This window comes from Carassius carassius, chromosome 47 (assembly GCF_963082965.1).
Source record: "Carassius carassius chromosome 47, fCarCar2.1, whole genome shotgun sequence".
Taxonomy (NCBI): domain Eukaryota; kingdom Metazoa; phylum Chordata; class Actinopteri; order Cypriniformes; family Cyprinidae; genus Carassius; species Carassius carassius.
In genome coordinates, this window is record NC_081801.1 from 9,840,197 (window position 1) to 10,074,200 (window position 234,004).

The window sequence follows — 234,004 nt, forward strand, 5'->3', positions numbered from 1 at the left end:
TGGACTCTTAAATGGTAAGCAAACTTCTCCATTTCCTTGAGCTGGAGGACCATACCTTCTCCATGCTGATTCTGAAAAAGAACATGAGGGTTAGTGATAGATTTTCTTACCCGGTTCGTGTTGAGGCCATTCTTGAGGTCTTCGATCAGCTGCATGTGCCAAAGTTGGAGAAGGTCACCAGTAAAAAGAAAGAGGTTACCAGTAAAATGCAAGATCACAAAGAAGAGGATAATGGTGAATAAACAGGGTTCCAGGAAGCGTAGGACCTTCAGCCTACAGAGGCATGTGAATTCCACATCCATCTTCCTCACACAGAAGATACGTCTAGATGAAAAGGCAACATTGAGAAACAAAGATCAAGATATTTTGAGTGGACATTCATGATTTGTATCCGTAAAATGACAGATAGCTCAGGAGACAGCATACTATCAGATAAAGAAGATTTTAAATCTGGATCTAGAGGAAACGAGAAGCTGATGCTCGATGACCAGAAGAAAACTCCAGATAGTGACAGACACCCAGAGTCGGTAACAGAAGTGAAAAAAGCTTTGGAAGCAGATAAAACACATGTGAGTGCAAAATCTATTTTTGACACCCTCAATGAGCCGTTCAAAGGAGAACAAACCGTTGACCATTCAAGCTCTAAAAAGAAAGGCAAAGGAAAGGATGGCAAGAAGAAAAATGGCAAAGGAGGGAGGAGGAAATCACAACGAGATGCAGATGATGAGGACAGGCAACACTCAAAGACTTCATGAAAAACCTCAAAGGGAGAAGAAGACTCCTTGTAAGTACTTGATTGTTAAGAAGATCCCAAGCCTATTTGCAGCTCTCCACAGAAGACTGTATCTGATTATTGTGGATTATTTTTTTATTTTTTGGCATAGGTGATTTAATCCCCAAGTGATGTCTCAAGTCACTATATTAACCACTTCAGCTGTTATTTTAATTTTTTGAGAATTAGGCATATGCAATATTGGACCCACCGGTGGGTCCCCAGAGTTGATGTGGTTAAACAGAGAGATGATAAGGAGCTACATAGCTGTGCCTTTTCTCAAAGAAAGGTCTCAGTGCTGTCCATCATGGGTTCAGAACCTAATCCTACGCTGCACATTCAACACTACCAATAAGCTAATTCAAATGTATAAACACATTTTGGCACATTTTTAAGTAAATAACTTGTGAAAATATTTATGAAGCTTATTAAAACTGGGTGTGAATACAAAGTTCCCTCTGAAGAGTCATTTGTTCATGAATTGAACCCACACTTGCTGCATTGAATGTTATTTATTCACTTACTGTAAAAGAACCAACTCAAAAGAGTCATTTGTTTGTTAACTGAACCAGACTTTTCGCTAGTTTTTGATTCACTAAAAAGATCCACTTCATAAGAGTCATTTGTTCATTAAAGGGTCATGATGCGATTTCTATTTTTCCTTTCTCTTTGGAGTGTTACAGGCTTTTGGTGCATGAAGAAGTTACAAAGACTAAAGTCTCAAATCCAAAGAGATATTCTTTATAAAAGTTACGAATCTGCCACGCCCCCCTAAAACGACTCGTTCAGACATGCTCCCACATGTCTACGTCACTAAGTGGAAATATTTGCGTAATGACGCTCAAATGTTCACGCAAAGAAAGAATACGTTGAAGCAGCCATGTCAGGGAGATGATGTGTGTATCTAGGTGGAAGTAGATGCATTTAGGAATCTTTACGACTACTTATAACAGAACAGCAATGCATTTCATGGATGACCGTTTCATGAACCTAGAGAGGAGGTAATTCTGACTTTGCTACGACAATCTGGTGCTTCTGAATCAACTACTGTAAGTATCTTTGTTATTAGTTTAAGTATTTGCTATTGACTGTTCAAATGCAGAGGTTTGGCTATTCGGGCTTGAACTGATGGTAAAACTAAGGACATTATTAACTGTCTTTACATTTATTTTGAAAGATGAAGCTCGCGATTATGGAAAAGGGCTAGGGCTACATTTCCGATGAGTGCATGCGGTGTTCGGCCAATCACAATGCACTGGGTCAGTTGGCCAATCAGAGCAGGCTGCACTTGTCAGAAGGAGGGACTTTTTGTAGAAAACGACCCATTTGAGAGAGGCGGGGCATAGAGGACCTACAATAATGTACAGTATTTGAAAAATAATGTGTTTTTTTGAACATTAAACCATGTCAACATATTCTGTTACACCAAATACACAAAATAATGATCTTTAAAAAAAGAATCATATGACCCTTTTAACTGAACCAGACGTTTCACTAGTTTTTGATTCACTAAAAAGCTCCAGTTCATAAGAGTCATTTGTTTGTTAACTGAACAAGACTTTTCGCTAGTTTTTGATTCACTAAAAAGATCCACTTCATAAGAGTAATTTGTTCGTGATTGGGTCATATTTGTTTTGCTGTGCAGTCGATATTCAGATTGTTAAAATGAAGAACAATTATTATTTATTATACTCAGCTCTAAAGCTTCTGAATTTGTGCTGCACTTATTGCGATGCAAAATTAAAATCAAAATGCACAATGCTCTTTTTGAAAGGTTCAGAGCCTCCACAAGCATCCCTGCCAGAAAAGCTCAGAAACCCTGAGTTAATCAGCGAGATCTGCAGAGAATATGGGCTGGACTCCAAAAACTTCTCAATGGTGTCGACTGAATATGACCTGAGGCCCAAAATAAGAACACTTCCTTTTCTTCTAATTCAAAATGACTTTGAAAGACTACCGAATCAAAGGCATATATCTTGTGGTTTTAGCTTAACAGGGTTTTCAATAAGCCAACAGCCCCTTCAGATTTACTGGATCACATCAACAGCTTTCCATCACGTCAGTCTGAGAAGGAAAAGAAGAGAATAGCTCCATTACCCTGCTCTAAAGCCGAAACGAACAATCAGGAGGAGAGCTCGCTCCTGAGGTAAACACCATGAGTTTCCCAATGTTTTAAACTATGATTACTTATCATTCCAATTGTTCTGAATATTATGTGTGAATTTTGTCTAAACGAAGACTTCTGATCATCTCAGCACCCACTGTAGATGACTACTTTTTCCATCAGCAGCATCAGGCACTCAGTGTGGGTACTGTATGCATCATGTTCTCTGAGCTTTCTTCAAAAACGAACAGTAATACACTCTTTATTGGAATCAATGGTTTCTTGAAGAACCTTTAACATTCGCAGAACCTTTCCATTGCAAGGAACATTCTTTATAGTGGAAAAAGTTTCTTTAGATTATTAAAATGCTTTTCACACTAAGAAAAAAAAGTTCCTTATAAAAGAACTGTCCACTAAAAAGTTATTTTAGGAACTCAGATTGGTTCTTCAGTGGCATCACTGTGAAAACCCCTTATGGGAACCTTTGTTTTTAAGAGAGCAAATTCATTAAATGTATGGTAACCAAACTAAAAATGTAATCAACACAGGTACAACACAGTACAGGTATTCGTCATTTTGCCTTGTTAAAAATTGTTGAAAAATACTGGTACTTAACATGGTTACACAGAAGAGACAGAGGACAGCTACTTGTACCCCAGATCTGAGGACTTAAAGTCATCCAAACAAAGACATTAGATGCATAAAATAAACATGGCATGCATTTGTACATTTATCATCCCCATATCATGTGATGTAAAACTTTACCTCAGAAATTCATACAGCTATCTTACCTGTTGTTGATGTTCCCTGTAAAATTTCACATTCCCTTGGTTGTACTATAATATGCTTAAATAATGTGTGCAATTCTTGTTTTTAAAAGCTGTTGACATTAAAGGCTATTTTTCTATGTGTCTTCACTGTGTTAGGGTTAGTAATGAGTTACACTATTGGTCAAAGGTCTGGAGTTTTTAAGATTTTTTCCAATAAGTTTCTTATTAACCAATGCTACATTAGTTTGATTAAAGTAATTTTTAAAAATGTTTGACAAGTAATATTTTAAAATATGATTACATTTTAAAATATTTTTAATATATATTTTAAAATGTAATTTATTCCTGTTGGAAAAGCTGGAATTTTTAACCAGCAACTTTTTTATTCATTTTTTAAAATGTTTTTAGAATTACCTTCAAATTGCATTCTAATATGCTGATTTGATGCTCATTTTTATTTTTTTTGAAAACATGTTGAAAACATTTGTGCTATTTAATTTGTTTGTGTAAACCATTATAAATTTTTTACTTTTTTATACATACTTAATTTTTTTTCAGGATTCTTTGATGAATAGAAAGAACAGCATTTACTTGAAATATAAATATTTCAAAACATTGCAATCAATGTCTTTGTCACTTTTAATGAATTTAATAATAAAATAATTACTTTTTTTAAAGACTATTTTTACTGACATCATGTTTTTGAAACTTTTGAAACATGTTTTTGAATATATATATATATTCCCTCCTGGAGGAATGACCTCCCCAACTCAATCCGGGCAGCTGAGTCCTTAGCCATCTTCAAGAATCGGCTTAAAATCCATCTCTTCCATCTTTATTTGACCCTCTAACTTTAACACTCACTATTCTAATTCTATTCTTTAAAAAAATCTACCTACCTTTCTAATCTTTTTATATTCTATTTTCTTTTCATTAATTATGCAATTGTATGTGTGTGTGTGTATGTGTAAAGACCTCTAACACTAGCTTGCTCTATTCTTTATTTTTCTATTTTTTTATTCTATAAAATTCTATAAAATATCTGTTTTCTTTATATTATATTATTTAAAATCCCATGCTATGTGTACTGTGTTAACCTAACTGAGACTTGTTATAGCACTTATATATCATTGCTCTTGTTGTTGTTTTTGATTGCTTCCACTGTCCTCATCTGTAAGTCGCATTGGATAAAAGCGTCTGCTAAATGAATAAATGTAAATATATATATATATATATATATATATATATATATACAGGTGCTGGTCATTTAATTTAATTATAATATCATCAAAAATTAGATTTATTTCACTAATTCCATTCATAAAGTGAAACTTGTATATTATATTCATTCATTACACACATACTGATATATTTGAAATGTTTATTTCTTTGAATTTTGATGTTTATAACTGACAACTAAGGAAAATCCCAAATTCAGTATCTCAGAAAATTTGATTATTGTGAAAAGGTTCAATATTGAAGACACCTGGTGTCACACTCTAATCAGCTAACTAACTCAAAACACCTGCAAAGCCTTGGTCTCTCAGTCTAGTTCTGTAGGCTACACAGTCATGGGAAAGACTGCTTGAAATTACAGTTGTCCAAAAGACGACCATTGACACCTTGCACAAGGAGGGCAAGACAAAAGTTAATTGCAAAAGAGGCTGGCTGTTCACAGAGCTCTGTGTCCAAGCACATTAATAGAGAGGTGAAGGGAAGGAAAAGATGTGGTAGAAAAAAAGTGTACAAGCAATAGGAATAACCAAACCCTGGAGAGGATTGTGAAACAAAACCCATTAAAAAAATTGGGGGAGATTCACAAAGAGTGGACTGCAGCTGGAGTCAGTGCTTCAAGAACCACTACGCACAGACGTATGCAAGACATGGGTTTCAGCTGTCGCACTCCTTGTGTCAAGCCACTCTTGAACAACAGACAGCGTCAGAAGCGTCTCCCATCAAAAAGGACTGGACTGCTGCTGAGTGGTCCACAGTTATGTTCTCTGATAAAGGTGAATTTTGCATTTCCTTTGGAAATCAGGGTCCCAGAGTCTGGAGGAAGAGAGGACAGGCACACAATCCACGTTTCTTGAGGTCCAGTGTAAAGTTTCCACAGTCAGTGATGGTATGCAGTGCCATGTCATCTGCTGGTGTTGGTCCACTGTGTTTTCAGAGGTCAAAGGTCAAGTTCAACCAGGAAGTTTTAGAGCACTTCATGCTTCCTGTTGCTGACCAACTTTATGGAGATGCAGATTTCATTTTCCAACAGGACATGGCACCTGCACACAGTGCAAAAGCTTCCAGTACCTGGTTTAAGGACCATGGTATCACTGTACTTAATTGGCCAGCAAACTCGCCTGACCTTAACTCCATAAAAAAATTTTGGGGTATTGTGTAGAATAAGATGCGATATGTAAGACCCAACAACGCAGAAGAGCTGAAGGCCACTATCAGAGCGACCTGAGCTCTCATAACACCTTAGCAGTGCCAGAGACTGATCGACTCCATGCCACGCTGCACTGCTGCAATAATTCAGGCAAAAGGAGCCCCAACTAAAGCCTGGTTCACACGGGACGATTTTAAAATTGTCGGCCGATTTTCCAAACCTGAGAGACCCCACACACGGCGATAAAAAATCACGGGTCTAACAGTTTTGCTCGTACAGTGTGTGGTGTGCAGCCACACATCAAAAAATCAAACACATCACACACGAACCGATTTGACTCCTGACCATTCCCAGGTCAGACAGGAAATCTCGCAAAATCCCTCGAGATCAAACGTGACTTCAGAGTAAACAATCATGGCGGACGAAGAGGATGCAGTGGCCATAGTTTGTGCTTTGTTTATAAACGAAAAAAAAACATAAGAAAAACAAGAAAAGGCGATGGTTAAAGAAGTGGAGACAAAGTCCTCCATCTCCGACCTCCACCGGACTTTCTGGTGCGCCATGCCGCCGGCTGTTTTGATTTTGTTTCCAGGTACTTCCTCGCCGCTTCGTCACCTCGCTTTCTGATTGGCTACACGCCACAGTCCACAGGCTGCGTGATCGTTTGTCCTCGGGGGACACCACACACGAGAAAAAATCGGGCCAAATAAATCCGACATGTTGGATATCCCCGATTTGAGATCGGAGCAGTCCCGACGTCCTTCCGAGCAGAGGAGAGCAGTCTTAACACACCACACACGGCAGGAATATTTGATCAGATTATTTTACGATAATCGGAGCATCCTTAAGATTGTCGGAAGGTGTCAATCGGGGCTAAAATCGGCCTAATTATCCTGCCGTGGGAACCAGGCTTAAGTATTGAGTGCTGAACATGCTCATACTTTTCATTTTCATACTTTTTAGTTGGCCAATATTTTAAAAAATCCTTTCTTTGTATTGGTCTTAAGTTATATTCTAATTTTCTGAGATACTGAATTTGGGATTTTCCTTAGTTGTCAGTTATAATCATCAAAATTAAAAGAAATAAACATTTGAAATATATCAGTCTGTGTGTCATGAATGAATATAATATACAAAATGTGTTATTATAACATGTCAAGCTAATTAAGAAAAATTTGAAATGCTTTAATATTTTCATATGTGTTCTTATAGTATCATGCTGAGCAGAGAAGCATATGTGAGAATAGAAAGAGCAATTGTGCAGTACGGGATAGGCAAATAGATTTGATGAGGAGAGAGATAGGGCTTCCTGTGATGACCATGCAGCGGTCTGCTAGCAAATAGGAGAAGTAGACAGGAGTGGGCAGGCATTAACAGTCACAAATAAACTGAAGCGAACGGAAACACATTCACTAGTCCAGTTTTGAGCTACCAGTCCATGTGAACATCTGGGAGAGGATATTTTACCACCATGGTGAGTGCTCTTTTTGGTTTCCTCCTTGAATTGTCACATAGTATTGACCGGTATCTAACTTTATGGCAGTTTTTAGAGATAATGGTTCAGAGAAATGTATGGTATGAAATCAGATGGTTAACTTATAAAGGTGCAGGAGTTTTTCTGTGCATACGCGGTCTTTCCTAGCACACTGTGTTAATCTTTTCCTGTTCGTCTACTTATTAACTCGTGTTACTTTTCACCTAAAATATTTCTATTGGTCATGTATGTGCTCATAATTTCCATTATCATAGGGTTTGTTTGGTGGATTGATAAATAAAAGATACACATAAAACAACATGCTATGAAACTAAATGCTGCGTTTGTTACAAAATTCACAATTCATATTTTAAAAACACTTATAGAGCATCTGGGGAACATTTAGGGGGTTTTATTATGTGTTTTTGCAAAATTAGATTGTGTAAAAGTAGATTGTGTAATGTTTGGCCAGTTTTTGCTTCACAGACACAACTCGCTTCCTCTTCATCTGAAAACACACTTAAGTTTCTCTTGAATTCTTCTACACTCTGGTTTCATTGGTTAAATGTGCCTTTCCCTTCAATGAATCGCTCTTTTAAACTATAGCTAGAATGTGTCAAAGACCGGATTAATTTTATATCTGGTTTTGCTCTTTGTGGTCACATCAAACCATTCAGATTTAGCTTCATAATACCACATTAGCAAAGTGAAACTACGGTTGGACACCTGTTTCAGATTGCATCACAGTCACAATATGGGATCTCCCAAATCACCTTCTAATGGTCATCTAAGGTTCTCCATAACCATCTGAGAAACACACACTCCATTGGCTCTTTGTTGAGCACGTGTTAACACATGCCAGGACTCATATTCAAAACACACATTACACAAATCATCTATCCAAAGAACGGAACTATGGACTTATTGTGAGGCTGCTTTGCATGTCGGGAGCCTTGAACAGTACAACGGTTGTTGGTAGTAACGGCCATAAATAAATACATAAAAATGGATTCTGTATTTATCTCGGTAGATAGTAGAACTCATTTTTGAATGCATAAAAAACTGAAAGCTGGACTAACATGAGAAGACATTCTCTCTGATTACTATATAACATTTAGGTTATTTGTTTCAGACATACTATAGCAGATTGATATCTATTTTGGTATCGGAATAAATAGGGAAAAAAAACTAAACGATTCAATACAATGTACTTTAACAACATTTAATTTGACAATTAATTGAATTCCATTTACCTCTGAATCTGGACCTTCATTTTATCTGAGCTCAGCTGATTTTTCCATGACAGCCGTTTGATGTCAGTGCACTAAACCTGAGGCCATGTCTGAGATCACACAGACATGCTCTTTGTGTGATCTCACTGCATTAGATAACAAATGATCAATCCAAGTGGCATCTGCAAACAAATGACGTCAATGAAGGTTTCGGTGCAAATTCACACAAGCAGAGTAAGTACAGGTGTAGTTCATCATATCAACTATGGACAGGGTCAACTAATGTTTGCAACAGTCACGGTCACATTATAACTTAACCATTCAAAATAACTTCAGATCCAGCAACTGAGTCTGAAATTAACTGAAAAGTGATTGATTTTGGGCCTATCTTCTCCCCAGCATGGGACACTGGGGTTAATCATGATTCTTAATAATGATTATTTTCTTGAAACAGTTTTGTTTCCTATTTTTGTTATCAGTAATGTACACTAGGAAATGTTTTTGTTTCATTTTTAGTTGCTTAGTTAATGTTTATTGCATTACATTAGTGTCATGTAAATTAGCCATGTTTGTGGCCCTGTGCATAAGAGTACTGGCCATGACAGGCAACTTACGATGAAATCTGATTCGTTGTGGTTTTCCATTTTAGCACCTGCACTATGGTGTTTGTCTAAATCAGATTTTGATAGTTAAGTAGATTTGCAATATAAGCACTGTATGACTTAATGAAATAAAGTATATAGTTATATGTTGTAAAATACAAAGGCATCTTGTATTACAGGTATTTTTTTTTTTTATAAAGAATTTCTGGCAACCACAGCATTTTTTTTTTACAGGATATTTTATACAGGTATGCAAATGCATACATTTATACATATGAAAAAAGGTGTCGCCTTTACTGTATCTATATACTAAAGTGCTATATGTGGTTTAAAATGACTTAACTTGCAAAAAATGTCTACAGTGCTGTTGTTTGTCAAGAGCATAGTGATATTGTAACTGGTTGATCAATGTTAGTTCCTGTGTCTAACAGTTTCTCTTTTTGCTCAGTGAGTCAACAGCACAGTGTGTACCTTTGGGTCAGGCCAGTCATATTAGACACTAGTCCAGAGTTTATCAGCTCTTCCTTGTGAGAGGTCTGCCCTGATTCAAACGCTTGTTACCAAGGGTGCGTCACACACGTCACCCAGAGTCTCACATGAATGGCTTGTTATCGCTAGACATGTTAACACTGGTCCAGAGGTTCGTGTTTCGGTGATAACAAAGACGTAGCTCTGAGGTATCGGGGTAAAAAAGCTTGGTTACACATCAGGAACATACAGCAGACACATAAATGACTCTCTTTTTTTTCAGAAAGAGATTTGCATCCAATTGCGTGAAATTTGAATGAAGTCCCAATTGACAAACCAGCCTTAATAGCTATTTTGTGGTTATAAAAGAAAATTTCATTTCACTGCATCCTGCATTTCATTGTGCTATTTATACATCTCTCACAAATTATATACAGTCTACAGTGTTAGAAAAAAGTATTTACTATACATTCTTTTGTAAATATGAGAACTACAGTAGTGTAGTGTAGTGACTTCCTGCTAGTTTGGTAAGATAAATGCTCTTAGTTCCTGTGTGATCACAAACAGTTCTCATGTTCAGTGCAGTTGACTACTGAGAGCTGTGATGGAGAAATCAAGCATGCTAAGTTGTAGTGAAGACCCAGAATCAGAGGTAAAAGATATTTTATTAATATCTTTAAAATGCAATGTGACTTGAATGTCAAATATCTCTGCTGTTTACATGTTTTATTTCGAATTGTTAGACAGAGAGTTCAGGTGGCTTATTTAAAGTAATTAGCATAAATCTGACAGTTGAATTGACAGTTCAATACAACAAAAGGCAGATATTTGACATTACACTTGACACAACCTTAACCCCTAATTAAAAAATCTAAATAGAATAAACATTCAATACCACAGACATGTACACTTAAGTTTTAGTATTTCATACTGCTTTGATGTCAAGTTTGTAGTATTTATTCCTAGTATTATTCATACTGTATATATATATATATATATATATATATATATATATATATATATATATACATTTCAATATTTTTTTAATGTGGAAAGATTATGTTGTATAGTTTTTTTTTTTTAGTTTGTAAATAATTTGCTTTAAATTGCCATGTATCCACGTATCTGCATGCAAAATGAACTCTTACCGTAAGCCTTCATCGTAGTCGTGCGGTCTGTCTTGGTTATGAGCTGTCGAGGCCTATGGGAAGGAAAACTGTGAAAGAGATTTACCAAACAGCATTACCCAACCGAACCATGCAACTGCAACTGAGGGACACAAAAACCACGAAAACTGCATGACCAAATATAGTCCCCAGCGTTGGCCCCTAACGCTCATGGTGGGGTACCTTCATATTGGTTTTGCTCTCAAAACAATACTTTTTTTATGGTGCCATGGTGATTGTTTTTGAACCCAATGGAATAAACTGAAAATGCTGAATGTAATGTAAATCATTACATAAAATAAAATGCATACAATTAAGTATACTAGTAGTCACACACAAATAAAAGCTAAGACAGAATAGCCGTGTTTCCACTGTCGAGCTTAAACCGGGCGTGCTAGTGCGTGCCAGGGCCAGTCGCGTTTCCACTGTCACTTCCGAGGCTTGATCGTGCCTCGCCGGGGCTTCCTCGGGGCCAACGGCCAGGGTTTTCTGGCCCGACGAAAATCTTGGGCCAAAGCTGGGTCTAGAGGAGTGGTTATGAACAAAGGCGGAGTTTCTCCGCGTCTGGAGAGTGTCAACGCCGCGGATCATTACAGAAAGATAACAGATTTAACACCAGTTTTAAAGACTTTTTAAAATAAGTCGAGTTCAAAAATCACTCTTACTCAGCAGCGAGCGTTTGAAATAACTTGATCCAATGTGGATTATGATCACCATACAAGGCAGAAATATTTAAAAGCGATGTAAAAGACTATGCAGGATAAAGATTAACATTACCATAGTAAACATGGTAAATGCAACCACTTGGAGAAATCAGACATCATCTTCTTATTCTCTATCACAATTGTGTTTTTATTCAGTAACATATTTTATCTGTCATAAGTCTCGTCTCAAGAGTTTAGCTCCGCATAGAATATGTCATCAAAATAAAATAATGATTTTTTTATAAAAATAGAGAGTCAGTGCTGCGGATCATAACAAAAAGCAGCTATAACACCAGCATTAAAAACTTTTTTTAATAAGTTGAGCTCAAAACTCACTTTCAGTCGGCAGCGTGTGTTTGAAATAATTTGATCCGATATGGATTATAATCATACAAGGCAGAAATATTTATAACATTACCACAGTAAACATAGTAAATATGACCGCTTGTAGAGCGTCAGCTTCTTTTTCTCTATCACAATCATGTTTTCATTTAGTAACTTATATTATCTGTCATAAGTCACGTTTCGAGAGTTTAGCTCTCCTAAAAAATATAATAATGTTTTTTTTTTTTTTGGGAGCTTTTATAAAAATAGAGAGATTTTCATTCATTCTAAATGTGACGTATAGGCTACTGTGGCTACAAATAAACAGAAACGGACTCGACTGAATAAGCAGGCTATTTTTATAAGCATTTAAAATAAATAAATAAAATAGAAATACATTTATTTCTGTGTGATTTAATTTTGAGTCCTAATAAATTAATTCATTATGATCAATGTATCACTTATTCTATAGTAAAACATTGATGCTTTTGAATATGAATATTTAAAAAAGCATACAAACACACGGCCACTTTTATCATGTTCGTTTTGTGATCGCGCTAGTTCCAGGGACTTATTTCTTAGTTTTCTGATAACTTCTCTTTGTTGCTGAAATGATGGGGTTTCGTGACGTTGTTCTGGCTATTCTGGCCTCGTTTTAAGCCTTGGCTCGCACTGGCCCGACAGTGGAAATGCGGCTAATGATGAGTATTCAAATACAGATGTAAACACTCTGCCCAGGTTTGTCTTCATTCCTCAAATTTTGACTTCAATCTTTGCTTTTAGGACAACAAGTCTGACGTAAAAGCTATCATGGCACGTTTCCAAGCAGGAAATGTATCTATGGAAGGGAGTCCAGGTGTTCGTCCAAAACCACCTGTCCAGCCCACCTTGTCTTCAGGCCCGGCGGTGCCTGCTAAGAAGCCTGTTCTTGAAACTAGCCTATCCAGTGGAGTTACTACTACCTCAACTGCCCCTAAACCTAAGAACATAGTCAACACAGCTAGAAGCGCTCCAGACATTCACGATCCTCCAAAGATAAAGGCTTTTGGGACTAGGTTTGAAAACACACAAGAGAACAACAAAGTCAACTTTAAAGTTCCTGTTAAACCCAAACCACCAGACTCGTCCCAGGACCATGAGACTCCAAAGGTCCCATTCCCAAAGCCACCACTACAGAAGCCTCCTTCGAGCATCATGGCGAATGATTTAAAGGTAACAAGCCCAAAGCCAATGGCTCCTACGACAAAACCATCCTGGGTCAAAGACACCCCGAAAGCTGAAGACAACAGCACTAACCCTACTCCCACTCCTCCAAAAATGCCTTTGGCACCCAAACCAAAAAGCACCATGGGTATCTTACGCCAGCAGCCAGAGGAAAGCAGCAACATGGAGTCTGCTGCAAAACCTTCCTCAATGTCTAATGTGAAACCATCAAGTTTCCGTGTTAAAAATAGCTTTAACAAACCTGAGGAAGGAGCTAAAGTACCAAGTGCTAATGAGTCAGTCTCAAAGCCCGTAACGCCTAATAAACCCAACTTCCCAAGAAAATCATCTGGACCTCCTGTACAGACGGCCAACGATGATCCTTCGGCACCCAAGAAGAAACCTCTACCCAATACCTATGCTCTGGGCAGCGCTCCTGCCAAACCCAACAGACCGCCCAAAGTCAACCTTGAGAAGTTCAAGAAGGGCTTAGAGGTTGCAACAGACAGTGAGTATTGACTTTCTAACTCAAAACGCGCAAACTTTCTGTATGGCAGAATCTGAGGGAACAAAACAATAGGTAGTAAGCACTTGATCAGCCATATCAAAGCCACAAAGACTTTGTGAGCCACTGCTCAAATGCAAGCAGTAGACTTCGGGCCAAAGTGGTTTCCGTGGTTTTACATGTGACTTCTCTGTGTTCCTCTGAGACTGTTTGCAACCATGCACAAAATAATAAGCACCATAAAGCCATAAAGATGAGAAACTGTGCAAAAATGCATATCTTAGTAAGTAATTATGTCCAAAAGAGGAACATCACATGACTTTATTAAAAGTTTAGACACTGTTGATGACGATATATGTGCTTTGACACAGTGTAACATACTTGTCTTTGATATTTATTGTGTATCTTTGTTAACACACAATATACTATTACAGCATATGAATCGGAATCAGGTGCACCATCGCGAAACAAACATTCAGGTGCATCTGGTATAAAATAGCAATAACAACATATTGGAAATTTTAAGATTTCCTGCTTGCGCTGAGCTAACTTCCTCATTTTGAGTTTCTCTTTTCACTTGAGAGCTGAAGTAAGTGAAAAAAGAGGGAAGCTCATTTAAACTGGGAACAGTGTTAGAGATAGCTTTCATTTTTAACCTTTGAAAATGGTAAGATCATGTATAGGACCAGGTTTTGCCCTTAGCACCATGTGAAAAGATCTAATGATTTAACTATGGTTTAAAAATGTTTCTTTTTCTTTTGAAAAACATTTCAACTTTTGTTCACCCCAAAATAACTGTGGAACACCAAAGTAGATATTCTGAAGATTGTTTTTGTCCATACAATGTTCTTATGAGTTCATTAAGACTAAAAAATGACATACAGGTATGAAAAGACACGAGGGTGAGTAAATTATGACAGAAATGACTGTTTAGGTGAACTGGTCATGACTAAACTATCTTCTTGCAGGTCCTGGACAAAAGAATGTAACTCCCCCTCCCCCGCCCCCACCTGCCTCTCACCCCAGCAGTCAGCCACCTCCACCACTGCCCTCTCAATCCTTACGGCCCAACCTGCCCCCACGACATCCAGGACCCATGTGAGTAACACAGAAACACTTCGCTTACCACTGTGACCAAATGATTCAGGTTATGATCATTTCTTTAATATCCGAATTTCTGTGAAAATTCAAAACTTTATATCTGTCTGCAGAATTCAAGATGAAAATTATGACGATGTGGATAGCTTGAGAGCGGGTAAGACCTACCCTTACATTATTGAATGGGAGTAATTTTAAACCCAACACTTGATAATTATTTAAGTTAAGAAGAAGCCTCTTATACTCACCAGGGTTGCATTTAAATGCTAAAAACAGTGAAAGTTTTAATAATTTAAATAATTGCTTTCTATTAATACTTTTCAAAACGTAATTTATTCCTGTGATGCAAAGCTGAATTTTCTGCAGCCAATACTTCAGTGTCCCACAATCCTTCAGAAATCATTCTAATGTAATGATTTGCTGCTCAAGAAACACTTTTGAAAACAGTTGTACTGATTAGTAATTTTGTAAAAAAAAAAAAAAAAAAAAAAAAAAAAAAAGCTACTTTTTTCCAATATGTTTTAATAAACAAATTTCAAAACAGAATCTATTGAATAGTGAACATCTGTAACATTATAAATGTATTTACTCTGACATTTGATCAATTTAATGCATCCTTGCTGAATAAAAGTAAGTATATATGCAGGTTCAGCTTAAATATCTTATAAGCTTAAGTAACAAATTTATAATCACATCTTTAAAAAAAATATTCTCACATATATACACACACATATATATATTTTTAGAAAAAAAAATAAGATATATATATATAATGTAATTTAATTTCCAAATTAAAAAATGATAAGAACACAATAGTTTATGAAATCCAATTCGAACTCATTTTACTAACTTTGTTTCTCACATTTTATCATTACAGGCCAAATAAATGAGGTAAGAAACTTAGTGGAGGCATACAGAAACTCTTTCGGAAAGTTTGTGTTGCACTGTCTCATGTCTCACTCTCTTCTAGGGAAGTGGAAGTGATGGTGAGATATATGAGGATCTTGATGAAAGTAGGTAAGATTTGAAGTTCTATTAATGCTGGCGCTGGCGGTGAGATATGGCGGTCACCTCACCCACCTGGAACAGAGTGATACAAACAGTTTTTGGTGCCAATAATCAAATGATTATTTTCATGTTCTGCAGTTTTTTCTTGTGTTTTTGGTTAATAAATGGTTTATGGTCTGCTTTACCACAGATCTGCTGCAGAGCAAAGTCCGCCTCAGAAAAAGCAAGACAAAGAGCTTAAAAGTCAGAAAGAGCGTGAGAAAAAAGAGAAAGATGCAATTAAGAAGTTTAAAGTACGATAACTTCAGATAACCTACAACCAGTTATCAAGGTTTACTTACTGGATCATGGTGATTATATGTTTGTTCTTTCCTCAGATATCAATGCCCCTGCAGGTTATGCATCAGGTAAAAGCTAAAGCTGACTGCAAGGGTGGGAAATATGACCTCTCCATAAAAAAGGGCGAGTCAATTGATATCATTCGAATCACTGACAACCCAGAGGGTAAATGGTTGGCCCGAGGTCAAGATGGATCATGTAAGAGAGAAAAAAGTTTAATAAGAAGTTTGATGTGACCTCACTCTTCCCCTGAGAAAGGTTGTAGTCATTTCTCTATATTTCAGTTGGCTATGTTAAAACGGAAATGGTTGAGATCGACTTCAGCGGCTTGAAGAATAAAGGCCTGTCTCTTCCTCATAACTTCGAGAGTGAGGAGGTGTACGATGACGTAGAATCTATGGAGGATCATGGGTAAGAGCCTGTATCACTTCCAAACAAAAGTCTGCAGAATTGATTCTGCAGAATTCCAAAGATTTCCTCTAATAACTAATAATGTGAAAAGGCCGATTTGATCTTTAAGCACTTTTCTAGTCTCTAGTCAAGTCAAAAAATAGCCAAGAAAGTTACATTAGAAGTTACACAGCAAATACTGCTGCTCGCATTTAAGTGAGAATTCATATTTTTCCTTAATCTTTCAGGAAAATGAATGGGCAGCGGGGTAAGTTTTAATAAAACTAATCCTTTTTTCAACTAATTGACTGTAAGGTTTAAGTTTAATTTTGAGAGGCGATACTTGAACAAGTCTGCCCTCTGCTGTTGATAGTTGTTTTACCTCCACCGCCAGATGATGATGTGTATGATGATATACCCGAACCCAATCTTAATCCAATCAGGTAAGAACAAATAATATAATATAATATAATATAATATAATATAATATAATATAATATGTTTGAAAACTATATGCAGTATTCTGTATGTGTGTGCCTGTATTTCTGGGTTTGTTGATTGGCCACTTGTATTATGGATCTGTCTCACCCAAACCACGTTCCTCTGAATCCATAGCACTGGAGATCCCAGGTCTCTCTTAAAACAGCTCAACTTCTTGGACATTCTCAAAAGTTCGGTTGAAAGGAGAAAAAGCCAAGTCCACTATAATGAGTAAATTTTACATTAGTAAGATGGAATCAGACAATGTTACTTTTCGATTTCCAATCACATTGTTTTACAACTGCATCCATTTGTTCTAACAAAGAAAATTGACTAATTGTTCGTTTCACAAACAATCCGATCTGTGTTGAAAATGTCAAATAACTCCTTGAAGGAAATTCTTCTGAGCCTCCTGATATGAATGTTTTTCGAATCTTTTCTAACTATAACATTACTAGATCTGAATGATTCTGTTTCCTTTCCCCAAGACTTCCACCTCCCTTGATTTTGCCTTCTTAACTAAATTAAATCAGTTGAGTTTCTTTTGCTCATAAAATTATTGAATATTTATACACTTTTAACAATCTGTTTCAGCATTCCTCCCCCTCCACAATTTACACCTGAAGGTAATAACGGTGAAAAACATTTTTTATTAATTTATCACGCCTTCAAAATAACCCACTGTGAATTCTTTTGTCTTCGAATGTCTTTACAACACAGACGTTTCCCAAGACATATATGATGATGTGGATTCATTCCCTCCTGCTACATCATCTAGCAGGTAAACAGATGCTACCTTAGTTCTGCTTTTCCATTAATGTTGTAAGACAAGATGATGCAATATAAAGATTTAAACTCTTGAAATATACTATTAGCACATTTAAATCAGCCTGTCTTGATGATAATGATATTTCATTATCGCAGCCTTCCTCAATTAAAATCTAAGGCGATCAAAGTGCATGAGGACCCAAAAAAGCAAAAGAAGTTTGAGAAAGAAGAAAAGGAATTTAGAAAGAAGTTTAAGGTGTGTATGAAATTATTGAATGACATTATGGTCAATTAAAACATAATGCTGAGTGACCTGTAAACATAGAGTGCTTTCTTGGTTGAATTTATAAGCAAACAATTTGGCATTTATTCTACCAGTACGATGGTGAGATTCAGGTGCTTCATCAAGCAACAATTGCCACCAGTAAGAAGGGAAGTGGGAAAGACCTTACTGTACAAGCTGGGGAGACTGTGGATGTCATCAACAAATCTGACCCTGACAAATTCATCTGCAGGAACAAGGAGGGCAAATGTAAGTGGCATTATTTGTGACTCCAAATGAGACTTGATCTCCACCAGGACAAGTATTAGTAATGATGACATTGTAAAATGCACTTTTCAGTTGGATATGTCTCAGCCAGCAACATCCAAACAGAGTAAGTTACTCTGAATTTATTATTATTATTATTATTATTATTAATATTGTAAACTGCTTTGTCAATGTGTCAATATGCTAAACTAAATTTTTACATTTTGTTTACATAGTGATGAGGTCTATGATGACATTGGAGATGGTACGTAAAAAATTCATTAACATGAACAATGTATGAAAATTTAAAATGTTAATTCTCCTACTAGATGGGATCTAATTTAAGATTGGTAGAATGATGGCAATATTAATTTTTTTTTTTTTTTTAATTGTCTTTACAGACTGTATCTATGACAATGATTGAAGACCTCACACCTTCGTCATCTCATCTTCTGGTGCAGCTTATTTCTGGCCCAGTTTGTCTTCTTGTTTGCAGATGTTGAGTGTATTTATTGTATAGACACATGTAGTATTAGGTTTAAATAAACAGCCTAGTACCATCATGAAATCATAGTTACCTTGTCTCAGTAGAAATAAATGGCATCTTGTCCAAATTGGCCTCCAAATACAGTTTTCCAAGGACTTTCACTTTCTGTTTCCTGTCATGCATTTGAGAAAACAAGCTGAAACTAATTTCTTAAGACACTTTTTTTGTTCCTGAGTGAAAGGCAGTATTTTGTAACAGGTCTTAATTGTCTCATTTACTTATTGTGTTTTTGTAAATATTACACTGCAAAAGACTGTTTTCATCACTTACCAATAATAAATGTAAACATTTGCATCACTTTCTAAATTCAGCATGCTAATTATGTTGACTGAGCAATGTTTATATCTAGGTTCACTTGATTTACATAGATTTTCGTAATTAAAAAAGGAGACATTTGGCAGAGCCAAATCTTAGCCAAACAGGCAGTAGAGATAGTACACAAGATCCAGAGGGCATGGTTGAATCCACATCTAGGGGGTGGAGATGGGTTGGTTTAGGGATCAGGGGGTGGATACGAGTAAGTTTAGGTATATGTAAGGTGGGAGGAGTTGGATCTGAAGCCAACCTAGCCCCCTAGATCTTGTGTTCTGCAGTGAAGATCATCTCGGCTATACGCATAATACTGAATTTACGACCGCTAAACATGATTACATAAATATGATTACAGTGAAGCAGATCCTTGCGCAGTAGTCCCAATGCTGCACATGATAACGGAAGCTAGAGCCCCTTTGACGAGGTGCCTATGCACTTTGAAGTGGAAAGTGTTTGTGAACTGGTGTGTCAGCAGACATGAGGACCCGTCAAGTTGCGATATCCCAACTATTTTGACATTCCTACAGGAATTACTATATGCGTGCAGCTCTCCCTCAAGGCTAAAAGTCTATGTGGCCGCAATCAATAACTCATGACATGTTTGAGGGTCACTCAGTGGGTAAACACCCGCCTCCACCCCACCCCCCCCCCCCCCCCCCAACTGACTTATCTTTAGTGCTTGGTGCCCCCGTTCAAAACCAACTCAAATCGAGCGACTTGCTATGACACTACTGCTTGTGTTAGCATGTAGGAAGCAAGTTGGTGATCTGCATGCCCTCTCAGTCAGCAGTGCTTGTATGCAGTTTGACACAGATGATTGCATGTTCAGACTCACGCCCAGACATGGCTATACACCTGAAGTGCTCTCAATGCTGTTCAGAGCCCAGGTTATTAGGATACAGGCATTCTGCCCTCCCGAACCAGCCTTTAATTCAGTGTCACAGAGTTGCACCCTGTTCCCTGTGTGTGCGCTGCATGCAGAGCAGTTTTTTGTCTTTTTCACAAGTGCTAAGAAAGGCAGCCCACTGCCAAAGCAGAGGCTGTCACATTGAATTGAAGAAGCTGTTCGCCTATAGCTTTTGCTTCCAGAGGACTCGACTGCCCAATGGGAGTGCATGTCCAATTCCAAGTCAGCCTTCTTCATGAGCCTATAAGACAGCCAGGACATCCATCTCGAAGTAGGCTGATCATCCCAGAACACTCTCGCAGGGTTTTACAAACTGGATATTTTCTTTTTTGCACTGCTTGCTCTGTCTGTGCAGGAGAAGAAGGTGGAGCAGCCATTGTCTAAGTCACTAGAAACCATGCCTCATAGGACAGGTATAGTTAGACGGCGCTGTTGCATGAAGACCGCTGCAGTATGTACACAGCCTTATGTAATCATAGTGTGTCCCGCAACCTGTGAGGCTGCTGTGAAATTGAAGTAAAAAAGGGGGAGACTCAGGGGAAGTCGTGGCCTAGTGGTTAGAGAGTTTGACTCCTAACTCTAGGGTTGTGGGTTTGAGTCTCGAGCTGGCAATACCATAACTTGAGCAAGGCACCGAACCCCAAACTGCTCCCCAGGCACCGCAGCATAAATGGCTGCCCACTGCTCTGGGTGTGTGTTCACGGTTTGTGTGTGTTCACTGCTGCGAGTGTGCACTTTGGATGGATTAAATGCAGAGCACAAATTCTGAGTATGGGTCACCATACTATGTCACTTTCACTCATACAGGCCAGTGGTATATGGGAACACCAACATGTTTGAGGCCTTTGTTTTCACTCCCTATATCTTGCTAGTTCAGTGCTGTACCCAACCTAAGGGCAGGACGAGCAGGTCACTGCTTTGCTCGCTACTGCATGTGTCTAGTCTACTGTATTTTACATTTACATTTATTCATGTAGCTGACGCTTTTATCCAAAGCGACTTACAATTGCTATGTATGTCAGAGGTCGCACGCCTCTGGAGCAACTAGGGGTTAAGTGTCTTGCTCAGGGACACATTGGTGTCTCACAGTGGATTCGAACCCGGGTCTCTCACACCAAGTGCATTTGTCTCATCCACTGCGCCATCACCACCCCTGTACTGTATCAGCTCAGTTCAGACGGGGACCAGCACAGATTACACTCAGCTGGGTTTATACAATCCCTATATATAATGTCAAGACTGACTCGATAAGGGAATGTCTCTGGTTACTCAACGTAACCATGGTTCACTGAGAGGAGGGAACAAGACATAACATAAACTGCAGTGTGGAAAGCTTCCTTCAAACCTCAACGACTCTTATTCAGTCAAAAGATTCTGAGGTAAATTGGCACCTGATGTTACCTGTATTCCAGCTGAGCCCGCCAGGTGAATGCTCGAACAACATTGGCTATCAGGCTTCAGCATCTCGGAGGAAAGTGTTTCCCCATACGTAAATGTCTCCTTCCCTTCTCTCAGAGAACCACGGATACGTTGAGTGACCGGAGAAGTTTTTGTGTCTATTTCATAATGAGGGATTTGTGGAGTAAAAAATACGGTTTTCATTTTTAAGTGAAGGGCCTGAGTGACATTTTCTAACTAGTGTTATTATAAGTGTTTTGTTTTTTATGTTGCCTAATACTAATTAGGCTAATACTTGCTATTTAATACCTAAATACAAGGCCATAACCTAGAACACTTTTATATAAAGTACAAAGGAATATAACTTTAAAGAAATTATAGGTCTAATTCTAGCGGGGAAGTAATCATTTGCAAATAATATTTTAAAATATGCACACATTCACTCTTATTATATCTAATATGTCGCAAAACTGATAAACATATACTTATATATACATTTACGTTTAACATTTCTTTTATTAAAAAACCGCTGTCAAATATTAGATGTTTTGATGTTTACATTTGATGTGTTTCATTCATCTTAACTCATTTTTCTTCGCGCTCTGCTTCTGTCTGTGAACATAAGCCCTGCCTTCTTTGATTTGATATCAATCATTTCGGCATTGAGAAATGCTGTTAGACCAGCCTAAAAATGTAACTTTTAAATATTTTTGTCATGCAGCAACAAACAGATGTCTGCCTCATGGAGGTCAACAGAGCAGTGCAAAAAAAATTTTTTTTTGCCAATTTCTAATTATTGTCCCTCTCAATGTCGATGGTGGTTACGGCCCTGTACAAGGTAAACAGGCTACTGAATGATTTTTTGTAGTTAAAGTTAAATTAGCTATTCAGGAGTGTAATGTTATGACATTATTTATGACATTTTTTGTCCGATGTAGCCACATATTTAGCTGTAGAAACAAGTTAGTTTAGATTAGTTCTATAATACAAATAATTCCCCCCGCCTTCAAAAAAAAGAACACAGGTCCTTATAAATTATTTAATGAATTATTATAAATTAATTATTGTCAGAAACATTAAATAAAAAAAATAATGGAATATTGCAATGTTTATGATGAATGATTTCTCCGTGCACTTGTAATATAGAAAAATTGTAGCCATTAATTAAAAAAAAAAAAACTCACAATAGCATCTCTTTAGTTCTCTCATAATATTAATTAATAACTGGCGATTTTTTAACAACAAAATACAGAACAGGGTTGTGGGGTTGGTTAGAAAGGAAACAACAGTACAACAACATGGAAACCAGCCTTTATATTTGGTGTTTCTGTGGTCGTACATTGAGAAAGAATAACTTCCTTATTACATATAAAACAGTTTGAGGATTTTACATTGAGCACAGTAGCCATGCACAATGCACAGTAAATAATGTGGGACATTGGTGACAGCTTGTTAGTTTAAAAAAAAAAAATATTAAGTATTAAACATTATTCAACTGTTCTCAAAACATTATACATATTGCAGATTTTCTCCTCTCCAAAAAAAAAGCACTGAAACAATTCACAACAGTTTCTAAGTATGAATCAGTTCTTATAGAAAAAATCTTGCTAAATTTGTCCTAATGTGCAATTTTTTTATAAATATGCACCGTATGATTCAGACACTGCTTTTGAAGAGCATGTTCAGTGAACTAAATATATATCAAATAACCTTACAGTTAAGCAGATATGCTTACACAATTTACCTCAAGAGTGAAAACATCCTTGGCTGAATTATTGTACTTGTACCATTTCTGTACATATGTGACTGTACATCAATATTCCCAGCTCACGTGTATCCAAAACTGCATCTTATAGAAAAGTTTGATCATGTGCAAGAGACAATGTGACAATCTGTCAGATAACTGATATTTGTATTTATGTGCTTAAAATAATATCCCTCATGCTATGGCGTATGATTACCTGTATAAGCACAAGTGTATGTGGGTATAAAAATATGCATATTCATGAATGAAAGAATGAAAAAAGATGGATGGATGGATGGGTGGATGGATGGATGGATGGATGGGTGGATGGATGGATGGATGGATGGATGGGTGGATGGATGGATGGATGGATGGATGGATGGATGGATGGGTGGGTGGATGGATGGGTGGATGGATGGATGGATGGATGGATGGGTGGATGGATGGATAGATGGATGGATGGATGGGTGGGTGGATGGATGGATGGATGGGTGGATGGGTGGATGGGTGGATGGGTGGATGGGTGGGTTGATGGATGGATGGATGGATGGATGGATGGATGGATGGAAAGAAGCTTGTGTCAGTGGTTCAGTGAAACATTTTTATATCTTTGGCTGCATGTTTCACAAAAATCATTTGAAATGTCAATATAAAAGATTTATGCCCAACAATTCCATCCTTTCATGTTTGATATGACTAAACCTTTCAAGATGCCTGGGCTAGTGCATTTATCCATGTATGTCATTTTGTAATCCTTTTTTAATTTTAGAGGCATGCATTTAAAGTAGCTACAATATCACTTAAAAAGCATCAATCTAACATCTAACCTCGCTAAACCAATTCTGTCTTTTATTTGAGGGGAAACAGTGTTTTTTTGCTTCCATTTTCTGTCACCTTAAAGGGATACTCCTCCCCTAAATGAAATTTTTGTCATTAATCACTTACCACCATGTCTTTCCAAACCCGTAAAAGCTTTGTTCGTCTTCTGAACACAATTTAAGATATTTTGGATGAAAACTAGACTGCCAAGTAAAATACACTGTCAAGGTCCAGAAAAGTTTGTAAAGCATCATCCATCAGTGGTTAAACCATAATGTTATGAAGCGACGACAATAATTTTTGCAAAATGGCACTATGCTGATGTGGATGACACAGAGGAAAAAATTTTGAATAAAAGTCATTATTTTTGTTTTATTTGCGTACAGAAAGTATCGTCGTCGCTTCATAACATAACGGTTGAACCACTGATGGCAGATGGACTATTCTGATGACGTTTTTCATACTTTTCTGGACCTTGACAGTGTAATTTGCTAGTCACAAGCCTCGTGGTTTTCATTCAAAATATCTTAAATTGTGTTCCGAAGACGAACAAAGCTTTTATGGGTTTGAAACGACATGGGGGTAAGTGATTAATGATAACATTTTAATTTTAGGGTGGAGTATCCCTTTAACCACTTGACACCCAGCAGCACAAGGTGTAGTTTCAGTCCAAGAGATGCATCAAATGGAAACTTCCAAGAACTTGCAGAGGAACAGCTGAACTCATGTTGAAAGGCTTAAAGTGTCAAGGAAGGCTGAGGTTGACTGAAAAAGCTTTAAGTGTACATAGACAAAAACAGTATGTCAATGCAACAGTTACAAATACTTCAGTTCATGTGTTGGCAGTCGGAGCTGAACACCTGAAAAAAGAAAACATGACTGAAATGAGAAAAAAAGCTGGAGATCTGAAATATGATCCATCAGATTACATGTAGCTTTAAAATATTACCTGTATGTACGTCCTGATATGATGGCCTACTAATGGCAAGCTCCATTATGAACCTTCTTTACACTTGTCAGGTATCCAGAAAAGAAAGCGTGTGCACGCCTTTGCACACACAAACACACACGTTTACTTGTTTGTGTGTATATGTGTGATGTAAGATATAGGCAAAAGACATTCACAGGCAGGTAAGTGCAGATGAAGTCAATGTAATTTATGACTGGGGCTGACCAGAGTCGGGGTTGGAGGGTAAACTAGTGCCACGTTGACCCGCTCCGAGCCATTCTTGGGGCAGATGATCTCAGTAAGTCCCTCAGGTCGGGGCTGGCTTAACAGCTCACCTATAATGTCAACAAAAAGATACAATTGTTTTGAAGTGTACACAATATAACATTTCACAGAAGATTTTGGGCTCCGGAATTAAAATAATTGAAAGCACCAAAATTACTTTTTAAGATCCAAAATTACAGAATCACTTCATTACACGGCTCTGCATTATATTTACTGAATTAAAAACCTAACAATTGTTTCTTCGAAATTTTGGGGTGCAGTTTCCAAAAATAGTGCCTGTTTTTCTCTAGCATGCCACACTCAGGTGAAGAAGTCTTGTATTATCCCGTAATCACCAGAAACACTGCCACATAGACATGATTTCTATCTTCCTCTGTGTCAGGTTATAACCATTTACATTTTCAGTCAGTTTTCACACGTATAAATGATTCTGAAGACATTCTTTTATGCCTAATCCTGATTTCAAGCTTAAAGTTATGGGCAGTGACAGAATTTTATTTTTTATTATTATTTCCATCCTCATATGAAGCATTATTTTTCCATTTATTTCCAAATTATTTAACATTCTCATCTCAAATGATGTTTTATAGGAGCACCTTTACAAATCTATGACAAGGTGGCGCTGTTTAACAAGCTTTTATCTGGGAATGTGCAAGAATGCTTGCTGTGCCCAATAAATCACCTTACAAAAACACAACAGCTTACAATAAAGCCTAAAGATATTAAAGCATATTTCATTTACCATTTAAACCCCATTGACCCTCTGAAGAACCAGTATCAGTTCCCACAATACTATAGAAGAGCATCTGTATGGCTTTATGAAGTGGATTATGATGACAGCTCATCTTCAAGACGCAAAACCTAATGGTGATGAAGCCTCTTAACATCTATGGCACGAAAACAAGAGTGTTAAGACCAGCCTAAGCAGCCCAAATTGACAGGAGAGAGCTGTCCATGTCTATAAATGGAGACCTGTAATAAACGATTCCACTAAGCAAATATCTGAGTTTCTTTTTCAACTTACTTTACCTATTTACATCAGGTTTGACCTGGTTTCAACAAAAAACCACCACAGGGTGGCATGCTTAAAAATATAGTTTTTCTTCAAGGCTCTTTTTTTTTTCAGGAAAAAGTATCCACCACCAGAAGGGAATCAATGGCCCGAATGGTAAGCCATTAGCCCTATTGATTTTCTGCTCTTCTTTGTTCTAAATAAAGAAGGAATTCCACTAGACTGAACTTAGTGTCTGTTAATGAAAGGTGAACGCCAAAGCAAGGCTAATCAGTTAGAAACGTACTCGGTTACTAAACGTAACCTCGGTTCTCTCTAGAAGAGCGAACGAGTACTGCGTCTTAGCTAAGACGCTACGGGAAAAGTCTCTTTTCACGAAATACTGAAGCAAAAAATTATCCTTAATTTTGTATTTTTGTAAAGCGCATTTGCAGCAGTACACAGCCATAGGCGAGACGGCTCGCTCGCTCATTGGCTTGTTCTGCGGCAACTGCACAGCCTATCGAGCGCAGGCTGATGCAACAAGGGCTTCGCGCCCTTCTTGCCACTTCCCGCCGAAACGGGTGTGGCCCAACCTATAAAAGGAGCTCGAAAAGGCTGACTCACCTGATTTATTTCATCGCCGAAGCGAACCAGAGTGAATCGTACGCACGGCAGAGAACGCAGTACTCGTTCGCTCTTCTAGAGAGAACCGAGGTTACGTTTAGTAACCGAGTACGTTCTCTTACGAGAGCTCTCTCGTACTGCGTCTTAGCTAAGACGCTACGGGAACCCGATGTAAAACGCCGTGCGCGCAGGGATCACACACCGATAAACCTGAAGCAACGCCCAGGATTTACAGTGCACAGTCACCTGAGGGACTCACAGAGAGTCCGGGACAGAAAAGGGGGAAAGCCCTCCGTCCCATATCTAGCAGCATCCGTAGATGCGGCAATATGACATCACACAGCCGAGGCAAGGCCTGACCAATGTGGCAATGCGGGTCTTACGCAATACTGCCCATATAACAGTCGGCAGCGCATAGCGCTCATGAATTCAGAATTCCCCTCAGGGCCCTGATTCTTCTATACCGACAGCAGCCTTGCTTGCAAGGCGGGAACCTCCAGGTTATAGAACCTGATAAATGTAGACGGCGAGGCCCAACCCGCCGCCATACATATATCCTGCAAGGAGATCCCAGTAGACCACGCCCACGACGAGGCGACGGCTCTTGTGGAGTGTGCTCTGACGCCCAACGGGCACTGAAGGCCCCTGGAAGCGTAAGCTAACGCTATGGCGTCAACTATCCATCTGGATAGAGTCTGTCTCGAAACAGCCATTCCTTTGGAACGTCCAACGAACGAGACAAATAGCTGCTCCGTCTGCCGAAAGGCAGCAGAGCGAGACACATAAGCTCTTAAAACCCTGACAGGGCAAAGAAGACTCGAGTCTCCATCCTCCCCTGACACCGGCAGGGCAGACAGGGCAATAACCTGAGCCCGAAACGGTGTGTTGAGGGATTTCGGCACATAACCGTGCCTAGGTTTGAGTATGACCTTTGAGTCATTGGGCCCAAACTCCAAGCACGACTGGCTCACCGAGAGCGCGTGCAAATCACCCACACGCTTCACAGAAGCGAGAGCCAACAAGAATACTGTCTTGAACGACAGATGCTGAAGGCTAACCGATTGGATAGGCTCAAAAGGGGGACCCTTCAAGGCCTCCAAAACCGCCGCGAGGTCCCACATAGGGACTGACGGAGATCTGGGAGGATTCAGCCTCCTAGCTCCTCTGAGGAACCGGATGACTAAATTGACTGACCGGACGCCGTTTCAGAAAACGCCGCGATGGCCACCACATAAACTTTGAGCGTGGATGGGGCTCTGCCCTTATCCAACAGCTCCTGTAGGAAGGAGAGGACCTCCGTCACCTCACAACTAAGGGGTGAATAACCTTGAGCTGTGCACCAGCTGGAGAACACCGACCACTTCGAGGCATACAGACGTCGTGTCGACGGAGCTCTAGCCTGAGTGATGGTATTTAGCACTCCCACTGCGAGATCAGCGGGTAACCGTTGAGTGCCCATACATGGAGGGACCACAACTCCGGTTGAGGGTGCCAAATCGAGCCCCTGGCCTGCGAGAGGAGATCTCTCCTCAACGGTACCGGCCATGGGGCGACATCTGCTAATTGCATCAAATCTGGGAACCATGGTTGGTTCTTCCAAAGAGGTGCCACAAGCAGTATTGAACATCTCGTTTCTCTCACCCGTTCTATCACCTGCGGAAGGAGGGAGACGGGAGGGAACGCATAAAGCGGGCAGCACGGCCATTTCCGTGACAGCGCGCTTTCGTTCTTGGAAAAGAATGCGGGGCAGTGAGCGTTTTCGTGGGACGCAAAGAGGTCCACCTCCGCCATGCCAAATCTCTCCCACAACAGCCGAACTGTTTGCGGGTGTAGAGACCATTCGCCCGTAGGGACATTGCCTCTGGACAGCCTGTCTGGACCCAGATTCTGCAGTCCAGGCACATGCACTGCTCTCAGCGAGCGCACGTTGCGTTGAGCCCAAATCAGGAGGCGTTCCGTCAGCCTGTACAGGTTTCGGGACCCGAGACCGCCCTGGCGATTTATGTAGGACACCACGGACATGTTGTCCGAACGGACTACGACGTGGTGATCCTTGATATGGGGACAAAAGCGCATCAGCGCGTTCTCCACTGCCAGCATTTCCAGGCAGTTGATATGATGGAGCTTTTCCCGTTCTGACCATAGGCCAAAGGACGGTCTGCCTTCGAGCAGCGCTCCCCATCCCGAAGTGGAGGCGTCTGTCGACACCATTTTCACACTCGGGGAAGTCCCCAGGCTTACACCTGATCGGTACCAGCCGTTCGCTGTCCAAGGTGCTAGAGCCGCAACACAGCTCTGATCGACCTTGAAATGCAGCCGGCCAGACGCCCACGCTCTGCGCGGCACCCGAGCCTTCAGCCAGAACTGCAGGGGGCACATGCGGAGCAGGCCCAGCCGCAGAACCGGAGATGCTGAGGCCATGAGACCCAGCATCTTTTGACAGTGTTTGAGCGACACAGTCGCGCCGCAGCAGAAAGAACTCGCTGCGCGCTGAATGCCCATCGTGCGCTGTGGTGACAGTCGCGCCGTCATGGAACACGAGTTCAGAACTATACCCAGAAACAGGATCGTCTGACTGGGGTTCAGCGAACTCTTCGCCCAATTGACACTGAGGCCGAGCTTCTCGAGGTGATCGAGTAAAACGGCCCTGTGGTCCACGAGCTCCGCTCGTGATTGGGCCAGAACCAGCCAGTCGTCCAAATAATTCAGCACTCGTATGCCTCTGAGTCTGAGAGGAGCGAGCGCTGCATCCATGCACCTCGTAAACATACGAGGAGCTACGGACAAGCCGAATGGCAGGACTGCAAACTGGTATGCCTGGCCCTCGAAGGCGAATCTCAAAAACCGCCTGTGGTTTGACGCTATCTGTATTTGAAAATACGCGTCCTTCAGATCTATTGACATGAACCAGTCCCCTCCGCGAATCTGCGCGAGGAGCTTCCTGGTCGTGAGCATTTTGAAACTGCGTTTCATCAATGCCTTGTTCAGCTGTCTTAGATCCAGTATGGGCCTGAGACCCCCGTCTCTCTTGGGCACCAGAAAGTATCTGCTGTACAGCCCCCCCTCGCTTTGAGCTTGAGACACAGGCTCTACAGCCCCTTTGCTCAACAGTTTTGAAATTTCGGCTTGAAGTATGTGTGCTACTTCTGTTTTGACCGTAGTTTCGACGCGCGCTGAGAAGCGCTGTGGGCGTCGAGAAAACTGTAGCGAGTAGCCTCTCTTTATAATGCCTAGCACCCAATCCGAAACCCCTGGAAGCGCTGACCATGCATCTGCATGAATGGCTAAGGGCTGGATGTGACACGCGCTCTGTTGACTGGGCAACGGCGGCGCTCGAGTGTGCTGCGCATCTGAGGCGGGGAGCGCGCTGATCACAGCGGGCAGATCGCTCATCCTCGACCCCGTTCCGGCGCTTAACCGACTGGAGGGAGGCTGAGCGGGTCCCGTGGGACTCAATATATCTGCGAGTAACCGTGGGCTGCATGTGTGCACTTTTACCACTTCCAACTCGCCGTCTGCCTGTGCAGAATGTACGTGCACGGGCCTCGTTTTTACAGAACCCCCGCGCCGTAAGTGACATAGTGTATGTGGGCACTGGGAAGTGGGCACGTTTACTATGCGGCGCGCTCGACCGATCTGTGTCGATCTTATGTGCGCCAGCCCTGTGTGCAGGGCTGTGCTTACATGCGGGGATGGGCACTGGGTAGTGGGCATCGTCACTGCATTTAAAGCACCATCGGCCGTGGCCGGACGAGCGTGCACGGGTTTCGTTTTTACAGAAACCACATGACGCGTGTGACATAGTAATTGTGGGCACTGAGGGGTGGGCACGTTTACTATGTAGTGTGCGCGACCGACTTGAGTCGACATTATGAGCGCAGGCCCTGTGTGTAGGGCTGTGCTTACATGTGGAGATGGGCACTGAGGAGTGGGCATCGTCACAACATTTATAGCACCATCGGCCGTGGCCGGAACACCAGAAAAAACACTGTTTTTGTGAAACAGCTGGGTAGCCGTGATAACGGCTTTTGTGTGCAGGCAAGCGGGCACTCGTGCAGGCTTGCGCATTGCAGAAGACACTGAGGCAGTCGCAACTCTTGGAACTGCAACAGCGGCGCGCTTGGGTGAGAGCTCGGCCGCAGCGGAACTCGAACACCGGCGCTTTCCCAGCAGTGCTAGGATGCTTTCGGGGCTTCTGGCTTCACCGCAATCCTCTGCCGCGGCTCCCGCGGCGCGGGGCGACGGCTCGAAGAGCGAGAACGGGGTCCCGAGCTGCGTTGCTGACGCTGTCTTGATGGCGCAGCAGGAGGCGGTGGGCGTGACTGAGAGCTCTGTGGGGCCGGTCTAGAGCGGCTAGCTGCAGAACTGGAGCGCTTCGGCAAGAAGTGCTTGAACGCCTGTGAAGCTTTCTGGTCCTCGGCGAATCTCTCCACAAACTCGTTGACGGAAGATCCAAAGAGGCCGGCAGGAGTTAGCGGAGCGTCAAGAAACGCAGCGCGCTCAGACTCCTTGATGTCAGAAAGCGTCAGCCACAAATGCCTCTCAGCCACCGTAGCGGAAGCCATAACCCGTCCCATGGCCTGTGCAGCGGACTTAGTAGCGCGGAGGGAGAGATCCGAAGCACTCCTCAGATCCGCGAGACAGATCGCTTCAGGTCCCATCTCATCCAGCTTGCGGAGAAGATCGCCCTGGAAAATCTGTAGCGTCGCCATGGTGTGTAACGCAGACGCAGCCTGCCCAGCAGCAGAGAATATCCGTGCGAGCAGCGATGACGTCATGCGGCAGGCTTTGGATGGCAACGCCGCCTTAGTCCGCCGTCCAGCAGAGGGCGGGCAAAGGTGCGCTGCTATAGCCTGTTCCACCGGCGGAAGTGACAGGTAGCCTCTGTTCTTAGCACCGTCCAGTGTGGAGAATGCTGACGAAACAGATGAGCGGATTCTCGCCGAGAATGGAGCGTCCCAAGCCTTCGCCACTTCTTCGTGAAGCTCAGGAAGAAAAGGGGCGTGTTTTGAGCTTGAGGAAGAGCGCTCATCCGGAAGATAGCTACCATCCAGCCGGGAACGTGAAGGGGGCGCTGGTGCAGACCACTCGAGGCCGAGGCTCGCCGCGGCCAACGAGAGTACACGCATCAGCTCCTTATCGATATCCCCTCGTCTGCTGGGCCTCTGAGCAGCGGGCGCGAGATCCACGGAGCTCGCCCAACCCTCACTGCCCGAAGCAAGCAGAGAGCACGTGTCTTCTTCCTCCGACGCGGGCCTGAGATCCACTTCCTCCGATGACGCGTCGGCAAGCAGCGGACGCTGAGCATCGGGAAGCGATGCAGGGGAGACCGGCGAAGCGGAGGGAACCGACGAGCTCGGCCGAGCTGGAGGCGGTTCTGGTAGGCGCTGCGAGCGGCGCTTCTTACGGCGCTGCGGCGCAGCGGATGATGCAGGCTTTGAGAAGGATGCCAGGCGAGTCCTCAGAGTCACCATAGGCATCAACTCGCAATGAGGACATCCGCCATCAGCGAGCGCGAGCGCTGCATGGTCTTCACCCAGACAGGAGACGCAGATGACATGACGATCTCCTTCGCTGAGCGGGGTTCTGCACGAGCCGCACGAAGGCATCTTTAAAAAGACGCAGCTCTTTTGTGAATGTGCGTCGCAGGGCGAACACACACACAGAATATCACAGAACAAGGATTATAAAGGATATGGGCGCCGGATAGCGCAGCAGGAACGGCAGTGGAAGGCGGCGGTGCCAGCGGCTTCAGGGTGGCTCGTCCTGCTGATATGCTCTTCCAGACGGCGCTTGCTTCCTCGTGATCCAGCGATGCGTGAACTTCGCTGAAGAGATGAAAAATCAGGTGAGTCAGCCTTTTCGAGCTCCTTTTATAGGTTGGGCCACACCCGTTTCGGCGGGAAGTGGCAAGAAGGGCGCGAAGCGCCCTTATTGGTCTGATGTTGCATCAGCCTGCGCTCGATAGGCTGTGCAGTTGCCGCAGAACAAGCCAATGAGCGAGCGAGCCGTCTCGCCTATGGCTGTGTACTGCTGCAAATGCGCTTTACAAAAATACAAAATTAAGGATAATTTTTTGCTTCAGTATTTCGTGAAAAGAGACTTTTCCCGTAGCGTCTTAGCTAAGACGCAGTACGAGAGAGCTCTCGTAAGAGAACTAGAGTTATGTGAGATAAGCAAACACCACACAGTGATTATGAAAATTCTTGTTGCTGATTCTCCATGTAGACAGAGATTAGGAAATGAGTCGGTTCCTTTACAGGAATCATACAGAATAAAGGTCACTCACTCTTATTTCTTGCTGATTCGTTCACCATCACTTGCTCCTCCTCTAGTCTGGGTCATAGTGCATAGTCCATAGTTACTTAACTTTTGCCCTGAATAACATTTCCAGGTGCGTTTTTGCACTCAGGCCTGTCTGTTCCTCTGGCAGTTTTTTTCTTCTTGCACTCTGAGGTGCATTATCAGGTCTTTAAAAGGCAAACTGCACTCCCCAGCAAAAGCTTCAAGTCAATACCACTGTACAACAATACAGAGGAAGCAAGAATTGCTAGCAGGTTTATGGGGGGAAAAAAACTTTTTTTTTTAAATGAAAGAAAAAAAAATTGAACTGTAGGGGCTCACCTAAGGGAAAATAAAGGTTCCCTCCACCCGCATGACCAATTAGATTACACTCAGAGCCTTGACACTTTCTAAACATGGTTTACAGTTCATTTATATGGTTAGCTACTTGAGGTCTGAGAAACAACTTTGCAGGCTTGAGGGAATTTTAAACTCCAAACATCCGGGGTGACAGTGTTGCTGTCAAGATCAGGTCAGATGACTCGCTTCAGTCTATAATTATTACTTATTAATGAGAGCCAGGGTGCATGAGAATGACAGTGAATGGACTGATTGTACTTTCACTGCTTGAGAGAGAAGTGTAGCAAACAAACACAGCGTTTAGTTCAAAACGTAACATTTGTACGTATATTGAGAAGTAACCCTTTCCTTAAAAGGCATCTCTACTGAGATGTCCTCTATTGTCAGCTATCAATACAAACACTCACCTTTGCTCTAACAATAATAGGTGAAACACTGCCACCCAACACCTTGAGAAAGGCCAAGGCTTTTCACTAATGAAATGGAAGCCTAATCCTGTTACACACAATTCACATAGTCATCACTGCGAGGTAAACCTGTCCTGCGCCTGGAGGCAGCTAGGACATAAACTTGAACCTAGAGAGAATTAGTTACATACACAATAAATCTAGAAACTCTCAATCTATAAACACACTTTCCACAAGGGCACACTGTAGTTTAAACATCCTGTGCTCGCTGGGACCGGAAGCAGCAAAGAGAATGAAACAATGAGACACATCGCCATAACAAATCCCACTGTTGCTACACTCTAGCATTGCCTTCACTCCTACAGTCTATTGCTCTTTCTCAAGATCTTGCATTCCAATGGCACATTCTTCATCTTTTGTTTTCTGTGCTCAGAATTTCCTATTAACAGTCGGCCATACACTACCACTAACTCTCAATAACTAAATATGACACACTGACAATGGGAAATTTGTAAATATAGACACGGCAGTATCTGGTTTTATTATGACCATAAAGCCTCTATTGCAAAATTAAAATGAATTTAATAATTTATGCAAAATCTGGTCGATATCATAAGCTGATAATTATTTTAATGTTATGGCAGATAACCAATAGATGGATACTTCTATAGTATGTTGTCTAAATACGTTACAAATAAAACAATAAAATTCAAATAAATATGAGCATCGTGGGCATTACAACATAATAATGAATAGCGTTAAGAAAATGAGAACTCATTTCGAGAATTTGTTAAATGTTGATTTTAACTGTTTAATTATCAGTGTTTTTAAGCATGCAATAAGCTGAATGAAAGTGACGTGACATTCAGCCAAGTATGGTGACCCATACTTGCTCTGCATTTAACCCATCCGAAGTGCACACACACAGAGTAGTGAACACACACACACACACTGTGAACAAACACCCAGAGCAGTGGGCAGCCATTTATGCTGCAGCGCCCGGGGAGCAGTTGGGGGTTCGATGCCTTGCTCAAGGGCACCTAAGTCGTGGTATTGAAGGTGGAGAGAGAACTGAAGTGAAAGTGAGATTCAGCCAAGTATGGTGACCCATACTCAGAATTTGTGCTCTGCATTTAACCCATCCAAAATGCACACACACAGAGCAGTGAACACACACACACACACACACTGTGAGCACACACCCGGAGCAGTGGGCAGCCATTTATGCTGCGGCGCCCGGGGAGCAGTTGGGGGTTCGATGCCTTGCTCAAGGGCACCTAAGTCGTGGTATTGAGGGTGGAGAGAGAACTGTACATGCACTCCCCCCACCCACAATTCCTGCCGGCCCGGGACTCGAACTCACAACCTTTCGATTGGGAGTCCGACTCTCTAACCCAGGGATCAGCAACCTTTTCGGCATGACGTGCCATTTTTTATTTTTATGGTTAACCACTGTGCCCAAGTGTGCACAGCCCCCCCCCCACACCCCGATATAATTCTGTATTTAAACGGTACATACACAATTTTTTATTATACGATAAAAAAAAAAGTTTTTTTAACGTTTAATCAACGTTAATGCACTGCTTTAATTGATGAACGTGCATACACAGACACACACACACACACAACACACACCACTCGCACACAGAGATCTGAGATCGTGCTGTGCAAAAAGTAGCATTCAGAAGCTCATAAACCTATGAGTGTTGTCACGCTACTTTTATTAATCGATACTGAATCGCTACATTATATTTCTCAACAACAAAGGGGCAAAATCGCTTCATTGTCTGCAGAGAGAGACAATTTACACCCCCCCCCCCACTTTCTTTCTCTCAAAATGGCCATATTTCAGAAAATTTTTCATCACTGGATATAGCTTTAGGTCATTTAACATTTCTATGGTAAAACGTATTATTAAAAGTTGACTAATGTTAATTGATTTGCAGCTTCATCTTACCTCACTCTCTTTAACGTTAAACTGACGCTTCGCGCTCTGCTTCTGTGAACAGTAAACCCCGCCTACTTTGATCTGATTGGCCATCTCAGTGATTTTGACATTGACGAGTGCTGTTAGGCCGAGGCTTTGATCTGAAGCACCTAGTATGTGCAGTGTTTGCACGTGCATCCATGCAAGTTAATTCTCACACTTTAATAGTATTTGTAGCTCCTAACAGGCTGTGTGACTATGAGAAGTTATTACATCAAACTGTACGTCATTATACAGTTTTCCTTATTGCTTGCGTGCCAGCGATTATCCCTCTGCGTGCCACTGTTGGCACGCGTGCCGTAGGTTGCCAACACCTGCTCTAACCATTAGGCCACGACTTCCCCTGTCTGTTACATTTTGAATTAGACACATTCCGTCGAATAGGCAAAATAGGCAAATGCTAGGGCAATTTTTTTTATAATATTATTTTAATTAGGAGTGCACTATATATCGAAATATAATTAGTATGAAATTATGGCTTAATGCCATAGTCATATCGCCAAGGTTGCAACTTAATTAAATAAAAATGCCTATGTGCTGCAGTTTTCACTGTGTTCGAGTACAGTTAGTTCATGACATGCAGCGCTTCACTCTGAAACAAGCAGTGCATTTATTTATTTGCAGGCAAACCACCAAAATAAAAGCGGTTTAATATTTGAATTTGAGCAGAGATGCAACGATCGACCATCGGCCATAGATCGCAACCGGACGGTTTTTTTTTTATTTAGGAGTCTGTAAATGGGGTTAAATACGCAAAGAGGAGAAAATACAATAGCAGGCAGAGCAAGCTCACTGTTCACAATGCGCAAAGTAGGAATGTATCCCTGAGGGGAACAGACTGTCTTAAGAAACAATTTAAATGGCATTTTCCTTTCATCTTGCCTCTGTATAATGCAAATAGCATTTACAGCGGTAATCAAAAAAACAATGCATCACTGCTGCTCTTTAAGTTTCCCTTTCGAGAGTACTCTCGTACTGCGTAAGCTAGCTTACGCTATGGGAAAAGGTCCCCTTTTCTCGAGAATATGAAGCCAAAAATTATCCTTAATTTTTAAATAATGTAAAACGCAGTGCTGCAGCACAGCAGACCCAAGCGAAGCGGCTCGCGCGCTTATTGGCTGTGCTGCGGCAACTGCAGCAACCTATGGTGAGGCGGCGGAGAGGAACGAACCAATGGGGGCGCTTCGCGCCCATTGGACGTCAGAGCGCCCCAAAATAGGCGTGGCTGGAACTATATAAGCCACCGCTTCACCATAGGGATCAGATTTCATCTCCTTCAGCGATCTCACCTGCACTTCGCTGTCTTCTCCGGAGAAGCCTTTACACGCCATCGAAAAGCCTCTCAGCGGGATAGCACTGCAACGCAGATCTGAGGACGCCGGCTCGTGCTTCATCTCGACGCCGCCTTCAGCACTCGCTTCCTGCTGCGCCATCCGGCGTGACTATATCCTTTACAAAGCTAGTGTGTTTGCCGCTGCATCACACTTTTTTCTCCAGAATTCGAGGCGTTGTTTCAAATGCCTCTGGCCTGCGCTTCCTGCCGAGGCCCTCTGCCCAGCGAGGACCGCCACATCATCTGTGTCTCCTGCCTGGGCCGCGAGCATGCTGAGAGTGCACTCTCCAAGGGCGGCTGCCCTGAGTGCGACAACATGGCTATATCGACCCTGCGGGCTCGATTAGCTCAAACCAGCCACGATGCTCCACCCGCTCCGCCTCTTCTCTCTCAAGTGCCGCGTAAGAAACGCCGCGATCAGAGAATGCCTGAGCACACTGCTACACGCGAGCTCACGCCGGAACACTCCCCGCGTGCCTCGCCCGCTCTCTCTCCTTCGCCTGTCCTCTTCGTGGACGAGCAGCGCCAGTCCCCTGCTCACCAGCGCCCCTTTCTCCTTCGGAGCGCCTGAGGCGGAAGAGGACAGACACGGCAGCCTTTCTCTTGCCGCGTCCAGTAGTGAGGAATGGTCGGGCTCCATTGCGGACCCCCCCCCCTCTACAGCACCCAGCTGCACCGGACAACGCGCTGATATCGACGCGGAGCTTACTCGCATGCTTACAAGGGCTGTCAGCGACCTTCAGCTCGACTGGTCTCCTCCAGACGAGCCCGCTAAAAGCAGGCTGGACGAATGGTTCTTGCAGGGGCGCCCTTCGGCCCCTCCGCAAAGAAACGCCCCCTTCTTCCCGGAAGTTCACAATGAACTCACGAAGTCGTGGAAAGCCCCATTCTCCGCACGCTTGAAGACTTCTGTCTCGTCAGCGCTCTCCTCTGTCGACGGCGCCCGAGACCACGGTTACGAGAGCCTCCCCCCTCTCGAGGAGGCTATTGCTGCACACCTCTGCCCGCCCTCAGCCGCAGGATGGCGGTCGAAGCCTGTGCATCCATCCAAGCCGTGCCGCACCACCTCAGCTCTCGCTGGCCGAGCTTACACCTCCGCTGGTCAAGCTGCTTCGGCTCTACACACCATGGCTGTGCTGCAGGTTTTTCAGGCCAGACTTCTCCGTAACCTGGACGAGTCTGCCCCAGATACCTATGACTTTAAAGATCTCCGCAGCACTACTGATCTAGCCCTGCGTGCGACAAAGACCACAGCACAAGCGATCGGCCGAAGCATGGCAAGCCTCGCTGTTTTAGAGCGACACCTCTGGCTCACGCTCACGGAGATGAAAGACGCCGACAAATCCGCCTTTCTTGACTCTCCTATCTCGCCTTCCGGCCTCTTTGGCCAGTCGGTTAAGGGTTTCGCTGAACGCTTCACTGAGGCTCAGAAAACGTCACAGGCAATGAGACACTTCCTGCCGAAACGCTCTAGCTCTGCTGCGGGACGCCGTAGAAATGCGCCGCCCCCTCAGACCTCGAAGCCATCGCAGCCAGACTTACAGTCTCGCCCAGCGACCAAAACCCAGCACCGCTCTCGCTCTACGAGCCGCAAACCGCCAGAGAGACGGGGACCTCGGCCCAGGATTGTGCTGAACCCCGAGCCTCCGAAGCCCTCCTGACCTTCGGGCTGAAAAGACCGTGGTTAAGTCCCGCTGCGGCCGGACCACCACACAAGAAACCTCACATGCTTCCTCCAATCCCCTCACTAAAGGCGGTTGGAGATGTCTATACTGCAGTAAACGAGCCTGTTACAATGCACGCACGCCTGCACACAAACGCCGTTTTCACGGCGACCTCAATAAAGCACAAAAAGAGCTTTTTCTATGTAGGCAGTGTGCCCACTACACAGTAAGCACCCCTACATGTATACACACTCCCCCAAGTGTCACAAAGACACACTCGGGTCTCCTTTCATGCCCACCTTCCCGCTCGCGCCGGAGGTGCTCTAAATGTAGCGCGCGTGCCCACTTCTCAGTGCGCAACCCTACAAATAAGCGCTGTCACCACAGTGTCACAAGCACAGCATACTCGAGCTACTGGTCCCCTCATATCAGGCGGCCAGTGCCCGAAGCACATTCAACCCATAGCCGCACGAGCCGCTGCACGGCAGGCCATCCCCGGCATATCAAATTGGGTTTTGAATATAATAAAACGAGGTTACTCGCTCCAGTTCGCTCGCAGACCGCCGCGCTTTCGCGCCGTGGTCGAAACGAAAGTGAAAAGCGAAATGACACACGTCCTTCGCGCCGAACTGATAAACCTTCTTGCAAAAGGGGCGATAGAAACTGTCCCCCCTGCGCAGCGCGAGTCAGGCTTTTACAGCCGCTACTTCCTCGTACCAAAAAAGGATGGCGGTCTCAGACCCATCCTAGATCTCAGACGTTTGAACAAAGTGCTTATGACGCGATCGTTCAAAATGTTAACTACCAAACAAATACTCGCGCAAATTCGCCCGAGGGATTGGTTTTTCTCAGTGGATCTGAAAGACGCTTACTTTCACATTCAAATAGCACCCCATCACAGGCCATTCTTGAGATTCGCCTTCGAGGGGCAGACTTATCAGTACATGGTTCTTCCATTCGGCCTCTCCGTAGCGCCCCGTACGTTTACACGGTGCATGGATGCCGCTCTCGCACCCCTGAGAATGCGGGGAGTGCGAGTATTGAACTACCTCGACGACTGGCTAGTTTTAGCCCATTCCGAGGAACTACTGACGACACACAGATCCTGGATCCTCAGCCATTTAGAATGCCTGGGTCTCACGATCAACACTGTCAAGAGCGCTCTGTCTCCCAGCCAGAGGATTTCCTTTTTGGGGATAGACATAGACTCTGTGACATGTACAGCGCGTCTGACGTCACAGCGCGCTCTCACTATTCAGCATCTAGCCGTGTCGTTCAAAGCCGGGTCTCTTTACCCGCTCAAACGATTTCAGGAAATGCTAGGTCTGATGGCATCAGCCTCTGCGGTTCTCAAACTGGGCCTGCTGCGCATGCGCCCACTACAGCGCTGGCTGAGAGACCGTGTTCCAGCGCGCGCCTGGATTTCCGGCCGCGCGCGCATCAGGGTGACCCACGGCTGCATCACAGCTCTGGCCCCTTGGAAAATAGCCAACTGGTATCAGTTAGGCGTAAGCACGGGCGCTGTCTCGAAATGGAAAGTAGTCTCGCCAGATGCATCCAACCTCGGTTGGGGCGCCCTGTACGAGGGCAGGTCTGCCTCCGGCCTCTGGTCGAGCCCGGAGCGACTGTTACACATAAACTGTCTGGAGATGATAGCGGTCGAACTATCCCTGAAAGCTTTCCTCCCATTTTTAAAGGGCCACCACGTTCTGGTCAGATCAGACAGCATGTCAGTGGTGGCCTACATAAATCGCCAGGGTGGTGTCAGGTCAGAAACCTTGCACACCCTGACCGAACGTCTTCTGACATGGGCACATTACAATCTGCGCTCGCTAAAGGCAGCGCATGTACCTGGCATCCTGAACCGGGGCCCGGACATGCTTTCCAGGGCGAATGTTCCCCCTGGGGAGTGGTCTCTTCACCCACAAACGGTTCAGTTGATGTGGAGCATCTTCGGCAGGGCAGAGGTCGACCTCTTCGCCTCAGAAGACAACGCTCATTGCCCAATATATTTTTCAAAGAGCAGGGACGCGCTGGCCCTCGATTGGCCCAGACGCCCGCTTTATGCCTTCCCACCGGTCGCGATGCTACCGCAGGTCATCGATCGGGTCAGGAAGAGCAGATGTGCTAGTAGCACCACTCTGGACGACCCAACCTTGGTTCTCCGAGCTGATGCAGCTGTCCAGTACAGCCCCATGGCCAATACCGCTGCGGAAAGATCTCCTCACGCAGCTGAAGGGCGCGCTCTGGCATCCCCACCCCGAACTTTGGGCCCTTCCTGTATGGCCCCTCAACGGGTACCCGGGAACCTCCCTGAGGGAGTGTTAAAGACCATTACGGAAGCCAGAGCGCCCTCAACCAGGCGCCTGTACGCGCAGAAATGGTCAGTGTTCTCCACCTGGTGCGGGACACGGAACCTAGACCCTCACTTATGTGACGTGACGGAGATACTCTCCTTCCTACAGGAGCGTTTAGATGCGGGCAGATCCCCGTCTACGCTCAAAGTGTATGTGGCAGCCATTGCAGCTTCTCATGCTCCGGTGGCCGGCCTATCACTGGGAAAAAACGAACTGGTCATTCGTTTCCTTAAGGGAGCTCGTCGGATGAACCCTCCCTGACCCCCTTCAATCCCTTCCTGGGACCTGTCTACGGTCCTAGAGGCCTTAAAGGGCCCCCCTTTTGAACCGCTTCAGTCTGTCGATATGAAGCTTCTTTCGTTCAAAACCGCTTTTCTACTGGCTCTGGCCTCAGTCAAGCGAGTGGGGGATTTACATGCGCTATCTGTAAGCGCTGACTGTCTCGAGTTTGGGCCTAATGACTCCAGAGTCATTCTCAGACCAAGACACGGCTATGTCCCCAAGGTGCTCTCAACACCGTTCAGAGCGCAGGTCATCTCGCTGTCAGCCCTTTCCTCGCAAAGCGACGAAAGCAACGCGAGCTTCATCTGCCCCGTCAGGGCTCTCAAAACCTATATTGCGCGCTCCGCCTTATTCAGGAGGTCGGACCAGCTCTTCATATGCTTTGGTGGGCGCACCCGAGGTCTCGCCACCACGAAGCAAAGCCTATCGCGATGGATAGTAGACACTATCTCGCTGGCTTACAAATCTAAAGGCCTTCACTGCCCGTTCGGCATCAGAGCCCATTCCACCCGAGGTATGGCCTCGTTATGGGCGTGGTCCTGTGGGATACCACTGGATGATATCTGTGCGGCGGCAGGCTGGGCCTCTCCGTCCACATTTATTAGATTCTATAATCTGCAAGTCCCTGCCCTGCAGGCCAGGGTACTTTCTATATAGAAGTGCTAAGCCTTATCACGTCCCCCTTTTTTCGTTCCCTATATAAAGCTCACTAAGGTTGGCTGTTGGGACTGGGATTTCTCCTGCTATAAAGCCCCGGGCTCTCGCCTTGGGCTGTGACAGGTCGAAGTTCCGAGCACGCACGGCGTTTTACATTGTGTTCCCATAGCGTAAGCTAGCTTACGCAGTACGAGAGTACTCTCGAAAGTAGGGATGCACCGAATGTTCGGCAACCGAAATTATTCGGCAACCGAATAAGTAAATAGGCCGAATAAATTTTGCCGAACAATGACGTTTTTAATGACGCAATCAAATAACCCGCGTAGAGTGAGAGGCGCGCACTTTATGCAGCAAACATGTCAGCAGTGTGGAAGCACTTTAAAGTGTCAGAGAAAGAGGCAAAAACGGCCGTTTGCACACATTGTTCTGCTGAATTGTCCAGAGGGGGTGCATCTGCAAAAACGTACAGCACTTCAAGTTTAATTTATCACTTAAAATCAAGACACCCCGAACATCATGCAGAGTACGAGAAAGACACGGCGGCGGCTATGGCAACAGCAGCAGCGAAAAGAAAAGTATCTCCCAGTCCTAGGACACCCACTCCATCTGTGGCTGACTTCTTAGAAAAGGCAAAAAAGTTTGCCAATGACAGTGCCAAAGCTAAAGCTATTACTAAAAGGATAATGGAATTCATCGCATTGGACGATCAACCATTCTCTGTTGTAGAGGATGTTGGATTTCGCAGGCTTATAGACCATATTGAGCCCCGTTACACCATCCCTAGTAGACGGCATTTCTCAGACGTGTGCTTACCTGAAATGTATAACGTCGTTTCAACTAACGTCCATGAGCTTTTGGCCACAGATATTGCAGCCCTCAGCTTCACGACAGATATTTGGAGCTCGGATGTGAGCCCCACTAGTATGCTGAGTTTAACTGCGCAGTGGATCGACACAGATTTCAAGCTACAAAAGATTGTGCTTCACTCACAAGAGTTTAGAGGGTCCCATACAGCTGTAGCCATATCCGAGGCGTTCGCCAACATGTTTGACACTTGGCGTATCGACCGATCTAAAGTGCATGCAGTAGTCAGTGACAACGCAAGAAATATGGCTAAAGCCATGGAAGATAGCAATCTGAAAGGCATATGGTGTATGGCACACACAATTCAACTGGCGGTCAACGAGGGGTTGTTGAGTCAGCGCAGTATAGCAGATGTGATAGCGATAGGCAGGAAAATTGTTGGCCATTTTAAGCATTCACCGCTTGCCTATGCGCGCCTACAATCTATCCAAGAACAGTTCGGAATGCCACAAAAACGTTTCCAACAAGATGTGAGCACAAGGTGGAACAGTACATATTATATGCTGGAAAGCCTTTTTGCGCAAAAGCGAGTCTTGGCTACATACATAGCAGATCATGACCTGCCCGCGACATTCACCGCACACCAGTGGGTGTTAATCGAGAACGTTCTCTCTCTTCTCGCCCCCTTTGAGCAGATAACAAAAGAGATAAGCTCATCTGATGCATCTGTGGCAGACGTCATACCCTTACTTGCAGCATTAAAGCGTCTTTTAAACAAAGAGGCTGAAACAGACCACGGAGTGAAAACAACTAAAAGTGCGCTCTTAGAAGCTGTCAGCACACGATTTAGTCAGGCGGACTCAGAACCCCTGTACTGCATCGCGACTGTGCTTGATCCACGATATAAAGATCATTACTTGGATGTGGGGAAAAAGATGCGCACACGAGAAATGATCCAGGCCAAGTTGGATTTGGGAAAGCCGCTAGGTGATGGAGACGGTCAGGTGATGCACAGCGCAGGAGATGAAAACAGCGCAGAGAGTAAACGGGCTCGTACTACAGATGAGCCGCGCACAGTCTCGCTGTCTGACATGTTCGATGAGATCCTCCAAGAGAATAACCCATTTGCAAGACAGAGGACAAGCTCGACCGCTCAACAGTTAGATGGGTATCTCTCAGAAGTCCCCATCCCCAGGAGCAATAACCCTCTCGAATTTTGGAGGACCAATCAAGGCCGCTTTCCCGACCTGGCGCAGATGGCACGCAGGTAGGCTACTTGTATGGGAAATTAATTTAAGATTTTATTTATATTTTGGATTTTGGTAACATTTTATAAGTAGTTTCTATTTTTAACATTAACTAACAATGAAAAACCCTTATTAAAAGCATTTATTAATCTTAATGTTAACATTTACTAATATGAAAAATTTTTAATTTTTGAATTAAAAAGTATCAAAAGTGGTAGGCCACTTTTGTTAAAATTGTTTCTAACAATTTTGTTAAAATTGTTAATGCACTTATATTAACATGAACTAAATATTTTTTATTATCTTACATTAACAAAGATTAATAAATACCATAACAAATGTATTGCTCATTGTTAGTTAATGCAATAATGTTAACAAACTTTTTAAAGTGTTACTACCTATATTTTATATTATGTATTTTGTGAAAATTTTCAGTGTAGTAAAATAGTAGGCCTACACTGGGTTTCAACCATTTCATTATCTTGAAGACATTGTTCGTTTTGAAACGAGCAACTGTCAGAAAACTGCAATAAAATGTTCAACTTTTCTGCAGGTACTTGTCTGCTCCATGCACAAGCACCGACAGTGAGAGACTGTTTAGTGCTGCATCTCATGTCATCGATGAGAAGAGGAACCGACTTTCATGTGAGAAAGCAGAGAAACTACTTTTCATAAAGAAGAACCTGCCACTTTTCCTGAAGAAGTAGGCTAAGTAGGCTTATGTCTAGGACAGTTATTCATTTGTTGTGGGTTCATCCACCTTTTTTGCACTATTCAATGCACATTTGTTGTTGTAGACATACAGAGTTACATTCTTTCAGCAGTCAGTTATAGGCCTAACATAGGCTATTCAAGAAAAGGGCTTCAAAGATGGCATTTTTTTTTTACTAATTTATTTATTTTAAGTTATATTGTGCTTTGTTTGTATAATATTTGCTGGAATGTTCAAAAATGTTCAGTGTTAAATAAAACATTTTGAAATTGTATTTTTGTTATTTGATTTATTTATCTGAAAAGCAACACAAAATAGTAAAAAGCAAATTTTTACCATTTAATTATTGTAATGGTGAAAAAATTGGCAAAATAAATGGAAAAAATGCGAAACACCGCGTTCGGTATTCGGCCTTCGGCCAAGCATTTCATTATTATTCGGCTTCGGCTTCGGCCAAGAATTTCATTTCGGTGCATCCCTACTCGAAAGGGAACGTACTCGGTTACTAGCGTAACCTCGGTTCCCTGAGATGAGGGAACGAGTACTGCGTAACCTGCCGTGCTATGTGCTCGGACCGGGTGATCACTTCAGTCGATTTAAAACCTGATCCCTATGGCGAAGCGGTGGCTTATATAGTTCCAGCCACGCCTATTTTGGCGCGCTCTGACGTCCAATGGGCGCGAAGCGCCCCCATTGGTTCGTTCCTCTCCGCCGCCTCACCATAGGTTGCTGCAGTTGCCGCAGCACAGCCAATAAGCGCGCGAGCCGCTTCGCTTGGGTCTGCTGTGCTGCAGCACTGCGTTTTACATTATTTAAAAATTAAGGATAATTTTTGGCTTCATATTCTCGAGAAAAGGGGACCTTTTCCCATAGCGTAAGCTAGCTTACGCAGTACTCGTTCCCTCATCTCAGGGAACCGAGGTTACGCTAGTAACCGAGTACGTTTCTCCTGCTGACAGAGAGTGAATTTGCATTTTCTTTCAGCCCATCTGCCGCTTGGTATGTTTTATGTAGCCTAAAGTCAGGCAATTCTGTTTTTGCTTCAGGTTTTGAAATTATACAGACTAATTTAGATCAAAATATAGGCTAATAAAACACCTAACCATATTCTCCATGTCATGTTTTCATTCGTTCTTGTCTTTTGCCTTAAATAAAATACATTAAAAATCAGTTTTGCATTCTGCCATGAAAAGTTAAAATCAGTGCATCTCTAAATGTATGAATGTCTTGAAATTAAGATTTAAATGTTAATATTAAATCTGCCTTTGGACGATAAAGTTCTCTAATTTAAAATGCTAGCTGAGTTAATGTCAGTTTATTTATTGTGCACCCATCTGGAATTGGCTGTGCAAGAGGTACTAGCTAAAATCTTGCCTAGGGCACCAAATTGGTCAGGGCCGGCCCTGTATTTTACAAAGCTGTTTTATCTTTAATGCATTCATGCTGTGACTCGCTCTGCAGCCCTTTGTGAAGTCTGAAATCTGGGTCAAAGACATCCTGGAATGCTTCGTCTTTTTCCCGAGTGTCCAGAAGATGTGGATTCATTAAGGTACTGCCAAAATAAACTGCCTCCGGAATCAACAGCGTGTAGCTGACACAGCGCTTGTCAAGCAGAAGTTCAGCTTGATTTATTGAACCATTCACAACAAAACCGCACTGTGACTATTTGTGAAATTTTTAACCTATGTTTGATGCCTAAAAATGCTCACTTAAGACAAGGGAATACTGACAATATGCTGAAACAGCAGGATGAGACCTGAGCAGCCACTCAAGGCCAGCGGCTTATAAATAAATAAATAAAATAAAAAATCTGCCTAATTTTCAAAATAGGTGTATTTGGGCTGAAAAAAAGACAACGACTAGATACAGAGTCAGTAAAAGTGTATCCTCCCTACCCCTCCGCAATCCAACCAAACAACATGTCTGTACTACAGTGATAGAGTATAACAATAAACAGAGATGTAAACAAATGTGTCACACGTCCATGCATTGACTAGCATGTGGCCAGAGCTTAACATTCGTCTGGATTCAGATGTCTCGGTCAGTGCTGTGCGTCCTGATGAGATTTCCACACAGCTGTCTGCTCTGCTAAAAAAGCCAAATGGGTCATGTTAAAAGAGAATCTCATTCAGTTCCTAAGAAATTTGTCGCTGAAAAGCCCTGAAGTCAAAGGTCTGCTCACAATCAGGAAGAATGAAATAAATATCTCTAAGAAGGTCGACAGTGATGTATTAGTCAGCAGTTGAATCAGCAAAGTAGCCAATCACACACAATCATTAACTAAGGGGTGGAGCACTCCGAGTTAGAGATTTCTAACTTACACTAAAAAAAACAAAATTTACAATCTACTTAACTTCCAGTCATTTCAAACAAAAAGAGTTCACAACAGGAGAAGTGATATCTGATTAGTAAACAAATTATTATTTTAACCTGGATCTTTTCCACTCTGAATGATTCAACACACTGACTTTGTCCCTCTGTGTTCCATGTAAAAAAAATATATATATATATTCAAATGGGTTTTGGATGACACAAGGGTGAGTAAACGATGACTATCCCTTTACCACAGTGTAAAAATACCATTATTTATGAATCTGAATGACATTAATTTGCAAAATCTGAAAATAAAATGCGCTGGAACTAAGACCAGAGAGTTGCTAATTCCTCTGGGTAATTTTCACAGGACGTATAAAATATAAGACTCCATAGTGAGACAGAGGCATAACAATGAAAGGACTGACATGGGAGACGAATCATGACTGGAAATGGAAAATGACTCAAAATCAGCACCATCAAACTTCATTCATTGCAGACAACAAGGGTAAACCTGAGGAAGGAATAATGACAAATCCATATCGATCTCTCTCTCAGTAACACTACTAAAATCTGATTATAACCACACAAATGGCTGTTCAAAGATCCGAGCGCCAACTTAGGAATTCGTAAAAATTTCTTGAGCACAATTCATCTATTCTCTTCTTCAAACACAAATCTGATTCTGATCTCTTTTTCATCCCATTACAGATGTTTCTAAACATTTCATTCCTCTCTTTATTTTCCCTTTGCTATTTGTGAACCCCATACAGAGACATCCATTAAAGGTGACACAATGTCAAACAATGTTGTAATTAAAGATCAGGGCTTCATTTGTGCATCTGGAATAAGCCAGACACAAATGATCCCATCTAATTAACAACACAGTCTAGATTGCAAGTGCTCCGCAGTGCGCTACTTGCAGCCTTGTCAGCTTGTATTCTCACCGCCCACTTAAATAAGACGTGACCATCTCAGTGATATGTAAAGCAGATGAACACAGTTTGCTTTTAACCCCCTAAAACTATTGAAAATCATTTTCATTTACTGAAATAATGCTGAAATAATATACAACAGAAATTTGATTAAATTCCATTAAGTGAATTTGAGATTTGAATTTAACATAGGCATTGGAAAAGGGCAAACACCCAATTATATCTGCTGCACACAGCAAAGGTTAAAGGTCAAGCCGTGTGCTGCAGAGTCTTAATGACACTTTTCAAAGCAGTAAGTGTAGAAGCCATGTGAGAAGTACTTTCAAGACAGCTGAAGAACATAATCATCCATTGTGTAAAAGTTGAATAAAAAACTCAACTTAGCATTGCTATCTATCTATATCTTGTTAATAAAAAGGCTGCTTTAAGCCTGATCTGCCATCTGACTGGCTCGAAACAGATGCTCACATCTGGTCCGTAATGAGATCACTCCCAACATGCATTATGGCCATCCACAAAGCCGCTATCAGTATGTGCTAGCTTTGGCTGACAAATTATGCCAATCATGCTCAGTTGAGTTTGTATTGATTTCTGAGATGCAGGAAGCCCCCAACGAGAGAACCAGAGCCCTCAACATTCAACAGCCACAGTGAGGAGGAGGACGCTTTGTGAACAAACGGAAATACACTGAAATGAACATATCAGAGCCAATACTGTTAAAAAGTGTATTTTATTTAATCATTTACTTTTTAAGGCAAATCTTCCATTTTTCTCAGGTTTACTTCACAGTGCATTATTAATTCTCCATGCTTAACACATTCAAGTGTAAAGCAGATCAGCACTCCCGCTGGGTTCAGATTTAACCCAGTACTCAGTGATGCAAAATGATTAGAAATATTTATAAACACTTCATCAATTATTCCACCCATGCAGACATAAACATTCACTTTGAGCACCCTGGTTTCCTGCATCCTACAAGTCAAGTATGAGAATGTTATGCTTGTCCTAACCGAAATTCTCAATTCGCACAAGACCTTTCTTGGCCACAGAACAACCTCAAACACTGGCTTCCAGGAATAGCAGCATCTCTCCCTTTGGAGGAAGTTGACACTGTTTTTACTGCCAAATGTGACGGCTGGAGGACTTCATCTGTATGGACAGATCTGTCCACTTACAACACGCTGCAGCTGGCAGTACAGCAGTTATGCAATCAACAAATGAAGTGTGCTACATTAATACCACATGAGAAACTAACCAATGTTTTCCAGCTATGCACAATTGCACAAATCAATAAGACTGGCGTCACAATAAATGCTGTTAGAAGGTATATTCTCTGGTGAAGTATGTAGGTAGCGGTGCTATTTCAACTGATGCAGAATAGAATCTAAAAAGGCAGATAGGATCAGGGCTTAAATATCCTGAGGCTAAAAGATATTTAAATATCTAAATATGGCTCCACTGAACACAACCTGTAAGTATGATAAATAATAGATGTTTAAATTTTCTATCAAGCATTTAAAATATGGAACTATGGCAATGGGCGTATGGTTTCCAACACGTGCTGTATGTGGTAGACCAATCACAACAGACCGGGCCATCTGACCAATCAGAGCAGAGTGGGCTCACGGAAATTAGGGGTTTAGAGAAACTGAGTCTTAGAACTGCTTTGAACTACTCATTGGAAAATGAGGTGATATTACATGCAGATTTTGTGAAAACAAAAGCATTTTTTGGCCTTGCATGCATGCATGCATGTAAATCTATTGTAGGGGACTCCCAAAACAATATTAGAAACCTTAAAAATGGCATTATGGGGCACTTCAATGCTTATAAAATTATAATTAGTTTTCATGTTATGGATGATATCTAAATATCTAAATGGACAGTGTTAAAATTACATGTATTTTGTAAAAAAATTAAGATAATAATAAAAAACCACTTAAATACTAAAATCAAATGTTGTAAATGACTACATATTACATTTTTAATACTATTTTGTCCAAACAAATAAAATAACAAAACACTAAAATCAGTTGTTTTAAATGCTACAAGTGAATTTAGCAATTGCAAAATTATAATAAATCAATAAACACTTCAAGCGAGTGTCAGATGTTGACAAAAGTAATATAAATGTTAATACTTTTCTTGACTGGCTTGGTTTATTAGATGCACACTGAACTATGTCATGGATATAACGTTTTTTATGATTATTAACAATTCAATTATCCAAGAAGAAGACTTAGAATCTGCATAAAATCAGGCTTTTCCCAATATTCTGAGCCCTGAAATGTCCTGAAAAATCATCGGAGTGAGGGTTTAATTTCTATCAACTCAACCCCTGATGTCTGACGTAGATGAATCTGCTGATGCGACCCTTGTTATGACAACATTAAAAGAGAAGGCACATGCATTACAAACCCTTCTACTCATCCCTGCACAGGTCACATGAATAATTCTGCAGGCTTACGATGTTGACCTCGAGGGAACATAGTGACATAACAGGATTGACAGCATCAGATTGTTCCGGTGCTTGGGAATACAGGGTTTCAGCCTGAAACATGCTAAACAAACATGAAATCATACAGATGGAGGTCAAACACACACCTTAAAGGCTCTTCTTTGGCCAGAATGGCAGCCCGAGATTGTCATAACCCGTGATTCTAAACTAATTACAATAATACAGCGATGAAACACAGGCATTTGAAATCACTAGCTGCACAGAATCCCAGTATGAGAGACGTAACACTTTCACTCTCACTTGAGACTGACATTTGAGCCAATCCACTATTGCAAAACCACCATCAGGATTCCTGTTCCACTTTTGATATGATAGGCATCTTTCCTGCCTGCTTTGACCTAAATACAAGGAATAAAAGATTGAGCATATAAAACAATAAAAAGTTGTCAAATCATCAATAAAACATGCTTTAAATATGATATATTTTACAGACGGTGCTTCATTTCCCCGGTCTTAACTTTCAGAGTTTGGCAATAATCTCAATGGAAAGAGATAAAACTGCCTTTGTGATCCAGCCAAAGTCATCGTGAGAACAGATACAAATCAAGGAAACCCAAAGAAAGACGCGGCAGCTGACCATTACTGAATCTCAAAATCAGCATCATTTCCCAGAACTCCGACAGCAGAATGTTTTCACAGGCAGAATCTCCGGAGGTCCAGTGCAAGAATAGAGGGAAGCAGGATTTTACATATCAGAACTACTTGCAAACACCCAAAACCTCCTGTTGACGCCATAAACAATCCAACCACAACATCCGGATCATAATGCATACATCTCATAAATTCTGTCTCATCTTGAGTTATTTATTGCATACATAATGTTTTATCTTGGTACAGGTTCTGTTATGTTCACTGTTACACCTCTGAGCTAAATCACTTTCATAAGTCATCTGGGAACAGCTCTTATCCTAAGGGGAGTTTCATAAAAATCTGATTTCCTTATGATATGATGCCATATGAACTTACTCATGACTATATGACAATTAGTTTACTAGATTACTTAACCAACTCTGCTTTGACTTAATTGCCAGTCCTTGAGGTTCCCTTTCACTTATGAGGTAATCCTGTCAAATCCATTAAGGAGATCATCTCTGAAAGGAATCAGACTGATCCTGTGTACCCAAAGAGACAGGGAAAGCATTTTAGCATGCTACATCATGAAAGGCTAAAAGCAGAAAACTAATGTAAGGGGGAAGAAACCCAACCATATAGAAACTATAAATTGACTTCTGAACAATGACTCTCTACATTTAGTTATTATTTACATCAAACAGGTTACAAACAAGTTATTTTTAAAAAGCTCAATAAAACTAACTAATTCATAACACCTAATATTAGCTAATCTTATTTGATTTTGATTAAAATATTATAATCTTTTTAAAACCTAAAAATAAATATCAATTTTTATACTGTTATGACTTATAGTGTGCTGCCTAAAAATACTTGTAGGATTTTATGTATTTATTCAAATTCATTTTTTAAAAAGATTAGCTGCAACTAAAAAAAAGTTAATCTGTAAAACTATTTAATCACACTGTTAAATATAATCTCAATTATATAAGGTTTGAGGTTTATATGAATTTATCTTATTTACAATAAAACTGGTATAAAGTTATACCTAAAAAATCTTAAATTTAGCAAATCTTAAAATTAATATACATTTTTCATATTGTTCATTATAATGTAGTGATGTCTAAATTATCTTGTAGCATTTGACTTGAACGCTTTAATTTGATTTATTTAGATAACTTAGTATGTAATTTATTATAAATTAATGTTATTAAAATATTAATATTTTGCTTTTATAAGTTATGTTATAAATGTTATTTTATTATTAAAATAACATGTATTACTATTAAATAGTACTATTACTATTACTATTAAATTATCATTGTATTAAGCAGAATTTCAATATCCATGCAGCCCTAGAAACATCAAACATCTTGTTCAAACCATCAAAAACCATATCTGGTAGAGTGAGCCTATAACTTCATAACTCAAACTCAGACATTGTACTATAATTAAAACTTTTTATTTAAACTGCTCTGTACTGAACTGCCATCACTAGTCTGTCACCGTGGCGTCTAAAATATCTCAAAATACCAGCAAGGTTCACATCAAGCTGAGGTCACTCAAAAAGGTGTTGGCCAGGGCTTTTGCTAAGAAAAGCTGCTTAAAAGACAGGCCGTCGTGACTGCTGACATGGATACTTTTTGGCACCACAGTGACACACTCTACCATCAACAACATATGTGTGGTCAATGGCAGTTGATAAAGGCAACTTTTGTGACTTAAGTACAGTGTGCTGACAGTGAAGGTGCTTCGGCCAGCTCTGATGTGCAGTGCTTGGATTTAGCTCAGGGAGCAACCATAGGTCTCTTATTTCTAAGATCCAGTCCAAGAGCCAAAAGACTAAACATCAGTTGGCTCAGTTTCTAAACAGGTCAGAGAAGCGACTGTACATAATCATATCAATTTGAGTTCACAGACAAACAGGTTATGCCAGTTTTACCTTATTTTCAAGCTCTGTCTGAAGATGCCAAATATATATATATATATATCAGGCCATGCAAGCCAACTGTCATCTGTCAAAAGTAATTTACTTTACTTCAATTCTTTGCTCTTAAAAGGATGTGAAGGACAAATCTGCTATTTCAGAAAACTGCCTGCATTAAAGACTTAGTAATTAAAAAAGGTTGTCATATTAATACTTGAATCCAAGTGTAAACTTCTGCTTCACTAAGTAAGGAGAAAAGGAGGTAAAAAAACAGGTGTACGTACAAATCAAGAAGTTCACATCACGCTTTTCTTTCCAGACTGTTATTTGAGATATAAAACATTTTGACCTGACATATTATGAACACCCAAACAAGCCCTGACACACTAGAAAGCATTTTAAATTCCAGTAAAGGTCCTTAAATTGAATTGAATTGAGGTACAAACAAGATGCAGAATTGCAATGAATGTAGGGATGTAAAGAAAATTCAATGAAAATACTTTGATCTGCTATCAGATCAGGATAAATCCAAAAAGAAAGTGGTTTTGGATCTCTGAACTCTGTGAAGTAAAGGTGAACTGCCTGTGACCATTACACTATGCTTAGTCTATCAGAGAGTGGAGAGTCATCTCTAAATCAACATGCAAGTGAGCCAAAAATATCATGCCTTCACATTTGGTAGAAGCAAAAAACCTTGAACATGTTGTTCTGTTTTTACTAGTCAAGAAACCTGTATATGGTAACACGAAGCAACAGATTGGCATCCCTACCACAAATACAGCTTTCAATCTATATCTATTAACATTAATGAGCTCAACTAATCCAGCCTTCAATAACAATGGGTACTTAAAAGCTAATGCACTCATTAAGCAGGCCAAACAGGTCTTTACCATGGCACAGGGCCTTTACACTTTGTGAGCTCCTGTTAAGAACTATTGTGAGTCAGGAAGTGCCCCACCTGAACCTGTCTCATCATGTGACTTCAGGAATCAAGCTGTCAAGCCTAAGAGAACATCCTGACCAGCTATTTAAACATCATTCATATATAATTATTTAATTAGAAAAATTAAAACATTACTGTAAATCTATAGAGCTGTAGCATCTGGCCTATTCTACAGGATTTCCAGGTAAAACATTAATATGTTGCATAACAAAGACTTTAGGGTGAAGAATGACAAGAATTACATAAAAAATATGTTATATATGCATAATTAGAAACATTAAATCATAACTTTGAGAGTATGCACAAACGACATACCTGACCATTTTAAAAACAATGGGCCCAAAACATATTTGGACATTTAAGTACACTTAAAAACTGTCTTTGCATTATATAATAAAAAACAAAAACAAAAAAAAAACAAGTAGCATTTATTATAAAGAAATAAAGTGCACAAACGTTTCACATAAATTCATTTGATATGTTTTCAATGATCAAACAATAGAAATACTGATCAAAATTAAAAAGGTCAGAGTAAAGGTAATCAGAAATAGTTTCAAAATGTTAAAAATAAAAATACTAAAATTAGTTCTGAGAAAAGTTTTAGCACTATTAACTTAAAAGTTTTCATTGATTAGACTTTTATTTAATACAATGACATTCAGACATTTTAAGTGACTACATATTTTATGGAGTCATTGTACTTTGCATCATAATAAAGCATGTTTTCCTTTCAGGTGTGAAACTATTCGAATGTTATAACATATTAAACATAACATATTATGGTGTGTTCAATGAGGTATGTCTCTAACAAGCCAACACCACTTAATCTTAAAAATAACACTCATAATGTGCCTGTTTTAACAGCTGATATAAAAATAACAAATTACACAGTACAGAAATATCACTCACCGAGCTCCTTAAAGCTCAGAATAACTATGTAGTCTGCCAGAAAGAATTCACGCCAACATTTTACACTTTTAGAAACTTAAGAGGTGTGAAATCTTCATAAAGTCTGCAGACATGCCAAAACTACAGAAAACAAGACCCCCAAGAATAGTTCTGAATGTATGAAAATCACTTTTATTTATTTTTTATTTTACTTTTATTTATCAGAACTTAGTATAGTAAATATACCTAATCTGCATCCCATGAAGAAAGGCGTATGATGTTACCATGGTGACTCTATCCACTGCTGTGGATGTGCGAGCCTGTGTTCTCAGCAGCACGGCTGACAGCTCAGTCTAATGTGTTTCTAGCTTCAAAACCAGTGAGACCACCCCCTCTCTCTTGTAATGGCCAGCCATGCTCATTCTTTGTTTAGCCTAGATTCATCCCAAAATGACTTAATTTCATGCTGATTCATCCTTTACTGTACAGTTTTTACTTGGCAATAAACCCAGACATATGCCTCCATAGTGACAGCACTGCAAAGATTACTTTATTCATCACTGCAGAATTAATTCTAGCCTTTATTTGCTCTGAAATACATGCCTAATAGATTTATGACTGCATATCAGCGTTGAATGAATGAATGAATGTATCTGGTTAACAGCTTGTTTTCCATCAGATGATGGTATGTTTCCAACAGACTAAATTATGTTTAAGTGACAGTTCACTCTAAAAAAAATTATTCTGTCATCATTTACTCACCTTCATGCCATTCCAAATCTGTATACATTTCTTCATTTTGTGGCACAAAATATCTGAATTTTGAACCCATACAATAAAAGTGAATGGGGTCCAAAGTCTTTTTGACTCTTTTAACTTTAATTGTATGGACAAATACAATTAAAAAGATCTTCAAATATCTGTGTTCTGCAGAAGAAATGAAGTCATAAAAGTCTGGAACGATCTGGAATTTAAATGTTTGAGTGAACTATTCTTTAACATTAATGCAGATATGTGGTGGTATTAAGCAATTGTGGTGACAAATTGTATTATGAACAATGCATGATATCAAGCACAATCATAGCTGAACACTAACCTGGAAAGGAATGTGGATTGGGGGACCCTCTCTTCAGGCACTTGGAACACAGGACATGCAGAGAGTAGTGAAGGCCAGGCCATTCCTGCAGAAGAACGTTTAACTCTTCCACTAGGGGAATAATGGCTTGCCAAGCTGTCCAGATATTTGGCAAGGATGCATGGCTAGAAATGGAGAGGGTCTCAGGCTGCAGTCTGCTCCGAGAGGGCCGGTAACTCACTGTCACAGGCACTTTACCCCGATAGGCAAAGATGTGATGTTTTCTATCGGACCGCTGCACCACATGGCTGTTGATTTGCACGCTATACCGTGCAAAAAGTCCAAGAGGGGTGAAGAAAGGAAACCTGTATTCAATCTGTAGCTGCTCAACCGAGAAGATCTGACCAGGGATTGACGATCCCCCACTTGCCAAGGCCTCAGGATGGGGCTCCTCATTGCTGACCTGACTGGGAAACTTATACCAGACGGTGGCCCCATTAAGCGGCTTGCTGCGAGTTTTGTTTACACAGTAGCAGACGCCCATCTTTTCCAGCAGTTCCATTATCAGGTGCAAGTCCTGCTGTGTCTGTACCAGGGGTTTAAGCAGCAATCGAATCACATTTGACGGCAGAAGGCCATGCAACAGAAAACCCTCCATGTGACCGTGCATCTGTGTAGACCTGGCATTATCTCCATCGTCTCCTTCAGCCTGTAGTTTCTCAAGCATTGAAGCGAGGTCTCTCTGAAAAAACACATTCAAAATGGCGATAAACCGGGGTAGATTGTGGAAGACGTATTCCTTCAACGTCATGCTGTCTTCGAAGTACAAAAGTTTACCGCTCTCATTTAGGTACGAGAGCGCGCTTTGCAGGCGGTCCTCCGTCAGCCCAGCCTGAAGGCCCAACCGAGCCGAATCCCACCAAGAAAGCCATAAATCCTGTGGCTTAAAATGCAGTTCCTCAAGCATCTGCCATGATTTTGGCAGGACTCTGTGAAGATTGGGGAAAATCTCCATGTGATCGGCGACAGACATGAGCTTCTCTTTCAAATGCTGGATGTTTCTTTGTGCCGCCAAGCAACTGACGCAAATCACGGGAGACAGTATTTGTAGTCGATTGTTGAGCATATATTGCAACTGAGACTTTTTACGTCTCAAGTTTTTATCTGTGACCCCATAAAAGAGAACATGGGGGCTAGAAGTCCGGACGTCAAAACCTTGCTCAAGGGCTTCGTCAACCTGCAGGGCAAGCACTTGTAGGCATTCAGTGTCTGTTTTTTCCTGGAGCGAAATCTGCCTGTGAATATCCAGGCACTTTTCTTCAACCTCGGCCTCTTCACACAAGTCACTGTGGGTCCCTACAATGCACACAACTGCATGTGGGACCTTGGCACTAAGCAAGTGAAGGACACTGCCAACAAGGGAGTAGAAGCTCTTTGATGTGTACAATCTCAGATTCACCACCAAAACATAAAGTGCTCCAGGAGAGAGGAAAAAGGGTTTGATAAGATCATAGTTCTGCTTACCAGATAAATCATATACAATGAATGTAAGACTCCGATCTGCATCCGCTACCCAGTTTGTCACGTCAATACCCCTACATCCAATGGCCATCTTGGCATCTGACGATTTGTTGACAATGCACTGCCTGAGTGTGGTTTTCCCTGCATTTCTCTGACCCATCAAAACCAGTTTAAGCCTGGGTTTCACAGCAGGTTGGGAATGTGCAAGCTCCTTCTGATAGGCAGCTATGTAGGGGATCCCCTTCATGCACACTTCATACGGAGGCTGAATGAGAGGATTATCTTTCACCTTCCAAATTCTGACTTTGAAAAGTTTTCCGAAATTGTCTGGCAGGATGGCGATTTGGTTACCCTGTAAAACCAGTTCCTCCAATTTCCCTAACTCTACAATAAAGTCCGGGAGAAACGTTATGCTATTGTTGTCCAACCACAAATTAGCAAGATTGCACAGCTGTCCTACATCCTCAGGGAGGAACGTCAGTTTATTCCGGCTTAAATACAACTCCTCCAAACTGGTGAGTTTGATAATAACCTGAGGAAAATGTTCAAAAGAATTTGAGGAGAGATTGAGCATTTTCAGCTTCTGCAGTTTCGCAAACGATTGTGGCAGGCTTGTGAGGAAATTATTATCAAGCATCAGGCTCTCCAAATTCTGTAGCTCACAAAATGTTTCAGGCAAAAACGAGAGGCGAGTGCTGCTGAGCCACAAGATTTTAATAGATTGGAGCATCATGATGTTACCTGGAAGACCCTCTAGTTTATTCCCAGAGCAGTCAAGCTCCTCCAGATCAGGAAGAGCAAGTATTTCAGAAGGGAAACGCTGTAGCTTGTTATGATCCAGATCGAGCGTTCTGAGCTTCCTGAGCTGTGAAAAGGACCTGGGGAAATCATGCAGCTCATTGAAGCTGATGTCAAGCTCCTCCAGACTTTGCAATGTTCCAATCTGAGATGGCAGGTACTGGATTTTGTTATGACAGATGCTCAACTTTTTAAGCCCCTTGAGAAGATCAATATCTTCTGAAAAGTGATTCAAGCAGTTGTGACTGATATCTAATTCAACCAGCTGACTAAGTTGAAATACTGCAGAGGGAACAGTTGCAAACTTGTTCCGACGAAGGATGAGGATACGAAGCCCGTTCAGGGTTGAGCCCAGTCCCTCTGGGAGCTCCTGAAGAGAGTTATTGCCCAGATTGAGGACCTCGATCTCCTTTATGTCCTCGGGTAATGTAATTTTCTGGCAGTTTTTGGTGCTGAGAGTCAGGTGTCTCAGATTGCTCCTCAGCTTCCTGGAGCGCAGAGCCGCATCCCTCCATAATTTAGCTGTCTTCAGGTTATTCTCCTCAGCCATCGTATCGAAGCCGTGCTCCTCCTTCTTGTTCTCATTGAGCACAGTGATCAATCAACTAGGCAGCATTGTGCTGCTATCACTTACTTTATCGATTCGGGTTCTCCGCACAGCAAGCAAGATGAAACCAACATTTATACCATGCCGATTTCATCTTCATCCGATAATATGTTAAATTGCATTCAGGAAAACAAGGCTGTGCTGCGTCCTTTCACGCATCCTCGTTATCTGCGCCATAGACCACAGAATAAAAACCGCACGCGCACATCAAAAGTCCCAGTTCCTGTGGCTGGCGATTCCGCCAGCGCGTCCTTTGATACCACATGAGAGAAAAAATCTAAGACATATCCAGTGAGTTAGAATTAAAGGAGGGCAGTGGTGACTGCTGTAGTCTTTCCTTGTGTGTCTCCGTCTATTCTCTGCGCATGCAGCCAGCAGTGAACGTTCACAGCAGCAGCACTGCGTCAGAGCCCCACCTTCTCTACGCGCCAGCGACGCAACGCTGGCATAAACAAAAGCTTTGATTGGTCAGCTGGGTGGTGACGAAGGACGCGTAGCCTATTATAATAATGAAAGCGTTCGTTCAGTGTCGCCTGCAGTGATGATGGGACGTTTAAGGAATATCGAATTTCGGTTGTTTTGGTTTTACTAACAGTAAATAACATCATGTTTATAAGACCGTCCACCACCCAATGTAAATAATAACTTGCTTCTAAAACATCACGAGATTTGCCTAAACGGACCCCGTTTGCCTAAGATATGAAACTAAGGGACTTTAGTCTTTGTACAAGCATACTGGAAAGAAATACAAAATACATAATAGAAAAGGGAAAAACAAACCATAAGCCTGTCTCCTTATTTGAGTTGTTGGCTTTGTGTTGTTTACAATTATTTACAGAAAAGTTATTTGACGCCATCTACTGGACATGATGCGCAGCTGCATTACTTTTGCTAAACTATTATGTAACTACATATACATTGCATGCACTAATAAAACATTTTAAAACAACATCAGTACTTAAGAATGATTGCGATTGTGTTAAGTTCATTCTTAATTGTTTGTCTGTTATCGCATGGGCTTGGAACATTAGATATGGTGGCCAGAAACAGGGTGACCTTTGTGTTGACAAATCTTGTTGCATAACCAAAACATATCTAAATTTTGCATAGACCATTAAGGTGCAAAATACCGGAGTACATAAATTTAACTAACACTTGAAAATCAGATTTTAAGCAAAGAGTAATACATGTAAAATATATATCTTATTGAAATAATATTGTACAGTGGCATCATAAAAAAAATTTATTGACAAATTAATTCAAATTTAGTTTTTCATTGGATGTGCAACAGGAATAAAAAATTAAGCAATGTTATTTTCGGGAAAGAGTCTTTTAAATTATCATTTTAGTTTCTTTTCTTGGGGTTTTGAGGTGCTGGGGCTCCTTCAATAGGGGCAGAGACAGGCACGCTCCGTGGTTCTCCTGAGTGCAAGCACTCATTCACCCGCAGCTGACAGCCATCCTTCAGCATGTGAATGGCAATTCTGGCAATGTTGCGGGAGTCATCTAGACCACAGTGGGGACGTCCATCATACTGCATACCAAGATTCTCCAGCATACAGATTAGTTTTGTCTGAGCACGAGCAACCTGAAAGAAACAAGCATGAGACTAATGAATTTTTTTTTTTCCAAATGTAAAAATCCAAAGCCAACTTCTTATTTAAAACATAAGATACTCAACTTTAAAGTATCCTGATTTACATCCAATTACACATTGCTTCATTCAGATTTTTCTTTCTGTGACTTTGTAAGGAATTATAAGGGAAATTAACATGAAAACAAACCTTATAAAAGTTTCTATAAGACTTTCTGATATTGATCCATTTTCTGGCAAACGGCGGGTATCTGATGCAACTCAGTTTGCACTGGGTATGAAGAAATTTTCCCATGTCCCATGACCTACACAGACAAGATAGTGAACTGTGCAGTGTATTTTGTTCTGCATATTAAATTTCAGTAGTCATGCTTAAAATATGTGCTTTGTCCTTACCCATCTGTCAAAAATGTATATGTGTACTTTGTGCCAAGTTCTTTTTCCTGTAGCCAGGAAACTGCTCGCTTTAGAACCTGATGGAACGTTTGCGCCTCATCCACCATTTTCTAGAAAAAAAAAAATTGTGAAGAATCAAAAATTTGTTTACGCAAAAAATATTACATCTGGTTTGTCTTAACGTAATAAGATTAAGACAAACAGGATGCCAAAGGTAAATTTTAAGCAGTCTTCAGTGTCACATGATCCTTCAGAAATTATTCTAATATACTGTTTTGTTGCCCAAGAAACATTTCTTACAATCAATACTTCTAAATCTTTGATTAAAAGAAAAGTTCAAAAGAACAGAATTTATCTGAAAAATAAATTTTTGAAACTTTAATACAGAAGTCATGCAAAATATATATATTAAAACTTGAAACTTATGAATGATATTGACCGATCTTGAATTGTTTTTTAATTCAGTAAGCAGTTCATAATTCTTGCCTGTGTGATTCCGGTTAGTTTGACACAAAACTCAGAGAGCTGCGGGTTCACCACTGGCTTTACATACTCCTGAAATGAGTCGACCTGCAATGATAGAAATGGGATTACAACCCAAATAAGACTTTTAAAAAGTGTTACGTGTTAGTGTTAAAATAAGATTTTTTTCACAACTAGCAGATCAATACTTAAACAGTTCACTAAATACACTGTGTGGTATCCTGTATGCCTGGCAAGAATCAAGCACACGAGTGCCAGTCACCAACTCACAATCTCCAAGGTGTGTGTGTCGATCAGCACCATGGGAAACTCAATGATTTCATGCAGGAAGCCAGGTGGGTTATTCTCTTCACATGTTGCTTCATAATCCACCACACAGATGTAGTCAAAATATACATCACTGTTCGCATTTGCAGCAGATGAATGCATCAATTTTTGCCTTTTGTAATAACTTTTTAGGCGCTTCTTCAGGACATCCTTAATTCCCCTGAAAAGAAATGAACTGTATGAGTCCATTTGGAGTAAATAGCAGATAAAACAAATTTAAAAAGTCGAAACTCTCAGTACCGTGTGTCAAGCTTCAGCTCAGCACATTTTGCACGCAGCTCATCTCTGTTCATTTGGTTGATGGTGCCATTCGCCATTGCGATCTCTTTATATACAGGATCACTGAAATCTCCCTGTTTTGGTGATGAAGGCTCCTGCTTCTCATTTTTTGCACAGGAAGTCTAAATGTACGAAAAGCAATTGAAACATTGTTTAGGTGTTTAATGTTAGTGTTGTCTCATCCTTATATGTTGATGCCTTTGTTTCTTCATCAGAACAGATTTGGAGAAATTTAGCATTACATCCTGTGCAGTGAATGGGTGCCGTCACAATAAGTCTCCAAACAGCTGATAAAAACATCACAATAATCCATAAGTAATCCACACAAGACCAGTTTGGCCAGAAGCGACAGCCTGAAGTTAAAAACATCTTAATGATTAATTTGTTTCTTACAAACTGCAGCTTTTCACTTCACAAGACATTAAATGATAGACTGTCGTGTGAATTACTTGTGGATTTTATCAGCAGTTTGAATTCTTATTCTGATGGCACCCATTCACTGCAGAGACAAACTCATCTATATCTTCAATGACCTTAGGGTTAATAATTTTTGTTTTTTTAGAAAATTTACATTTTGGGTGAACTATTCCTCAACAGTTAAAAGCAACTATATAATACATATTTCTGCTAAATACGAGTTAAAACAACATAATCTGACACTCTGAAGTTTAACACAGCAATCATATAATTATTTGGGAGAAATATTACGTCACAGCTTGTTAAAATCACATAACAATTTTACTGATAACTGACAACATGTCTAACTAATTTAGTAATTAACCAAAAAAAGTATTTGACCAGTACTATAAATTATGGTTACTGAAACCCCAACACAAAATATAATTAAATATTAGGAATGCATAAAAAGAATGGCTGCCATTTCAATACATAGCCAGAGCAGTACTCATAAATATAAAAAATAAAATACTCGTAAATACTATCGTCGATTACGTGTTACCGACAGCCACTAAAACTAGACACTCACATCAGCGCGACATTGCTCCTCTTCTCCCTCCTCAGACGTTGAAGTCTTATTTGCAGGTTGACTGTTCTTCTTCTGCGTCTCCATCAGTTTTGACAATTTGGGTAATTTCACAAACACTCACATCTGGTTTCGCGCGTTCACTCTAGGTGTCTCTAACGTAATTCTATATCTTATTATAACCATAAAATATTGTCTATATATATATATATCAAGTTTCTTTTTTTGAACAATGTACTTAAAATTTGCCCCTGTGTGCAAAGAAGTAAACTTCTGATTAGCAACAACACGCTCACTGACGCTTGGACGTTTCTTCTTCTTCTTCTTCTTCTTCTTCTTCTTCTTCTTCTTCTTCTTCTTGTTCAATGGCCCGTTCACTCCACAGGAGTATTAACACCACCTACTGGGTGATGAATCTTATATCTTTCCGGCAGTGCTACTGAGCGTATTACTGCCCTCCACAGGTCAAAGTCTGAACTAAATTCTTATATACAATCCTGTATTATGCAAGAACTGAAGAACTACCCCGGAGATCAGTTTATGTTTATCACTAACAGAAAACACTTAAACTCCCAAGTTCAGCCAGTTTGTCAAAAAGTGCTTTTCTTTCTGCATTATACTTCCTACATTCCAAGAAAACGTACCATATACAAAAAGTAATTTAAACCAAAGTGCCCCCACCTCAATCTACGGGATGGACAAACACAAAAACATCTTTTCCTAACTTTAGGTAGAATAGAAAAAAATAATGTCTTCCCTTGAATTGGGTGCTGAATCTGTATTGCTCCGTGCATAGACAGTAAAAGAAGGCTCCATGACGTTCCAATGTCCACAGGAAGTCGTCATTGATAGGTCGAACAATTGTAGAATAAAAGCCTAATTAAATTATTTACTTATTTTTATTACAAGTTAATTTATGGTTATATTGTTCACATACTCGTTATTAAATACAAATTAAAGTCCCCCTCAGATAATTCCAAAATAAACATCTTCTCAAATGCATAATTTGTGGGTAACATTCTCCTGAGGTTATTATGCAGAGACAACGAAGTTAAAAAACTAGCAATATTATAAAGTATATATATATATATATATATATATATATATATATATATATATATATATATATATATATATATATATACACACACACAAATATTTTTTCTTTGTAATGCTAGTTACAATAATTTTTTTCAATTCCATTTTATTTATTTAGGCATCCAAACATAACAAATTTTTAGGGAATCTTTGAGAAATTATCAAAATGCAGTCAAATCAGAAAGATCATCTTATTTCTCAAGGATTGTATCACAAGAGGTGAACAACTCTAAAGTGCTGTTTGCTACCATAGATAAGGTGTTAAACCCGCCTAAAAGTGTAATTGTAAGACCATCTCATGACTTATGCCAGGCTTTTTTGAATTTTTTTTGTGAACAAGGTGGATTTGATCAGGTCGAGTATATCAGGAGTAGGGCACATAGTGTTTAATATAATAGAGAGACCTTCTCTCCCAGTTCTGAGTGTTTAATTTGGTTTCCTTAGAAAAGTTGGAGGGCATTGTCTTGCATTTAAAATCTACTACATCCATTTATGATGTCATCCCCACTAAATAGTTAAAAGAGGCAATGCATGTCCTTGGTCCTAGCATTCTTTTAATTATCAACAGTAGCCTACAATCTGGCATAGTACCACTTGAGTTCAAGCGGGCCATTATTGAGCAAGTTCTAAAAAAAAATAACCTGGATAGTCAGGATCTCAAAGATTTTAGGCGGATATCGAAACTCCCCTGTATGAGTAAGATTTTAGAAAAAGTTGTCCACACTCAACTTATAGATTTTTTAACTGACAATAATATAATGGACATTTTCCAATCAACAGCATTAATAAGAGTCGTAAATAACATTTTAATGGGAAGAGACTCAGGGAAATGTTTTGCTTTGATGATGCTTGACCTGAGCGCAGCTTTTGACACTGTTGATCACAGCATTTTATTAGCACGTCTTAGAGATGATGTTGGTATAAATGATGTGGCCTTGAAGTGGTTTGGTTCCTACCTAAGGGACAGAAAATGTTCAGTTAAGATTGGAGATTGTCTTTCTGAAACTGTGGATGTTTTGTGGGGGGTCCCTCAGGGATCTATTCTTGGTCCAACCTTGTTTTCTCTGTATTTGTTGCCTTTGGGGTCTATTTTTACACGCCACAATATTAATTACCACATCTATGCAGATGATTTGCAATTATATTTTTCTTTGGATAAGCGTGCTGCATGGGACAGCTTCAACATATGCTTAAATGAAGTGAAGTTATGGCTTGCGAGTAATTTTCTGCAATTAAATGAGAATAAAACTGAAATTATAGTTTTTGGAAACAAACAGTCTATAGGAAATCTGTTTGTGAGTGAGGATATTGCTCCCAGTATAAATGGTTATGTTAGGAACCTGGGTGTCATTTTTGACACAGAACTTTGCGTTGACCGACAAGTAAATGTTGTCGTGAAATCATCCTTTTAACAATTAAGAAAGTTGTCCAAGCTGAAATCTATTCTTTCCAGGAAAGATTTAGAATCTGTTGTTCATGCTTTTATTTCTATGAGGTTGGACTATTGTAATGCCCTATACTTGGGTTTGAATGCATCACTCATAGCTCGCCTTCAGTATGTTCAGAATCTTGCTGCTAGGCTTTTAACTGGCACTAAGAAGAGGGAACACATAACACCTGTGTTAATTTCTTTACACTGGCTTCCGGTGTTATATAGGATAGAATATAAGGTCCTGATCATTGTGTATAAGGCCTTACATCAACAGGCTCCTGTCCATACAAAACCTCTCGCTCTTTGAGAGCAAATGAGCATATGTTGTTGTCTGTTCCGCGATCATGTTTGAGGAGGAGTGAAGATTGTGCATTCTCCGTGGCAGCTCCTGTGTTATGGAACGGGTATCTTTGAAATCGGCTCCCTCTTTGGGTAGTTGTATAGGACAATTGAAGACTTTCCTTTTTTCTAAGGCTTTTGCTGTATGATTGGTTGTTTTCTTGTGTTACTGTGTGTTACTGTGTATGGTATTTTTATACTTTTATCTTATTGTTAGTTTGATGTGTTTTTATGATTATACTTTTTATGACTTATATGATTTCTACCATGTAAAGCACTTTGGTCCATTGTTATGGTGTTGAAAGTGCTATACAAATAAATGTTGATTGATTGATTGATTGACAAATTGAAGATTCAACATCAATGGGTGTTTACATGACACTATAGTACATGATGTCGTCTTTCTACTTCTCTAGAGAGGATAAGTCAGATAAGTCTTATTTGCTCGAATACTTTATTTGAAATTTTCAGTGATTATGAACATTTAAAACATTGCATTGAAATGCAAATAATGAACATACCTCATACCATTGAAAGAACTTTTTTAACAATGTCTTTAAAGTGGTTCTGACAAACCTGTATTCACACTCGAACAATGCTATTTAAAATGGGTGACAAGAAATTAAACGACAAATTAAAGTGCATACATTACCTCGAAAAAAATGATACGCATTACATTAACTTATATCGCTAATATCATAATCCTGTTGTGCAGTCAATCATAGTGAGAATCAGTCACAGTCAATTAAAATACAGAAATACAGAAATGTAAATACTTTAAGAGTTTTACATTAAAAATTAGCTGTTCAGGAAAGAGCAAAAATATGAAAATTTGCATACGTATATTCAGTTCAACTCTGGTCTCACATCTTTTGGGAAAAACACATTTTGGGTCATTCGGTCTTTGCTCTTAGCAAGGTTTTTCAGATCAAAACCATTTGTTGTTCTCAAGAAAGAAGTTAATTTGAACTGAACATGATTTACAGTTTAGCATATACTGGCCTGCAGATTTACTTACACTTAATTAACACTGTATCATTTTATAAAGGTCCATGCAAACCCAAAATCAACCTTGAGAACTTTCACTACCCTGCACAGAAACTAGCATCAATGCATTTGACAGACACTTGAAAAATAAAAAAAATTACCCTCATAATTACATTTGTATAGCACCATGAACTGTATTTTTAAAAATATAACATCCTTTTGCACAATATAATCCAATATTATTGAAAATAAACATCTCCAAGTGTCCATATGACTTCAGAGTCCAACAGGTCCTTGTTCAAAGAACAACGTCAAAGTTGCTGTGTTTTTTTTTAAAGAGGCATTCATCACAATGTCTGCTGGATAAGCAAGCAGGATAAACTTCCCCGAAAGCAGATTCTCAGTAATATGGACCAATGTCTTCATATCCAGCATAGCTTGGCCAATTGGGAATGATTCCACGAGAGCATCTGGGGCTGCCGTATCGGTCAAAATGAAGGTCCCAATCGCACACACCATATTGCTGATCCTCACCGATCAAGTCATTTGAATTCTTCTTTAGTGCTGATTGAACGATTCTGTAATTCTGTCCTTGGTTGTTGTCCCAGAGCATTACGCCATTGACGTCATAGCAAATGGCAAACTCGATGCGTTCGTGTGGAGGCACCTGATCAGGCAAAGTAGCTTCAAATGAAAAGGTATCACGGTTTGAGCCGGTGTAAGTGTCCTTTACGTACTGGCATTCTATTTCTGTGTGACTTTTCCAAGTGTCAAACGTAATGCGAAGCTTAACGGACTTCTCAAAGGAAAGGTTTTTGACTTTAACCGTGCCTGCTACAGATTTTTCCTTAAGCATGCAGTGTTCGAGGCAGATGTTTTCATTTTCTATACGCTGACGAAACTTTAAGTAATCTGCCGACGGCTGGTCAAAGTCGAGGGTTAACCTGTCCTTCCCTTCTGGCAGTGTCAGCGAAGAGCTAAAAAACTGCACAATGTTGGTTGGGATGTCAATGGGATCATCAAATTCAGAAAACATCTTCACCATCGTCAGTGAGAGGCCCTTGTGATCAGCAAAAGATACTTGTTTTTTGGCCCTGCCAGGTATCCCCATGGGTGCGCTGGCCCCATTCGCCTCTGAATGCTCCCTGGGAGAGCCAAAACGAAGTTTGGTACTTTGACACTGCTGTAGACATGGTCTCAAGGGCCTGCTGTATTTAGACACCCTTGGGTTCAGGAACTCTTCATTCGTCAGATAAATTGGCATGGCGAGTTCAATCGGCATGGTGGGTTAACTGGGATGGCAGCCACGTGCACTGAAAAAAAAACAGAAATGTGTTTTAATAACTACATTAATACAGTGAGAAGGGTCTGTGAATGTTGGTTGAAAGCTGATGAATTCTTCGAATGTCTGACGAATTCAAATTTCACATTTGTACTTTAATATAGCACAGCATGAAATCCTTACTAAATACTCTGTATAAAATATTTAAATAATTATGCACAGCAAACAGGTCTTAATATAGTCAAATAATTAAAGATTACGCAAAAGATTGCAGCAAGTCAAACAAGTTTTTCTAAACTGGAGGCTGGATGTCAAGCAGCAAATTATGGTGAACCAAAAAAAGACTGAACTTCGAAAGATATTGAGCTTCCTCTAGTGTTCATAAATTGTAAAACATTTTATTCAATTAAAAAAACACACAAAATAAACAAAGAACTTGATTATCTGACAAATTCTATTTAAGAGTCACTGAAAAGGGAAATTTTGTTTAGAAAAGACCTTAATTTTCAGAGTGCCAGGTATTGTAACATCCTGTAGGCACACAGCACTGCAGAGTTTAGCTCCAGCTCTAATTAAACACACCTGAACCATCAAACCGATGTCTTTTCAAGTAATCCATGCTGGGTTTATCTAAAACCCTGATCAAACTCACCTACCTGCAGTTTTCTAGTGATCCTGAGGACCTTGATTAGCTTGTTCAGGATAGTCTGATCAGGGGTGAAGCTAAACTATGTTAGTTTACAGGAAAATAATAATAATAACGTATAACATCTCATCTACAAGCTTTCATCTACATGAAAATCTGCAAGAAATGTCATGGCTGAGGAGATAAGGAAGGTTGACACTATTTTACAATGTACTTCTATTGGTGCCATATATAGATTATAGCATACTGGCCTATATTTGCTACAATAATTAAACTAACTTCTAAACCATACACCGGTATGTTTTTAGTTTGTTTTATCTATTTCCGCATTTGTTCTGGATTTCTTTCTAAATTCCCATTCATTGTTAAACTATTTTAATATCTTTTAACACTACATTCTGTGATTACCACAATAAACTCATGCACACAGTTTAAAACGTCTAGCAGTGGGTTTGGTTTTAACAACAGCACTCTTTGTAATTTTACATTAATCTACACAATGTAAAAATAATTTAAAAAAATCTGAGACAAATATTCCTTAAAAACAAATCGTGTTACAACACTCATCTACCAGCTTGTACACATATAGACCCTTTGCACGTGACGTCACGCTCTACTCGCGCGAATTCTGAACGCCATGACGGACGGCAAGCCAAATGAGTTCGTGTTTGAGTTAGTTCTAGTTGTAAAATGGTTATTTCGTGTTGTGCCGTGGGCTGTGCTAATAGACAGGGTAAAGCCAATATATCTTTTTATCGAATACCATTTGATGGGGAGAGAAGGCAGCGATGGGTTGCTGCTATCAGCCGAAAGGACTGGCAGCCCTCCAAGTACTCCAGGATTTGCAGCGAGCATTTTTTACAAGGTAAGGTTCATGTATTTCCCAGTTACGTTTACTTAATTTGTGTAATACCATATCGCCATCCTTGTCCAGATGGAGACCCAGTCAAATTGTCATTTGTAACATGAGTAACCTAAGTTAGCTATGTAATGAGCAAGTGCCAGCTAGTGTGATAGGGCTGTGCAGTCTAACGTTAACGTTACTGCTACCCATTCACAAAGGTAGCTAACGTTAGCTTAATGTCATTATTAATGTAATTTAGGTTGGCTTTTATAAACGTGTTGAAAGATGTTTTTGTAAAATAAACCAGCCCTCAAACTTTTGACTATGCTGTTGTACTTTATAAAAGGATATTAAATGTATGTAGAATTACACACTGGCAAATCTTACTAATAATTCAATTACATTTTATTTATAGTATCACATCATAAGAAATTAAAAGAAAAACATTACAAATGGAGTAGGTCTAGACCACACTATAATTTACAAAGACCCAACAATTCTAGTAATTCACTTCATGAGTCTGTGGACTGTGTTTTGTCTGACAGCAGTCTATCTGGGCATGTATATGTCTTGGCCAATAACTCAGATAAAATGGCTGACCTATAGAAGGCCTCAACATTCTGCACTGCTTCTGTAAAAAAGTCAGCATCAGGCAAAATTCTCTGTATAAAAAAATCGGATGTAGACCACACCATGAAGTCACAAAACTTCCGCTTCGTCACAAACAACTGGGCTTGCACCTGGTAGTGGTATTGATGATCTCCGTTAAGTGCATGTGTACCATCTGTGTTCTCAATGCAGAAATGTTTCTTTTCAGTGGCACTGAGGACTCCGGTGTCTTTGGCACAGTGTGGGCATTTGATTTCCAAAATACCATCGCCACAGCAGGAGCAGGACAGCAAGGCATCTGGAGATGCTCCAAGGTAGGGACGGGAGGTATCAATATGGAGACCGGCATCACGAACACTTAGGTCCTGATGATGTTGTGCAGCGTAAGCCTCATATGTCTCTCTGGCTTTTTGTTCATGTTCACATCCCCATCTGAAAATGAGAAAAATAATGTTATTAAAGGAATAGTTCACTTTAAAATGATAATTTTCATATACTCACCCTCATATTGTTTCAAACCTGTATGAATTTCTTTCTTCTGCTGAACAGAAAGGAAGATATTTAGAAGAATGTCAGTAACCAGACAGTTTCTGGGTCCCATTGACTTCCATAGTAGAAAAAAATATACTATGGAAGTCAATGGGATCCAAAAACTGTCTGGTTACTGATAATCTTCTAAATATCTTCCTTTCTGTTCAGCAGAAGAAAGAAATTCATGCAGGTTTGAAACAACATGAGAGTGAGTATATGATGACAGAATTTTCATTTTAAAGTGAACTATTCCTTTAAGTCATCGTAGCTCTTTGAGTGTCCTTTTCATTGGATTTGTTCTCTCATTTCCCTAAGAACTATAAGTACTATAGATGTCAGTACCCAAAATTGGCCTAATCTTAATAGCACATAATATTCTCTTGTATCATATTCTATCACAGATATCACAGAGTAGTTTAAAAAGGTGTAAATTAAATATAACAGGAACCATTTAAAAGGAACATTAGGAATAAATAGGCAAAGGACCTACACCATACACCTGGGATTAAAAATAGATAAGGGCACTCAAAGAGATTGAGGGATGTAATCTGTCATCATGTTTGTAATTTAATGTTGATAATTTGTAATACTGACTATAATAAATATTCCAATGATAAATGCATTTCTTTGTCTTGTTTTTGTTTCTTTGATGTTTTTGTGAGCAGGGGCCCTCTACATTAGAACACAACATGTATTGCATACATTTCCATAGTTGAAACATAAGTTCAAAGAACATCTAATTTCTTTACTCACTTACACTATGGTGAAATTAAAAACAGTAACTGTATGTTTATGTCATTATGTCACACATGCCTGGTTGCAACTGTTGAAAATCTGCATAGGTCAGGGTAACAGATCTGCCTAATTAGGGATTTGGAAGGATTTGTAGGGTCTGTCCTTGCAGCTGACTTGAACCTAGATGCTGTCACCCTACCAGCCCTCATGTCAAACCATAGCCTTGACTTTCCCTGTTGTCGTGTCTCTTCCTCAACTTTTACTGCCTACAACATTGTAAATTATAGAAGATGAAATTAATGACATGACACCTTAAAGCACATTTTAGTCATATGAGATTAAGAGGGATGACTATACCTGCTCTGGTGTGACTTCCATATCATTGAATACTGCATCACATTTTTTCTCAAGGTCCGAGGCAGACAGCTTCCGGTTCTGAGCACTGTATAACTCAGTCAGGGGCTGTGGTAGACCCAGAGACACCACTTTTGGTTGAAACTGTTTACAGTAGTGTGGCAATATGCGTAGGATACCACTCTTCTCTGAAGGGTTTGGAGTTGCATTATGCATAGAGCCTTGTAGAATTGTTCTATAGCTGCTGCAGACACACCCACTTTTTTCACAGATGGACAACCTGAATGGCTTTGGTTGTTTACACCACAACGCTTTTTGGCAGGATGTGAGAAATCAATTCCTGATCCCTCTTCGTACAAAGCCTTGCCCGCTTTCAAAGGAGGAAGTCCCCACTGTCTGGGCCCATCAGTGCAGCTTTTGTCTTCCAGATGTTTAACAGCAGAGTCTATTGCGTATAGCAGAGCTGTCACGTGGGAGCACACCTCTCCCAGGCCCGCTTTACATGTACAGTGGCCGCACAAGACTGTCCCATCCTTCTTCAAAGATACCCATGGTTGTAGTTGGGTTTCAGACAGTGACTGACTGTGATGCACCTACAATTACAGAAAGTGGCATAAATACATTATTCTTACATGAATGTTATTGTGATGTTATTATTTACTGCTGCAGTGACACCATAAATGCCCCTTGTGAATACATCTTAATCACTGTGATAGTCAAATCTTAACATAGGCTACAGCGAATATAATCACAGATGAGATGATGGCTAGATGTAAAAATTATGTGTGGCTACTGATCACAGACACTCCGTGGTTTACTGGCTATGATGCACCTACAAATACAGAAAGTGGCATAGATACATTATTTTTACATGAATGTTATTGTTTAATGCTGCAGTAACACAATAAATGCACATTGTGAATACTTTGCTGTGATTAACTGGTAGAATCTTAACATAGGCTACTGCGAATATAATCACAGATAAGAAGATGTCTAGATGTTACAATTATATGTGGTTACTACGGATCACAGACACACCGTGATTTACTGTCTGCATGGATTAACGTGTGATCGATAATTAATGACTGCACTTCCCAGAGCTGGGATGCGTCCAGGCATCCATTAAAAAGCCACGGCCGACCATGTACTCTAAAATCATAGGCTACGTGTTATATAAATATTTATCAAGAAATAACAGACTGCATTCTACATTAGAATTCAACTAAGCCATGTAATAATACAAAATAAACCATAGATCGATGTCTTACCTTTGCCATTATGAGGTACCTCCCCCCGCCGTTAGCGTAGCATCGCGTAGCTGTAACCCAGCCAGCTACGAAGAACTGGTAAGCATCCAGACTTTTAAAAGCTTTGAGATCAGCACCAGTGTATGGGGATACCCCGTTTACCACATAGTGGTACAAATCGTGTGGGCCGAAGTCAGGCAGACTCGGCGATTTAACGAGGTCCGTGAAAACCGAGGGATGAAGAAGGTAAGGGTCTGTATCCAAACCTGCTATCTCCAACTTCTCCAAATATCGCTCTTTGTGAGCACCTACCAGATGCCCTACCTCGACCGATAACGGCACTACAACTTCTTCAATAGAAGAAGCCATGAAGTTTAGTGGTAATGTTAACGTTATCTATTTTAATCTGTTTAAAACTATTCAAATTTCCCGCTCGTCTACTACTGCTCAGCCTGCGCGTCCAGTGATTTTGCCGTCCAGCATGGCGTCGTCACGTGGTCGTGGTCACGTGTTTGCAAAGGGTCTATAAAGTCAGGAACAAGGAAACATAGTCCCGGTCTGTCTGAGTAAAGCGAGAGATAGATTTTCTTTAGAGTAAAACAGAAAATGGTGAGTTAAAATAACAGGCAATGGCAATCAGCTTTAGAATCAAATGGTTTCGCACCTGTTGCAGTTGCAAATTTCGCCCTGGTTCAAAATACCATCACGCTATATACAACACTGCTGCCTTTGCTTCTGATAAACATCTCCTCTCTTAATCGTTGATTTTTTTTTTAAACCCCAATGTTATACAAGATTGCTTTCCTTTTCCACATCTATTAAAATCTTTAAGCCTAATATCATCTGTTGCTCTGCATCATGCTCTTCCTGGTTTGTAGCCGTTTCCTTGGGTACGACGTGTGTAATAAAAGTTTCCTCCCTCAAAAACTGCGTGTTTGAACACGAATCAGCTCAATGCAGAATTTGTAGTTCCTCGCGTGCGCTTTAAATTGACCGTAAGTTGAGGGCATACGTGACTGCATACCTGTGTTACGGCATTGGTTCTTCAGCAAGCCCAGTGTTTTGTGTTAATGAATGCAGCTTCAGCTCACTTGAGTAATACGCTCGCGCTGATGTGCGTCCGGCGGCATGTGCGAGTCTCCTAGCTGTACCGGCCGGCCCCACAATTACATTTTTGCCGAAGATCAGCCCGTGTTCACGTGAACTTCCTGTTTGGACCAATCATTGCAGGCTACAGGGGCATGCATGCGCCCATGTTGATCAATGGCATGTCACGTGACTCCTAGGACTGGGGGGTCAGTAGGCCATGTCTGGACTGGAGGTCCCACTAAGTTTTAAAAATATCCACCACTTTTCCTCCTATAAATATAAACCCACTAACTACTACATGCTTTCACATTGACCAGTGGATATATATATATATTTTTTCTCTCTTTTTCTGTTCAGAGCATTATTCTAAGTTAATTGTGTATCTGTGTTAATTTTTTGTGCATTGAAGCTGAAAATGCAAAGGAAAGCTGTTAAGCACTGTTGTCTTTGGAACAGGCACTCATGACACCCATGGTTGTTGTCTAGTTGTTTCTTGTGACCTTTTATTGCTTTTTTTCAGTTCTATATCTATAAGTTTATATCTCTCTATTTTATGACAATTCGGAGGTGGAAAAAAGTTGAATTGCACGATATAAATTCAGAATATAAATTTGCAATTGCAAGAAAAAAGTCAGAAATGTACGATAAAAGTGTCAGTTGCCTTTTTAATTTTTAATTCCAAGAATTCTGAAAAATGAATGCGGCAAATTATACATAAAAAATAAGATTAAGATTGTTGCTTAGCATGTATTATTTTTATATGTGTTTGACCATAATGGGATTGGGATGGGATTATATCACATAAAAACGAACACAAAAGCCTGAATACTGAATTGAATAAATGTACAAAATCTTAAATGCATTTAAATTTTTTTTTTGCCAACTCATGTTTGTTTTGCTTCTTTTTTTTCTTTTTTTTTAATGAATAAATATATAATATCTTATATTTAATTAAAATCCAAGCTCAAAGAATCATTCTTCATACAGGAGTCAGAATAATACTCAGTTTCAGTGTGGAAACATTAGGAGACTGCGGTATACCTGATCCTACTGCTGCCACAAGTGATGCACAGATGGTGTGGAAAATCCATAGATAAATCCAGATACAGAAAACCCAACACTGGAACATTATAGGGCCAAGAAAAAAACAGCCACAATCAGCAGAAAAGGAGAAGCTGTTTTAGGCACATGATTTATGAAATGGTGAACTAAAACAGACTGTAGAGAAGGTTATCAGGAGAACAACTGTTAAGGCTTGTTCATTCTGAATCAGTAAGAACACTGCTTATAAGGTGACAAGAAGAGGTCAAATGAAGTCAAGCTGACACTGATTTGAATGGTAATAATTGGAATTATTGTGCTTGGAAAAGTATTTTCAGACAGGTTTACAGCACTGGACGCTTAAATGGCAGCTGATATGACACCGATGCAGACACATCAGTATATGTATAGTCAGTAATATGTATATTTTGGGGGTCATTTGTGAACCTCTGTGATTGACACTGCAGGGTGTCAAAACTCATTATGGAACTGCTATAGAACTTCCAGACATATACATACATATTTAAAACAATTAAACGCATTTCCCCCTAATAAATTATTAGCATAACAAAATATGGTAAAAGATTAACTGAGAAATTAAACATGAGTTTGCATATTTTTTGAGTAGTTACTTTTACTTGATAATCAATTACTTCACAACTTTTAAAAAGCATGCTCTGTGTATGATTAATAGAATGAAAGCAGTCGATGTACTACATTCATCATGTTGACAATGTTGTGTGACCTACCAGTGTGAATTGCATCACTGCCTTTCACAAATCCACTCCTGAGGCATTATGGGATAGAAAAGTGTCTATTATTTGATGTTGACTTAAGAATCTCACCAGAAGAAGAAGGTCATTTGGGTACTTTTTGCCTGTTTTTCTTTTTTCTTTTTATGAATACTGTGAATTTGGGTATACTACACTTTTCACATACTGTTTTTCACATAGGGAGGAAGTACGCATATTTGGATGTAGTTAATCCATTTGTTTCTTTCTGACATAAAAACATAAACTTTCTGATTATTTTCAGGTTTAAATTAGATTTTTAAGTTCAGATTTTCCGTTTGGTCTTTTGGACCGGGATGTGGATATAGATATTTTTAAAATAAATTACACTTTAGTACTCTTGAACATGAGGAGAAAATAAGATTGCTTTGTAAACATTAACGTTGGACTGTTGGCGTGATAAGAGTTCCATGATTCTCATGCAAATATTGTTATAATATAACAGGCATTAGACAAGCAGAACTTTATACTCAAGCTCAAAAACTGTGAACGTTCATCCTTGGCTAGCGTTTCAGCTTGAGCAACCAAATATTTCCAAACAGCTGAGAAATAGAACTCTGATTCCAGAAGGTCAATACTTTCACTAGCCTAATTCAAGTTAAAACAAATGTTTACAGAGGGGAATTTGCAGTTTTGTTTTGTCAATATTGAATCAGTGATGGTTGAGTTGCCCAATGAGGGTCTAGGGAATAAGTAACAAGGTTTGTCATAAACAGCTGCTAATAGATCCAAGACTTTGAGCCATGATTTTGGATTCGATATTGTAAACAGAAGTATGCCAATCTGATAAAGACAAATGGTTTACGTGCTTGATGAATCATACAACTATTATATTCCTTCAGAATTCCTTTTTTGAATTACAGATTTGATTTAATTCATAATTGAAAAATACGCTCTATGTGAACTGATCCCTGCTGTAAATAATAATAATAATACAGATTAAGATGGTTTCTGATTTTAGCTGTTTTGGTTGATATCAGAGGACTGGTTTTTAGAAGGGTTTAGGCTCTTTTTTTACCAGGCTGGCATTGGAAGACCATCTCTAGGACCAGCAAACCAACTTAGACTAGTTAAAATATTTGTTTGTTTTCTTCAGCAGAAACAAAACATCAATAATAATTGCGGGAATGTATATTAATATGGTAAACTGTTTTATTTTTTTTGTTGTTGCTTTTTTCCCATTTTGATTTCATAATATTGTTTATATGTAGGCAGATTTCCTTACATAAAACTTTCCAGAAACACTTTTGAATTTGTTTGTAATTTATCTTAATTATCTTTGGAACAAAATTCCGTCTGAATTTTTATTTATTTTTTATGATACCATGCCTCCAATGATTTTTGCTGGCGGAAACTGTGATTACCATGGTAACAAGACACAGATAGCCACAAAAAATGTTTGACCTTTTTGGTCATTTGCAAGCGGAAGTTTTACTCTGACACTTCCCGGAAGTTCTCCCCAACTGTTTTCGCTGCCAGGGGGATTTGAGTGTGAAAATGGCGACGTATCGTCGCCCTTCCCAGCAGCAACAACAACAAAACTTATCCTCCCCACCAAGACCCGACCCCAGTCCCCTCACGCCTCCAGAATCACCCTCAGACACCGGCGCCTCTGAGGCTGGTGGGGAGCCGGAAAGCATCGGGGACCCGGAGATCACTGCAGAAATCCCCGCTCCGCTCCTCAGCACCAGCAGCAGCTCCAGCAGCACTAGCTCGCCTACCACCGGCGGGGGCAGTAGTGCGGTCTCCACTCCCGACTCCGGTAGTGCCAGTCCTGGAGACAGCGTCTGCGGCACGAGTGGGGCTTTCAGGGAGCTATTTGAGGCCTGCAGGAATGGGGACCTGTCTCGAGTGAAGAGGCTGGTGGATTCGGTCAATGTAAACTCAAAGGACATGGCCGGGCGCAAGTCCACCCCGCTTCACTTCGCTGCAGGTAAATATTAAATGTTTGCGATCAATCTCGATCTGGAAATCATCCAGGTAGACGGGTTAAGTCGCTAAATAAACAGTTAGATGGGGTTAAAGGAAAACAGGTCAAAGGGAATAAAGTAAGTTAGGGTTTGGCCAAGTTGGCCAACAGGACAATCATGCTTCTGGTTCTGTCTAGTAGAAAGTTAACCACTCCGCCAGCTAAATTGGTCTGCTCGTGTTTGTTTTCGTTTGACGCGTTGCCGTAACTAAATAAAGTTCAACACACAGGCTAAATGAACCGCACTGCACCGGGAGGTGATCGATAAAAGTTACAAACATCGCAATAAAGTTACAGTTTGTCCCCTAATATCCAAAATTAATGTTTACTTTGGTTCTCATTATTGTATAATAAACTGAAACCGGACCCTCTCACGTTACTTGTCTTCCAGAGACAAGATCTTCCAGAGCTGCCAAAATACTAAACGCAAAACATAAAGTAGAAAATACCACAAAATCTGTTTTCCAACTTAATAATAATAATAATAATGTTGAATTTTCTATATACTTGCTCATTCTTAATTTTATGCTCTTTGTAAATGCAACCACTACAGAACTATTTTTAATAGTCCTTATCCAATAGGCTAATCACAAATGGCTGGATATCTTTAAAGATATAAAAATTTGTGGATGTTAGTCCACATGTGGTTATTTGGAGGCTGTTTTAAAACAAATTAAGGAGCTATTTGGGTCCTGCCCCAACTTCCTGTTGCAGTAGGAAATATGTCCACAGAGAAAGGAAAACTGTACTTGCCAAACATATATTATTTGAAATGTACACTGATACATTTCTTGCTGGAATAAGCATGCCATCGGATGTTATTTGCCTCTTTAGGATGCTTGTAGTGTATGCATTATATCAATAAAATTATTGAATGATCCTTGTATGCACATATTAATGGTCTATTGTGGGGAAACCGGTTTATTTTCTTCCTCTTCATGTCCAATAGTATTCTCAGTCTGTAACCAGAACAAACCAAAATAATGCATTATCTGTTGAAACAGTTTCTCATATCATAACTAAAATCATAGATAAGATTTGACAGTCAATGGAAAGAACAGCAAAACAAGTGTAAAATTATTTTCTTGCGAGACGTGACTGATATGCATGTTGCAATCTTGATTAACTGACATTTTTGTATCGCAGGTTTTGGAAGGAAAGACGTTGTGGAACATCTCCTGCAGACGGGGGCAAATGTGCATGCAAGAGATGATGGAGGTTTGATCCCGCTGCACAACGCCTGTTCCTTTGGTCACGCCGAGGTGGTCAGCTTGTTGCTTTGTCAAGGAGCCGATCCCAATGCCAGAGACAACTGGAATTACACTCCTCTCCATGAAGCCGCCATCAAGGGCAAAATTGACGTATGCATCGGTAAGCCCCTATTCTTCTGTTTCTTCTACATTGATAACTATGGTATATCATCAGAAATCCTGAAACATGTTTCTGGATTTGAAAGTGTTGGTTTACATTTGATGGGGAACATGTCAGCTTTGTAGATTGAGGAGACGAATGGTACAATCTCGCCTTAGTGAATTCTGAAGATGCATGACTTTAATTCTTCCTGTGTTTTTGCCTGAGGAACAGTTCTCGATATGGGTTAACTATGTGGCATTTTTCTTGATTAGCCACGGTGACTGACGCTATTACACAGCTCTCAGTCATTAATCAGATCTTTACTGCTTGGTATTCATGAGAAAATTTAACATTGCATTTGAGGGTTGAAGAGAGTGGCGATGGAATGTGGTTAAACATTTCAGTCCTCTGTTTCATGCATTACATTGGGAAGATCATGAAACAATCAGCTTGATGCGCTTCCCAGTCTGTTTTTTTACATAATTAGACTGTGGATTTGCGTCAGAGTTTGTTTCTAAAATGAAAAGGGTATTTTAAATTTTATTGTGGTTGTATCTTCTTTTTTTTTTTGTCTGAATTTGTTAAAAAAGAAGTCTCGTCTGCTGCTCATAGCAATCTTAACCAGTGCACCATTTGCTACATTTTTAGCATAATCCAATTAAATGGGAGAAAATTCCAATTTAAAAACTTTGAGATAAGAATTATCTGCACAATCTTAGGGAGAATTTAGATGCCTGAGGACACGCATGTAATTTCACATCTCTCAATCTGAAAAGATTGAAATAGATGTTCTCTGGCTTTTATCTTTGCACTTATTCATCATAAAATTTACTTTGGAGATCTTTAGACAGGCTGAGTCATTCCATGTACAAGTAGACCTCCCGTTTATATACATCAGTCTAGAGTGGAGTAGTTCATGCTGGAAATAAAACTTCTGTCCTTGAGATATTTTTGATTCAGTATTGATCATGACATTCTGCAAGTTAGTTCAAATTGTAGATTTATGCTGATGCATCCAGAGCAATAGAGGTTTGTTTTTTGTTGTTGCCCATTACTTTAGTTTAAAGCATAGCAGGCAACTTCTGTTCAATGTGTCGTTTGTTGCCGTCATCTCTGGTTGACGCCCTAATTGTTCATAATCTCCAGGCTTGGTTGGTTTTTGATAGAGCCAGTAACTAAAAGACCAAAATAAACACTTAGCTTTACCAGGATGTTTGCACATGCCTCAACCAGAAGGTGTGTTTCGTTTTAGAGTCATGGTTTTCGGTACAGTTCAGTATGTCCTATGTTTATAGAAAAACTATAATTTCTAATAATAATAATAAAAAAATAATATTCTATCCAACTACAAGCAACAGCACAAATAAGTATAACGGAGTAAAGATACAAACAATAAACAGTGATTATTTATTTATTTATTCATTTATTTATTTATTTATTTATTTATTTATTTTTAGGCAGGTCTAGCATAAGTTTTTAAGTACAGAAATTGAATAAAGTAATCAAATGTAAAACAGCATATTATAAAAGCTTTTTAATCAAGAGCAGTGAGTGATTTCTGTGTTGTTGCTGTTCGATTAATATAAAGACTTTAAGAGAATGCACTGATACAGTAGGCCTACGTTCAGCCGGCTATGTCTGCTGTAGGATACTTACCAAGACGGTCATTTGTACATAATTTTTGTGTGAATTTGTCCATTTAAACAATACTTCAGAGAGAGCTTATATTTGCGCTCGTTCTGAGGCGCAGGTTTGCGCGCATGCACAAATTTTCTTACCGCGCGCGGCGTCCTTTGGCTCTTAAATGTTTAAACTGACAAAGCTTAAATGAGTTTAGTTTAAACACATATTAACGTGTGCTGTTCAAGTCTCATCTGTGCGTGCCCGCTATCAGCACCCGGATGATGACGGAATAAATGACAGCTCATATTCCAGCAGTAATTCACATAGATTATGAGTGAATTTTTTGTCCAAGGTTTTTTTTTCTTCTTTCTCTCTCATCGCTATTGTTGTAAATGTCTGGGAATCCAGAATGTGCATCCATCAACAGAAACATATATTAGTTGAACCCATTTTGTTTTACGTGCTATTTATAGCAAACCAGAAAACTATACAGATGCTTTGTCAGATTTAAGTTGAACCGCGGTCCCAGCGTGTGCCGAACCGTGTAGGGTGAACCGAACGGTTCGGATTCTTTTCAGCGAACCGTGCCACCCCTAATATATATATATATATATATATATATGTGTATATATATATATATACAAGAAATAAATTCACCTGTATAACAGTTTCACTGCAATTCATGCTATTATGATAGAATTAAATAACAATAAAAATAATACATATGCACTTATCTGTACATAGTAAATGCAGTTATTTTTAAGCGGTTGTTGACATCCTATCTTAAAGGTGATTTAGTCAAAAACAACAACAACAATCAAATTGATATGGACGCCATCGTTAACTAAACCTGAGCAGACAGAGGAACTTGCTGCTTTGTTCTTTATGACGGTTTTTCAAAAAATATATCCTACTCATGAAATAAGAAATATCCCAATATATCGTCTTGCCGATACACAGCCCTAGCTGCATTTATGTTTAAATTTCATTATGAATTTGGCAGAATTTTAAAGCTGCTAATAGGGCTGCAACAACTAATCCATAAAATTACACCACTGAATAACTCATTTCTATGGACAAAATGCATCTACAAATATTGGAGGAAACAAAATGAGCTCCTGCAGGAGCCCCCTTTTCCCCTTTTATTTTCATCCTTTTGGTACCCAACAAGTGTTGTCACTAGGGATGCATCGATCCGATACTCTGGATCGGTATCGGCTCCGATATTGGCATTTTCTGCAGATCAGGTTTCAGTCAGACGAGACCGATACAAATTTGATATTCTGCATATACTATTCTGTGTTATTGTTGAGCTCCACGTAAGGCACAAAAACATTATAAAACACCAAAACATTTTCATACACATATTTCAAGTGTTCTGAAGCTGTTACATAATTCAATGTGAGGCACAGATTAATATTGAAGTCATTAAATTCAAGTCTGAATAAACCCTTCTTTCCGCAGTGGCTGTCTGTTATCCTCCATTCACCAATCAGACTGTGTGTCGTGTTCGGTTACTACAGTCAAAACGATGAAACTCTTTTCAAGAGTGCACAGTACCTGAGGTTTAAAACTGTTCAAAGAAAAGGCTCATTAAACCAACGCACAGATTTAATACACTACGTATCAATATCTCTTACTTTTGTACTTGTGGTGTCCGGTTCGCGAACAAATCATTTGATTTAACTGGTTCTTCTTAGTGAATCGTTTGAACCAGTCACCAAATAGGACTGAATTGTTTGAAATGGTTTGCGTCTCCAGTAAACATTAATCCACAAATTACTTAAGTTATTCCGTTTTTTTTTTTACGTGGCTGACACTCTCTGAGTCAAAATTAACCAATATCCCGGAGTAATTCATTTACTCAGTACACTGACTGAACTGCTGTAAAGAGAGAACTGAAGATGAACACGAGCCGAGCAGCTTGTGTGTTGTACTCACTTTTGTATGTGGACTCTGAGGGCTGCGCAGCCTGCACACTGTGACTCTGTGTTGTTTCAAGCTCATCATTCTGTGCACAGGATGCCTTTGGTATTATAATACTTTCATGTGCAATCAAAGATTATTAATAGCCTTTCTTGTTCTGTCCTATCTATGATATGATATGTTGCTGCCTTTATTACTGTGCTATACATTGAAAAGAAAGAAAAAAAGAAAAAGTCCTTTATAATTCCATATAAATGTATATACTTGTTTTTACATTCATGTATTTTACAACGATACAAAGAGCAATGTAACATTTTACCAGATTTTAGACTTATTCACTATTATTTGTAAATAAAATTTCACTAGATTTTTATAAAATTGTGCACCGTGATTTTTCTAGAATCTAAAGTATCTTTTGATGCTTAATTTTCTACTAACCTAGTTTATAATAGTATATTTTTTTCATTTGTTATTTTTCATTAAAAAGAATTTGTTTATATATAGTAGATTGTGTTTAACACACAAAAGAGTGATGATCAGGTCAACACAGAGAAGTATAGAAATTCTACATTGATAAAAAAAAAACTACCGGTAATTGGATCGGTATCGGCAGATACTCAGAATATTTGGTATCGGATCGGTTCTGAAAAAATGGTATCGTCGCATCCCTAGTTGTCACCTTTGCCCTTTGTTCATGATGTATAAATAATTAGCATTCTCTTTGCTAATTATTGCTGCTGGTACCCACTCATTAATTTCTCTGTCCATCAGCCCAAAGCTGCAGGAGGCAGCTTGAAATTTAAGGTCAGGTCGTCATTCCTTACCTCGAATAACGATAATGGTGACGGAATGTTTTAATTTTTATTTCTACCTCTCCACCTCATTCCTGACTTTTTTACCGGATGAACAAGTGTGATCTCCCCACATTCATAGTCTTGGTCTGTAGCTATTCACTCTTCTTTTCCAATGTGGCTAATCATTATTGCGCACGCAAGGGATGAAATTAAAAATCAATAAATCGATTAATCACAAACGTCTCCGGTGCACACATTCAATCCCGGATAATGTGTATGTGCCCGTCTCTGTGTTTGCAAGCCCAGCGAGTCAATTCTTCCATTCCCTTCTGGGTTTATCAAATTGCTAATGATTTCACTTGGCACTAATAGCCATTTTCACCGTTGTCTAAGTATGTCAAGAAACTTAATGAATGGCAGCTTGCAGAGATGGCTGTGTCTGATATATGTGTGTTTGCAAGACTCTCTGAACGCTGTCAGAAGAGCAGGGATTTGTACATGGTTATGCATTAACCCAGGCACCCATGTTCTCTCTGAAGCTCTTAGTGTTTGGTTGTAATTACCTTACTCTGCTGATCACACTCCTACCATCAATTACTGTGCATGGGCGGCTGTTGTTTATTCAGAAGGTCCTTATGACCAACTGTAGGTCTCGCCACCTGCTTTACAGCTGCAGTTGGTTCTGGGGTTCTTTCATTTGTATTCTGTGCACACATTTTCATGTTTATTTCAGGGTCAATGACATATAAGATTGTACATGATAAAGAAAGGAACAAATTAAATTTATTATAAATGTAGTTTAAAACACATATACCACATTCTATGGATGTACTTTGTTGTATATGGTTTTGAAAAACTGTTTTCAGTTTATTGGAAAGTCATTTATCGGTTATGTAAAAAGTAATAACATTGTTTACACATGTTGAATAAATGTTTTCACATCTTAATCATTATTAAAAAAAAAAGAAGAAAAAAAAAGCATTTTCCAGGGTCAGTAAGGTTGTCTATGATAAAGAAAGAAAGAAAATGAAGCGGTCCATTTAAAATACATGTACCACGCTGAGAGTATACACATTCTAAACATTAAAAATTAAAAATAAATAAATAAATAAGGTGAGATTATTATTATACAAATTATCTGGTATTTTATGATGCCAAATTTACACTGGCACAGAAGTGCTTCTGAAGTGGCATTTAAGTTTCTTTGCACAGACTGTTTAATGCTCCTCAGAAGTGGCTTGCATTTACACAGCAATGACAATGATATACTTTGAGACAAGGGACTGAGGTGGGTCTGAGCAGGCATAATTGAGTCTGGCTTTGATGTGCCATTGTGTCTTTTACACTGAATTTTGAGCAGGTACAGAACAGCCTTAACTTGGCTCTGTTAGAGTAGCCGTTTCCATTGCAACAAGGCTCTTTTTTGTTATAATATCAGTACAGTTGTATCACACTGACATTTATGCTCCCTGAAAAGTATCAAAAGAAACTTGAACAAATTAAACCAATGCAATATATTTTTGAATAAATTAATAGATCAGGACAAAAAATAAATAGCTTTGTCAGCATTCTTTGACGCTTCAGCATGTATAAGCATGAAGACAACATACTGTAGATGTTTCTTGTAGGGAGGGGGGGCTGCCTGGATCGCAGAGGTTACAATGATCTCCCCTCGGTGCCTGTCGCCTGATGGATCGGCAAGCTGTCATAAGCACACCAAGGAAATGTAATCACCCCATTGCCGTCATCCTTCAAACACTTCCAAACCTCTGTGCCCACCCACCCCACAGCAGTCCATTGTTCAAATGCTTTCATGACACCAGTGTATGCTAATATGGTCTCCGTGGGGCCTTTAGTGCATATTAATTTGACTGAGAGGGTTGATGGTAGCTGTATCTTCCCACTTAACTAAACCGTTTTCCTCAGCCTGTGTTTTTCCTCATCAAACCCCGAGTCCTCCCTTGATGCAGTGGTGTATTTCACACGGGTTTAATGCTTGTCAAAACTGTGTTTTTGTGATGAGAAATGGATGACCTATGAGTCACTGGCATAGCAGTAGCATCACAATCATACTCACGCAACGCAAGATTGCTCTCCTTTTTTTAGGTACACATACTTCTTTGCCAGGATTTATGAACCAATCCAAACAAAACACTTGTTTTTTTCCCCTAAGGCTTTAAAGATTTAACAGTAGTGTTTTGAGTTTAGCTATCTTGTAAAGCTTATGCTTCGTTGTATTAGCCTGTCCCAGATGACATGATGGTCAAATACACTCTTTCAAAAGTTTGTCGATAGGATTAAAAAAAAAAGTTTTTGAAAGAAGTCTATTATTATTATTATAAATGTATATTTTATAATTATAATTATTATAATTTAAAATGTAATTAGTTCCTGTGATTGCAAAGCTAAATTTTCAGCAGCCATTACTCCAGTCTTCAGTGTCACATGGTGCTTTAACGGAACACTCCACTTTTTTTGAAAATAGGCTCATTTTCCTACTCCCCTAGAGCTAAACAGTTGAGTTTTACAATTTTCGAATCCATTCAGTCTGGCGGTAGCACTTTTAGCTTAGCTTAGCATTGAACATTGAATCTGATTAGACCGTTAGCATCTTGCTCAAAAATGACCAAAGAGTTTCTATATTTTTCCTATTTAAAACTTGACTCTGCTGTAGATACATCGTTCAGTAGAACAATTTATTAGTAATAGAAATCGTATATAAAATATTTTTTTTAAATGTCTTTACCGTCACTTTTGCTCAGTTTAATGCATCATTTCGGAAAGATTTTTTTATTACAATTTTTAAAGATTCAAAAAAATTAATCACTTTTTTTTGTTTCTGTAGACTTATTTCTAGATTTTTAAATTATGATTATTATTATTATCATAACCATTTTATAATAATTTATTATTAATATATTTATTTATTTGCTGTAGCGCTATAATTATCTTGCAGTTCTTTAGCATCATTTTTTCTTTCAGAGAAGACGGGCCATGATGGTTGACTGTATAACAAGCAAGATGTCAATTAGTGTCAACTATTGTATGATATTATTTCATTTATTTGTTTATATATTTAGCAACGGTACTTTAAATAGCAAAAATGTTAATTCTGCATTTTCACACCCCTATGTTGTCCCAAACCTATATGATTTTATTTCTTCAGTTGAACATATAAATATTTTTTAAAAATATTATTTGGTGTAGTGTTGTTTTTCAATGGTCACTAAAACGGAAAAAGCATTTTTCTGTGTGTGTTTCGCAGAAGAAAGTCATGCAGGTTTGGAATGACATAAAGGTGATTTAAATAGAATTTTCATGTTTGGGTGAACTATTTAAGAAAGCTATTTTTAATCTCTTTTTAAGGAACTGGTTGAGGGAAGTAAATAATTGTATTCTATAAAAGAAATGCTTCCATTTACATTAAATTGTCCCTGCACATATAAATTGAAAACTGGGTCCAGGTGATCCCAAAATCAGCCCAATTATGCACGTCTTCCAGAAGACTAGTTGATTAGGCCTAAAAAAAAAAATTGTTTGGTTCCGGTTTCCGACCGACCCTGTCAATTTATGTGCGACCCAAATTTATTTTATGAGACTGGGGAAGAACGGTCTTTCACACATCGTTAATTAAATTACAGTTTCCTTTAAATGCTGTTTTACACTTAATTAATCCGTTAAAAACCATTAAGTATTGCATCAAAACCCTTTAACTGTCAATTCCTAAAGTGAGCTATAATTTAAGGTTTGGAAATCGTAACATTAAGAGAAACACGGTGGGGGGGGGGAGTCAACAATATATCGCGGAACAGAGAGGGCACTGACAACATGCTGACAGACAGGACATTAACATTACCAGCTTACTTTTAATATGAAACAAAGTCTCATTTGGTTATTTCACCTTTCAAATGTGGTCATTTTTTAAAGAAATGTAAACAATAAATACCGTTTTGTGGCTCTTGAATGTGTCGAACAGATCGCTGTAAGTTAGATCATCAGTTAAAACTAACTGATCGTCTCTTGCTTCTAGTTAATTTATAGCATCAAATTCAAATAAACCACATAAATGAACATAACAAAGAATGTTGTTTGACTACAAAAATATGTCTGTACACTCCGTTTTTCAAGTTCAAATCCTCCATGTTAATCTACTATGAGATCGCCTGTCAAACTCCCGCGAAGGTTTTTTGTGTGTGTGTGTGTGTGCGTTTTGCGTGTCTATGGCAACAACAGACTTTAAACGGGAATACAGAATCACTGTCGTAAAAGTACCAGTACACACATTTAAAATCAGCGCGCGTGTGTGTGTGTGTGTGTGTGTGTGTGTGTGTAAAACTGTCACTGGAGAAAAAAAATAAATAAAAAAAAAAAAAAATAAATCTCTACCGACCAATGACCTCAACTGACAACCAACCGGAACCAAACTTTTTTTTTTTTTTTTTAGGCCTTATGAAACCATGTTGTTTTGCACATCACTAGCCCAAAGCTCCTGGATGCTCCCAAAGATTTGAAGCATGGAGATGCTCATTTTTAAGAGGGGTTGTTTGTAGCTCCTCTCTGATGCCACATATGTGTGTGGAAGTGTTAGTGAATGGACAGGGTTAGTAGAGAAAGGGGACACGTACGTTAGCCTGTGTACACGCGTACATTGTTGTACAGAGAGAGAGAGGCGAGGATTGGAGATAGTTGATAGACGCTGCTTGCTCTAGGAGCTCTGCGTTACTTGGGTCTCAGTAGCAGAGCGCCAGCCAACAGCTCTCTCCATCTCTCTTCCTTTCTCTCAGGGGACAGTGGAGAGGATCGGAAAACATGCTTAGATATTCCTCTCTCACACCGGAGTTCCTGTCACATGCCCGGAGTCGGACTCTCTCTCAGTAACATGGGCTTTTTTGCTCCGTCTCACTGCAGTGTGTGTTTTTCCGTGCGGGCTGTTTTCGCTGCTGCTCTTGGTGCGCTGGTGCGCGATGTGTGTATATGTTTGCACCATGCCGAAGCAATCGCTCCCAGTCAGCGGTGCGAACGGCCCCAGCAGCAGCCTCTGCCTGCCTGAGTTACGATACTGCTTGTGTTTCCCCTGCACAGTTCTGCTCCAGCACAACGCCGATCCCAACATCCGCAACACCGACGGCAAGTCTGCCCTGGACCTGGCTGACCCGTCCGCTAAAGCTGTTCTCACCGGTGAGTGCTGCAACCTCATCTTCTGCTTTTCTTTCTTTTTATCAGTGTTGTTGTCTTTGATCTTCTGCAGTTTGTTCCTGTCTGATACTACATCTATACAGCTTTGAAATGGAGCAGCATTGTTATGCATCTGTATCTCCACATTAAGTGTGTTTATGTGCACTGAGACTGTTGTTGTCCTTGAGCGCTTTCTGCCTGCGTGCTCTCTCTGTAGTAGGGATGGGCAACTATATTGAATATCCAGGATATTTTCGTGATTGTTTAAAAATAAAGATACATTGTGATGATTTTAATGGACTGTGCTGTTAATAGTTTTGCGCTGTTCTTAGCACGAAACATTGCTAGAGTTATGTATGATTAATTACTATGTCGTGAGTTGATTCAAAACTCTGATTCAACAATTTGTTGCATTTATCTATGTATATTTGGAAAAGGTATTTGTTGATATTTATAGCTGTTTATTATTAATAGACAAATGTACTCGCTAGGCCATATTTGGCCTGAAAACAATGTCGACATTGCAGACTCGGAATCTCGCCAATTCATTCATAATTTTATTTGCGCAGCCCTTTTCCCCATGTTTAATAGTTTAATAGGTTGCTTTGAAATATTTTGAGAAAATATTGTGTAAAGATTATTAGTTTTTTTTATTTCAGCAAGTTTGCACATAACGTATTGCTAGCATTAATTTGATTGGCCCATGTGTTCTAATTAAAAACAGTGTGGAAAGCATAGTGTGAATTATTTATTTGTTATTTTATTTCTTGTTTAAACATTGAATTTAATTGGCTATTCCTTTTTAAAATATCTATAAAAATTTTTTTTTATATATTTTATGTGTTTTAAAGTAGTGTTTTGTTAATATACATTTTTTTTTATTTTTACATAATCACTTTTAGGCTTAGTAAATTCTCCACAACTCGACACATTTTATAAAATGTACTCCTGCCACTCAGCCCCACAATTTGTATTGTTTGGGAGCAGAGATTCATGTAGAATCATCAGGCTGTACTGATCTATTAATATAGACATATTCTGATTGTGTTTACACTTAGTTGCATCATTTCCTGTTTGGTAAATACATGAGTTACAAAAAGGATGTAGAAAGCATTTCCTCAGCTTAGTAATACTCCGAACTGACAGCACGTTTTGCTGCCAACAAGCAACATATTAATAGTCTAAAGAACACTTTTGAGAGCAGAAGAGTGACATTTTAATACTAGCCTATACTAGTAGTAAAACTTTGCTCTTCAGCTCTCAAAAGTGATCTTTAGATTATTAAAATGTTCTTCACACAAATAAAAAGCTGGGTTCATTTGCAGCAAAATTATTTGGGGAACCCAAATTATTGTTCTACACTCTTAAAAATAAATTAGAAAATATATTCGAAATCATGTGATTTGCCATGACACTTTGTTTTTCTATCCACTTTTCAATCTAATAAATCAAGATTAAGTTGATAATGTATAATTGGCAGCTCCTGGTGTTAGTGACCGAGGTGATGTGTTTGGTTTTGTGTGTATAAATAGAGCAGGAGGCAGAGCTCTAGTCTCTCGAGTATTTCAGATAATTGTTATAGATCCGCTTTTCCTGCCCGGCTACCTGACCCTGCCTGTCGAGCCTCCAATCATCTGTCTAGAAATATTGAAGAGCAGTATTAATTTCATTCTTCATCATGGTTGGCTAGCTATATCACACCAGACTACACAACATAGAGCTTTTTCATTTTTAACCAGCCTAATCCCTAATTACTAACTGAAATATTCACTTAGAAGCTGAGCAATGTGAACAGAGTTATTCCCGTTTTTGTTTATTAGCTTGAGGCGAATTCCTCTCCTCTCACTTTCGTTCTGCTAATTTGAATGTTGCTTGCACAAATTACATTGCGAATTAACCGTTTTGCATCATGGTTGCCAAAAGGCGAGACGTGAGAGGTCTAATGCCATCCAACCATCTGTAAGCATAGCTACTTTTTCTTCAAACTGCTTCAGAATTAAGCTCTGGGTCCATCTTGTTGTTACAGCTTAATGATCGCGCATATTTACTCGTCCGGGCCAGTTCAGTTGTACGATTGGCTATTTATTGCATTTTCCCAAGGAGTTTGGTGCTGTGAAGCTACTTATCAGCTGCTTAATTTTTTCGAGCATCCTGTTTGGTTTTGTTTTCATATGGAGGAGTATTATTATCTATTTCAATAAACAGTTCCAATTGTCTGTTGCAAGGGATTTTGAAAATCAGCACAAACTGTAGCTACTAAAAAATTTATTTTGAACATCCCTTGTGTATTTAGGCTATATCAGTTATGGGAGTCGCTTGAATGTGGCAAGAGTTTTTGCGCAGTCACCAGAGGGGTGCTTTGTAAACATTATAGTTCAGATTTATTTATTTATGAGGAAAGAGATCAATTGGTGTAAACATGTCTCGGCTTTGGTCTTGTGTTATGGGTCTAGATAATGATGAGGCAGACATGACAAAACACACACTAACAGGAACATCACACATACTCTCAAAACACTGAGATAAGAACATCTTTCCCATCCTGCTGTGGATATTGAAATTTCATCTTATTCTTCAGATTTTAGGAGTATAATGGATGAATAAATTAATAAGTAATTTAAAATGAGAATGCCTAATCATTACTTGCTGTGTTGTTCAACAGCACAAAAGATTAGGGTCAGTAGTAAAAAAAAAAAAAAAAGTGATCTGTGGGCTAGTCTGAAACAAAAAGTGAAAGAATTGCACAAAAAGTGCCAGTGCAGAACAGCAAATATTTCTGGCAGAACACTACTATCTTAGGTGCCATTAAAGGGATAGTTCACCTAAAAATGAAAATTTGATGTTTATCTGCTTACCCCCAGGGTATCCAAGATGTAGGTGACTTTGTTTCTTAAATAGAACACAAACAAAGATTTTTAGCTCAAAACGTTGCACTCTGTCAGTCATATAATGGAAGTGGATAGGAATCATGGCTTTGAGAGTTAAAAAAAAAAAACATACTCAAACAAAACCAAATTAAACCCTGCGGGTCATGACGATACATTGATATGTAAAGACACAAAACGATTGGTCTGTGCAAGGAACTGAACAGTATTTATAAAGTTTTTTTTACCTCTGATTTTCACTAGAGCTGAAACAACGAATCGATTTAATCGATTAAAATCGATTATTAAAATAGTTGTCAACTAATTTAGTCATCGATTCGTTGCTAAATAACTTTTATTTGCCGTAAGCGGCTCATTTCGTGCATATTTCAAATCTGCGGTGACCAAAGTGTGGCAGTAATGAGCCACCGGAGGTTTTACTCAGCCAGTACAACAGGAGAAGTAGCAAATAGCCAATAGCTGGCCTCGTTTTATGTCACGTGCTTCCCGAACAGCGTCTCTGCAGCATTCAGCGTGATGTGGGAGTACTTTACTTTGAGCCTTCAAAAAAGAAGAGTAACCTGTAAACTCTGCACTACTGAACTGTTTAAGGGGACGTTCACATATCGCGTCTTTTGCGCGCTCAAGTTCGTTATTTCCAACACCGCAACGCATCGAGTTAAAACATTTAAACTTTTCAGAATGCCGCAAGCGCACCGCAGGTAATGTGACGAGAACTAACCAATCAGCTTCATCCTTTCCCGTAACAACGTTAAAAGCTCAGTCAAGATGAAAGGAACAGCTGATCATAGCTGTATATGGATTTCCATTTTGAAATAAATTTAGTAGCAGAGCTACTGCAAGCGATTTTTTGAGCTGCAAATCCATTTATCCTTTGCTGAAATTTCCGCGTCTTCAAGGAGAGAGCACGTCATGGTTGCTTAGCAAAGGCAGACGCCTCAGGGGCGCTTCTGCCCGAGCGCTTTGGAAAGAAGGAGAAAGCGGTGCACCTAGCGTTTTCCACGCGTTTTTAGGCGCGATTTGTGAACGGCCCCTAAGACTTGCATTTGTGCAGATTCTCCAGTACAATGTTGTTTGCAAATGTTTAGTCGTAAAAGCTGATAACATTGCTTTTTAACAGTTAACATTTAAAGCTTTACAAACATGTTCTGTGATCACTTTGTCGTTTACCAGTTCAAAATTCAGTCGTGCAGCCTAATTATGACTGAATGAGAGAGGTAAATGTTTAAAGATATTTGAAATGCACTTTTTTTCTAAGTATTCACTGCTCTTTTTCACACAGCAGGTTTTTTGTGTGTGTCCAATTTTTTTTTCTGGACAACCTTCTGATGGATTTTACTTTAAATTGTGAGTTCCATTCAGGTTTCATGCCATTGGCACTTTTTTCGAAGGATTGTTTACAATTTCACAGCAAAAGCTATAAAGCTGATTCCCAGTAAATAATAAAATACAATGCACTGCAATTTTATTCTGTTTTATCCTTATTCTTCGTGAAAATATGTTCTGAAAGATTCCTTAATAAGCTTTGTTCGGGATGTTAAACTACTTTAGGAGCTCTGAGGACTGCCATGGTGAAAACATTATTTGAAATCTCCTTGTGAAATTTGCTAGAGTATGGGTCAGTGTTCTGATTGCAGAAGAGTTTGACAAAGGATTACTAACACAATAAAACAACTCCAGGTATATGTTTGATGAGGATATGACAGTGCAAAATGGTTTAAATCTCTTAAAAATCTATGCTGAAGGATAAAGACCATTTATTAATAATTTACTTGGGGAAAAAACTAAAATATAAGTACATAAATCGATTAATCGTAAAAATAATCGGCAGATTAATCGATTATCAAAATAATCGTTAGTTGCAGCCCTAATTTTCACCGCAATTTACGAACTGTCCTGAGAGCATCTTGAGCGTGTTCTCAACAGCCGGCACCTGATGTGTCATCTTCTTCTTCCTTCTGATTTATGGGTGATTGTAAACTTATAAGTGCATTTCCATGACCTATCTCTCAAATGAACTATTGACACTCTATCTGCTATCTCAATTAAGAGTGTCAATGGACCATTTGAGAGATAGATGACGATAATGCACTTAGAAGTCTGCTTCCAGATAGAAGAGTTTTAAGAGATTTTAGATCTTTTTAGATGTGATCTTTGTGTTTAATATGACACTACTTTTAATACGAGACACAGAAAGGGCAAATGTTAGACTTGATTAAAAAATTTAGATCCGGTTAAGTGAGGTGTTCATTTCATATGTAGGTTTATTCTGAAATTCTGAAGCATGAGATTGCATTTGTTAACTAAATAATTTTTGTTTCACCTTTTTCTAATGTCAGAGTTCAGCTCATTCCTGGTGTTGTATTGTAATCAGATGTGAGTAAATTTCTCTATCGTTACAGGCTTGATGAATCCAATTTGCTTGGATTGTTCGTTTTGCGGAGATTAGTTCATAACAGAACGGAACAATCAAATAGCCGCTGGCATATCATCCTCTTGCCATGTTAAACAGAATGCTGTTCATTTAGTTTTGCTTGATTGACTTTCAAGAGGTGCTATTCATTAAGCCTGCTTCCCATGATAAAAACAGTTATTCAGAATGAATACAAGTTCAATTTGACAGACAAACAAAAAAACCTCCTTAAAGAGCGAATCCCACGGTGAGGCGTCTGAACGTTGACTCTGACATTTATGTGTGTAATGGAAAGATGTTTGAAGTGCGAGTGCCCTCCAGCACAAAAACAGTGCAAGAAAGTAAATGTTCTTAGGAGATAAAGACCTGAATTGGTAAACTAGTAGACTGCTGCATGGCTTCAAAAATAGCATTTTTAACTATTATTTCTCCAAGACTAGAACCTCTGAGCTTTTATATTGCTCTCTGTTGTTGGTTCTTTATTCTTTACTCTTTATTCTTCTTTATGGGCTACTTTCACACTTTACATTAGGGCTTCATTAGTTAATTAGTTAATATAAACTGCCAATGAAAAATGTATAGAAGTATAGATATAAATAAGTTTGTTGATGCAAACTTCAAGTGTAGCATTTCCATAAATGGTCAATTATTTAGCCAAATTTAGTTTATCTTATTTTCTTCTGCAGCAGAATGACTATTTTGCCTTTGAAATCTTCTGCAGAATTATATTCATGGTCTGCTTTAAAAGTAAATGTTTTTCAAGTGAGTGGGCGAAGATTTGTCTTACAGCAGTGCACCCATGCCCTAGACGATTTTTGAAAACCCAGTGTAAACATAACCGGAAAACCCTTGTGTGTCATTTGAAATATTTTAGGAATAAGGAAGGAGTAGGCTGCCCGCCAAACGAAGTCTTTTTTACTTGTTCACTTCTTAATCCAATAGAAAAAATTATTAAGTGGATGTTTGTGCCAGTTTTCCCCCCAGATGAGTTTAAACCTACCAAAATAGCACATATTTTTCAGTCTAACTTGCCTCTGACCTTCAGCATCAAGAAAGTGAGGTTAAATCGCATTATAGCAAGTTTAATAAAGTGCCAATAGTCCCAGATCAGTGGGGTTTTTAACATGCCTGTGGACATGTGTGCTCTATCGGGCTAACTGCATTCTCTCTAGAATTTGGTAATTCTGACTGCTCTCCCTCTTAGGAAACCGTGCAGCAGTGTTATGTGTATCAGTATTTCTATCGATTAGTTCAGTTATTCAAAGATTTAGTGAAACAGTCGTTGATCATTTTCATTTGGCTTTTGATGTTTAGTTGGATTTTATATATTCAAATTATTTACATCAAGACTTTTTAAGTTTGTGGTATTTGGTATTTTTGTGGCATTGCGTTGGGTATCGCGCTGCGTAAACATAAAACCATGTCTGTATTTGTGATTGGAGAAATGACAAACAACAAGCGTTACTCTACACTGCTCAAAACTTGCATTTGAATCATCAGTGGCAAATCCTTTATATATTTTGGAAGGCCAAACAAAGTAGTTTCGCTTTTAGAATGAAACACACAGCGTCTCCACAACATTGCGAGAATCAAAGTTATGCCTTCTTTCTTTGCGTGAACATTTGCGCAATGTTATGCAAATCTTCCCACATTGTTAAATAGACAGGTGGGAGTGTGTTAGGCGTAGGCGTGGTTGGATTTGAGACTTTAGTCTTTGCAACTTTACAGATCTTCTTTATGCACCAAGAGCTTGTAACACTCCAAAGAGAAAGAAAAATTTTAAATCCTGTTTGATTGATTTCCTTTAGATATTTCCAGCCTTTTTTTAAAACGTTGTGTTCTATGGCTTTGAGTTTGCTATCTGATATTATAAACATATTTTTCCCAAAGTGAATTGAAAATTTCTCGGGCTGTTTTAGGATGTCTGTGATATGTTGCAACACAAAAAATCTGTAGTGCAAACATCTTGAAAGGCCCTCAGCACCAGAGGAAAGAGGGCTTGTTTGCTTAATCTATTCAATATAATATCCTGCCTCTCCCACGCCAAGATTTAAGCAGGAAAATAAAACTGGCTGCGGTTTTATTTATAAGATTTACTTTTATGTTGCAGGCAGGCAGTCTCTTCCTAGTCAATTAGATCTAGCAATTGATCCATAGCTTGTGCCCTGCTGGGTGGGTCAGATAATCCCTTTTATCCTCTGCGTACGTCTGCTGCATAGACCTTTCGGGTTGTGTTTGGTTATATTAAGAATTGTAAATCTCTAGGCCAAGTTGTAACCTTTGACCTGTGTAGAGCACAGAATCTGAAGTTCACGGCAGTTTTAGAGTGGGTAGTAGTTCATTTTAGTTGGCATGTTGCTTGCATCATAAACCATAGAGAGCATACCGTATTTGTTCTATCCAGAGGTGCAACTATGTGTCTTTCAGTAATAAAAAATAATAACAATAATGAACATTATTATTATTATTATTATGTGTATTTATAAAAGTTAGCTATATATAATATTTAAAGTACATATTTGTCATTGTTATTTCCTTTATATTACTATTATCGTTTTTATTCTTTTAAATTCTTTCTTTGTTTCTATTTAATAATAATAATAACAATTTTTTTTACATTTTTTATATTTACTAGAAATATTTTTTTCTTTTTACTTTCACTTAAATGTTTTATTCACTACAGCCACATAAAAGTCAGTCTTTCATGAATCGAACTCTAGTGGACATACTATAGATTCAGTTTTGGCTCGTTGTCGCTGAGTATTTCAGAATGTTTCTTCTGTATCTGAAAAATATTTTTTTTCTTTAAGGACTGTTGTAACTGAAAAGTCATAAATCTATTTTATTTTCGAAAGCAGACTGGAATCTTTCTAAATCATTTGAAATGGTTCTGGAACCCTATGCACTGGTGACTAGACCCTTCTGGGGGGAGTACCTTTAGCCGAACCCTTTGTAACTTGGGAATTTGGTGTGTGTCTCTGACAGGGACATATCTCATTGAACTGAGGCCATTTTTACCCAGGAGCTCAAGGACCAGCGTGAGAGTTTTTTTTCAGCCCACGTGTGGAGCTTCAGATCAAGGGAGTCTCTGTTTATCTCTGAATAATGAATGCTCTCCTGAATTATCCACTCCTGTCTGCAGTAAACAGAGTACCCAGAAGCCCTGCCACAAAGATCCTTACATGGACTGAAATCCATATTTATTATTTTCTTGTACACAAATTTTTCCCTTTTAATGCTCTTAACAAAATGCAGAGACCTTGTTTTGTATGCAGCTCCACAGCGTACTGCTTACAGCTACTCGTTTTCATTATGCTTCGATGCTTTGCTTTGTGCAAAGACCTGAACATTTAAACTATCATTGAATTTTATTTGACCCATAGGGAGGATCTTAGCTCAAAGTAAAATTTGAATTTTATGCCTCAACGGGTAAATCGAGGCAAGGTTGTGGGTTCGATTCCCAGGAAGCAAATTTACTGAAAGTGTATGCTTTGAATGCACTATAAGGGGCCGATCACACCGCGCCTAAAAATGCATGGAAAATGCCGCGTTCTGCTTTTTTTCCCATAGAGTTTGGGCACTTGCGCTTTGGAGGAGTCTGCCGTTGCTAAGCAACCATGACCTGCGCTCTCAATGAATACGTGGAAGTTTCAGCAAAAGATAAATGGATTTGGAGCTTGCAGTAGCTCTGCTACAAAATTTATTTTAAAAATGGGTATCCCTATACAGCAATGATCAGCTGTTTCTTCATCTTGGCTGAGCTTTCAATGTTGTTACAGGAAAGGATGAAGCTGATTGGTTTGTGGTTTGTTCCTATCACGTGACCTGCGGTGCGCTTGCAGCATTCTGAAAAGTTGAAATGTTTTTATCTTTATGCTGTGCTTATTCTTTTGGAAAAAATTAGCCTGCCGCGACTGCGTCACTTCCATTTTGAGTGTGTCTACATTTGAAATAACTAATTTGACCATGCAAAAGGCGTGATATGTCAACGGCATATTTATACCAGTTGTTTTATTCCTGTAGTGTTTTACAGCTGTTAGATTTTCTTTGATAAAAACATATTTCCTGTGGCTCTCTCTAGGGCTAAAAGAGGAAAACTCATAAATGTTTGCTGATAAAGCACCCAAAGGATCTTTGATAATGGGAGTTCACAGAGCCATTTTACAAAGAGGGATATCTGAGGCAACATTAACTTCAATTAATTACTTAGCTTAATGGTCAGAGCTTGCCATTTCAGTACACTGGACACTGGGCTGTTAAGTTAGTGTTTTCAGCCCCTCTCACTTCCTGGGCCAAACTCATGCGTGATAAGTCTCAGAGTTTTACTATTTCTACTATTTTACTATTTCTATTAAGATTTTATTATCAAGCAGGGAAAGATTTCTTTTTATTGTCTCCCTTATATTTTGCAAGATCACTGCATTGACATTTTTTTTCTAGGAGTTTAGGAGAGGAATTGATCCACAGAACCGATATATGAGGCATTGCAACTCTCAGATGGTTCTTTATCAAATCCGCAAATTCATAAGAATTAATAATTAAAAAATTTGATTATTTAAATCAGCCACCTCTGATGATAGCTTATTAAACAATTTTGATACTTTTAGACTAGTAACACTTTTTTTTTTTTAAACACTTTTCACACTCTGACTAGTTTGATTAAGTCGTCTACTATTACTGAACTTTTATAATAATTTTGTACTGCAGGGATGCATTATATTGATCAAAAATGGCAGTAAAAATTTTCCTTACAGCATTTGTATGTAAAATGCGTCCACAACAGCTGTTTTCAACATTGATTATAATTAGAAATGTCTTTTTGTTCACCCGTTCATATTAAAACCTGATCATATTAAAATGTTTTCTGAATCATGTCTTCATTAGGCTTGTTGCGATAGTCGGTGTTACCGGTGATACACGGTGTTTAACCCACCTACCGGTCATAGCACTTGACCACCGGCACCGTCCCCATCGTGTTGAAGTTTTAGCCTATAGCGATAAAGCACTTAATTCAGTTAGTGACTACGTGCCTTCGTAATTTAGCGTAAGCGGAACGAGCGCCGCAGTAAAGCAGCAGGTGTCCGATTTCATTTATCATTTGAGGAGAGTGAGGCGAGCTAACTGGCAAAGGATGGCGGAAGATCTGGTTTCAAAGCGAACTGTTGCAATTTAAAATGAAGGTTTTTCGTTTATTGTTTCTCATTTAGCCTATTTATAATTTTTTTTGTACGGTGTATGCAGTTAATAGGCCTACCTCTTTTTTTTAACAGCTTAACGTGAGTTTAATTTTTATATTAGTTTTTTTTTGCACTTAATTTTTTTTTATATTAGTTTTTTTTGTGTCCAGTGATTATTCGGGTAGGCTACCTTATTTAACGAAGTTTTTGATGTTCGTTCGTTTCATATTCGATGGTTGTGCGGTGTTTTGTTTTTTTTTTTTGCTGAAAAAGGCAGGCACTTTATTTAACGAATATTTATAATTATTTAACGAGTCTTGTTTGATACTTGCACGATGTGTGCAGTGGTTCGTTTTGTTAATAAATGCACTTTAAAGGTGTTTCATAAGTGCTTTCGTTTATTTTTTGCATGGTGTGTTAAGTTATTATTCATTTTGCAATAAAGATGTGTGTAATACAAGCGAGTGTCTTATTGTTTTGTGTATTTTTATTAAGAATAAAATAAATTAACCCATGATTAATTCAAACAAATGCTACTGAATTGCCGCTAATTAATGTGAAAGTAAATTGAGACGTGTGCACGTCTGCACGACCGCATTTTCGGCCTCCCGAAATCCCCGACACGCAACCCCGGTGACACCGGGATTACCGTTTTTTTTACACGTCGATTAACCGGTGGAAAAAATCCGTCACCGCAACATCCCTAGTCTTCATCATGATTCAGTGTGATCACAAAATATTTTCATTACATAAATAAATTACATTTTTATATACTTTTATATATTAATATAGAAAACGGTATAAACTATAACAATATATATATATCTCATTATCATTGCCATCATATTTATACTTTTTAATTGCATTTAACATGTATTTTATGATTGCAGTGAGAATGGTAAATATAATTACATTTTAAGTTTATTTTAGAGTGTCTTAAATTATGCGTACATTTTTTTTAAAATTTAAGTTTATGTATAAATGTAATTATATTTTTTTGTGATGGACTTTTTTCATAGTTCAAGATTAAAATTCCGGGTCTGAGGCACGGCACGATGTCAGTCATACATACAATTTAAATTAGCAATTTAAAAATAACTAAAAAGTAATTCAAATAAACATCGAAGGCATAGTAAAATGTATCCAAGACATTTTTACTGTTACCTTTATATAACAAAATAACAATCCACAAGTTGAAGAAACACCCGTTTATTGGTAAGTCATTGCAAAGTTAAGGTATTTTAGGACAGATTTGATGCAGAACCACCTCTCAGCGGTTGCTGGAAAAAGTGACGTGTCTTGAGGTGCCTAACGATTTCCACTCCTATTTTCCACATTCCTGTACCTGGATTTTTTGCACTGCATTCTTTTATCTTTCTCTTCTTGCAGATTCCTGCTAGATTAACCCAGTTTTGGCTTATATAGGTGCAAAGTCTTATTGATCCTGACAGTACATGCTTGTGTAGCGCAGACCTCATTTGATGTCCATATTAGCCAAGGCCAGTTATAGATCCACGAGGATATCGGTAATGTAAAGAGCCCAGACTTAAATTACCGTAACCCATACTGCAGCATTTCTTATCTTACATAAGGAAAACTGTGCTTAATGTCAGACTGTGATGTTGCACAGACTTTGATTTTCATCTGAAAGCCTTTCCAAGTTCTAGCAGCTAATTACCCAGTGATCTGAAATCAGGTTCTTGTCTACAGAAGGAAACAGTGGGAATGCTGTGTGTCTGTGTGCTTTTGCCTGCTCGTGTCTATGTAAAATGAGAGAATTAAAGTGCGTTTGTGTGGTAGAGACGTGCGTCGTGGGACTCACACTTGCCCCCCTGTGGGTAAGTCTCAGCGTGAGCTTTTGGGCAAATATCATGCTGATAAAACAAAAGACTTAGGCAACATGCTCATGAATTGTATCCTGCTGGTTCCTGTCATCAAACTCTGTGCACAGCACTCCATCGGTTTGCTTTGTTTTAGTGCTTTTTCCAGTCAAATCTATTAGGATGGTGTCAAAACCAATGGGTACAGATAGAATGACAATGCACAGATGTTACAGACCGTAATTTGCTGCCTTGTGTGTATTTCAACGATTGAAGTCTTAAATGCAAAGCCTTAAATGAGATGTCTGTAGCTCTGCATACAAATGACATCTCTTAAGGAAGCCATAGCCCGGTAAGTGTTCAAATTGTTTTTATGATTAGCTCCCAGAGGGAGGTGCTAGTTCAGTCTCTTCAGCTCACACACACCTCAGACACACATACACACAGAGTCTGCAGCAGGAGCTACACTGTATTTGAGGGTGCCGGGCACGTATTGACCATTCTGGGAAAGCTGCCTGTTTCCGGGCAGGTGCTGTTGGCTTCCCTGACAGCTTTGAGGAGCAACAAACAGATTAGCAAGCAGCGTAGTGCATATAGACAGCCGGGCTTATGCAGGGAGGCTTGTTAAAGCCAGAAATGTTAAATGGGTCCTCTGTGCCCACAGCTCAGGATGCCTGTGGTGTCAAGACAGGGGTAGCTGCAGGTCAGAGTAATGTCTGTGACAAAAGGTGGCGTGCCGAAAGGTAAATTCTACAACAGAATGTAACTGCAGTTACCCCTACTAGGCAAGGGCAACGCCAGATCGCCTTCGTACACCGGAACACAGAGCTGTCAGCAGTAAACAAGCTAAAACCTGTCAGAAGAAGAAGCAGGGGCCGTGCAATGGAAGAGAAAGTTGGAGAGAGTCACATCTCAGTGGTATTGGCAGCAGATTGGTTTAAGCCGAAAAGGTCATAGCTTATTTCCGCCTTTCAGAGTGTCTCCAGCAAATGATCTTTGAAGTATCGTTGGCGCGTTTATTCAGGGAGATCGATTGAAACATGAAGGCGATATCTGAGTGTTGGTGTGGTGTTTTTTTTTAATGACCCATTTTATTAAGGAAGATTTTCTGCACCTTCCTTCCACCCTCTCCTATTGCTTTATTGCTTATTTTGGTGGGTTTTTCAGTAAGTCCTTTCTTATACCCGGTATGAGGAGGATAAACCTCTTATTGCGGTAGGAACATAATCCCTTTTGCATGCCCACAGTAAAAGTATATTACACACCAGAAGTGGAGCAGATACATCTGTGACTGTGTAGGGTACCAGGAAACTACCACGTCCCAAAATCATAGTGAAAAAGATTCATGAAACACTTTATTTGATATATTCAACTTGTTACCATGCAATTCAACTGGGTTTCAGAACCAGAAGCGCATAAAATCCAATGTTCAGATGATTCAGTCTTATTAAGGGTTTTGGATGCTCAAAAATGACTAAACTGTTTGTTTGTCTGTATTTTATTGAAATACAGCGGTTGAAATACACTGTTACAGTGGTTATTATGCAGCCTTGCTGCTCATTTGGACCAGACAGGTTTAAGTCCGGCATGCATACTGATAGGATTTTTCCTCTTTCTTTTATGAAAGTTTGTTCACCCACCATTGACATTTCTGTAATCATTTACTCACCCTCATGTCGTTCCAAACCCATAAATCCATTAATATATATATTTTTTTTACTTTCTGAAAGTTAAAAGTTTTGTTTGGGTAGACTTTCAATGGAGGGACAGTTATCTCATATTTCATTAAATAATCTTTATTTGATATTCAAAATTGAACGAACGAGTTTGGAATGACATGCATTTTTTTTTTTATAAATTACCCCTTTAAAGAAATAAAAAATTCCCAAATAAAAAATTCCCAAATGTGAACTCCCAAAATGTGTAATGTTTTGGCCATAGTTCCATACGGCTTTTACCTCCATGCGAAGGATTCATTTGAAAGGAGCATGTAAATAAACTGGCTAATTTACCTAACAATTGGATATATTATTAAAGGCCACCCATTTTCACTTACTGAAGCTCATGGCCCAACAAGAGCTCCACCACTTTGTTCTCCTCTGTGACAAGTCTGCTATCCATCCCCGACAGCTCATTGATTACCGTGGTGTGCTGCCATTCTGATCGGCTCCCTGTTGAATTCTCGCAGCCCTGAGATCCTCCCTCCCGAGTTTCCATTTGCCTTTATCCACCAGAGCATTACACAGAAGGGTTACCATGAGAACATGCAAATTCCGTTGCGCACCGTTGGCTGTCACATATCCATTTCCCTTTCTTTTGTGGCAGTAACGTTCAGTGATGAAGGCAACTATTTCGCTGCGTCTTTCCTGAAATTAAAAATCAGCCCACACTGATAATGGCTCAGAAAGCCTGACAATGTAAATCATCAGGAGATCAGACGTTTTGCCAATTGGTCTGGCTGATGTTTTCTAGTCCCATGATGGAGAAGAGAGCCATTCATCTTCCCAGGCTATCTGTTGCCCTTGGTCGCTATTATCACCGAGCTGTAATTGCCTGGTTTTAAACATGGCTGAGTGACTGCCCAGCCTGCCTGTAATAAGATGGTCGGCAGAAATACAGAAGACATGGTGAGAAGAGAAACCAAAATAATGAGCTTAGTTCTCAAACTCTCCAGATGCAGGATAAAACAACTGAAGAAGAGTGGGGGCCGCCACATGTCCTGATTTACTCTGTTGTTTGAGCTCTCTTGAGAGGTTAAGATTCTTATGATTGGCCGGGTTGAGTTTTTGGCAATGATGCAATGGCATAGTTAATGCTTTTATGCCAGTGTAGACCGATCTCTCTTAATTGTTAACTTGCTGTGAAATGGTAGTTCCTGCGGTGGGGAACCAGCAGTGATAGAGCGATATTGTCTAATTAACAGCTTTAGCTCTCCCTTGTGTCCATTCCAAAGTCAACCAGCAGCATTGTCAGTGAATAATGCATAATGCACATATTCTAGTGTTGAACATTTGTATGAAATTTTAAGTAGCCTACATGTTGTTTAAACCCTTTAATCTTAGGGAAGATTTTTTACACACACACACACACACACACACAAACACACATATATATATAAAAAAAAAACATATGTAAGTCGCACTGGACTATAAGTCGCATTTATTTAGAAACACGTGAAAACATTACCGTCTACAGCCACGAGAGGGCGAGAATAGTGAACTAGAGGATCATGCAGAACCTTTGCACACATGGATATTGCAAGACATATTAGAGGCCATCCACACAGAACACATATTTGCGCCTAAAAACGCCTAAGAGACGCAGCCCTCATGAATGGTTTTTAAAAAAAAAAGTGCAGCATAGTACGCGAGGGTCTCGACACATGCTTTTGAAATGTGATGTAATAACGGAAATAATAGAAGTAGGCAAATAGCAGAACTGATAGATATGGCATAATTGCACTGGCTATGGCATTTGATATTGATAAAAATTGTCAAATAAAACAGTTGTCATGCCAACTTACCACTGTAAACAGAAGCTCGCAAAGCTTGCTCTGCCTCCAAACTCTTCTTATTGGTCCACTGCTTTGGAACTGACATTGATGATTGGCCCCTAACTCTGCAGCACCACTTCTTCATCATGGTTGTCTTGTCTGATGCACTCAACCTAGCAATCTTACCATGACCTCACTCCTCCCCACCCCACAACCTTTCAAATTTCCGTAGGCCGGAATTGTTTTAAAGATATTCTGATGGGCTGCTTTGTGTCATCACAAACCCTGGAAACCAATGCTGTAATCCAAACGAGCTGTTCGTTGTAGTTCTTGAAAAGGGATTTATCTCCATTTGGAGTGGCCTTTGAGATTTGTAACTTTGTAGATCTTTTTTATGCCCAAACATGTATACTACACACTGACTAAAATCCAAAAAGTGAAAAAGCATAATATTACCCCTTTAATATATTTTCAGCAGCCATTACTCTACTCACATAATCCTTTAGAAACCACATGTTGACTTGGAGCTCCATTAACATTACCTATTATCATCAATGTTGAAAACATGCTTAATAATTTTGTGAAAATAGTTTTTTGTTTCTAATTAACAGCATTAATTGGAAATAGTCTTTACTGTCACTTTTGATCAATTGAGTGAGTCCTTGCTGAATAAAACTTAGTTTTTTTTTCAAAGAGCTTAAATGAAATATATTATTATTATTATATGAGATCAAATATTAAAAATACTTAAATTTATATATATTTACAGTACTATATATACATGATTTGAATAAATATATTCATGATTTGAAATGAAAAAGCTATATTTAATTGTTGTAGGTTTTATTGCGGCATTTATTGAAAGATGTTATTGAACTTTTTGACTTTTATATATGTATTGACCCTGTATGACCTTTCTCATTCCTCTGTTTTCAAGCAGGAGGTGTATTTGTATGCCTAGGTAGAAAATAACTGCATGATGGCCACCAAGTGAACTGACTTGCTCTAAATGGACTTTGACACACCTCTGTTGTCATACATCGACCAACATTGACATCTATTGCTTAGCAAACCACACAGGGAACAACTGATATCCCAATATGGGGAAAAACTATTTAAGATTCATTCCAGGCAGTGCATGACCCAGTAGAATCCTTTAGGGATCTTGATGTCTGAGAAACATTCTGTGGTTAGCTTATTAGCTTCTGTCCTGCTTATTTACATTACAAAGCCATAGGCCACTGAAGGACCTATATTATAAATTATGGTTATATTTAAATATGGTTTCCTGATATTGAGGATGTGAAATTGATGTTCTCACTGAATGGAAGTGATACCTTACTGCTCAAACCCTATAACATTTTTCTTTTTAATGGCTCATTCAGGGTATGCCAAGGTTTCGATTGACACCTAAATTCCCCGGTGTAGCCAGAGGAGAGGCAAGGGCTCAGCTGGATTGTTTTCCATGGCTTAGGTTCCAATTCCCAGCTCTCCGTTTGGCAGAAGGGATCCACCATCGCCGTCAGTTAACTGTGACCATGTCTCAGGGCTCTGATCTTTTAATGCCTAGTCCCAAGAACTTTCCATTTGGAGTCACTGATCCAAAACTGAAAGGGTTTTTTCACCGTGTTTATATAAATTGCAGCCCACAAAGCAATCATTTGAGTTGCAGGTTTTGTCATAGGCATCATCAGTCTTTTGCTTTCGGTTGTGTGGTTGTGGACTTGGGTCTCTCTTGCCTAGAGTTGTGACTCATGAGTTATATTAACAGAAGGTGAACATTGCAGCTCCTCACAACATGGTTTATTTCCTCAATCAGCTTTGGAAATGAGCTGCGCATTTGCCAGTTAATGGGAAGAATGAAGGAGTTTGCTGGTTAGTGCAAAGGCGTGGGCGCTTATCACGGCACACAGTGTAGATGCTCATGGAAATAATGATGTTTAAGCTATATTTTAAGTGTATATTTGTTATAAATGAGATTTATTTTGTTAAATGTGCTGCCTGAAATAACTTTTTTACAGTCTCTCTCTCTTTCCCTTCAGTTGAAATGAAGCATTTAATGGGCTGTAGAGTGACACAAACTTTACCCATAAGACTGCTCTGGTCATAAGAAGCAGCTACGTAAAAAATTTAAATCTCAAGTTTTTGTATAGGGCTGCTCGATTATGGCAAAAATCATAATCACAATTATTTTGGTCAATATTATAATCATGATTATTTAACCAGATTATGAGGGGGCCATATGACCAAAACTTAATATGAGTGATTTATTTAAAGATAGTGATACATATCAAATATGTATTTCCTGTAAATAAGGTTGCTACAATCATTTTATCTGCACTGTTTACTTCACTGGTTTGCACTCTACCATCTACCATGTGCTGCTTTACTTATCTTTCTTTTTACATGACCTATTTGTATAATTGTACTTTATATTTTATTATCTTTATTTAATGTTCTACTGTTAGTGTTATCTGTATGCACCTAGGGTCTGAGAGTAACGCAATTTCAATTCTCTGTATGTATGTCGTGTACATGTGGAAGAATTGACAATAAAGCAGACTTGACTTGACTCTCTATGACATCTACATTGTAGAGACCAGCGGAATTTCAAACAAACAAAAAGTCTTCAAAATTATTGAAAATAATTAAACTGTCAGTAATAAAAAAGCAAAGGAACAAATACAAAAGAATAAAAAGATACAAATTAAAGAAACTTTTTTTACAATGAGATGTTATATATGTAAATTATGTGCCAAAAAAACTTGAAGGTACATTATTTTATATCATCAGTCACCACACACTGATGATGGCTTAGGCCGAAACGCGCCTGTGCAAGACAGTGTATGAATACAGTTATGAAAGGATATCTCGAAACTGCGGTTTTTCCCTTTGAATAACTTCTTTATTACTAGCACCCATTTAACGACTTAGGAGTTGAGCGCGCCTTCTCCACTATACATAATTTTATATCACAGATGCATCTTTGTCTGATAGTATATTCATACAAGCTTTATTAATTCAGTGGCTCGTTCAGTGTCGCCTTTGAATAAATAAATTGATGGAATTAATTTAATTGTGAGGTGTATATGCTGCATATAACTGCCAAACGTGCAATTCTTATGATTCTTTTAACATTGTCTTTTCTTCCAAAATAAGAAAATAAATAAGGAGGTTTTAAGATGAAACACGTGTGCTGACGAGCACATTTTAGGAAGAGGAAATTAAGCTAATGTCCCAATGTTTATTTTGGCTCCAGAAAGAAAATTGTGTGGCAGAGCAAAAAGGATTTGTCCTTTGTTTCCCATCATATCTCAGCAAAAGTGTGTTTTTCAAGGAGCTGTAGGCTTACATGGAGAGCACCTTTATGATGCAACACCACCTCCCCGTACTCTCTCTTTGAGTCAGCTAGGCAGGGGTCCAGTCGTCCTGACCAAACATGCCAGTTCCCCTAACCTTTCCTCACTCACAGTTGTGCACCACGCACACAACTCCCTTCACAGCAAGAGACTGAAGTGCAGTCTATTGCTTTGCCAAGTGCACTTTATCAGTGTGTCGGCCCGGAAATCAAAGGCAGGTCATTTGTCCTAAGGCTGCGCATGTTTACTTTGAGTTGTTGCTCTTGCACCTACCACACAAAAAATAAACTGAAATTCAAACAACCGATGTGCACACGGTTCACTCAGAGAGGTTATTGGGCCTTGCTTCAGTGGCAGTGTTTGAAGAGGGAAGAAATGATAATTTTTATACATCCATTTGTACACCATAGAAAGTTTAAAAGAACAGCATTTGCTTGAAATCATTTATTTTATGTTTTTGTTACAATGTAAAACTGACCTTTTGATTGACTTAATGTATCCTTGCTGAATAAAAGTATGAAGCACTTAAAAACAAAAATTGTGTCTAAAAAAGGCAAAGTCTACTTTGTGGTCAAACAAAGGCATAGCATTTCAATCATATTTGCCTACTAGGTTGAAGGCATTGAAGGAGCCTGAAGGGAAAATATGAGGTTCATTTAAAAAATGACTCCATTATTAAATACTTGTATATCATTGGAGTCTATTGGACCACAAATATAGCAATAGTAAGTCACTCTCAAAATGAGTGCTTAAAGTGCAGCTTCCTCTGATGTTATGAGCTGGTTTATTACTGCTTCTCTCAGCTCTGCATATCCTCAGTATTAAATTCCTCATATTTTGCTTAGAATCAGAGTCAGGTGTATTTTGTTAAAGTGAGTGCTTGATACCACAGCCAATTTTCTATATTCATTATGTCCTTCTCTGTATTTTAATTTATGTCCATTTAAATGCTGAAACGGGAGTAGTCTTAAAAACTGTTGTCTTTCATTGGAAAAGGGCCTGGCATATATATAGGAGAATATTTTAGCGATTTTATAATAGAGGTAGACATGGAGCTGTTAGCAACTGTCCAGCAGTGTCCTAGCAACAATTTTGAACACATTGGCAGCTACCTAGCAGCCATTCAAGTCAGTACAACAACAATGTCATGCAGGTGAGTTGTGTGTTGCTCGTTTGTACTTCAGTTTGTACTATTTATTTTTGTGAAATTTTTCTTTTAAGTGTTTGGGTACACATGTATCCTTTTCATGCAGCGAGAGTATCTGACTGCAACAGCACGACTAAACTAATAGTCTCTCTGATGCTTTTATGAAAGATTGCTAATCTTGGCAGGCAGCTAGATAATAACCTCTGAAGTTGTGATATTTTCTGCCTCACCATCTGTGGTGTTTTCTTCTTCTCACTCTCTTTTTTCCTTAAAGCTCACCTTCCTGTTAATAATGTCACTTAGCGTTCTGGAGATTATTTGTCCTGGAGACATTCAGTGGTTAAATACTGACTAAGCAAGAAAAATTCTCAGAATACCAGACCAGACCAGGACGTGACAAGATTTCACTCCTGGTTAATTTTGCCTTCGACAAGCGTTGCACTTTCCATCTCTCATGGCATGCTTTAGACCAGGGTTTGGCAACCTACGGCATGCGTGCCAACAGTGTCACGCAGAGGGATAATTTAATATTTGTCAACTTGATACGTTTTACAATGGAAATGTTAAATGACCGACTGCTATATCCAGTGATGCAAACTACTCAAATTTACTCGAAAGAGAGAGAGATGTGTAAACTGTCTAATATAGAACATGATTAAATTGAATGGTTTTAATGCATTGGCCTTGTCTCACACACACACACACACACACACACACACACACACACACACACACACACACACACACACACACACACACACACACACACATGTATAGTGTAGGGCCCTATGATTTCCGTGATGTGCAAAATGCGAACGGGATCGCGGATTCTAGTCATAAAAACGGAATTCACAGTTTAATGCGGAATGTCACAGAATTGGTCAAGTTTTGAATTAATTAATCAAAAGTAGGTCATTACACTTAATCAAATTGCAATATGGGACAGTATCTGTAAATATTAAGCCACAAAAGTTGATTTAAATATGAATCCTGCATGTTCTTCATGTTTCTGTTACTGAGTGGCGCAGATGCACGTATTCCTTAACTACATGCATACTTAAGTGTGCGCGACGTTCGCGGTGATTAACCTAGGTTAATGGTATTTTTAAAAACTTAAAATGTATTAGTATGTTGAAATTAACATTTGTGACCCTGGATCACAAAACCAGTCTTAAGTTGCCGTATATATATTTGTATTTGTATTGTATTTGATTGATTGTATTTGATTATATTTGTAGCAATAGCCAAAAATACATTGTATGGGTCACCTCCCAATACAAACACGATTCCTAGTGTTAGTCCCGCCTATCACATTGATTGGCGGCTTTCCAAATAGACATTGGAAATTCAAATGCAAAAGGAATTGCTATTCCATTTGAGTTTTGGCAGGTTACATGCATGACACAGAGAAAGTTAAAATGCAGATGTGGTAATTAATATTGCTATTTAAATATGACAAGGCTCATAACTCGTAAGACATGGGAAATACAGTTGCAAATGGACTTTGATTTTTATTTTGAAATGTGGCAGTGACTGCATCCGCAAAAAAGCAAATGCAAACGTTAATGCAAGATTTGCAATTGCATTTGAATTGTCACAATTTATGCACCCACATGTGGAAAACACAATTGAAAATACAATTTGCAATTGCTTTTGAAAAAAGTCCTGAATATTCTTTCATACGTTTAGACAGCTTTAAAGGTTATTAGCTCAGTATTTAGATTTTAGAACTAGATATTTAGAACCAAATATTGTACTATCCTAACAAACAATACATCAATGGAAAATTTACACTTAAGACTTAAGGGTCACTTTTAGCATTAATAAAAATACTGTAAAATTGTTGTTGCTTGCTAATTCATAATATTTAGTGTAAACTAATGTATTTGAATTTAACCTTATTAAGTGTAACCTGTGAGTCAAACAAAAGGCATAGAAACTACTAAAGAAAACATTTTTTTTTTTACTTTAAAAATGAATCATGTTGTGATACCTGTGCATAATATTCCTCATGTAGCCACAAAAACTAATATATGAGGAATATAATGTATCATTATTGTTTTTTTTTATTGTTTTACAGAGACAGTATATGATCCATACGTGTACTAGATCCATAGTCAAAATGCAAGCAAATCAATTCGGGAATAATATGGAAACACGCTAAATAACGCCATTGTCATGTGGACAGAAATATATGTATATAAAGTGTGAGAATTAACTTGTGCTACGAATGTGCGCGTGACTGCTGCACATAATAGGCACTTTAGATGAAAGCCTCAGCGGTCTAACCACGCTCATCAATGTCAGAATGACTGAGATGGCCAATCAAATCATATATATATATATATATATGCTTTGTTACTATCCTTCCTCACTCGTGATTCAGTTTGCAACTGCCACAAAACGGCAAACAAGCCCTGTTTGCTGCATTTTGTTTTAGCCTTTTTGTTGTGTAAACACCCCCTGCTTGCAGCCCATATGTCATGATATCCACCTCTACATAACATTTTCACATGTCCGTCTGCCCTCCCTCATTCGTCCTGTCTTTTTGCATCCTCCCCCCTTATTCCTCACTTCTCTTGTTTCCACAAGCCTCAGTAGAGAGAGAGTGAGCACATGTGGGGGTGGGGAAGAATCACAGCTGAATTAGTTGTGTCTCTCTGATTGGCTGGGAGGCCGGGTATTGTGGGTAAGGGGGGTGGGAGCGAGTGCGGAGCGGGCAGCATTTGTTTATTACATATTTCCCCCCCTTTTTCTTATTTTATCACAGCAACAGCTCCTCCTGTACAAACATAAAATAGACAGTGGAGGGTGAAGTATCAGGCTCACTGTATGCAAAGGGAGGTGTGTGTGTGTGCATGTGTTTGTATATATGTGTGTGTCTGCCTGAGAAAGAGAGCCATTTAATTTGTGGAGTGAACAGGGATATGCGTCAGTTCGTCCATCGTATCCAAGACACTGTCGATGGTGCATTCACAATCTGCTCAACGTCACGGTTTCATCAGGCGAAAGGGGTTGGTGCCCTGCGACGCCACCACCAGAAGAGAGTGACGGGCAGAGAACGAGAGAAAGCGAGGGTGTTGGTGCACTGATGCCTGTGTGTGCGTGTGTTTGAGCGTGTCTGTGTGGGGCTGCCAGCGGTCCGCTGCTCCTTAGTTACTCTGGCTTCTTGTTGCTGCTATACGTCCTTCATCCTGTATGCCTCTGACACCATGATTTTTTGTAATCACTTAGGCGAATACAAGAAGGACGAACTCCTGGAAGCTGCGAGGTGAGTACATGCCTTCTCAACCATTCCTCCTTTAATTTCACACTCTCCCATGATTGTTCTCTTCCTCCCTCCCTGTTTTTCTTTTGTCTGTGCACATGGATGTGAATTAAGGCATGTGTTGGAGAAAGTGCCATCAGGGCCGGTGATGTCTGACTCAATAGATGCATTTTCATACATACATGTGATGGCCTGCAGGAGCCTGTTGTCTGCACAGAGGACAGCCTGAGAGTTTCCATTTAGCAGCATGCCATAGACAGAAAACTATATTCCATGTGGTGAATTCTGTTTTCCGAGTGCTGCAGGTGAAACCAGAGGAAGAGGATTTGAAAGAGACCTAGAACTTCACATCCTACTTGTAGTCCAATTTCACCAAACACCTGATTTTCACCATGGGACACATTGCCATGGAGAAACAACTCTGCCTCTGGAAACATCTGATGAGCCTGCAATCCAAGCAGTTGCTGCCTTTGTCACAGAGAAAATATGTTCTTTTTCATTCTCTGGTTTACCTCTCCATTGGTTTTGCCCCCCTTTTTGTACCCCTGCCTTCAGGCACAGCCCGTAGCATGGATACAAATAAGGACTCTTGTTGTTTTAATGATCAAGAGAGAAAGGAACTACACAGGCCTTGTAATTCTGTCCACTGTTAGGAAGAAAGATCATTGGGAACACATACGATCACAGGGGGCTTCACTATTGTTGAATTAAGTTGATCTTGGGCCCCCTCTCTTGAAGATAGCACGAGTAACCCTTTGAATTTAGAATTGTTTGTAGAGACTTGCGTAATGGTAGATGGACAAAGCCGATTCGCTAGAACAAACAATTCGCAAACAATTCTCTAGAAAATCGGATTTGACTTATGGCCTGCGCTCCTCTTAGTGGTAATCTCCCAAAGACCAGGATGCATCTTCAAACACATCAAGAAGATTGATGACACCCTCCCATTTCTCAGCCTCTCTTCCCAGTTGTAATCTTCCAGACAGTCCTATTTTATGTGGGTGGCAGAGTGTGCATTTAAATTAAGGATCTTGTGTTGTTCAATGAAGCCAGTTATCTGTAGTTACCGGCAAGAGTAACTGGAGCAAGAGCGACTAGAACAAACTTTACTGTTTTTGTGGGGTACGGCAAGATTGACCTAATAAACACTCCATCTTTGGCCCCAGATGGCACAAGGTTTAGGCAGTAGCTGTAGGAGGCCTGGCATATCTAACACTGTCATACTTTTTCACGTAAAGGAATCGCTTACAGGTGCTGATGAGTCGAACCTCTCCAGACCACGGTTCACTCCAGTTACTTTGTTCCTTGAAGCAAACCTCTGATAGATGCTGCTTATCTTATGTGCTCCTCTTCTTTTTACTATGGCTTTCGTTCTCCCATCTCTCCTTTTACCCTTCACTCCTCATCTTCTTTGTGAAATTCACTGTGTTAGCTTGTTCTTTTTTTTTACTGTTCCCTCTTGTTCTTTAAAAAACTGCTGCTTTGCTTCAGGAGCGGAAATGAAGAGAAGCTCATGGCCCTGCTCACGCCATTAAATGTCAACTGCCATGCCAGCGACGGTCGTAAGGTAAGAACATTCACTGCACCATAAACATTGGCCACTGTTGGTGAAAACTCTACAGAGCTGTTAATATTATCTATCTGAATGGAGTCAAGGTAGATCCCATATTTAACTGAATTTATTCAATAAACATCTCTCCTTACATTTAATGACCCTAATCTCAGTCAACTTCTGTTCAGGGTTATAGTTTTCAATTCTTAATGTAGTTGTATTTTGATTTTGATTTTCAATTTGTTTTAGTTTTTGTTCATTTTCACGCATAATTTTTTCTTCAATGTTTTCCAGTTTGTTTATTTTAGGCTTAGTCTATATAGTCTAATGGAATTTTCATATTTAATGTAAAGGGTTTATAGAATAGCATGTATCAAATACTAATACCTAAAAATGACTTTGTTCTGTGGTCAGTTTTGCACTCTTGAAAATCTGTATGAATTCAGTTTTTCCCAGTTGTATTAGTTTATGTATATTATTTCAGTTGACAATAGAGCTGTAATTGGGCCTTAAAAGTTAGGCACGACAGGAGCCGAGCCCGACAAGTAAATTTTGATTGACAGATTTTTTTAAAGCCCGAACCTGTTTACAGCCCGACATTATTTAAATGTGCGCACACAAAGACCACTTGGAAGTTGGAATAAAGAAATAAAATAACGTCCTGTGACATCGTAACATCTCAGCATTCTAGACATAGGCTCATTTAACCTATGAATAGACCAACGCACCAATAAAAACAAGTCATTTTTAACAAATTAAATTAAGATAAATTTTAAATTAAGATGGGTATTTGGCAATAACGAAATTAAGATAAAGGCCCCGCCGGATTTTCTTCGCACTAACAGATGATATTTAATAAAAGAATAATGCCAACATTAGCGTAAATACTCTGTCCACATTATGCATTTAAGACTCAATTAATATTTAGTTATCATTTGAAAAACCTTTACTCACAGAGATTAGGCTAAGCCTACATGTTTTTGTGGAGGAAGATGATTGAATCCACTGTAGATGGCTTCAGTGCCTTCCTGCGCTCACTGATGGTGCGTCATTATTCTCATTATAAACATGGTCAACTTTTCCACACCTCAGACTTTGCTTTAGTTGCTGGTGCAACCAAAACGTAATCACCAGAGGCAAGCCTCCGTTACACCTACTCAGCATTCATTTTCGCATCTTTCTCGCGCTAATCGAAACATCACATGACCACTCGTTTACCTCGCAAACCGGAACGCAAGCCTGAGCCCGACCCGAGCCCGCGTAAAATGATATAAATTAAGCCCGAACCCGTCGGGTCCCATCGGGTTCGGGCAAATATCTTCAGCTCTAGTTGACAATAACTTTTTTGTTTGTTTTTGTTTCTTTTCACTTATGACATTAACAAAGCTTTTGTCCTGTTAGAAATTATTGTTTTAACCAAAATAGAATTGATTCAAGTCAGTTATTGAGAAATTGCCTCCATTTGCATAATACATTAAATATGATGTTTACCCAGCTTCATTGTGAGAAATGCACCATTGTTCACTTCGGCTTGCATTCATTGATCTTATTTGCAGTTGAATATAAGTTGAATATATTTCATCATCATTATGGGGTTTAAAGCTGAAGCTAAGGAGCGTCACTCTGAATTATTTAATTGCTTCATATTTAATCAAGTGCATTACTCAAGTAATTTATGTGGAACTGCCATTTAATTAGACTAGTTTTTGCTGTCATTGTTGCACATGAAATTCAGGGCTCAATATTTCACTTCAGATTATAAAAACACTTAGTAGGTTCAGAGAAATTTTGCTTGCATTGGGTTCCAAGATTAAAGCAAACCCTCAGGTTTCTACTGCAGTTTAGTTGCAGCAAGAGTACTAGCTTACACTTCACTCTTTGTTTAACAAGCTTTAAGAGTTTATTTTTTATTTTTTGATGGTGCGTATGGACTTAGATTTAGTAAGTGTGTTTTCAGATCGGATATATCTATTTTAAACAAGACTTGTATGAATTTTGTCAGCAGCACATGTTAGATTGTGTACAACGACTTCTCCATCGATATTTGTCACTGAGGACAAGATAGGAGCAGTGAAATGGTTACAGAAGAGTACTAATCTCTCAGTGAGATCAGGGGCTTGATTTAAAGGAATTACTCTCTGGCGGTTCTGCATGTACTCCTCATGCATATTTATCGAATATTGACTGATTTCCCAAGCGTGCTAACCAAAAAGTTTTTTTCCTCTTGCTTTGGTAAACATCTTGAGAAGAGTCTGTCTGCAGACATGCACTCTCAGCTCATGTGCACTGTCTGTGACATTACTGAAAAGTGTTTGACCAAGATTGGTGCTTTATTGCATAATTATTCTCTTAATTCAGCTATTTGCTTTTCATTTTGAGCGTGGCAGTAATCATTTTAGATTGCCAATGCAGCATATGTAAGTACTATGAAGGACGCTGTGATGATTTGCCAGTAGTTTTTTTTCTCAGTGCTGGTCAGGATTAACAAATCACTGTCACTTGTGATTACGAGCCAAGACTTTTTATTAAATCATTTTAAAGACATTGCAGGATGGATTAAATTTTTTTATGTCAGGTACCAATCCTCTAATTTCATAGATATTTTAAATACTTTATAGCGTATAAATGTCTGCAGATTTGAATGCAACTTAACATAGGATTCGGGTCTTTTTAATGTATTTTGCATCATTGTAATGCTTAAAAGCACAAACATAATCCTAAAATGTCTTAACTGCAGTTATTTACATGGCTGTATTAGAATATGTTGCATTTACACATTTGTTTGTTTTTTTATAAGTGTTTATGAACAAATCTGATTTGAGATGTTACTTGTTTCTAGTTTCCTTGAATAGAATGCAATTGATGTCCAGACAGTGGACCAGTAAAGTGCCATTCGACTCTTGAACATTTAAATGAACATCAAAATGTCTCAGCACTGCTTACTGCTGTTTATTTTACAACATTTATAACACAACATAAATGTTGTCCTTTTGATCAGAATGTCAGCCATTTCACATTGCGCTATGCATCCTTGTTTTTTTTTTTTTTTTTTAAATAGCCTAGATTGAAATTCATCCCTGAACTTGTTTAACAAGGTCTCTATTCATCTTAAAACAGGTGAGTGGAGTAAAGGCTCACTGAGGATATACCTGAGATTGCCTTTTATCAACCCAAGGGCCCATATCTCGCCTGTCTGTGTTAGCGCCTCTAACAAAGCCTGATGCTAGTCACCTAATTTCAGAGAGTGTTTCTATGTGAGATGCCGTCATTAGTATAGGGATTACAGTATTTAGATGTATCTGATCTGTCCCCTCTCGAATAAATCTCAGTTGATTTAACCCACTCAGAGAATGGGTTTAATAGATTCTGGTTAATGATACATAAGAATAACCACAGTGATGCTTATTCAAACACAAAAAGCTGGCGTATGCATTATGCCTGGGATAATCTTTAGCTCTTTTGGACTTAATGAAAAAATGCTCTTTCTGGGTCCATCTGCTAGGGCTGTGTATTGCCAAGAATCTGTCAATACGATATGCATAATGATACAGGGGCCGGATATAATATGTTGCGATACACGGCAATACTGTAAGCAAGGCGATATATTGGGATATTTCTTATTTTAGGAATAGGATATATTTTTAGGAAAGCTGTAATTAAGAACACACCACCATATGCAAACACTAGCAATAAAAAAAAAAAAAATTTAACCAGAACACAGTGGGATCTGCAATTGCAATAATCGGTCCCTGTAACATTTCAACATTATTGAACCACTTTTTGTGCAGTATGAGTAAGGGGGGGGGGGATGTAAGTGCTTGCAGGATCCTTTAGTTAAATGTATAATACATATAAAATTATTTTTTAAAAAAGACCATATATATTTTTAGACCCTGCTCTAAAGGTTCACAGTTTAAATTTACAATTGTAACATACAACGTCATAACATTTTGATCTGAACGAAAAATTACATCTGCTTAATATCAGTGAAAAATAAAGTGCTTACAGGATTTCTAAAGAAAACAAAACAATTGAAAAACAATAAAATAAATACAGATGTTGAACCTTTCTGAACCTTTCTTGAGATGAAGACTGCCATCTAGCAGTTGGGGTAAAAACTCAAAACGAAACAACTGCCATGAATCTTGTATGATTTTTTTTTTTAAACATCGATATTCCGTTTTTCGATTCAGTATGGCCAAACAAAATATGGCGATACTCACGTGTATCAATATTTTCTTACACCCCTACCATCTACTTTAGTTGACTGTTTTGTTCTCCCAGGCTTTATGGGTGTGTAAAGATCAGTCTAAACTTAAGTCAACAGCAGCTTCTTCCTGAATCTTGGAGATGCCACTCTCCTGCCTTTTGTTGCTTTCTTTGCCTCTGAATGCACCCTTTGGTGCACTTACAACTTCATTAGATATAGAGAGACACCACAGGAAAGAATAGAGCATGTCAGGTTGCAAAGCCTGAATCCTTTGTTTGTTTTAATGTAATCAGAGGATACCTTCTTCTGTAGATCCACCGAGAGATGTTTGTCTATTGTCTGTTTGCCTGGTTTTATTCCTCCCTGCTATACAATGAGAAAGACCTTGCAAGTGTGTTATTTAGAGCTCTGTCCCTTTAATTTCATAGCCAATTTCATCCATCTGATACTCTAGTCTCAACCATGAAAAGTGATTTGACTTACATCAACCGCAAGCACTGTTTAAAGACAGAGCCTTCCTCCACAAAACACCCCTGTCCTATAATGCTGAGCAGATTTCAGCGGGAACCCTGCCAAACCCCCATTTGGTTGAATTATGTATTCTGCGCTCAGACAGAGAAGCACTTCTTTGGTCTTCTGTCCACACATCTCCGTGCCTAACAGTGTGTTGTCGTTATACTCGATGTTCTGTAATAACTGGTGGTGTATCGCTCCAGATTTCTCACGGTTTGGTTTGTATTATGTTTCAGATCAGTAATTACTTCAGATGTTGTGGTTAAGGGTGCCAGATAGGTTAAACTTCATTTCAAATTTCAACGCCCAATGCTAAAATTATTTTCCACATTTATTTTTCATTTATTATACCTTTAGATGCATTAACCCACGTGTTTATATAGTAAAAATAACATCTCCCCTCTTCTTTCTCTCAATATATTTGTCAAATATCGGCATTGGCCGATAATTTTTTCTGCTTGGCCGAACTTTTATTTTGACGGCGCTGAGAGCCGCAGAGCCTGAGTGCACAGAGTGCTCACACTCTCTCTCTTGTTCGTCGTCGTAGTTAACAATTCTGTCTAATACGGATAGAAGTCTGTCTAATAATCAGTTAACAAAGGAATTAATGTATACAGAAAGTATTTCAAGGATTGCTTTTTATATTTGTTTATATATATATTTATACAGTGTGTATACACACACATATATATATACATACATATATACATATATACATATATATATATGCAGGTGTTGTTAGACTTTATTTTTATTTTAACCATGTTATCTCACTAACACAATATTAGGACTCCTTTACTGATATTTGTTGCATTTTCTTCCTGTTACCCACCTTAAATGTTTACAATGAACAATATTTTCTTCACCCCTCGTTTCTGAAAGTGTGGGATGTTTTTGATGAGAACACTGTCCTCACTGCTGCATTTTCATTTTATAGAGCTTTTTACAGTCGCTTCATGTTGCACATTCAATCAAGCAGCTTGGATTAGGTTTTTTTTTTTGCTTTTACTGAGAATAGAAACATGACTCTTGTGTTGTCTGTAAGTGAAAACACCTTATGATGGTGAGGGGGGTCCACCAGGTCCCCTGCAGCATATTATCCAAGCTTACAGTACAAGGTGCTTCATCACAGTTGTCATGGTCATGCATAGTGCTTTGATATTCAGACGGGAGCATGATAATGATCACTGAGCCTTAATTAGCCAAGATATCTCCATTCAGAATGATATCTTCCACTCTACTCTACTGCCAGATACAAGCAACTTCTGTATGGATGGCAATGGTGTGACACACTTTCACCCACTCTCCATTACAAGTGAACCACTTTTCATTTCGTAATTATATGTTTGCCTCAGTGGCCATCACGCTCTGAGCTCTGGATGCTGTAACAGATGGCCTTGGGCCCTCAATTTAATGCTTGCTGTTTTCCCCACACTTCACCTCTCTGGGGATTCTAGATTAGATTATACAGGACACAACATTCATAAAATTATATTGATTTTAGTTGTTGTGTTTTTCCCTTCCTGTGTTCCCTTGCAGAAACCAAGCACATGAAACCATTGTATAGAATAAGGTTTTCACGACAGCAATATTTCAGTAGTTTATACGAATACAAGTGATTTTCTCAAGGTTCTAAATTCAAAGCTACAGCAATGTTCAGTAGCAATTATGAAACTGCACTGCTTTTACATAATTGCTTAAACTGCAATTGTGAAAAAACAACTTTTTATTAATTGAAATATTAATAGCAGTTATTTAAACCAGCTTTCAAATATTTAAACATTGCTTCAAATAAATACAGCTCTGATACACGTTATTTTTACAATTCACAATTCACTTTTTATCATATCTCTTTACATTTTTGCTTCATTTAAATCTATATTTATATTTATAAAATGCATATCAATATCAGATTTTGACATCCGTAGTATAAAGTAGGACTTGTTTTTTAGCAGGCAAGTCTGAAACCGAATCGTAATGTGCTGTGTTTGGTTATTCTTCTACATCTATTAAGTATAACAGCATGAACCTAGAGGCTTTTTCTAACATCTATCCTAATGAGAGGTGATGATGAGGGAGCATGCAAGCCTCTCCACTGGTTCAATCTCATCTCAGCCTTTGCCACGCAGACCAGGATCTCTCTCAGCACCCTGCAAATTACCTCACATTCATCTTTCCCATGTATTACTGTTGTTAGTGTTTTGATGCTGACCAATTTTAGTAGCTTCAAAGTTGTACCAGCAATGATTTATTGACAGCTCGTCCATGGTCTCATGCTTGGAAATTAGAGACCCTGTTTTAATGATCTAAGCGTATGGTCTAAAGTTCCTCAAAATAACAACACGCCAACAATGTGCCTGAACACACCTCTTTTTGAAACCAGCATGCCCATGGGCGCACAAATGGGTGCAAATGCATTTGATATTTAAACAACACGCGGCAGGACGTGAAAATGAGAACTAGCAAAAACACTTGCGGTGCATTTCTCCGGGTGTATGATTGGGCTCTAGGTCTTCCTGTTTTCTTATTTTAAGGGCTGTCTCCTCATGTGCTGTGATTTCTTTTGCCCTGCTACATTTATGCAGCGCTGTGTGCTCGCCATGCTAAACTGAATCAAGATCACGGCAAAATCAATGATTTTTACAAATGTTAAAGCCTGCCTTCATGTCAGTCAGATTTAGTCTAGTCAGCTATCCAGAGGCAATGTCAGTCCGTAGTCATCCTATTAGGAATCATTTAAGAGAGCTGTCATCCTCATTGGTTTAATGCAGTGTTGTATATCCTCTGTAACAGTTTTCCTTATAGTTGCAGTTCTTTTATGTAATACAAACCATATGAAATAAGGCTTACTTTTAAAGTTGTATTCTTTATTTTTTTCTGGGTATTTTTACTACTATCTACTATTACTACTATTTACTACTTCTGTTTGGCATATGGCAGCTATCTGGCAAAATTCTGTGCACTATAACAAATAATATCCCAAGTATTTGCCTTTTTGTAAAATCTTGTTACCCATTTTTAAAGGATTTTTCATATTGGTATTTTCTTTTGCTATTTGTAATGCTCCCTCAGAACTGTACATCATGTAACAGCCTTTTATTCTCTTCTGTCATATTTTCTGGCTGGCCGTGTTGTCTCAGCGTTTCATGGCAGCTGTGACCCTGGAGGAGCTCCTGCTCAGCGAGGCGTTAGCATGTTAAATGTACCCTCCTGAACTGCTTTGTATTCAGGTTGGGCCTCTGCCTGCCTCTCTGTTTCCTGCATGTGAGGAACCAGGCACGTGCTTGGAACTCTCATATGCTCTATCTATCTATCTAATCTATCTATCTATCTATCTATCTATCTATCTATCTATCTATCTATCTATCTATCTATCTATCTATCTATCTATCTATCTATCTATCTATCTATCTATCTATCTATCTATCTATCTATCGTTCTATCGTTCTATCGTTCTATCTATCGTTCTATCTATCGTTCTATCGTTCAATCGTTCTATCGTTCTATCTATCTATCGTTCTATCGTTCTATCTATCTATCGTTCTATCTATCTATCGTTCTATCTATCTATCGTTCTATCTATCGTTCTATCTATCGTTCTATCTATCGTTCTATCGTTCTATCGTTCTATCTATCGTTCTATCTATCTATCGTTCTATCTATCTATCGTTCTATCTATCTATCTATCGTTCTATCTATCTATCGTTCTATCTATCTATCTATCGTTCTATAATTTTATCTGTCAATCTATTGTTCTAGTGTTGCCTGATCTATAATTTTTCAGTTTTTCTTTCTATATCTTTATTTTTTCTTTGTTTTTTTCAAAGCTTTGAAAAATTCAAAGATTGTCCAGTAAAAAACTTGATTCTTGTTAAAAAATGAGTCCTTTGAAAACTTTCTTACATTGAGATCGAATTGCAGTTATTTGCTACAGCAGTTCAAATTCAGATTCATTAACTGAATTGGAATTCAGAAGGCATTCTCAATTCATTTCTAAATGTTACAAAACATTCTAAATGTCACAAACGATTTTGTTAGTTACTTTGCATCGCGAATGAGTCTTGCATGCTGAAGAAAAGCTCCCTGAGATTGTGGAGTCAGTAGCTGACGGATAACTAGATGTGCGATTAAACACTTGGCCTATTGAAACCTGGAGACAGTGTGAGTCCTGCTGATTTGTCCATGACACTCTGAGACTCTCATCGTTAGTCCTGAACCTCTCAGAACAACTCCCCATCAAGATCAGACACCACGCTTTGACCAGGGGCACTGATGAAGTGGTGCGGTTCCCATGGAGCAGCTGCTCTCCACAACCAAAGGCATCATTTGCATCTATTAGAAGTCACACCAGTAACAGGGACAGTGTGGGCTTTCATAAGAAGGGGCTGGTGGTGGGTCAGGCAGGGACACATATAATCTACCAGAAGTTTGTGATGTTATCGACCATCCAGGGTGACTTGAGGGTGCAGAGATGGCTGGTGCATTGTGGCTCCTTGAAAGGGCTCATTTAAGTGAAGAGGGTTAAGTGACTTCGGGCGACAGTAGTTTGGCCTGGGGAGACAGAGAGGGTGTGTCGATGTGTGAAAGGAAGGAGTGCTCTGCCATAGTTGTAGCTGTCTGAACGATAGAAAAAGCAGAGTCATTAGTCTCCTGTCTGGAGAAGAGGTTGTCAGTGAAGGCAGAGACACTGCTCATCATTATACGTTTATGGCCGGACTAAAAGCTGAGCTCCATCTTTGCTGAAAATGCCCTCTTTGCGGAGGCACTTTGTCATGGCAAGGGCACTATGAGTGGACAGGCTCTTCATCAAAATGTGAGAACATTCACACACAGCTGAATGACTTCTCAAATAAAATTGAAAAATCACAACCCCGTGGCACAATCTGAAGTGAATTTTTGCTCTAATTTGTTCAAATTGATTAAGGGCAAATTCCAACAGGTGGCACTTTTGCTGAATTTCCCAAATACTATTAGTTCATAGTCCATCTTAAATGTAGCTTTCACACTTGGTACATTTGCTCAAGAAATCTGAATCTGATTGTCCCTCTTGCTGGTCTGCTTTCACATGTTGTTGTTTATCAGTATGTTTTCGTAATCAACTTGAATACCTCTAAAAGCTATGTATTTGTAGCTGTGATTTGCGTTCACATTAGCCACAAACAAAAGTAGCTCACACTGATTTTCCAAACCCCTTAATTTCAAGTACTACAAAGATGAAATTTACGAAGAGTGAAAGCAGGTTTGAAATTCTGTGAAGCATTTTGTAATTCTCCCTAGAATTCATCTTTGTTCTGAAATGAGGGGCATCTGGAATTCAGTGTAAACCACTTAAGCTTCTGTTTAATGTGAATGCAATCAAGAAGTGAATTGCTAACTGTTGTTATATTGTGCTGAAATACCCAAATATATAATATATGACATACCATATTTCCCATATTTGGGTTGACTTAAAGGGATACTTCACCCATAAAGGAAACTCATGTCATCATTGGAAACACCACATTTTTTAAGTACTTTTTAAAAGTTTTTGTCCATACAAAGTCAACGGGGTCCAAAACATACACACACACACACACACACACACACACACACACACACACAAACACACAGACACACACACACACACACACACACACACGCGTTTGTTTTTGTGAAAAGTAAGGACATCCAATAGGCGTTATGGTTTTTATACTGTACAAACCGTATATTATATGGCCCTACAACAACCCTACACTTAACCCTAGCCCTCAATGGATTTTCAATACATTACAATTAATTTAAATGATGACATGACTTAAATTTTTGGGTGAACTATCCCTTTAAGCAAAACTATCAGGTGACGAAGCTACATGGACTCTGATAGTAGGCAGGATATTTAGTGGAGTTCATGTTCTCACACTTTATACATTTGCTTAAATCACCAGTTAGCTGTTCATGCCTTGCATTGTGTTCATAAAAACCACAAGCCAAAGTGGCTTAAAATCCAGACTCTCAAGCTGAGCTTTATGGCCATTTGTGCTCGGTTCCACCCCACACCTCTAGTATATATGTAATGTCAGTTGGAAAAATGGTCTTGATTAGCTTCATCACCTGCTTACGTTCTTTAACTTGCTTGTGGTCTCCTCTGACCTCTGAGAAATCAGCGTAAAATCAAAACAGAGATGAATGACTTGCCCTCACTCTTTTTCTTGAAGTGGAAAATAATTTATCAGTGCCATGCTAGCTTTAGAGAATGTCTCTGAACACTGATTGAAAGCCATGCGTGTGAGATAGAATAGGAAGCATACTCCAGAGTACGAGATTTTTCACGGCCCGGGTTTGAAGATGATGGAGCTCTCTGAAGTGCAGGACGTTATTAACACAGCACACTGGAGCACATTATCAAGATGCCTTCTACAGGGGCTAAGGGAAAAACAATCACTTACCGTACGCCTACCGCAGATCCCATCAATCATGTCACAGTTGTTCCATGGTGAACAATTGACTTTTTCATTTACTTTCCACGTTTTTACTCTTTCTTGCTGCTGCTTTTTTCTCAAATTAGTTTTGAGCTGGGCTCTGTTGTGTTAAATATACACTAGTCAGTTCCACTTAACCCGTCTGACCTTTTAACCATGACACTAAACTTGTGCAGTAAGCTTGTTTCTTTCCTTCGATGTGCTGTTATCTTCTATTTATCTGATTTTCTTTCCCCAAGTGACCCATACAATTCCACAGCATTTTCTTTTAGAGGAATTGGTAACTGTGAATAAATCGATAGTTCACACGAAAAAAAAAAAAAAAATGTTTTAAACCTGACTGATTTTTTTTTTCTTTGCGTTTTTATATTTAGTGGAAAGTCATTAGAAACCAGTTATTTTGGACACCACTAACTTAAGTTCTTCAAAATATTTTCTTTTACGTTTCACAGAAGAAAGGAAGTCGTAATTGCATTGAGGTTGGTAAATGATGACAGAATTCTTTTGTTGGCATTAAAAAGCCATATTTTATAACCAGATGTCTTTTATGCTAAACAGCACTAGGGTTTGGAATCGTTAGAAATTTTCTGGTTCCACCTAATGGTTCCAGTTCCGGTTCCATTAAAATCATTAAACCCCTATTTAAAAAATATTGGTACAGAAAAATGCACAGTATTCAACTACTCAAATGCTCAATACTGTTTATTACTTAATGTCAACTTAATTTAAAGGTTGGCAATGTCAAAATTCAACATATGTTACAGTATACGGATCTTCATAAGTAAGGTTGGGTATCATTTTTCAGTTCCAATTCTTGTTCCATTTAAATGAATTACTAATGTTTTTTTTTTTACTATTATACCTCCACTGAATGTAGTGTTGCTGGAAGGTAGTAAACTATGTTGAGTAATGTTAGTCCATCAATCAGCATGTGCTTCAAAGTTGATGTTTTTTACACTATCAATTACATTTTGCTTTTCAAGCAGGAATAAGCTGGTCCCTTGAGGGCTAAGACACGTTCATTTACTTAAATTAATGAAATCTAAAATGTATACACACACTCCATAAAGCCCTTATTTTACAAATAATAATGCAATCAGGAGATTGTATGATGAACTGAGTGGTTTCCACATTTTTAAACATTTAAAATGCATGAAAATAAATATTTTCTATCACTTTATCACTCTTGAAATGATCTGTACACTAAATAATGTAACACTCATGCTTACATAACAATAGCAGTCTATTTATTTAGTGGTCTAAATAAATCTAATAAAGCTCTGGGTGTGATTGTGAAACATAGCTGTTTATATAACATTTGCCTTAACGTATTGCATGCTTTAGCTTAAAGATTATGTGCACTGGAGGAGAGTGCTGTGGGAAGAGGCTTGCGAAGGAATTAGCACAGACAGATTTACTTGCACCAATTCTCTGCGCTCTGGATCCAGGGTTCCTCAAGACAGCTCTCTGGCTTTGTGGTTGGTAGGATATAAAAAAAAAACAATGAGCAACAAGTGGAATTAATAATTAAATTAAATTAAATTGAAACCCAATAATACAGTAAAGTGCATTTATTTGAAATTGAATTTTATTGCAACATTATAAATGTCTTTACTGTCACTTTTGATCAATTTATTGTGCCCTTGCTGAAAAAAACTGAATAGTTAAAAAAATCTTTCTGATCTCAGACAAGGTAGTATACATAATAATAATAACTATTATATGTACATTATTCATAAGCTATTATGTAGTGTATGCACAGATGTCTTGATAGTGTTGTCTTCATATTATTATTATTTTTTTTTTTACTTCAGGTGAAGCTTGCTGTCACCTGAAGTGCTATTTTGTTTCCCCCCGTTAGACTAAAAAACGAACAGAGCAGAATGTGTCTGTTGCCATCTTTGATAAGGTATCAAGTTGAGGCAGCCTCTCTGCGCAGGCTGAGATAAAACAAGCAGTGTGCAATGTGTACAGTGGTTGCCTGTGAGAATGTTAATTCAGTAGCAGCTTTTTTTTTGTTTCATTTCCATATTTCTGAAGATTAACAAATATTTTGTCTATCCAAGCGTCTGTTCCTGGCCCTCATTGCAAAATGATGCGCCCCCATAGAAACGTAGGTGGATTGAAAAAACAGAGCAGATGCGTATGTGAAATGCTTGTAGTGTTTCCCATCTGCCTTTATTTGATTTTTTCTATTTGTATCTGCTTTCCAGTAATAGACTCCTGGGAAAACTTGAGCCCTTGATGGCAAATGATTTGAAATAGCATCTCATCAGACATGCTAGCATTAATGCCTTCTGCGTTCTACTGGGACTGTCTTTAATTGGGGGTTAGTGTTGTGATTAGGACGGAGGAATCAGGCATTGTCTCCCTTTAGGATTTGAGCTCCTTTATTAAAGAGCCCAACAGAAGCCCTTATAGGTGTCGACGAGCTGTATTTTTCCCCGTTATGCAGGCCTGGTAGAGAGGGTAGTGTCTTATTGATCCACTCAGCATATAACTGGCATTAGTGTGCTCTGTAGCCCCTTCCTGCTGTTGCTTGCAGCTAGTATGACGCCTCTCTGGACCAGGTGTTTGCTTTTATGGCACAGGAGACGAAAGAGACCCTCTTCTGTACACTCTCATGTGTAAATCTGCAACTGAGGTGCACTAAAGGGTTACTTAGCCAAGCAACACATTGTTTTCAAATGCTCTGTCTGTGCAGATTTCACGCTAGTTATAGCCTGTATAGCAGTCATGGTAACAGCTGTGGAAAAGCACTCACTGTTGGCATGGTTACAGGTCACCATTCCTCCATGGCAAGACAAGGGAAAGACATGGACAAAAGGATATTTCTACTCTGAGGAAAAACAAGGAGTTTTAGTTGTTGTCTGTATTTCTAAATTATATTTCAGGATACGTGATGTCAACTGAGATTAAAGTCTCTTAGCAAGGCTGCATTTATTTGAGTAAAAATACAGTAAAAACTATCACAATTTTAAATAACTGTTTTTTTTACTTTAATATATTTTAAAATGTAATCTATTACTGTGATGGCAAAGCTGGGTTTTCAGCTTTCACATGATCCTTTAGAAATCATTCTATGCTGATTTGGTGCCAAAGAAACATTCCTTATTATTAATAGTGTTAAAAATGGTTTTATATTTTATAAATATATTTTTGTGTAAACCTTTTTTATTTCAAAATCGAAATTTCAATGTTTGTTCATTTATTAGGCTGTATGTGGAGTCATGCATTATTAGTCATTCAAAACCTTCAAGGTTATTTAGTGCTTTAAATAGGATTTTATTTACTTTGGTCATTTTTCTTAAATTGATTAAGACAGGACCAGCAGCACAGATTCCATCTGTGTGAAGCATAGAAGATTATTATTTTTTTTTTTGCTTGTATTTACTCAAAAGTTCACACTGTTCCTTTACTCATCACAAACCGTCATGAAGTGTGTAATGATAAAGTATATTTCATAGACTTGTCTCTATATATGTAAATGGAATAACAAAGTAGTTTCATATATATTTTTTTCATTTAAAAAAAAAATGCAAAAAATAAAAAGAGTGGCTCAGTGTAGAAGCCATCCTATTTCACCTGTCTGCTGTTTCTGCCAGGAACAGAAAGATTTTATGTGACAGAGCCAAATGTACTGAGTGTACTCTGAGTTTCATTATTTGTGAATTCTATTCCCCTAAAACAAAGCAAAACTCATTTTAGCATTCCACCCATTTTAAACAGTGTCAGGATGTTGCGATCTGGAGTATGTAGGGTGTAATATTTCCAGCTGTACATCTTTAGGCAACACATTCATCTTAAATGATTCAATAGGAACAGCTATCGAGTGTGACGGCAATTCTGCTGGTGTGTCGGGCTCATAAAGAATTTGATGGAAGATCTGTGCAAGAAGCAGATTTAATAGCCTATGGTTAAGCTGCCATTATATTTAGTCTTATATATGTGTCTTTACTATTTTCTTTGGGTAGGACTGACACGTTACATATGCACGATTACGGTTGCTTAGAAAATCCTCAAATGAATATTTCCCACAAGGTAAATAACTAGGTGTTCCTCAAGGGTCAGTTCTGGGTCATCTTGTATTTACTGGCACTGTTAAATGTAATGCTCTTTGGGAAGTAGTTAAAATGTTGATATGATGTCAGATTAATTCATTTTAGTCTGAGGATGACCTTGATACTGTAATAGATCTGTGGTGCCAAATGAGATTGAGAATGTAATATTTTGTAAAGTACGAACTGTTTTTGTTCAGATTTGATTCAGTAAGTAATCCCCATTTAAAGGAGACTTTATGGTTGGAGTGTTCATGTTTATCATTATTTAAATGTATGTTATCAGGAAAATACACTTTTTCATTGCAGCTTAAAATGGTTTAGTTTACAGAAGTGTTACTTTGGTTAACACATGGTAAGCATTGAATATTTAATGGTCATCTACTAGGAATAGAAGCACCAGCTAGCATTAATATTAACAAAGTTGGAGTCAAAACGTCTTTTTATATAAAATATTTTCAGTGAAGAAAAATTGCCTTTTTTCCCTGCTGGTTTCTTTCAATGTACAAAGCCTTTTTTTTTTACTGATAATACAAATTCAGTAGACAATTTAAACACACGTCAACACACCACAGTTTTCTGCCACTGGATGAATCATGTAAACCAGCAGCACATGTGCGATTTCTCGTCACAGCTGTCTGAAATGAGTTTTGGTTTAGTGCCACTAAATCAGTACCAACTCTTCTGTCAAGTCAGTCCAAAGTCCCTGGAGAGTAAAAAGAATGATAGACTGCTTGCTGTGTTCGCATATCTTCTTTGTGTTGAAATCATGTCATTTCAGTCTCCGTCACAATGCGGTGCTGCCATTGTGGTGCTGCACTTTGAACACTGAGATGGTACCAATGTCCCAGGTAAAGGTACAGGAAAAAAGACAAGGAGTTGTTGCAGGGGTGTGTCAGAATTACATATTGGTATCATTTTGTCACTATTTGTTTTTGTTTTTGTTCTCTTTTGTTTTACTCCTCATTCTGCCGACATTGTCTATCAGTCGACATCGCAAAAAATGCTGGTAAGTTTTTTGTTTGTTGTGTGTTTTTGTTTTTTAATTTATGTGTATTTATTTTTTCTTAAAATTGTTTGTACATTGTTTTTTTTTCTTTGTCACAGTGTGCACATTTTGGTTCTTTGTTCACACACTGCAGCTTTGTGAATGCAGTGGATTGGGGTGATGGTTTTAAGAGAGTAAAACCTGGTGTGAAAACTCTGCCCTAAAGAGGATGTGTAGTGTACCACCTGCTTGATAAGTCAGCTTAAAAATACCTCCTCTACCACTACAGCTTTCCACCCCTCCACTCACACTTTCACTCGTTTGTTTTTCGTGTCTTTTACAACCTCCAACACCCTGATGTGCATGCCTAGGAAAGCTCGTCAGTTCATATTGTTATCATTATTTTGCAATTGAAGCACACAATTTAGTTTTCCGGTTTCATTTAGAATGATTTTTCATAGTTTTTTCATTTTCAGCTGTATGGTGAATGATTTGTGCTTAACGCAAGAGACTGTGCGGGAACGCATGAAATTTGCGCATTGCACTTTTTACACATCAATACATTGCTGCGATGGTTTTGACCATGTGCCTTGCCGCATTTCATTGGAGAATTTTAAGGGAATTTGATTTTCTTTGTCCCACCTGATCCTCATTTTGTTTGATTGTTTTCGATTGACTTGTCGATTTTCTTTTTTTTGGTGTTTTGTTATTGAATGCAGAATGCATAAATTACTTGATGTCTGTAAGTTAAGTATTTGATTAGCTGCTTATTTGAACTGTTTAATATTTGTGCCATCAGACTTCCTTTTAATTTAATTTTAAATTCTCTTCTCGTTCATTTTTGTTGGCTTGAAACAAATATCAGTCGCTGTCTTTAATCAGCTCTCGTAACAAATACGATCCTCAAACAGTCATTACAATACAGGGGATATGAGTTTTTGCAATGATCACGCTGTGCTGAGGGAGCTGTTTTTATACCCCACTGTGTGCTGCGGTACACAGATATATGATGTTGAATACCTTAATTATTATGTATATCAATTCTTAAACTCTGGATCATTCTCAGTAAAACGGTAAGACTTCCAAATGGTTGGATTGTCAGACAGGTTTACAAGCCACAGAGCTGCAATGAAGTGTGACTTCTTTAAGGCAAAGTTCAGTCACGAGCCTTGATCTTTCTAGAGGAGAGGAAACCCAGTATGTGTTTTTACTCACAAACCAAGTCCTCCCTTGGTCCCTAGGCAGCCCAATTTCAGAAAAAAAGTTTCCTTAATTCTAAAGAAGAAAAGACATAAAGAAGAAAAGGCTGGTTATTGGCACTGTTTTACAGAGGGGTGCTTTGTTGTGGCTTTTTCTGTTTATATAAACATTCAAAAGTTTGAGAGTTTCTGAATGTTCTTAATAAAATTATAAAATTGGTTGGTCACTAGGGCTGCATTTATTTGACAGTATTTCTAATAAAACAGTAATATTGTGAAATATTATTACAATATAAAATAATTGCTTTCAGTAAATGTAATTCATTCCTTTATAAAAGTAACAAATAAAAATCTTACTGACCCAAACCTTTGAGCAATAGTGTATATCTTACAGTTTTGTCATAACTGTGTTTCCTCTTTTTTTTTCTTGTAGTCTACTCCATTGCACCTGGCAGCCGGATACAACCGAGTCAGAATAGTTCAGCTGTTACTGCAACATGGCGCTGATGTTCATGCTAAAGATAAAGGGTAGGTCTGCTTACTTTCCTGTTTTTTTTTTTTTTTCTTTTTTTTTTACATTGAAATAAATATGGTCTCTATGAGCTATTTAAAAAAAAAAATCACTCTGTTAAAAGCTTTTGTTCATTAGCCTTCCTTTGTCCATATAATACTTGAAGGAAAATCATATTTTGGGCATAAGTGATTTTGTTTTTTTTGTTTGTTTTTCCCCCCAGTGGTCTTGTTCCTCTACACAACGCCTGCTCATATGGACACTATGAGGTTACAGAGCTACTGCTAAAGGTAAGGACAAAACCCTGAATGGTTATGCATGTATATTATAGTGTGTGGAAGACAAACAAAACTGTTTCCAGTGAAACAGCTTGTCTTAACCAGGCACAATGTAATAAAGCAACATTTTAATCTGTTTTAGTTCTGTCCTAACCAGTTGCAAGTCATTTGGTCCCAGTGACTTTGGTTTCTGTCTTTTTTTCACACTGGACAGTCCTGTCCACAGTATATTGTCATTTATTAAAAAAAATCCTGCTTCACTTACTATGTATTAAGAAAAATGTTTTTGGAGTCATTGTGGAAAGAATAATTACATAGTTATTGTAGTATTTTTTTATGTACTATTATAGGTGTTATGATTATTTTTGTTTCAGTTTAAACTGAAACGTATTTATTCTCCACTGTGGATGCAAGCATATGTGTGGTTTTAAAACGTATACATGCAAGAATTGTAAATAACAGTACACAAAATAATTATAATAACAATAAACATTTACAGTCATACTAAGCAGTTACAAGGCATTGAAATATTTCTGGGATTAACTAAAGTTACTATATAATTACAAAAATCAACATTATGTACACCTCCTTGTTCCGAGCGGGATTCGAACACATAGCTGTAATGTCATTAGTACCATTGCGATCATGGTACACAAGCATACATTATTGTTGTTAATATCTTCAGTTCGTGACTAACTTCACCCAGCAGCAACAATATGGAAACAAGATGGAAACATTTAAACTTAATTTTAGCTGTGCACACAAAGAGGAAATCAATTTTGTGGAGAAAGCTCTCTTAGCTCCGCACTAAACTTCCAGACGCACTTCATTTTCTTCATTTTCAAAGCCCACCAATGACATTTACTGTCCATTGTCTGTTATCAGAGTCCTTTATAACACCTGGCTTGGGTTACTTTATCTCACAGCCCAATAAGAAAGTGACTAATTCAATGTACGTCCTACATTTCTGCATATACAGTTTCATTCTGCATGTCTTGTCAGAGCGCATTCTGTCTCAATGCAGACACAAGGTCTCACTTGATCCTGCAGTTCCACATAGTATGGCCTTTAAGCCCAGCTTCCTTTACTTACAAAGCTGTTATGTGGAACACTGCTCACGGTGTGCTCTCCCATGCTCACTGTATCAAGAGAGCCCTGCGGAGTGGCCAATCTGTCTCTACAACTATGTTTGGAGTTTGATACACAGCAGAACAGAGTATTCTTGTCCTCAGGAGAACTTATCACAATATCAGTACCTCCCCAGATTATTGTATTATTATCAGTACCTCCTGAAGATTATTATTTTTGATTAAATGTGCTGTGAAGTGATCAGCAAGACAGTTAAGAATCCTCTTATCAGCACAGATCTATTGTGAACACCTGACGTTGCAACTTGCAGCTTAAAAGAAGAAAATAATTTTCCATAGTTAAAGTGGATGGTGACCAGGGCTGTCAAGCTCTAAAAAAAAAGCAGTCAAATTGGTTCATACATCTTGTGTATAAAATTTGAAAGAGTTAAGAAAATCATTTTTAGGGGTACTGTTTACCCCCTGCCTCTGAGTGTAAGTTTATGTGTCAGTCATTTTCTAAAAATGTGTTCAATATCCTTTTCCCTCAGTGCTATTAACTCAGCTTCTAGGGCATGGCGGACTCCCTAACAGATAGAAATTCATAATCTATGCTAAAACTGCTCAAGTGGAACCGCATAATGTTCTCAGTGTATTTAAAAATGAATGTTGGCCGTCAGAGTCCTTTCTGTGTGATTTCACCCCTGAATGTTTTTCTGTAGCATGGGGCGTGTGTTAATGCCATGGACCTCTGGCAGTTCACCCCTTTGCATGAGGCCGCCTCCAAGAATCGTGTGGAGGTGTGTTCCCTGCTGCTGAGTCACGGAGCCGATCCCACGCTGGTCAACTGCCACGGGAAGAGCGCGGTGGACATGGCCCCGACACCAGAACTCAAAGAGAGGCTCACATGTGAGTTTACCTTCTTCCCATTTTTAATTAGACTTCTGGTCAAAAGTTTGGGGTCAGTTAGATTTAAAATATTTTTGAAAGAATATTCTTATATTTGCCAACACTGTAGTCTGTATTTATCATGCAAAGGTTGTCCTCAAAAATCAGGTAGAACCAGTCAAAACCAGTAATACTGTGCAATAATATTAACATTTAAAATAACTGTTTTCAATTTTAATAGATTTCAAAATTGTATTGATTTCTTCAGAAGTTTATTGAATTTTCAGCAGTCATTACTCCACTTAAAGTGTCACATGATCCTTCAGAAATCATTTTAATATAATCATTTCTCATCACAGCTGAAAATATATATTTTTTGCTTAAAGTGTGGATACTGCGATTAGTTATCTTTTGAAAGATTATAAATGTCTTGATTAATTAAATGTGTCCCTACTGAAAGTATCAATTTCATAATTATAAAAAAACGTTATGCAAGCAAAGTAAACAGTGTAGTTATTAACATTTTTTTTTTAATTGTTAATAAAATATAGTTAAGATCAAATATAAATATTAGATCAAATACTCCAAATCCTAAATTAGAAATATTGCCAAGGCAACTAACTCAAATTAAGATTGTTAAAGTACTGAAACTAAACTATCTAAATATATTTATATTGCTAAAGGCTGTTACTAAATATTAGGGCTGGGCAAGGTAAGGTATTATCGCGTGAACACATTAATTGATTAACGCCGATAAATATTATCTCGTGTTTACTCGGTTTTTTTTATTCTTATGAATGTCCATTGCTCACTGGCTCTGAATACACATACAGACAAATCATGGGTTTGTTTTACCCACAATAGCTTGTTTTTATATTTAATTTAATTACATTCATGTTATAAGTTAAGATTTACAATAAGTATTTTAACTGCTACTATGTAAAAGGAATGCTGCTATAAAAAAAGCACTTTATTTGATTCAAGTGTTTGCAAACCAAATGTTATTGCACTTTTTTTCATATAGCAGTACTTTTAAATGAAAAAAATTCACAATATACTACTTTTGATTGCATTATTACTGTATTGTCCTGGGTATAAGACAGTGTTTTTTTCTTGGAAATACATCAGAAAAAAACGCGGCCGTTTTATATTCAGGGTCTAGACTTTGACATGTTAATAATACACCCACAACAATAGGTGTCGGCAAAAATGCATAAACCGAGTGTGCCATGAAATACGTAATGTAATGGGTGTTGTAAAGATCGCAAGTGAAAACAAAAGAAAAAGAAAATGCTTACAGCGGCACGAGTCATAACTGTCATTAGCCTGGTGGAACCAAACTTTTTAAAACATAAGACAGGACCCAGATTTGAAGACTACATAAGATTTCACCTCTACTGTTAATAATTTTGATAGGCTAGATGGATGGACTAAATGTTATAAAATTCAAATGGTCTGCCTGTTATTTTTATGGTATATCAAAAAGTGTATATTTTAAAATGTGCTTATCGTTGGTATATTTTACCAGTATTTAACATACTTTCAAAACAAAAATTTAAATAAGAAAAATATGCAATATGAAAGTAATTTAAGAAAAAAATGTGTTTTACAGTGAGAGAAAAAACAAACAAAAATACTTTTTCCAAAAGGTACATCTGAAAAAAGGGGGGTTGTCTAATAATCAGGGTCGTCTTATATTCGGGTCAATACGGTAGTTATGTGCATAATGCAATTAATCGCAGACAATCGTGTGATTAATCGTGTGATCGTTGCGATAAAAATTTTTTATCGTTGCCCAGCACTACTAAATATATATCCTGCCCAGCACTACTAAAAATATATCCTCCCGGCACAGAGACTCGACCCTGCGACCTTCGGGTTACAAGTCCAACTCTCTAACCATTAGGCCACAGCTGCCCCCCTGTTATAAAAAAGACTTATGGCTTAAGAGTAAATGAAAGACATCAGACCAGGATCTTTCACTGTTGCTCAGCATAAGTGGCACCAAAGCCCACAAAACTCATCCTCTCAAAACTTGTTCACCTTGCAAGTATAAGCGAGCTAAACGCAACTTAACTGTGATTGCTCTTGCTACATTCTCATTGTCACCGAGACAGACACATCAAGGTTTAGAGAAAGATGCCTTTAAACACAATATTTTCATTCTGCATTATTCATGCGCAGTGGAGGCTGAGCTCCAGTCTGCTGATGAGGTTGGCAGGCGATGTTATATATTTTGCCTGTGAATTCTCCATCTGGCTTCTCCCAGTGTGGGGTGGAGTGATGCAGTTTTGACTGCAACTATACACAATTTGTTGTTTAAAGACTTTCCTTTGTGGTATTTGTGTCTGAGCTTGTGCTTCGAGTATTTTACGATGCAAAGTAGAACAAACAAATGTTATAACATTCCTCCTCTGTAAGTCTCTTTTGATAGTGTCCGGTAAATTAAAAATATATAAAAAAAAATGAATAAAAATATATAACATTTATAATATTTCTATAATATAAATTAATTAATGGGATTTTAAAGATAAAGATTTAACAGAATAACTATTGGCAAATGATGGCAAAGATCATCCAACTGCAATTTTTTGCTTATCAGCATGGCTGGGATTACCTTTGGATGAATTGCAGCCATGGTCATTCAGTAAAACGGCTCTCGTGTAGATGGAATAATGTTCTGTCTTTGCTGTTCTTATGAGCAGAAGCATAACAAATTAAATGTGCAAAATTCATTTGATCAGGTCAAACGATTCAGTCATACATTTTAGATATCCCAACTCATATTCTTTCTGCCATAAAGCCAGATTGCATTGTAGCTGTGAAGCCTCAATTACTTTTTTTCATGCTTTATCTTGATGAATTATGTCTACCACTGGCTTCTGTCAGAGCGTCTTGCATCACCTATCGAAATGTTCTTTTCTCCTCCTGTGCAGACGAGTTTAAGGGCAACTCTCTTCTTCAGGCGGCACGGGAAGCAGACATGACCAAGGTAAAAAAGACCCTTGCTTTGGAGATCATCAACTTCAAGCACCCACAGACGCATGAGACGGCACTGGTGAGCCCCTCCTGATTCGCTTCTAAGCTCACCAGCCGAGATATCAGGTTGAAGTGCAGATGTTAAAGGCATAGTCCAAAAATTCATGTCATTCCAAACCTATATGGTTTTTTTTTTTCTTCCTAAGACCACAATAGGAGATTTTTAAGCAGGATGTTCAGACTACTCTGTTCTATGCAAAGAAAGTGAATGGTGACCCAAATGGTGCCAACATGTTACCAAAAAGACAGAATTTGTGGTGAACTGTGAACTTACCAGGCCTCTATCCTGTGTTTCAGCACTGTGCTGTCTCCTCACCTCACCCAAAACGAAAACAGGTCACTGAACTGCTGCTACGGAAAGGAGCCAATGTCAATGAGAAGAACAAAGAGTGAGTGAATGTGCCTGACATGGGTTTATCAAATGTCAAATGTTTATCCCCTTAACCTGTTAGCCAGCACCCCCCATTAGGGGACTCACAGCTGAAAGTGCTCTACCAAACTTATAATTCTAACAGTTTCCTACTTCAGTGTGTTACAAACATAATTTTGGTGTCCTTGGAAAGAAGACCCTTTGGGCTTTACTTTCTATCAACTAGATTTGATAATGCTCAAAAATATTAAAAGTTATAGACACTGAAGTGCCTTGAATTTTTTTTTACTACACTTAAATATTTTTTTATTTGTTATTAAAATACATGAAATGATACCTGGAGCAATCTAGAAAAGTAATGGGTTGAAAGTCACATGTCTCATGAGTTTCTATTTCAAATCTGAATAAGATATCATGAAAAATGAGACTCTTGCAAATATTTTTATGAGACTGTCTACACCCCCCGAATATAAAAAAAAATATTTACCAATAGTATTGAAGGCTTCTACAAACTATTTAGTCATTAAACATACCACTGCATATTTTTTTTCCATTATAAAACACTAGACAGAAACTTAGACATCATATAAGTGATTTATTTGAGCACTAGAAAAATACAATAAGAATAATTTGAGTAAGAAAAAAAACAAAAAAAAACAAAAAAGATTTAACTTGAAGATTGAGATTTAAGAATGATCCATATTACAACCTTATTGCTTCGTTGGACTAAACGTGCTCCATGAGATGACGTTCAGTGGACCCTTACCTTTCTAACTAAACCGGGATTTACAGCTGTGGATGTGTTTATGACTCGTTATTATGACGGATCTGGTATGTACAGCGTTTCCATTGCTCATGTTTTTATGTGTACTGCTTAACCAACTGTAGCAAATACAGTCTTTATAAGCTTTCCATTGAGCTGGGATGAGTGGGATGAGGGCATCGGAGTGCTGGTTAACAGGTTAATATTGATGCTTAGGTCTGTCTGGCTTACTTATTATCTTCTCTGTTATCTTGTCCTTCTTCCCTGTGCAGCTTCATTACGGCTCTCCATGTGGCAGCAGAACGGGCACACAACGACATCATGGAGGTTCTGCAGAAACACGGGGCGAAGGTACACAGCTGCTCCTGCGTCAGCAGATGCCACATACCTGCATGTGCCTACAGAGCCGTGACACACACATACACACACACACATTTACACACCTGACACCTCACATCACCATCTAGCTCTCACAGTATAGTCTGCCTTAAAGGGATAGTTCTCCAAAAAATATTCAACATTTATTCACCCTCATACACCCACAAACCTGGAAGCTGGTTTTTTTTGTTTGTTTTTTTGGGAAGAAAGAAGATATTTTTGGAGATATTTTCTTGACATATAAAAAAAGCTAAGGTCAGAGAGAGGGAGGAAATTGGTCATTTAAAAATAGATTATGATTGTTTTGGTGCAAGAGCCATTGACTGACATAAGTAGTCTTCTGGGGAAAAAATAAAACACTACAAGTGTAGAATATGGCCTCTTTACAGAACCACAGCATCTTTTTTGTCTGCTCTCACCTGAGCCGAGAAAAATCAGTTCAGTGGAGCAGCATTTCTGTCACATCTACTGTTCTGTGCAGATGAGTCATCAAGTTTCTGCTGTAAGAGAAGAAGAATGAAGAATGAACCCATTGCAATCTACTTCTTTTATTTTATTTATTATTTTTTTTTGTCAGAGTAATTTGCCTGCATATCAGTGGTTCAGATAATTGGCTTTGAGATGGAAGAGCTCATCATCAGTATGGAAGTGTTTATATGCTAACATCTTCCCAATTAACTGCCAAGCATTTATCACTCCATTCACAAAGATACTTTAGCAGATTGGTCTCTCACTTGAAATCTGATCACTAGAGTTGGAATCATGAACTTATACTTAACATTCTTATTCTTCCACGGACCTGCATAAAAAAAATGCATCGATTGCAATACATCAGAGCAAACTTGGCAAGCGATTCATGTTTCTTTTTCCCATATGCACAAGAATGAAAACATAAATTGCATAATTTATTGTTCCCCATGATTAATAGTATGGTGCTTCTGTGTGTGGAATGGAAGGGCGTCTTCTACATAATATTTTTTACACAGACATGGCACATTTGACATCCCTCACAGACAAACTAAATCCAAACTATTGGTTTAGAAGAGATCATGCAGACACCACAGTTGCTAGATGAAATATATGAAATAAGTTCTAAGCTCTTTTTTGTATTGCTTTGCCTAAAACAATGTTGATCCTTTTTTGTTTTTCTGTTGCAGTCTGAAATGACCTTGTTTCCCAAAATTTGGCTACTGGAGAATTTTAGTGTATTCTAAATATATGCTACCGTTTAAAAGTTTGGGTTGCGTATATATATCATGGTATGGTTTCCACAAAAATATTAAGTAACACAACTGTTTTCAATCCAGTTTTCAGATTTTTTTTTTACTGCATTTATTTGTATCTGTCCTTTTTAAAATCTGTCCTATTTAAAACTCTGTGGTTCTTTTTCTGTACTACTTAAAAAAAATTATAATTCTGACATTTAATGGTAGTGTCTAGTGAAAGTTTTCTAGTGAAAGTGGATAGGTAAATAGTCTGCTGCCTTGGTCTCACAGTTGAACTGTGTCAGAGAAACTGGAGGACATTTACGAGCTACGTCAGTCATGTCATTACCTCTCCAGAGCAGAGAGGGGTAAGAGACTCCCAAATCAATGGAGCTCTTTCAGAGAGCCAAATCAGATAAGCATTGACTAACTGATCAGGCATTCATCTACCGTCTTGGCTGAGAGCATCAAGGCTGATCAGCTATTCTTCAGCGGAGAGACCAGGGGAGCCGATACTCCTGTAAATAATCTCATCCACAGTCTGCCGTCTTTGTTCGAGCCAAGAGTGTATCTACAGGGCCTCTCCGTTCATCAAACTTCTGTGTCCTACTTTCACGCAAGATTTTATTATCCAGAGTTCCTCTTCATTGATGCTGCATGGCTCTTTAAATCTGCCTGGAGCAGCTTGATTTTCCAAGCCGACCTTCCTTGTTCTCGCACCTCAGCTCTTCTGCATGATAAATAAACGGAGGCTGACCCTCCATAACCTGAATTCCATCATTCAGTCATCAGCATCCATCTGTTGCAGTGCGACCCCTCTGAAACGCATTCGATCGTTAACTGGTGTTGCGACCCAGCTCATTGCCAAACTGCAGCGGCCAAACATTAAGTGACATTTATGGACTGGATAAATAGTCAGGCTGGAGGTTCACAGACAAGAGGCTATTGTAGCTAGCGTGTGTTTGCAGACCATGTGTGAACCAGTAGACAAATGGTGCGGAAGCATCGAGTTAATAAGAAGAGCAGGAAGCATGAAGAATAAAGCTGTCTAAAGCAAACACGGTAACTGAGGAAATCAGCTGATGGTGGGAGCTGCTTTTAGCTCAAGATTTAGATTGATATGTGTAGCTTTGTTTATACAGGCAGGAAAATGTGTTTTTGGTATAGAATGTAAGAATGAAATCTCTTTAGTAGTTTGTTGGTCTGGACAGTCCAAAATTCACTTTTCATCTGCTTTGTACGCTACTGTTCAAAAGTTTGGGGTCTCTAGTAGGGGTGCTCCGATCACCGATCTGCCGATCGTTAATGCGCATCTCGTCAGTAAAGCCTGTTCTCTAATCAGCGGGAAATTCCATCAGGTGCATGATTTTCACATAGAGCAGCTGTTACTACACAGAGCCATTGTTAACTGAGAAGAAGCGCAAATAAACGCTGAAAATGAACGTGGATTTGCGTAGCTTCTCAGTTCGCAGCCACGTCTCCAGTTCTCCGGTAGTCTACACTGAGCAGCATAGAGCACCCTCTCGCGGCTGGAGACGTTAATGTTTTCTCTGGGTTCTAAATAAATGCGACTTATAGTCCAGTGCGACTTATATATGTTTTTTCCTCATCATGACGTATTTTTGGACTGATGCGACTTATACTCAGGTGCGACTTATAGTCCGAAAAATACGGTACATAGTTTTTTTTCATTATTTGCAACTATGTATGTAATCATAATCATGTAATCTTAAATGTGTATATATAGTACAAATGCACAAACATTAAGTCATGGGGCATTTTCTTCGAAAAATTCAATAAAATGCTGTTTTCAGTCAAAAGAGCCAATTTTGGCTGAAAATGAGCAAACACCAAAACTGATGTAATTGTAATGTGAACATGCAGAGGACAAAATGCAAGGCTATGTAAAATGTGAAGAAATATTTGTAACTTTTTGCGAAACTTCAGTTTTTCTTAAAATGAATTTTCATGCATTATTATGCCATTTATTTAAACATTTATTTAGAAACAAATCAGAATTGATTGCAGTGTGAACTAAAGTCATTGTGTGTTTGATATGGAGAACTATAATACATAAATTTCGCACGTCCACTAAAGCATGATTTTGCTAAGAGATTTGAGTTTTAAAAAGGAACACGTTTGAGACACTGTGCAGTGTTGATAGCCTTTGAAGGAGTGTAGAAGTTTCCCAGGGGCTTGTCTGATTAATTCATATTTGTGTTCATTTGAAAAGAGGCCAAGTCTTGCTCTGTGGGCTGCATCAGATGTGTTCTTTAGTGATCAGTGAGGAGGAGGAGATTCCAGTCTGCTCACTCTCTTTCCATCCTTTTTTGTGTTTGTTTATAGATGAATGCTGTTGACACGCTGGGTCAGACTGCATTACACCGGGCGGCTCTGGCTGGACACTTGCAGACATGCAGGCTACTTTTGAGTTATGGAGCCGACCCCGCCATCATCTCCCTGCAGGGCTTCACTGCTGCACAGATGGGCAATGAAGCTGTACAGCAGATCCTAAATGGTACAGACTGAATCTGGGGTTTGGGATTGTTTATTTGGGCTTTGAAGTTCTGTGTCTTTATGCATTAATAGTTATGGAAATTCACGTTTATTTATGCTTGTGTCTGTTAGAAAACATTCCAGTGAGGAACTCAGACGTGGATTATAGACTCTTAGAAGCAGCCAAAGCAGGAGACCTGGACACTGTGAAGGTGAGAGGTGCCTTCATTTGGTTTCAGTTAGAAATGGACAGGATAGTTGTTCAACAGTCAACCAAGTGTTAAAAATGGTTTTGGAGGTAAGGGAACCTTAAAAATATGTGGTGATTTGGTGAAGCCGAGATATAACATGAAACTGTTTGTTCATTATTTTATTTTTATTTTTTTTGTAAGAAACTTTAATTCATTTTACATGCTTTGTAATAACCTTTACAACTGTTTTCAATAGTGTAGTGCTACAAAGCAGCTCCAGGTTACATGGAGATTAAAATATATCTGCTGTTATGGATTTTTTTATAGGCTTTTGTCTGAAACAAAAATACCCCGAAATGAGTTTAGTTTCTTTATTCCAGACAATTGAACTTTTCAGGGATGGAGCTTGCAGCTCTTAGATGTGTTTTGTTCCATACTCATGACCTTGAACAAGGTAGATGTAAGAAGACCTCACCTTCGACTGTGTGTGTGTGTGTGTGTGTGTGTGTGTGTTGTGTGTGTGTGTGAGAGAGAGAGAGAAAACGCTGAGCCAGCATGCACAAAAACCGCAGGATCCTTCTACATAGATTTTTACTAAAGTTTGATCTTATTGTTTTTAATATTATACACTATCGTTCAAACATTTGTGGTCAGTAATTTTTATTTTAGTATTTTTGAGAGAGAGAGAAGGAACTTTTATTAAACTTGCTGAATACTTTTATTCAGGAATGGCTTATTAAAGTCAGTAAAGCCAGTTTAAAATGTTACGAAAGATTTTTATTTCAATTAAATACTGTTATTTTTCCATTTGAATGAATTCTGAAGGTTCATGTGACACTAAAGACTGGAATAATGGCTGCAGAAAATTCAGCTTTGCTGTCACAAGATTAAATTACATTTTAAGATATAAAACAGTTAAAACAAACCGCTATTTTAAATTGAAATAATTTTCACAATATTCAGAATGAATGTGGTTACAGTTATTAATTATTATTAATGTAAATACTATTTGTTTTAGTCTGAAAAAGTGGTTTGAATAATTTATGCATAAGTCTTTAGATCAAAAGCTTCATAACCTCAAATTTTTTGACTTGTGATAAAAGCCTGAAGATCGTGAATTAGAAGATATTTCATTCAGATGATAAAAATATCTGTATGGATTAGGGATGCACCGAATTTTCGGCCACCGAAAATTTTCGGCCGACAATGGCATTTTCGGTTTTCGGCCGATAGACTTTTATCACCGAAACAACACGGCCGAAATGTTGTGATGACGCAAACACAAACCGCGACCTGCACGTGCACCTGCATAGCGCAGACCACGAGCTCCCCGCGACATTCACTTCACACCAGTGAGAACATTCTCTCTCTTCTTATTCCTTTATTCGCAGCACTAAAGCGTCTCCTAACAAAGAGATTAAGACGGACCACGAAGTGAAAACAAAGAAAAGTACAGTCTTATAGAGTCTGTTAGCACACGTCTCACTGAGATCTTTTCGGATCCTCTGCACTTCATCGTGAATGTGCTTGATCCGCGTTATAAAGACCATTACGTCGATGCAGAAATAAGGCAGCGCGCACGAGAAATGATCCAGGCCGCGCTGGATGCGGAGAACCCGCGTGGAGACGGAGAAGCGCCAAGCGCAGGAGACTGAGATCAGAGCGCAGAAAAAAAAAGACTCGTGTCTGCACCAGATGAGGGGCATGCCCTCGTTGTCTGATGTGTTCAGTGGAATTCTGCAAGAATGTGCCTCAAATAATAATAATACGTTGGCTTTTTGTTCTTAGGCTACTATATATGTGACATTATTTATATATATACACACACACACAATATCAGATTGTAGCCATTTTTCTGCTAGATTTTCTGCTAGATTTCTGCTTTAATTTGATAAAAATGTTTATTTATGACCTGGCCCTATTTAAATACACTCTCTCAAATATTTCTCAAATGGCAGGCAGATGACAAGCTCAACTGCTCAACAGTTAGATGGTTATCTGTCTGAAGTCCCCATCCCCAGAAGAGATAACCCTCTAGCCTATACTGGAGAAGTAATGCACTTTCTAGTCCTACAGAGAAAAATTTCAAATGCACTTCACCTAAATGCACTTTGTTTTTATGAGAGAACAGTTCATTTTAAAACCTTTCTACCTTTCTGCAGGCCAGTAGGCCTGTACATTATTATTTAATATACACATGAGTGGGATAAATTTTTAGTTTGAATTTTAATACTGTGCATTGTTGCAATGTGCTTAATAAATATTTGCATAATTTGTAATTATGTATTTTTATGTTTTTTTTTAACTAATTTATGTAATTGTAATTATCTTTGAAACTTTAATATTAATTTATGCAATTGCAATGTCTTAATTTTAGTAAAGTTAGTACACGGTCATAGCAATAAATGCAATGGTACTAATAATTGGCATAATTTGTTTCGGTGTTTCGGTTTCGGTTTTCGGCCTTGGTTTTCTCTTTTTCGGTTTCGGCCAAGAATTTTCATTTCGGTGCATCCCTAGTATGGATGGATGCCTTTTGATACGATCAGATCCTCATTATCTGAAAGCCTCATTATGCGTAAAGTAATAAGATCAGCACCAATTAGACTTTTGTCAGGCAATTAATCAGAATCTCTACTGACGCTTGCCATAATTCTGGCCTCGTACCCTATAAAAGCAGATCAAATGAAATCATTTTTAGGATGTATTTAAATGCTCATTTTAAAAATAGTTACGTATTCGCATTGAGAAAACTGTCATTCAGTTTAATGATGTATCATTTTGTTTTGTACAGCAACTTTACTCCCCTCAGAATGTGAACTGTCGAGACCTGGAGGGCCGTCACTCCACACCGCTACACTTTGCCGCTGGCTACAACCGCGTGGCTGTGGTTGAGTATCTCCTGCACAACGGTGCTGATGTCCACGCTAAAGACAAAGGGTGAGACTTCTTGCTGATATTCATCAGAAACTCTCCCTCCGTTATGGAGTGGACTTTATTAACAGTCAGCTCATGACTTAGCAGCACCAGGGGATAAACTATAATCTTCCTGTCGGATTCCCTGTCTGTTGGCAGAGGTCTGGTGCCGCTGCATAACGCCTGCTCGTACGGCCATTACGAAGTGGCAGAGCTGCTGGTCAGACACGGAGCGTCCGTCAACGTGGCTGACCTATGGAAGTTCTCTCCGCTGCACGAGGCTGCAGCCAAGGGCAAATATGAGATCTGTAAACTGCTTCTGAAGGTACTGTCATCACTACTCCTGCTGGCTCCACACTGACCACCGTCACTCCACATACTTAATTCCTCTTAAAAAAAGGGAGGATTGAATGATTGAGTAATGATCATTTCATGCAGAAATGTTCAAAAAGATCATAGATGAGGTTTTGAAACTGTGCTAAATCAGCCTTTGGGCTTCTCTGTGGATCTGTGCTCAATGTCTTTATCTCTTTCAGCATGGAGCAGACTCCACCAAGAAGAATCGGGATGGAAACACGCCATTGGACATGGTGAAGGAGGGAGACACGGATATCCAGGACTTGCTGAGAGGAGATGCTGCGCTTTTGGATGCCGCCAAAAAAGGCTGCCTGGCCCGGGTCCAGAAACTGTGCTGCTTGGAGAACATCAACTGTAGAGACACACAGGGACGCAACTCAACTCCGCTGCACCTGGCAGGTAATGAAAAATCATTCTGCGGCCTTCCAAGCCATCGCTTTCAACATAGAAATGAGAGCACGTCTCTCTTTCAAATGGAAGAATCAAGCTGTACCGCCAACCAGAGAATTGCGTTTCTACAAAAGCATTGAAGCAGTGTGTGAGATATCATCCCACCTCAGAGGCAAGGCAAGGAGTCCCAGAAGGAAAGAAAGAGGGACATGTTGAATTAAATCTCAGCTCTCATCCCTTTCTGAGCTCTGTGTAAACCTGGTTTTCAGGCTGGGATTCAAAGGCTTCCTTGCCAAATATTAAATCTGTCTAAAACTTCCACACTGTTCGTACCATCACCGACATTTACATGCACAATAATATTCTCTGAATGTCCCTGATAAAGTCTTATTCAGAATAATCTCTTTATGTGAGCATTCCCATATCTTATTCATGGGTGTTCTTGTATTCGTGAGAATAGAATAGCAAATATTAGCAAGTTATTATTATTATTATACTTTATTTTCAAATTATTAATGTTAACAACATCAACATTGCGTGACTATGAGGATAGTGTGTATTAGCATGTAGATTTCAATTTCTGTACAGTCCAATCTCTTATTGTCACATCATTCGAATTTCATATTAAGGAATTATTTTAACCCAAAAAGCAAACTGTGCTTCCATCAACTTGTACATCGAACATCTTGTGTAAACCAAGCACATTTAAAACTGGAATATAATTTAATTTAATTCACATGCATTTCATATAATCTTTCTTGATTACAATCCGCCTTTAAAATGATTTTTTGGCACTTAATTATTCCAGCTGGAATAATTAGGCTATAATTAAACGATCCGCCACCTGCAGGATCCTCACATGCGATATTGCCTAGTAGCAGTGACAACTACTTTGTTTACAGACGTGACATAATGACGCAGTTCCATGCTCGAATTTTCCACGAAAACCTACCCAAACCACTCAAGACTTAGAAAACATTATCATAAATTAGCCATTGTGAATCAACTCCAGGATCATCATGCCATGCCATCAGTGACTCGTACTGCGTGCTGAACAGCACAGATCAGCAGATGTCACTAAACAGATGGAGTGAGCGCACTGGTCAGTCCACTTTTCATGCTAGGCCAGGCCAGGCCAGCAGCAGGTGGGTGCCAACCCTTACCATCAGGCAAAGATATAGACGCATGATTTTACTCCAGCTAGCACACATTCCCTATGTCCACTGGAGAGCAATGGGCTGTGACTAACGTGGTGGTTGTGACCCCTGCTTAGAGAATACGCCACTCGTCTGCCATTTCCCTGTGGGGAGAATTGTAAGACGAATTCATTCGTTCTGACTGACGTTACAGGATCTCATGCATTACACTCCTGATGCTTTGCCTAGCAACTTTTTAAGGCTGCTTGGGGGGGACTGAGGTTAAGCCCCCTGATTCAGCAGTGTCTGCCCACTAGGGCTGCACGATATTGGGAAAAAATGACATTGCAATATTATATTTTTCTGCGATATATATTACGATATGAAATCTAATCTAATTTTTTCTTACAAACAAAAATGGGGTGAGCACACTTACATTCTCATTTTAAATGATTTGAAAATCGACACCATCATGTCAATTGATTAATATGCGTGAGGGAGAGAGAGAGCAAGACAGCGCTCGTGTTGTTTGATGACGGTGAGCGTGCGGCCGGGGCTCTCCCTCTGTGTCTCTCTCTCTCTCTCTCTGCGCGCTCTCTCTCTCTCTTTCTCTGCGTGCGCTCTCTCTCGCGCTCTCTTTCTCTCTGCCCTGTTAAACTGACAGGACTTAAAAACACATGCAAATGATAAATTTCACTCTATGATGTTTAATCGTACAGTTAATGAATAACGGATCAACTACGAGAGCCTACATCGCACATCCTGCGATGTGACTATCGTGGATTCATACATCGCGATATCGATGCTTAAACGACACATCGTGCAGCCCTACTGCCCACCAATCAAATGTATTTGTTTTATGTTTTTTTTAATGTTTTTTATTAATCCATTTTGTGGAGAAATAACACCCATGTTCAAAAATGCAGTGTTTTCGCTCACATTTTGCAGTCTCTGATGTATTGAAAATGGCTGCTGACACTTTATGACGTGTGATATTGTATCCACAACGTTAATATTTTTTCATTGACTATAATCCTAATGCTGTTGGTGTTAATGAGGGTAAATCTGCTTTATTAAAGATAAGAGGCAAAGAGAGCAGTACAGCAAGACAGATAACATATTTGTGGGAAGGAAGTGAGAAACTGCAAAAAATGCTTGTAGTTTATAGAGGAGAACCTGCTTGAAGCATTTGATGAGCGCAGCACATGCGGTGGAGTGTGTACGTGTGAGACAGAGAGTGTGTTCTCATTAGTGCGGTATTCAAAGCTGGGTTTGTGCACTATTAGAGGGCTACAGCCTGTAATGATGAGGGCTCTAATTAGTCCTGTAGGCATTTATGTCTGGAGCCAGAGTGAGAGGGAAAGGAACTCAAGAAGACCGTTAAAACTGAAAATAGTAGTGTCTGGTCTTTTTGGGAAAAGGTCAGTGACAGCTTGTTTAATGTCAAAGGTTGACTGCCAGATTGAGTGTCTTCCAGCTAGGCTGGACTGATAAAAAAAAACATATTTGTGCTTAGATTCCACTTTGCACTGAGCAATAAATATAATTGCAGTCACAAAGAGGAGTACGATTTCAGTGACACTATCTAAAGAGTTTAATTAATTGAGTTTAATTAAGTTTTGAAAATGGGAACAGATGAAATTTCACTGTAGACCTATGCAGAGGAACTGAAATGATGACCCAAGATGAGCAATTTGATCTTGGGAACAATTAATAAATAGGCTGAAACTGTGAACTGGGGAAAAACCTTTTTATATATTTTCGGTTTTCTTTTAAATTGTAGTTTTAGTCATGTCTTTTGTGCCTATATTTTAATAATCTGTTTTAATGTCAGTTTTAGTCATTTTACTACTTGTATACAATTAATATTTACTAATATTTTGAATTGTAATTTTTATCATTTCATGTTTCATTTAGAAATGTATGTGCTTTGATCATTTTTATTTACTGTTTTTTTTACATTTCTATTTGGCTTTACACACATCTATCTATCCATCCATCCATGCTGTGCCGCAGTGGAAAAATTATTTATTGATTTATTTTAAGTTTTCAAACTTTCAAAAACACTCTGATGTTGATTGGTTGCTTTTGTTTGATAGCAGATTTGTTTGCAGATGGATTTACATTTCTCTGCATCCTTTTGCTCCACAGCTGGCTACAACAATCTGGAGGTAGCAGAGTATTTACTTGAGCACGGGGCGGACGTCAATGCCCAGGACAAAGGTGGCCTTATTCCCCTCCACAACGCGGCCTCGTACGGGGTGAGTGCATTTACTGATTATAAGGAGGAACGTTTAATTGAGACTGTGACTACGTGCAGACATCTGTTAAGCTGACACGTCATGTCTGGCAGGAAACGTTGCTGTGGGTACCTCAGACACACACAAACAGATGTAGATGCTGAATAATCCATGTGTTTGCTCCTGAAAACGAAACACAGGGCTTTTTTCTCCCAGAACAAATGTAAACCTTCACCTGAACCCCTCTGTGCTCTGATACAGCACTTTGTTTTCACTTCCTGTGAAAAATCAGAGTGTGACTGTATGCAAAAAGTGTTTTGGACATCTGTATTTGTTCTGCCAACAGAACCTTGCCTTATGCACTTTTAATGCGTCGCTGTGCCTCATGATTCTTTCAGATGGTTTCAGTTGCATTTCCACTTGCGAACAATCCAGATGTCGAGATGAAGCTGTTTGCTAGCCGCAACCCAGATGAGCCTTAATACACAAAGCACAGAACACTTCTAATACAGGATTTGATTCTTTCTGGAAATCAAATCAAGCGAATTTCAGGGAAACCCATTACAGGTGATGGTAGTTAGAGGTAGTTATCAGCATGTGCCCTCTGGAGGTCTACAGGGATGTGACTAGGCCATGTGGATGGATGGGAGCAGATTGCAGTTACATAAACATGCTGGATCAGAACTAGCCAGACTCTGACCCTCAACCGCACTCACATACGCTCTCTGTTTCCATCCAAGAAACAGGGCCTCTGTGACGTGAGCTGTGAGATTCTTATTGGCTGTGACCGGAGTGGCTAGTTGCCCAGACTTTGCTGATTGGCTAGTGGAGAGCTGGCGGCTGGCCGAAGACCTTGAGTGCGCCTCCCTCTGCTCGTTTGTGGCCTTTTTGTGTAAAGTCTGTCAGCGCTCTTCAAACACAGCCAGCTGATCGCAATTCCATACAGTCCCTGCTGCTGAAGGAAGGGCGGCTTAGGACATCTCAGCCACACACACTGTGCACCACATGTAGAGCTAGGGCAGATGTCAAAATTGTAGGTTGTAGAATTATTTTGTCGTTAATAAGCCTCCGTCTTCCCTTCTAGCATGTGGACATCGCGGCCCTGCTGATCAAGTTTAACACCTGTGTTAATGCCACTGATAAATGGGCCTTCACACCCCTCCATGAAGCTGCGCAGAAGGGCCGCACGCAGCTCTGTGCTCTGCTGCTAGCCCACGGGGCCGACCCCACCATGAAGAACCAGGAGGGCCAGACGCCGCTGGACTTGGTGACAGTAATAAACACATACCTCTTACACGGTTTCACATTTATGTACATTCAAGCCCACATGTATATACTAGCATTCATTAACAGTTCCAGCTTCTATAAAAGTTGCATGCTCTGCTAGACTATTTGTTCTGGCTGTAAGGTCCCATATGGTTCAGGTAGCATAGTCTATCCTGAGAAATTGGGACATTAATCTTCTAAACACATAAGCTAAGGTGTTTAAACCCATGTCCCCTGTGTTCAGGCTTGTGCGAAGCAAATGGTAAATCTGCCGAAACCTTTAGTAATTGGGCTCTGGTGGCCGTGCACAACACCAGGTGCTAATGACACAGCTGTTCTCAGCTTTTATTGTCCAATTCTAGACCAAGAAGCCAAACTAATGCTTTGTATAACTACTTGCTAATCTATCCCCTCACCCATGTGGCATGGTACTCTAACATGAATATTGGAGTCTAAGTTGTATTTAAAACTGATCAGACACAGAATTCTTATACAAGTGTTGATTTTTTTTCCACTTTACTTTTACTTATTTATGTATTATTGATTTTCAGGCTGATGATATCCGGGCACTGCTGATTGATGCCATGCCCCCTGAAGCATTGCCTAGTTGTTTCAAGCCCCAGGCTACAGTGGTCAGTGCCTCTGTCATCTCTCCAACATCCACACCTTCCTGTCTGTCTGCCGCTAGCAGCATAGACAATCTGGCCGGGCCCCTGGCAGAGCTGGCTGTACCTGGAGCCTCAGGCCCTGCTGACGGAGCTACTGGATCAGAGAGGAAGGAGGGAGAAAGTGAGTAGATCATGTGATGTGACTTAAAATTATTTTACAGAACTTTATATTGTAAGTAGGGTTGCAATAACAAATCTTATATATATATATATATATATATATATATATATATATATATATATGTAAATATAAATAAATGTGTTGTTGGATATAAAATATTAGTTTAAAATGAACTGAAATCAAAATTATTTTTGAAATGCTAACAGTATTTTATAAGAATGGTAACTGAAATGGTATTATAACTATATATAGTAAACTGACTCATATTATTTTATAGTCTTTTATATTTGTATTTATAATCTTCAGTTTGCACATTGTTTTGGAGTACAATAGAGTGCATGATGACAGCACTTTTTATTTTTAAATGCTGGAAAAATAGGCTTTTATTCTATGAATCAAAGAACAAAACAAAAAATGTTGCTATATTAATCAGTAATAAAATTTAATTTAGATGCGGGCTTAAATGTAATTATGCCGTAAATGTAGGACAGTAGTAATATGAGGTTTTTTAAAATTTTTTATTTTTTTATAGTTACAATTCTGGATCTGAACATCAGTCAGTTCCTGAAGAGTTTGGGTTTGGAGCATTTGCGGGATATTTTTGAGCGGGAACAGGTAAGGTCACTTCCTTCTCAATCTCAATCATCTAAATCTCATCAGTTCCACTACACACATTAAATTGCCAGCTGTCCCATGTAGAGAGGCCTGCCGTTGTTTCCCATAGAGAGCTTCAGGTTCTTCTCTTCAGCGTAATGTAAATGCGACGACATCTGTGGCCTCGTAATTATCTTCTTTCAATATACTCTCGCTCTCTCAGCACCTTGGTTTTATCATTTCCAGCCAACTCCTCTTCAGCCGGACACTGTGAGATTACTAGCGTCTCTCGAACTGTATAGGTGTGAGAGAAATCCTCGGTACCGGCGCTGACCTCTGCACCCCTTCTTTTGATTAATACTGTCATGCTGCTCTCTCACACTGAGCTCAGGACTCTGTTGTTCCACCGGCTTTCCTCCTCCTCAGCTTCGACTCCACGAGGGCGAGCCCGTGGGATGCGATTGGCATATTGCATCAGACCCGGCGCTCATTTGCACACAGATGAACAGAAATGGTGTTGGTGGCCACCAGCTGGGAAGAGCGCTTGATGTGAGGGGCTGAAATCAGTTCTGATTGTGGCTTTAGTAAGATGCATTCATCTGTCTCACAGTGTCTCACTCGTCTGCTCACTCTCCATCTTATTCTGCCATGCTGTGCCTACGGGAGATGGAGCATGAAGAGGCAACGGCTTTTCAGAGAAGTGTGAAAGACTGAGTGCAAACGAGACTGAGGACGTGCTCACAGTTCTCATACATGCACCAATGTTGTCATTAGATATGTCTGGTTTTAACCTCAGAGCAGTTTAGAACGGTCTCCTCAATTGACTACTGCTGTCATAGGGGCATTTTGCACATATTTGTCTCTTTTAGATGTTTGTATTAGGTCTACTGCCTTTCCACTTCCCTTCCCAAAGAAGAGCAAATTTGCTCTTTGCCGTCATCATTAAAATTCTAGTATGGACTTTCCTATTTCATACAATTAGAACGATGGCTAGCTGAGCATTAAATGATTTTAATGCATGATGTGGTGACAAAGAACCACCTGATGTGAATCGGATCCACCCGTGCATTATCCTGCTTATACTGTGGTCATTTGCCAGCATTGACAAGTTAAAGCTGTTAATGATGTTTGCAGTGCAATATTTGACTGGAGGTGTAAAAATGAGTTATTTTCATCAGTTATGGCTCATCAGCTCAAGCATTCCGCCCGCTTCAAATCAGACACGGGATGAAATAGTGCAGTAAGACCACATTTATTTGAATGAATGAATTATAAAATTTATTTGAATTAATTGGCGAGAGAGAGCGAGAGAGAGATGACATTTGTGTGCGTGTGTGTGTGTGACAGAGAGAGAGAGAGTTATCTGCCTCTGTTTGTCTCTCTCTACAAACAATAAAGTTGTGTTTTGTTACTTCAAAAACTATGATTTTATGACCTCGTTGCTGAGGAATATAATGTAGCGATCCAGTGTCAAGGCTATTTTATTAATAAAAGTAAAGGGGCAGTGTTGACAGCCCATTTCCGTATTCCTGAATGTATCTTCTCTCTCCATCTCTGTGTGTGTGTGTGTGCATCAAATTAAAGCAGCTCATTAATATAGAACAGTGATTAAACCAACTTGGAACTACCTGTGCATTTAACGGTTTTTAGGCATACCTGTCAGCCTATCAGAATTGAGTATTCAGAAAGATCATGGTGTATATATGTGTGTGCGCACACACACACACACACACACACACACACACACACATATATATATATATATATACACGTTCACTTAAGTTTAGCTTATTCTAGTGTACTGAAGACTTTATTAACTTGGCGTCTAGTTGATTTTTTCACTAGTCTGTAGTAAATCTGCTGCAGTTCTTTTTCAACTTTGGCACAAATGAAAACTTTGCCAAGAGAGAGAAAAAGAAAAGGAGAAATAAATGAAATCTTTCCCACTGCGGCCATCACACCTTCACGACCATAATGGTCAGTCCTGCGAGCCCTATCGATTGAAGTGCATAGTGCTTTCTGAGAGAAAGAGAGAGAAAGAAAGAGAGAGCAGCTGGCAGCTCCTGGGCTAATGGCCTTTGACAGACCTATCATAGATGTGATGCATTGCCAATAAGTGGGCCTTGGAACTGGAGTGTGAGAGTTTGAGATTACACAGGCTGCTGCAGAGTCACTGTCACTGTTTCTTTCACTTCAGTTCATGCACTATAACTTTTTTATTATTATTATTAAAGTCTCTTATGCTCATCAAAAGCTGCATTTGATTAAAAAATACAGTAAAAACTGTAAATTTCGGTTTAAAATATATACAATTTACTATAAAATTACAGTTTGAAATATTGTTAATGTTTTCAATTTTAATATGTGATGCCTGTGATGGCAGATTTGAATTTTCAGCATCCTTACTCCAGGCTTCAGTGTCACATGATCTTTCAGAAATCATTCTAATATGCTAATTTGCTGCTCAAGAAACACTTTTTCTTAATATCAATGTTGAAAACTGTTGTGGTGCTAAATATTTTAGTGGAAACATTTTCAGAATTCTTTGATGAATAGAAAGTTCAAAAGATAAGGATTTCTTTAAAAAATAAAATTTTTATGAATGTCTTTATTGTTATTTTATAAATAGCTGAGGGAAATATTAATTTTAAAAAATCGTACTGACCCCAGACTCTTGAACAGTAGTAGATTTGTTGATCTCTGACTGGCAAGGTCCTGTATTTTGACATTTTGAATATATCATTTTTTATTTATATATATTTTTTTCTTTTTGAGTTTACAAACAAAAAAGTGACAACATATCTATTTGTCCATATTCATCAAGGTCCAAAATAGTTTCACATGCTTCGTTCAGTGTGCTGTGACTAAACATTAATGCTCTCTGTAAGACACACGCTGGCTCAAAAAAAGTCTAGCATGTTCAAATCACCATCTGCATGTTTGCTTTTGTGTGCATGTTGCATGTACAGTAGGAGGCGTATTCAGTAATAATATTTCAATTATCAGTAAACGTGATAATATCCATCCAAGCCTCCTGCCGCTCTAAGAGTTTATCGTCAGAGTAGGAGGAATTTCCACATTGCAACAAGCTGAGAAATAAAAAATGCACTGTTGGCTTTTTCAGAAGCAACCGAGTCGAAACTGGCTTTGAAATGAATCACTTCATGTTGTGCTTCCAGACTATTATGGCTTCCCTAATTGTGATTGGTGTTCATCTGTTGTATTAGATTACACTGGATGTGCTGGCTGACATGGGGCACGAGGAGCTCAAGGAGATTGGGATCAATGCATACGGCCACAGACACAAACTCCTCAAAGGCATTGAGAGGCTGCTGGGCGGTCAACAAGGTCGGTCCAGAAGCGTTCGACTCCAGCATCTCTCTCAAACACCATCTGTTCATGACTAAACAAGCAGCGCACTGAGGTACCTTATCGTTTAATGTGTCGGTGTGCTTCCGTACAGGTGCCAACCCATACCTGACGTTCCACTGTGCGAGTCAGGGCACGGTGCTGATCGACCTGGCCCCCGAGGACAAAGAGTTTCAGTCAGTAGAGGAGGAGGTGAGACTGGAATCCAAATCAGCAGATCATATTCCAAAACCATAGGATTCCATATTCTAAAATGGATCGTTCTGTTTCTAAAATCTGATTGGTCTGCTCAGTATTTCATCTTGCTAAGATGAAGAGTTTGGTAACAGCTAAATGATTTATAACACGTTAGAGAGGGGTCTGACGGACAACTAGTTGTCTAGAAACTGACCAGTCAATTACTGAATAGATTGTATAGATATTTTTCAGGCTTTATTTATTTATTTTGATTTTTTCTGGTGGCGCTATAAATTAATGAATTTAGACATAATGTATGTATAAACAACCTTCAACAACTTAATAGAAATTCTTTTATCATATAGTTTTTTGTAAGGAATGTGATTTGTAGTGTTAATGTGCAGTAAAAGTTCATTTAAAGTCTTATGTAACTTATTTGTAGACTTATTTTATTAATCGTTTTGTTTTAGTGTGCAATTTAAAAATAACTTGTTTATAGTATTATTTTATTTTAGTATGCAATAATTCTAATGTTATTTTTTGTTGTATTCATTTATTTTATTTCAGTGTGTAAGTTATAAATTATCTTCTTAACTTATCTGTAGTCTTATGTTATATAATTTATGTGAAATGTTCTAACTTGGTCTTGTTTAACTTGTATGTAGTAATTTTATTTCCTAATAGTGTGTAATAAGTTATAATTTATTGTCTTACATAAATCATTTGTGATCTTATTTCATTTTACTTGAGTATGCACTGAAAAAATATTTGACCTAACTTGACCTAATTCTAACTTTCTTATTTTACTATCTTATTTAATTCTATTATATTTTAGTGTTTGTTATAATTTTTTTAGTAGTCTTATATAATTTATTTGTAGTCTTATTTTATTATTTTACTTATTTTTTTATTTAATTATTTTACTGTATGATAAAATTAAAATCCTATTGAAGGGCTGCATGTTCTTACATTTTTGGTAGTGTAATATGATTTTTGTTTTTGTTTTACAGCTGCAAAGTACGATCAGAGAGCACAGGGATGGTGGCAATGCTGGGGGTGTTTTCAGCAGATATAACATCCTGAAGGTGAGAATGAACTCATTTGATTTACATGAATACAGTATTAATTTTGGCAGGCATTTTTGATTTAGTCTTAGTCTTAGTTTTGAGACGAAAATGATTAATAGTCTTAGTCAAACATTCGAGTCTTTCATAGTTTTAGTCTAGTTTTAGTCGACAAAAAGTCATTGGATTTTTGTCAACTTTTACTCATTACTTTTAGTCAATAGTTTTAGCCAAACTGTTTTATATGTAGTAAAATAATCATTAATTCTTCTCTCTTTAAACCAAATCAATTTAGCTTATGAGAAATTTGAATAAAGGATTGAATTTGGAAAATTTTTGGGTGAACTATCCCTTTAACACAAGTAAATAAGGAGCAACTTATAAAACTATTATATATATATATATATATATATATATATATATATATATATATATATATATATATATATATATAAGAAGTTCACTTAATCCATAACTTACTGTATTTACATGAGATACTCTACACGATAAACATGTGGACTGTTGTGTGTGTATTTGAGCGCTGAGAACTATCCCGCCTTCACTAACTTTAAGTTAATCGACAACGAGGCCATTGTTTCAGATCGCTAGTTCGCATTTTATTAGCCTATCCATCCACTGCGGCTGCCATTCTGAGAATAGATATGCGAACGCCCCTTATCCGATCACAATCCAATGACAGGGACGCACATTTTCAAGGACAGTAGGATGCATTTTGAATGTCCGGTAGTCCTCAAATAACATTAATCCTGTATTGCGCTGATGTCAGAACTTCGTTCATTTTTGGTACAGATTCAAAAGGTGGTGAACAAGAAGCTGAGGGAGCGATACGCACACAGGCAGAAGGAAATCACAGACGAGAACCACAACCACCACAACGAGCGCATGCTCTTTCACGGTACTGTCACGAGATGAATGACCTGTCAGAAGTGCTATTTGGGAAAGTTTATGCTACAAAAGAACCTTTTTTCCTATTTCTCACTCAAAGGCTTCTTTGAAAGAAGGTAATTCCAGTTTTCCGCTGTTTTACCTAAGGATGATCGCTTTCCTTTTTCTCTTAATCTACAGGGTCACCGTTCATCAACGCCATCATTCATAAAGGGTTTGATGAGAGGCACGCTTACATAGGGGGGATGTTTGGAGCAGGGATTTACTTTGCAGAGAACTCCTCTAAAAGCAACCAGTATGTGTACGGTATCGGAGGAGGGACAGGCTGTCCCACGCATAAAGACCGCTCCTGTTACATCTGTCACAGGTACATACACATCTGTTTCTTCCTCTTGAAGAGAACTACAAGAGATCCTAGACTAGCTCTGATATGAGTGATGTTTTCCTGATGAATTAAATACTGGAGCACTTACCCTACATGACCAGCTGATGGTGCTGTGTATAATATAAACCAGTGCTTCTCAACTGGTTCAGATTTAGGAACCAGATGTAGCACTGGACATGAAGTTGACCCAAAACAGTAGAATATCAAAAGTCTAAAATGAAATGCCTTAAAATGAATGAAACTCATTCTTATTTATTAGAACTCTTAAATATTATTGCATAAATTACTAAAAAAAATTAGTCTGAAATTGTACATGGATCTTGTGTACTTTTATGTAATCAGTTATTGACACAAACATAAAACTGTACTTATGTTTTGATCCTGTACATTTTTTTTTATAAGTATTTGTATTTTATATATATATATATATATATATATATATATATATATATATATATATATATATATATATTATTACTGTTATTATAAATTAATATATTTGAATTTATACTGTGATTTATAAATATAAATTATATATTTTTTATTATTCAAATATAACTAGTTTTATTGCAAATACAGTTGTGTTCTGTAATTGTGAATAAGTTATACATTAATTTATAAATATAAAGGGGTGTGTGTGTGTGTGTATTTATATATATATATATATACATATATATATATATATATACATACATACATATACATATATATATATGTATATATATGTATATATATATATATATATGTATATATATATATATATATGTATATATATATGTATATATATATATATATGTATATATATATATATGTATATATATATATATATATGTATATATATATATATATATGTGTATATATAAATATATATATATATGTGTATATATATATATATGTGTATATATATATGTATATATACATATATATATATATATATATACATATATATATATATATATATATATGTGTATATATATATGTATATATACATATATATATATATATATATACATATATATATATATATACATATATATATATATACATGTATATATATATATTAGGGCTGTGCCGATCGTTAATGCGCATCTCGTCAGTAAAGCCTGTTCTCTAATCAGCGGTAAAATCCATCAGGTGCATGATTTTCACATAGAGCAGCTGTTACTACACAGAGCCGTTGTTAATTGAGAAGATGCGCAAATAAACGCTGAAAATGAACGTGGATTTGCGCATCTTCTCAGTTAACAACGGCTCTGTGTAGTAACAGCTGCTCTATGTGAAATCATGCACCTGATGGAATTTACCGCTGATTAGACAACCGGCTTTACTGACGAGATGCTCATAACGATCGGCCCAGCCCTATTATATATATATATATATATATATATATATATATATAGTGTGTGTTTTTTATTTGTATGTGTATTCTAAATATATATGAATTTAATATAGAAAAATATAAATTATATATAATACAAATACAATTAATAATTAAAATGTTTTATGTGTGTTTGTGTGTAAAGAGCCAAAAAAAGAATTAAATATAAATATAGTTTTTTATATTTTTAATTTTTTCAAAATTTCTTTCAAATATCATGTTATATTATTATTTATTGCAACTTGTGCTGTTTGCAGGCAGATGCTGTTTTGCCGGGTGACTCTGGGTAAATCCTTCTTGCAGTTCAGTGCCATGAAGATGGCCCACGCTCCTCCAGGACACCATTCCGTCATCGGCCGACCCAGTGTCAACGGGTTAGCCTACGCCGAATACGTCATCTACCGAGGCGAACAGGTGAGAGAGCTCAGATATTTAACAACTGCAAAAACAAAAATGTTTTCAGGTAGTAGATATTTGGTTCATTTCCAACTCTGTGGTTTTGCAGGCCTACCCAGAGTACCTCATCACATACCAGATCATCAAGCCAGACAGCACACCTCCATCACCAGCAGCTGCGGAGCAGAAGTCCTAGTCCACATGAAACGCTCAGACTGTTAACAGATGCCTCCTCACATGATAGGAATCACATCCGCTCACCCATAAACCTCTGCGCTGCCTCTTTAATTTGCAGTTAGGTTCCATTTATGTCACCTTGAGTGTTTACAAGAACGAGTTGCCTTGGCTGGCCGTGTCCTGGCCTTCCTTTTCAGGTCAAGGGTGAGGATATCGGCCATAATGCTGTTTCGGGGATAAACGGAAGGACTCGCCTGCTCCATGAAAGACAACAAGTGACCTCTTACCCATCATTCTATTCAATTTACCACTGTTCAAGCATTAACTTCCTTTCTTTGAATGGTTTTACTATTACTGTGATTAATTACCTTTCTGTTTTATTTTCATCCGTTTGATTCACAATAATGGAGCACGTCTCAAAGGGACCTGACATCTCAACACTCCTGCTTTCCATTATTGAAGTTCACTGAAGACCCTGAAAATCTCATTGATGTGGTTTTTCTTTTTCTTTATGCATTTAAAAAAAATAGCCTTAGAGGAGTTTTAAAGCAAAAAGATTGTTGATGCAGAGATCAGAACTATTTTAAAGACCTTTGACCACAAAATAGCAAAAATTGTATGCTTTTATTCCTTCTATTTGTTTTTTAACATATCTTTGCACGGGAATACTAGTCAGAAAGTCCCATTCCATTGCCATAGCCCAATCAGAAAATACATCTTTTAAAGAATTTGCACTTTTAAGCAGGTCTTAAGTTTTTCAGAATAATTTTAAAGACAGGTAAAAAAATTAAATGTCCAGTAATGTACAGGTTGTGTAATGGACAATGCCTTTGTATAGCTTTTAATGTTTACCAATGCAGAGTGGTTTTTATTAGTACTGTAAAGGAAGTGGGAATTTTTGTTTTCAGATCTTTCCTTCTATATTTTCGGACGACCAAGTGACTTCGCTTTACTTTTGCCTCCAATATGTTTTAAATCACAACCACAAGAACTCCTCAGTCTTGTTCATTCCAGTCCTGTTTCTCTGACGTCAGAGAAACTCCTCTTTTACGAGGGTCTCCGTAACGCTTTTCCTGTTACACACTACTGATATCTGACTACTGACTCGCATTCATGCTACAGAATGAAATGAAGGATGTGGCTCTACCTCTGAAAGTCTCATGGTTTGGTTGCTTGGCTTAGGTGTAGTCCGTGGTTCTGTACTTGTGTACTGGAGGTCATCTGCCTTACTCCAGGATTCTGTGTGTTCAAACCAGAGAGAAAGAGAGCAGACCTTTCTTCTTCTCTTAGTAGTATGACCACAGACATGTCCGTCCACTGCTCCCACCAAGCCAAAATTTAGGACACCAACTCCTGAACTATTTCTCAATTCTTTGAGCTGTATTTTTACTTTATTTCCATGTTCCTGTGAACTTTAATCAGAAAAGGCTTATCTACCATAAGCCATCTTCGGACTAATCAAACACTCCTCAATCATGTAAAAATGTCTTAATAAAGTACATGTCATAAATACTGCCTGCTGTCTTTTCTCACACGTGTGTGTGTGTGTGTGATATGCTTAATATAAGTATACTTATATTATAAGGTCTGCTGGCCTTAATTGCTATAAAATTATATCGCCGCTGTAATAATAATAAAAAATCCACGTACTTTACTGAACCCCTGTAAAGTACCTGGTCATAGATGCCTACAGTGGCGTTGGATTTAAAAAAATCATGAAAAACCTGGAAATAGCAGGTTTAAAAAAAAAAAAATTGTTCAATCCCCGAAGGCCTAAACGTTTCTCAGAGCGCCGCTTATTACTTTTAATTCACATTAGGATACATTAAACATCATTTAAAGGCTTCGTGACTGTTATGATATTATGTACTAAATATTTAACAAAAATGCTTTCATTTTAACGCAAGTAGTCCACAATGGTCCATAAGCCTCGACCATATTGTGTTCCTCGGTGCTATGCAACATTTCAGCCTCTAGTTCAGAATAATTGTAAAACATTTAATGAAAATATATGTGAATTAATTGCTTTCAGCGTATTGCAGTTTTGCTGCAGCGTATCACTGAGGGTTATGTGGATTCTGATCAAGGAATCCGTGATATTTCAGTGAACTTCTCGGGAAATGACTGGAAACTAGTCAGACTTGACGGTGACGTAAACTCAGAACACACACTAGGAGGCGCTGTAGCTCTTTAAAAAAAAATCTGTTCATAATCCTTCCTTCATTTATCCGATATAATATTATTTTCTCCTGCATAATTGCGCGCGCTATTCTTTTCTATCTTCTCTTTAATTCGTGTAAGAAATAATGAGATGGCTCATGTTATATTCATTTTACAAAATGATTGCAATATTACTTACAGGCCTACTGCTATTCAGCAAAATATGATTCATCATCTGTAGCATTTTTCGTCTTTACAATTAACCACTCCACACATTCATTAAAGAACATGGTTTATATTTAATGACAATCGTGAGATAAATAAAATGCACATATAATACTAAAAAACAGGGTAGAGTTAAAAAAAAATCGTAACCCTCTGTATGATATTGCCATTATTCGTCAGACAATAACATTTCACAAGTACAGTAAAAAGTATTGCATTCATCTTAGTGTTTGACAGACAAACATACCACTTAATATGCCAAAAAAAGAGTGGGAAACGCTGCCCGGTTACAACTTCAATTCCGGTGAGGTGCAAAACAAAACTCAAATCAATTGTGCATCACTTACAGTGCTATAAAAGGTGCCCACAATCTCATAAAAAAGAAGCAGGTCCCCACACACATAAACAACCCAGCTGCTACAGGGACTCTTCAAGGCATGTTTCCCTCACAGAGCTTTTCAAAGGGGAATATTAAAAAACAAATCGACTCATAGGAAAGTGGCTTCCCAATCGTCCCATTCCTAACTTCCAGTGTAAAAAGTGTTCAGTGTACAACCCAGATTTATCCTACTCTATTTGTTAAATAGTCTATTAATGAGAACATTCCGTGCGGAAGTCATTGTTGGTAAGGCATACAGCAGAAATCAATCATAAAGATCTCCTCAGTAGAAACTACCAAATAAAACCAAATGCTTCAGATAAATTTCACACACACTATATACACATGTATATATAAATAAAGACCATACAGTGCTTTGGTGGTGACTGGAAGGAAGGGGAATCAAGTTATTGCTCTGATCTGTGACAGGAACGGATCTGTATTGCAGAGTGAAATGTGTGAATGTCTTGTTCGCGATCAGTCTGACACAACGGTGACGTGAGCGTCTTGTGAAAGTGTCTGTGTACCTTCTTTGTACAAGGCACTGACAGATGCAAAACCAACTTGATGAAAGACACTTCCTTCCAAAGGTCAAGCCACAATCATCTCTATCAAAAGAATTCAGGAAGGCCAGCGAGAGGAAGTGATAAATGGGAAGTTCAGACGCAGTGTGAAGAACTTGTCAGGGTCGAAGGACCTCCTGTTCTTCATTCCCACCAGCCCCGCCGGCCAGTCACGAAGTCTTTGGAAGTGAAGCACAGGAAATGAAGGAGATGAACTGTCCCCACAGGATATTATGATTTATTCTTCTGATAATAATGTGCGGTGGAGACTGCAGGGTGAGTTAGATGAGGACGGGTCACCAGTGAAGTCATAAAAAATGGGGTGCAGCTCAGCTAGAATGACCACATGATTGTGAAGAACGTCTGAAAAATTCACCCTTTCTGGTGTTTGTGAGCAATTTTTTCAGTCTTGCGCTGTATCAGCAGCTTGGTGAAGTTGTGATGGGACTCTGAAGGTAGGTGAGGCTGCTGGACTGGCTGTGCATCACTACTGACACGGGGAAGCTGAAGATGAAGGGCGATGTGGGGGTGGAGGAAGACTTGGGGCCGAGAGTGGCAGAAGGGCTGGCGGCCTCTACAGAACAGGAAGTGGCCAGCACCTGAGATTCGAACTGTAGCAGCTGACCCATGAAGCTGAAGTTGGGGGAGATGATACTGCGCCGCTGTTTAACAAACTCGAAGGCCTCTTCCAGACGCACACGCTTCTTCTTCATCAGGTACGCCAGGCAGATAGTGGCCGACCGTGAGATGCCAGCCTGACAATGCACCAGAACACGACCGTTGGAATCCTTGACGGAGTCTGAGGAAAGAGCAGAGAGTTAAGCACCGATGAAGCTCAGACATGAGTCATCCTACTGCATTTACTGTGAAGCTGACGCCTGCAACATTTTGATGCCGGTTCAGAAGTCACATTTTAATATGCAATAAATAATAATAATATTATATATATATATATATACATATATATTCAATATATATATATATATATTCAATATATATATATATATATATATATATATATATATATATATATATTGAATCAAGTGAGACATTTTTTTCATTCTAGTCATGGCATAGGTTATGTTTGGTTTTGCATACAGCTTGCGAAGGGAATTCAGTACAAAACATCTTTTTTGCTATTGTTTATCATCTCATTCTATTTAAAATATTGTTTTGGCATTTGCATTTGTAAACTAGACTGAAAACTAGACTGAAAGTATATAAGCTGACCAAAGTGTTAATGAAACTATTATCTTACAGAGAAAATACTTCTCATTTGTTCTCATTTTTTATTGACCTTGGATTTAATTATCTGCATTGCCTCACTAGTGTCACAAGAAGCCCATCCAATCAAACAAGAGGCTGACTGATCGACATATAAAACAACCAATCGTAGTTTAATATAAATCTATATATTTTTTAACAAGATACAAATTAAATGTATGGACTTAATACAAAAAAAGTAATAATAAAAAAAACATTTTCAAGACTATAACATCCCTGTTGCCAGTTTAACAGTTTGCTATATACAATGAGCTGATACGTATTATTCAAAACGACCGAAATAATAAGGACAATGCATTCATAGAAATACTCACAGAAATGGAAATTACACATTCACCCAAAGCTGGTATCCACAGTTGGACAACAAACACTCACCACCCAAGAAACATGGTCTGGGGTGGATTTCACACTACTGTACACACAGGCACCTGCTGCCATTTTTAACGAGCTGCTAATTAACAAAAGCGTGGCATGTCCACGGTACCAGTGTTGGGGAGTAACTAGTTACATGTAACGGCGTTACGTAATTTAATTACAAAATAAATGTAACAGTAATCAGTTACAGTTACTAAGAAAAAATGAGTAATTAAATTACAGTTACTTATGAAAATTGTAACGATTACAAAGAGGATTACATTTGAATATTTACACACATCCACATACAGCTTATTTCTTTCCCAAAAAGACATATGGCCCATAATCTCCGAGACGCGGAAAACACATTCGTAGAATCCAGTCATAAAAATGGAATTCAGCCTATAACGCGGACGCAATATGCCACATTTTGGACGAATAAATCAAAAGTAGGTCAGTACACTTGAATCAAAACCCGATATGGACTGATGTCTGTGAATATTAAGCCGCAAAAAGACTATATGAATATGAATCCTGCACGTTCTGCGTGTCTGTGGAAATCAGGCGCTGACTGGACATCGGGAGAACCGGGACTATTCCCGGTGGCCTGGCAGACGATTTGGCCTTCTACTTTAATATTGTTATTGTATAATTGCAGGCCGAATATACTAAAGCGATTATTTCCGAATCCGCCATTCGATAATTAAATCTCTAATAAATCATGGATCGGTTAGTCGTGACTGGCAATGGTTGTTGGGCTCGCGCGCTCTCCGCGCCTCCGCCGAACGGTTTGGATCAGACTCCGAGTAATCAATGCGAGAGAGAGAGACCGGAGTGAATTGTGTAAGCGCACAGCTGGAGCAGAGAAGCGACACTTCTGTTCAGGGTTTCAGGAGCAGGTCAGTTTCATCTGTAAATAGGCTAATGTAGTTTTGTCTTTGTTTACTTAGTCAAACAGCAGCAGCACATTGCTCGCAATCACTCAAAATACTGTATAAACGACGTCATTATTATCTATTGTAATGTTACAGTAGTAAGTTAGCAGACAAATCATCATATTTTATCATAGGTTTAGGGGGAGCTAGTGCATACAAAAACACAACGAAAATTAATGTAGCCTATGGTATGGCACTAACCGTGGTTTAACTATGGAATTTGTAGTAAAAAATAAATACAAGTGGTAATTCATTTGCCAAAAAAAACAAGATTGCACTTACAAAACATGGTAAAAGTCAAATAAAAATCTTCAGTATTAAAGTCATGAGAGAGATGGGTGGATAATGGAAGTGAAGGTGCAGTTCAGGAGAGAACTCTTAATTACGTTGCATGTCCCCAACCTAAGGATTCAAATCTTTTTCATGTCAGGTCCAAAAAAAAATAGGGTTGTCCATGTTTCAGAATGGGTTGTGGGTGTATGAGTGTGAGATTTCCCAGCCTATTTTTTTTCCCAGTCCGCCCCTCATGGAAATTAATCTCTAGAACAGTCACTTCATGAGCATTTTTTACTTATTTTGAGAAACTATCATCATATCATATACAAAGAGACAGCAGTGTTTCAAAAAGACATCAATGTTTCAGGAGTTTAGTACACAAAATAGGACACATGCTTATTAGATAACCGTATTTGAGTTGATGTATATGCTTTTATTTTTTTATTAACTATTTTTCCCCAAACCATTGTTAGATGCAGTTAGATGCCTGTAGTTATGCAAAGATTTGGTTTCAAAAACAGTATCTATAAACTATTTCTTTTGATTTTAAATCTGCTTTGAACTTCAGATCAACCTCTAAGTAAAAGGCAGTACTAAAGTCTGATTGTGTGGTGGTTGTGTTCAAATGTGATCATCTTAATTCAGGTGATGAAGGATGGTGAAAGTCTGACAGTATTGAGCACTACTTTAAGGTTAACCCTCTGGAGTCTAAGGGTATTTTTGGGGCCTGGAGAAGTTTTGTCATGCCCTGACATTTGTGCTTTTTTCAGTTTCTTATAAATATCTAAATGGGTAAAGTCTAATCTCACTGTAATCAGCACAAACTGGGCTGTAATAATATGTGAAATGCATGTATGTACATGATTGTGTTTTTGAGAAAAAAAATATTATGCGTGGTTAGTGAAAAACTAAAAATGTTAAAACGCTTGAATAAGGCAAAAAAACACATAAAGAACAATGGTTCCCGGGATTTTTGAGAACTGGAGCTTGTAGCCTAGAATTTTTCTTTCTAAATGATGTGAAAATCATCTTGTTTACTCACTCACAGAAAACAATATATTGATTTAAATTTTCTAAGACACTTTTTGTTGGTAAAAGTCATATGCGAGTAGGCGCCAACTACCATGAATATCATTGTGATTTACACCTGAGAAGACAAAGGCCTGCATAATGAACTGCATAATGAGCCATTCAGTCATCTGTGCCACTGTGAGTGAGGAGTTACAAGAGAGAATGTGAGAACAAAATAAATCTATATCATTTTATGTTTGTAGTTTATTAAGAATATATTTAATTATCCCACAACATAATTTAATATCCACTTGGGGGAGCAGTTAAACAGTTTATTAGAAACAATCAAAGCTGACTTTCAAACTAATTGTTTGGCATGCTTACTCCAGTCACACAATCCTTCAGAAATCCTTTTAACAATCTTATTTTCTACAAAAAAAAAACATTTGTTGTTATTATTATCATCATTATTATTAATGTTGAAAAGAGCTGAGAATATTTTTCTGGGTTTTTAGGGGGAATAAATAAATTTTTTAGGGGGAAAAAAAGAAAAGCATTGTTTTTACATTTGTTACAGTTATCTATTTGTTACATTTATATTATTTACATCAAGCTTTTGAAGGGTATAGTGTTGTATATTGTTATTGAAACTTCATAATGTTTCACTTGATTATACATTTAGTCAGGAATTATAGTTTGGAAAAAGTCTAACTAGTAAAATGTTTACACGTTATGTAAAACCTGCATGGTGTAAAATGGTTGAAGATGATTAACAGTTGCAAACTAACATTCATTAGAAATTTATAAAAGTAATCAAAATGTACTCAAAAGTAATTAGTTACATTACTTTATTAAAGTAATTAAAAAAGTTACACTGCTATTACATTTTAAATAGGGTAACTTGTAATCTGTAACCTATTACATTTCCAAAGTAACCTTCCCAACACTGCACGGTACATAGGGTGAGTAGGCACGTATATCCAAACATTACTCAGATTAATTTTTCCTGTGCATTTTACTGTCTACATATACACCTTTGCACAGCCATACGCACCAGATCTGAGGTAAATCCAGTTTCAAGACACTCCTGAATGGAGGATGAGTCAGACTCTGGTCCCTAAGCTGTGCACTCTGCCGCATACATACAAGCACATGCACACACACACACAAACACACACCTAGAATGGTGTGATTAAACGCTTTGAGCCTACTTGGGGGCCTTGCTTTAGTGCAGAGGATGCTGAGCTGATATTCGATATACCGGATTCCCTCCCCACCCCATATACCCCGCCTGCCCCCCTCGCTCAGTCACGGAAACCCTTTTATGAGGAAGACCCACCCATACCACAGCATTCATCCTGTATTTTGCACCTATGACACACAGACTTCAATTTTCATCATCTCATTTATCAAATAACTCGTCAAATGCCAAAACACATTCAAACATATTCTTCAAGCTACATGCATAGATGACCAAGATGAGCTATTGAAATGGATGACAGACTAAAAAGGAGGGTGTATTTGGTGAAAAAGCTCTGCAATGCAGATCATCGTTTTAATTGCTGATGAATTGCACATCATTTGCAGTTGAAAGGAGCCATAACAACAAAGAATTATTTATGCCTTTATGGGTACACCTACCCTAACCATCCAAACCCCAATTTACAAAATCAAACAAATCTATATATAATTAAAAATATATTTATTATATATAATATTATTGAATAATAAAAATGACCATACCTATAAATTCAATGGCTTCGATGAACCAAGAGCTGATGTCCTCCTTATGGTTGTCTTCCACTGGGATAGACTTATACTGGTAATACCCTTCAAAATGGTTTGGACAATTTGAAGATACATTCAACAGAGCAGAAATGCCCATACGATCCAGCATGTCCTTTTTAGATGCATGGAGGGCACTGCCAAGAAACAAAAAGGGGAGGATTTCCACAGGACCACCCTGTAATAAAAAGAGTGACAAAAAAGTTAAATAATGAATATTAAATAAATGTAAATAATAATAATAATAATTGTATTTAATAATTAAAATATAAATTGTTTTATTAATTTGTCATTATATTCATGAAATCACAGGTCTCTATCAATAAATTAACAAAAGCATTGCAGCAGATTACAGCATCAAACCACTTACACCTCTGTTTGCTACAAAAACGTCCAGTTTATTTATTCTGGAAATGCATATTGATTTGGCCCACTGTTATGTCATTGGTGGCCTGCTTAACAAGCTGTAGAGACAGGAAGTGATTGATTTGGGGATCAAAACTGAAGCATACTGGAGTGTTTGACACAATACACCCCCTATCAGAGAGGAAGACCGGACGAACGCACTCTAAAGCACTGCTATATCAGCCGGAAAGAGCAGCGGATGACAGCAGTCAACAGGACGTTTAATGTTACACAATGCTGTCCATTAACTGACCTAAAAGTATCCACTGCTGCTAATGTAGTTACCTGGTCATGCTGTGGAGTTCCGCAGGAGGTGCAGCTGCTCTCCACACTGGACTGAGGGCTGGACACTGCCAGTGTTTTGGTTTTCAAACAGTAATCGGGATACTGTGTGGAAAATCTGTCGTAGCCTCCTACAAAATGAAAAAAAAAAAAAAAAAAAAAAAATTATATATATATATATATATAGAAATTCAATACATTTGCTCAAATTGTATCCTGCATAAAGAAAGCTGGTTGGCTGTTTACAATGGGTTTTAGAACCAGCATAAACCATCTATTTACAATGAATTTAATTTCCCTGAATTTATACGTGAATGGAATGATTTCACTGTTTTATTGTGGTAACACTCTTTTCAGGCAAGCCATACATTTATGACATTTTGAATACATTTACCACAATGTACAGGCCTACTAAAGAATAAAATGAATGATTCTCTAAAGAAATGTGAAGCATATTAAATTGTTGGTCTATAAAATAACTCAAAAATTGAAACATGAAAATTACTGTCATGATCTAGGTTTCTTCAGAGCATTGTGGCTATTTTCATATTGGTTAGCTCGTGGTGGTCAAGCTGGAACATGTTAACTGGTCACGCAGCGAATAACCAGCCTGGACAAGCTTAGACCAGTCAGAGTGTTCCAAAAAACAGCAACTATATTAAACTGGACTGTCCAGCAATGAAAAATCTATGTTACCTTATCTCAGAGCTGACCACAATGAAAACAGATGTTTTCTCAGAACATGACAGCATTATTTCAGATGGTAGGCTACAGTTGCGTTAAGAAATACAGAAGCAAATTAGATTTCTGTGTAGCGTAGATTTGAATTACCTTTCAGCAGATAGACTTCTGTCCTAAACGTGTCCCTACACAAAGCGTTATGCACCAGGGTGATCGTGCTGTCGTCTTTCATGGTGTTTGTATCAGAGGTCCGCTCATCGTACAAGATCACGGCGGAGTACAGCCCTGATTTCAGACGGACTCTCGCTTCATCATCACCGGACAGAATCTGGTCCAGACTCACGGAGCCTTTCGCTCGCCTCCGAACTATCGTGTTACATCGAATATTTACAGCACCGCGGAGGTGACCGGCGCTGAACGCCAGAAACGACCTGCAGTCCAAAAGCAGACATTTCGCACTGTCGTCCTTCATCAACCTCTTCAAAACGCTGCAATCCATTTCACAAAGTTCGTCCATTGTGACCATTTTCCTCCTCCGACGGGGACAGGTCACGGTCAAATGGTGGTTTAATAAAAATAATACGTCAAATCCAGAGTTGCCAGTGCGCAGTGAAATGTTGTGTTACCCTCCTGAGAGCTTTACTACCACGGGCACTTCTTTCCGTTTTATGAATGGGCTTCAGACGCGCGCTCCATAAAAGGATCTCGACGTCACAATGGAGATGACGTCTGCTACGAGCTCCATTCATAAGCTCTCTTCATTCATAACAGTCAGAATTGAGCCATTAGATATTTCTTTGGAGATGACGAAACATTTTGCTGAAATGAAATTTAAATAATAATATTATCTAAGGTAAACAACATATGGAGGATTAGAAGATACACCTACGGCTAGGCGAAGTTCAAATAAAGCCTTTGTATAGGCTAATCAACACGAAACCACAGAGTATAGTTTATTAATAGGCCTATAAGACCATTTTGCAGTCAGTTATGTACACTGAAGTATTCGTTTGTTTTATTGTTTAATTAATGCTTAACATCTAGCGTGGGTACCCGGTGCTTTGTGCCTACTGTAAATACGGTTCACATACTTTGGATGAATAATGTAGGATAGATTATGTTTAATGGATTTTACACACATTGTGTGGTTTCCATTGTACCACCAGATGCTAAGTACGCTTTACAGTAACAAATAATCTGTAAGACTTTAAGTAGCCTATATATATATATATATATATATATATATATATATTACAAGCATGTTCTGACAGGAAAGAGGAAACAGGAAAGATAGGCCTCAAAATGCTGAGCGTCTTCTGGGTTTACATATTTCACCTAAATTTTACATATATTATCTGTTAAATTAAATAAAAACACAACATTCAATATGATTTTAGCTGAGAGAAAATGGTGTCTTCATGGCACTTGTATTAGTTATACTAAAGTGTGTTGAAGGAATTGAAAGAATGGCTTTGCATTTTAAAACTTTCATTTTGCATTTTGGTTCCTCCGGATCTTGAATGTAAAATATTTGCATGATTTAACACATGCTCGTTCATGAGACTCCTGTATTTGCATAGTGCTTTGCCATCATTGCTTCAGTTAAGAGCAGATAGAAAGGTTCTCTATCCAGTAGATGTGTTAACATTATCAAATGTAACACACAAGGCTTTGCATTCATTTGTGATTAAAAAACAAATCATTTACATCGTCTGAAGTGGAGTGTTAGAGAATTGTTACTGCTATGTGAGTCTGATTATTAATGCACCAAAATGTTTTCTTGATTGTGTCTGTTGCATCAATCCTATATTTTTCAAATGTCTGTTTACTCCTCTTTACAGAGAATAATATAGATTTCCAAATTAAATGATATGTTGAACGCATCCAGACCAAGATTTTTAAACAGTGGTCCTGAAAATGCAATTAAAAAGTTTAATAAAAATAAACAAATATTTTATTCATTATTAATTATTTATCATATGTATTTATAACAGTAAAGAAGAGTATATACTGAATTTGATTTGACATTGTTTCATTTTACTACAAATAATTCAGATAGAAAAATAGAATTAAAAAAAGGGTTAGTTCACCCCAAAAATTTACATTTTGTAATCATTGACATTTTACTCCCCCTCAAGTTGTTCCAACCCTGTATGAGTTTGTTTCTTCTGTTGAATACAAAAGAAGATGTTCTGAAGAATGTTGGCACCCAAACAGCTGACGGTAGCCATTGACTTCCATATGGAGAAAAACACTACCAGCAACTATTTAATTGCCATCATTCTTCAAAATAATATTTTTTTGTGTGTGTTCAACAGAAGAAAGAAAGACAGACAGGTTGGTACATTCTAAATCTGTATCGCTGTATCAGGTTTCCATTTTCAGTTAAACTCCTTAAATATTTTCCAGATTATATTTTGCAAATATTTATAATTTATTTATCATAGTATAAATGGGTCTTTATAAATGAATATTAGTGAAGTGGTCTGTGACGTCAAAAAGTTTGAAAACCACTGCTCTAGACAAAGTATAGGCTTATATGAGATCTGTATGTCTCAGAGTAGAAAGAAAGTGGTTGGTGACAATTCCTGGAGTAGCCATGTGGTCTGTTGCCATGGCAGCTCAGTGCACGTGTGCAGTGCTCTGCGCTCTCAAGTGGGCTCTGGGTAAATCATAGCTGTCATAGCAACCGAGCGATGGCACATGTAGAAACTGCAAAAGGATGATGTGGTGACTCTGTACACTGACCCGAATGCTCGCCGTCAAACTGGCCTCTGTGATGTGTGTTTATGTGTGAGGTCTGATAGCGGGTTGGGAGTGAGGCTGATTTCATGCATGTTTATACAGTAAGGAGAATATGACGTTATATTCTGGGTATTATAGTGATGCTTTGTCACATGTTGTACCATCCGTACTTGTCTGACAAACAGGAAGCAGTTTAGTCTTGGGATATGGAACATGAGTCACAGGATTCAACATGGTCAATCTTATTATACTGGTCCCACCCAAGAGTCATGTGCTCTTTTCCTCCAAATCATTCAATAAACTTACATACCCTTACATCAACCCATTTAGCCATTTCCTGTGTGTACAACAGGAAGATGCTCCCTTGAGAAAGCCTTGTCAGCTCAGAGATTGTCACTTATGACAGATTTGGGTTGTTTTTTTTTGTACCATATGAGTCAAGTGTAAAAACACAGTAAAATATGTAATCATTTAAAAAGGGTAGTTCACCTAAAACATAATTTACTCACACTTTTGTCATTACCAACCTGTATGACTTTCTGTTTCTGTGAAAATAAATGTCAGTGGGGTGCCAATAGTTTGTTTTAAAATACTTTCTTTTGTGTTTCATTGGAGAAATGAAGCTATATGGGCTAAGAACAGCTGAGTGAATGATTTTGAAGAATTGAATTTTTGTGTGAACCATCCCTTTAAAATTGTGTTGAAAAACAAATTGTTCTGTTCATGGTTTTCAAGGATGCAGACTATTCATGTCATCTTCCTAATTGGACAGGTTTAGAAATTTATATTAAAATACCAAACTTTGAAGTCAATAAAAATTGACATGGGAGATGGATTCTTTTGCCATTTAAAAATTAACAAGCCTATTTATTTTGCTATCCAACTATGCATGGTTTTATACATTTTTATTTTTGTAAAATAATAATGCTTCATAATGCTTCCAAGACTTCATAGTTGGGATTTTAGTTTTAATTGTCATAATTATTTTTAAGGACAGTATAACAACGACTTGATTCCAGCCAAATAAATGAAAGAAAAAAAATGCATTGTACTGTACATAAAAGTCCAGCATTTCTTTAACAAAATACCAACCCTGCTTATATTTGGTTAACACTTTTTGAACTAATATAATATATCCACACATACCTATATATACCTAGGAAAATCCCTAAATACCTATTTCAAGTTTATTCCCAACCCTGGCAACGTACGTATAGATACATACAGTTCAGTATAGTGATATATGACCATGGCAGTTGCATTTACTAACTGGAGGATTTGACAAGAGGAATAAGCACTACAGAGTAAAAGACTAGTTTGTTTGTTTATTTATTTATTTTTAATAATGTCATCAGTTTTAGTGGGAAAAATAACTGGGTAATTCATTGGAAAATTTTAAACCCAGCTATCCCTAAGTTTACTCTTCAGTTGTTCATTTTCTCTTCATTTACTTTCCCTTATGTCGTTCCACACCTTTATGACTTTCTTTTTTTCTGTGGAACAAAAGTAAGTTATTCATTTTTATTTTATTGGCTATACAATGAAAGTCGATGGGGTTTAAACGTTTGATTTGTTTTAAAATATATGCTTTTATGTTTCACAAGAGAAAGAAAGCAATACAGGTTTAGAACAGCAAAAAGCAGAGTAAATGATTTTTTTTCAATAAGTTATCCCTTTGAAGATATGCTGAAAGAATCTGATTTTGATATAATGTGATGTCTCCGACTCAGGACATGTTAAACTGTGGCTGTTCAAAAATAAAGAGTGAAGAACAAAGGCAGCTGGGCAAACTTGTGTTTGATGTGTTTCAGTGCCCTCATGACTGGGTGGAAATGCAAAGCCACAAGTAATGTGAGTTATGGACTGGGGTAGTGATACTGATGTTTACTCAATTAGTCACTGTGTTCAGAGGAAACAGCTCATCTTGTTCCCTATATGATAAATGCAAGTTTAGAAGGTCTGAGAAACATTTGCACTGAACAGTTTATTCATTATGAAAGCAATGAAGACAGACTCATCTTTGTCTATGTCAGACTTACTCTTTCAAAAAGATTTTAAAAGGCAGTGTGCACTATTAGCATCACCAGACTGAATGCCATTGACCAGTCAAACAAATGTATGTATGCCATTGGTTGAGCCAGTGTTGCTCTGTCAGGCTGGTCGGAATATTAGCTTTATTTATAACTGCCTTGCATATTAAGATGAAAAAGTACCAAAAATTATGCATAACAATTTTAAAATATTCCAATAGACAAAGCTTAAACAGTAGCTGCTTCTTTCTTTGTTGCATTGTTCAATATAACCACAGACATTTGTTTGATTTCCATAGCATGTTAAAACCAGCGGTCAGGCCTCCACACTGTGGCTTCCTCAGACTAACTCAGCTCTGACCAACAGCAGCATGGCTCACCGCCCTCTCATTAATCCTCTGTCATGTGACACTCACACCCGCACACAAGCGCGTGTCTGCATCTCCGGAAGCAACATCCGCCCCATCCACATTCAAAACTCCATCATTTTGCATAAGCAAAGCAGTAGCGTGTCACTTGGCAGGATGAAGTTTAGGACACGGGTGTTGACCTGACTGTACCGGCATAAGTCAGCCTTTTCCATCCTAACTCAATGTCAGATTGTATTTAAAATGATAGTACCTAAAAATGAAATTTTCTGTTTCAGCCCAGGTACATTGAAAAAATGTGTCTGTGGCAATAACAAATGGTGTTTTGGTGCTTTTTGCACATTTCCTGACTCTTACAAAGTGAAATATCCAGTGAGTGGTGCTAAAAACTGTGTTCAGTTTTACACTATACTGATGATTGTGAAACTGGCAATGTATTATTGTGTTGGTTGTTGTATGTATCATGGCAGTTGGGAACTGAATGTCTGGTGAGTGGCACTGAAATATTAATGCTCTGTTGTTGCTTTAAACTAACGTTTCACCTACCCTAAATGTTACCAGTTATGTTAACAAAAGAAATATAAGATATAATGAGATTTTCAGAAGCAAACATTTCTATTTTAAATTGCTTTTACAAGTCTTTGTGCTCTTGTGACTTGTGTTTCATGGGGACTCGCAGTGCTGTACCAGGTGAGGCACCAAGCAAGTTTACTACGTCAGAAAAGCCAATAATTTGGAGCTTCTTATGTGATGCAAATTAGAAAATGCAATTCGTTTTTAAATCATGCACTACAGTAAAGTTATTTTTAGTGTTATGTTTTTTGTTGGGAACAAAAAATGAATACTTTTTTTTCAGTGATTAAACTGCTCTTGACCACTGCGGTCCCCATTCACTTTCATTGTACAGAAAAGAACAGCTTTGATATGCCTAAATGTCTCCTTTTGTGTTCCACAGCAACACAAGGGTGAGTAAATAACAGACTTTTCATTTTCAGATGAACCATCTCTTTTAGACAGTGTGGGGATCCCCTCTTCCTATCAAACAGCCAAGAGATTTTTCTAAGAGAACACACAAACAGTTCAGTTGCTAAGGGAACAAGGTTCCCTGGTTGTATTGTATCCTATAGTATTTCAATAGTGCTGCATTAAATATTTTATATCAGCATAATCCTCTTTAGCCCCACATGCTTCTAAAATGACTCGATGCTGGAAAGCGCCGGTCAAAGTCTTCCCTTGTAGTCGCCACACAAGTGTCATATACTGCAAGTTGTGTTATGATTTGAGAATGTAAGAGTACAATGAAGTATTTTTGTTGCTTTTTATTTGTATGTTTGTTGCTTTTCAGACATCAGTGTCATCATTCTTCATGCCTTTTGTGTGCTGTTCGTGTCACATGTCAGCGCTGAGTTATGAGGATTTTGTTGATGCAGAGGACAGAAGTAGGTCTCACATCTCCTGTGATCATCATCTTTGTAGATGACATCATCTCCACTCCCCTCCCTCTCCTGCCAGACACACAAGTCATGTGATCGGATGAGGGGATGATGCACCAGATTAGCAAACAGTCTTAGATTATGCAGCTTCCGGTGTTAAAATCAAATATCTCCTGTCCGGAGTCATTATTATAATTATTTCTGTGGGAGTAATCTTTCTTATTGGATTTATGCCCTCCGGAAAAAAATCCAGCCCGACTGAACCTGTTTTGTGGACATGTTAAAAGTTTGCCTCTGTCTGGTTACACAAGTCCTCATTAGCTTTAATCTGTTGTGTAAACCGATTAAAACATGCCAGCCCAACACAAACGAAATGACTAGGTCACCCCATTCATGAAGACAGCTGGAGAGATTATTAGGTCCAGACTCCATTTAACATTATTAATGTATACTACATTTACATTTATCCATTTAGCTGACGCTTTTATCCAAAGCGACTTACAATTGCTATATATGTCAGAGGTCGCACGCCTCTGGAGCAACTAGGGGTTAAGTGTCTTGCTCAGGGACACATTGGTGTCTCACAGTGGATTCGAACCCGGGTCTCTCATGTGTCTTATCCACTGCGCCAACACCACCCACCACCACGTATACTAATAATAAGTATGTGGGATGGCACAAATTTATAACAAATAAACAACAAGTTTAATTTAGGCTGCATTTTTAATTGTGTTACAATTCTTTTTCAGTCTCTATTTTGAAAACACTGTGTTTATTGAATTAGAATTTGTATTATATTGTAAGGAAATACAAATCATAAATCAGGGTTTAAACTGTATTTACTGTACAGTATGTCTGAAACTTTGATAAGGTTGAAACAACTGCAGGGCCTTAAGGGAGATTTTTTTAGCATCTCCTTTCACTAAACAATTGAAAAAGGCCAAATTTTGTACCCTATTTGTAAAAGTTAGAATCATAGTAACACTTAATTTCTTTCAAATCAGCCATTTCATGTCAAACTAAAATGATTGTGTGCTGTCAAAGCAGACTTCCTGTTGCAGAGGATTTGTTTGAGACATTTTGCATCTTGACCTCATTTTTCCCTGCTGCCGAGTAACAGCAGTAGTAGCCCTGATAGCTTTCCATTTGCTAAGCGTCTCCTATCTCATTTCGCTTGGGTGCATAAGCGGGTGAGCTTTACCTGCTACTTTGCAACACAGCATCACTTCAAGCTGCTTTGAAATGTGGTTTGCGAAGGTAGAACTAACAATTTCTATTTACAGCATTCATCTGAATATGTAACTTTTGGCAGCATGTAACGGCCAACCTTACTATTTTTGAAATGCACAAAACTGTAATGAATTACTTTATAATATGATAGATGGTATAAATGCTATTTAAAATACACAATTTACAAGCTGTACAAGATGCCAAGTACTTTACAATATCGATTGGTAAGAATGTTGTTACTCTATTCTGTATCAGTAGTTGGCTGTGTTTACTGTGTGCCACTCATTCATTCCTAAAATCTCTCTGCCACCCCAGTACTTGTGTTCTGTAGCCAGGCCCACTGCATTATTGAGCAGCAGTGGGATTGTGACTTACATAAGACTTTAAGGAGATATTTATCCTTTCAGTAAATCAGCCGCTTTCATCAAAACATTGCTTGAATATGCAGGTCATGGAGACATTGCCGCATGAATGTACTTTAATATGAATGGGCATGGCAATATCAGTGCCGATACATGAACGGATCTGACGAGTCCTGCTGCTTGTGAGCATGTTTCCAGTTTACTCTTCACGAGTTTTACGATATAGGTCAGAGCAGCTGGGTCACAGCTGGACAGGGTAATAGAAAACGATCAGGAAAGAATAGACAAAAACCAACGTGCGTTTTGGGCGAGTATTAGAATGAAGCGGTTATGACAGACAGTATCAGGTGGCAGAAAAAGGTGTCCCTTCATTTCCTGTTCAAGCTCCCCTTGGCTCAGGAGTAGGTGACAAATGCCAGACACAGGAAGCCTTCCCTCTCTGTGTGAGAAGAGGAAGCAGACATAAGAGATCGGAGCTCTGGCATCTATTCAGATCCTTACTTCACTTCACCTCTCTCATTCAATGCAAATATCTGTCTTGTTTTACATACTTAAATCAAGATTCCCCCGACCCATTTTAAGAATGATCCTTTGGAAATAAACAATTTATCTTGAATTAAATTTATGTGTTTTGATACTTTTTACAGTTATTTTATTTACTTGCTTTGGAGCTATTTTCACAAGTACGGTGTACAAAAATCCAACCTGATCACTTTTGTAACACCACTAGTCATTCTTTCAAAAAATGATCTCATGCTTTTATTACAATTATTACACATATTTTAATCCAAATAATCATTGTTTCAAAACATAAGAACATTCGATTTAATCACCGAAACACAACACTGTGATCTTCTTTCAATTTAGTACTTTTTACAATCCATTCATTCAAGACAAAACAATGCAAGATATTTCTGAAATTATTACAGTAATATAGGCAATAATTGTCATGTTAGAAAATACTTACATTGCTTACTAACTTGCATAACTCACATAAAATCCATAATAGTTGTAAAAGTATTTATCTAGTGTGTTATCAAAAGGTGTAATGAAGGTATGATTATAAAGTTTTGTGCTAGAACAGAGTTTACTGTCAATGCAGTGAATGTCCTTACTGTGCAATACACACACACACACACACCCACACACACACCCACACACACACACACACACACACACACACACACACACAGGTATTCCTATCTTTATAGGTGACATTCCATAGGAGTATTGGGTTTTACAGTATGCTGTACAAACTGTATATTCTATCTCCATACACTAACCCTACTAATAAACTTACTCTTACAAACATAGTTTTTTTCCTTAAAGGGCCATCAAAAAAGTCACCCACAAGGACAATGATTTCAGATATTGCCATCTTTCTTGTCTCCATTAAATTGGGTTTCAACGAACAACACACGCACACACACCCACACACACACTTACAAAATAGTGGTTCTCATCTAAGATACAGTAAATCACTTATAGTGTAAAAATAATTAATTACATTTGATATTATGTAAATTGTGAGCAAACAAGTTCTTGAGAAACTATATATACTGATTCTATATCTACATATTGTATATCTACAGATGCACTAAATTATTCACCGATTGACCATTAAAATGAGTTAGATTAAATAATCTGAATGCGAAGATATGCAAATGAAAAGGTTGATAGTGAGAGCTTTATGAAAGGCTGTTACTGTGAATGAAACACTTGTTTTGTGTAGTAAAAAGGATACCGACGAATGGAAATATGCTGAAATGTTTGAAAAAATGTGGACTTTTGATGATCTGTTATGATATTAGTACTAAGAGTTTTGAAAATGCACACCTTACTTAAAATAACCATTAATAAAAAAAACAGTAAACATAAAAATTATAGAATCATTTATGCAAACTTCATCTAATATTAACATAAACTAAATTTAAGATAAGTTGTCTGAAAATACTAATACATTTTACAGTAACTTTTTTTTTGTTTGTAAAACAAGACAAAAATACTATTTATGAAGTTCTCTCGCTCTTTTATTTCTGTCCCTCTCTCTCAAGTAACATGACTTTCAAACTGAGATTTACACGGACCAGATGTACTGTGAAGCAATCAAGATTCATTTACTGTGATGGCTTGTGGAAAGAAACAATAATAGGCAGGAAAACAGAGCAGGATGTTGTGAATTATTGGCCAAATGTTACTAGAATGGCATGCAGTTGAGATGCTTTACAGGCCAGTCTTTCTATTTTTGTCAAGTCACAAGGTGTAACCTTGTCCTGGATGATCTCAGTCTCTTGGGGAGTGCAGAAAGAGGAACAGAGGGCAAATAATAGAGAAAGTGTAGCACAGAGGTCAGAGGAAAGCAGATGTTGTTTCTTGACTGGTGAGCTTCCTCTTGAGAATCTGTCACATAGGTGATGTGTTCTTGCTGAGGTGCTGTTCTCATCTTGTGGATGGTGTACTCTGTCCCATGGAAATCAGAGCATGCAACAATAATAGTACTTTAACCTTCAGCCAGTTCCTTAAAATTTCTCCTGAATTTCATCTGACATGCAAGTGCCTCACCAACCGCAAGTGTCCATTTATGGTCATCACAGAAGACTTCCGACATTTTTTATTTATTTTTTTCAAATTCAGCTTTTATTTGAAAGCATTCTGTGGTGGGAATTACATTAAAAAGCTTTAACCACATTTTTTGAATAAAATCTCTTGCTAGCATTTTATGTGTCCAGTAATGTTCAATATGATTAAACTTTCCAATAATTTCAAGCATGTCATTTCTTGCATGTTTGTCACAGACACTGTTGTCTTTTTGGAAGTACACTAGCCATTGTAAAAAAAAAGAAATAAATTAAATTAAAAACCGCACACTAATTGTAGGTTGAGGTGGAAATGGTTTGTGGTCTGTAAGAATTAAAAAGCAAAAAGCTTATGCTCACCGTTGCTGAATTTATTTGTCCAAAAAGTAAAACAGTAAAACAGTATTGGGAAATATTATTCAAATACTGTTTTTTTATTTGAAAATGTTTGACAATTTAATGTATTCCTATGATGGCAAAGATATATTTTCAGCACCATCACTCCATTCTTCGGAGTCACGTGATCCTACAGAAATAATTCTAATATGCTGATTTGGTGCTCAAGAAACCTTTCTTATTATTATCAGTGTTAAAATCTGATAGTTGTGCTGCTTCATATGTTGATACATTTTTTTCAGGATTCTTTGACGGACAGAAAGTTCAAAGGAACAGCTTTTATTTGAACCGTTCGTAATATTATAAATCTTTACTGCCACCTTTGTTCAATTTAATGTACCCTTGCTTAATAAAGTACTATTCATTTATTTTAAAAGAAGAATCTTACTGATCCCAACCTTTAAACTTTAGTGTATATAATATTTATATAAACAGATGGTGGAAAAATGGAAGATCTTCAAAAACCTTCATGTAACATTGAGAAAAAGCAAGTTAATTTTAATGTAAATCAAGTGCCCGTAGTTTAAGCAAATAAAACACAATTGTTGTCAGTTCAGATTTTTAAAGGTGTTTCTCTACAGTAAATCACTTTGTAGCAACCTGCAGCAATTTCACCCTGGATACATGCCAATATGATAGAACTGAGCACAGAGGTAGAAAACATCTGCCTGTGAATCAGAGGCCAAAGGTAAAATGACCTTGGTATATAAGCATGTAGCTATTTTCGGATGTTTATTAAGCCTTGTGTTTTGTTCTCACTTGTTTATTATATGCACAAATGATGCAGCTTGAACTAACTGTGCCCTCAGTCCCAGACAGAAGAGCTTTTAGGCTTGTATTTTGATTTGATGAGAGCCTCTGCTCTACTCAGGCAGTATGACTCAGTACTGCTGGAGGTAATGACTCTGCCAAGATATTACTGGATATTGATGGGATGCATGCAAGAGGCGGGCTGGGGCTGGGGGATAACAACCTTGTCTTTGATTTATCATAACAGATGATAAAAAGCTAAAGGAAACACATCTGGCCATGTTGGTGTAAGCTGATCAGTGGGCAGGGCAGGGAAGAGAAAAGTAACACCAATCAATTACATCAATTACTGTACTGATTCATTTAAAAAGTCTGGATGGCATGAGGAATAGAGAATATATGCAGACCACGAGGTTTTGTGGGCAAAAGAATGCATGAAATAAGAAATAAACAATATCAGTATGCATGTCTGAGCTTTTACAAAACAAATAGACTCATTGGTATGCTGGAATCTTTAAAACAGGTAAGACACCCGAGACCAATGTGCATCAAGGCAAGAAAGCTTTCAGGTGGCCTGAAAACAGTTTCAATTTCACTATCCATTGAAGATCCCTTGAAAAATATTGACAGTTATTTTTTTTATATGTTATATGTCTTATACAGTATATGTATATGTACGTTTTCATTATAAAACATATATTTATTAACAGAAATGTTATAATATAATATACAAACATATATTTCATAGTTTTTATTTAAAGTATTTATTTTTGTGGATTTATAGGATAGGCTTGTTTTTTTTTGATGATATACATAATCTGTATAAATATTATCTTAATTGACTGTAAACCTCACTGTTTTACTGTTATTTCCTTTCCTGGATGATGCAAAAACGAAATGATTTGTGTAATACCTAAATTGGTTGACACTTTTACTATAAGAAAAGATTAATAGACCCTTAAGCCTGCCAAACTTTAGTCATATTAGTTTCAAACTAAAATCACTCTTTTTATTTATTGCTTTATTCACATGTTTTGGAACTAGAGAGGCCTGGTCTGTCTGATGGATTATTAAAGATTGCAATATAATGTTCTTACTGTAAACGCACTGGAACGAATGCTAATCTGAAAATGTGCAGAACACAGCGCCACTGCCAATTCAGAGATAAATCATTACAAATGGCTTTAGAGCTGTGTGTAGTTTGTAAAATGACAATAAGAATAATTTGGAACCTTCATAAAAGTAAGCGTGTTTAATGTTCTGTTTCAATCTAGCACATAGATAATGAAGAAGAAATTGTTGCCTTGTGGAAATTATGCTTGGTAGACGTAAACAAGTCTGGCAAGTGTTGGCATATAAGAAACATTTTGATCTGCACCCAGGAAACGAAACCAGACACTGCTTTACATTTTAGGATTATTTTAGTATTAAACAGCTGCATTATATGTAAAGACTTTCTTTTTCTTTTTCTTTTTGCACAATTGTTTGAGGCTTAAATGGAACTACTCAGCTGCAAGACCAGATTTAAAACATTTAAAGACTCAGATATCTGTTCTTCAGGCTCCAAGATAGATACAAGGCCACAATAACAAGAGCTCTTTTGTTTAGTCTTTAACAGTCTGTTCTAAATCTATATTTCCCAGTTATGTGAGTCCGTGAAATGTGTTGGAAGTTGCTGTGCATTTTGACAGACATAGTTTCCGCTGTCCTTAGTCAGTACTCATCTTTCTGGCACCTGGCGTCCATATCTTGTTAGAAGTAACTTAAGGTCCTTTGGACTGGGTTGTGTTCAACTTGTCAACTAACCTTAATAACATGAGAACTGTTAAGTTGTTTTACTTAGAAATAATTTAGAAATATTAGATGAAAAACAAACTTAAAATGTTTTTCAATTGTGTCCTTGGCAGTTACTTGAAGTTTAAATTGAAGTATTAAAATGAATACACTAAAACTGAAATTAATTTAAATAAATATAACAGAATTTTATATATAGAATACAGAGGTGGAAAGTAACGAATTACATTTACTCGCGTTACTGTAATTGAGTAGCTTTTTTGTGTACTAATACTTTTTAAAGTAATTTTTTAAATCTGTAATTTTACTTTTACTTAAGTATATTTTGTTTAAAGTATTGTACTTCGCTACATTTTAAAACACATTAATTACTGAGTAAAAAAAAAAAAAAATCGCTCCCTGGAAACTACGTCAGTAAATAATGGACAGGAGGGCAAACTGGCGCTAAAATCACAAGAAAGATGCAGACGATCAAAACAGGCGTTAGTGGTGTAGACACCGCTGAAAACGAAACCCCGTCATATTCTGAAGTTGTACTCGAAGGTAATGAAGTGAACCCCTGGCTATATGTATGCTATATTATGCAGTGTAAGCTGTACTTGCCTAGGAAGACCAAACTAGCAGCTTATAAAATCTCGACAAGACATCAACCCTTCGCAAGAATGTAGAGGTAAGGTAAATAATTGCATCGTTGCATTGGTGGTTAAAATGAAGCTTTGACATGTTAGCAAGAGGTTTTACACAAATTAGCCAAAAAGACAGTGGTGAGGAGTGTGCTATATATCGTCTGTGATAATATCATAATTTTGTTTTAATGATGTGCGCGCGCATTTATAGTGCGTTCTTTCACTGTGTGATTCAGTCTCCTAAAATGCATTTAGAATGATCATAAAATTGAAGATATAGGGCCAGAAAATTCACATATTTATATAATTTCATATATTAAATCAAATTCACACAAAGAAGGCCATCTTTTCCTCCAAAAATCATCATGAATATATACATACATATATAACAGTTCAGTAAACAAGTTAATTAAGAGACTTACGTTTTAGACACCATATTGCCTTTTTAGCTCTATTTCTACAACAGAAAATAATTCCAAACACAGCCACCAAAGCACAGTTTGGCGTCTCTGAGCAACGTGACAGTGTTTCGTTCCTGAATGAATCAACCGTTTAAATGATTCGGTTCAATCGCAATGACTCACTTATTAACAGTGACTTGCTGACACATACTGGCCATTTTAATTTCACATTTAAAGTATCTTTTCAAATGAGTATTCAACATTTTATGTCTTGTATATCAAAACATTATTCATGCATTTGTAACTGCAGGTTAAATGCATTCTTGTCCTGCACTAAACAGTGTAATACATCTAAATGCCACTTCCAATGAATCTTCTGCATTTCCTCTGCATTAAAAGATGAGTTTGTTGATACTGATTTGCCTGGTAACAGCCCAAATGTTTTAATATTCTAAATAACTGATTCCTTTAAGTAAAAACAACTAGTTTGAGATTAATAGACCTATCCCAGGGGTGTCAAACTCAGTTCCTGGAGGGCCGTAGCCCTGCAGAGTTTAGTTCTAACCCTGCTCCAGCACACATATCATGTAGTTTTCAAATAAACCTAAATGATTAGATTAGCTGGATCAGGTGTGTTTAATTAGGGTTATATCTAAACTGTGCAGGACTGTGGCCCTCCAGGAACTGAGTTTGACACCCTTGGTCTGTCCCATTTTTGACTCCCTCCCACTGTTAAAATGTAACTAAGTAATTTTTACTAAATTTTAAATGAGTTACTTTTTACTTTTACTTGAGTTGATTTTTAGACTGGTACTTTTACTTGTACTTAAGTAAAATTTCATTAATGTAATGGTACTTTTACTTGAGTAGAATATTTTTGTACTCTTTCCACCTCTGATAGAATATAACAGATTTAAAATAACAAAATAAAATGGGGGGGGAAAAACATAAAATTACTAATTCAAATTAATCAGAAAACTGAAAACATAAAATATAAAAGCTGAAAAACAATTATTTATAAATATTAGATGAAAAATATAAACATATAAAATTATAAATGTTGCCTTTGTAACTGACATAAGCTTAAGTTCAAGGATTAAAATGAATAAAACTCAAACTAATTGAGAGAAATAAAGGAAAAAAAAGAGATCAAAACATAACAAAATTACTTCAACAAACTAAAATGGAAAGAAAATCTGAAACTATATAAATAAAAGCTAATGAAATATTAATAAATGCTATAATATTATATAAATAGCACTTGTCCTTGGCTAAACATGTTCCAAATTGTATACAGAGAAAGTGATTTAGACAACGAATCAGTCATGGAGGACACTTTAGGATAAGATGTTTTTCAATGGGTTTTCAATTAATGACTTCTCCTGATTAAGGAGACAGGAGAGCAGAAGCTCTTGGGATGAAAAATGACACTATTAAAGAGACGGTTGTGGTACTCTTTGAGTAATCGGCTGTGGTCTCTGACAGGATAGCTTTCCAGAGAGACAAACGGCACAGGGCTTGAGTTCACGTGGCTAAGAGAAAGCCCCAGAGAGAGAAAGAAGGGTGGAATTATTTTTAGTTAATGTTGTTTAGATTTTATGATAAAGCATCTAATTAATGAGCAAAATATGTTTCTAATAGTACATCTTACCTAGTAAAAACAAGGACGGGAAGGACTAAACCTTAGAATCAGCCAATGTCAAATTTAGCCTGCATGCTTTTGTTAATGTCCCCTGTTCTTCAAAGGCCTGACGCAGGAACTAAACCTCTCACATGAATGAATGTTATGCCTGCGGTATGGTGTTTTCGTGGCCTTCTGTTGAGCGAAATCCTATTGCTCCATCCTATATCTCTTGCCTTTGGCTGTGCGCAATGGAATGTGACACAGGAACTGGAGTCCTTTATGCTCAGTCCCCTGTGTTGTCTAGCTTCGTAATTGATTTGATACTGATTTTTTTTATAGCAACAATATGGGCTAAACTCGGATGGTAATATGTTGGAAGTGCAAGGAGTTTGACAGAAATACAGGTGCTGGTCATATTAGAATATCATCAAAAAGTTTATAACTGACAACTAAGGAAAATCTCAAATTCAGTATCTCAGAAAATTAGAATATAACTTAAGACCAATACAAAGAAAGGATTTTTAGAAATCTTGTCCAACTAAAAAGTATAAAAGTGAAAAGTATTAACAGGTAGGGGCTCCTTTTGCCTGAATTATTGCAGCAGTGCAGTTTGTGGCACTGCTCAGGTGTTATGAGAGCTCAGGTTGCTCTGATAGTGGCCTTCAGCTCTTCTGCATTGTTGGGTCTGGCATATCGCATCTTTCTCTTCACACTACCCCATAGATTTTCTATAGAGTTAAGATCAGGCGAGTTTGCTGGCCAATTAAGTACAGTGATACCATGGTCCTTAAACAAGGTACTGGAAGCTTTTGCACTGTGTGCAGGTGCCATGTCCTGTTGGAAAATGAAATCTGCATCTCCATAAAGTTGGTCAGCAGCAGGAAGCATAAAGTGCTCTAAAACTTCCTGGTATACGGCTGTGTTGACCTTGGACCTTAGAAAACACAGTGGACAAACACTAACAGATGACATGGCACCACAAACCATCACTGACTGTGGAAACTTTACACTGGACCTCAAGCAACATGTATTGTGTGCCTCTCATCTCTTCCTCCAGAACCTGATTTCCAAAGAAAATGCAAAATTCACCTTTACCAGAGAACATAACTGTGGACCACTCAGCAGCAGTCCAGTCCTTTTTGAAGCGAGATGCTTCTGACGCTGTCTGTTGTTCAAGAGTGGCTTGACACAAAGAATGCGACAGCTGAAACCCATGTCTTGCATACGTCTGTGTGTAGTGGTTCTTGAAGCACTGACTCCAGCTGCAGTCCACTCTTTGTGAATCTCCTCTACATTTTTGAATGGGTTTTGTTTCACAATCCTCTCCAGGGTTCGGTTATTCCTATTGCTTGTAACTTTTTTCTACCACATCTTTTCCTTCCCTTCGCCTCTCTCTTTTGTGTCTTGCCCTCCTTGTGCAAGGTGTCAATGGTCATCTTTTGGACAACTGTCAAGTCAGCAGTCTTCCCAATGACTGTGTAGCCTACAGAACTAGACTGAGAGATCATTTAAAGGCCTTTGCAGGTGTTTTGAGTTAGTTAGCTGATTAGTCACTCACCCTGCAGTCGCTGTTGGACAGTGTTTTCTCTACTTCCTGATGGCCTTCTGTAGCAAATTGTAGCTCCGTGTAGCTGTTTTTATTTTATTTTTTTCTCTAGAATCTTTATCTTACTATCACTCTCTGTTTTTTAAAGTGGTAAAATATAACTTCATTCACACCATATTTCTGATATTATCGATCAATCTTATCAGATTAACTTTGATCGTTCACTTTTATTTTATTTCCGTGAGTGCAGTACACCTGCAAAGCGTTAGCACTCGTTAGCTTGTCATTAGCGTTTTCATTCGAACCTATCGCTGTTTTTTTTTTTTTTTTTTTTTCTCCTCTACCTCGCTCCAGTTTTTCACAAGTTCATCAAACAACCGCAGTAAGAATTTTCATCAAGCACGGTGAGTAATGGCTTCTCCTATCATTGTTTCTTGCACCTCTTGCCACATGTACAGTTTATCTATCTCTGTCGCTGATGAGGGATTCACATGTGATAAATGCAGGGAAATAGTTAGGCTGACAGAGAAGATTTCAGAATTAGAGACACGCATCCAAACTTTAATTGAGGACAGTAAAAATGTTAGGGCTCTAGATACGGCTTTGGATGCGTCTAGCTCAGGGATTCCTGTACATTGTTCGGTTCTGGAAACAGAGCCCCAGCAGCAGGGCAACTGGGTGACGGTGAGGCAGCGTAGTCGTGGGTCAAAACACCGCTCTTCTGTTCCGATCAAAACATTAAACAGGTTCTCCCCACTCAGTGATGCACCCACTGAGAAACCTGATGAAAGTGCTCTAGTTATTGGTGATTCTATTGTACGGAACTTGAATATAGAGACACCAGCCACCATAGTCAAATGTTTACCGGGAGCCAGAGCGCCTGACATCTTGGCAAATTTAAAAGTGCTGGCTAATGTTAAACGTAAATACAGTAAGATTGTTATTCATGCCGGCGCTAATGATGTTCGACTTCGCCAGTCGGAGATCACTAAAAATAACATTAAAGAGGTGTGTGAACTTGCAAGCACGATGTCAGACACTGTAATATGCTCTGGTCCCCTCCCTGCTTACCGTGGTGATGAGATGCATAGCAGATTGTCATCACTCAATGGCTGGATGTCTAAGTGGTGCCCACAGAATAACATAGGTTTCATAGACAATTGGACGAGCTTTTGGGGCAGACCTGACCTGTTTAAAAGAGATGGTCTTCATCCCTCCTGGGGTGGCGCCACTCTTCTCTCTAGAAATATGGCAAATAGTCTTAGTGTTTATACTTGACTAACTGGGGCCCAGGTCAGGAAGCAGACAGACTGGCTAAACCGACCGTCTGCTAGCTGCCTCCCGTCACAGAGGTCAGTTAATTCTCAGCACATAGAGACTTTTTCACCTAGATATCACACTATAGAGACTGTGTCTGTTCCCCGAACTAGAAAATACAAAAAACGTTCAAACCAAGTTAAGATTAACAATTTAATTGAGGTTCAACAAATAAAAAACAGAAGCAATATGGATAAACAAATGATAAAGCTTGGCTTATTGAATATCAGATCCCTTTCTACGAAAACACTTTTTGTAAATAATATGATCACTGATCATAATATAGATGTACTCTGTTTGACAGAAACCTGGCTAAAACCTGATGATTACATTATTTTAAATGAGTCCACCCCCCAAGATTACTGTTATAAACATGAGCCACGTCTAAAAGGCAAAGGTGGAGGTGTTGCTTCAATTTATAACAACGTTTTCAGGATTTCTCAGAGGGCAGGCTACAAGTATAACTCGTTTGAAGTAATGGTACTTCATATAACATTATCCAAAGAAACAAATGTTAATGATAAATCCCCTGTTATGTTTGTACTGGCTACTGTATACAGGCCACCAGGGCACCATACAGACTTTATTAAAGAGTTTGGTGATTTTACATCCGAGTTAGTTCTGGCTGCAGATAAAGTTTTAATAGTTGGTGATTTTAATATCCATGTTGATAATGAAAATGATGCATTGGGATCAGCATTTATAGACATTCTGAACTCTATTGGTGTTAGACAACACGTTTCAGGACCTACTCATTGTCGAAATCATACTCTAGATTTAATACTGTCACATGGAATTGATGTTGATGGTGTTGAAATTATTCAGCCAAGCGATGATATCTCAGATCATTATTTAGTTCTTTGCAAAATTCATATAGCCAAAATTGTAAATTCTACTTCTTGTTACAAGTATGGAAGAACCATCACTTCTAACACAAAAGACTGCTTTTTAAGTTATCTTCCTGATGTATCCAAATTCCTTAGCATATCCAAAACCTCAGAACAACTTGATGATGTAACAGAAACTATGGACTCTCTCTTTTCTAGCACTTTAAATAAAGTTGCTCCTTTACGCTTAAGGAAGGTTAAGGAAAACAGTTTGACACCATGGTATAATGAGCATACTCGCACCCTAAAGAGAGCAGCCCGAAAAATGGAGCGCAGCTGGAGGAAAACAAAACTAGAGGTATTTCGTATTGCTTGGCGGGAAAGTAACATATCCTACAGAAAAGCATTAAAAACTGCTAGATCCGATTACTTTTCTTCTCTTTTAGAAGAAAACAAACATAACCCCAGGTATTTATTCAATACAGTGGCTAAATTAACGAAAAATAAAGCCTCAACAAGTGTTGACATTTCCCAACACCACAGCAGTAATGACTTTATGAACTACTTTACTTCTAAAATCGATACTATTAGAGATAAAATTGCAACCATTCAGCCGTCAGCTACAGTATCACATCAGACAGTGCACTATAGACCCCCTGAGGAACAGTTCCACTCATTCTCTACCATAGGAGAGGAAGAATTGTATAAACTTGTTAAATCATCTAAACCAACAACATGTATGTTAGACCCTATACCATCTAAGCTCCTGAAAGAGGTGCTTCCAGAAGTCATAGATCCTCTTCTGACTATTATTAATTCCTCATTGTCATTAGGACATGTCCCCAAAACCTTCAAACTGGCTGTTATTAAGCCTCTCATCAAAAAACCACAACTTGACCCCAAAGAACTAGTTAATTATAGACCAATCTCGAATCTCCCTTTTCTGTCCAAGATACTAGAAAAGGTGGTATCCACACAATTATATTCCTTCTTAGAGAAAAATGGTATATGTGAGGATTTCCAGTCAGGATTTAGACCGTATCATAGTACTGAGACTGCTCTTCTTAGAGTTACAAATGATCTGCTCTTATCATCTGATCGTGGGTGTATCTCTCTATTAGTTTTATTGGATCTTAGTGCTGCGTTTGACACAATTGACCACAACATTCTTTTGCATAGACTTGAATACTTTGTTGGCATCAGTGGAAGTGCATTAACATGGTTTAAATCGTACTCATATGACCGCCATCAGTTCGTAGCAGTGAATGAAGATGTATCCTATCGATCACAAGTGCAGTATGGAGTACCTCAAGGCTCAGTACTAGGGCCGCTACTCTTCACGCTTTATATGTTACCCTTGGGAGATATCATCAGGAAACATGGTGTTAGCTTTCACTGTTATGCTGATGATACTCAGCTCTATATTTCTTCGCAGCCCAGTGAAACATACCAATTTGAAAAACTAATGGATTGCATAGTCGATATAAAAAACTGGATGACGAGTAATTTCTTACTGCTAAATTCTGAAAAAACAGAGGTGTTAATTATAGGACCTAAAAACTCTGCTTGTAATAACCTAGAACACTGTCTAAGACTTGATGGTTGCTCTGTCAATTCTTCATCATCAGTTAGGAACCTAGGTGTGCTACTTGATCGCAATCTTTCCTTAGAAAGCCACGTTTCTAGCATTTGTAAAACTGCATTTTTCCATCTCAAAAATATATCTAAATTACGGCCTATGCTCTCAATGTCAAATGCAGAAATGTTAATCCATGCATTTATGACCTCAAGGTTAGATTATTGTAATGCTTTATTGGGTGGTTGTTCTGCACGCTTAGTAAACAAACTACAGCTAGTCCAAAATGCAGCAGCAAGAGTTCTTACTAGAACCAGGAAGTATGACCATATTTGCCCGGTCCTGTCAACACTGCACTGGCTCCCTATCAAGCATCGCATAGATTTTAAAATATTGCTTATTACTTATAAAGCCCTGAATGGTTTAGCACCTCAGTATTTGAATGAGCTCCTTTTACATTATAATCCTCTACGTCCGCTACGTTCTCAAAACTCAGGCAATTTGATAATACCTAGAATATCAAAATCAACTGCAGGCGGCAGATCCTTTTCCTATTTGGCGCCCAAACTCTGGAATAACCTACCTAACATTGTTCGGGAGGCAGACACACTCTTGCAGTTTAAATCTAGATTAAAGACCCATCTCTTTAACCTGGCATACACATAACATACTAATATGCTTTTATTATCCAAATCCGTTAAAGGATTTTTAGGCTGCATTAATTAGGTAAACCGGAACCGGAAACACTTCCCATAACAACCTATGTACTTGCTACATCATTAGAAGAATGGCATCTACGCTAATATTTGTCTGTTTCTCTCTTGTTCCGAGGTCACCGTGGCCACCAGATCCAGTCTGTATCCAGATCAGAGGGTCACTGCAGTCACCCGGATCCAGTACGTATCCAGACCAGATGGTGGATCAGCACCTAGAAAGGACCTCTACATCCCTGAAAGACAGCGGAGACCAGGACAACTAGAGCCCCAGATACAGATCCCCTGTAAAGACCTTGTTTCAGAGGAGCACCAGGACAAGACCACAGAAAACAGATGATTCTTCTGCACAATCTGACTTTGCTGCAGTCTGGAATTGAACTACTGGTTTCGTCTGGTCAGAGGAGAACTGGCCCCCCAACTGAGCCTGGTTTCTCCCAAGGTTTTTTTCTCCATTCTGTCACCGATGGAGTTTCGGTTCCTTGCCACTGTCGCCTCTGGCTTGCTTAGTTGGGGACACTTCATCTACAGCGATATCGTTGACTTGATTGCAAATAAATGCACAGACACTATTTAACTGAACAGAGATGACATAACTGAATCCAATGATGAACTGCCTTTAACTATCATTTTTGCATTATTGACACTGTTTTCCTAATGAATGTTGTTCAGTTGCTTTGACGCAATGTATTTTGTTTAAAGTAATAAACATTTGAAATATATCAGTCTGTGTGTAATGAATTAATATAATATACAAGTTAAATTTTTTGAATGGAATTTCAAATAAATCAATTTTATTTCATAAATCAACTTTTTGATGATATTCTAATTATATGACCAGCACCTGTATGTGGAAAAGACATACATTATATTCTAGAGTCTTAAACTGAGTGACATGACCTACATATGACGTCTATGCATACTTGAGGTCTGTGGGAGTCAAATCAACTGCAGTCACTTGGATGCAGTCTAATTTGATTGTTTTGGCCACTGACTTATTTCTTTAATCTATAAGCATCATATATATCTTATATGTTAAGAAGCTAGCACAAACGTCGTCATTTTGTCATATTTCTTAGAAACCAGCAAACCAGCCAGGAGTTAGCTGGTATTTTTATCCCAGTGTGGCACAGGAAGCCCAATTCAATCGTTGATAATGGAATTGACCTAACCCCGGGGGCTCTGCTCTCTCTGTCTTGTTCCTGCTCAGCTGGCCTGTTGTGATAGGCTAAAGCAACTGGAGTTTCCTCCCAGCGGGCCGGGGGAGTTCATTTACTAACACTTACAGGAATAGGTAAATAAATGCAATGGACAGTGGCAGTGATACCCTCAATTTAGCCTATAAGATCAATCAAATAAAGCTCAGATTAGATAGAGAACATCTGACATTTACCACTGCAACAAGCATTTCCTGTTAGGTTTTCCACGTAATTAGCACATGAATTGCAGGCCTGTGATGTGTGCTACGGAGTGGCCAATACCTGCAACACTCTAATTAGAGATAACGATTTAAAGGAGGGCCATCCTCTTGCAGGACATCTGGTTTCTTGTCCACCTCCTGCCAAGGGGGAGGAGGGAAAAAAGCCATGCTTCCTGTGTCTGGTTGACCAGCTCAACTGGAAGGTCACTGCAGGAGGCAGGAAGCTAATGAAGATTCTATGCTAGCTCTTTGTGTACAAGGCATGGTGAATACAGTGACCTTTCCTGGAGGAAAAGTGGTATTCCTGTCTTTATACCACAACTGAACCTGAAAGAGGAAGTGGATTGAGCTGTCGGCTCACAAAAGTTTGAGAGAATATATCTACCTCAAGTGCTGTAAAAATATTTCATGAAGCATCATCACTGCCTAGAAAAAAATGAATAAAAAGAGGATAATGTATTAATCTATGCTTGGGAATTAGATTTAAATGATAATGCAAACCAAAAACCACAATGTATATGTGACTCATAATCTTTTCTTTCCCTTCATACACTTTGGTTCTTAAGTTGTCTACAGCTTTGAAATGGATGTCCGAAGAAGAGTGGGTGTAAGCAAAAGAAATTAACTGAAAATGAGTTTCATAGGTCATGTGTGTTGAACAGTAACCTCCTTTCACAATGTCCAAAAAGATCAAGGTTCAGGCACAAAGCATGCATTTCACAGATTTCATGTTCACTGGGTCACATCCTTGCAAACAAAAGCTTCTTGCATTCACAAGGTGGTTGCAACATATCGGAGAGTACAATATCTGCACAGATAAACAGGATGTTAGAACTGAACTAGTGTTATTATTCTCGACAGATATGAATAAAGAAAAACTTGAAGCTAGAATCACGTAAGATTTCCTGTTGGGTTGTTTGTTTCTGGGACAGTAAATGCACTACTGAATCAGAATTTACTTTAATGGGAAAGTTGTTTTGACTTGATGGTTTGCAGCAAACAAGCAAACGATACAGCATACATACTTAGATTAAGAATATGTTATGGTGAAGGTGGCGAATGCCTTGGTACTAAAAACATTCAAATAAATATAGAGGATTAAGTATACACTTAGTTCAACCTAAATTATGATGTACTTTTTTCGATTTTATTTTTACACTTAAACCTTTTGAAATGTAGCCTATGAAATTAGTAAATGTATGCAAAAGATATGAATAACTACATTTAGTACCATAACAGATACAACAATGTAAAACCCAACAACCCAAATTAAATAATTCATAATTTGAGAAATATTCAATTAATTTGAAGCAAATTTCCCTTTCTTTATGTGTGATTGTTAATTGAATTCAACTTAATACTCTTTAAGCTTAAATCTCTTTAGTTGTTTGTTAAAAAATAATAAAATGAATACGGAATATGGAATTACAGTTCTTGAAAATTTAAACGGCATGTTTTCTTCATTCTCAAATATTTTGATTGAAATGTAACAAAACTATACCTTAAAAATGGTAGTCAAATGCTATTAAGTTTATCTTAAAACTAAAATTTGTCAGTCAAATGCTTAATAGTAATAGAGTTTAAGTTTAGACAAAACGTACTCGGTTACTAACGTAACCTCGGTTCTCTCTAGAAGAGGGAACGAGTACTGCGTCTTAGCTAAGACGCTACGGGAAAAGTCTCTTTTCATGATACACTGAAGCAAAAAATTATCCTTAATTTTGAATTATTGTAAAGCGCATTTGCAGCAGCACACAGCCATAGGCGAGACGGCTCGCTCGCTCATTGGCAACTGCATAAGCCTATTGAGCGCAGGCTGATGCAACATCAGACCATCAGCTTCGCGCCCTCCATGCCACTTCCCACCGAAACGGGTGTGGCCTAGCCCTATAAAGGGAGCTCGAAAAGGCTGACTCACCTGATTTATTTCATTGCCGAAGCGAACCAGAGTGAATCGTACGCACGGCAGAGAACGCAGTACTCGTTACGTTAGTAACCGAGTACGTTCTCTTACAAGAGTTCTCTCGTACTGTGTCTTAGATAAGACGCTACGGGAACCCAATGTAAAGCGCCGTGCGTGCAGAGATCACACACCAATAAACCTGGAAGCGACGCCCAGGATTTACAGTGCACAATCACCCGAGGGACTCACAGAGAGTCCTAGAACAGGAGGGGGGAGACCCTCCATCCCATATCTAGCAGTGTCCGTAGACGCGGCAATATGACATCACATAATCAAGGCAAGGCCTGACCAATGTGGTAATGTGGGTCTTACGCAATACTGCCCATATAACAGTCGGCAGCGCATAGCGCTTGCAATCTCAGAGTTCCAATCAGGACCCTGATTCAACTATACCGACAACAGCTTTGCTTGCAGGGCGGGAACCTCTAGGTTATAGAACCTGATAAATGTAGACGGCGAGGCCCATCCTGCCGCCATACATATATCCTGTAAGGAGATCCCACTAGACCACGCCAACGACGAGGCGACGCCTCTTGTGGAGTGTGCTCTGACGCCCAGTGGGCACTGAAGGCCCCTGGAAGCGTAAGCTAACGCTATACCGTCAACAATCCATCTGGATAGGCTCTGTCTCGAAACAGCCATTCCCTTGGAATGTCCACTGAACGAGACAAACAGCTGCTCAGTCTGTCTAAAGACAGCAGAGCGAGACACATAAGTTCTTAAAACCCTAACGGGGCAAAGAAGACTTGAGTCTCCATCCTCTTCTGACACCGACAGGGCAGACAGGGAAATATAACCATGCCTAGGTTTGAGTATGACCCTTGAGTCATTAGGCCCAAACTCCAAGCACGTCGGGCTCACCGAGAGCGCGTGCAGGTCACCCACACGCTTCACTGAAGCGAGAGCCAACAAGAACACTGTCTTGAATGACAGATATTTGAGGCTAATCGTTTGGATAGGCTCAAAGGGGAACCTTTCATGGCCTCCAAAACCGTGGAGAGGTCCCATACAGGGACTGACGGAGGTCTGGGAGGATTCAGCCTCCTAGCTCCTCTAAGGAAGCTAGGAATAGGAATTCCTTCCTATTGACTGACCGAGCGTTGTCTCAGAAAACGCTGCGATAGCCGCCACGTAAACTTTGAGCGTGGAGGTAGCTCTGCCCTTATCCAACAGCTCCTGTAGGAAGGAGAGAACCTCCGTCACCTCACAACTAAGGGGTGAACATCCCCGAGCTGTGCACCAGCTGGAGAATACTGACCACTTCGAGGCATATAGCCGTCGAGTCGACGGAGCTCTAGCCTGAGTGATAGTATTTAGCACTCCCACTGAGAGATCAGCGGGTAACCGTTGAGCGCCCACACATGGAGGGACCACAACTCCGGTTGAGGGTGCAAAATCGAGCCCCTGGCCTGCGAGAGGAGGTCCCTCCTCAATGGCACTGGCCACGGGGCAGTGTCTGCTAACTGCATCAAATCTGGAAACCATGGTTGGTTCTTCCAAAGTGGTGCTACAAGCAGTACTGAGCATCTTGTTTCCCTCACCCGTTCTATCACCTGCGGAAGGAGGGAGATGGGGGAAAAGCATAGAGCGGGCAGCGGGGCCACCTTTGTGACAGCGCGCTTTCGTTCTTGGAAAAGAACGCGGGGCAGTGAGCATTTTCGTGGGACGCGAAGAGGTCCACTTCCGCCCTGCCAAATCTCTCCCACAGCAGCTGGACTGTCTGTGGGTATAGAGACCATTCGCCCGTGGGAATGTTGTCTCTGGACAGTCTGTCTGGACCCAGATTCTGTAGCCCAGGCACATGAACTGCTCTCAGCGAGCGCAAGTTGCGCTGAGCCCAAACCAGGAGGCGTTCCGCCAACCTGTACAGGTTTCGGGATCTGAGACCGCCCTGGCGATTTATGTAGGACACCACAGACATGTTGTTTTCTAGACAGTTGATATGTTGGAGCTTTTCCCGTTCTGACCACAGGCCAAAGAACGGTCTGCCCTCGAGCAGCGCTCCCCATCCCGAAGTGGAGGCGTCCGTCGACACCATTTTCACTTTCGAGGAAGTCCCCAGGCTTACACCTGATTGGTACCAGTCGTTCGCTGTCCAGGGTTTCAAGGCTGTAACACAGCTCTGATTGACCTTAAGACGCAACTGACCGGATATCCACGCTCTGCGCGGAACTCGCGCTTTCAGCCAGAACTGCAAGGGGCACATGCGGAGTAGGCCCAACTGAAGAACTGGTGATGCTGAGGCCATGAGACCTAGCATCTTCTGAAATTCTCTGAGCGAGAAGGTCTGCCGCAGCGGAGAGAGCTCACTGCGCGCTGAATGCCCAACGCGCGCTGTGGCGACAGCCGTGCCATCATGGAACGTGAGTCCAGAGCTATACCCAAAAACAGTATCGTCTGACTGGGGTTCAGCGAACTCTTCGTCCAGTTGACACTGAGACCAAGTTTCTCGAGGTGATCGAGTAAAATGGCCCTGTGTTCCACGAGCTCTGATCGTGATTGAGCCAGAATCAGCCAGTCGTCCAAATAGTTCAGCACTCGCATGCCTCTGAGTCTGAGAGGAGCTAGCGCTGCGTCCATGCACTTCATAAACGTACGAGGAGCCATGGACAAGCTGAACGGCAGGACTGTATACTGGTATGTCTGGCCCTCGAAGGCGAATCTCAAATATCGCCTGTGACGTGACGCTATCTGTATTTGAAAGTCTCCTGGTTGTAAGCATTTTGAAACTGCGTTTCGCCAATGTTTTGTTCAGCTGTCTTAGATCCAGTATGGGTCTGAAACCTCCGTCTTTCTTGGGAACTAGAAAGTATCTGCTGTACAGCCCCCCTTTCGCTTTGAGCTTGAGATACAGGCTCCACAGCCCCTTTGCTCAACAGTTTTGATATTTCGGCTCGAAGTAGGTGTGCTACTTCTGTTTTGACCATACTTTCGACACGTGCTAAAAAGCGCGGAGGGCGTCGAAAAAACTGTAGCGAGTAGCCTCTCTTTATAATGTCTAGCACACCTGGAAGCGCTGACCATGCGTCTGCATGAATGGCTAAGGGTTGGATGCGAAGCGCACTTTGTTGGCTGGGCAACGGCAGCGCTTCGATGTGCTGCAACATGGGCGTTAAGCCTGTGACATTTGAGACGGGGAGCGCGCTGATCACAGCAGGCAGATCGCTCGTCCTCGACCCCTCCACGGTGCTTAACCAAGTGAGGGAGGGCTGAGCGGGTCCCGTGGGACTTGTGCTGTCTGTGAGTAATTGTGGGCTGTAAGCGTGCACATTTACTGCTTTTGACTCGCTGTCTGCCTGGGCAGAACGAACGTGCACGGGTTTCGTTTTTACAGAAACCACATGACGTGTGTGACATAGTGTCTGCCATGTCTGAGAGCGTCAGCCATAGATGCCTCTCAGCCACCGTAGCGGAAGCCATAACTCGTCCCATGGCCTGTGCAGCGGATTTAGTAGCGCGAAGAGAGAGATCCGAAGCACTCCTCAAATCCGCGAGACAGATAGCCTCAGGTCCCATCTCGTCCAGCTTATGGAGGAGATCACCCTGGAATATCTGCAGCGTGGCCATGGTATGTAGTGCAGACGCAGCCTGCCCAGCAGCAGAAAAGATCCGCGCGAGCAGAGATGACATCATGCGGCAGGCTTTAGATGGCAACACCGCTTTCGTCCGCCGTCCAGCAGAGGGCGAGCAAAGGTGCGTCGCTATCGCCTGTTCCACCGGCGGAAGTGACTGGTAGTTCCTGTTTTTAGCATCATCCAGTGTGGAGAATGCTAGTGAGACAGACGAACGAGTTCGCGCTGAATATGGATCGTTCCAAGCCTTTGCCACCTCTTCGTGAAGCTCAGGAAGAAATGAGGCGGGCTTTGAGTTCGGAGAAGTACGCTCATCCGAAAGGAAACTACCATCCAGCCGGGAACGAGAGGGGGGCGCTGGTGCAGACCACTCGAGGCCGAGGCTCGTCGCGGCCAGCGTGAGCACTCGCATCAGCTCCTTCTCGATGTCAGTTCGTCTGCTGGGCTTCTGAGCAGAAGGCGCGAGATCCCCGGAGCTCGCCCAGCCCTCACTGCCCGAAGCTAGCAGAGAGCACGTGTCCTCTTCCCCCGACGCGGCCCTGAGATCGACTTCCTCGGAAGACGCGGCGACAGACAGCGGGCGCTGACCATCGGGAAGCGATGCAGGGGAGGCTGGTGAAGCAGGGCGAACCGGCGAGCTCGGTTGAGCTGGAGACGGTTCCGGAGTCCGCTGGAAGCGGCGCTTTGTTTTATTAGATGGGGTGTTTTTTTGGGCAAAGGAGACAATGACACCATGTTTGAATTTGAGAGATGATGGCTATCAAAAATCTGAAGCTGACAATTCTGAGGATCTTCTTAAGTCTGTGATCATGTTGACTGTCTTCAATGTATTTAGTTGTTGTTGTTATGACTCAGGAAACCAGGTGCTCCACTTCCTTTCTATAATCAGATTTATCAAAATAGCAGCATGCTGTTTTGGAGCTACATGAGGCTTAAAGGTCACGTTTTTCGTGTTTTTTTTTTAGCTTTGATTGTGTTTATAGTGTGCAATATAACATGTGTTCATGTTTCGCGTGTAAAAAAACAGAATTTTTCACACAATTCACTTATCTGTATACAGCGGTTTTCACTGTGATAAAAACTGGCTGATGACTTCCTTGTTCTATAAAGTCCCTCCTTCAGAAATACGTAACGAGTTCTAATTGTGCCAGCGGTTCCTGTGTTGTGATTCGACAGCAGCTCAGCGCACGCTGCCCTCCTTGGGCTAGTTTTGGACTAGTTTTGAGAAGCAAGTGGGCAGGATTTGTTTTGAAAACCTGGCAATCCTGATCTGAACGCACGTGCTGGAGATGTACTTTTAATTACAGAATGCCTTTACTGACGAGATGCGCATGAAAATCGCATTCGATTTTTTTGCACAGCCCTACCATCTAGTTAACAAAGCAAAACAGTGTTGCCCTTTGTGTAATAAGTACAGAAACTGTTAAACGCACCAACTTAAATAATAAAATACACTTACCGGTTGTGGTCCATAAACAACGCCTTCTCCAGACAAAGAGGGAACTGCTCCATCTTTCAAGAATAATCTTTGTGCGAATCCGGCATTAAACTGCTTGAGATTGAGGAAGCTCGCTGTCCTCAGCAAAATGTGCTGCACATAGTTTTACATGTGGATTATAATTTTCAGGAACCGAGTTAAACATACATTTTAACCATTGATCTCTAAGTACAGCATCCTGGGAAGGCCAGACAAAGGTGATTGCACTCCGAGATGAAAATAACAGCGTTTCGACGACATGTCGACAAACACAAACGCAACTGTTCCTCTTCTCTGTTGGAGCACAACAAGACCACGCCCCCTTTTTTGTGTATTCCTGTGGGCGGAGGTTAGTCAAAAAACAGTTTTAGTGACGTCATTACTGCAGGAACTAGAGGGATGTAGTCCAAACGGGTTGTTTTTTGTAGGCAAATTCTGTTAAATAAAATATTTCGCTTGGCATTAAAGCGTTAGTTCACCCAAAAATGAAAATTATGTCATTAACTTTTTTAATGTGGCTAACACTCCCTCTGAGTTCAAACAAACCAATATCCCAGAGTAATTCATTTACTCAAACAGTACACTGACTGAACTGCTGTGAAGAGACAACTGAAGATGAACACCGAGCTGAGCCAGATCCGGTTACATCGAATGATTCGTTCGCGAACCGGATATGACAAACTGCTTTGTTTTGAACTCTCTCACAATAGACACGGAAGAGAAGACAATGCTGAATAAAATGGTAGTTTTTGCTATTTTTGGACCAAAGTGTATTTTCGATGCTTCAAAATATTCTAACTGACCCTCTGATGTCACATGGACTACTTTGATGATGTTTTTCCTTTCTGGACATGGACAGTATACCGTACACACAGTTTCAATGGAGGGACTGAGAGCTCTCGGACAAAATCTAAAATATCTTAAACTGTGTTCCGAAGATAAATGGAGGTCTTACTGGTTTGGAACGACATGAGGGTGAGTTATTAATGACATAATTTTCATTTTTGTGTGAACCAACCCTTTAAACTTTTAGCTTTCGAATTTTAGAGATATTATTTATACTCTAACAACAACATTACACAATAACTGTGGTTTGAAACATGGGATCACAAAAAACGGGACCTTTAAAAAGGAATAGTTTTTAAACTGTTAAACCCCCCTGAACCCCAACTTTCAGACTATTTAAGATATAGATGAGTTTGTTTCTCAATCAGAATCAATTTGAAGAAATTTAGCATTACATCACTTGCTTAGCAATGGATCCTTTGTAGTGAATGGGTGCCATCAGAATTAGAGTCCAAACAGCTGATAAAAACATCATGATAATTAATCCAATTATCAATGTGCAGCTTTATGCTTCACAATACTTTAATTGATGGACTGGAGTTGGGTAGATTATTGTGGATTATTGTGATGTTTTTATCAGCTATTTAGCTCTCATTCTGATGGCACCCATTCACTGCAGGGGGACCCACTGGTGAACAAGTGATGTAAATTTCTCTAAATCTATTCTGATGTAGAAACAAATTCATCTTGGATGGCCTGAGGGTAATTCATTAGCAAAATTTCTGTTTTAGGTGAACTATTTCTTTTATGTCCGAGCTTTCATTTGTCTGACTTGCACAAGATGAAATAGAATCAATGTTTAAACAATGATGTTCTCTGTATTTAAAAAAAACATTGACGTTATGAACGTTATGATGAGCTCCACACGCAACACTAAACTTGACTGTCACTATGAAGATGCTCCTTTTCAGGGTCCAGCGTGAGTTTCACTGCCGGGGAGAGATGAAAGCTGCATGACAACAACCCAGTACACAAACATAGCACTCACCCACCCTCAACTAACCGTTGCTAGGCAGTTATGGTTGCTATGAGAGAAAGGTAGGGAGAGTCTGAGGAGCTCTGGGTATCACCGGACAAAACTGGACATTCCTTGATGTCTGTGTCAGCATGGTGCTTTTTATTATTAAAACAAAAAATCATAAAAGGATGACGGGGCTATCTATCAATCTATCTATCTATCTATTTATCTTTCTTTCTATCTATCTATCTATCTATCTATCTATCTATCTATCTATCTATCTATCTATCTATCTATCTATCTATCTATCTATCTATCCATCTATCTATCTTTTTTCTACAAATAAATTAATTAAAATATATTTTGGTGCAAAAATTATTTTGGGGTGAAATGTAAACTGCATGTTTTCGGTGAATTCACCCTAAAAAATGATCTCCCTGTTTCACTGAAGTTCATGTGTCATGTGCTGCTTCTTCATCTTGGAAATTTCTAGTCATGTAACCACAGCATATACTTCAATAGAGAAATGTTAAAGTGACATATTTTAATTAATCAGTACAATCTGACAGCAATAATTGTGTTTCTTTAAGGAAAAAATTATAATTTAGGCTGATCCAAGTGATGCACATGCTCATTCAAAACTAAACACACAGTCATTGCCTGCCTGAAAATAACTATTTCATTTAAAGGGCGGGACTACAGCTATATTACGCATTAAAGTTTCTCCCTATCACAGACTGTCTTCTCCTCTTATAATATCTCTGTATTACGTCCACCACCCCAGCCTCTCCAGCTGTCACCCTTTTCTCTTTCTGTCTGCTTCCAGCAAAAACATACTAGTCGCTCAGACACCCGTCTCTGCACTTGTGTCAGTCTAGTCTGTAAACCCAATATCAACATCTGTGTGGTAATCTCCCTGCAGGGCTGCTGGAGCTCAAACACTGAAATAGTACATTAATGACCTGTGTTTGTGGCTGGTTTCTGGTGTCGTCACTGGGGTTGTGGGCTGGAGACTTTCATTTACAGAACTGACCTATATTTTCCCAAGCACCTCTCTACATGGCTTGCAGTCTGCCTGCGTCTTCATACTTCATCTTTGATTATTGCAGCGATGCATCACTTTCCCTGATTAAAGACATCGTCATTACATATACACTACCTCAAGGAATGAGATCAGTTTCTGCCATTGCAAGCATCATGCCGTTTGCTAGTGATGTATTTGAGTAGTCTTTCCGCAGTTCTGATGTCTAAAGGTCAGGGGCAAAGATTTTTTTTTTTTTTTTTTAAATAGATCACTAAAAATCACAATTATCAAGAAATGCTTGGGCTAGACAGGCTTCTTTGTCTTTTTCTGGGTCACATGGGCAACTCTGCAGACTGTAGTCCTGAGGGGGTGGAGGTTCTCTTGTGGTTTATGGCTTAGCTGAGCTCAGCCACCTGGTTTTGTTTGTGTAAGTGATCCAAAATAATGCTTACTAAAACTTTTCTTTCATATCCCGACTCATTCAGGGGAAATTATTTAAATATTTCTGAAATATATACATATTTTGTTTGTATTCATACATACATCTAAATATACACAGTACACACACACACATTATGTAAACTTTTATTTTGGATATGATTAATCATGATTAATTGATTTGGCATCACTAATATGTGTGTCTGTCTGTGTGTGTGTGTGTGTGTGTGTTGTAGATAGATTGATATTAATATATATATATAAACTGCATTTTATATATATAAAACATTTATCAGTATTTATATATTACGTGTCGCAAATTGCTATATATATTCTGAATGATTTGGACATTATTTATGTCAGAATTCATCCTCTTTAAAACATCCAGACTTGTAAAGAACAGAAACTGCTCTCATGATAATGAGGTGATGTGCTACCTGCTTTAGTTGATTTGAAAAGTGGCAGACCTTGCCTGCCTTGTCCCTACTGAATGTGTATCAGAGCTCTGAAAGCACAGCCTCCCTCCCTTCCAGTCTCTGGCAGCCTAAAACAGGTCACTCTCTCTTTTCATTTGGTAGCGTCACCGGCTGGACACATTCTTCATACAGCTTTAAAGACATAAGGTTCTTAAGTCAGCCCAGGACAACAGTTTATGAAAAGGATGTATTTTTATTCAAATTGAGAAAATAACATATTGTTGGTGGAAATTAGAGGAGAAGAAATTGCAAAATCATATTCTAATGCAGGCTTCTTGTTGGACATTCAATAGCCACAGAGGTTGAGTAAGCCACCCTTAACATACTTATCAAAACACCTTAAAGAAGAAAATGAAAGACCCAGTGAATAATTTCTAAAGCCGTGATTGTTATCTGTTTCAGGCAGATGTGTCTTTCACTGTGATATTGGCAGAATAAAGCAAAGTTCTCCATGTGCTTATCAGGATTGTGGAGATGTACCGATGGTGGATTGGGCAGCTGTGGTTATCATACGCCAGTGCATTGGTGTAGCACTCAGAGTGTAATTACCGAACATGCTGTGACCAGCACAAACAGTGAACAGCAATCACAAGCCATCAATACAGTCGTCAATGGCCAGCCCCCAAAGATCTTACTGTTTGACTAATGACAAACAAGAGGGCTGTTGGGTAGATGAGGTGACTGCAGGCGCCGTGTCTCAGAAAGCAGCTCAATCCTGGAGGGACGTCACTGCGGCGCACGACGGAAACGGGTCTACACCCCCGCTTTGTTTGCTGTGTCGCTGTGCGCACACCTGGCTGATTTCTCACCTACCACTTACTGCCCACTTCATTTCCGCTAAAGTCATGTTATCAGCAGTCAAGGCTAGAGCTTGTTACAAAGTTACCAAACTAATTTTTCTAAAGTGCAAGTGCTTTATTTCCTGTAAACCAGATGAAATCGTATTAATTAAAACAGAGTATTATTAAAAAAAACAAGAACATACTGCCATATTTTAAGTGTGCATTTAACAGTTTTTTATTTATTTCTCATGATAACTTATAATTCCGTAAAGACAGATCTACTGCAAGCTGTTTGTCCTTTTGTTAAAGACATCAGCACATTATTTTTTAAATGATCATGTCCAACTGTCTCTTTTGTTAGACCAAAAAAAATAAAAACCCCTGATGATCAGTGAGCCATCTGGTTTCATTCAAAGCAGCCGCTCCCAGAATAAAGGTGACCATGTCACTTAGGGCAGACCTTGAAGCTTTGTAGATTTTTGCTATTCAGTGCAAGTGCGCTGGGGTGTATATCGGCTGTTGACATTGTGCTTTACAAGGCTGTAAGCAGAGAGGAAATGAAAAACTCCCCAAGAACAAGATGTATCAGAGGCGGAGGCATGTGTCATGCTTGGATATAGACATGGAGGATATACAGACTGAATGGTGGTCAATGAAAGTAAGGCATGTCGACCAGCAAGGAGGAGTGTTCCTCCTTGTGGGTGTACATCAATTCGTAATATATTTTAGCTCTTTGTTGTCCTCCCTCAGGATATAGGAAGGAAGTCATAGCAAGAGAGAGTGATAGAAGAGATATATATGGGCTTACTCAAATTTTTTTACTAAAAGGGGGGCTTTGAAGAACTTCTCTTGTCCCTTTGTCAGCTGTGCTTTGTTTCATCTTTTGGATCATGGTGTACTGCTTGTAAAGATCCTGTAAGCCAAGTAAGTTCATTCTGTGGCCATGATGGTAATGGCCTGGTGAGGCATCTTCTAAATAATAGGCTCCTATCTGCAAGGCAAGGAAAGTCTTAGTTTTGGTTAAGATTTCAATATGTCCAATCAATAAAATTAGATCAGAGAAAAGATGTCATAAATATTGTTCTTAAACTCAAATCATCGGGCTGATCCAGCTAAAGCGCAAAGCAAACATCCATTTTCTTTATAGTGTCTTTATGTTATTCCCTAAGCAGATAGAAATGCCAAAATACAACATAATAAGTTCCACCTAGACCGGACTGACAAATACTTGTTCACACTCCCAAAAGAAACGACCAATGTGCTTAAAAGTCACCGTCAATATAAAAATCAATCTAAAGAGTAAAACTGAATGTCAATAGATCAACAACAGAGATGCGAGTAGGTGGACAGGGGCACACACACAAAATGCCTGTTTCCATCAGCGGGTCATCTGTGTGCACCGGTAGAGGGGAGTGTTCAGGGCAGAGGCGACCCAGACTACTGCCTGTTGCCCAGTGACTCATTCTAGCAGCTGACAGACAAGGGTGAGCGGGAATAACATGCCCACTGCCTCTGGCACAGCACAGGAAGGGGAAGTGGAACACGGCCCACACACAGAAACTTCTAGAAGGGCTTTGTGTGTCTGTGGGGAGAGGTGGGGAACAGGTGTCTCGCTTCCTCTATTATGAGATTTGGTCCAAAAATCAAGCCCCTGCTGATCCGCAGCAGTGAATCTTAAAATGAGGACAAAGTTCTTTTTACAGTCACAGACGTGCCTGGTTTAGGTGCACAAAATTTGATTTTGGGATTACAGTGTTTTCCATCACTGTAATTCAATCGCTTTTAAAACCACACATTTTAAGCTTTGAATTGAACACATTTTCAGTCTGCTATTGGTTGGACACATAGATAGCCCTGCCCCAAACTCACACCATTGGTTATTAAGGCACTGGTCAATTAAGAGATTTTTGGCTATTTTGCTTCCATAACATGTCTTCTTTCAGGCTAGTGGGAATAAAAACCACTTTGCGACCTTTATTTTTAAGAGTGAACTTTCCAGTTTTGTTTCTATGAATATTCTGAAACTTCTTCAAATGATAGTTCACCCAGAAATGAAAATTCATTTATTCACTCTGAATTTGTTCCAAACCTCAACTGTGGTTTCACACAATCTTCAAAAATGTGCACTTTCAATCAAAGGTTTGTTCATATATTATTCACCTAAGTTATGTAACATTTCATTCCTACAAACAATGTGTCAACATCTGTCTGTTAAAAACATTATCTTATTTCGGAGTATTATGGAGTATATTTTGGAATGATAAAAGAGATATCCAAAAAATCCCCTTTGTAAAAACCTTTAACTAATACTTCAACTAAAGAAGACTTGTAATAAGAAACAATTGTGTTAATGCATTGTAATTAATCATTGGGGGAAGTATGGAAATATCTATTTGTACCCTATCCACCTGTGGTGTTTTGATGAGGAAGTAGTTGGTTTTGGAATCCAGGTGGCATTTTTATTTCTGTGACACTGACTGAATTCTGGAGAAATGAAAAAACTAAAAATAGGTTAAAAGATGGTGAAAAGGAAGAGAGCAAGACCTCTGATATGAATGCCCACATCCTCTGACAGGCTGGTTAACGGCAGCAGGCATATGTGATCCACTACCTGATGATGCAAACTCAGGTCACGCAACGCTGGCCAAGGTTCAAAACCAGCTGCGGAATCAGACATGTAATTTTCCAAAAGAGAGAAAAAAATACGGTGACAATAAAGGAACCCATCTTCCTGTCAGTGACCTATTCACTGACTCACTCAGCACACTACACTGATAAAGCCCATTGTAAAGCATCTACGTTGAATATCTAGATGCTTATTTTTACATGCACTATGTCCAATCTGCTTTTGCACGCAACCTAATGGAGTAAAGAGAGATAAATAGCTAATAGCAGTGTAAATAGAGTCCATTAAACACATCTGATTGTTGGAAACAAATAGAGAGGCTATAAGAGAGCAGGTGAGGTATCCCACCTGGGTCCATGCAGCTCGCATTGTTACTTATCTGTGCGTTTAATCCATCTGAACCAAAGTAGGATGGAGTGTGTGTGGTGTTTTATAACAGATGAAGAACTGAGAGTAATAGTTGTTAATCTTCCATAAACACTCCAATATGACAATATGAATCCATGTAATGGCAGATAACAGATAAATTGCAGATATTATAAAAATCTTATAGACTGAAAAAACAAAAATGGTGTAGAAACATATTCCACTCAGAAACTGATAGTATATTTTTACATATAATTACAAAGAAACAGCAGATAACACATTGAATTACACATGGAATTTTGAAGGAGAAAGACTGAAATAGTATTTATTTACAACTTCAGCTTTTTATTTATTTAGTTAGTTAATTTTTACAGTGTGCTATTTTCTTCAAATACAATATAAAAATTTAATGTAGGCTACACAACACAATGGATATTAATTTTGAAACTTGCTGGGGATGTTTTTGTTATTAAATTATTTGTGTTTTAAAAGATTACCGTTAAGTGAGCGTTAGATGACAGAAGTCTAATCTAGATGTAGAAATAACGGAATGTGCATGCACAATTAAATATACAATATCAACTGATATCTACTGAAATTTCCAATAAGTAAATATAATGTAATACAAATACATATAAATACATTTAAATAACATTCTAATATGGCAATACAAATTCTCCCAACTGATTCCTGTCTGGGGGAGTTGGGAAGATCTGCAAATGTCAGAGATCTCAAAATCAACTAACTATTAACATTTTTCAATAATTATCTGAGCTATGCCACCCTCATCAATTTTATTGATCTAAACTATCTATTTATTCCAAACTATTTTATATATGACCTAAACTATTCTATAAAGATACATACATCTGTGGAAGTTCATAATGTTCAGTGAAGAACACAGGTTATCTCATACTTTGTACTGTAAGTCTCAACATGTGCACTTGCACACATGTATGGTGACATGCTGACAAGATCTAATAGAGCTTACTGTCCTCTGCTTTATTCAGACGTGTATTTTCACACTTAGCCAAACTCATTCAGAATCACCAGACCCTTCCACGTCACCAGATATCACAGCTTTTCTTTCCAGCGGCACTACTCACATCTTCTTTTTGCACCTGATGTAAACTAAATAAGGAAGAACAGGAATAAAATGTCAAGGGCATTACTTAACTCAGAGCTCTTGATGTGAGATTGGCCCAGCCACGTTCACAGTGACTGAGACAGCCATCTATTACACATTGTCTTATTACACATCCAGAGAGTCATTTGCAATGCTCGGGAGGGATGATGAAAGTCACAGGCACACTGAACTAGAGTGTTTGTTCCATCGGATGGCCGCAGAGACGAGACAAACCAGCAGGAACAAAAAAAAATGTGAGACACTACTTCTTCCAAAGCAACTTGACCTTGCAAGGCAGATGGTTCATTATGGTTATAACCCAGAGACTGATATTGGCAGGTGAACAGCAGGCTGTCCCAGTAATGATTTGAGTGTAGAAATCTGTGTCACAGCAGTGGCCCAACAACAAACAACAAAATATAAGAGAATGCATAGCAAAAAATGTGTAGGTTGGTTTATTTATTTTAGAAAAGCCATAACATTTTAAGAGTAGGTTTTAGAGGATGTAGGCTGATTATCGAGAATAATTTAGAGACGAACATAAGTGTTTTTGAAACATTAATCAACAAGAACAACAAGGGGTTGTGAAGAGTGTTAATGGTTCTTATTAAAGCTGGCATTTAAATATAAACCTTTTTTTTACAGTGGCACATGATCAAATACGTTGTTATACAAGCAATGGTTCAGTGGCACATTTAACCCTTTTACCAAGTATCAACGACTATGAGGCCTCTTTTTTATAAATGTTTGTTCTCATATTTAAAGTATGAGCTAAGGAGAGTACACACACATTAATTCATAACTGTATTCAACATTAAAGGGATGGTTCAAGAAAATGAATTTACTTACCCCCATGTTGTTCTGTATGAATGTAAAAAAAAAAAAATTCTTCTATTGAATGCAAAAGAAGATATTTTGAAAAATGTTGGAAATGTTTTGCATTCACCAGAACAAAGAAACTTAAACAGGCTTGGAACAACTTGAGAGTGAGTAAATGATTACAGGATTAAACATTTTTGGGAGAATTATCCCTTTAACAAACATTATTCAGAAAATGGGTATGTTTGTGTGTGTGTGCTCTTGTTTTTGTGACGTATCAGGACACAACTCTGTATAATGACATGGGTATAACACAGGAATTACAAGGAGAGGGTGACTTATGAGGACATAACCCATGTCCCCATTTTCAAAACGCTTATAAATCATACATAATGAGTGTTTTTGAGAAAGTAAAAATGCACAAAGTTTCCTGTTAGGGTTAGGTGTAGGGCCATAGAATATACAGTTTGTACAGTATAAAAACCATTACGCCTATGGGATGTCCCCACTTTTCACAAAAACAAACGTGTGTGTGTGTGTGTGTGTGTGTGTATATATATATATATATATATATATATATATATATATATATATATACATACTTTATAATATAACAATAAAATTCTAATATAACTTTATTAAATTATATTTAATATCTGTATATAAAATTTTTATCTTATCATGGAAGTCTGTCAAAGCACTGGTATTTACATCCAGCCCGCTGTGATAAATTGAGTATCTGACGTTTCTCCCTCCATCTCCGTATGTTAGTGTGTGTGTGTGTGTGTGTGTGTGAGCAGGGAGGGGGACTCTCTGACTCACTCCTGACTCATACCCCCCCCCCCCCCCCAGGGCATCACGGGAGGAAGCTCAATTCCCCCTTCCTAACAAACAACCTCAAACACTCACACACGTAAAGATAAGATATAACACAGAACATTAATGATCCAATGGGAAGCAATGCACTATATTAGGGGAAAATGCACATCTGCTAATCAAACATATTTTAACATGCTAATGCATCCGAACACACATACACATGAAACACGCCCTGATAAGAATTCCAGCAACACAGTATGTTATAAATTGGGAATCCCTATTGGCAAAGAAACAATCAGGTGACCAGCTACCATGGCAACAACCGCCTGCTGCCTGTTTCTGAAGAGTGTAGGAGACTCATTCCCAGATCCGATGCGCTGTCAAAGACAAGAGAGGACTCCCCACTGAAATCAGCATGAATGAAGGACACATCAGCATCCAAACACTTGAACAACCAAACTAGCATCTGATTTTGATCAGTTCAGGTGCTCTTAAAACTAAGATGCTAATTTAATGGTGTTTCTATTTGCATAAAATTAACCAAATCCTGAGATTATGTGTCTCAGTTAGGAATGCCACTTTAACAAGATCTACTACATATATAAATAAATCTGACTGCAAAAAATGTAATTGCGCCTTTTGACCTGTAGATAAATTTTTCCAATTAGGGGTTAGAGAAATTCAAGTTAGCATAGTACTATCACACTTAAAAATGATGAACAAAACACAGGCATAGAGATTTGTTTTTTAAAGCTGAATTACTTTTAACCTGACCCAGCTTCTTAAAAGACAGTGCTCATGGTGTGAGATGCTGAAAAACAGTAACATGTGACATAACCAGCAATAAAAACAAAAAATCACATGTGGAAAGAACTTTGTGAATGCTGCCTAATTCTACCCTATGATTAAAAATACATCAATTAAATAAAAAAAAAAATAAAAAAATTCTGCCACAATTAAGTTTTCAAATTATCTTCATTTGCGAGATTTTCTCAGCAACAATTTACTTGTGATTAATGAAAATTTGCTGAGAATTTACCCACTCTTAGACCTTCCAAGATGCAGATGATTTATTAAAAACATGCAGCTTTTCGCTTCCCAAGATGTCAGTTGATGGACTGCAGTTGTGTAGATTACTTGTGGATTATTGCATTGTTTTTATCAGCTGTTTGGGGTCTCATTCTGATGGCACCCATTCACTGCAGAGGATCCATTGGTGAGCAAGTGATATAATACAAAATTTCTCTACATTTATTCTCATCTCTTGGATGGCCTAGAGGTACGTAAATAATAATTATATATTAAAAGGGTAATATGATGCAATTTCAGTTTTTTCTTTCTCTTTGGAGTGTTTCAAGCTCTTGGTGCATAAAGAAGATCTGTAAAGTTGCAAAGACTAAAGTCTTAAATCCAAAGAGATATTCTTTATCAAAGTTAAGACTCTGCCACGCCCTCCTAAAACAGCGTGTCCTAACATGCTCCCACATGTCTACATCACTATGTGGAAATATTTGCGTAATGCTGTCCAAATGCTCACGCAAAGAAAGAAGGCATGGTCTCAGTTACCGCAGTTTGTGTTGAAGCAGTCATGTCAGGGAGATGCTGTGTGTATCTGGGCGAAAGCAAAAGCATTTTGTTTGGCCTTGTGCCCGCGTGTGTGTGTGCGTGCACGGTATGTGTGTGTGTGTGTGTGTGTGTGTGTGAGAGAGAGACGGTCACACAGTGAAGTCAGCTGTCTTAACCGTCTGTGACTTGTGTAATGCAAACACATACGAGTTTCATCACTGTGTCTGTCACGCGACTCTGTTCCCCTTTCGGGCTTGAACTGATGGTAAAACTAAGGACATTATTAACTGTCTTTACATTTATTTTGAACAATGAAGCTCACGATTATGGAAAAGGGCGTTACATTTCTGACGAGTGCTTGCGGTGTTCGGCCAATCACAATGCACTGGGTCAGTTGGCCAATCAGAGGATACTGCACTTGTCAGAAGGAGGGACTTTGTAGAAAACGATGCGTTTGAGAGAGGCGGGACATAGAGGACATACAATAATGTACAATATTTGAAAAATAATGTGTTTTTTGAACATTAAAGCAAGCATCATATGACCCCTTTCATAATAATAATAATAATTTTGGGTGAATTATTCCTTTAATGGGCATATTGTATAAAACAACTATATGAACAGTCTGTCCAAGTACAAATTCAGACTATTGACCAAAATGTTTATCTTTTTTATGTTAAAGCAATATAAGTAGACCTTCATTTCACCTCTGCACATACTGCATAAAATGACAACCTCATTTTATCTCAGCTTTAAATGAAACCACCATGTTCTAAAGTGCATTAACTGTTAATGCAGCCTTGCAACTCTGGATAGATCTGAACATATCTGTAAAAGCAGCTCTCCATCATGGGAGAAGAGAGTGTCAATCAAGGACTGAGGAAAGTAATTCATGAGTGTATGAGTCAGACAGTTTCTAATAAAAGAACCACCTGAATCAGTAAAGCCACTTTTCTGAAACTAAAATCCCAAAGTTGCATTTCAAAGAAATCAGAGCTTCAGACTTTGATGGGAGACTTAAAGGCAGGTGTCCTTAAACCAGGCCTGCTTTTGGTAATTGCTTGTCGAGTGACACAGGATATTCAACTCGACAGACTTTCAGGCTGACTGGAAAGAACAGCAGAAAGCTTTTTAGAGTGTGTTAAATGAGTGTAAATAGTGTATGTGTGGAATTGTACCCTTGTGAAAAAGAAGTATGCTTAATTGAAGTAAAAGTGTACTTTTTGTGTACTTCAATTATTAAAAGTATACTTTTTAAAAAGTGCACTTGCAGATAATATAGCATAATTTAAATTAAATGTCACTTAAGTGTAATTAAAGAGAGTACACTTTAATGACAATAGGTCTAAACATACTTAAGTGTAACTTTTAAAAAATGCACTTTATAATTAACATCTAATTAAGTATTTTTTAAACATACATTTGACATAATTATGATTTTATTGTTTTTTAAATAAGTAGAATTACATTTTAGTCTGGGGCTGGTCTTAAGCCTTGCCTGTGAACTGGGGGTACCATTAACACAGTTTGGTAATATTTTACAATAAGGTCTCGGTTGTTTACATGGAATGATAATTTTCTTGATTATTATTATTATTATTTTTTATAAGTTTGTGTGTTAGTAATCCTATACGTTTTGGAGACCAAATGACTCCACAAGGATAGTAATACAAGTAATTTTGTTTTGACCTTGTGCACATTGTTAGCTCCCCAATGAGGAAACAGGCTTATACATCATACAGAATGATGTTTTCTATAATGGCGAGATTAAGTACTTTTGTATGTAAGTATGTAAGTGATTTTGCATTGTTCTCCAGACTCTATCTAACAAGTGAGTTAAAGTATTGTAACTGTGTATAGTGTTGGGTTTTTCTTGTGCATCAGCAAAAAGCGTTTTTATGTACTTGTTTTAAAAATTGTTTTGTCAATAAATGTAGAGGGTTTTCCATTTTGTGTTTGTGTGTAACCAGGGCCGGCTCTAGGTTATTTGGTGCCCAAGGCGAGAGAGCCCCCCCCCCCTGGGAAAAAGAAACTCCACAGTTAATCCATAGTTACTCATTTTTTATCTTAAATGTTCACACAACAACTCTTTAAAAGCAACAACCCCGTCATTTAAAGCGCTAAAACCAGCTGTCAGATGTTTTCGTGCCACTCCCGGTTGCTGAGCAGCTGAGTTTGACAGCTGCCTGTCAGAGTGACTCAGTCGTTTTTTTTAGGATTGTAAATCTAGTAAAAGAAATGGACAAATACAAGCAGTGTGTGTACAGTGCACAGTAAAAGTGTACAGCGTGTGCGCAGCTTTCATAATACGATACATACATTTAATTAACTTTCTTTTTTTTTAATTCTGCAATTTTGCGCCATGTCCAGCAGATGGCGCCCCAGGCGGCCGTCTGTGTCGCCTGTCGGCAAAGCCGGCCCTGTGTGTAACGAAGAAGCTGAGGCTGAATGCACAAGGGTACACAAAGGTACAGTTTACCCGGTTAACCATGGCGCTGAGAGAGTACAGCCCCAATGCCTGAGTCCGAGGCATCTACTTCCACGATGAATGGTAAGTTGGGGTCAGGATGCTTGAGGATAGGAGCCGTGGAAAATTTAACTTTTAAAACATTGAATGCTTGATTAGCCTCCTCACTCCACCTGAGCTTGGAAGGTTTCCCCTTGAGAAGTGATGTCAGTGGTGCTGTAGTGCTGTAGTTTCTAATGAACCTTCGGTAAAAGTTAGCAAATCCCAGGAATCTCTGAAGTTCCTTGATAGTGGAAGGTTGGGGCCTCTCCGTTACTGCCTTGACCTTGGCCTCGTCCATCTTAACACCTTGATGACTAATGTGATAACCCAGGAATGATGTCTGCTTGACGTGAAACTCACATTTCTCTGCCTTGACGTACAGGTGATTTTTCAGGAGCCGAGTGAGGACGGTCTTGACATGGTCAACGTGTTCTGCTTCAGACTTGGAGTAGATGAGAATGTCATCAATGTAAGCAATTACATACTGGTTAAGCAGGTCCCGGAAGATCTCGTTTATAGAAGACAGCAGGTGCATTGGCAAGTCCACACGGCATGACCTGATACTCATAGTGTCCTTTAGTGGTGAGGAATGCAGTCTTCCACTCGTCGCCCTTTTTCCACTCGTCGCCCTTCGCGAATGAGGTTGTATGCACTTCGTAAGTCTAATTTGGTGTAAATCCTTGCTTCACGGAATTGTTCCAGAGCTGAAGGGACCAATGGTAAAGGGTAGTTTTATCGTGACATTGTTTAATCCCCGATAATCAATACAGGGCCTGAGTCCTCCGTCCTTTTTCTCCACAAAGAAGAACCCTGCTGCAGCTGGAGAAGTGGAAGGTCGGATGAGTCCTGAACTCAGGGCCTCCTCAATATAATCCTCCATGGCTTGAGATTCTGTAAGAGACAAGGGATAAACACGACTCTTGGGAGGCATGGCATTGGGGAGTAAATCAATACTACAGTCCCAGGGACGATGAGGTGGTAGTTGTGTTGCCTTAGTTTTGCTAAATACCTCTGCTAGGTCATCGTAACAGGGGGGAATATTGACAGTCTTGGTGCTTGAAGGGCTTTCATCACTAGTGATACAGCAAGGATGACGAGAAACAGTTACTTTCACAGAAGGCTGACCACTTGGTCAACTCACCCTGATGCCAGGACAGGACGGGGTCGTGAATGGACAGCCATGGGAATCCGAGGATGACTTCATGCTTAGGAGAGTTAACAACATAGAAGGATATGGACTCCTGGTGAAATATCCCCACTTGTAATGTAAGAGTCTTGGTTTGTTGAATTATGCCAGTTCCGATTGCTGTGTCGTTGATGGCCTTGATCTTAATGGGTGGGTTACATGGTTGGATGGGTAAGTTATACTTCTTGACTATATCATGAATGAGATTTAATGCTGCTCCAGAGTCGATCATTGCTGTCAATGAGATGGACAGTTCTTCAGTTTTTAAGGTAAGGGGAAGTTTGAAGGATTGATCATTTGGTATCAACAAGTGTTCCATATTTACCAAAATGGGCTTCTGGGCCTTGTGTGGACATCTCTGGCAATGATGGCCTGGTTCACCGCAGTAGAAACAGAGATGGAGATGGCATCTCCGTGCTCGTTCACTTTCTGAAAGTTTGGTAACGTTGACTTGCATGGGTTCTTCTGGCATTTTAATTACAGTCGGGATAACAGGCGGTATTTCCTTCACATACCTTCCTCGCGGAGTCTGTCTCATCAAATTATCCATCTTGATTGCGAGCGTGACGAAGTCAGTAAACAATGAATGTTCTCCTTTACATATGAGCTCTGCCTGGAAATCCGTGTTGAGGCTTCTCTGGAATACAGCTTTTAGTGAAACATCATTCCACCCACTCTGAGCAACGAGGGTGCGAAACAAGATGGCGTACTCTGCGGCTGTTCTGGTTCCTTGCGACAGTTGCAGAAGTTGAGTTGATATATCCTTGCCCCCTGCGGGATATTCAAACACTTCTTGAAGTTGTTGCAGGAAATAGTCAAAGGATCGTCTGAATCTCATGTCAGTATCCCAAACAGCTGCAGCCCAGTCGATCGCCTTCCCAGACAATAAAGACATCATGATGGCACATTTCTTTTCATCAGAATTAAACCTGTCTTCCTGATTGTTGAAAAAAGCCCAAACATCTATCAGCTGAACCATAAAATTTATCGGGTAGTGCAAAACTCACCGCTCTAGGCGTGGTTGATGGAAGTGACTGCATGTAGCTCGTCAAGTGCTTGTTGACTGCTTGAAGTTTACTCAACTGATCTTGGTACCCCTTTAAGACTTCACTTTGATAAGCGAACGCCGCATGCATGTTAGAAACTTCCGCTGGATTCAGTTGAGGCGAAGTATTCTGTAACGAAGAAGCTGAGGCAGAATGTGAATCCATTTGCAGGAGTTTATTAAAGGAAGATCTTACAATCAGAGTCGTGTAACCAGGCAGAGTGTCAATACCGTAAGGGCAGTCCGATCTTTCAACATACACAGGGGTTATCCAGTAGACAGAGACGAGTAGGCAGGCGAACAGGTCAAACACAAACATCAGTCCAATCAAGCAATAAATCCAAAGGGGCAATCCAAGAGACTTGAATAAGGTAACAGGCAGAATCGTGATCAAACAGGCAGTCAGAATACTCACAAGGAAAATGCTTCGTAAGGCAGGTTAACTGGCAATACTTCACAGTGAAGTGTCATGCTAGCACACATTAAATAGTCCCAAACAGGAAATGACTGTAGAAGCAGAGGGAGTGGTGAACAGTCAATACTCCGGTCAGGGCTCCCTCTGCTGGCGTGGCGTTACATTGTGTTGATTGTAACTAGGTAATTAAAACACTGAAATTACATTGAAGTATATTTTAGTTCACATTAATTGCTTATTCAGAAGTAAATATTTTCCATATTTCAAAATACATATAAAATGTACTAAAGTCCCACTTGAGTGGTTAAAAAATATCACTCTTATTTCACTGATGCTTAGACTAAATGAAAATGAGTAAATAATCTTGAAAGTGATATTTCATTCATTAAGTTCCTTAATGATGCTGCTCCGACGATACAGCGTGACATTTGATGAATCATTTTTGTAATTTACAATAATGAACACAGCATTATCGATGCACAGTTATTTAATCAAACATCTGCTATCGATGCAGTCCGAATGCAATTTTGGCCTGAGGCACACACAGGTAAGAAAAAAAGTGATGTCCAGGAGGGTGAGTCACCATACTCAGTATGATTTAAAGCCCATGTTCGTTTCACATGACCCTCCAATGTGCCTATCTGCCAGAGCTCATAATCTACAGTGTAAATCAGAAGTATGTAAATGATGAAGTGAATCATCTAATATTTGGATTTTATTATCAGACTACACAGGAGGCAGAGGAGAATGGTGAACATTACTTCCAGTTGTCCTTATTCCACAGGTCACTATCACCATGGGAACCATCTAATGTTGCTCAAACCTTTAAAATCAAGGTCATATTGAGGTTTCTAGACCAGTCACTGATAAGATTGACAGCAATGAAAACAGGCTCCTTTGGTAAATCCAACTAACTTGGGTTGTTATTTTTGTTCAGAAAACAATTTCAAACCACCAAGTTATGATTTCATGACATGACCCATACCAGATATCAGTCAAGTAACTTGTGACACCCATATCTGGAAATTATCCATGACTAAGACAAGATGACCAGGTTAAGAGAGAGAGAGAGAGAGAGAAAGATACCTAATGAATAAATCTATTTTGAAATGAATTATACTTTGTGGATGTTGAAAACCTGTGCCTTGTCCTGGAAGTACTTAGCCACTCTAAATTCAACACATCTCAAGAAGCTTCAAACCACTTACAGCTTTCATCTCAGCGGCAGTACCTGAGGGACTCGAGACTGTTTTGTTCAGATGCTTCCGGAAGTTTAAAAGCAACACATTTCCTGCCATAAGTGGCCATTTCTCTGAAGATCTGGTGCATGGCCAGTAGGGTTGTGTGCCAGTTTGGCATGACTTTATAAGTCCAATATGGTTTGTAACTTTAAACACAGTATGAATTGCTGTGCAGAATTGTAATTTAAATTCAAGGAAACAGAATTACCAATTAAAAAAAATAAAAAATGAAGAAGGTATATATATATATATATATATATATATATATATATATATATATATATATATATATATATAGCAAAAGGGAAAGTAAAAATATTTATAATGTTATAAAATATTTATTTTTTTCAAATCAGTGCTGTTCTTTTGAACTTTCTATTCATCAAAGAAATCGTAGTAAAAGTTTACATAAAAATGTTAAGCAGCACAATTTTCAAACAATGATAATAAATGTTTCTTATGTGTGTGTGTGTGTATATTACATTTCAAATTATTTATATATGTCATATGCATTTAAACAGCCAAATAAATAGAACGTATAAACCACTCTTCTTTCTCTCTATTAGCACACAGATTAGAGTTTGTTCAGCCATGAGGGTGTTCTTTCGTTCTCCTAACTAAACTGTGGACTCTGATCTGTCATTGCCAGCCGGATGAATCTGTCACAGCTCATGTCGCTGAAACAGGGACTGCCTTCCCACTCATCATGACCTCCACACACTGTCCCAGCATGCCCTGCAGCACCTGACTGTATCTATGTGCTTTCACAGAGACGATATACATTGAATTCTGAAAGCACACCAGTGTTACAAAAAACATCTGAAGGAACCATGGTTCTTTTTTGATGAACAACAATCTCCTTATTGGGAAAGTTCAAAAATGAAAATACTGTTTCATTTCCTCACCAGTCATTTACAGTTGCCAAAACTGATTCAGTATTATTTCAGTATGACTGATATACACGGTTCTAGTGTTTGTAAATATTTTTAATTCATTTTATTTAAAACATTTAGTTTTCACCTTAGTACGAATGTTGTTGTACTTGTAAACTGCAGTATATTTCGCCATTTAGGCTATTACTACATGGATCATTATAACATTACAGACCCATTTCCTCTCTCTCTCTCTCTCTCTCTCTCTCTCTCTCTCTCTCTCCAACACACTGGATGGCTGTTCTGTTCAGCGTCACACAGTTATTTTCATCTTAATGTAGACACCAGCCCTTAGCCCAACTACATGCTGTCAGTAAATATGAGGCCATGCCAGCCATGATTAGAGGTAGAGATTTTAGACAACACGTCAGATGCCGATGAGGTCAACACTAGCGCGTAAATGGACAGGCAGAGAGTCCTGAAGAACAATGACGTGTCATTCGTCGCCTCATTCCTCAGGGGGCCCTGTAACCCTTGTGTCCTCAAACAAGCCCCTGGCACTGTCTGCTATGGGACACCTTACTGTCACGCAGCCCATATACAGAGACACATTTGCTGATTTTGTACCAAGGGGAACAAGACTTTTTTTTTTTTCATGTGAACATCAGGATGTGAATTTATACATATATAAGTGGCAAGGTATTTATTGAAACTTTCTTTAATATGTTATATTCTGAAAAATGGGAGCTTCAAAACATTTACCCCCGGTTTCACAGACAAGGCTTAAGCCTAGTCCTAGACTAAAATGCAAGTCTGAGTTGTTTCAAATGAAAGAAACTTGTACTGATTGATCTTAAAATATATCAGTGCCTTTGTTTTGTCTCAAGATGCACACCAGTAATGTTTTTTTCTAAGGCATGTTTATAAGAATTACTTAAATGTCCTAATTGAACTATGGTCTAATCCTGGTTTAGGCTAAGCCCTGTCTATGAAACCAGGCCTTAGATTTTTAATTAATACCAGATTAAAATAAAAGTAATTATTCCAACACCACAGAAATTAAATTGTGGGATAAATTTTTTTTTTTAATATAATATGTATTTTTTTTAAATAGGTTAAATTGTGCATGCTAAATAAAACCTATATTCACAATATTAGCACTTCATTTGTTAAAATTGTTGCGATAACATACCCCTTTGATACCTCCTTACTGGAAGCTTTTCTCAAATGTGTATTTTTAAACTAGTGTAACAGTTTACAAATTGTTTTTACCCTACAGAATACAAATATGCAACAGATGCAAATTAGAGTGACACAATTTGTCACCACAATGAATAAAGACCCATATAATGTGAACCTAAAAACTATTTTAAACATTTATTGGTTTTGTTTGTTTGCCTCAGTCCTACCCCATTTGTCACCCCATGTAACTTAGCAATATTTATAGTTTCTCATAATTACTTTTCAAAACATGACCTATTACAGTAGTGATAGTATAAAATAAACTTATAATATTTAGCCTGTGTGGGCCTACTATGGCATTTACATGATAACCCAAGATAAAGTGCACATAAAAATAAATAAAAAACAATGTTATACCATGGTACACAACACATATAGGTTTAGGTTGTTCAGATAAACTTTATAGGTAAATATCTAAATATGTATTATACGCATCGCTATTTTTGCTCTCTGTGTAAAAAAGATTCTCATTAGTTTTGTAGCGATTTAGAAACCATTGCAGACATTTCAGCGCTGTTTTATCATACTAGATACATTTGAAATGTGAAAGTTCTGTTACAATGTTACTCTGTACGGTCGCCACCTGTCTAATAAAAAGCATAAAATACTAAAGCGTCTTTGGCGTTTCCATGTTTTCTACAAAACAAAATCGAGGGTGTGTGTCATCACTTGGCAAGAGACACAATGAAATTGCTTATTTCTCTGGATTTAAACATTCTTCAAAACATTAGGGATAACATAAGTACACAGGTCAGCGAAATATATAACAGCGTTCTAGTGGTTTTTGGATATAAATATTTAAAAAAAAAATCTTGCATATTGTGCCTTTAATTGAGACAACTCTATAATATATACATTTTAAATATAGAATATTAATTTTTTTCAGCTTTGTGAATTTTCAATTGAGAAATTCAACTTTACATAAACTATAAAATATAAATTCTAAAATAAATTATAATATCTATAATTTAAACATATTAATATGTAAATATATACAAATAACTGTAATATAATATAATAAATAAATTGTAATAATAGTTCACAATATTACATAATATTGTACAACAATACTATGTAATATTATTTGACAAATACACTTTTTTTTGCTCAAATAAATTCAGTCTCTGAGCAAATAGTTTTAAAAATATAAATAATCTTATGACCCTAAATTGTTGAACATGTAAATTACACAGACCTCAGACCAGTGTTATTTTAATATCATTGAGAGGCTTTTTATGATAACCCTATCTTAGACATTAATTTTGAAGCCATTGTGTTACACAAACTGCTAACACGTTTCTATATATATCAACTAAAGCCATCATGGAACCTCATAAGTGACCGATCTGGAACATGCAAATACCACCACACGCAACAGACTCATAATTGGTGTTCGAAAGAGTTTGAAGTTTGAAGGTCATGTTCTAGAGAAGAAAGAAATTCTTCGCTATAAGTTTTGGAACAGAACAAATGTCAGTGCTCCAAGACTTCAGTCTGCTTTTGATTATGTTTGTCAGATTGTTAGGCCATAAGCCAAGTCTGTCTCATATGCTGTCCTAATAAGGTTATACATAAAACATCAACAGCTGCTCCATTCTCAGGAAGGATTGAGCTGTTTCCTGCTCTAAAAGAACTCACTCTCTATATATTCAGACTCAGACCACAGCTCAAGACCATCATTGACTCATCAGTATTCACACCTGCGTGAATGAGATAAAGCATGTGAAACCAAAGCATTTAAGTGCACAGTGTTTTTTTTTTTTACAGTTTGCTCAGTAGGTGACAAGACGTCTACTGTCAGTAAACATGATGAAGCAACCACTTAATGACACATTAGTGCCACCCAGGCAGGGTTAATGCTCTGACAAACTCTGAGTCAAGACTGTAATTGTCCCACTGGGTGCTCTGTTTAGAGGTAATGGCACTGTCTCACCATTAAAGAGGTTTATGCTGAAGTCTAAAGCTGTTAGAACTGTTTTACAATCAATTATTAATTCTAATTAAAGTTCATTAATAATTCATTGCATCAATGTTAATGGATGTTTTATAAACTGGGTACTGTAATAAATCTACGTGTAAACTCTTTCGAAATTCATTATGCTAACTAGATTGAATGACTTAATAATTGCATAGCTGTCCTTGTTGAAAGGAAATAAAAATTGATTTACACTTCATGAATATGCTTTTGGCCTCCATATGTGTGGCCCAGTTGTCATTTTGAATATCCTTCCTGGTGAAAATGAAATATTAGGATTCACATTCAAAAGCACATGAATCTTCACCTCAAAATCCACGACCTTTCATGCTCTCGCCATAATTTTGTATGGAATGCTTGTTGTTGTTTTATGAAGCTTCAGCTATGATATCACACCCAAGCCTCACACCCTGTTCTGTACCTTTTTGTAGAAGAACATACTGTGCTAAGAACACATTGTTTTTGTCGTTTGTCAACATCTGGGATCAATTCAAATGAGTTATTTTAAGAACAAATGCAAATAATTTACTGCAAATGATCACATAGATGTTCATTGGTGGCTAATGATTAGTTTTCACTGGATGATAAACATCAAATCAAACACATAACTTCTTATATATTACAGTTATTCTTGCCCTCAAGTGCTATTTTTTGTACTTTCTTTGACAATAAATAATTGTAAATAATCTTTTAATTAAATCTGTTGTTTTTATTGTATATGTATTAGCTCCTTTATGATTATGTATTACAAAAACATACTTACAATTACAATGCTCATTGGAACAGATATAACTTGCCCTCAGAGTTGGGTTTATTATCCAGATGGTCTCCTCCCACACCCCTGAACCTGCAGGACGTCCCACCTCCTGTCACCTCGTGTTCTTCAGTCATGCACACTTATTTGCTATCAGTTATTTTTCCTGCCCTCCTTGACCCCGCTGACCTCTCGCTACACAAAGTGTCAAGCTTTCTCTTGCCCTCCCTCTCAGACCTCTCAGAAAGACTGTACCAAAGATCTCACGGCATGGACAGACTTACCTCTTACTTCACTCAGCTTCAAGAATATAAATATTTTTGCATTTGGAAAAGTCAGATTAACAGTGTAGTGTGATGATGGGTACTTGTGCTGTCTATTTAATTGCTCTCAGTTGTCATTACTGTTACTCAGGAATTGTAATTCATTGGCGAATCCCACAGGATAATTATAGAGCGAGTCTGGAGACTCAAGTGTACCACAAGCTTCCATTCAGTGCTATTAATGTGGGAAGTCAGTTCATTGTGTGAATCAGCTTGTCTGTTGTTTTATTAAGCTGAAAAAGTTGAGCTGAGAAATCTTTTTTTTTCAGGATTTTTAAAAGATTAAAAAAATTAAGAGCATGCAGCACTGATTTGAAATGGAATTCTTTTATATCTTCATAAAAGTGACACCAAATATGTTTTTCCCATTTCAAATGGGATGCTCTTAAAAATATATATTCTTAAAAAAAAATAAAAAATAAAACTTTTAATTTAAGTGTATGTTTAGAGCCAAGCTTGAAAGTGTCTTCAAATAATGTCAACAACAGATCTTAGTTTATTCATTAATCAAAAAAGTATGAGTAGCCTTGACCATACATAAATGTATTTGTATAGCTTTCACAATATAGTCCCAAATAATACATTTTCAGATCCTTTGAGAGGTTTGAATATAAACTCTTGTCTCGCTGGACTGATCAGTTCTGTGTGCTGTATTCCACAGCAGCTTCAGTGGAAACTTGCTCTGCTTCTTTTCAGAGAAGGGCCTGACTTGCTGACCCTGAAGTTAATAATACACTCTGGCAGTGTGGACACAGGATGCTGAAAATGCCCAGACACACGTCACTCCATTTGCCCAGATTATTCACTCATTTCCAAAAAGCTGGGGAATTATAAAGCACCCTAAGGTTGCATGCGCAGACTCTGAAGTGCAAGAGGTGAGTCTTGCTTCACCCCTGCACTCAGAATGTGTGTTTTGATTTATGGCTCAAAGAAGGATGTGGCCAATAACCTCAGTCCCTGACCCAAGGTCCTCTCACTCAAACGGATTGCACATAACAATCAATTTCTAATCATAACCCAAGAGTCAATGCAAGCTCGGACCTATGCATTATTCAATTGAGGGACAAGGGCAAGCAATGGAAGCCCCTACACACAAATCATGAATATTTAACACACATCTCTTTTACCAATCTACAGCGACACTTCTGTGTAACCACAGTGATTAAACAGAAAGTTGGAACAAAACAATGATGGTGTAGGAGTACATTAATTATCTTTTACTCTCAATTATCGCTCGCACTTATGCTGGGAACATTTCATAACAACTGCTTAAGAGTAAATCAATAACAACAGACTGAACAAGAGTCTTGCAAATCATTATTTTCATCCAGCGAATATGTGAGGCACATGCCTGACAGAAAGCACATGCTGCCCACTGAACCATTTAAGAAAAACTCAATCCTGCATCTGCTAAGATTATCAACATCATTTATTTATTTTTTCCATGATGAAATCTAGGACTGATTTAAGAGTGACAACCAACCTAAGCATTAAAAGACATTAAAAATAGACATTAGACATTTTTAATAATAATTGTAATGTTATTTTTTTCTTTTTAATTATAATTAAATTTTCAATTATTTTATTTCATTTATTTTTTAACTGTATGCATTTTCAATAATAACATGTTATAGAAATTGTTTTTGTTTGTATATATATTATTTAATTTTATGAATTTTCAGTAATAACGTTATAGTATAAATTATTGACAATAATAATTTAAGATATCAAAGATATTTAAGTACTATTTTATTTCTTTATTTTATTTTATTTTATTTTATTTTATGAGTTTTCAAGAATAACATGTTATAACTGTGAAATATTGACAATAATGGTTGTTATTTTATTGTATTTTTATATTATGAGTTTTCAATGATAACGTTGTGGTTGTAAATTATTGGCAGTAGCATAATCCTGTTTGGTATTATTTTTATTTTATTTTATTTTCATGCATTTCCAATAATATGTTATAGTTGTAAAATACTGACAGTAGTAGTTTTTGTTTTAATTCTCTTTAATATGTTACAGCTGACCAAAATGCAATTTTTTATAACGCTTTTCTTCTCCCTGAAGTTCAGTATTTTCTACAAAAATTATGTGTGGGATTTCTCTTACTGCAATAAAATAATTCAGCAAAATAATTCTGAAAACAAGCATTAACTGCCTTCAGTACTGAAGTCTGTTTAACACCAAAGTATGCAAAGTCATCGGAAACACAAGCTGTCAAAAATTTCACCACTGTCTGCATGTGGTTGTGTCTACAGCAGCAAACCACCAGCTCCTTTCCTCTGCTGTGCACTCAACTTTACAAACTCATTCAGCAGTGTCCAATAAGCTATTTTATTTATCACATGTGTCTTGATAACCAGCAATGTTTGTGTCTTGTTTTTGCTTTGTGTCACTGAATTGAAATAGATTAAATTGTATTGTGAAACTTTTTTTAGTTTTCTTGCTTGCTATTGAGCTGAATTCGCATCATCTGTAAAGGAACTGGCCTTCCTGTAACTGTTAAGGGGCAGAACAGCTCAATAAATGCCGGTAACATCAATAACCCACAGGATATTGTCATGTAAGATCACTGAATGCAAGCTATATTTCATTTAATTTAGCAGACTAAAGCTGAGGATCTTTAGAATAGAATAGAAGATAGTCTAGTCTTAAAATTTATTTAGCCTATCAGCTTATCTTTGGGCCTTCTACATCTTAAAGACCACATTTATGCTGAAAGAGTCTGATATGTGGTATAGAGTACATTGTATGAATATAGAGTATGTTTTATGTAAAAAAATTTATATATGTATATAATCCACTCATTATAACAAACAAAACATAGGGACAAAGAGATTCACTGTGTTACAGAAACTGTAGCTACTGTGTAAGCAATGTGCATTGTTCACTCATTCACACACTCATTCACAAACACACACACACACACACACACACACACACACACACACACACACACACACACACACACACACACACACACACATGCACACAAAATGGCTCTTTTTGACAAATGCAAAGATAACCAAATATGGAGAATATGGCTCTTTGGCTTAAAATGGTTTCCTTCACTTTACTAGAGACACACAGATCCAGCAGGATGCAGTATATTATGGTGATCTAGCGCCATCTAGTGATATAGAGAAGTCTCAGACTGAGAATATTCAAGGAACCTGGTGGTCTCAGATCAGACGACTATTCCTAACCAGTAAATTCATAATCAGCTATCATCCATTTCTATTTCTGACACGGTACTAGGCCTATTTTGCTTAATGTAACAACTGACACATGCATGTGCAAAGTAGCCTAGGCTACTTCTCTCATAAAAAGGTACAAAACTGTCACTAGGGCGGTAGCCTTTCTAGAGGTAACAGTATGTACACTGTAGGTGATAATCTATACTTTTAACGTATAACAGTTTTTCTGAATTGCTAAAACCCTAAAAAACTATCTCTGAACCAAATTTTCACTAGCTTAAACCAATTTGTTGAATAAAGCAGTCTTCCTGCTTAACCTTAAACACGTTCAGGCTTGCAAATCTCATGCACTCTTTTTGCAAAACTCTAAACACATTCTTATTCACTTAAACACTTATCACACTGTGATGCATTTGTGCTGCAAAATGCTAAACACAAATAAAGCACAGTTGTCAGTTGCCACACAACGATTTAAAATTGTCCACACTTGTTTTTAAAGATGTGATCAAACCAAGTGTACAAAATATGAGCCAGTTCAGAGAGCACAAGTGGCACAGGTGACTGAATGATAAAACGAACAATAGATGGAAACAGTCTGAGAAGGAGCGGAGGAAGAGTACATGTAAGAAGTGAGGATGAGGAGAGAAACAGGAAGGTTTAGAGAGTGTTATCAAGGCTGGATCTGTCAGACCAGAGGGATTTTTCTCTTTGTCTTGCTAAAAAGACAACATTACTTGTGATGTGGTCAAAGTCTTCAGGCTGGACTCAAGCACAAAGACATGATGCTGAGAAAGAGTGACCCTGGTTTTACAATTGCACAACTTACAGCATTTGAGTGTTTATTTAGAGTTTTTTTTTTATTTCTTTTTACCATTTTGACCTTTGCAGTTGGACTGCAGTATTTTTGCAGTATCCAAGTGCTGAATATATACAAACATCCAGTACCATTCAATGTTTAGCACAATACTATAGACAATAGGCCTATACAATATTTTCACCATACTTGCAATTACTATACTTTTTTACAGAATTACAAAATTGTTTACTCAATGCACTATTTTTTTCTGAAATGTTATGGATGCTGTCTTGTCCATTTTTCTCTGTAGTGTCTAATGAATGCTCTGCATTGTTTTCTTTATTGACTCATGTGAGTGTGACCTGAGAGAACCGTTTGATTTTGAGTGCAAGTTAAATGGTTTCGCAGCGATTGTTTGATTTTGATGAAAGAGTCAGAGGTTTTGTGAATTTAGTTTCAGCATTTGGATTTGTGTTTAAGGTTTTAAGAACATTATGGTTTAAAGAAATGTGTTTTAGTAATTCAGAAAAACTGCAATATGTTCTTTTGAACTACTATTGTGTACCATTTTGGGGTAAGTAAGGTCCCAAGATGTACCTTATAGCTTTTGCAAATTGGGTTACCACCCAACTTTGCACCTTTTATTCTGAACGAATATTGCAAATAAAATAATATATGCATATATTTCATATATAATTGCACAGTATTAAATATGTAATATAATCAGCTCATTTTTGTGCAAAAAATAAAAATAAAAATAATAATAATAATTCTTTGGCACTAATTTTGTCTAAGTGCAGTAATGTGCGTTGAAACACCGAGTGACGCTGTTGTTCTGTTTTGGTTTGTTTCAGACTCACGTGCGTTGGACAGGCAGAGACTCAGAGCGCCGGTGCACTATACATCAACAGATGATCTGCTGCTTACTGCAGTTGTTTGACTGTGGCACAGGGCAGAGAAGAGCACTTCAGTCTCCGACTAACTGTGATGGAATATGACAGTTTATAAAAGCACGCGTGGATTCACAAAGACGTCTGAAACAGAGCCACTGGGTGAGTAAAGTTATCTGTATGATGCTCGCATTTAAGTGTCTTCAGTTGTGCAACAGGTCCTTATAAACACCATTAAGTACTGGTAATGTCTGTTTTAAATTATTAAAAAAAACTAATAATATATATTATTATTATCTGAATGAATTTGATAAGAAATTCTTACCTTTTTTATTGTATGTTTTGTGATCAAAAACTATTTAACAGCTGGTAATTGTTGTATTATATAGACATGTAGATCCAACTATGATTAGTGTGATTTTAAGACCTCTACATTTGTGTCACTCAATTTATGATTGTGTGAAAAATGTCACTCTTATAACTTGTGTGAGGCTTATGGCTTCTTGTCATCACAGACTGTGATTTATCCCTTTAAATGCAAATGCCACTCAGTTTTCCTGGTGGCACTAAAGGAATAAAGATGTGTGGAAAGGTTTTCCCTTTTTATTTTCTAATATATTATATATTTGAATACATTTAATAATATATTGATGATATATTACATAATATATTGCAAAATATACAAATGATTGGCGCTTTTAATATATTGCAATATATTGGAAAAAATAAACATATATAAGAATATATGCCTAATATATTACATGATATTTTCCATTATACTGCAATATATTATTTGTTTGTGTGATGCATCATATTTGGGTGTGGTTTCATTAGGAATGTTTATTCACAAATAGAATTTGAAGTTTTGAAGAAATTTAATGCTTTTGTAAAATTGGAATGTTCAGATTCCAGAAGTTCTTTATCAGGACAGATCTGTATGCTTAAGACAGTTAACCATGTTTGAAATCCCTTGGGCTGAAGGGAATAGTGAGCTCTTGGATCTTATGAGACAAGATTACTGAAAGTTAGTGTCATGTCACATGGCATCAGCTTTTGTACTTCAGCCCTGCTTTCTTTTTTTTTTTTTTTGAATCATTTGATGAAACGGGTGCCTTTCCCAGTTTGATTTTAAAAGTTCAGTTTCACTAGATTTTAAACATTTTATCAGATAAATAATGTGTTTAAGAGCCTGCTAATTAAACAAAAAGCCAAATAAAAGCATTTTGGGACATAATAACTGTATTAAATGTAACAGGGTTGACAGTCACAGTTTAATTTGACAAGCCTTGAGCTCAAAATTAAGAAACAAAATTTCTTCTTAGAAAGATCATTTAAAAGTGATGTTTTTATGGATGTATATTTTTATGCATATTCCTTCAGATTTACTCATTAAAAGCATAATGATGCCATTAAGATAAAGTTTTTGATTTATGAAATAAAAATGTATTAAAAATACACTGTATGATGCTGATAGGATTGACAGACGAACTAAGGACCATATCAAAGATGTTACAATATACAATATGCCAATAAAAAATATATAAATAAACTAAGATACATAATAAAATACAATTAAAATTAAAAACAATGGAAGCAGAACTTTTGTGTTTGTTTGCAAATGCAAACATTGCATTTTTGCATTTGCAAAACTTTTGCGAGAGAACACAAGCGTTTAAATATATTTTTTCTCATATGTATATATATATATATATATATATATAATCTCATATTATTTTCCATTCCCATGTTCCACAATGTTCTGTGCTGACACATAGTAAAATCTGCCTTCACATATTCATTAAATTAAATTTATTTACACATATGCATATCAGGGACACAGGTGGCACCTGTTTTGTAAAATGACCTTTTACTCTGTCCTACACAAGAAACATGTAAATCAGGTGTCCTCTCTGCGTAGCTGTTTAGAATAGCCTGTTTTGTTCAGTGTGTTTGATACAGGGCTATAATAATCATGTGGCTCATTTGAAACTCAAACGAAAGCAACAGGACAGGGAAGAAGTGTCCAAGCTGTCTCTGTAATGCCCACTTGAGCCTCCCAGCTGGGCAAATACATCACACGCTTCCAGTGTTTACTCTGTGAGAGCTCTCTCCACTTCTGCGTGAGTTATGGCTCCAGCGCCACAGGCACAGGGTGCGATTTGGCCAATGTGGGTATTAACAGTGTGATGATAGAGTGCATGCACTTTGTGTTGAGGTTTAACTATCTTCAGTATCTTGCCTTCAATATTTGATGTGTTTTGAGGGCATAAGAAGACATATGACTTCAATTTAGGCCAGGCTTTCCCAACCTTTTTTGTTTTATGTGCCCCCACAGTATACCATCAGGAATCCTCAAGTATTTCTTTGACATCAGACCAGAAACGTGTTTGCAAAAACGTCTCAAGGTTACGTATGTAACCCTAGTTCCTTGAAGGAACGAGACGCTGCGTCGAAACGCTTTTGGGGAACGTCCCTGACGAGACCGACTCTGAATATCGTGTGCAATCAGTCCATCGGAAAGGCGTGACGTCACGGGCGGGGTGACGTAGCGACCAGGAAGCTATAAAAGCACGTGCCGTGCAGCTGGCTTCAGCTTCGAGTAGGGAAGCAAGCGCCGGCAGGGGTGCCGGGAGTATGGCTCTGCGACGCAGCATCTCGTTCCTTCAAGGAACTAGGGTTACATACGTAACCTTGAGACGTTCCTTTTCAGGAACTCGAGCTGCGTCGAAACGCTTTTGGGGAACGATGTGCCCACGCTGCCAGACTTCCAAATCCCTGCCTAGTGTGTAGTCAAAAGAGCACAGCTAAGACGAGAGAACAGAAGAGCCCGGTGTGGCTCGCATGTCAAGATCGTAAAATCGGACAAATGTGGAGGGCGTGGACCACCCCGCAGCGTTGCAGATGTCCAAGAGGGACACACCTGCTGAGAAGGCCTTGGAGGCCGCCATACTCCGAGTAGAGTGAGCCTTGGCCCCCAAAGGAGGGGGAAGACCAGAGGACTCATAGGAGAAGTTGATAGCCTCGACTATCCAACGACTAAGGGTCTGCTTGGTGGCAGGAGAACCCTTGTTAGAAGGACCGTAGCAAACAAGCAATTGGTCTGATTTCCTCCACAGGGCAGCTCTGTGGACGTATGCGTCCAGTGCTCGCACTGGACACATACAGTTTAGCTTCTCTTGGTCTGGCTCCCGAAAGGGAGGAGGACAGAAGGCCTGCAGTACGATAGGCTGTGGTGTAACAGAGGGAACCTTCGGAACGTAACCCGCTCGAGGGTATAAGAATGCTTTGGCCATACCAGGGGCAAAGTCTAAGTAGGTAGGGGCCACCGAAAGGGCCTGAAGATCTCCAACTCTCTTTAGTGAGGTGATTGCCAGTAATAGGGCAGTTTTAAGTGTCAGATGTCTATCTGAGATATCTTGTATTGGCTCGAATGGAGCTTTACAAAGAGCCTCTAGAACCACAACCAAATCCCAGGGGGGAACACGGGATCGTACTGGAGGTCTCAGCCTCAGCGCACCGCGGAGGAAACGTGTAACTAGGGGGTGTCTACCCACTGACTGACCATTGAAAGGGACGTGGAAAGCAGCTATGGCCGCCACGTAAACCTTTAAGGTGGAGTGGGATAACCCCGCAGAGAGCCTGGCTTGTAAAAACTCCAGAACTGTACCAACTGGGCAGTCTGCTGGGTCAAGCTGGCGGTCTCTGCACCATGAAGTGAAGAGCTTCCACTTCAGGGCGTACAGTTTCCTCGTAGAGGGAGCTCTGGATTGGAGTAGGGTCTCAACAACCTCGGTTGAGAGACCAGCTGCTAACAGCTGTGCCCCCTCAGGGGCCACACCCACAGCTTCCACAACTCCGGGCGAGGGTGAATTATCGTGCCCTGCGCCTGTGAGAGTAGGTCTGTCCTGATCGGTATCTCCCAAGGAGAGCCGTCGAGGAGCGAGACTAGATCTGAGAACCATACTCGGCCCGGCCAGAACGGGGCTACTAGTAGTAGACGGGCCCCGTCCCGGCGTACTCTCGCCAGAACTCCCGGGAGCAGAGCGATAGGGGGAAAAGCGTACAGACGAAGCCTCGGCCAGGTCTGTACCATAGCGTCCAGTCCCAGAGGAGCTGGATGAACTAGAGAGAACCAGAGGGGACATTGCGATGTCTCCTGAGTCGCAAAGAGGTCCACCTGGGCTGTACCAAATACTCTCCATATCTGCTTCACCACCTCGGGGTGAAGCATCCATTCCCCGGGCCTCGGCCCCTGTCTCGACAGTATGTCTGCTCCCACATTCAATCTCCCAGGAATATACGCTGCTCTGATCGAGAGGAGCTTGCCCTGGGACCACAGAAGGA

General features: G+C 38.7%; 7 protein-coding genes and 1 pseudogene across 13 annotated transcripts in view; 4 read left to right on the forward strand and 4 right to left on the reverse strand.

Annotated features, from left to right (window-relative positions):
- LOC132130295 (uncharacterized) overlaps positions 1-2,922 on the forward strand; it is a 3,302-nt pseudogene extending 380 nt beyond the window's left edge.
- Positions 1-19,168, forward strand: part of LOC132130696 (FYN-binding protein 1-like) — a 43,916-nt gene extending 24,748 nt beyond the window's left edge. The window contains exons 2-20 of one of the 3 annotated variants that reach the window (XM_059542488.1): positions 7,463-7,503; positions 12,783-13,710; positions 14,676-14,805; positions 14,919-14,962; positions 15,683-15,696; positions 15,776-15,822; positions 16,004-16,106; positions 16,191-16,350; positions 16,437-16,563; positions 16,791-16,810; positions 16,916-16,985; positions 17,158-17,253; positions 17,617-17,648; positions 17,743-17,803; positions 17,947-18,046; positions 18,169-18,322; positions 18,413-18,446; positions 18,556-18,584; positions 18,721-19,168. In XM_059542488.1, the coding sequence (XP_059398471.1) occupies positions 7,501-7,503; positions 12,783-13,710; positions 14,676-14,805; positions 14,919-14,962; positions 15,683-15,696; positions 15,776-15,822; positions 16,004-16,106; positions 16,191-16,350; positions 16,437-16,563; positions 16,791-16,810; positions 16,916-16,985; positions 17,158-17,253; positions 17,617-17,648; positions 17,743-17,803; positions 17,947-18,046; positions 18,169-18,322; positions 18,413-18,446; positions 18,556-18,584; positions 18,721-18,743 (2,175 nt within the window). In that variant the 5' untranslated portion in view covers positions 7,463-7,500 and the 3' untranslated portion in view covers positions 18,744-19,168. Of the gene's footprint in view, positions 1-7,462; positions 7,504-10,366; positions 10,458-12,782; positions 13,711-14,675; positions 14,806-14,918; positions 14,963-15,682; positions 15,697-15,775; positions 15,823-16,003; positions 16,107-16,190; positions 16,351-16,436; positions 16,564-16,790; positions 16,811-16,915; positions 16,986-17,157; positions 17,254-17,616; positions 17,649-17,742; positions 17,804-17,946; positions 18,047-18,168; positions 18,323-18,412; positions 18,447-18,555; positions 18,585-18,720 lie in introns of those variants that run through there. The other 2 variants (XM_059542487.1, XM_059542489.1) reach the window with 2 other exon arrangements.
- A 3,614-nt stretch (positions 19,169-22,782) lies between these two features.
- Positions 22,783-59,691, reverse strand: LOC132130691 (malignant fibrous histiocytoma-amplified sequence 1 homolog). Its single transcript, XM_059542483.1, has 3 exons — positions 56,181-59,691; positions 24,996-25,330; positions 22,783-24,906 (listed from the first exon to the last, which is right to left on the reverse strand). The coding sequence occupies exons 1-2, from the start codon at positions 59,026-59,028 to the stop codon at positions 25,194-25,196; spliced, it is 2,985 nt and encodes a 994-aa protein (XP_059398466.1). The 5' UTR covers positions 59,029-59,691; the 3' UTR covers positions 22,783-24,906; positions 24,996-25,193.
- LOC132130709 (zinc finger BED domain-containing protein 4-like) lies at positions 43,396-45,142 on the forward strand. The gene is made up of 2 exons (XM_059542504.1): positions 43,396-44,298; positions 44,832-45,142. Exons 1-2 carry the CDS (start codon positions 43,535-43,537, stop codon positions 44,983-44,985), a joined length of 918 nt encoding a protein of 305 aa, XP_059398487.1. The 5' UTR covers positions 43,396-43,534; the 3' UTR covers positions 44,986-45,142.
- Positions 59,692-60,313: 622 nt separating the features above from the next.
- Positions 60,314-80,246, reverse strand: LOC132130707 (3'-5' exoribonuclease 1-like). 2 transcript variants are annotated; one of them, XM_059542501.1, is made up of 8 exons: positions 80,242-80,246; positions 63,150-63,241; positions 62,126-62,286; positions 61,829-62,045; positions 61,562-61,645; positions 61,076-61,185; positions 60,870-60,984; positions 60,314-60,673 (listed from the first exon to the last, which is right to left on the reverse strand). In XM_059542501.1, the coding sequence occupies exons 2-8, from the start codon at positions 63,231-63,233 to the stop codon at positions 60,431-60,433; spliced, it is 1,014 nt and encodes a 337-aa protein (XP_059398484.1). In that variant the 5' UTR covers positions 63,234-63,241; positions 80,242-80,246; the 3' UTR covers positions 60,314-60,430. The 2 variants fall into 2 exon arrangements, with proteins under 2 accessions (XP_059398484.1, XP_059398483.1); XM_059542500.1 differs by lacking the exon at positions 80,242-80,246 and having other exon boundaries at positions 63,150-63,329.
- LOC132130710 (protein phosphatase 1 regulatory subunit 3B-like) lies at positions 66,451-74,459 on the reverse strand. The gene is made up of 2 exons (XM_059542505.1): positions 74,275-74,459; positions 66,451-68,315 (listed from the first exon to the last, which is right to left on the reverse strand). Exon 2 carries the CDS (start codon positions 68,282-68,284, stop codon positions 67,403-67,405), a length of 882 nt encoding a protein of 293 aa, XP_059398488.1. The 5' UTR covers positions 68,285-68,315; positions 74,275-74,459; the 3' UTR covers positions 66,451-67,402.
- LOC132130689 (poly [ADP-ribose] polymerase tankyrase-1-like) lies at positions 77,633-160,324 on the forward strand. Of its 4 annotated transcripts, XM_059542477.1 has the most exons (28): positions 77,633-78,104; positions 79,287-79,511; positions 88,919-89,014; positions 112,540-112,576; positions 114,065-114,140; positions 130,353-130,373; positions 131,985-132,079; positions 132,286-132,352; positions 134,130-134,316; positions 137,232-137,353; positions 137,632-137,723; positions 138,740-138,818; positions 142,397-142,568; positions 142,679-142,758; positions 145,532-145,677; positions 145,813-145,978; positions 146,190-146,409; positions 149,688-149,797; positions 150,861-151,049; positions 151,594-151,831; positions 152,364-152,446; positions 155,653-155,773; positions 155,889-155,986; positions 156,982-157,056; positions 157,846-157,951; positions 158,122-158,308; positions 159,962-160,118; positions 160,210-160,324. In XM_059542477.1, exons 1-28 carry the CDS (start codon positions 77,669-77,671, stop codon positions 160,294-160,296), a joined length of 3,768 nt encoding a protein of 1,255 aa, XP_059398460.1. In that variant the 5' UTR covers positions 77,633-77,668; the 3' UTR covers positions 160,297-160,324. The 4 variants fall into 4 exon arrangements, with proteins under 4 accessions (XP_059398460.1, XP_059398462.1, XP_059398463.1 ...); XM_059542479.1 differs by lacking the exon at positions 88,919-89,014; XM_059542478.1 differs by lacking the exon at positions 130,353-130,373 and having other exon boundaries at positions 77,634-78,104.
- Positions 160,325-163,407: 3,083 nt separating this feature from the next.
- Positions 163,408-171,274, reverse strand: LOC132130706 (dual specificity protein phosphatase 4-like). Its single transcript, XM_059542499.1, has 4 exons — positions 170,768-171,274; positions 169,940-170,067; positions 169,208-169,427; positions 163,408-164,403 (listed from the first exon to the last, which is right to left on the reverse strand). Exons 1-4 carry the CDS (start codon positions 171,141-171,143, stop codon positions 164,024-164,026), a joined length of 1,104 nt encoding a protein of 367 aa, XP_059398482.1. The 5' UTR covers positions 171,144-171,274; the 3' UTR covers positions 163,408-164,023.
- Between the last annotated feature and the right edge of the window lie 62,730 nt (positions 171,275-234,004).

Coding starts and splice junctions, on each gene's coding strand:
- LOC132130709 (XM_059542504.1), top strand. CDS start 43,535: ATGCCACAAAAACGTTTCCAACAAGATGTGAGCACAAGGTGGAACAGT. Junction 44,299..44,831: donor CTGGCGCAGATGGCACGCAG/GTAGGCTACTTG, acceptor ACTTTTCTGCAG/GTACTTGTCTGCTCCATGCA.
- LOC132130691 (XM_059542483.1), bottom strand. CDS start 59,028: ATGGCTGAGGAGAATAACCTGAAGACAGCTAAATTATGGAGGGATGCG. Junction 25,331..56,180: donor CAATCCACATTCCTTTCCAG/GTTAGTGTTCAG, acceptor TTGACATTATAG/GTGAGCTGTTAAGCCAGCCC.
- LOC132130707 (XM_059542501.1), bottom strand. CDS start 63,233: ATGGAGACGCAGAAGAAGAACAGTCAACCTGCAAATAAGACTTCAACG. Junction 61,186..61,561: donor AACTAACCGGAATCACACAG/GCAAGAATTATG, acceptor TTTTTTTTCTAG/AAAATGGTGGATGAGGCGCA. Junction 60,674..60,869: donor CTTATAGAAACTTTTATAAG/GTTTGTTTTCAT, acceptor TGTTTCTTTCAG/GTTGCTCGTGCTCAGACAAA.
- LOC132130710 (XM_059542505.1), bottom strand. CDS start 68,284: ATGCCGATTGAACTCGCCATGCCAATTTATCTGACGAATGAAGAGTTC.
- LOC132130689 (XM_059542477.1), top strand. CDS start 77,669: ATGGCGACGTATCGTCGCCCTTCCCAGCAGCAACAACAACAAAACTTA. Junction 149,798..150,860: donor ACAACGCGGCCTCGTACGGG/GTGAGTGCATTT, acceptor CTTCCCTTCTAG/CATGTGGACATCGCGGCCCT. Junction 155,774..155,888: donor GCTGCTGGGCGGTCAACAAG/GTCGGTCCAGAA, acceptor GCTTCCGTACAG/GTGCCAACCCATACCTGACG.
- LOC132130706 (XM_059542499.1), bottom strand. CDS start 171,143: ATGGTCACAATGGACGAACTTTGTGAAATGGATTGCAGCGTTTTGAAG. Junction 169,428..169,939: donor GAACTCCACAGCATGACCAG/GTAACTACATTA, acceptor TTTTTATTACAG/GGTGGTCCTGTGGAAATCCT. Junction 164,404..169,207: donor CGAAGCCATTGAATTTATAG/GTATGGTCATTT, acceptor CTCTTTCCTCAG/ACTCCGTCAAGGATTCCAAC.